The 288358-nt window shown below is 41.2% G+C and overlaps 1 protein-coding gene and 2 long non-coding RNA genes across 8 annotated transcripts; 1 reads left to right on the top strand and 2 right to left on the bottom strand.

The window, feature by feature from the left end:
• Positions 1-67456: 67456 nt before the first annotated feature.
• cbarpb (CACN subunit beta associated regulatory protein b) lies at positions 67457-271104 on the bottom strand. 5 transcript variants are annotated; one of them, XM_087976026.1, is made up of 11 exons: positions 270906-271104; positions 245909-246056; positions 238470-238553; positions 218788-218933; positions 159154-159215; positions 130445-130607; positions 118154-118334; positions 113270-113422; positions 109238-109442; positions 93581-93764; positions 67457-69851 (listed from the first exon to the last, which is right to left on the bottom strand). In XM_087976026.1, coding segments are annotated over exons 1-11 (2607 nt in total). In that variant the 5' UTR covers positions 270908-271104; the 3' UTR covers positions 67457-68572. The 5 variants fall into 5 exon arrangements, with proteins under 5 accessions (XP_087832152.1, XP_043577180.2, XP_087832151.1 ...); XM_043721245.2 differs by lacking the exon at positions 270906-271104 and adding an exon at positions 270396-270531; XM_087976025.1 differs by lacking the exon at positions 270906-271104 and adding an exon at positions 246813-246924.
• Positions 160526-165623, bottom strand: LOC148142504 (uncharacterized). Its single transcript, XR_015751826.1, has 3 exons — positions 165561-165623; positions 164277-164473; positions 160526-160625 (listed from the first exon to the last, which is right to left on the bottom strand). It is a non-coding gene; the product is annotated as an uncharacterized LOC148142504 (long non-coding RNA).
• Positions 239128-263465, top strand: LOC122565359 (uncharacterized). 2 transcript variants are annotated; one of them, XR_006316143.2, is made up of 3 exons: positions 239131-239556; positions 246167-246243; positions 261492-263465. It is a non-coding gene; the product is annotated as an uncharacterized LOC122565359 (long non-coding RNA). The 2 variants fall into 2 exon arrangements; XR_015751825.1 differs by lacking the exon at positions 246167-246243 and having other exon boundaries at positions 239128-239556.
• Positions 271105-288358: the final 17254 nt, after the last annotated feature.

Here is a 288358-nt window from a genome sequence, read left to right as displayed (position 1 = left end):
CAACACCCCTCCCCCAAGTCCTCCTCCCTACCTTTTATCTTAGCCTGCTTGACACACCCTCCTCATTCCTGAAGAAGGGCTTATGCCCGAAACGTCGATTCTCCTGCTCCTTGGATGCTGCCTGACCTGCTGCGCTTTTCCAGCAACACATTTTTCATGCTCTGATCTCCAGCATCTGCAGTCCTCACTTTCTCCTAGACTTCAGAACATGAGTTGAGATGGACAAAAATAAAATTTATGGGGTAAAATCTTCTGTTTTCGATGCTGGTGAACGTAGAGACAAGTAGACATTTAATTATGCAGGTGGTACTGTACTTCATACCCACAAATGTACCACCCCCACCATGGTTTGACAGGCATTCCTGAAAAGGAGCAGCTCTCCAGCCAATAGGTTAAGATCTCAGATGCCACTAGAAATACCATTTTAAATGCTACCCTATATATCTCTGCGGATTTTGATATATTGAGAAAAGTACTTACATTCTTAAAAGTTACTATATTTCCTTCAACTAAGTATTGCCTTATAAAAACAAACATTTCCTTCAAGTATATAATCATTTTTAATAACAGGCATTGGAATTACGTGTGCTACATCAAAGAGTCTATGAGCACATGAAGTTGTTGATCACTGTGTGAATTGGCAGGCACCCTACTGTGATAATAAATGTTTGTGAAACCAGTTATGCAGCACTGATCCCATTAAGGAAGTCAGCAGGTTTATGTCAACAGAAAGAGTTACAGAGAAAAAAATATTTGTAAACATGCCATACATTTTTTTCAAGATTTAAGGGGCTAGACTTTTAAATATCTTGGCAATTTAATAGATCCCTTTGACAGTTGCTTTTGATAGTTCCAAGTAACACTTCGACAGGCCCTCTTGGTACTTTTGGAAGGTCTGACAGTTCTTTTTGACAGATTTGTTCACAATTCCAATTAACTTGAAAATCAGTGAGTTTATGCTTTTCTTAAACACATTCATGTATAATTTTTGTAATTCCAACATCACGTTGCATTTTCCAAATGGCATCATACCTGTCCCACAGGTGTCTAGCGACCATAATCAAAGGAGTACCTTCCTTTCCAAGCAGGCATCATGGCTACTCAAAGCGGAAAGTTCAAACCTGCTCTTACCAGGTCTACCCTACACATTTCAGGTTTCACACTCCTAGGCTACCAAATAAGACTTGATTTAAGTGATGATATAAATGTCCACCTGCCTCAGTGAAAAGCAATGTGCAAAACATGAGCTGTCTCCTTCCCACTTCAGCACAGACTGGGAAATCCCACATTCAGGGCTATGAGTTCTTGTTTCTGCGCTTGTCTGCTGTTTTCTCCACTTTCTGTCATAGTAAAGGTCCAGCACTAAGTCTTTATTTATGTGAAGTAATTTTGTAACTTGAATCTTCAACATTTATTCATCCTCTATCAAACACACTCATTTTCAATTAAAATAACACCACTCATTTTACTCTATTCCATGGATTACTTAATAATGCATTGGTGAATATTAAAAATTTACTAAATCCTTTACATAGATTTTGATCAAAAATACACATGATTTTATTATTTTGCATCCGAAAAGAACCTAATCTTAATCCTTCCTTTCTCATATAACATTCTCAGAACTCAACTTGATGTGTTCATCTTTTCTTTCGGTCTTGTAGTTTTTTTTGACTAAAATTCATTTTGAGTCAAGCTTCTGATTTGGTTGTCATTTATTTTCACGAGGTTCACGGATGTCGGGTGGTATTCAGTATGTGACCATCCCTACAAAGCCAATGGGGAATCATTGTTTAATCTCCCTGTGAAGCTTGATAAGTGTGATTTCCCTTGGCAATCAGCCATGGCATGCTCAGTTGGACCTCATCCGTTGAGCTGTTTATGTAAAGTGCCTGCCTAATAAACAGGACAACCTGGGTTTGCATCCCAGCAATGCCTGCACATAGGCCCTTCTGGTGCAGTTATGGTGTCCCAATCCCTGGATCAGGAATTGAGACACTATAACTGCACCAGCGGGGCCTATGTGCAGGCTTTGGAGGTACTTGATATAACCTTTGAACAGGTTGATGTGAAAAATTAATTGACTAAAAATTATAAAATAGAAGCAGACTTTTAATGGTTTGCATTAACTATAATAGGCTTTGTATGTAAATATTAAAGTGGTTGCATGGGTGTTCTTACTGCTGGTGGATAATAGTTATAAAAAAGCAAAAAAGGCTATGGTGATTTTGGTGGTGGGAAGGCCATTCATTGTGTGTGATAGCACTTCTGAGCTGAATTTGAGGGTTTTTATGGTACAGTGATAGTATCCCTACCTTTGTGGCAGGAGGACCCAGGCTCAAGTCCCACCCCAGGATGGGTCTGGAGAACTGTCTGTTCTGTGCTGGGACTAGCCTATATACACTATGAGCAGTGACACTCTTATGCTCTTTAACAATAAACTATGTGCCTTTTCAGTCAGGCTTCCTGAGTTATTTCATTGTGGCTTTGGAAAATGTTTTTGCCTTGCACCCATCAGGACAAGGATGCAAAAAACAAACTTGAAAAAGAGACACCATTTTATACAACATTAACTAACTGTATTGCTGATGACCCGTTTGGTCTTTGTTGTACCTTTGTCTCAGGTATATACACTAATGTGATAGAACAGAACTTCAACACTGCTAAAAGCAAACTGGAAGTTGAAACCTTTCATCTTGCACTCATCAGAACTATACTTTAATCAAGTCTGCCTCCTGCATCCTACTTCTGCTGAATGCATGCAGAAGAGCCTCCACCTCTAGCCTCCATTTGTCAATGATTAAAGGAGGTTAAGCACTGTACGCTTTCAATTTAACATCTTTGCCAAAATACTTCATCAATGAATAACTTGCCACATTGCATATTACCCCTGAATGAGCAACATTGTCGCAAATTCACACTCCTTAATATTATTCATGTGCAGCTTTGGTATGTAGCCAAGCTAATTCATGAAGTTCTGTTAGCTTCCTAGTCAGCATTTATAATTAGTAAGGCAGCCACCTTGTAAATGAGATGGGGATATAAATCAAACAAAATGTCCAATACTTCCCAGTAGTAGACTACATACCTCCCATTTTCTCAGAAATAAAATTTAATAAAACCAAAAACCCTTTTCGCATATAGTTCTTTAACGGTATCACCCAGACCCGTGACCTCTTGAACAGTATTGTGGGAATTGCTTCATCGCATTTGTTTGATTGTCCCCAACCTCCCTCTTAGTTATTCACTCTCTCTGATGCACTGGAGCAGAAATATGTACCTTCTACAAGGTACAGTGCAGGAGTTTGTCGTGCCTCTTTCAACTTGTAGCAAGTCAAGCAGGAAGACAGATATGTGGATGCACCACCACTTGTGGTTTCCACTCAAAACCAGAAACCATCTGACCTGGAACTATAAGATTATTGCATCACTGTTGGGCTCAAAATCTTGGAACACCCTTCCCCACAGCAGAGTGAGTGTGCCAACAATGGACAGCAGTTCAAAAAGACAGCTCACCACCACCTTCTGAAAAACAATTCAATGGGAATTAAATAGTGAACTTGCCAGTGATGTCCCAATTCCAGGAATGATTGTAAAATAACAACAGTTTAATTGTCAATTGATTTGTTACAGGAATGTAATGCAGCTCTGATTTCACAAGCTTAATCAATAACAGATTTCACTTTATCATACCATTCATGAAATAAAACATCCAGATGAAATTTAGGATTCCTGAAGGATTTGTGGAGATCTCCAAAAAACACTTTCAAAATAATAACTGAAGTTGAAAAGAAAAGAAAATATGAAAATATCTGTGCTTGTTTTCAACTCACTCCATGATCTCATCCCTGTGCATCTTTATAACTTCCTTCAGCCATACGACTTTTTAAAATCTCTGCATTTCTCCAATTCTGAACCATCTCAATGTTAGTTGCTCAGAGAGAGTACCTTCCAGTGGCTGGGCTCTAACCTCTGGAATTTCCTTTGTAGACATGTCAGCTAACTACTTGATGGAGGAGCAGCGCACCAAAAGTTTGTACTTCCAAATAAACCTGTTGGACTATAACCTAGTGGTGTGTGCTCTTTAACTTTGTCCACCCAGTCCAACACTGGCAACTCCACATCATTCCTCTTTGAGGATGCTCCTTAAAACCCATGATTTTTGACTAAGCTTTTGGCCACCTTCTCAAATAGAGATTTGTCTGGCTCTGCAATAAACGTCATTGAAGGCACTGTATAAATGCAGATTATTGTAATTGGGCACAGTGGTTTAGGGAGAGCATTCCAAAATACCCCCTAGGATACCCTCACCTTCTTCCTCGGGACCCTCCAACCCCATGGCCACAATGTAGATTTCACCAGTTTCCTCATTTACCCTCACCACACCTTATCCCAGTTCCAACCTTCCAGCTCAGCACCACCCTAAAGCCCTGTCTCATCTGTCAATCTTCCTTCCCACCTTTCCAATCCACCTTCCCCTCCAACCTATCACCTTTACCCCACCTCCATCCACCTATTGCACTCTCAGCTATCCCAAGGCTCCCAACCTCATTCCTGATGAAAGGCTTATGCCCGAAATGTCAATTTTCCTGCTCCTGGGATGCTGCCTGACCAGCTGTGCTTTTCCAGCACCACACTCTTGACTTTAATCTCCAGCATCTGCAGTCCGCACTTTCACCTACCCTCAATGATAGTCAAACACTCCAATACTATTGATTGTGTACTCAGTACCAAAATCAGAAATACAGAGAAGCCGGTAGAGAAATTTCATAGGAAACATTTTCAAGGCAACATTGAGGAATAAGAAACCATTTGAAACCAGTATGCACATGTATACATTGTGAGCTGGAATATGAGCAGCAATGTTTTGGATATGTCAGATCTTATTGTTAAATCTATGTAATAGCGACATAAACCTGGCAGACGATGATGTTGAAGGCTATGAATTCTTAACCACAACAAACTATTAGAGCCTTTTACGCATTTAAGAACAAGGGCCAATACAACACAGGAACAGGCCCCTCAGCCCACCAAGACTGTGCCCACACATGATGCTAAAAATCTTTCGTCTCTACATGGTCTGTCTCCCTCTATTCCCTCCCAATTCATACATATGTCAAAAAACTTCTTAAATGTTGTTATTGTACCTGCATCCACCACCTCTTCTTGGCTAATACCCTCCAAACCAGGCAACATCCTGTTTTTATGCTGTCTTCAAAGCCTCCAAGCCTTCTCGTCATGTGGAACTGTAAACTATATTCCAAATATGGCAGCTCGGATCCATGATTTGGACAGGCTTATACAGATCCTGTCTGTGATTTGGACAAATTTAACCAGATTTGGTGTAGGAAAGATCCCAGCAAGTTTAAACACTTGCCAATTAGTGTCCTAGATCTTTAAATAAAAGGTAGGTGAGGCAGTTTGTTTAATTTCGGTTACTTGTGGTTGGTTAAATTAAAAGTAAGAGAAATGGCTCTTAAGATTGCTAAAGAGGCTCTGGGATTTGAAGATGATTCCCAAGTTTGTCAAGAAAGTTTAGAAAGATGAGTAACTGCTATCGACAGAGTAACTGCCATTGAGAGAGAGAGAGACCCAAAAGATTAAAACATTCTCTATCAAAGGTACCTTTTCATATGAAACATCTTCTCAGTAAAAAGAAAGAAGATGACCCAGGGAGATCTTCAGCCAGAAGAAGGCAGACACCAGAGATGACAGCCGCTGTATGGTTTTGAAATTAAATTGGTGTAATTTTAATAAGTGTTTTATTGGAAGAGTATACTGTTATAGTGTTGGAGGCAGATAATAAGCAGTTAAGAGAAAGGGGAACTTAAAGTTGTGAATAGTTATTGTTTAATGTTCACTTTTAGAGTTAAAGAATAAATTTATGTTATTTTCTTTAAATAGTGGAATTTGGGAGTTCTCTGTCACTCATATTTTAACAGATTATGAGGCAAGGTGAGCTTTTCTGGGTGTTTGTTTTAATTAACAGAAGGGTTCACCACTGTGTCGTAACAATTCTATACAGCTACAGCATGATTTGTCAATTTTTATAATCTCTGTCCTGACAGATGTAGGCAAGCATGCTACATGCCTTCTTTGACCAATTTTGTTGCCACTTTCATGGAACTGTGGATCTCTATACCTAGATCCCTCTGTATGTTTATGCCATTTATTCTATATCCTACTGTATACTCTGCCAAAATTCCTCACTCTCTTCAGCTCCCTAATCTATGTGCCATTGACAAACTTACTAATTAGCCACTTACTAATTTCCCCTCCAAATGAACAACAGGGTCCCAACACTGATTCCTGCAGAATACCACTGGTCTCACATCTCCAGTCAGAAAAACACCTGCACACTGATATTCTCTGTCTTCTATGACTAAGGTTTGGAGAATATTAGCCAAGAGATTGGATAAACTTGATGTTTTCACTTAAATGTTGAAGAATGAGGGGTGACCTGATATAAGTTTACAAAATTATGAGAGGCACAAATAGAATGGATGGTCTGAGTCTTTTCCCTAGCGTAGAAATGTCAATTATTAGGAAACATAGGTTTAACATAAAAGGGGGTGACTTTAAAAGAAATGTGAGAAGCAGTGTTTTTACACAGAGGGTGGTAAGTGCCAGAGGAGTTGGTGGATGCACGTACAATAGCAATGTATCTCATGATCCTCTTCCATAGCTACCGAATGAAGGAGCAGAGCTCCAAATGCTCATGCTTCCAAATAAAGCTGTTGGATTATAACCTGGTGTTGTGTGATTTTTAACTTTGTCCACCCCAGTTCAACACTGGCACCTCCACTTCTATGACTAAGACAATTTTGTGATTAGGAGAAAATGAGGATTGCAGATGCTGGAGATCAGAGTCAGAGAGTGTGGCGCTGGAAAAGCACAGCAGGTGAGGGAGCAGCCGAGGAGCAGGAGAATTGATGTTTTGGGCATAAGCCCTTCATCAGGAATTACAAAGTCAGTTCTGTATCCATCTTATCGCGTCACTGCAGATCCCATGTGACTTCATTTTATACCCCAGAAGTGAATCCTAGTCCCTTATTAGCATTTTAATTGCTTTGCTGGCTTGTGATGTTGCATTTATGAAAATATTGCTGTATTTAATCCTTCGGGTCTCAATGCTATAATCTGTTCTTAATTCTGAGGCTACTATATCCCATCTCCTCTGAGACACTTAAAACCAAGTTGTTTGACCAAGCGTTTCGTTACCTGTCCTAATGTCTTCTTTTTCTGTTCAGAGCCAACTTTTGCGACATTAGGAGCATTATATAAAAATAATTCTTGTTCTGCTAAAGTCTTCAGGGCCAATTCTGTCTCAAAAGCTATCTAAGGGCAAGTTGAAATCTTTTACTGGGGAGCTGATTTGTACGTATTAGGCCCTAGCAAAATGCAATAATCTGAGACCGTTAAGTCACTTCCTTACTGCAGTAATCTTCCATAATTGGAAACATTGTTGAATTTATCATTCCAATCAAGCTATCTTGTTTATGTAATTAGTGAAACTATGATATACATAATAATTAAACTGGTTAGCTATTTCCTTTATTATATCCTCAGTGACTACAGTCTTCAGTAATTATGAAATAGACAAATGTAGTACTGGAAAATCACAAATAAACAGTCTAACCCAAATGGTTTGCACATGTTAATTTCACTCAATAGGACGTAAGATCCCATCTAATGCTTGTAGACACAGGTAATCAAATTTTTAAGTTTAAACAACAGTGTAACGTGCAGCTTCCTGCAGCCATTTTGTACTCTTTACCTATCCTTTATTACCATGATATTGATTTCATGAGTCATGGGGTCCTGTCACAGTCAGTCTCAGTCAAAGGGTTTATCATGAATCATAGAATCCCTACAGTGTGGAAACAGGCCTTTGGGCCCAACAGGTCCACACCGACCCCCTGAAGAGCAACCGAGTCAGGCACATTCCCGTACTCTATTGTCCTATGTTTACTGCTGACTAATAGACCTATCCTACACATCCCTGAACACAATGGGCAATTTAACATGGCCAATTCACCCAACTTGCATATCTTTGAACTGTGGGAGGAAACCAGAGCACCCGAAAAAAACCCACGCAGACACGGGAAGAACATGCGAACTTCACGCAGACAGTTACCCGAGGCTGGAATTGAACTCGAGTTCCTGGTGCTGTGAGGCAGCAATTCTAATCACTGAGCCACTGTGCCACCCCTAGGCATAGTTCCATATTATTACATAGTATTACCCAACACTACTATTATAGGACAAGCCAAACCGAGAACAGCCAAGGAATTCCTAGAGGCATGGCACTCATCCACAGATTCAATCAATAAGCACATCGACCTGGACCCAATATACCGACCACTGCAATGGACAGCTGGAACTGACAACCGGAAGTGGCAGATTCAAACCACTACAAATGCCGGAGGAAACATCACAGAAGCGCTTCACAGGAGGCTCCCAAGCACTGAGGAAGTCATTGCAGAATTCCAGAAATTAAGGAAGAGTCTTTGTAGTCCCCCTAGACAGGGGACGAAATGTCTGCAACACAAATTCCCAGTTTGGCGAACAGAACCACAACAACGAGCACCCAAGCTACAAATCTTCTCACAAACTTTGAATATTATTACAGACTGAAGAGTAGGCCATGATCAGTCCTGCAGCTCCAATGCAATCTGTCTGTTTATTAGCAGCAGGTCAGTCAGGGAACTGCACAGAGATCTGTCAGGGGTCTGGTCATTCATCTTTTGGGGCAGAATGTCTGAGACGATTAGGAGGGTGTGCCACTGTCAGCCCTGTTGGCCTATATGTGAAAATCAAAGCAGGTTATTAGGGACCACTATTATAGGAGTTGGAGGCTGGGCGACGGAGGTAACAATAATTGTGACAAGGGGCAACTCAACATGGGAGATGATAGTGCATTTGAGGACATTGGCTACAGGGGTAGTGAGGAGATCATTAATAGTCACCAACACCCTGGCGTTGACAGGGGGACAATGCATCATGATTGTCCACATGACTACGCTTCAGGGTTGGGGTCAGGTGGTAATGCTAGGAGAGGAGGATGTAAATCAAAACTTTGTGTAGGAATATATGGAAACTGATGGGATTGACAGGGAGTGCAAGGAACAAAGAACCATGAAGGTTCAGAGGATCCAGACTACCTGATTGATCCTGCCTTGCCTTATGTTACCTTCCACTCACATCCAAATCACAGGTGAGTGATGAAAATGAAAAATGACTGCACACCTGGAGTGGGTGGCATGTTTTGTTTCTGTCTGAAAATGTGAGTTGTATTTGTGATTGATGAGAATCCCTTCAACTGGCAATTGCATTAATTAGGCACTTACACTGAAGAGGTTAAAGGCATCTTTAATCATTGTACCCTGCTTGTGAAATGCATGCAATGACCAACCGTGTCAGATACAAACAATATCCTTATTTGTTACAAATTGATCATTGTGATCTCCATGAAGCAGAACTAACCACAGGCGACTTTAAAATTGTCACCTGTGAGCTACAATTCACAAAGACAACCCAAGATCTTATTGACAGAACAATGGCATGAGGTTAATTTTGTCTTACCTTGCACTGTAAGGACTCACCAACATGCTCTTATATGCAATGCTGCCTTCCTTAGGTGATGTGGGTGTATTGGATATGGGGATGGAGGGGCATTTTAGTAATCTCTATCTCCTATATTCTTTTGAATAAGGACCACTATATTAAAGATCCATGTGTATTCCATAAGAACATAAGAAATGCGAATAAGAGTAGGCCGTTTAGATCAATGAGCCTGCTCTGCCATTCAATAGGATCATTGTAGATCTGACCTTCATATCTACGTTCCCGCCCTTTCGCTATAACCCTTGATCCCCCTACTGATCAAAAATCTATTTATCTCAGCCTTGAATATACACAAGAACTCTGCCCCACAGCTTTCTGTGGCAAGGAGTACCAAAAGCATACTCTATCATCTAAGAGAAGAAATTCGTCCTCATCTCTGGAATGCTCATGTTCCTGCTTCACTTCAAGGACCAGATGCCTCAGAAGAATCACTATTGAGAGGCAAGGGCTAGCCTCTGCAATCATGACCGATGAGTCTGTTATGCTACCCCTTGACTAAATATGATGCTGTCCGTTCTTCATCGAGAGCCATGATAGAGCAGATGATAGGTGCCCTTAAAATGAAGTTTCAATGCTGGATCAGTCTGGAAGGGATCTTGTGGTACTGTCCATACAGAGTGTCCCACATCTTCCTAGCATGCCACGCCCTGCACAATTAGAGCTGGCAAAGTGTGCATGTGATGGACCTTGAAGAGCTAGGAAAGCAGCAACAGTCTTCTGAAGAGGAAGATGAAGACATTGAGCAGGAGGAAGATTACCCTATCACCAGGATAGTGTGGTGCATCGAGGGTGCAACAATCCAGGATTTAATTAACATCCAGTTCCAATAGATGTGAATTGTGTGAAATAATTATTCATTGACGGTAAATTTGTTGGTTGCTTGAAAGGCATAAAAGTTAACATTTCATGTGCAATATTCCCTCATTAAACAATGACAAGACATAATGTTACGCTGGACATTAGGGAAAATAATCTGACACAACATTGATTGGGTTTTAACATGGTATAACACTAAGGACAGGTAACCTGTGTAGCTTGATCCTTGCAGCTGCAGTTAAAATGACAGACAAGTGATGCTGTAAAATATTTAAGAATATGAGCTTTGATTTCCAATGAGGTGTCACCTCTGTGTGCACAGCGGCTGTCTTTTATCATTTCCCTTTTCATTTCACTGCACTGTGAAAAGCTATCGATAACTGACAACAATTAACCTCTTGCACAACTGGGCTTTAATTATGGCGATGGTGTCTGAAATTTTAGAAAGGCCTGGCTTTGGCAAATACTTCCATTGCTAGTGGACACAAGATAATGTGTGTACATTGCCATTGAGAAGTGATGCATTCATAATGAGGTGAGCAGAGAATTGTATATAGAACTCACAGAGAAAAGCTTCATAAAATTCCCTGCAATTGTTAGTTACTTTTGGTCCAATTCGACCCTTGTTCAGATGAATAGCTGCTATGCTATTGGAGCCCTTATCGAATTACATTAATGATGGCTCATGCCACCAAGACTGCTGTTATTAGTCAGGCAGATATGATATCATTGTATTTCAAAATTTTTCAAAGAAATCAGAGACCATCACCAAAAATATGCTTGTAGAAGAGGTGACCTTGTGTAGCTGGTGCAATTGACTGGAAAGGATTCTGCTTTCCCAAAGGGTTTACTGAAGCAAGGAGGATTCAGGAGTTGCCATTTCTCGTTGAATACCTAATAGAACTATTATGAGCTATAGAGGACAGCAGTGGTTGATCCATCATAGGAATTTCAATATATTTCTTTTATTTATTTGTAAGATCTGATTGAATCCATCTGAAAGAGTTAGAAGAATTCTGATTTTTTTTAATGGACTTTTGTTATTCCATGTTTTTGTCACTATGTTATGAAGATACTATGTTAAATGATACAAGTACAATTTTTAGGGGTGAAGATTAATTGCAACTATTAATGCTTAAATGAAGGTATTTGAGGTTGTGATATGTGCATATATTAACAGCAAAAGTGCTGCACATGTCATGTTCAAAATTGGGTTATTTAAAAGCAATTAACAGGTCACAGTCTAAGGATATAGAGCCGCTTAGGTTTGTGATGGGAAGAAATTTCTTCTCCCAGTGAGTGGTGAGACTGGAATTCTCTGGCATGGAAAGCAGTTGAGGCTAAAACATGTGAATATATTTAAGGAGTTAGATGTAGCTCTTGGTACCAGAGGGATCAAAAGATATGAGGAGAAAGCAGAAACAGGGTAGAATGATCAGTAATGATCTTATTCAGTGGCAGAGTAGGCTAGAAGGAAATTCAAGGAAGAGACTTTACTGATGAAAAAATAACTAATGTAATGTGGGGAGAAATGATTTCATATGGATAATGTGCTGTTCAGATCTCGCATTGTTCTTCAAGTTTCTCAGCTGGGTTGCAGACTCTATCAGGCATGCTAACTGGTTATTTTGGATCTAATTAATCGCCTAATTGTAATAAGCTTTAAGATGAAGCAGCAACAGTAGGCCATTCAGCCCATCGAGTTTGCACAATGAAATCATGACAGATATGATAATCCTCAACTTCACTTTCCTGACTTTTTAACCTCAATTCTCTTGCTGATTAAAAAATTGTCTCCCTCATCCTTGAAAAATGATCCAAGCTCTACAATTCTGTGTACTAAAGAATTCCACAAATTCATTACCTCTTGAGGGAAGATTCTCCTCATATCTGTTCTAAAATTCGCTATATTTCCATAGCTACTAGGCAGAAGGGTCCGTATTGGATGCAAGGTAAATTATATGCATTTTGTAGGCAAAAGTGAGGACTGCAGATGCTGGAAATCAGAGTCTAGGTCAAGGTGGTGCTGGAAAACACAGCAGGTCAGGCAGCATCTGAGGAGCAGGAAAATTGATGTTTCGGGCAAAAGCCCTTCATCAGGAATATGCATATATTTTAGAGTTTGAAGGACAGTTGAGGTAGGCTTCCAAGTTAAGTTAAATTATTTTGGTGATAGGCAAGTTTTATAATCTCAGATGCTTGGAATACTGGACAAGTCCAAACACAGAATAAAACCTGGCTTAATAGATCCAATGTTTTACTTTTGCAGTTTGTTTGCTATGGTAGTTAGGCATTGGGCATATTCACGTGAGGCTACCCTTGTTCTTTTAACAAAATAGTGTAGTTTTATTAAATAAGAAACCTCTCTTACATAAAAAAATAGTTTAAAACGATCATAACATAAACTATAAAATAAATATGATTTCAACCCTTTCCCATGAATATCCTTTACAAGTACTCAATCCCAATTTGTAATCACCCCTATCTTAACATTAAGATTTCTTGCTCAATGGTTCTTGCCAGTTTTAATGGTTTAGAGACTACTTTCCAATGGTGACAGTCTAAATTTATTTTCAATTCTCACAACCTGGTGGTTTGTAAAAATTCCCCACAATCTAGACATTTTTACCAACCAAAAAACTCAGAAATTTCTACAAACAAACCTGCCCTTCTGCTGATGTGAAACTTTTTATCTGAACTGAAACCTGATTCTAGTCTTTCTATGTAAGTAATAAATTCAAACATTGTAAACATTCAGAATCTAGCCCATCTGTTTGAGGCATTTAACTTAAATCACATGCTTTCTTGGAAATGATGTTTTTAGTTCACTGTTCCAAATGATTTTCAGACTTCTGTACAAAGTACAAAATAAAAAAATCACTTTCACAGAACTGATACTAACACCGAGTGCTCTGGTTTCCTCCCAGTCCAAAAATATGCAGGTTAGGTGAATTGGCCACACTAAATTGCCCGTAGTATTAGGTGCAGGGGTAAACGTAGGGGAATGGGTCTGGGTAGGTACGCTTTGGCGAGTTGGTGTGGATTGTTGGGCCGAAGGGCCTGTTTCCACACTGTAAGTAATCTAATCGAATCTAATCTAAAAATCTACCTTACTTCTGCTTTAAAACCAAATCCCCCAATGATAAGAATTTATTATAAACTTTGATCACACAATACAAGTGGATGTCCCAAAAAGAGTTGTAAAGAGCTTAGAACAGACAACTCAATGTAGAAATTTAAATATGAAGATATTTAGGGGTTTTACTACTGTTGACATTTAACAGTTTTATGTTCACTGAATTAGTTGCTTTTAGAATGTGGTTAGACAAGGAGAACAAGTTGAATTTGTTATACAGACTTTCACATAAGCAGTGACTAGGTAATACGGTTAGACATCTAAAATTAGACATCTAACCATACAGTGAAAAACATTTCTTTGGAACTTGTGCAATGCAATTGTGAATGAATTAGTTGGAAGGTAGGAAGAAGATATGTTGGTGCTGGAACAGATTGTTTGACTGTGACTTTTTCCACCAGGCAGAAGATACAAAAGCTTAAACACGTGTACTAACAGATTTAAGAACAGCTTCTTCCCTGCCGTTATTAAACTTCTGAATTGACCTCTCAAATTTCAAATTTAATGTTGACCTTGCTCTTTGTACACTTTCTTTGCAGCTGTAACATTGTATTCCTTGCTCTGTTCTATTACCCTAATGTACCTTGTATGGTATGATCTACCTGTACTGCACGCAAAACAAAGCTTTGCACTGTACCTAGGCACTTGTGATAATAATAAATCAAATCAATAATAAATTAAATCAAAAAATGGAGTAAAGATTGGTGAATAAATTTAAATTGTATGAATTAAAATGTGAAAATCAATAAATATGTAACTGATGAAAATTACTATGTTACTGAAGGCCAAAAGAAATGGATGATTGTTATTTTACTTAGGCTGTGGGTTTGTGTGCTGGAACAGTAAGGGAGCTTCCTTCAAAAGAAGTGTCAGTCTCCATGTCAAATATGAAGAGAGGCTCATCACCCAGCTCACCAGGTAGAAAATCAATGAGCACACGCAGGAATGCATGAATGGGTTATGTCAACAACTGCTTGAGCCACAAAGGACAGACAAGGTAAAATGGATTTGTAGGAAAGTAGATACTGGAAGATATTTATGTATCTCTCTCATCAATCTCAGAATTCAGTTCTCCAAAAGCAACTTGAAGCAACAACTGTTCAGTAAAAGCTCCAGGATATCCATGAAACTTGCCATTGGTGAATAGTCAAACAGTCAGGACTCTGGTCACTCTCACAGCTTCAGACCTCTATGAAATTTCTTTTCTTCCTGTCAGTACTGACATCTTTTGCCATTGCCATTTTTCTTATTACCTGTGTTTGTGCGCATGATTGAGGTTGACTTTTTATTATTAACTCGGGATAGTAAGTAATAAAATTCCTATTTTTTTCATGCAAGGAAACCTTGGAATTGGTGGTTTCATTTTCATCTTGTTAATTACATTTTAAATGATGTAAATTAAAATATTTGGTACAACCAACCAAGAGGGGATTAAAAAGATGGAAGTGATCATCTTATTGTAACATAGGTTAATCAATATTGTACAGGTTTTAACCAATTGCAAGAAATATCTTTAGGAAAGTTTAGTAAATGAGATTCCCAAATGCCAATTAACTCATAGGGCTGAATTTTATGAAGGTGGAGGTGCAGCAAAGGTGCATACCATTCACCTTCCTGGAAGAAACAAAAGGACTGACATTAAACAAGGCCATGCTACACCCATAATTCACACTGAATTGTCATAAAGATATGAACACCGGAGTTCACCCATCAGTGAGAGGAAGTTCTGCTCTTGAAAGCAGCGGGGTAATTTGATTTGCCAATAGCTCCAGCAGTCTCAGCTGTGCCAGACCACAGTAGTGGGCACCGTGAGGTCTCCATGGAAGCCTCATGAGATCGGTAAGTGAGGTCTTGTACAATGTTGGGGGTGAGGGGTTTGGAGGAGCCTATTCAGGTTTGCAAGAGAGATGGGAGGTTTGGCGAGTGTTAATGGCCAAGCAGGAAGTGACAATGTGGTGGGCGCAACATATCTTGGGGCAGAGGTGCTAATGAATCACTCAGGACACCCCTCCTAAAAGGATTTATCTACCCTGTCCTTCCTGCCTTTTAATCAGTTGTGTCTAAAGCATTGACCTTCCAAACCCCATGTGTTATGCAAAGGCCAGTGCTACATTTGCGTCAATTTGCTTTTTAATAAGTACATTATTTGATATTTTTATTTCAAAAAATGGCAGACAGGTTGCCCATTGTAGCACCCCAAGCCTGGCATCTTACAGAGATTGGGTTGGGCTGGGCAGGGAGGCAGTGAACTAACCACCTGACCCAACTGCACTGGGAACTGGCCCAGGGATGGGTAGTAAAACCATGAATCATGCAGAATTGATTGTAATAACGCTTGGTAAAAATCAAAAAAATGTTTTTGGAGCAGGAAACTCAAGAAGTTTGTTTTCTCAGGTATGTTTTGAGTCAATTAAGTTTATGTCTATCATCTAGCTAAGCTATCTGTGCTTTGAGAATTTAGTTTCCTGCACCAAGATTTAACATGCGGGGGAAGAATGGTATTTAAATAAACTCACTTACTGTGTTTATTTTCACAGTCTGATTTTTTGCAGATTGTGTTGAGTTAATTGGTGTTTTGTGTGGGTGTGTTTGTGGGTCTGTTGTAATTCTGATACGGAAAAATTCCATTACACTGCCGACGACAACTGTCTCTGACACACTTCTGGTCAGTGACAGGAGTTAGAGTGTTTTATATACATAGCTTCATCAGGTATATCCCACAGGGAGTTGGGAGGGCTGCACAATGCGAATAACATATGATAATCTAGTGGGAGTAGGTCAAGTTGGTTTTATCTGAAAATCCTTGATAAATAGGTCAAAAACAGTTGCAGGCAACATTACAAGAAAGGATTTCTTTGAACTGCAATGAGAGCAATGTAGGAGAGATGTTTGCACACTGTCCTGAGGGTGCCTCCAGGGTTTTATGACCTTTAACATTCACTGCCTAAACTTGCACGCGAAGAATCTCAATGCAGACTGGATGCTGAATGCCTACTTGTAATGTTGAACTATATATTAGCATGAGATGACACTCAGAAAGAATGGGTGATAAAGGTTTGAGAAACAGAGGATAATGTTTCTATCAAGTCCTAAAATATGGGAACATAGAAAGAAAAGCTTGCATCCAAATAGTGCCTTTCACAAGCACAAGATATCCCAAAGGACTCTGTAATTAATGAATAATTTCGAAAAGTAGCCATTACTACATTGCAATGTAGGAACAGCACCAGTCAATGTACATGCAGCAAACTCCCAATCACAGCAATGTGATAATGACAAGACAATCTATTACTTTGTGAAGTTGATTGAAGGATAAATATTGGCCAGGGTACACTGGTGATTTATCTGTTCTTAGTCAAAAATGTGCCTTGGAGTTGGGAGTTGTTGAAACTTTGTGTTTTAAAATCTTTGATGTAATAGCTTGGTATGTTTTATTATATTTTTATTTATTTTGTGCAATAAACTTCTGTCTTATTGTTAAAACCAAATTTGTAGGTTTTTGCTTTTGTGTTTCAGTGAAAGACTAGCATGTTAAATTATATAAAAGTAAACACCTATCAGGCCATATTTCACTCTGTGATCTGATTTTTCAAGAAGTAACATCACCTGGGAACATTAACACGAGCAACTGACTTATTGCTTACGTACAATTACAGGTACATTAAAAATGGTAAATGATTGCTTGTTAAAAATTGTTTGTAAACATCTATGATATTTATTAGAGAGAAGAAAGAAAGGCTGACACTGTGCTAAATTTGGGAATAGACTTTTGAGATTTAGATGGAATCATAGAGTCATACAACATGGAAACACACTCTTTGGACCTACCAGTCCATGCCAACCATAATCCCAAAACTAAACTAGTCCCAGTTTATCTAAATGGCTTTTAAATGTAGTAACTGTACCAGCACCCATCACTTCCTCTGGAAGTTCATTCCATACATGAATCACTGTCTGTATAAGAAAATTGTCCCTCATATCTCTGTTAATTCTTTCTCTTCTCACTAGAACATAGAACATAGAACATAGAAGAATACAGCGCAGTACAGGCCCTTTGGCCCTCGATGTTGCGCCGATCCAAGCCCACCTAACCTATACTAACCCACTATCCTCCATATACCTATCCAATGCCCGCTTAAATGCCCATAAAGAGGGAGAGTCCACCACTGCTACTGGCAGGGCATTCCATGAACTTACGACTCGCTGAGTGAAGAACCTACCCCTAACTTCAGTCCTATATCTACCCCCCCTTAATTTAAAGCTATGCCCCCTTGTAATACCCGACTCCATACGCGGGAAAAGATTCACACTGTCAACCCTATCTAACCCCCTAATCATCTTGTACACCTCAATCAAGTCACCCCTAAACCTTCTTTTCTCTAATGAAAACAGCCCCAAGTGTCTCAGTCTTTCCTCATACGATCTTCCTTCCATACCAGGCAACATCCTGGTAAACCTCCTCTGCACCCGTTCCAGTGCCTCCACATCCTTCCTATAGTATGGCGACCAAAACTGCACACAATATTCCAGATGCGGCCGCACCAGAGTCTTATACAACTGCATCATGACCTCAGGACTCCGGAACTCAATTCCTCTACCAATAAAAGCCAGTACGCCATATGCCTTCCTCACCGCACTATTTACCTGGGTGGCAACTTTCAGAGATCTGTGTACATGGACACCAAGATCCCTCTGCTCATCCACACTACCAAGTATCCGACCATTAGCCCAGTACCCCATCTTTTTGTTATTCTTCCCAAAGTGAATCACCTCACACTTAGCTACATTGAATTCCATTTGCCACCTTTCTGCCCAGCTCTGCAGCTTCTCTATATCCTGCTGTAACCTGCCACATCCTTCCTCACTGTCAACAACTCCTCCGACTTTCGTATCATCCGCAAACTTGCTCACCCAACCTTCTAACCCCTCTTCCAGGTCATTTATAAAAATGACAAACAGCAATGGTCCCAAAACAGATCCTTGCGGAACACTGCTAGTAACTGCACTCCAAAATGAACCTTTACCATCAACTACTACCCTCTGTCTTCTTCCATCCAGCCAATTCCTAATCCAAACCTCCAACTCACCCTCAATGCCATACCTCCGTATTTTGTGAAGTAGCCTACCATGGGGAACCTTATCAAACGCCTTACTAAAATCCATATATACCACATCTACCGCTTTCCCCTCATCAACCTCCTTCGTCACCTTTTCAAAGAATTCAATAAGGTTTGTGAGGCACGACCTGCCCTTCACAAAACCATGCTGACTATCCTTGATCACATTATTCCTATCCAGATGTGCATAAATCCTATCCCTTACAATTCTCTCTAAGACTTTGCCCACAACAGAAGTGAGACTCACCGGCCTATAGTTACTAGGGTTATCCCTACTCCCCTTTTTGAACAAGGGAACCACATTTGCTATCCTCCAGTCTTCTGGCACTACTCCTGTAGACAAAGAGGACATAAAAATCAAGGCCAATGGCTCTGCAATCTCCTCCCTTGCTTCCCAGAGAATCCTAGGATAAATGCCATCAGGCCCAGGGGACTTATCTATTTTCACCTTTTCCAGGATTTCCAACACCTCTTCTCTACATACCTCAAAGCCATCCATTCTACTTATTTGTGACTCAGTATTCACATCGACGACAATGCCCTGTTCCTGAGTAAATACTGAAGAAAAGTATTCATTCAGTGTCTCCCCAATCTCTTCCGCCTCCACACGCAACTTCCCACTACTATCCTTGACTGGACCTATTCCTACCCTAGTCATTCTTTTATTCCTAACATACCTATAGAAAGCCTTAGGGTTTTCCCTAATCCTACCGACTAAGGACCTTTCATGTCCCCTCCTTGCTGCTCTTAGCTCTCTCTTCAGGTCCTTCCTGGCTACCCTATAACTCTCAATCGCCCCAATTGAACCTTCACGTCTCATCTTGAGATAGGCCGCCCTCTTCCATTTAACAAGGGATTCCAATTCCTTATTAAACCACGGCTCCCTCGCACGACCCTTTCCTCCCTGCCTGACAGGTACATAATTATCAAGGACACTCAATAGTTGCTCCTTGAACAAGCTCCACATATCATTTACACTCTTGCCTTGGAGTCTACTTTTCCAAGCCACACATCCTAAGTCATGCCTCACCGCATCATAATTTCCCTGACCCCAGCTATAACTCTTGCCCTGTAGTACACACTTATCCCTCTCCATCACGAGAGTAAAAATCACCGAATTATGGTCACTATCCCCAAAGTGCTCACCTACCTCTAATTCTAACACCTGGCCTGGTTCGTTACCCAGAACCAAATCCAGTATGGCCTCACCTCCTCTTGTTGGCCTGTCTACATATTGTGTCAGGAAACTCTCCTGCACACATTGAACAAACACTGACCCATCTAACGAACTTGAGCTATAGCTTTCCCAATCAATATCAGGAAAGTTAAAGTCCCCCATAACAACCACCCTATTACTGTCACTCATCTCCTGAATCACCTTCCCTATCCTTTCTTCAATGATTCTAGGACTATTAGGAGGCCTGTAAAAGACTCCTAACAGGGTGACCTCACCTTTCCTATTCCTAACCTCAGCCCAAACTACCTCAGATGGCAAGTCCTCATCCAACGTCCTTTCCACCACTGTAATACTATCTTTGACAAGCAATGCCACACCTCCCCCTCTTTTACCCCCACCTCTGACCCTACTAAAACATTTAAATCCTGGAACCTGCAACAGCCAATCCTGTCCCTGTTCTAGCCATGTCTCCGTAATAGCCACAACATCGAAGTCCCAGGTACCAACCCACGCTGCAAGTTCACCTACCTTATTTCGTATACTTCTTGCATTGAAGTATACACACTTCAAGCCACTTTCCTGTTTACAGGCACCCTCCTTGGAAATTGATGCCATGTTCCTAACCTCCCTACACTCCAGGCCCTGCACCCTGAAGCTACAATCTGGGTTCCCATGCCCCTGCAGAGTTAGTTTAAACCCCCCCCAAGAGCACTAGCAAACCTCCCCCCAAGGATACTGGTGCCCCTCAGGTTCAGGTGTAGACCATCCTGTTTATAGAGGTCCCACCGTCCCCAGAAAGAACCCCAGTTATCCAAAAACCGGAATCCCTCCCTCCTGCACCATCCCTGTAGCCACGCATTTAAGTGTTCTCTTTCCCTATTCCTCGAATCTCTATCACGTGGCACGGGTAACAAACCAGAGACAACAACTCTGTTCGTTCTAACTCTGAGCTTCCAACCTAGCTCCCTGAAAGCCTGTCTAACATCCTCGGCACTCCTCCTACCTATGTCGTTGGTGCCAATATGGACCACGACTTCGGGCTGCTCCCCCTCCCCCTCCAGGACCCGGAAAACACGATCAGAGACATCACGTACCCTTGCACCTGGGAGGCAACATACCAAACGTGAGTCTCTCTCGTTCCCACAAAACCGCCTATCTATGCCCCGAACTATCGAGTCCCCAATTACTATTGCTCTGCTCTTCTTCACCCTTCCCTTCTGAGTAACGGGGACAGGCTCCGTGCCAGAGACCTGAGCCCCGTTACTTACCCCTGGTAAGTCATCCCCCCCACAAGTATCCAAAACGGTATACTTGTTCTTGAGGGGAACGGCCGCAGGGGGTCCCTGCACTGGTTGCTTCCTCCCAGTCCCCCTCACTGTCACCCATCTATCTGCCATCTTTGGAGTTACTACTTCCCTATAACTCTGATCTATGACCCCCTCTGCCTCCCGAATGATCCGAAGTTCATCCAACTCCAGCTCCAGTTCCCTAACACGGTCTTGGAGGAGCTGGAGATGGGTGCACTTCCTGCAAGTGTAATCAGCAGGGACGTCGATGGCATCCCTCACCTCATACATGTTGCAGGAGGAACATTGCACTGCCTTCACTGCCATCCCTCTAAAGCTAACTTTTATTTAAAAAAAACTGGGTCTAAAGAGTACAACAAGCAAAATTCAGCACTTACCTACTTACCACAACAGATGTTATTATTAGTTTAGAGGAGGAGGGCGGGTGGGAGGCACTACCCGTGTAGTGCCTCGGGTTCCTCTCCTTCGCGCTTTTAAAGGGGGAAAAAACCTACCCAGGTAAGCTTACACTAACTGCTTCCGGGTCTCGGCTGCCCCTCTGGTCATCGTCACTTCCCCCTGGTGCTCCCGCTCTTTCTGTGAAGAGAGAGTGAAAGAGAAAAAAAAACACCTCTGCCCGCTACCGGTAAGTACTTTTAAAACCAAACGGTCTTACCTTCGCTGCTGCTCGCACTAGTCTTGAAATCATCCACCCTAGGGAAAAGACATTTGCTATTCACCCTATCTACATCCCTCATGATTTTATAAGCCTCTATAAGGTCACCCCTCAACCTCCTAAGTTCCAATGAAAAAATGTGGACGGCACGGTGGCACAGTGGTTAGCACTGCTGCCTCGCAGCGCCAGAGACCCGGATTCAATTCCCGACTCAGGCGACTGACTGTGTGGAGTTTGCACGTTCTCCCTGTGTCTGCGTGGGTTTCCTCCGGGGGCACCGGTTTCCTCCCACAGTCCAAAGATGTGCAAGTCAGGTGAATTGGCCAGGCTAAATTGCCCGTAGTGTTAGGTAAAGGGGTAAATGTAGCGGTATGGGTGGGTTACGCTTTGGCGGGTCGGTGTGGACTTGTTGGGCCGAAGGGCCTGTTTCCACACTGTAAGTAATCTAATCTAATATGATATTTATAATCTCACAGCTTGTTAGAATTGGAATATGCCAAATATATTATAGCCTTGAAACAAGACCTGAAGCAACATTTCTTGGAAATATTTGTGCAATAGTCCGGATTAGAATCAGATCCAGTAAAATATTGAGAAGCAATCCATGAGCATTACTATCCATAATTACTTTGTCAGTGAATGAAGGAAGCCTGTAGTACTGCTTGAACTTGAAGACTGAAAGACTGTTTTTAAAACTGCGTATTGCCTTTTATTGAAAATAAAATCGACAGTCATAATGACAAGACATTTTTGATGATGAGAGGGATTGATAGTGCATAGCTTCTCCTCCACATCTGACTAGAGTTCAAAGTCAAGCAAAATAAATCACAGCATGGGTTCATCCCTTATTGTGGTCCTATGCAGCTCCAGGAATTTCAGAACTAATGAATTGGAGCTGAAAAATTTGTTTTTCATTTCTGACTTTGGCCAGAAAGGCCCCAGAGCACATGTGTAATGGGGCATGAGATGCTGACGCACCCCATACAGGCATGAAACATCCATCATGGCCAAATAAGTAATCATCACTGCAACTTGGGGCAGGATCAATGGCTTGTAGCACAGACTGACACAACTTTCCTTGGTAAAATGAATCACAAGAATTTCGTGACCATTGCATTTCAAGAGAATAGTTCCTTCCATGAAAAGCATTTTCTGGCATTATATTTCATTGTTGATGCTGCCTTCTGTTTGATACCCTCATTGCTTCTGCAAGCCATCTCATTTCAAATGAGCTTACCTATGAAGGCGATCTAGTTCTTTATATTTTCTAACATTTGGATTGACAGCTGAATCTTGTTTTAGTTGCAATGCGCAGTTGGCCATTCTCGAACCTGGGCTGCACTGTTTCAGCATGAGACTAGACCAAAGTGTGTGTTTCAGATTATAAAGAACAGGGTCCATTTATTGAAGATGTTGTCAGGCAGTTTGCATGAAGAAATGAGAAAAGTGAAAAAGCACGAACGATGACAGGATCTATTGGACCAAGAACTTGCTTGACAGATGTGATCTCCTTCACATCGGGGAGACAGGACGCCAACTCATGGAGCATTTCACTTCAACTCCCTCTGGCTTGAAGTCTCATCTGTTTACATATAAACAAAAGTCCTCTCAAAATCCTTTTCACCTCTGTACCAAACCAGACTGATTGGAGCCCGGCCTGGTTTATTGCCCCTCTGAAAAACATCAAGGACAAAGTATCCTTGAGCCAAGGAACAGCTTTTAGAAAATAAAGGACTAGCTTTGTGACAGTATGGACTTTTTGAGAATTACTTTATAGTACACTACAGATTCTTATGAATCTTTATAATGCTATGATTTAAAAGTTATTGAGAGTCCATTTATAAATCTTGGTTAAAACTACCTGCATAATAGCACTGTAGGTGAACCTACAGTTAATGGACTGCAGTGGTTCAAGAAGGCTGCTCACCACCACCTTCTTAAAGACAAGTAGAGACAGACAATAAATGCTGTCCAGCCAGCTATACACACGTCCCATGACTGAATAAATAAATGAAGAGATAAAAACCATTGTAATGCTCTCCTGAGGTTGAACCTCATTAGTTAACAGAGATCAATTATTTGATTTTATGCATATTTTGGATTGAAATCATATTTCATGATGTTAGGAGATTTGCATACAAAAATACAGCAAGATTTAATTCAACCTGTATCTTGTGCTGTGTCCATTGGAAGATGTGCATACAAAAGTGACAACCCTTCAGCAAGTCTGGATATATGAAGAATTCTTAAATTAAGTCATGCACAAATGAAGTAAAAAATTGAAGTAATGCTAATGCTATGATAAAGAAGTATTTTAAACCGTGCTCAAAAATTACCTGATTCACAGTTTGAAGGCAGTAGGGGTAGCTGTAATCTTTGGTAACCAAACACTTTATAAAATACAATGTTTGGACTATTCAAACATTGGGCTTTATAGCTCATGATCTCAGCCAATGTTTGTGGTGCTGGGAAAAAGGGTGGGGAGGTCCTTTATGTGCAAGGCATTGCAAGGCATTATCCCGGATACAATTTGGCTACTTGATCATTAAAGTTAATATTTACTGTGGTAGAAAGTTAATTATCAGTGGGGTCTGTTGGGTGTCCTCCAGGAAAATTCAGAACCATCCTATTTGCAAGGGGGTATTCAAAAAGAAAATCTGATCACCTGAAATCTTTGGGCATCCTTGAGCTTTCCTTCTGGTAAAATTGCCCTGAGGCATCTGTTGACCTTTGCACCGCTAAATGTAATCCCTTTATCATGGCAGCTGACTTGTTGGCTTGAATTTGCAAGGTAATGGGATTATACAGGGCAATTCTAATTTTGCTAATATGAAACTAACAATACTCCGGGGGATTTAAGGGAAATGAAATCAAGTTGTGTAATTGGAATTAAAGTACAGATCAATCACAGTGTAATTCAGTGGCGGAACAAGGTTGGATGACCTTGTCGCCTATGTTGTGAACAGTTTATAAAATCCAGAATTCTTGTGAAACGTAAACCACAATTCATTGGAAACCAGTTCTGAAGAAAAGCTATACCAGACTCGAAGTGTTAACTGTGTAGATTCTCTGTAGATGCTGCCAGACCTGCTGAAATTCTCCAGTGCCTTTTGTTTTTGTTTCAGATTTCCAGCATCTGCAAAATGTTGCTTTTACCATCATTCTAACACCTCTATGTCGGGGGCTTTGGGTATGGGAGTTGGGGGGGTGTGAGGGGCTGAGGTAGTCCCGAAGTGGCAAAAGATTCTGATGTAGTCTTAAAAAGGCTTTAGGACTTTACAAGCCAATGCTATTTAAAAATTTAAGTTAACATCCATACACCAAACTTCTTGTGCAACCTTTTAGCCTGATGCAGTTATCAGACCAGGTAGATTTAAAAATAAACAGGATTGTAGAAACTCTACAGTGTGGAAGAAGACCATTCAGCTCATCAAGTCCACACTGACCCTCCAAAGAGCATTCCACACAGCCACACCCCATCACCAATGGCCAATCCAACTAACCTGCATATCTTTAAGCTGTGATAGAAAACCTACATAGATACAGGAAGAATGTGCAAACTCCACATACAGTCATCAAAGGGTAGAATTGAACCCAGGTCCCTCGTGATGAGGCAGCAGTGCTTACCACTAAGCCACCATACCATCTGCACCCACTCAGTCTAATTGGGGGTATACTGAAGTATCAAAAAAGTTGAAAAAGAAAACTAAAAACTAAGCTGCTCTAATGAAGTTTTATTTTAGAAGCAGCCTTCAACAGAACTTTCAAACTATTTCAAGTTTGGAATTCAGATGGAACGACAACTCATAAGGGAATAAAACAGGCACAACCTCATTGTTTTTTAGTCCATGGAATTTTTAATACAGGTGTTAGAATTACAGCAAACAGAAAAATCTGGGCCAAGTTGGGTGATTTTGTAATTATCAGTGAGGTGCTGACTTCAATTTATTTTGTAGTATTTTGGAAAAAAAATTCAGGAAACTGTTGGAGAATAAGAAATAGGCCAGTTTCTAGCTCGAGTGTATGGACTCTGGTAGATGTTATATTTTGGGAAGGCAGGTGATGATATTGAGATAATGTCGCTTAGGCAGTAATGTAAAGCCCAAATGTTCTAGGGATGTGGGTTCACATCCAGCATGGCAGATAGCAAGATAGTAAAAACTTCCAAATGGTGGATGATGACGGCATGGTGGCTCAATGGTTAGAACTGCTGCCTCACAGTGCCAGCATTGTGGGCTGGCTTCCACACTCGGGTGAGCCTCTGTGTGAAGTTGTATGCCACCCTCCCCCTCCCCTTCCCCCCGTCCTCTCCCCCCCCCCCCACCCCAATCTATGTGGGTTTCCTCTAAATGCTCCAGTTTCCTCCCCCAGTCCAAAAATGTGCAGATTACAGCGATATGTGGGGTTACAGGGATAAACTAGGGGGGTGGATCTGTTTGGGATGCTCTTTAGAGGGTTGGTGTAACCTCGATGGGCTCAATGGCCTCCTTCCAAACTGCAGAGATTCTATATTCTATGTAAACAAAGTCAACTGTCATGTTAAAAATAAACACATTTGGTTCACTGATGTCTTTTAGGGAAGGGAGTCTGCTGTCCTTAACTGGTGTCGCCTACTCATGACTCCACACCCATATCAATATGTTTCAGCACTTTCTGAAGTTGCTAACCAAGCTAATCAGATCTAAGGCAATTAAGGATGAGTAATAAATGCTGGCCCAAAGTTTGACACCCATGAACAAATTATATTTTAAAAACTGTAAGATTTTTTTTTTAAATGTTGAATTTGTTTCTTTTTCTCTCTGCTCATCTCTGCTTCTTGAGATCCCATTTCTAACCATAGCACCATGATCTCTCCCTTGGGAATTAAACCCTATGCCATTGGCACTAACCTGAAACTCAGCAATTGTCTGGTTAACTGAACTGGATCATTCTGAAGATGGTGTATTGTTAAGCTGAAAATGCTGAACAGGTTCTTTAAGGTCTGATCAAAATGAATGCAAGAAGACACACGCACTTTGGTATAAAGCAAAATTGATTAGCTTCATCTCATTTAGATGTTTGCAAGCTAATGAGTGAATCTATTAACTGAAGCTATTTTAGACATATTCAACAAATAAGAGTCACTGCCTCTATCCATCAGGGACTCCATGGTGACAGCTGGCACATGGAGCTCTAGCTCAGTTTTTGTGGCAATGGTTACATGAATCCGGGTCCGATGGTGAAAGGTGCCCAAATTAATACAATTCTGAATCTGATATCACAAGCTCTGTACTCTATGGTCACAAACAAATCCAGATGTTGCTGCAAAACAGCCTGATTGAAGGGCTTATGCCCGAAACGTCAATTCTCCTGCTCCTCTGATGCTGCCTGGCCTGCTGTGCTTTTCCTGCAACACCCTCTCGATTCGTTGCTGCAAAATAGCCTGTTCCCAAATCAAGGCAAGGTCATTGCAGTTACCTTCCAGCCAAAGTAGGCTGTTTTTTACACTCAGCCTGTTTCTCATGTATTTTCCTCCAATTGTTTATTGCCAGGTCCAATTCAACCTTAATGATCTGGTGTGGAGATACCATTTTTGAGCCGAACACTACAAAGGGTCTCTGGACTCGAAACATTAACTCTGCTTGCTCTCTGCAGATGTTGCCAGACCGGCTGAGTTTCTCCAGCAATTTCTGTTTTCATTTCAGATTTCCAGCATCCACAGTTCTTTGCATTCTATGTATGTGATAAAATGCTTTCTCGTTTCACTTGAATATAGCCTAGCTCTAATTTTAAGATCATATTCTCCAATTCTGGATTTCCCTACCAGAGGAAGTCATGTCTCCCATCACTTCCCTTAATCGAATAAAGTACCTTGTTTACATCACTGTCAGTCTCCCAGAGCCAGGCATTACAAACCAATTTTATACAAACTGTCATAATTTAACTCATTATGGCCTGATGTCATTCTGCTTAATCTATCTTTCCTACAATTAAATGTCCAAAACTGAACTCAATATTTCAGGTAGAGCATGACAAGGCTTCATATAATTGAAGAATTTGAATTTGAATCCCCCTGAGATAACTTAAGCAGGAAATTCTCAGCTGAACCTTCCATTTTTCTCAGTTAAATAAAAGTTGTGTCAAGTCATTTGGAGGGATTCATGCCTTGAGGCCTATCAAGAGATCTCACAATATCTTAGCAAATATGCGCATACTAGCTACCCTGCCATTACGTTGTCCCTCATGTCCATTTCTATTCCCAGAACGACTCACTGGATAACTACCCCAAGACCAGCATCCCTTGTGCCTACGTCACCTTTAAAAGATGGTTGTACACCCAGACAAATCCTGCCAGTCCAGAACGTCCCTGCACAGTTCCTGATACTTGCCCTGGGAATGGCAGACAGGGAGCAATTGATACACTGCTATGAAGGCAGGAGCCTGGAAGTCCTCTGGATGGAGTTGTGCAGAGGCAGAATGCCAACTATCTCCAGGATCAGCTGTGGAGGTCATGATGCAAGTCAATGCCAACCTGGCCTGAGGTTGTCACCCACATCAGAGCAGTCTCAGCCACCTGGAGCAATGTCCAGTAATGTGGGGAGAAGGTCAATGACCTGCCTCACACCACTAGAATAAGTGATACCATCTTGTCTCCAAAACCTCTTGGATGTAGCATGAATCTGGCTGGTGCTCATGGAGCATGCTTTGAGACGTTGGTGGCCAGAGTTCAACATAGAGGTTCTTCAAAGCAAGTAATAAGCTGAATTTAGGAGGCAGCCACTCTGACTTACATGTTGAGAATTCTTGATATTGAGCTTATATGGCCAATTTAGTAAGATAACAAGCTGAATAGTAAAGTCATGAGTTGAGCCATTAACAAGACTTTAACAAATTGTAATCCCCATAATTAGAAAATCATCACCGCTTAGCTCAGTAAATGGATAAAAGCTGAAGCAAGATGGTCTAGGCATTGATATAGGTCTTGCTGGACTTATACCCGAATCTACCACAAAACTTGTCATAACCATGTTGCTCAGTCTCCTGTAAGATTCCATCCACTGCTACTGAAAATCTGTGAGTGCCAAGGTCAGGAAGGAATTGCAGAAAATTGCAATTTTCAGCTCCTATTTTCACAGTAATATTTGGTTTAATGATTGTGTGCAAAGTTTGATCCTTGCTAATTGTCCTATACTGTTTTATAATAGGGTACAGTTGCATTAGTTAAAATAAATGTTGGTTTTTAACCAGATGCTGTAGTTAAAATATATCCAGTATCATTTTTCTAAAAAAAACTAAACATACTGTTTCTCTCATTGAGCAGGTTTTGTCCATGAGACATTTGTACCCTATCTCCAATAGCCAACAATGTGGAAGTGAGTCATCAGCAATGCAATCCAAATCATTCTACATGGATGCAATTCCAGGACTTTGACCCAGCAAAAATAAAGAAGCATCAGCTACTCTTGTTCTTTGAAATGGTAGCAGTCAGAATTTGGGATTACTGTTGAAGGAGTATTGGCGAATTGCTCAATGCATCTCAAATTGCAGTTTTTATTATTTGCTTTTCAATTTTTCCCTCCCTTCCTTTATTGCTTTTAATCTGTACAACATGATAGTATAAAAATTCCACTTGTGGGATTATAATACTTTTTAAAATTACATTTTCCCTGTATCAGGTGCTGCTATGACTGTGCACTCATATTTTCTATTCTCACATGAAAGCAAGGATGATTCATCTATTTCTCCAGAGACTGTCTTGATGTTCTTTAAAATCAATTCAGATTAGTCCATTGTGGGTAAGGAAATCTGCGTCATCAAACTCCACCAAGTACACTGCTGTCATATTATACTCTCCTGGGGAATTCATTTAATGAGGATAACAATTTCAAATATAATTTAAGATTGTGAGACAAAACTTAAAAGTCCTCTACTCTGCTATATGGAAATGACTGTCCATCAGTATAGTTAGAAGAAACTTAAGAAATATGAGCAGATAAAAGCTACATGACACCTTGACCCTGTTTCACCTACAATAGGATCACAGATTACCTTTCATTCTCACGTTCACTAGCCCACCAATCTCCAGACTCCTTGATTCACATTGAATTTCAATGCCTATTGATCTCAGCCTTAGATATACCCAAAGACTGAGCATCCATTAGTCTCTGGGATAGGAAATTCCAAAGATTCACCAACCTCCAAGAGAAATATTTCCTCAACCCAATTTTAGGTGACCAGACCTTATCCTGCAGTAGTTCGCTGACATAACAAATGTAGGATGTGAGTTTGCATTAAAACGTGGGAAATTTTCATGATCTTAACCACTGATTGGAGAATAAACCCATAAAGGGAAGAAAGGAAAATGAGAAGTTAAGTCACTGAAACTTACAACTTTGTAAATCTGTGCTGAATAGAAAATTTGCTAGGACCAGATGGTGTATAATCTCAGAATGCTGAAATAAGTTGGAATAAAATTGGAAAAGAGAATTAAAGCAAAGGCTATAGGTTAGTAATTGTTCAATAAATAAGTAATTAAGACAAGAGATGATAAGTTGGTTCTTCAGTTGTGGACACATTTCTAAGCCCTAAAGTTGCTTGGATTTGCTGGTGATGTACAATATCACAAGGGAAATCGCAGGATTGTGAGTTAATAACATATTGCCTTTTGTAGTGAAGAAGCTAGCCAGTTGCCAAAAGACTGTATTGGCACCCAATAGAATCTCCATTATAGCCTCAACAATAAATAATATTAATTAAACCTGAGCAAATGTTATTATGTTCCAGAGAGCTCTAAACCCAAGGTTCACTTTGACAATGTAAAAGTGACATATGATGAATTCAGATTCCCAGAATATTTCTTTGGGGAGCATACCAGCACTAAACTTAACTTGATGTTCAGCTGTATTTTTCTTCTTCCATGTGTTTTGTTTGCTTTGAAGGATGTCTTTTTTTTCACAATACGGCTTTTAAAAATAGACTTTCTATAAATGGTTTTTCTTGCTGTAAAGTGGTGAAGTTAGGAATACTTTTGGAGTTCCAATAGTTCTGCACAGTTTGATGGAGGGACACAAGTTCACAAAGAGCATTAAATATCTAATAGACCACTTTTATCATCTTTGTGTTCATATGCAGATCATATAAACTGGATTAAACTTTCACTTTATTACATTGGATTCCATGCTGTACATATGAATACTTTTATTTTGTAAAATGATATGATCCTGGCTGATGTTATTATTGAAAAAGTGAAATGCAGACTGAAGTCCTGTTTAATAGATCATCTTTTTGGTTTAATGAGGTAGTGTCTTAATGAAATATAAGCACACAACATTGCAGATTTGGTTTTAACAATGAAACAGAAGTTTCTTATATAAAACAAATTTTAGAATAGCATAAAACAAATTATTTATATATGAAATGTGATAAAAATACAATCACATTACTCCCAACTGAATCCCACAATACCAGGGAGAATTCCCTTTGCTATCTCACATTGCCTCTGTCACAATTGTGGTTTAAATTCCTGGTCATAAAAATTTGAAAGACTCTTCCTTGATTCATCATATAACTGAGCTTAAATTTTCTCAGTTTCAAATAACCTCTTCTTTAACCAAACATTTCTGTCCTGAACTTCATACTTTAAACTGCTTACATTGAGTTAACAATTATTGAACTATATTCTCCATTTCTCAGCAGCAATTACTTTACATGTTCATCTTCAGCCATGTACCCTGGAGAACTACTCAAACTGAAAATAAAAAAGCTGCTTTCTAAGCTCTGTGTGTTGTCATTATGCTGAAAAGAAAATTCTAGGATCTTCTATCTGAAAGCATATGCAGTACACTGTTTAGCTTGTTTACTCATAAAACTCTCCTAATGTAAATAAAATCACTTTATTAGCCTCCAGGAACTCTTCTCTCACACTGTGTTTTAAAGAAAATCACCATGGCTAACAGAGCTACTTATTAAACCCTTCAGACATACAGAGAACCCATATGTCACTAGTTCAAAATTCAAAATTCAAAGCTAAATAATATTAAATATAGCACATACTTTACATAGTAAAATATATCATAGAATATATGAATGATACCACCTGAGATATTTGCCATTGGGTGTAAAGAAAATAGTCTATGCCTCTATTCTTCCTACTAAGCGCATAACATCACACTCTCTTACATTGTATTCCATGTGACCAGTGGAATGCCACAAGGATCGGTGCTGGGTCCTCTACTTTTCATCATTTATATAAATGATTTGGATGTGAGCCTAAGAGGTATACTTAGTAAGTTTGTAGATGACACCAAAATTGGAGATGTAGTGGACAGTGAAGAAGGTTACCTTAGATTACAACAGGATCATGATCAGATGGGCCAAAGGGCTGAGAAGTGGTAGGTAAGTTTAATTCAGATAAATGCGGGGTGCTGGATATTGGGAAAGCAAATCTTAGCAGGACTTATACACTTTATGGTAAGGTCCTAGGGAGTGTTGCTGTACAAAGAGACCTTGGAGTGCAGGTTCATAGCTCCTTGAAAGTGAAGTTGCAGGTAGATAGAATAGTGAAGAAGGTGTTTGGTATGCTTTCCTTTATTGGTCAGAGTATTGAGTACAGGGGTTGGAGGTCATGTTGCAGCTGTGCAGACATTGGTTAGGCCACTGTTGGAATATGGCGAGCAATTTTGGACTCCTGCCTATTGGAAAGACGTTATGAAACTTGAAAGGGTTCAGAAAAGATTTACAAAGATGTTGCCAGGGTTGGAGGATATGAGCTATAGGGAGAGGCTAAACAGGCTGGGGCTGTTTTCCTTGGAGCGTTGGAGGCTGAGGAGAGACCTCATAGAGGTTTACAAAATTATGAGGGGCATGGATAAGGTAAAGAGACAAAGTCTTTTCCGTGGGGTTGGGGAGTCCAGAAATAGAGGGCATAGGTTTAGGATGAGAGGGGAAAGATATTAAAGAGACCTAAGGGGCAACTTTTTCACGCAGATGGTGGTACGTATATGGAATGAGCTGCCAGAGGAAGTGGTGGAGGCCGGTACAATTGCAACATTTAAAAGGTATTTGGCTGGGTATATGAATAGGAAGGGATTGGAGGGATATGGGCCAGGTGCTGGCAGATGGGACTAGGTTGGGTTGGAATTTCTGGTCGGCATGGACGGGTTGGACCGAAGGGTCTGTTTCCATGCTTTACATCTCTGTGATTCTATGACTCTAGCCTGCACTCCTAGGCTGTCCAGGTTCATTTGCATCCTCCCCATTTCGTCAATATGACCTGTCCCTCCACCTATCTTTGTGTTATCTGCAAACTTAGCAATTTAGTTCCTTCATCCGGATCATTAATGTATAATGTGAATAGTTATGGTCCCAACACAGACTCTTGCAGACCTCCACTCGTCACTGGCTACCATCCTGAAAAAGATCCATTTATCCCTATTCTCTGCCTTCTGCCAGTCACTCAATCCACTATCCATGTCAATACCTTACCCCTAACACCCATGGGCTCTTGTTTTATTTATCAGCTTTCTGTGTGGCACCTTATCACAGGACTTCTGGAAATTCAAATAGATCATGTCCACTGGCTCTCCTTTGTCTAACTCAAAGTTAAAAATGACAAAACACTAGGTTATAGTCCAACATGTTTATTTGGAAATACAAGCTCTCGGAGCGCTGCTCCTTCATCAGGTAGCTTGTGGGGTAAGATCATAGGACACAGAATTTATAGTAAAAACTCAAAGTGTCATACAACTGATGCAATGCATAGGACAAACCTAGATTGCTGTTTAGTCTTAATTACTTAGAATGAGTTGCAGGTTTCACTTCACTAAATGTAAATCCCAGAACATCTTTCAAATCACATTCCTGAGATAACTTAAGGTTTTATATAAAAAAGTGATATCTCAGCTCAGACAATGCATTAAAGGTCAGAGGTTAGAGTCTGTCCGAATTCCAACCATGAGTCTAACTTGTTCATTACCTCCTCAAACAATTCTAAATGATTGTCAGGTATGACCTCCCCTTGACAAAGCCATGCGGTCTTAGCCTTATTTTACCATGCACTTCCAAGTTCTCTGCAATCTCATCCTTAATAATATACTCTAAGTTCTTACCAATAACTGAGGTTAGGCTAACCAGGTTATAGTTTCCTGGCTTCTGTCTCCCTCCCTTCTTAAACAAGGGTGTTATATTAACCATTTTCCAGTCCTCTGACATCATCCCCGACTCCAGTGATTCCTGAAAGATCCCCACCAGCGTCTCTACAATCTCTTTAGCTATCTCCTTCAGAACTCTGGGGTACAGTCAGAGTCATACAGCAAAGAAACAGACCCTTCGGCCCAACTCATCTGCATTGACCAGGCATCCCAATCTGACCTAGTCCCATTTGCTAGCTTTTCGTCCATATTTCACTAAACCCTTTCAATTCATATACCCATCCAGATGCCTTTTAAATATAATCTTGCAGCTTGTTCCATACATCACACTACCCTCTGTGGGAAAAAGTGACCCCTCAGATCCTTTATACATCTTTCCCCTCTCACCTTAAACCTATGCCCTCTAGTTTTGGACTCCCCCACCCTAGGGAAAAGCTCTTGACTATTCAACCTATCCATGCCCTCATGATTTTATAAACCACTATAAGGTCACCCCCTCAGCCTCTGATGCTCTAGGGAAAAAAAGCCCCAGCCTATGTCAGCCTCTCCCTATAGCCTAAACCCTTCAGTCCTGGAAACATTCTTGTACTTTTCTTCTGCACCCTCTCAACTTTAACACGTCCTTCCTATAGAAGAGTACACAGAATTTTATGCAGTATTCTAAAAGTGGCCTGTACAGCCGCAACATGACATCCCAACTCTTGCACTCAGTGCTCTGACCAGTGAAGGCAAGAGTACCAAATGCCTTTGGTCCTGGTGACTTATCTACCTACAGACCTTTCAGCTTCCCAGCACCTTCTCCTTAGTGATGACCACTACATTCATCTCTCCTCCCCAACTGTCTTGAAGTTCTGGTATGATTCTGGCGCCCATTATAGTCCATTTAGTTCCATTATATTCACAGCTGTCTTCATGATAGGTTCTAGTTCCATAGAGATGCTTCTGTAAATTCTCCAACTCCCAAACACCACTTCCCCATAACCGCCACAGTTCCCATGGTACATTAGTGAACAAAACTTGCATATAGGCATCCCTGAATATACTGCTCATTATACTGCTTGTATGGCTTCGGAAAATTGAAGTTGCATAAAGCCAGTGTACTTGTTATACAGGGATTGTTGGTGGGCCTTGCAGTGCCATATACTACTGTGATCAGTTGCCATTTGAACATGGGCCTACTTGTGGAAACAACTGTGTGGAATGATTGAACCTTACAACTCAAATCTGACTGTCCTGTGCCATGCCTGCTATGTGGGAGTATTGCTCTCAATATACTGTTCCCAAACGCCATAATGTGAGCATCCCAGAAATGCTGTTCTCTCTTGGTATCTTTCTCTGATATTTAACTGCATTTGCTCCCAGGAGTTTGGTTGGCAGTGGCCACAGTGAGGCCAAATGGCTGAGTTGAATTTCCACTCCATTGTACATCAGGCTGTCTAGCAACACTGTTGGCACTTCTGGGATATCGTTTACTCTTAACTGTCGAGTAAATTCCTTCATTCAAGTAAATTCACCACTACGACTCATTCATGCAGTTTTCAAACATGAGTCGACTTTGGGAACCAGTTGCTGTACCGCAATATTGCGACTATTAACTGATATCTCTTTGGATTTAAAATACTAATTTACCAAGTTTCAAAAGGAGCTTGAGGGGCAACCTTTTCACACAGAGGGTGGGTGCACATGTGGAACAATTTGGAAGAGGAAGTGCTAGATGTGGGTACAATTACAATATATTTGGATAGGTACATGGATAGGAAAAGGTTCCGAGGGATATGGCTAAATGCAGGCAAATGGGACTAGTTTAGTTCATGAAACCCATTCGACGCAGCATGGACGAATTAGGCTAAAGGACCTGTTTCCATGCTATATGACTCTATGACTTTAAGAAAAAAGGAGAAAGTGTGGACTGCAGATGCTGGAGATCAGAGTCAAAAGGTGTCGCTGGAAAAGCACAGCAGGTCAGGCGCCAGCCTCATGAAGGGCTTATGCCCAAAACATCAATTCTCCTACTCCTCGAATGCCCTCCAACCTGCTGTGCTTTTCCAGCGCCACACTTTTCATCTATGACTTTAAGTTATTACAATTAAAACAGCAGAACCACCTCCCATACCTAATTATTTTACATCCATCAGTAGTAATTTATCATCAAATGTAAAAAACTAGTTAATGTTATGTTTGATATTATAGCACATAGCCATATTCAATAGATAACAACTTGGGGCTCTAGTGGGAGAGGCCCTATTAATCACAAAGTAATTCACTGGAAATAAGAGATGTTTTTGTATAAATACCCCAAGTACCTAACTATACCTTTGCTGAATTATTTAAATATCCCATATATTTAATATATTAAAATTTTATAGATCTCCGAACGAAGATGAACATTTTTCTACATACAATCAAACATTAAAATGTTGCATGGAAACTAGCTTCATTTTTGGTCCATCTCCTTTCTTTGTGTTTTTTGCAATGTCACTGAAAAATCAAACATAGAAATGTACAGGAAAAGATTACTGTGAATATCAGTGACTAGCAGATCGTTTCTTGTGCTAGCTCATACATTACTTCAGGAATGTTGCTTAATTAATTACCGATTCGATTTGCCGAGCAATTTATTCAATCAGTAAATATTCCAGTCTTTACTTTCCACTCTTTGGATCATTCTCCTTCTCTAGTGTTTCAAAACAGAAGGCATCCATATTTTATCCACGGATACTGCTATAGCAGAGTAGCATCATTTTGTTCCAGATGAAACCCACTGTATAAATTTCAAAGCAAATTTACATTTGCAGGCCAACCAGTGTATGAAAACCTCCTTTCTTATTATCAGCATGTAGCTGTTTGATATAATGGATTGCTCTGATTCATATGTCAGAGAAGGCAAGAAAACATTATTTCGCCCAGCCATCACAATCAATACCATCAGTAATTGTGAGTCATCTTAAAGTTAGCAATAAAGGGAGGAGAAAAATGTATTCTCTCCTTTTAGTTTAGTCACTCTAGTTAGAAAGTCTGACTCAGAAGTTTAGAAGAGCATTATTCCCCCAATTATTGCTTGCAAGCTATCTGCATAATCTCATTCATGCACAATCACTAAAAAGAACTTGAGGGATGAGATATCTCACCTACCAGTAAGATACCAATTCTTCAGCTTTAATTATGTTAATATCTAATTGACTGTTAATAACTAAAGCTAGTAATCTATATATTGTATTCAGCGTTATGTTACAATAATCTTAGCACATAAAATGGATATTAAGAACATTTTTTCTTTAAGGTCAAAGTGGAGTATGATCATTCTGAATAAGTTATTCTGGTTCTTCAGCTACTGCAACAACTTACAGTTATATAGCACTATTGAGGCAACAAAACAAGTCACGATGATAATGTAACCAAACATTTGGTCACAGATATAAGCTATAAGTAGCTCCTTTGAAAAGGTGGGGAGGTTTAGAGAGAGAATTCCAGAGCTTAAAGCAGCTGAATTTTCCCAGTTTTTGACAATGTAAGTTTTGCATGAGATTCATGAAACCCAGCCCATCAATGTCCATGGAGGCTTTTCTCACAGAATTGTCCATTCTTCACCTCATTAATTATATTCTACAGTGTCCTTCTCATGGAACTGAGTCTCCTACAGCAAGGAAACAGACCCTTCAGTCCAACCCATCTGCGCCGTGGTCTGAACAACCTGTTTCTATGCTGTATGACTCTATGTCTCTATGACGTGCTGTGGAGTTGTTTGGTGTTGGGGTTTAAATATGGCGCCAGAAATTCTAGACGCTCAAACCGCATTTCATACTGCGCCAATGGTGGATTTGCACCATTGTTCCTGAGGAAATGGCCCAGCAATGAATGTTAGTTTGTCAGTTCAGTGATAGAAACCTGGAGGTGCTGGTGGGTGGGATGCTGGATAAGAGGGCAATGCTGGATTCTACTTACTGGCAAAGGAGGTCACACCACCAGATCCAGTCAGTCTAGACTGAGATAGCAGTGCTTCAGTGCAATGTCTCAGATGAAATATGATGCACAGCAGGGCAAGAAGAGGGTCATTGATCCTGATCACAACTAACTGCTCTTCCATGCACTCCCATCATACTCAGTCCCTCCCTTTGTCTTAATACAGTGAGAATTAGCCAACCCTATCAACTGATATCTCTATTGTACCATGACTAAGGTACCTGTAATTTATGAAATGGTTGCAATTGACTTGCAGGATTGACAGCAGATTAATTCCCCATTGCAAAGATGCAGATCTACAGTCTCTGGTAGGACCAAGCACCTGGCCAACCATGGGTGACTGCCTGGATTGGAATTGGATGAGCCCCTTCACTGACTGTGGTAGTACCCCCTGATTAACCATAGTCCCCCTAGACCTCACCAAGGACTAGACCCCTTTCACTTTCAAACATGGCCCTTGCTTGAAGCACATGCAGTGTGTTTGCCTGGTAAACTGTTGGCACCTGCTGCAGGTCTGATGTCAATGTAGCACAGTGCTGTATGGTAACCCGCCAACCCCTGAGTGTTCAATGCTCTGAGCTTAGACAAGCATCCTTCCACTTTTACTGTGCCAAAACAGCAATACAAGCTCTATCTCTACAACAACCCTTCCAGAGGTGAGTAACCTGTGTAGGTGCATTAGTGTCCCTCTGCGCAAAGTGAACTGATAGAAGCTTGCAAGTCCCTGAACTCTAACGTGAAGTGCTGAGGGGCTAAACTGATACGTGAGTGGTGATGTGGTGAGGCTAGTAGTTAGCTAATGCTGACTTGCCTGAATGATGGATCACAGAGAATCCTTGGAGCATGCAGGGAAAATATAATGCAGGCAATGTTGGATGAGGACCCAGAGAAGCAAGTTACCACATTGACCTTCATGTCAGAGTTCGGGTATTAATGAGATGAAACTACATGGAAATAAAAGAGTAGCCACTCATTAGCATGATTCTGAGCACACCATTTAAGCCTTAAGGTAAAATTGCAATGTCAAGATTCTGATTCTTTAATTTTTGCTGTATTTTCCACAAACTGGCCATTACCCATGTCACTTAAACAGGTAAAATATTTTGCTCATCATCATCAATGGGCCAAAGTGAGTTGGGGAAATGCAAGATGGCAAAATTGGAGAATTGGAGAGATCTTAGAGAGGCATTGGGGAATGCCACAGGGGAAATGACGGAGGAAAATGGAAACAACAAACAGAATTTAAAACTGAGGTTTGGGCCAAAGGGAATTAAGTGGGTTAGGGAACACAGGTAAAACAAAATGTGGTGCAAGTTAGGGTACGTGAAGAAGTTTGGATGAGTACAAAATATGTGGAGAAGCTGAGATTGGAGGTCAGCATTATTTTCAATTTATTAGTATTTCAATCTGCTACTTCTATGTAATTGTATGTCTTATAAATATATTTGGAAATGTGTTGCTGGAAAAGCGCAGCAGGTATAGTACTAGTAACTATAGGCCGGTGAGTCTCACTTCTGTTGTGGGCAAAGTCTTAGAGAGAATTGTAAGGGATAGGATTTATGCACATCTGGATAGGAATAATGTGATCAAGGATAGTCAGCATGGTTTTGTGAAGGGCAGGTCGTGCCTCACAAACCTTATTGAATTCTTTGAAAAGGTGACGAAGGAGGTTGATGAGGGGAAAGCGGTAGATGTGGTATATATGGATTTTAGTAAGGCGTTTGATAAGGTTCCCCATGGTAGGCTACTGCAGAAAATACGGAGATATGGCATTGAGGGTGAGTTGGAGGTTTGGATTAGGAATTGGCTGGATGGAAGAAGACAGAGGGTAGTAGTTGATGGCAAAGTTTCTTCATGGAGTGCCGTCACTAGCGGTGTTCCGCAAGGATCTGTTTTGGGACCATTGCTGTTTGTCATTTTTATAAATGACCTGGAAGAGGGGTTAGAAGGTTGGGTGAGCAAGTTTGCGGATGATACGAAAGTCGGAGGAGTTGTTGACAGTGAGGAAGGATGTGGCAGGTTACAGCAGGATATAGAGAAGCTGCAGAGCTGGGCAGAAAGGTGGCAAATGGAATTCAATGTAGCTAAATGTGAGGTGATTCACTTTGGGAAGAATAACAAAAAGATGGGGTACTGGGCTAATGGTCGGATACTTGGTAGTGTGGATGAGCAGAGGGATCTTGGTGTCCATGTACACAGATCTCTGAAAGTTGCCACCCAGGTAAATAGTGCGGTGAGGAAGGCATATGGCGTACTGGCTTTTATTGGTAGAGGAATTGAGTTCCGGAGTCCTGAGGTCATGATGCAGTTGTATAAAACTCTGGTGCGGCCGCATCTGGAATATTGTGTGCAGTTTTGGTTGCCATACTATAGGAAGGATGTGGAGGCACTGGAACGGGTGCAGAGGAGGTTTACCAGGATGTTGCCTGGTATGGAAGGAAGATCGTATGAGGATAGACTGAGACACTTGGGGCTGTTTTCATTAGAGAAAAGAAGGTTTAGGGGTGACCTGATTGAGGTGTACAAGATGATTAGGGGGTTAGATAGGGTTGACAGTGTGAATCTTTTCCCGCGTATGGAGTCGGGTATTACAAGGGGGCATAGCTTTAAATTAAGGGGGGGTAGATATAGGACTGAAGTTAGGGGTAGGTTCTTCACTCAGCGAGTCGTAAGTTCATGGAATGCCCTGCCAGCAGCAGTGGTGGACTCTCCCTCTTTATGGGCATTTAAGCGGGCATTGGATAGGTATATGGAGGATAGTGGGTTAGTATAGGTTAGGTGGGCTTGGATCGGCGCAACATCGAGGGCCAAAGGGCCTGTACTGCGCTCTATTCTTCTATGTTCTATGTTCTATGTTCTAGGTCAGGCAGCATCCAGGGAACAGGAGAATCGACGTTTCGGGCATAAGCCCTTCTTCAGGAATGGGGAAAGTTTGTCCAGCAGGCTAAGATAAAAGGTAGGGAGGAGGGACTTGGGAGAGGGGCGTCGGAAATGTGATAGGTGGAAAGAGGTCAAGGTGAGGGTGATAGGTCAGACTGGGGTGGGGGCGGAGAGGTCGGGAAGAAGATCTCAGGTTAGGAAGGCGGTGCTGAATTGCCACCCTGTCTCAGTCAAATCCATCAAATTCAGCACCGCCTTCCTAACCTGAGATCTTCTTCCCGACCTCTCCGCCCCCACCCCAGTCTGACCTATCACCCTCACCTTGACCTCTTTCCACCTATCACATTTCCGACGCCCCTCTCCCAAGTCCCTCCTCCCTACCTTTTATCTTAGCCTGCTGGACAAACTTTCCCCATTCCTGAAGAAGGGCTTATGCCCGAAACGTCGATTCTCCTGTTCCCTGGATGCTGCCTGACCTGCTGCGCTTTTCCAGCAACACATTTCCAGCTCTGATCTCCAGCATCTGCAGACCTCACTTTCTCCTTATAAATATATTTACCTATTACCTTTAGCCAAGGGAGTTTGATCTGACTTTGTGTTTTCTCCCTTCTAGAGTAGGCAAACATGCATAATTAGCAGCTGTTTTAATTCCTCATGCAAAAATGTCACAATATAGAAAAAAATTGTTCCCCTCATTCATTGTATACAGAAAACTAAAAGGTTTGGATCACAAAAGGTTTATTCATGGCAATATATTTTCCCAGAAAAATGAACAAAGACCAAAGGGAATCCAAATTGTAACCAGGAATATGGAATGGGAAAATAGTCTATTAATTTGCCTATTGAATTATTTCTTCCAAAGCATGAACAATTCATCATACCATAGATTTCCACACCACCTCAAGTTCCTGTGGGAGAAAACTGAAAAAGCACTGCTTGAATCCTTAAAAGCAATTGTACTTTCATAGGTTCTTATAACATTGTTTCAATATATAGAAATCAATAACAACATCTTTAGTATATTTTGTGCAATTTCACCGAGTGCTAGATCACAAAATTACATCAGTAGATCTATAAATGGACTTTGAAGAAATGCTAGCATAATTTATCATTCAAGGCTTTTTAGTGGTGAATCTTCATTGCTTCTGAAAAATAATGGGCCTGGATTTGGAGAAAGTCCTTTCCCTGGAATTCGGAGGAAGTGTACTACTAACAAAGTTATTTATCGGCAGAATTTAGAAAATTGTAACAAAAGAACTGAAGGCGTAAATACTCTAGTGAATTATTTGGCTGAAAGTGTAGCACTTTATTCTGTTGCATGTGTTTCAATATGAATCTTTAGGCCAAAAAGCAGCATCGTGCAGCTTCTTTAGAAACTGAGGAACTTGGGCAATCTCTTTCAAATTTCCAACTTTAGTTGTTCATGTTCATTTAAAGGGATCTACTGTCCAACTTAACCTCACCATCATTTCTAGAGCAAAATCTTGACGTTATACACCTAGCAGTGAAACTCTGTTGTTTGATTTCAAGTATTTCTGGACATCAGAGTTTGTGTAAGAAATATAAACAAACAGTGAAATTCACCGCTGACCTTGGAGAAACCTATGTGGGGGAGCTCAGAGCAGGGGAGCGGCTACAGGGTTAGTTTTAAAGAGAAACATTACCGCTCTATTTTGCAAATTTATAACAGTGAATAGAGTGTGTTCTTTTTTGATTATTTGGTTTTATTGAGATCTGTCTCTTAATTAAACTTTAAAAATATAAAAAAACATAGGTAATAAGTTAGGCTGAAGCAGTGTTTTTTTAGAGTAGTAAGACTGTGCTATTTTCTGGTGCTGTAGATTGTTGAGGTGCAAAGATGGCCTTGAAATAAGGCCCCTTAAAGATCAGCAAGTCTACCTTTGTGTGGAACTGCAGGAGATGGGGGAGGTACTAAATGAGTCCTTTCCTGATGAAGCGCTTTTGCCCGAAACGTCGATTTTGCTGAAGCTCCTCGATGCTGCCTGAACTGCTGTGCCCCTACAGCACCATTGATCCAGAATCCTTTCCATCAGTGTTTACTGTGGAAAAGAACATGGAAGATAGAGAACATGGGGAACTAACTAGTGAGATCTTGAAAAATATTATAGAGGAGGAAGTGTTGGACATCCTAAGACGCATAAAGGTAGGTACAACCATATAACATGATCAGGTGTACATTAGAATTCTGTGGGAAGGTAGGGAAGTGATTGCTGGCCCCTTGATGCAATATTTTTATCATTGATAGTCATAGCTGAGATATTTGTATCATCAATACTCACAGGTGAGGTGCTGGAAAAATAGTGGCTAATGTGGTGCCACTATTTAAGAAAGGTGGTAAGGAAAAGCCAGGGAACTATAGACCAGTGAGCCCAACATCAATGGTGGGCAAGTTGTTGGAGGAAATCCTGAGGGATAGTATTTGCATATATTTGGAAAGGCAAGGACTGATTAGGGATAGTCAACATGGCTTTGTGCGTGGGACATCATGTCTCACTAACTTGATTGTGCTCTATGAAGAAGTAACAAAGAGGTTTGATGAGTGGTGGATGTGATCTATATGGACTTCAGTAAGGCGCTTGACAAGATCCCTCATGGTAGACTAGTTAGTAAGGTTAGATCACATGGAATACAGGCAGAACTGGCCATTTGGTTACGAATTGGCTTGAAGGTAGAAGATAGAGGGTGGTGGTAGGGAGTTACTTTTCAGACTGGAGGCCTGTAACCAGTTGTGTGCCACAAGAATCGGTGCTGGGACCACTGCTTTTTGTCACTTATATATATGGTTTGGATATGACCACAGGAGTATGGTTAGTAGGTTTGCAGATGACACCAAAATTGGAGGTGTAGTGGACAGTGAAGAAGGTTACCTCGGATTACAATGGGATCTTGATCAGATTGGCCAAAGGGCTGAGAAGTGGCAGATGGAGTTTAATTTAGATAAATGCAAGGTGCTGCATTTTAGAAAAGCAAATCAGAGCAGGACTTATACACTTAATTTTAAGGTCCTGGGGAGTGTTGCTGAATAAATACACCTTGAAGTGCAGGTTCATAGTTCCTTGAAAGATGAGTTACTGGTAGATAGGATAGTGAAGGAGGCATGTGATATGCTTGCTTTTATTGGTCAGTGCATTGAGTATCAGAGTTGGAAGGTCATGTTGTGGCTTTACAGGACATTAGTTAGACCACTTTTGGAATAGTGCGTGTAACTCTGGTCTCCCTGTTATAGGAATTATGTTGTGAAACTTGAAAGGGTTCAGAAAAGCTTTACAAGGATGTTGCCAGGGCTGGATGGTTTGAACTATAGGGAGAGGCTAAATAGGCAGGGACTATTTTCCTGGTGCATCGGAGGCTGTGGGGTGACCTTATAGAGTTTTATAAAGTCATGCAGAGCATGGATAAGATAAATAGACAAGGTCTTTTCCCTGGGGTGGGGGAGTCCAAACTAGGGGGCATAGGTTTAAGGCGAGAGGAGAAAGATTTTTTTAAAATATAGTTTTATTGAAAAATAGATTTTTTAACATCACAACAAATGCAAAAGAATACAATTCAAACAATCCAAAGAAAGAATATCAAAAAAAATGTAAAAATCCCAAACTGCCCTCATGTACAAATGTATAAATGTGTATAGAAGAAAAATATATAAAATTCCAACTAACTGCTTAACTAAATAAATAATAACCAACAACAAACTAATAATTAATAACAACACAGCTCAGCCAAACAAAACACTCACTCTCGAGTATTGAGAGCATTCGTTTTCATATATTCATACGTTTGCAGTTCCCCGTCTCTGGATATTCGACTTGTAAACCACAATTGTTACAGCTATATAAAAGCTCCTATTTGTGTGGCAGACAAATCTGTGTCCAGGTATTCCAAAAAGGGCCACCATGTCTTCTAGAAATTCTCAGTCTTGTGGTGAACCATACTTATGAGAAAATCCAAGGGTATATGCTCCATAACAATTGTCCACCAACCTGACAGGCCCAGGGCTTTTCAGATACCCAACCTAACAAGATACTCTTTCCTTCACAGAAAGTGAGGATGTTGAAATGTTTTTTCTTATGCGCATCTACAGGGAACACACTGGGCAGGCCAAGAAGAGGAGAGATCAGATCCTTCTCCATCCTTACACCCAAAATCCCCTCCATTGCACCCGCCACTGCACAGCAGTATGTTTGAAGCCTGCCACAGGACCAGAGACAATGGGTAAGACTGCCCATACCAACCTTGCTCTTGGGACATGTTAAAGATACCCCTAGTTTAAATTTTGACAAAAAATTCGGAATCAAGTGGATCCTGTGAAGAACCCTCAACTGTAAAGCATGGGTCCTATTGCAAATTGATATCTTTCTTGCATTTTCCCAAAACATTTCCCAAGCCTTTGAGGAGACCTCAATGCCTAGCTCTCTCTCCCACACACTGCAGAGTCGATCAAACTCATCTGAGGTGGCGCACCCTCCCAATTGATGATATGAAGTGAAGCTAGAAAGTGTACTCTTAGCACTGAGCACCCTCCTATCTATGTCGGATTTGTAGGGATCAGTCAAAAGTGTAATCTTTTTTGGAATAAAATCCCTAACTTGAAAAAAACGAAAGTGGTCCCTGTTAGATAGCTTGTATTTCTGTGCTAACCGATCAAAGGACATCATTTTGCCTCCCTCAAATAAATCGCCCATGCAAGACACACCCCTAGCTGCCCAATGTTTGAATCCTGAATCTATCATCCCTAGTTGAAAGAGAAGATGTTTTGCCAATATTGCCTTCCCTCTGCCCAATTGCCCTCCATGCTTTAACAGTATTGATAACTACTGGGTTATGGCAATATTCCTTAACTGCCCTCATTTTGTCCAAAAACAGCAAGCTAGTAAGGGGGCACCCTGCCTGAGAGGTTTCGATATCTAACCATATTGAAAGAGAGTCCCCACAAGCCCAATCACTCACGTAAGATAAAAGCGAGCTTAATTGATCATAGTTTTTAATGTCCAGGAGAACCATTCCCCCCAATCTGTGAGGCAATTGCAGTTTAGCTAATTTCATAAGGGGCCGCTTACGATACCAAATAAAAGAGCTGAACCAGCCATTCAGTCTCCTGAATGTTTGCTTATCGAACACCAGGGAGCAACCATATAGCGTAAAATAAATGGGGAGAATATTCGTCTTAATTTAAGTGCTATCCAACCTAACCATGAGACCGGAAGTACCTGCCATCTTTGAAGGTCTTGTTTGATTTTGTTGAATAGTTGAACAAAATTGGCTTTGAACAACCGATCAAGAATTGAAGTGATGAATATGGCCAAGTACACAAAACCCCCTGTGACCACTTAAATGGGAATCGAGATTCGCCCTCAAGACCTAGTACCTTTGTAAGACCACCCAGAGGCATAGCCTCTGATTTTGCAAAATTAATCTTGTACCCTGGAAAAGGTGCCAAACGTGCTGATGCATTATATCAGGTGAGGCACCGAAACTGCTGGATTTGACAAAAAAAATGATGACATCATCCACGTACAACGGAATCTTATGTAAGTTTGACCCCACTTCTGGAGCCGATATATTCGGATCCCTACGAATGGCCTCCGCCAATGGTTCAATCACCAACGTAAAAAGCAACGGTGAAAGGGGCCAGCCCTGCTGGCTGCCCCTAAAAATGTTAAATTTGCTTGATCGTACCCCATTGGTGATGACCGCGGTGAGAGGGTCACTGTAGAGAACCTTTACCCATCTTATAAAGGCTTCGCCCAAGCCAAACCGCTCTAGAGTATAAAAAAGTTACAGCTACTCAACTTAGTCAAATGCCTTCTCTGCATCTAGAGAAATCATCAGTCCCTGTATTGACTGTTGTTGACATGCTTGAATTACATTAAGCAGTCTCCCGACATTACTGAAGGATCTGTGGCCGTTTATGAAGCCTGTCAGGTCTTCTTTAACAATAGAAGGTAACACAGTCTCCAGTTTTAACGCAAGAGTCTTAAAGAGGATTTTAAAGTCGACATTTAAGAGTGAAATGGGCCTGTACGAAGCACAGTCCTCCAGGACTTTGCCTTTTTTAAGAATAAATGAAATATTGGCCTCTCTCTGAGATGGTGCGTGACAATCATGACTGTATGAGTCATTGAATATGTCTTCTTTTCTTGATCACTGCTGCTGAGAAGTCCTGGAAGAACATGATCTTAGAACCCTTGTAAATCAGGGCCTTTGGAATCTTCCGCTGGTTTTTGCAAAATTCTATGATTCTCTCCTTGTCTCTATAATGATGAAGGCTGAAACTTTATTGCTGGAACAGCACAGCAGGTCAGGCAGCATCTAGGGAACAGAAGATTCGACGTTTCGGGCACATGCCCTTCTTCCTGAAGAAGGGCATGTGCCCGAAACGTCGAATCTTCTGTTCCCTAGATGCTGCCTGACCTGCTGTGCTGTTCCAGCAATAAAGTTTCAGCTTTGATCTCCAGCGTCTGCAGACCTCACTTTCTCCTCTATAATGATGAAACTGTACCAAGATAGTTCAAAGATGTTGATCCAGACCTGACCTATGCACCGTGACCCGGTGTGCCCTCTCAATCTTCAAGCCTCTCATTCCAGCTTCCAAATTAAGGGATTTCAGCAACCAGTCATCAATAAATTCTGCTGGCTGCTCACCTTCTTTACCCTCCGGCAGACCAACGATCTGAATATTTCTTCTCCTGCCCCTGTTCTCAAGGTCATCAACTTGGTCAAGCAAATTCCGGACCTGTGTCTCCAGGGCCTGGATCCTATCTTTGGAGGAACCGGTATCAGCTTCCACCACTGCAACTCTGTATTCTACTTCATCCATCCTTTTCTCCAGGTCTCCCAGCTGCTGCTCATGCTTCTGCAGCATAATAGAGATCAGGGCCAGCTTCTCCTCTATCTGCTTACCCAACATCTTGCAAGGTTTCGCAAGTTCCTTCACCAGGGCCTGGTAAGAAATCAAGTCCAAGGATCCTGCAGGTTGGGCCACGGGCCCAGCCTTGGACACTCCTCCTCCCTTCTTTGGCATCCTTGGACGGCGAGAGTCCAGGTAAGTTGATTTTTAAGTTTCCTGGGACTCGCAGTGGTCTGAGTAGAATGGGTTGAAAGTTCTTCCCACTTGCGCTGCAGTGCGGAGCTCTGCAACGTGCTCTTATAGGAAGGATGTTGTGAAACTTGAAAGGGTTCAGAAAAAATTTATAAGAATGTTGCCAGGGTTGGAAGGTTTGAGTTATAGGGAGGGGCTGAATAGGCTGAAGTGTCGGAGGCTGAGGGGTGACCTTATTGAGGCTTATGAAATCATGAGGGGCATGGATTGGATAAATAGACAAGGTCTTTTCCCTGGAGTGGGAAAGTCCTGAACTAGAGTGCATAGGTTTAGGGTGAGAGGGGAAAGATTTAAGAAGGACCTAAGGGACAACGTTTTCATGCAAAGGGTGGTGCATTTATGGAATGAGCTGCCAGAGGAAGTGATGGAGGCTGGCACAATTGCAACATTTAAAAGGTTACAAATCACAAACATCAGGTTACAGTCCAACAGGTTTAATTGGAAGCAGACTAGCTTTCGGAGCACTGCATTTAAAAGGCGTTTTGATGCGTAAATGATTAGGAAGGGTTTAGAGTGATATGGGCTAAATGCTGGCAAATGGGACTAGATTAGGTTAGGATATCTGGTTGGCATGGACAAGTTAGACCAAAGGGTCTGTTTCCATATTGTATATCTCTATGAGTCTATGAGTCCATAATAAGATAATATTCTTATCTACATGCCAAACTGGAAAAGGTCTGAGCTTGTCCATTCCAGTCTAAAGACCCCTAAGTACAGCAAGTATACTGAGGTGGTTAATTTGAGTCAGGAAATTTCTGGAATCATTGGATTTGCCTCTGGAAAGTGTCCCAAATGTGTAGTGTTTGCTCTAGAGGCTCAGTGCAGTGTCTGCCAACTCTGAAAGGACCACAAAGGCAGCCACAAAGTGGGGCAGCAGTCTAGTGTCAAGGTGGGCTGATGAAGTCAGTACTCTAGGACTTTCTCCGAGCTGTGTTAAAAGTTGTGTTGTCCCCCAGCCCTCATCATTCATATTTTCTTACCTCTACCTTTTACCCACCATAACTCCTGATACACACCACGCCAACTCCAAGAGCTACTCAAACTCTGTCCTCCACGGAACTCAGAAGCTATGTGAAGATGAAAAATAAACATTAACAATCTAGCTCTCACTCCTGACAAATTAATAGTGAAAAATTTATAAAATTCATTCAAAGTTTACAAATCTCTGAAAATGAATAATTGTCTGTAAAAACAAAGTTGTATCCAGAATCCAGACTGTTAATCCTTTAATAGATCCTTTAAACTGTCACTTAAACAATCAACTCAGAAGCACCCATTAAGATATGTATATCTTTTGAATTTCAGCCAAATATTCACAATTACATAATGAAAGCCTTCAGGGAAATGTCAACAACGAACACTAGTGATATTGTACTAACAGATTCCAGATTTTTTTCAAACCCCTGAGAACCTGCCTATCAATTGAAACAGTGAGCAGAGGATCCTTTTAAACTCTCACTGACAACAGCTTGTTTCTTGACTCAAAATTATAAGTGCAGCAAGTTGAAAATATTTTAGATTGTTATACTTATGGAGACCCTATCTGCCCTCAGGAATGTATACATCTATTTCATCAGATTGTGGCTCCCAGAGTGCAAGTTAGGGCAAATGACATGAAAATGTCACCATAAGCTCTTGGGCTAGATGGTCAGGGTATTGATAAGGAAATCAAGTAGTCAGGTCACGTGAAACCAATGGGTTATGCATAAAGTTACACCAAGGCAGACCTGGCGAGGACATAAAAGTGGAGACCTCAATGATGACAGAACACAATAGGAGGAGTCAGAAAAAAGATCAAACTGAAGACATTGAAGAGAACCAATGATCACATCTGGGTTCTGGCAGCTTCAAACAGCAAAAATCAAAATCAGCATTTCTGTTATCTCTTATTGTTTGGTATTTTTGTTCAGACATTTGCTTAATAAATTCTGTTAATCTATTAAACTGAAATTATTGAATTGAAATATCTGTTGCTTTTTCGTTGTCTTGCCACAAGAGCTCAGTCAAGGCTATGGTACCTTGTACTAAAGTAATGCTGATAACATCACAGGAATGTTTGAGACTACTCAAAAATCTTCTGAGCAGCTGGTGTTTCCGAACAATAGATTTCCAGTCTGTAAAAATTACAATGAATTTGCATTAAATCTAGCAATTTTAAAAGATTCATGCAGGAAATGAATGCAAGCTCATCATATCACTTAGTGTTGAAGAGTCTCTACTTCCCAGGAGGCTAAAGAAATTCGACAGGTCCACAGGGGCTCTTACTAATTTTTATAGATGGACCATAGAAAGCATTCAGTCTGGGTGTATCACAGTGTGATTTTGGCAACTGCTTTTCTCAAGACTGCAAGAAACTACAGAGAGTTGTGAACACAGTCCAGTCCATCACACCAACCAGCCTTCCGCCATTGACTCCATTGTAACTTCCTACTACCTCAAGAAAGCAACCTACATAATCAAAGACCCCCTCCTACCCTGTTTATACGCTCTTCCAACCTCTTCCATCAGGCAGAGGATATGACGGTTTGATTACACATACTAATAGATTCAAGAACAGCTTTTTTCCCTTACTGTTATTAGACTTCTGAATTGACCTCTCAAATTTTAAATTGAATGTTATTCTCACTCTCTGTGCACCTTCTCTGCAATCTTTGCTGTAACATTGTATTCCTTGATCTGTTCTATTATCCTGTGCACTTTGTTTGGTGTGATCAGCCTGTACTACACGTAAAGCAAAACCTAGGTACAAGTGACAATAACAAATCAAATCAAAAATTGGGTACCAAGGCTAGAAAGAAACTGATGCCTATTTTCCTAATTTATTCTTCCTGTGGATGAATTGTTCATTCCAGTCCCGCAGTCCTATGGTGAATGCATAGTAATTTTTTTTTCTTTTTCCATTTCATGCAGTCTATTTGTGGCTATACTTTCCCAATATGCATCTTTAACATCCTGCTTGCTAATCTGCCACACTGTGATGTGCTTTCACTGTTGGAGTTACACTGGTCTATTGATGCATAGCTAATGGTTATTATTAAATGAATAAAAGTGGCTCAGATCAGAAAATGGTCCTACTGGCAAAACTCTAGGTTATTGCACAGCCTTTAAGGTCTGCAGCCATTTGCAGTTTTACACTGGTTCTTGTACAAACTGATCCAAAATGGCTATGCAGTAACACTGCAAATTATAGCAAAACTAGGCCATTTAGGCCTGAAGCAAGCTCCACCATCCAACTAGGTCATTGCTGATCTTCTCCCTCATTTTCCTCATCTATCCCCATCCACATTGATTTTTAATATCTAGAAGGCCATCAAAACCCTGTCTTAAATATTCTCGAAGTCTGACACTACAACTCTGGAGGAGAATTTCAAATATTTACCTCCTCATAGAGTCTTAGAGTCATAGAGATGTACAGCACGGAAACAGACCCTTCAGTCCAACCTGTCCACGCCGACCAGATATCCCAACCCAATCTAGTCCCACCAGCTAGCATCCGGCCCATATCCCTCCAAACTCTTCCTATTCATATACCCATCCAAATGCCTCTTAAATGTTGCAATTGTACCAGCCTCCACCACATCCTCTGGCAGCTCATTCCATACACGTACCACCCTCTGCATGAAAATGTTGCCTCTTAGGTCTCTTTTATATCATTCCCCTAGCACCTGAAACTTATGCCCTCTAGTTCTGGATTCCCCGACCCCAGGGAAAAGACTTTGTCTATTTACCCTATCCATGCCCCTCATCATTTTATAAACCTCTGTAAGGTCACCCCTCAGCCTCCGATGCTCCAGGGAAAACAGCCCCAGCCTGTTCAGCCTCTCCCTATAGTTCAAATCCTCCAACCCTGGCAACATCTTTGTAAATCTTTTCTGAACCCTTTCAAGTTTCACAACATCTTTCCGATAGGAAGGAGACCAGAATTGCACGCAATATTCCAACAGTGTCCTAACCAATGTCCTGTACAGCCACAACATGACCTCCCAACTCCTGTACTCAATACTCTGACCAATAAAGGAAAGCATACCAAATGCCTTCTTCACTATCCTATCTACCTGCAACTCCACTTTCAAGGAGCTATGAAATTGCACTCTAAGGTCTCTTTGTTCAGCAACACTCCCTAGGACCTTACCATTAATTGTATAAGTCCTGCTAAGATTTGCTTTCCCAAAATGTAGTACCTCGCATTTATATGAATTAAACTCCATCTGCCACTTCTCAGCCCATTGGCCCATCCGGTCCAGATCCTGTTGTAATCTGAGGTAACCCTCTTCGCTGTCCACTACACCTCCAATTTTGGTGTCATCTGCAAACTTACTAACTGTACCTCTTACGCTCGCATCCAAATCATTTTGTAAATGACAAAAAGTAGATGACCCAGCACAGATCCTTGTGGCACTCCACTGGTCACAGGCCTCCAGTCTGAAAAACAACCCTCCACCACCACCCTCTGTCTTCTACCTTTAAGCCAGTTTTTGTATCCAAATGGCTCGTTCTCCCTGTATTCCATGAGATCTAACTTGCTAATCAGTCTCCCATGGGGAACCTTGTTGAACGCCTTACTGAAGTCCATATAGATCACACCTTCTGCTCTGCCCTCATCAATCTTCTTTGTTACTTCTTCAAAAAACTCAATCAGGTTTGTGAGACATGATTTCCCATGCACAAAGCCATGTTGACTATCCCTAATTAGTCCTTGCCTTTCCAAATACATGTACATCCTGTCCCTCAGAATTCCCTCCAACAACTTGCCCACCACTGAGGGCAGGCTCACCAGTCTATAGTTCCCTGGCTTGTCCTTACCGCCCTTCTTAAACAGTGGCACCACGTTTGCCAACCTCCAGACTTCCGGCACTTCACCTGTGACTATCGATGATACAAATATCTCAGCAAGAGGCTCAGCAATCACTTCTCTAGCTTCCCACAGAGTTCTTGGGTACACCTGATCAGGTCCTAGGGATTTATCCATCTTTACCCATTTCAAGACATCCAGCACTTCTTCCTCTGTAAGTTAGACATTTTGCAAGATGTCACCATCTATTTCCCTACAGTCTATATCTTTCATGTCCTTTTCCACAGTAAATACTGATGTAAAATATTCATTTAGCATCTCCCCCATCTCCTGCAGCTCCACACAAAGGCTGTCTTGCTGATCTTTGAGGGGCACTATTCTCTCCCTAGTTACCCTTTTGTCCTTAATATATTTATAAAAACTCTTTGGATTCTTCTTAACCCTATTTGCCAAAGCTATCTCATGTCTCCTTTTTGCCCTCCTGATTTCCCTCTTAAGTGTACTCCTACTTCCTTTATACTCTTCTAAGGGTTCACTTGATTTATCTTGTCTATACCTGACATATGCTTCCTTCTTTTTCTTAACCAAACCCTCAATTTCTTTAGTCTTCCAGCATTCCCTATACCTACCAGCCTTCCCTTTCACCTTGACAGGAATATACTTTCTCTGGATTCTTGTTATCTCATTTCTGAAGGCTTCCCATTTTCCAGCCATCCCTTTACCTGCGAACATCTGCCTCCAATCAGCTTTCGAAAGTTCTTGCCTAATTCCATCAAAATTGGCCATTCTCCAATTTAGAACTGCAACTTTTAGGTCTGGTCATTCCTTTTCCATCATGATTTTAAAACGCCAAAGTGCTTCCCCACTGACAACTCAGTCACCTGCCCTGCCTTATTTCCCAAGAGTAGGTCAAGTTTTGCACCTTCTCTAGTAGGTACATCCACATACTGAATCAGAAAATTGTCTTGTACGCACTTAAGAAATTCCTCTCCATCTAAACCTTTAACACTATGGCAGTCCCAGTTGATATTTAGAAAGTTAAAATCCGCTACCATAACTACCCTATTATTCTTACAGATAGCTGAGATCTCCTTACAAGTTTGTTTCTCAATTTCCCTCTGACTATTAGGGGGGTGATCATCCCTTTCTTATTTCTCAATTCCACCCAAATAACTTCCCTGGATGTATTTCCGGGAATATCCTCCCTCAGCACAGCTGTAATGCTATCCCTTATCAAAAATGCCACTCCCCCTCCTCTCTTGCCTCTCTTTCTATCCTTCCTGCCCATCCCTGAACCATGTTTCTGTAATTGCTATGATAAATCATAAGCAACTTGCCTTTTATTGTGATACAATGCCCCCTAATTCTAGAATCCAATTCAAGGGAATCATCTTTCCAACATCCACCCTGTTACACCCTGAAAAGAGGTATGTTTTAATGAGATCACCGCTCATTCTTCTAAACTCCAGAGAATATCTGGCCCAGCTTCCTCAATCTCTCCTTATAGGACAGTCTTGATATCCCTACAATCAGTTTGGTGAACTTTGCTGCGCTTCTTCTATGGCAGTATATCCTTCCTTCGGTAAGGATACCAAAGTTGTGCAAATATTCCATTGCTATCTCATCAGTACTCTATATGCTTAGAGCCACGCTTCTTTTCAAATCTTCTTACAATATCATTTGCAATTGTTGAGGCTCTTTTCTTAGATTGCAAACTGGAGTGAGAGACAGAGTTGCCTTTATTCAGAGAACATACTGCTACAGTTTTCTGAGTTTAACACAAAAACACTGCAGGTGCTGGAATCTAAGGTAGACAAGCAGGAGGCTGGGAGAGCACAACAACCAGGCAGCATCAGGACGTGGAGAAGTCGACGTTTCAGGTGGAACCATTTTTCAGGATTAGTTTCTGTTACAGGTTTCTGAACTGAAGCTTTGGCACTGAGGGGAAGTGGTTTTTTTAAATCATAATCATAACACACAGCTCATTAAAATGGTCAACATTTTCAGGATGCAGGTAGCAATACATTCATAGGTTTAACATTTACAGGATTCAGTTATTGGTCCATTAACAGGTTTAACATTTACAGAATGCAGTTATCTGTTCATTAAAAAGTATTTGAAACTGACCCATTCAGACAGATACTTGAGAATTGTCTATTCAGTTAAGCGGTTTAGACCAAACATAAACAATCTGTGGTTGCCTCCTGCTGCACGCTCAAGAATTTTTACTGTTAAATGGTCACACCTACCTGCTCTCTTTCATTCCCTTTTTATCACTATTGTTGCCACTGGAAACCTTGATTCTGATTGAATGAAGTTTCCCTGATTCAGTTACTGTATGTCTCCCCTTTTATTCTTTCCTGCCCTGTGGGTTTCAACTGAACCCCACACCATTTTAATTGTTTGCTGCACTTGCATGTTAGCTTTGAATTACTTACAAGCAAGGACATCCAGCTTCATTTAAGAAATAGCCTAGATTTCAATTTTTTTCCTATCAACATAGATAACTTCATGTTTTTCCACTTTGCATTCTATCTGCCAAGTTCTTGCCCACTTAGGTAGTCTGTCTAAATTCTCTTGCAGCCACTTTGCATCCTCGTCAAACTTATTCAGTTTTGTGCCATCAACAAACTCAGAAAGTTCTCACATCCAAATCATTGACAAAGATTTTGATTAGCTGGTACCCAAACACTCATCCTTATAGTAACTCATTCATAAGAACATCAGAACATTAGGACACAAGAACTACGGGCAGGAGTAGGCCGTCTGGGCCTGTGAGCCCGCTCCGCCATTCAATAAGATCACAGCTGATCTTTTCATGGCCTCAGCTCCACTTACCCACGCTCTCAACATAATCCTTAATTCCTTTATTGTTCAAAAAAATTATCTATCTTTGCTTTAAAAATATCCTATGAGGAAACCTCAACTACTTCACTGGGCATGGCATTCCACAGATTCACAACCCTCTGGGTGAAGAAGTTCTTTCTCAGTTCAGTCATAAAGCTGCTCCCCTAATCTTGAGGCTATGCCCTTTTGTCCTAGTTTCACCCGCCAGTGGAAATATCCTCTCAATTTCTATCTATCTCTAATTCCTATCCTCTCTAATTCCTCTCTATCTAATCTATTCCCTTCATAATTCTATATGTTTCTATAAGACCTCCCTCATTCCTCTACATTTCAATAAATATAACCCCAGTCCACTCAGTCAGTCCTCATATGCCAACCCTCTCAACTTCAGAAACAACCTGGTGAACCTCCTCCGCACTCTAGTGCCAGTATATCCTTTCTCATGTAAGGAGATCAAAACTGCACACAGTACTCCAGATGTGGCCTCACCAGCATCCTATACAACTGCAACATAACCTCCCTGCTTTTAAACTCAATCCCTTTAGCAATGAAGGACGAATTCCATTTGCCTTCTTAATTACCTGTTGCACCTACAGACCAACTACTCATCAGATTAGAATGCACCTTTTATACCCACCCCCCAATTTCTGTCCATTCATCAGTTTTCATTCCATGCCAATACATTCCTCCTAAACTGATGTACTCTATCTTTGTTGATCAAGTTCTTGAGTGGGAGCTTTATCAATAGGCTTCTGAAAAGCTAAATATGCCACTTCTATTGATTTTCCCCTATCTAATTATGCTAACTACATTTTGAATAAAAAAATCTCTAACAGGGCTGTCAAACATGATTCTCTTTCATAAATCCATGTTGACTTTTGCTCAATATTATCATCATCTTTAACAATCCAGTTATCACACCCTTTATAATAGTTTCTAGCACTCTTTCTATAACTGATGTCAGGCTAATGGGTTTGTAACTCACATTTTCTGTCTCTCTTCCTTTTTAAACAATTAGGTTACATTTGCTCGCTTCCAATCTGTGGAACCATTGTAGAATTTACAAAATTTTGTAAGATTGCCATCAATACATACATAATTTCTAAAGCCACTTCTTTCAATACTTTGAGATGTAGATCATCAAGCCTAGAGCTCCCATTAACCTTTCCAGTACTATTTAATTACTAAAATTCATTTCTTTCATTCTTTCATTCTTTTTAGACCATTGATTCTATTGGATTCTTCCATCCTGAAGATAGCCATAGAGTATTTGTTTAGTTTTGATGTCATTTCCTTGTTCCCCATTATAAATTCCTATGTCCTTGCCTGTACTGGGCTTACATTTGTCTCTGCAATGTTTTCCTTTTATTATTTACCTATAGAAGCTTTAAAATCCATTTTATCCCTAATTTACTTTTGGATGCTGTTTTATCTTTCTCTTCAGTTTCCTGGTCTTCCTTTGCTGAATTCTAAAATACTCCTAATCCACATATTATTTGTAAACTTTCTAAATCCCTTTCTTTGACCTGACCCAGTACTTAACTTCTGTTGCTTGCCATGGTTCAATCACCTTTCCTGCTGGGTTTATCTGATTCAAAAGAATATATATATGTTGTAACTCATGTGTTAATTATATAAATTCTAGTCATTACATATAATTATTCATAATTTTAATGCAGTTTCCTAATAATGCCCTTGTAATTTTCTTTATTTGCTTTAAAGTCTCTAGTTTCAGATTGAACCACTTCACTTTCAAATTTAACGTCAAATTCCAACATACTAAAATTGTTCTTCCCTGCAAGCTACTTTACAGTGAGCTTAGGAATTAGCCCATTCTTATTGCACAATACCAGGTCTAAAATAATGTGTTTCCCAGCAAGTTCCTCAACTGTTCTAGAGATCCATCTCATATGCATTCTAGAAATTTGTCCTCCATGAAATTAGTGTTAATTAGGTTTATCCAGTCTATGTGTACATTGAAGTCCTCATGAGTATTATATTACCCTTAGGCACCTCCAATTTTCTGATTTAGGTCATATCCTACATTACCACTACTGCTTGGTGGCTTATAAACACATCCTTCCAATATTTACTGCCTGCTTGCTCTTTCTTAGCTCCATCAAAATTGATTCACAGTCTTGATCTTGCAAGATTTTCAATCTTGCAGTCTCCAATCTAAGATCCGCTTTCTCTTATATACTGATCTCATTTATTAATAACAGTGATACATCACCTCTTTCGCCTTTTTGTCAATTCTAACTTATCCATTCACTTCCCAGCTTTTGTCGCATTCCAGTAGTTTGTCTGAAACTAGACCATACCTGTTTACTTCCATCAGCTCGTCTCTCAGCCCATCTTTTATTATTTTTGTAACCTAGCCTTATCTATTGGCACACTCTTGAGTTTGTATTCTTAGTTTCTTCAAAATTAATATCCATTTATTATTAGTACTTGGTAAATTATTCTGTGCATCCACTCAAGATCAAAATCAGCTAGGGTGAATATTTTTGCTGATATTAATTTCAAGTGAGAATGGTGACACTTGATGCCTTGAAAAGTGCCACTCTATAGATTTACATTGAATTTAATTTGGTTCTCTGTTGATGTTAAAGTTAACAGGCTGTGGGCTAGTTAAAGGCTACAAGGATCAGTGCTGGACTTTCAGCTATTTACAATCTATATTTTACTTAACCAAAGAGGTCAGGAGTAATGTTATCTAAGCTTACTAATGATGTACAGCTAGGAGGAATGTAAGCTGTGAGAAGAACTCTAAAAAGGTGCAACTAAATGTGGAAATGTTAAGTGAACGAGAAACAAAGTGGCAGATGGAGTACAATCTGTGGAAGTAAGAGGTTACGCACTTTTACAGTAAGAAAAGAAAATCAGACTTTATTTAAAAAGCTGTAAAATGTCTAAATGCTGATGTTCAGATCAACTTGAATATGCAAGTATTAAGAATACAGAAAGTCTCCATAAACAGTTAGGAAGTGACAATGGTTTTTATTGCAAAGGGATTGGAGTACTTGGCAATGGAAATTGTATTGAATTTTGGTGAGACCACACAGAGTGTTGCGTGTAGCTTTGGTCTCCATATTTAAGGGAGGCTATTTTTGCAACAAAATGGTACCACAAAGGATCCTATGATGAAAGGTTGAATAAATTAGAACTATGCAGTTTGGGGTTTAGAAGGATGAGAGATGATCTTATTGAAACATAGAAAATTCTGAAAGGATTTGATAGGATACACACTCAGAGATTATTTCGCTGGCTGAGAAATATGGGGATACAATCTCACAATAAGGTGTTGATATCAGGAGAAGTGCCTTCAGTCAAAGTTATGAAACTTCAACTCTCTGTCACAGAGAGTGGTTAATTATTTTTATTCACTCATGGGACATGGGCATCACTTGGTGGGCCAACATTTATTGCTTGTCCCTAGTTACCCTTGCAAAGGTGGTGGTAAGCTGCTTTCTTGAATTGCTGTAGTCCATATGCTATAGATAGACCCACAACGCTCATAGGAACTCCAGGTTTTTGAACCAGAGACAGTGAAGGAACGTTGATATATTTCCAAATCAGGATTGGAGGGGGACTTCAGTCGGTTGTATTCTCATGTATCTGCTGTCCTTATTCTTTTAGATGAAAATGGTTTGGAAAGCGTTCTGTAAGAATCTTTGGAGAATTTCTGCAGTGCATCTTTTAGATAGAACCCACTGCTACAACTGAGTGTTGACGGTGGAGAGAATTGATGTTTATGGGTGTGGTGCAAATCAAGTGGGTTGCTTTGTTCTGGACGGTGTTATTGGAGCTGCACCAATCCAAGGAAATCGTGAGTTGTGCCTCATTGATGGTGAACAGGCTCTGGGGAGTCAGGAGGTGATGCTTCATTCTTGAATATATTTGACGGTCATTAACTTAATCTTTAATGTCTCTTGGACTCAAATGACTTGAGGACCAGGTCGGAAAATCGAGGTGAAGCAGAAGATCTGCCATAATTCTACTTTTTCGTCTGACAATAGGGTCCAACCTTTCACTAATTGATTATGTCCTGTTAAAAGCCCAGTTAGTAAATAGTCTAACAACAAAAACAGAATTTGCTGGAAAAAGCTCAGCAGGTCTAGCAGCATTTGTGGAAAAGAAATCAGAGTTAACAGTTCTGAGGAAGGGTCACTCAACCCGATCTGCTAACTCCAATTTCTCTTCACAGATGCTGCCAGACCTGCTTTTTCCAGCAATTTCTGTCTTTGCTTCTGATTTGTAGCACCTGCAGTTCTTTCAGTTTTTCTTTAGTCCGTAGTCTATTTGGGTACTGCTGTTGCACAGGGTAATTACTATTTGCTCACCATTATGCATTAACAGGTTAGTCTAACACTGTGAGAAAATCATAGAGTAGCTGTACAACATGATATGGGTCATCAGTCTCCAAAGGCATCAGCCTTTCCAAGTTTTCTGTTCTGAACAAATTTAGAAGAGCTTTTTCATAAGGAATTAGCTGTGTTGTTGTGAAAATGTATCACCCAGCTCCATGGTGCTACCACTGATCAAATGTAAGTTTAGGCAATGAACAGTGAGACAGTGAATACTTAAGCCTAATTTTAACTCCGAGTAAGTGATTAGGTTGTGAGTATCTCAGAGAATTAATCCATAGAAACGTTTTCGTGTTGTATTGCCTTACTCTCCTTGTGATAGAATATTATTTGCATAATCCAGTCAATTTCATCCCTAATGTCCAACTTGTTGTAACACCAGCAATCACTAAAATCATTGTGTCACGATAGAGGGTTTTTTCTTTGTATTATCTAAAAACAATTGCTTTCCTTCAAATTGTGTTTTTTATTATCCTCACACTGCATGCTTCCATTCATACATTGTGCTCTTTTCTTTCCCCTTTAGGAGCTCTATGCTCCTAAAAACATAAAATCTGTGATCTTCTGCTACATTTGCACAGCCGCAGATCATCCTTCTGATTTTAGCAGCAGACTTTTGCTAGGGCGTCTGTAAAATGGTCTTCAATTCATTTGTCATGTATTTAACACAATCAAGAGCTTGATAAATGATACTTTTTGACATTCTTTCAAATGAAGTGCTTTGATAGCTGCTTGGAAAATCTCAAAGAATCGGAACTGTCTTTTTGTTTACAAAGGCTCTAATGTAATTACATCTAAACGAATGGCACTCTCTTACTTGTGTGTTCAGATGATGTTGTTAGCAAATTATACCTTTTAGGGAGAGGCTGAACAGGCTGGGGCTGTTTTCCCTGGAGTGTCGGAGGCTGAGGGGTGACCTTAAAGAGGACTACAAAATTATGAGGGCCATGGATAGGGTAAATAGGCAAAGTGCTGGAAATGTGTTGCTGGAAAAGCGCAGCAGGTCAGGCAGCATCCAGGGAACAGGAGAATCGACGTTTCGGGCATAAGCCCTTCTTCAGGAATGCCCGAAACATCGATTCTCCTGTTCCCTGGATGCTGCCTGACCTGCTGCGCTTTTCCAGCAACACATTTCCAGCTCTGATCTCCAGCATCTGCAGACTTCACTTTCTCCCTAAATAGACAAAGTCTTTTCCCTGGGGTTGGGGAGTCTAGAACTAGAGGGCATAGGTTTATAAAAGAGGGGAAAGATATAAAAGAGACCTATGGGGCAACGTTTTCACACAGAGGGTGGTATGTTATGGAATGAACTGCCAGAGGAAGTGGTGGAAGCTGGTACAATTGCAACATTTAAGAGGCATTTGGATGGGTATATGAATAGGAAGGGTTTGGAGGGATATGGGCCAATTGTTGGCAGGTGGGACTAGATTGGGTTGGGATATCTGGTCGGCATGGACGGGTTGGACCGAAGGGTCTGTTTTCGTGCCTAACATCTCTATGACTCTATGAGTCATAGAGTCACAGGGAATAAGAGTACGGAAACAGATCTTTCATTCCAACTCGTCCATGCCGACCAGATATCCTAAACTAATCTAGTCGCATTTGCCAGCACTTGGCCCATATCCTTGGAAATCCTTCCTGTTCATATACTCATTCAGATGCCTTTTAAATGTTGTAATTGTACCAGCCTCCACAACTTCCTCTGGTAACTTATTCGAAATATGCACCACCCTCTGCATGAAAAAGTTGCCCCTTAGGTCCCTTTTATATTTTCCCCCTCTCACTTTAAACCTATTGCTTCTAGTTCTGGACTCCCCCACCCTAGGGGAAATACCTTGCCTACTTACCCTATCCATGCCCTTATTGATTTTATAAACTTCTATAAGGTCATTCCTCAGCAGCATTTCTCCTATTTCCCAGACAAAAATATGGCCTAGAGCTATGCATCCACAGTTTGAATTTCTGATTTAGATGATCAAAGAGATTTCTTTCATTAATGAGTTAATTAGCAGGTGTGTTATTTTTGAAATTAAGAAATTCCTCACTGTATGAAGCCCTACAGTGGGACCATTTATTGCAACCATAGAGAGAGGTATTATCTTACAGAATATGATCTATTGCATAAATGATATTGGTCATTCTGTATTTAATGAGAAATATGTATCAATCACATAGCTTTATCAGAGAATCTCTTTCATTGGGCTCTTTGAAAATGTATTGGCTTTGGCATCTCAGCGGTTAAAATTAGACTCTGCAACTGTATAAGGATTCTTCTGAAAGGCCAGGGGTCATATATAATCTTGGAAACAGATTTTGTCTTAACATCTGGAAAATTCAAGCACCAAAGGATAATTCTTCTGGAAACATAAATCCAAGTTATTTCTTGTATGTTGCAGGTCTTCCTTTTGATTTTCTGCAGGAGCTTGATAAAGGATGTTGATTTTTGTAACCTTGGTCTGTACTGTTCAAAACCATTTTGTTAATTTAGAGTAATATTGCTTTAACTCCAGTCATTACATTACTGTAACTTGGCTCATTGTTAAGTTCTTTATAGAGGCATACAACACAGAAACAGACCTAAAGGCCCAAGTCATTTTCTAAACTGAACTTGTCCCCTTTTCCTGCATTTGGCCCATATCCCTTTAAACCTTTTCTATCCATGCATCTGTCCAACTGTCTTTTAAATGTTGTAATTGTACCTGCCTCTACCACTTCCTGTGGCAGCTCATTTCATATATGCACCGCCCTCCGTGAAAAAAAAATTGTACCTCTCACCCTAAAACCACATGGTTTTGCAAAGAACATATAGGAAATGATTTAAGACAGCCTTCAGCTGTTTGAGTCTATTTCAATGTTTAATTAGATCATGGCTGATCTATATCTCAATTCTACTTTCTCATTTTTATTCTATATTTCAAATTTTTATCTATAATAAATGCTAAAAATTGAGTTCAGTCTTGAAAATATCAACGAATTTGAATTGCACAGCTTTTTAGAGGAATGTGTTTCAGATTCTTACTCCAATTTATGTGTTTCCTAATTTCACTCCTAAGTTGCCTAGCTCTTATGTTAAGACAGTACATCTTGTTCTGCATTGTACGAATCATAGAAATATGTTTCTCTATTCAAATCTCTCAGTTTTCTAAATATCTCAATTAGATTATTCCCTCTGTCAACTCCAACTCATGCCAAAGGCTTTGACTGTCAAAAAAAGTCAGGTTTATACAACTTCTCCTAATTTTAGAATTTAAGCCCTTGACTCATTCTGGTGAATATGCACTGTATCCTTTCTAACACATATCAGAACTTGCAATATCTTTCTTGAAGTTTGGTACACAGAACTGAATGCAGTAATCTAGATGTAGTTTGCCAAAAGCTCAAAACTGAACTGTCAGTTTTCACTTGTGAATTTAAGTCTCCTCCAGATAAATAAACAGATTACATTGTTTGTGACATATTTTGACTAAACGGTTGCATTAACAGGTGTGGGTTGCTGAAATCTACAATTTCCAGTTTCAATTGTCAGACCAATATATAGGATTCATTTCTATCATTTACTGTTTTATGTCAGGACACATGCTCTAGCTGATATAAATACTGTTCCATTTTAGGTACTTGTATTTTTAACAGAAATTCCAATTTTTTCTGTTATTCGGATGATCTGTCTTTCAGTTAGAATTGGGGCAGCATGGTGGCTTAGCACTACTGCCTCTCAGTGCCAGGGACCCGGGTTCAATTCTGCCCTCAGGTAATTTTCTGTGTGATGTTGACACATTCTCCCCATGTTTGCATGGGTTTCCCCTGGGTGCTCCAGTTTACTCCCAAATCCAAAGATATGCAGGTAAGGTGGATTGACCATGGGAAATATAGAGTGGATCTGGGTGGGATGTTCTGAAGAGAGTTGATGTGGACTGATGGGCCTGCCTCCATACTGTAGAGATTCTTTGGTACAATTGCACAGCACTGTGTTGTGGTTTGATGAAAAAATGCTAAAGATCTGCCTTCAGACCAAGAAGTTAGAAGAAGGTTAAAATATAGCCAAATAACATGTAGAATTAAAACAGCGTTTATTGATTTTCAAGATTAAAAACAGTGGATTTCTTACCATCCTTCAACTTACGGCATGCGAGTACCTGGACAATACAGTTAGAAAGGGATATAGGAATTGGTGACAAAAGGGATGGATGTGAACAGACAGACTGCAATGTTCCTAACTGAAAGAGTAGTATCAGTTTGGAAGAAATCCAGAAACACAATAATTCCTGACTTTAAAATAATTGCTTCAGCCTGGAGCTGACCTTGTCCAACAAGGAATGTCTGCCGACCACAGCTACATCAATTTCAACTGGTCACCCATATGTTCAACATGTTGTTCATGATAGTTCAGTACAACAGCAGTGTTGCCTTTGTTCATGCTTTATATGACCATCAATGAAATGATTAGATTTGCAAATAGGCTCAACTTGTGACAATACCATCTAACCTGAAACAATATGGCAGACAACACGACGCTACATGATCCAGCACTTGCTTAATTTGTTACATGGCAACCACAGTACAGCAGCAGCAGCCACAAATTCAAGTTACAAATGTCACAATTATTATACAACAACTGCCCGAAGGTAATGAACAAGGCTACTGGTTTACAGTGGCTGAATGAGTCAAATCCCATGTTTTATTAAAGGGAGATGAAGGACTTTTGACAGTTTGGAAACTGCAATCCTCGATTCGAATAGTTTTCTCCTGAAAGCTGAAATCCCAGTGACCTGGGCTGTTGAAATGGACAGCACAAAGCCTCTTGTGAGCAGATTAGACCAAGTTCTCCTCATGTGATTTACGCCTTTAACCTTTTGCTCTCCCTTCTCTTGCTGAGACTGTAACCATTCAGATTGAGAAGGCTGTATTTGAAAACTGAAAAAGCGCACACGTTTCAACGTGCAGGCCTTCAGAGTAATTTCCATTCATTTCCTTAAAAAGTCAGCTTAAACTCAGGGACCTGAGAGAAAAAGAAGAGAATCAGGTAACAGTTAGTATTTTCTCAGCCAAATACAACTGGAATCATTGTTATTGTTGAATATTACAGATCTCATATGGAAAACACAACTACCCCCCCACCCAAACAAAATCCACTTTTAAAATGTTGCTTAAACATTTCACATCTATCACAAAAACTGAATTTGTGGAGAAATTCAGCAGGTCTGGCAGCATCTGTGGCAAGAAATAGGATTAGCTTTTCGAGTCCAAGTGCTGCTGGACCTGTTGAGTTTCTTCAGCAATTTTGGTTCTTGTTTCAGATCTTCAACATCTGCAATTCTTTGTTTTCTTCACAACCATAACAATTTTAAAACTATTACATTTGAATGTATGTCACAATTTTAATGGATTTCCATCCTTAAAAGACTTCAAGTACTGATGTAAATAAAATGTCCAATTAAATCATATCTTCTAATGTAGGCAGAATGTCTCGAGATGTTTTACCATTTAATTATTTTTATAAATATTCGTTATAAAGACAAAGTTATTTTACAACAACAGCATTGAAAAGTAAAATGATGGTTGTGTTGAAGATTGAACATGCGTATTCAGGTGATAGTGCATAAACCATATCATTTTTCTTGTCTTATTCTTGTCATTGGAGCTCTCCAAACAGAATAATAGCTTGCTATTCTGCTGTCACATTCATTACAAGGTGTTTCAATGTTTGTGGCTCCTATTGATAGATACATTGATATGCAAATTGACCATCTGGTCTCAACCAACAGCGCTGTGAACCACAGATTGAATAAAAATAACTATGTACATGGGGGTGTATCAAAGATAATAATTCACTTCCTAACGAAGAATATTTTACTCTCAAGATGTGATGAATGTAAAATTTGCATGTTGGACTCTAGTCCTTCCTTCCTTCCTTGCACTGTGAAATACTAAATATTGCCCAAGCTTTTAGGTTATTTTTGACTAGCCTTGAGAACTCTTGAAGGATGGTTGGTTTAAAGCTGCTAATGCCATTTGGAGATTGCTTAATTTTTGTATATAGGGCTCTGTATTTCTAAATTTGTTATTGCTGCATCCACTCTACATCCACAAAACAATGACCATCCATAGTAATACAGAACTTTCCCTTGCCCCAATGATAATGAAAATTGGCCTTCAAATCTTCCATTGTGCACAATTATAAATGGATCTTGTATCCTTTTTAATCTCAATCATTCCAAAAGTACTACATTGCTGTTTTCATGGTGTGTGACACACACCTGAAGCAAAGAATTCAATGTAGATTTGAGAACACAAATAATAGGGGTCTGATTAATCAAGGTTCCACTGTATTGAAGTTTCCACAATATTTTTTTTCAAGCCATATTTGATGTCTAACATGTATGGACTAATTATATGGGTATTGTGTTTACACACATTAAGTATTAATAATTGAAAGCAAACAGGAGTTTAGAATAGATAATTGACGACATTTACTGATGAACATGAAACATGTTCCTATGATATCCTTTGCTCTGTTAACAAATACATTACACCATTTATTTAAAAAGAATAATGGCATTGTTTAATGAATTACACAAAATGCTGGGTGGAAATTAAGCCAAATAAAGACATAGTCATATAAATATTAGAAACAAAATGATAGTAGTATATTTAAATAACAGTCGTTTGTAACAAAAAAAGTATAAGTATCATAATATCAGTATTATATTTCAATGCTAATTAATTGTAATCCTCATAGGATGTAACTCTTTGTTTCTGAGTGGTCACCAATCAATGAGCCACCAGGTTCTTCAATTTAGAACAAACTAGTTATTTTTGAAGGACAATAGTAGAAAAGTAGCTCAACAGTTTTGACATGGAATACAGGACCACAGTTGAGACATGGAACAGTGTAGCAATGGTAAAAACCACATGGTAACTACAGTGTGTACTTTCCAAGAAAGAGACAACATCTTCACTTTGGTGATAAATAAATGAAAGGCCTCACTATACATCTTCACTAAATACTGCATTGTGACAAAATCTGCAGTGATAAGAATGTTTAATCAGATAAATCCAGCTGAACCAGGATATAGCTTCTGACACACTTTTGAAATGGAGAACAAACATTATACTAGGCAGTTAGAAAAATTATTGAGATTGCAAACTTTGTTCAAAATTCTCAGACAAAAAAAATGCACAAAACTGGCTGAGGGAATATGTTCAGGTATGGGCCTTCAGAAGCGTTATGGACAGAGAAAGACAGAAAAAGAGTGAGAGAGAAAAGGAATAACAGAATCTCCTTTCACACAAAACCTTTCATACATCTCTTTCTCATCTGATGCGTCATCTGTTGCTATGCGTCATAAGGTAATAAAATGACTCATATCAGAGCGTTTCTTATGGGCACAGGCTCATCTGCAGAACTGGTGTAGTTATTTCTCCTGTACATTAGGTCTTGGCTCCACACTTCCACCCCCATCCTCCAGATCCCCCTCAAACCCCATGCTTCATCTGGCAGCAACACAAGTTACAACCAACTCACACAAAAAATTTTGAATGAGAAAAGAATTTATTTATTTTAACATGAAAAGCAGAAGAAACCCAATGAAATGTTTATTCAGGGCTTTTTTTTACAGTTAAGTTAAACAAAAAAAAATAGAAACAGGAAAAATGTCTTTGTAAGAATTTCTTTGTGACTCATAATACAACATACATATTTTATAAAACTATTTTATATAATTAATCAAACCTGTGAATATAGCATTAAGACATAACATAGATACCTAGTTACTGGCATATGTATTAACCACCGTGTCTGAATTTTCAGTGCAAAGTGATTGGCATTTAACCAATCTAGTAAAAGCCTTTGGAAATAAGATATCTAAAAGAATTAAATTAAAATAAGAAAAAAATGTCCATTTATTGCGCCTAGCCCATATTTGATACAAAATAGCACTGTTTGTGTTTAACAATAGAACTACAACAGACATTTCTACATTTGAGAAAATGTGCATATATTGTTTAATGCATTTAGGAATGAGCTTGCTAATTCACAAACCATGACACGAAAATTCTGATTACAACTTAACAACTTCACAGAAATTGAAAGTCTAGGGGACAAAATTATATTTTATAAAAATCCAAAAAGGCTTCAAAAAATCTAAGTTACTTGCACTGATGATAATGTTATGATGTAAGTTGTAATTGTTGAGGAATTTTTAATGATATCCTTAAGAATAAAAAGTATGCATGCAAACCCAGCAATGCAGCCAACTCTCAGAACAGGAAGCTTTTGGTGTACTACGCTATTCATCTAGGGTTGTTTTTTTTTGTTCACTGTTAAAAACACTAAAGGGTATTTTGGAAGTACAGAAACAAAATAACAGCCAAACAATCTGACTCTAAAACTTTCCCCAGGTCACCAGTACTACCCTTTTATTCTTAAACAAAAGCAAAGGTATTCTTCTAATAAAACATTTAAATATACTAGGGATTAAAGCTCCAAAAACATCTAATCATTCTTTAATGGAAAACAAAATGAAGCATGTAGTGTAGTATAGCAGCAAACATTCGTGGTGTGTTTCTCTGGAGGGTCTAAGACTAGCATCAATGACCGAATTTTAAAAAATCAAATTGAGAATCACTCTTCTTCCACAAAGAAAAAGGCTAAACAGGGCTGTGATCTGGTGAAGCATGTGTGACAGTTACTACTACACAATCACCACTTTCCTTTGACTTCTTGAGATTCGTATACAGCCTGTCTTCGATGCTCGTCGTTAATTTGTCTATGGGATCGGCCCCTATCATTTGAGGTCCATATGCAAAGTCTGTGGGTCTATTTGTCTCCGTGAAGCCACTGATTTGACCTAAAGACTGCGGGCAGTCTGTTTGGTCTGGTTGTTCGGTTTGGTCAATGGCATTTCCTTGCTCGGCTGTTTCTTCCTCAATGATTTGGATTCTTGCTTCAGGATCAACGCCGGGTGTTTCTGAGCCTGAGGGTTCAGCCTCTGAGTGTTTGGACGTGGGTGATTTGATGTGTTCCTGGCCGCTCTCACTTGGCTCTTCATCCGTGGCGCTGATAATGCGTGGTAAGGTGCTCTGGTATCGATGATCTAGTGGATAATTCACACTGTCGCCTCTCCGGAGGGGATTTCGGTGGCGTTCCAGGGCAGGCGGATAGCGGATCCCTGGGTCACTGTATTGCTTGGTCCTTTGCCATTGCTTACGGAGATGGATACGAGACCGGTGCTTGGACTTCAGTGGGGAATCATCAAATTGAGGGTCATGTCGGAGAAATTCATTGAATAAGGCATCGGATTTCTCATCAATACTGTAATCCCGTCTGTGCAAATAGTCTCTAGTGACAAACATTTGGCCATAGGGTGACCAGTCAATCGGTTCACCCCCCACTGCCCCCTCTTCCTCGAACTCCTCACTCAAGGGTTTTGCATCATAGCTTTCAAAGACAGTCCCTTTGCGCCCAGAACTTGTGAAAAACCTTCTCTTCTCTGACGCAGTTGTGTCCTGCGTCCCGCGTTCACTGTCACCCTTCGGGATTCTCTCTTCCAGCGCTCGGCTGGGAGCCTCGATCGAGGCGTAACCGCTGTCCATCTGCAGCAACTTCCTGGTGTTGGTCTCACTGTCGCTGCCCCGCTCGGCATCCACGCTGTCCTGTTTCAGCCGCTTGCTGCCAGTGGTCTCTTCAAGGTCATCCGCTTCATCAGCCGTGTCCTGGGAGAAGGTACTGTGCCGGCCACCCACTGAGCACACGCTCTCGGCATCACTTCGCTCCGACTCCTTGTCATTGCTGCTCTGGTCTGATGATATGTAAAGTTCGAGAGAAGCTCGAAGGTTCCAGATATCTCGGCAGATCCTCTGCTGATCTGAGCTCTCCCTCCTTTCAGTACTTTCACTCCCGTTCGGCAGATTCTCTGCCGCATCTAACCTGAAAGAAAACCAAGCTTATCTCAGGAAAATGTGGGAGACAGCAGCACAGCATTTACAAAACTTAACTTCTACATTGCTTGGTTGGTCACTATTAGCACCATTAGCTTCCTACTTGGAGCAGGTAGATTCATTCAGTGGATGTGATGGTTGACCTTGTCAACTCACATTCGGGTTTGAGCTGTTAGAATAAATTACTGCCTGCCTACTCATTTCTAACCAGTGGGTTGTATAGTCTCAAATCCTTCTCAAATGACAAGGGCTTTTTTGTTCTTAGCCCTGACACTGTGGTGTCTGTCCACATATAAGAACACACCAGCTTCATTTTAGGGGGAAAAGGGACACAACATTCTCGCTAATAAACTCCATTGATATAAGTACATGCCCTATAGTTGATGCAATGCCAGAATGAAATTGCTTAGAATGTCCAGGTAAGAAATGACACTAAAACGTTATAATGAATGTCTGATTGAGTTAAGACTCAGGCTTTAATCTTTCACCTTTGGGCTGGAACAAGATAACTACAACGTTCTGTTATAGGTCAGTGTACATTTTAAATTATTATTCTACTTGCTCACACACCCTATACCTAATGATGCCATTATCTTTTCCCCTATTTAAATCAATTCCTTTATTAATGGAATGGAATTGTTTGTGACAGCAACATTTTCAATTTAACTGGCATCAAGGATAAAATTAGCTAACCATGCATTGTTAGCAAAGAACATCATGGGATATATTTTCTCCATAGCAACAGTCAGTGGGAAGGAAGGTTGATTGTGTCTACCCTTCCTCCTGCACATTCTCAGTGGGAATTTGGACAAATCTCATTAGAAGGAAAATTGTTCTGAACTGAATACACTCATTCATGTTCCTCAAACCAGAAATAATTCTTGCAGCATTCAGCTAATGCTCCAGTCTCCTGGCAGGAGATATTAAACTTGTTAACTTAGCTATGAATATTAAAGCCATTTTAGTTACAGGATGAAATAGTTAATTTTAAATTTGCACTTCCTGACAAATAGCTCAAGTTAAGGTTAGAAACACTGACTCGTGCATACTGGACTGGAATTAATGTCAGTGATGATGACCTTAGCTGGAGAGCCTGTGGAAACCCCACCGTGGTTACTTCCAGGAGGACCAATGAGATTTAAATTGAAATCAGGCAGCCTGCTGCCTGCCAATCAATTCTCGGGGTCTTCACAAAGAGGATCCTGTTTAACAGACTAACGTCTAAATTTGAATTAGGCATCAAAAGACATTAAGAAATTTATAAGGGATATGTTACTTAGCACAAACACCAGTTTCCACCTTTCCCTTCTGGACCCTTTTCCTCTCTAGAAACCAACCACCAGGGAAGAACCCAGCTCTTTAAGTCCAATGCGCATTATCTAGTCTGTGGAGCTGAGCTGGTTTAGCCTTAAGAGCACATGCATTTCTAATATTGACAGATCCCACCTCAGGCAGCATCCAAGGATGAAAAGAGTTGATGATTGAGGACCTGAAGAAGGGTCTTGCCCGAAATGTTGACTCTCTTGCTCCTTGGATGCTGGCTGACCTCTGTGCCTTTTCCAGCACCACATTTTATCAACTCTGATTTCTCCAGCATCTGCAGACCCCATTGTCTCCTGGCTAATCAGAGGTTGACAGCACTTTAGATCCAATGGTGCCACCAGGAATGGTTGTACCACAGGAGATCCGAGAGAAGAAATGTTACTGCAGCTCTTGGAATCCAAGTGAGCAAAGGCCTCACTGTGCTGTAAGTGAGCTGGGATGGGTGGTTGCCTTAAAGGATGCTGAGGATGGCATCCCTCCATTGGACACAAGCTGTCTAAGAAGGAGAGACCCCACTCCACCCAGGTTGAAGGAGGGCTCATTAAGGTAAACTTATCAGCTTTGCCAACAATGTGTGCTTTCCTTCCACACTGCAGGATGAGGCTCCTAAGTTGCCACTTAAGAATTTCAGTTAGCCTCAGAGGAAGAGTGCTGACTTAGACCTTTCCAATGGATCTAATCTTGAAAATAGGAAATGTGATAGGATCTCCATCCTGCTCTTTCCCTCTTGATTACATGTCACTCTACTCCAACCCCCACCCACACCCCCTTTCACTCAACCTGTATCCAAGTCTGTTCCTGTGGGGAGCCTTAAATTCTTCCCACTGTAAGGCCATATTATTTAGGAGCAAAACTAGGCTATTTAACCCATCAAATCTGCTCTGCCATTGATAAACCTGAAAGGTTACTTTCCTGTCTTTTCCTCACAACCCTTGATTCCCTTCCTGATTAAAAATGTCTACCTTAGCCTTGAATATACTTAATGACCAAGCTTCAACAGCCCTCTGTGCAAATGTATTCCACAGATGCACTACTCTCTGAGAGAAGAAATTCATTCTCATCTCTGTCTTAAATGTGTGCCTCCTTATTCTGAGATTATGTCCTCTTGTTGTAGACTCTCTCACAAGAGTAAACAACTTTTCGGCACCTATCCTGTCTTGGGGAATTTAGCAAGGCCCATTCACCTGATCTGCACATCTTTGGACCGTGGGAGGAAACGTACACAGACACGGGGAGAATGTGCAAACGCCACACAGACAGTTGCCTGAGGCTGGAATCAAACCTGGGACCCTAGTGCTATGAAGCAGCAGTGCTAACCACTGAGCCATCATGCCACAATAAATTTGCCTGTTGCTGTTCTTGTACAAAACTGAATAAGGTTTCAGTGAAGTGAGTAAAGTGAGTTCAATAAAGCTTTCACACAAACCTTGCATTAAAAGAGGTTTTTGTTTACTTAAAGGATGAGTTGAAAAGTGGCCAAAACAATGAACCAATAACAAGTAAAGAGATTGATAAATTATAAAAAAGGGTCATGTAATGACGATCAGTGTCAGGATAGGTTAAAAAAAGTTGGCTGAATGACAGAAAACAGTGAGTCATGGTAAACAGACAGGAGTATGGTAGATAGTGGTATTCCCCAAGGAGTTTTGTCAGGACCACTGCTTTTCTTTTGTTGCATATAGAACAGAGGAAAGTTTCAAAAGGTGCCAATGATACTTGACTTGAAGGACTTGGAAATGTTGGGGAAATTATCAACTGGAACAAAATATAGTTGGCTAAGAGAATGGGGAGACAAGAGGCAAATATAATTTAACAGGGAGAAATGTAACGTGCTGCATCTTGCCAGAAGCATATAGAGAGTCAGTTTATTTGAAGGTGACAGGACATATTGAGAAAATTCTTAGCTGATTATAAATAATTTTGGCCTTTCTACACAGAAATATTGGGTAGGAAAGCAGCAAAGTTAAGCTGAACCTTTATAAAGTTTGGGGAGGTCACAAGTAGAATGCTGCATCCACGTCTGGGCGCCACACTTTGGAAAGAAATGAGTACCCTTGAGAGAATATAGAATACCTAGATTTACCAGCTGAGCTCCAGGTATTGGAGGTTTTTGTTAAAGGGTAGGTTGGCAAAGCTAGGATTATGCCCGAAACATCAATTCTCCTGCTCCTCCGATGCTGTCTGACCTGCTGTGCTTTTCCAGCGCCACACTTTTGACTCTGATCTCCAGCATCTGCAGTCCTCAATTTCTCTTAGTCGTTATAACCTTAAAGCTAGGGTTGCTCTCATTTCACCAAAGGAGAACTATGGGAGGTTTGAGTGAGGTGTATAAGAGTATGACTGGGTTTTCTTAGGGTAGACAGTGAAAACCTGTGTTCCTTTATCTGATGGTAGAAGGTTGAGGGGATACAGATATAAAGTTTTGGAAAGAGATGCACAAGCTTTGAAGGAGAACTTTTTTTGCGCAGTGAGTGGTAGTGATATAGAACTCACTGCATTTGAAAGTCTGGGGTCAGAGATGATCAATGGTTTCAAAGGGAAACTGGATCAAACCTCAATGGAAATAAGCCTGCAGGAATACAGAGATAGATCAGGGAATGCATTAGTCTAGAGAAAGCAGCATTGACTTAATGGGCTGAATGTCTCCTTTTGTGCTGTAAATAACTCCATGGCACTGTGGAATGAAGTATTTGAAGTCATTTTTCTGTACCAGTTTCTGATACTGAAGTTAATGTCCTCATTTATGATTTCACTGTCCATGTGTATTATTAGTAGAAACAAAACTTTGATATGATCAGAATATTTTTAGAAGGTCACACATCACTCTGGCGTTAAATAAAAGATATTACACCCCCATACCTCCTTAGACATCTCATATTTCGCATTGTAAGCCTCTATAATGAACTTGCACCAAACTAATTATTTGATAATAATTGCTCAAGCACAGAAGTGTCTAATTGTCAATCTATGTCTGAGAATTGAATCTACTAGAATTGGTCATCTATTGCCTTTGGCTTTTGTGAACTCTTGTTTACATAGCACTGGTTTCAAAACATTGAAAGATTGAACTGCACAGATGTAAGCTTGGACATGTAGAGTTGCTACAACTAGCTCCAGTTCTCAATAGTTCATTGATGTAAACGTCCACCCAGACCAGCAAGGCTAATCCAGGCGGTGACTAAAATCACTGTCTGGTAGTGGCATGTCAGAGCGGGTGCAGGGAAACCAACAACAAACCTGCATCCATTTCCTCCCCACATACTATTCATACACATTTTACAGACAAAACCTTTGATTCTTTTTAAGGCTACATTATGATCATATCAATTAAGGGGAAGTGAGTTCTGATTAAATAAAAGTGTATTGTACATACATTATCATTTGGGATCTGTATTTTAATATAGGTATATATGCATTTTGATCAATCCTGTCAAGGTTTTGTTTTGAAAGGTCAGAAAGTCTTTTTGTACATGATTTAAATATGCGAATGAGACAAAATCTTTCAGAGAACCATAGCAAAAGTGATGGTTCCCTTCTGTGTTGTAAAGGTACATGATTTTAGTTATGGAAATCTGAATCTGTATATCTAAATAATCGACTTTTTCATGCAGAGGGTGGTACGTGTATGGAATGAGCTGCCAGAGGAAGTGGTGGAGGCTGGTACAATTGCAACATTTAAAAGGCATCTGGATGGATATATGAATAGGAAGGGTTTGGAGGAATATGGGCTGGGTGCTGGCAGGTGGGACTAGATTGGGTTGGGATATCTGGTCAGCATGGACAAGTTGGACTGAAGGGTCTGTTTCTGTGCTGTACATCTCTATGACTCTATGCAATTTCTAAGAAAGCACATGACTTCAATCAAGTACAGGACAGGAAAACTGGATAAAATATTTGTGCTGCTGAGTTTACAACAGACTAGAGGTCATTTGTTTAGTCTTTGACTTCAGTTCAGAAGAATCAGGAGTTCCGTTCAAAAGGAAGAACAATCTCCTCCTAGCAAGGGAAGCAACTTTTCAGGTCAGGACAGCCAGTCACCCTGGTAGGGGCGTTTTAGCACGTGAAGTTCCCAGTTTGTGACTGTACAGAAACTGAAAAGAGGTTTAGCCTGTCAGACTTATGAAAGGCTCTTGCCAGCAGACTCTAAAAGGAATCATAAAACTATCACAATAGTCCGAGCAAAAGAAACTGGGAAGAGAAAGTGGAAGTAAGTAAGTAAAGAGTTGAGTTCGGAGTGATATTTATCTAAGACTGAGTATGTGTAAAAGGTTAATGTTTGGAAATAGGTTGAAACTTTGTTTTATGGTTTGTGTTAAGATCTTTCTGTCATATATCGCTTTGTTTGACTTGTTTCCTTTTGTATAATGGATTGATGTTCCGCTGTTAAGGAATATCTGCAGCCACTTATGAGATGTTTTAATGACTACATTGCCCAACAATCAACTGCAAAAATGAAACACAAGATCCATTAAGCCAGGCTTTTCTGGGATCAGACTTGTACACAGTATTATGTTGTGGTTCTGTTCGCCGAGCTGGAAGTTTTTGTTGCAAACGTTTCGTCCCCTGGCTAGGCGACATCATCAGTGCTTGGGAGCCTCCTGCGAAGCGCTTCTTTGATGTTTCCTCCAGTGTTTATAGTGGTCTGTCCCTGCCGCTTCCGGTTGTCAGTTTCAGCTGTCCGCTGTAGTGGTTGGTATATTGGGTCCAGGTCGATGTGTTTGTTGATGGAGTTTGTGGATGAATGCCATGCCTCTAGGAATTCCCTGGCTGTTCTCTGTCTGGCTTGCCCTATGATAGTAGTGTTGTCCCAGTCGAATTCATGTTGCTTGTTGTCTGCGTGTGTGGCTACTAAGGATAGCTGGTCGTGTCGTTTCGTGGCTAGTTGATGTTCATGTATGCGGATTGTTAGCCGTCTTCCTGTTTGTCCTATATAGTGTTTAGTGCAGTCCTTGCATGGTATTTTGTACACTACATTCGTCTTGCTCATGTTGGGTATCGGGTCCTTCGTTCTGGTGAGTTGTTGTCTGAGCGTGGCTGTTGGTTTGTGTGCCGTTATGAGTCCTAGGGGTCGCAGTAGTCTGGCAGTCAGTTCCGAGATGCTCCTGATGTATGGTAGTGTGGCTAGTCCTTTTGGTTGTGGTATGTCCACGGAACGAGGACATACCACAACCAAAAGGACTAGCCACACTACCATACATCAGGAGCATCTCGGAACTGACTGCCAGACTACTGCGACCCCTAGGACTCATAACGGCACACAAACCAACAGCCACGCTCAGACAACAACTCACCAGAACGAAGGACCCGATACCCAACATGAGCAAGACGAATGTAGTGTACAAAATACCATGCAAGGACTGCACTAAACACTATATAGGACAAACAGGAAGACAGCTAACAATCCGCATACATGAACATCAACTAGCCACGAAACGACACGACCAGCTATCCTTAGTAGCCACACACGCAGACAACAAGCAACATGAATTCGACTGGGACAACACTACTATCATAGGGCAAGCCAGACAGAGAACAGCCAGGGAATTCCTAGAGGTATGGCATTCATCCACAAACTCCATCAACAAACACATCGACCTGGACCCAATATACCAACCACTACAGCGGACAGCTGAAACTGACAACCGGAAGCGGCAGGGACAGACCACTATAAACCCCGGAGGAAACATCAAAGAAGCGCTTCGCAGGAGGCTCCCAAGCACTGATGATGTCGCCTAGCCAGGGGCCGAAACGTTTGCAACAAAAAATTCCAGCTCGGCGAACAGAACCACAACAACGAGCACCCGAGCTACAAATCTTCGCACAAACTTTGAACACAGTATTATGTGGTGGTGGAGGCCTGTGACCAGTGGAGTGCTGGGTCTACTACTTTTCATCATTTATTTCAATGATTTGGAGTGAACATAAAAGGTATAGTTAGTAAGTTTGCAGATGACACCAAAATTGGTGGTGTAGTGGACAGCGAAGAAGGATAGCTCAGAGTACAACGGGATCTTGATCAGATAGGCTAATGGGCTGAGGAGTGGCAGATGGAGTTTAATTTAGACAAATGCGAGGTGCTGTATGTTGGAAAAGCAACCACACTGTAGGGAATTTAATATAATCTAAAAATGAGAGCAGGGCTTATACACTTAATGGTAAGGTCCTAAGGAATGTTGCTGAACAAAGAGACCTTGGAGTGCAGGGTCATAGTTCCTTGAAAGTAGAGTCACAGGTAGATAGGATAGTGAAAAAAGCATTTGGTATGCTTTCCTTCATTGGTCAGAGTACTGAGTATAGGAGTTGGGAGGTCATGTTGTGGCTGTACAGGACATTGGTTAGGCCATCTGTGTCCTTCCTATCAAAAGGATGTTGTGAAACTTGAAAGCATTCAGAAAAGATTTACAATGATGTTGCCAGGGTTGGAGATTTGGGCTATAGAAAGAGGCTGAATAGGCTAGAGCTGTTTTCCCTGGAGCGTCGGAGGCTGAGGGGTGACCTTATAGAGGTTTATAAAATCATGAGGGGCATGGATAGGATAAATAGACAAAGTCTTTTCCCGGGGTAGGGGAGTCCAGAACTACAGGCCATAGGTTTAGGGTGAGAGGGCAAAGATATAAAAGGGACCTAAAGAGAACTTTTCCACACAGAGTTTGGTGCGTGTATGGAATGAGCTGCCAGTGGAACTGGTGGAGGCTGGTACATTTGCAGCATTTAAACAGCATCTGGATGGTTATATAAATAGGAAGGGTTTAGAGGGATATGGAGAAAGTGAGGTCTGCAGATGCTGGAGATCAGAGCTGGAAATGTGTTGCTGGAAAAGCGCAGCAGGTCAGGCAGCATCCAGGGAACAGGAGAATCGACGTTTCGGGCATAAGCCCTGAAGAAGGGCTTATGCCCGAAACGTCGATTCTCCTGTTCCCTGGATGCTGCCTGACCTGCTGCGCTTTTCCAGCAACACATTTCCAGTTTAGAGGGATATGGGCCAAGTGCTGGCAAACGGGACTTGTTTAGGTTAGGATATCTTGTCGACATGAACGAGTTGGACTGAAGGGTCTGTTTCCGTGCTATACAGCTCTATGACTCATAGATCATACAGAGTGTTTGACTGGAACTCCAACCCCTCGCAATGTACAAAGGGAGTTTTGCCAATGCAGACATACTCATTGACTGGGGTTGAGAGGAATTTAAAGACTTGAAGCTGAGTCCAGCAAGGTAAAAGTAAAACTATTTTAACTCAGTCATGCAACTTTTTGAAGTTGCTCAAAATCCAATTAGGCCAATTTATGAATTTGGACCATTCATCTAAACTAATCAATATCATCTTATACGCTACATATGAGCTCCCTCCCACTCTATTTGTGTTATTTGGTACTGGAACATAAGTAACAAGAAACAAAAACTATGACAGCTAAGAGCTAATTCTAATTGGGTAATCTTTGTGCATGATAGCAGTGAGTGGAATAGAACTAGCAGCAGCCATTAATGTGCTTTTATAATTGTAACAATGATTTCAGATTACAAACTTATCTGCCTTGGCAATGTGGTTGTGAATCAGAGATAGGTTATTGCACCATTGCAAGAAGTGGCAATGAAGCATGAGTAAGTTATAACTCACAAAAATGAGTGTGTGGAACTCAAATCACATTGCATTAGAGAGAGATGTAAGAATTTAGAAGAACAATTCTCACCATGGCATCAGTCCAACATGTTAACATTATTTTTGACTGCTTTTCCCCTTCATCTCTCCACCACGGTTTTTTTTTACCATTTGGAAAGGGAGGGGATGGAAAGCTTTTTTTATTTAAATACTGATCCCACATTCAATTAACAAGTATGATTCATCACAAAACCAAGGTGATCATTTTTCTCATCCATCTAAGACATTGGTTTAGTTTGTTACCAATCCAGACAAGAATCAGTAAAATCTCCTCCTGACAGGCAGCCTATAGATTTTAACCCAAACCCCTGGTTGGTTCAGAACCATTTCTAGTGCCTTATATATTGCTATATTTTCATCTTCAGATCATATATAGAAAGATTTGATGAACCTATATTTTCATTCATTTGAAGAAAGCACATGTTAAAAGTAGATGAAGAGCAGAATTCTTTACAATATGTCCAGTTGTTTCACTTTTTCTATTCACTCGAGGGACATGGCATCACTAGCTGAGCCAGCAGGTACTGTCCTTGTGGTAATGAATTATTAATGAAAAGAAATTGTTAAGGTGAAAATGTGCACTGAAAACTAGGCTCAACTGTATATTTTTCTTTTGCGTCAAGTTTACAAGGATGAATATGGGGTGGATTGGCATGTTCAATCTATTTTTCAAAATTTGAGTCCCCTTTCAGATTTTAATATAACACCCATTCAGTTTCAGCAAATGATAAAAAAAAAGGAACAAAACCGTAAATCTTTCAATAGTCTCCAGCTCTGGGAACACAAAATACATCATTTGCAGTCTCCTTCCTACCCAGCACCTTCCTAACTAGGGTTCTGTATTCACAAAGCTTACCAAAGTTGAATTAGCACAGCACAATGTATTCACCACACTCTTGGATTTTTTTGTTTAGGAATCAGCTAATATAATACTTTCCTACACAGCCAGATAAAAATTTGGCTCCTTACTGGGACCTCTTGCTCTGTCACTCATGAAGCATTGAAGTGCAGCCTGTTTCAGTAGGTCAGGAGTACAGTATGAAGCCATGTAATGCACAACATATCTGGTATTAGGATGGAAGTGCACATCCTTAAATTCACAAAAGTGCTGTAACTAGCATGTGTCAATGTCATTTGTAAGCTAATTTGAGGTCAATTAGAGGATAATTGTTTTCAGACTGCCAGTGGACTCCACCCTCCTCGAGGTTACAAAACATTGTCAAAAATAGCTGCCTTTCAATTCCATGAAATTGTTGTACATCTGGAGCACAAGTTGACATCCTAAGGGTGATGGGGTCCAAACAGAAGACGCTCACATAATATTCCAGTTTATTTTGAAAGTCCAGGCCTTGCCAAATATAATTTTTCAGACACAGCTATGTATAGGTGACAATGAGGTAGATTTGATGGACTGGCAGAGTTCACTCAGAGCCTTGTACAAGGATGACACATTTAGAGAATTCTGCTGCTGAGGTCAGTTTGCCCAACACAATTTTCTGGCCATTAGATTAAAAAAAATTCTGTGGATGTGCTGACCTCGATAGCAGCCTTCCTGACATTAGTGTCTAAAGTAGGAAGCTTTGAACTGGGAGTACTAATCCATAAATTCTACCCCAAAATAAATGAAACTCAAATCCATGTGATAGATTTTCATCTTGAGAGGTGGTATAAAATGGGAAAAACTGCATGAGCAACTCTTTACATACTCCGCAAAACAATCAGTTACATTGAAGTCAGATGGGATATGTGAGAATTTCTACCGTAATATTCTAATAATTTATTTAACTGGTTGTTAAGTTAGATGTATTCAAATTGTCTTTAATCATTTGCACCTCCCAAAATCTCCCTCCTTTAAGTACAATTATGGTACATTGGTTGAAATTCTTTTTGGAAGTGCTTGATTGGATGAAAAAATAGAAAATGCTTCTCATTTCCTACTGCTTACCATCAGTCAGCCTTTTAACAGGCACACAGGTCAAAAATGTTCAGAAAGACAGACAGATTCATAGATTGTCAATGGAGGATTCTCAGTTTCATTACCACAGGACAGGAGTAGAAAACCATGTAATGCACATTCTGCTGTTAAAGTGGAGATGCACATTTTTAAATTCTCTGGACTCAGCGTGCTATAATTAGACATGGCTCAAAATCAGTTGTAAGCTCGTTCCTCTTCAGCACATCATGAGGCCAATTAGAGGATAATTGTTTTTTCTGATTTGCTGTGGACTTCTCCCCAAGGTTACAAAACATTGCTGAAAATGATTGTCTTTTGTTTCCCTGAGATTCATTGATTGACACAGCTATTTCTGAATTTCATTGACTTTATGGCGTGGCACATATTCGTGTTTATGCAGTGAGTGTACAGGAGCTCAGCCTAAGCAGATGCCAAGTCTTAGTGAGGTTCCAGCCACCTAAGAGTCAGAGTGAATGTTGAGGACATGCCTGATTTGTACCATTCACTTTTTCTGATGATAGCAAGACCCTTTGGTGAATTCTGGCATAATAATTGCTTTCCTGCTCGGAAATGATCTGTAGTGATGCTGGGACTGTACTGAAACTGGAAAATGTAAAAATAATTAGATGAAACTAAGGGGCTAGTTTCAATCTGCAAGGAAGCCGATGTAGAAGGGATAATGACGATATTTTGAAAAGATGTGATCCAAATATCAATTTTTAAAGGATTATGTGGACTTGTGTAAATATATTTTGAACTTTTAAACAAAGAGCACTTTATTAAGGAAAACACTGAGTTTAACAACAACTTTGTTACATTTGCAAGAAACAGGGAGCATGGATCGAGTCATATGTTCGAGAGAACTTTCAAAGAGAGATTACGTGACTCAGCAGGCTGATGGAATTATTGCATGTTTGAGCTCAGTCGGAGAGAATGTGACCAGCCGGGAGAGCAACTGCCCATTTCCCACTCCCTCTCTTTCTTTGCAACCCCTCTCAACACTGTGTCAGGGAGGTCACTTTTACCACTCATGGCGGATTCCTGCAGAAGACTTTTGGCATTGATCTCTTTGCCTTCAGCAAAGAGAATTCAGCCAGTTCAAACTGTTCCAGTGCTGTCAGTTTGTGTGAGCAGAATAACTTCAAAATCAGAACACCATTTAGGATAGTTCATAACTTATTCTTTTTCATGAGTTTAACTAGTGTGTTGTGTTGCCACAGTCTTATCAGACCATTAGGGGCTGCTCTCTCATTAGAGAGAAGTGGCTGGTGGTGACTTAACCTGAGGGCCACCAGACCTCAGGTGAGGGAAGAGGTTGAGAAGGAAAGTCCATCATGGTAAGCTCAAACTAGTGATGGGAATTGAACCCACGCTGTTGGCATCACACTGTTCTGTAAACCAACAATTTAGACAACTGAGCTGAACCAATTCCCAATTTAACTAGTTCTTGGCAAAACAAAAACTTCACAATTACCACCACAGAGTTTTTATTTGTTTTTCCTTAGACTTGTGTGTGTTAATTTTTTCTTTACTGTTTGTTAATAATTTTTGTTTGAGTAAGTTTGTTTTTTGGTAACAAATCAGTTATTTGCTGCTGATGTAAGAAACCTTGCTCTTCACATTGAAGTAGACACAGTCTAAGACCTATATAATTGACCATATAACCAACTTGGCTAAATTTAATTTTTGTTGTGGTCAATGGAGGAATAGGATTACAAGAGGAAACAGTACACCTGTTCAATCACAGTATTAGCAAAAAAAAATCATGAGCCTGTCAGGCATCTGATATAAACCTGCAGACTTCCACATTTAACAAGTCTGAGTACTGAATCATGCAAGTGATGAGTGGGTTTGCAATTCAACTTTGCCAGAAGGCAATTTATTGAAGACTTAATCCTCCATTTTGGCATTAGCTGTCAAAGCATGGATTTCCTGGGATGTTTGAAACCAACTGGGTCAACAAGAAGACAGCCCAGTGGGAATTGCTGACAAGCTTGTGAAGTTGACAGGCTTGGAAGTCTTAAAATCCTGCACCATGACAACGGTTTCTTTTCCTAAATGAAAGTATCTTGCTCTTAGAGCCAGATGTGAGAGTATGGCTGTCACTTCTGTGACCCTTCAACTTTGATCTGCACTTCTGTTGCTCTACCTCAGAGCTCTGAAAAACAGCAAGAGAAGCTGTGTTTGCAAACACCACCAGCTGCAGGAGTGACACCAACATGAACAGAAGTAATAGCAGGAGCAGCAAACAGCAATTTTGTCTCAGCCAGATGGCTCCACCAGGGAGAGGGGATAAACACAGAGCTTCAGCTCCTAAGTACTGATTCCATGCATGTAAGATTTACTAACAGAGGAATAGTTATCTTGCTATGTATGGACAATGGTGCTTTAGGCAGCTCAGACTTTCTTGGTAGGTCAGGACTGACCTCTGCCACATTTTGGGAGATTTCTTAGTCCAGCTGCGAATACATTGAGAGTTAAGGTGGTTAAGATGATGACAGCCCTGAATTTGTTTGCCTCCAAGGATCTGCTGATGATATCTTGAGGATTTTACAATCTGCTACACACAGATCTGCCTCTGAGATGTCCTGATCCCATGTTTACAAGGTCAGGTTCACTTTGCAAGCCATGAGCCATTCTCAATGCAAGGGCTCTCAGATTGCTGCATTGCCTAAATTGCCAGACTCGAGGAACTGACTGTTTACAGCCACATAGCAATCAAGGTGCCAGAGGTTCAACCAGCAAAATTTGTCAAGGAAAACGATTCCATTGCATTAATGTGCAGCTGGTACGTAACTACTAGAAAATATTCATGATGTCTGTGTAAGGTAGCAAGAAGTGGCCATGATGCTTTCACTCTAAACCCGTCAAGTCTCTCAAAGATCATCCAAGCCTCAAACAGATATAATGGATAATTGTTTGTAGGCTAAGGAGTCTCTCTATGAATAGGGTTAATGACACTGATGTACAAGAAAGGCATAACTGAAACCACATGTGCACAACAACTGTTGGGCGGATGCGATTCAGGAGCCTAGGCAACCATCCATATGCACCAGTACGGATCTATAAATGACAATGGTCTGCTGCATCTTGAGCATCAGAGCACAACTGGGAGGGCTGGAGTTGGAGGAGAGGAAGCTGATAACCACTCTGAATATGCAGAAGGGGAGGACCAACAGGAAGAGGAGCTGGATGTGGCCAGTTGCTGACAGCAGCACACCTAGCTCCCAGATATACACAAGATGGCCATGTACTGATAGGATTCAAGATTAGAGTGGTGCTGGAAAAGCACAGCAGGTCAGGCAGCATCCAAGGAGCAGGAAAATCGACGTTTCAGGCCGGAGCCCTTCATTAGGAAGGATTCAGCCAGTCTGAGGTTGTGCAATCATGAGGCTCATCAATGCTGAAATCATTTCCCACAGCATAAAGCATTCCCACTGTCAATAACTCATCCATCCCACTGACACTCACAGGTCAGTTTCTGCTGTTATTATTACATTTATCTCAAGAGTCCTGACCTATTGACAGACCATAGAAATGACTGGGTAATGGATATTTGAAATAAAGTTGAACTCAGATTTCTCCAGTTTCCTCATTTCCCCTCTCCCCACCTTGTCTCAGTCAAATCCCTCAAACTCAGCACCGCCTTCCTAACCTGCAATCTTCTTCCTGACCTCTCCGCCCCCACCCCACTCCGGCCTATCACCCTCACCTTGACCTCCTTCTACCAATCGCATTTCCAATGCCCCTCCCCCAAGTCCCTCCTCCCTACCTTTTATCTTAGCCCGCTGGACACACTTTCCTCATTCCTGAAGAAGGGCTCATGCCCGAAACGTCGATTCTCCTGTTCCTTGGATGCTGCCTGACCTGCTGCGCTTTTCCAGCAACACATTTTCAGATTTGAAATAAAGTTGCTAGCATAAATAAATCTTTCATTTTGACACTTTAATACATGGTCCTCTAGCGTAACCTAGCTTTTCTTTTCTTCATCCTGTTAGCTCTTCCTGTTTTGACTCCTGTGGCTTCAGTACAGCTAGGTACAGGTTGCTTGTTCCTCTGCTCTGACTGAGTGGTCAATGCTCTCTGCATATTGAACTCTGGGGACCCCCCACTATGGACTTCCCACTTGTACTTGTGCAGCAGCAGACGTGGTCACTGAGGCAGGGATCCTAAATTTAGGGGCTCTTGCTGCGTGGGGGGAAAGATGGGAGGTGTGCGAAGTTTTTGAGCAGTGCCCTCACCTCCATGTGTCCATCTTCATTCTCATGGCCCACTTTCACAGCCCTGCTAGACAAGAGCTGGGGAGTGTTTCATACATAGTCGAGATGAGGCTTTCCTCCAAACTACTGAAGATGATGAACTAAGGATGTAGGTCATTCAGTGAAGGTCCATACATACTCAATTGCTCCATCCATCTGACCACTCTTTCCTTGCAGGTGGACCATCAGTGCAAAGACCTAAGACAGAATGAAGGTAAATGTCTCCAGTCTCTCTTTGAGCATAGTCCCCTGAAATGTTGACAGAGCCTCACACAGTCTCGGTAGCTGCTCCAGATTGGTCCTTTTGGTCGATGACCCTCCAAACTCAGCATATGCATCCAGTTGTGCAGAGTTTGGAGGGAATTATACCCTCCAGTGTGAACTCTCTGCTGCTTCCCCCATCTCCAAAACCTGCTCCTGCACAAAAGCCATGTGCAGTTCACCAGGTGACATCTACTTGCCTTAGAGGCTACATCGTTTTCTATGCATCTGAAATACTGGAAGGTGAGATGAACTGTGTGAAAGTGCTTCCTCAGAGTGTGCCACCTTCTCTGAGGTCACCTGGGTCTCTTCCTACTTCAGCTCCTCCATTACTCTTTAAGAACCTGTGGGAGCTGAAAGGCATGAAAATAGATCTGCCAAGGGGAAAGGGTTCAAACTCATCATTGCACAGGCTATCATACAGATCACACCACTGCAACATAAGTGATGTAGGTTCCATTTAGCTGGGTGATATTTAACTGTGCCATCAGGTATCTGGGAGGTGACAATCTCTCCATCTCCCATGGTCATGTTCTCCATCACGCCATAACATTTTAATGTGTTGTCCTCCACAGCAGTCAGAGAGTTGAATATTTAAGAGCTTCCCCCACAGCTCTCTGCCTCTCCCTGGGTCTCTGTGCTCTCTTGTCCTGCAAGAAGATAAAGCAGTGTTATGGATGTCAGAAATGAACGGTAATGAGATGATAGTGGATCAGCATTTGTGGAGGGTCACTGTGAGGGATGGGTATGTGATGGATACAAACTGGTGATGAAGGAGATGCCTGGTGAGAGAACAGTGGGTGCAGTAGCAAGTTACATTGGTCAGAGACAAGTTATGTTGGAGAAGATTGATGAAGATAGGTGTGAATGTGACACGTCACTCACCATCATCGTCCTGATGAGGTTGATGGCTCCCTTTCCTTTGGTATCCTTGAGCATCCTCTTGCAGTACAATTCATCAAGCAGTTCCAGCCTGGTCGGCCTTCCTTCAGTGCATGGCCTCTTCCTCTGGTTTAGTGGGAACAGTATTGATTCTGGTCCCAATGGTTCACAGCTCCCAATCTGGAGATGTCTCAGAGAATTGGGTGTGGTGATGATTTTGGGGGAATGGGGTGTTGGCAGAACGATGGAGTAGCTGTCCCACATTACTACTCTACCATTACTACCACCAGTATCCTGAATATTGTAACATGGTGGCCATTTTGACTCCCACCAGGGTCTGAGGCTTGAAGATTGATCAGAAAACCCAGAAGTGGGATCCAATTCCATAGTTGAGGTAAGAAGCATCAGAAAAGCCCATGCCATTTGCTCCCTTATCAGTGCTAGTGGGTCATTCAGGTAAAATTCTGCCCAAAACTTCTCGCACTCTCAATTCTACTTGTGAATAAACTTCTGTAAGAATGGCAAGTTGATCATATTTAGGTTATAATTAGATGTATTAATAAAGTTATCAATATAGAATTATTATTTTTGTTTTCTAGTGTGTGACAATGAAATAAATCAGCACAGTATGAAGTGAGAAATAGATTTATAAAGGGTGTATTCATAGATCTAAGGAACAACTATAAATATTTCAGAACAAGAAATTAGTTTCAAGTGCATCAGTTTTTTTAAATTTAGCTAGTCATCACTCATTTTACACACAGCGATGTTCTGCACAGCACTGAGATAACTGGTAAGCTAATCTGTTTTTGCTGATGTCGGTTTAGGGGTGAATATTGACTTGGAAACCTTGAGAATGTCTTTCTCTGAAATGTACACTGAGCAATTGCAAACAGCAGATTTATTAGAAGTTGCATCATTTTGAGCACCCACAACAGGCTCAGTTTGATAAAGTGAGCAGGAGAGGGTTGGAGGGTTTAAATATTAAAATCACATAACCAATCCCATCTGGTGCTTCCCATGTACCTACATCCATGTTTATAGTGGCAGTTTGTGTGGTGTGTTTGTATCCCATTCTTGAGGGAAAGTGAGGACTGCAGATGCTGGAGATCAGAGCTGAAAATGTGTTGCTGGAAAAGTGCAGCAGATCAGGCAGCATCCAAGGAGCAGGAGAATCGACATTTTGGGCCTGACCTGCTGCGCTTTTCCAGCAACACATTTTCAGCTTTCATTCTTGAGAGACTGGACAGCTAAGTTCAAAGTAATGTTTAAGTCTGTCTTCTGCTGTGCTTTTGGTCTGGTTGTCCCTGGATCTGGGAAACTCAACAGCTAAATGGAGATGGGAACCTGGATTCTGCAGGGCATGTGCTTTTAAAACATTCCTCTCTGCTCTCAAGCATACGTCTGTCAACTTCAATCTCTCCACCACAGTTGGTTATTTTACTTCTCACCGTGCCCCATTAAATAAGGCGACCTGGGGAATTTCTCTGAAACCTGGCTGGCTTAGGTTATGGATTTCTATTCCAGAAGGAGTTACTTTTATTAAAGGAGCATTAACAATTTGCTATTTTGCTATAACTATCTTCTAACAGATTGCACTTTGCATTGCTAACTATCTGGTCCCTGCCAAGCTCAAAGCAGAATTAAATAGAAGCATGCGGTCCTGCCAATAAATTTGTCAAAATCCTCATCTTCCCAAAAGTTTCGGATTTCTCATCCATAACTAGATCCACTCTGTCCTTCCCTGCAAATATTAGGGCCAACGATTCACAGCATGAAATGTGTGATGAAATGTAATCATATGGAGGAGGAATAGCCTAGAGGATGGTATACTTGGAGGTTAAGGAGATCCTAAAGGTTAGATGTGAGATAAGATCAATAATTATTTTTTCTCGTATTCTTTCCAGAGGTGCAAGAGAAGTGACCAAAATACTTTCCCCAAATATGGGAAAGTATACTAAAATCTTAGTTAGACACATACTCTAACAAGATCGAGGAGTTACTGAGGGTTAAAGAAGTGTCAGGAAAGAGAAATTTGGCCTCTTGCAGTTACTTTTAAAAGTGAAGCATATAAAGTCGTTCTTTCAAATCTGGGAGCAAGAATAAGGTTGCAAATGTATACAGATGATAAAAAAACAACTAAAGGTGAAGTCTTCACAGGTACAAGTGAGACATGAAGGAACTGTGGAGATGAACTTTGCAGAGTTGGGAGGACTGTGGACTTATTTCTGACAAATCCAATTTTTGATGGTAGGGGAATGGTGGGGGCTTTATGGTGGTGGAACATGGTTCTGACATGAGGGATATCCAAACTCAGCTGGGCCATTCAATCTAAGTGCTAAGTTCCAATGGATCCCCGTCTTAGTTGTTATGATGACATAACCCAGAGCGCACAGAATGATGGAATAGAACGGCATGTAGGATCAGAGTGAAAGTAAGACACAAGCCATCTGAAACAATTCTCTACTGTACTGCTATGTGCGACAGGCATAAGCTAAAAAAATGGCAGCATTTAGTTGTGCAGTTGTGCAGTGTCATGATGATATGCTTGGTTGGGTTTCAAATGCTAGAATTGTCTGATCAAGGGTTTCTGAGTCTACAGTTTCTCAGCTTCACTGGGTCTTTGATGTGGTCTGATTAAAGGTGGTTTGTTCTTATAAGATATTAACACTTGAAGAGATTTAAAGATGTCAAAATTTAGAAAATAGATGCAGAAATAGGCCAAATGGCCGTTTGAGTCAACTCCATCATTCATAATGATCATGGCTAATCATCTAACTCAGCATCCTGTTCCTGTTTCTCCTCATAGATCCCTTTAGTCCTAAGAACTATACATAACTCCTTCTTGAAAAAAAATTCAACACTTTGGCCTCTCCCTTGTTTGATTTTATCATCTTCACATAGCTCCTGAGGTCTACCCATGATGGATGCAGGTTGAGTGACTATGCAGGTGTCATGGAGGGTTTGATGGGCCATGGAAAGGGAGTCAAGGGACATGGAGAGCATGTGGCATTATTGTGATGTGAACTTGAGTTGGTACGGAATTTAAAAGAGGGCAATGGGGGTTTGGATTGGTTGAATGAACTGGGATGGAGGTGGCCGGGTGCATTTAGTGGTATCAAGGTAAAATGGGGGTAGCTGAAGGGATGTGAGAAGTGTAGGCTGGAGGACCTAACAACTTGCACAACAACCAAGTCAAAATCATGGAGATCTGAGGTGGATCTTCTAAATAGCCCATCTTGGTACCTGTCCATTCCCATGGCAGCTGGGCTTTGCTTCTGGGGTTAACAGGAGTGATTCTATCCTATACCTGCTCTCCCTAAGCAGAAATTGCTTGATCCAGGGGTACTTTTTAACAAGGTTGGGTCTGGTAAGTCGACCAAATACCCAACTTGAGCTAGCCAAAATCCAGCCTTCCATTTTTTAAGTGCCATGGAAATTCTTGAATTCAATATTATGTCATGCAACATGGAGGATATTGTGAAGCACATTATAACCTCCCCTTGTATATAATTTAAAGACCCCTGCAGTTACTTGTGATTTATTTCTCAGACAGCCTCACTCACGCTGAGTTCATACCAGTTCATATGAACTTCAGAAAGTTCATGCCAATATATCCTCCACTGTCTCACAACACTATGAAAACTCACACAATTTTTAATGGCAGAATGGTAGTAAAGTTTATGTCAGTGTTTAGCCTGGGGAGTTAAATAATGTTCTGTTTCCCAGTGGAATGTGATGCTGTGGTAGTGCCACCCTACACTCCCCCCGAGTGGATAACTGGAAATGTTCAATGATGCTACCAAGCCTGAGTTACTTCCCAGAAAGCACTTGCCCCTACATCAAGTATAAAAGGAGACGTGGGATCTACCCAGTTGGAAGAGACTATGAGATCACAGTTGCTATGAATCAACTGCTATATTTTGCTACAGAGCATCTGGAAAACTCTTGTGGCACAGTGGTAATGTCCCTACCTCTGGACCAGGAGGCCCAGGTTCAAGTCCCATTTGCTGCAAAGGTGTCTGATTAATATTGTTGATTAGAAAATAATATTCTCTGCTGTGAATCCAAGCTTCCTGCCTCAAAACTATAGAATTAATCAACTGTTGCTCCATTTTATGAATATGGATAAGCCATGTTTACATTCCTGAACTATGTCTGGTTCAAAGAATTCCCAGCATTCACATTTCTTTGTGCATTGATTCAGGTTGCCAGTGGGCAGGTTATGCTCAGTTTGGTACCCAAACTGAGCTCACACTTGAGCCAGAACAATGACAGGAGTTTCACAGTAGCCTTTTGTTTTGACTTAATGCAAAGACTTCCTTCTTTGTAGCTCGATCCTCTGCCATGTTTCATACAGACTCCACTGACCAACTGGAGCATATACTGCGATGTCACTGGCAATCAGGCTAGTTGCAGAATATGCAACCAAAAAACAGAGTAACAATATACGTTTCATAAAATAATAAACCGGGGAGAGGCGTGGCGTGGCCAGGTCTGAAGATTTATTCCTGTTTTGCATTTTGACATTGTGAATGCATTCAACGCATGCTTAGTGCCATGCAGCAACAAAAGTAATTCTTCCTGCCAGGAATTACAATTTGCCTATTTTATGTTGTACACATCTCTTGAAGAATATGTGTCAAATCTTGCGATGAATAATATATGGAATTGTGTTCAAGGAAGAAGTGTTGTAAAGCATAAAACTGAATGGAAATAATTTAACAGCATCAGTTGAACAGTCAGAGTCAACTTAGATTTTAAAACTCTTTATAGTATTTGCTATTTTCTAGAATATAGTCTGTTCTCAAATATATTTATTCAGTCATTGGGAGTTTTTTGTTCAATGTCATTTGCAGTGCAAAATGTAAAATCTGGCAGGGAGTTTGCTTGGCCTCTCAGCGCCTCCAGGATTTAAATTAACTTAAATAGAAGGAAATTCTGGCTGATCCTGTTACTGGCATATGATCATTCCACCAGATTTTCCTTTCTGCCCTTCAGCCAGGTGTTTCTTAATACTCAGGTCTGGCCATCATCATTTTAGCATTTAGTTTTATTTCCTGAAATGCAGGAAATTATTTTAAAATTGATTAGCTCTTGGTGTAAGTTAAGGATAATTCGGATTCATTGTTACAAAAGAGTCCATTTTGCTGAAGTAATTTTGACTCTGTGAGATAGTGAAGAAAGGGTACTCAAGAATTTGCAACCGATGTCACACTTGTTTTCCCCATTTTTAACTTACAGTGATTCCAAACAAAATGAAAAGAGGAAGAGATATAAAATGGGCTGCCATTGTGCTGCTGCACATTTTACACTATCGTGCAAAGTCAAAGTTACCCTCGTTGTGACATATTCAGTGCAAAATAATATTAATTCAAGCATCAAATGAGTCATCTACTGAGAAGCTGTCATTCAATACTTAGAAGTATGTAATTCTTTTGTTAAGAAATTTGGTAAGTCTGTGTTCTGCACCCACTTTCACACAGTCGTGCATATACCAACACACCTGCACACACTCAAACTCATGCACTTGTACATGCCATTCACCATTTTACATGCACTTTTATATGAATACACTTATGCACACACACTAATTGTACTTATAGGGCTGAATCTGACTTTTTTCCAACTAATTCTGAGTAACATCGAGTTTTACAGAGGGATTGTTGTCTTGATGCCTAGCAAGATTTCTGACCCGTCTGACAAAATGCGCCTTATTAACTATCTACTAGGCCCCTATGGCATTCATCATGTCCAACTCTGACCACGCCACTCAGTAGATATCCCAGAATTCATTGGCATCCTTTGTCCCGCATTGTCTTTCGAAGCCAGTTGCGGACCAGACAAACACAGTCTGTCTGCAGCTGCCTGCACAGCTCCAGACATTTGCTCCTGACATGGCAGAGGGAAGATACACGTAGGTCCTCCGAGGTGGGGTGGTGCAAACATGGGGATTCCTATTCCTCCAGGACCAGCAATGGACAGCTCATCACCAGACCAGTCAGCCTGGTTGGAGGTTGCCACTCTGGTTGAATCAATCTTTGCCATCTGGAGGAATACCCAGGTCTGTAGGAAGAAGCTCACAATGTCTTTCGTCACTCTATCTACCTAAGTGCCGCTATCTTCCTTCTGATACCTTACATACACCAACTCTGCTATTGTACCCATCTCCCACAATGGCTCATCCTCTACCACTCTCACTATGCCTGTGACATCTTCCCTCCTTCACTGTCACCCATCCCAACACTGACACCACTAACTCTGCTCTGTGCTGCCTGATCATTCACTTGGGACATCATAAATAATACCTTGCTGTCTGTTCCAACTCCTTTAATACTTGCCTCTCACTCATTCCAGGAAGAAAACAGTCCCCAAGAAAACAAAGTCAAAAATCACACAACACCAGGTTATAGTCCAACAGGTTTATTTGGAAGTACTAGCTTTCGGAGTGCTGTTCTTTCATCAGGCAGCTGTGGAACAAGATCATAAGACACAGAATTTATAACAAAAGATCGCAGTGTCACGCAACTGAAAAGATATATATTGAACAAACCTTGATTGCTGTTAAGTCTTTCACCTTTTAGAATGGGTTGCAGGTTTCGGTTCAATAACATGTAAATCCCAGAACTTCTTCTAAGTCACATTCTCGGGATAAGTGTGAGTGTATCTTATGTAAGTGTAATTCTGTGTCTTTAGATTCCTGCTCCACAGCTACCTGATGAAGGAACAGTGCTCCAAAAGCAAGTACTTCCAAATAAACCTGTTGAATTATAACTTGGTGTTGTGTGATTTTTTAACTTTGCCCACCCCAGTCCAACACCAGCAGCTCCACATCATGCCCAAGAGAAAAGAAAGACTCATGGCGGGTGGTGGGCTGCTTGATATTCAGCTCCTCATCCCTTACCTGGACAGCATCCTGGCTCTGGCCACCTCTACTGACTGACTGACCATTTCTAAATCCCTGGGCTGATATTCAAAGCTTGTTTGGCATGTGTAGTAAGATATAAAAGCTGAAAATTAATAAGGTGAGTTGGGCTGTTCGCAAGTCATCTAACTAGCAATAATCCCTCTTAATTGGCACCTTGCTGCTACCAATTGCTGTGTTACTTATCAAAAGCGTAAAAGATGGAACAAGATGCTTCTAACATCAAGATCAGCCTCGTCAATCTGCTTGCTTGATTCTGCCACAAATCTCGCGATAGGCCAAGTCGCTGAAACCCCAGTATTATTCTATCCACTGTATCAAACTGATACAACCGTGCATCCTCCCAGAGATAACACACACAGATGCACGCATGTTTATAACTAATAGCTTAAATTTACATTGAAAAATGCAAAATAAGTTATTCTGATTAATTGAATCACAACTGATTGAACAATACCTGCCAGCTGATGGAGGTGGACTAGAGGGAGGTTGTGCAAATGGAGTCGAAGGGGTCCCAAAGGTGACATCATCTGTGTGGGCAATGTACTGGATAATATCAGTCTGGTGGGGGTCCTGATCTTCATGTTCCATGCTCTCACTGGCAGCACGCTGTCGATGAAACTGGTGTCTCTTCGGAGACCCTAACAAACACAAATTATTCCATTAGGAAATGACAATGCAAATGTGTAACAAAATATTGAGAGCCTCTTAGACTGCAGTTAAACTGCTTGTTGATGGAAACCCTGCCCCAGACACAAGAGTTTGAAATTATTTGTTTTTACATTCTTCCCTTTTGCCTACATAGGCATTCCCCTTTAATCTATTGTACCACTAAGATGTAAATTATTGCTATTGATATGCAGCAGGATATTTTATGTATTTTCACTTCCTCACATTTCTATCATTGGTAGGATGTTTCAAAATTCCTACAATAAAAACTTCCAGTCGCCCAGGAACTGCTCTCCCAGGCTAGTTTGATTATTCATGGACTTGCTATCCAGGCTTCATTGGGGTCTGGAACTTTCCTCAGAATTCCTCATTTACTCTACATTGTTCAGGTTCATTTCAGAGAGTTGAAATTCTTCAACACACTGATTCCATACACTGATTAACATTATGACAAAAAAAAACTCTCTCTGCACTACATTAACAAGTTAAACAAATTTTAAATAGGTTAAAGATTTGGTTAATATGATGAATGTTCAATGCACTTTATTACTCAGTGCATTAGCAATAGAGAAGAATTTTATTATTTGGCCATTGAGAAGAAATCATCATCCCTAAGCACCTACCCCTAGATCACATTCCAGCACAATTTCATACAGCAGACTGGGTCCTTTCTAAGAGACAGGACGAAATTTCCTCTAAAATACTTCAGGTAACAAATATACCATCCATACAATAAACTAACATGTAGAAAAGCCTCTGAAGTTGAAAATATATTGGAGGGAGTACACATTTAAATATAAATATTTAGCTATTATTAGGCTTTGCAAATGTCACTTACCAACAGAACATAGATAAACTTTAATCAACCTGTTCAGAGATGTTATGACACACCTCTGGAATAAGTGGAATTATGAACCCGGACGTTCTAACCTAGAGACCTAGCTAGATTGCAAGGAAGTTGGAAACAACCTCTTCAGACATGTTATAATGATATACCTTTGGCCAGCTGGATCTGAAACACAATCTGGTAGTCTGGAGGTAGTGGCACTACCATTGTGCAAAAAGACCATTAAAATTATTTTTAATCTACCCAACATGACACACCTCCAGCACAGGTGGGATTTGAACACAGACCTCCTGGATTGAACACAGCCTGTAACGATAGATTATACCGTAAGAAACCTGGCACCCATAGTCAAGATTAGACAAATATTAACAATGTTCTTTGGAACCTTATGAATAACTCAGTGCTAACTCTGATCTATTTCTGAAATATTTAGAGTCGTAGAGTCATAGAGACGTACAGCATGGAACCAGACTCTTCGGTCCAACCCATCTATGCTGACCAGATATCCCAGCCCAATCTAGTCCCACCTGTCAGCACCTGGCCCATATCCCTCCAAACTCTTCCTATTCATATACCCATCCAAATGCCTTTTAAATGTTGCAATTGTACCAGCCTCCACCACTTCCTCTGGCAGCTCATTCCATACACGTACCACCCGTTGTGTGAAAACGTTGCCCCTTAGGTCTCTTTTATATCTTTCCCCTCTCACCCTAAACCTATGCCCTCTAGTTCTGGACTCCCTGACCCCAGGGAAAAGACTTTGCCTATTTACCCTATCCATGCCCTGCATAATTTTGTAAACCTCTATACGGTCACTCCTCAGCCTCCAACGCTCCAGGGAAAACAGCCCCAGCCTGTTCAGCCTCTCCCTGTAGCTCAAATCCTCCAACCCTGGCAACATCCTTGTAAATCTTTTCTGAATCCTTTCCGGTTTCACAACATCTTTCCGATAGGAAGGAGACCAGAATTGCATGCTACATTCCAACAGTGGCCTAACCAATGTCCTGTACAGCCGCAACATGACCTCCCAACTCCTGTACTCAATACTCTGACCAATAAAGGAAAGCATACCGAATGCCTTCTTCACTATCCTATCTACCTGTGACTCCACTTTCAAGGAGTTATGAACCTGCACTCCAAGGTCTCTTTGTTCAGCAACACTCCCTAGGACCTTACCATTAAGTGTATAAGTCCTGCCGAGATTTGCTTTCCCAAAATTCACATTTATCTGAATTAAACTCCATCTGCCACTTCTCAGCCCAATGGCCCATCTGGTCAAGATCCTGTTGTAATCTGAGGTAACCTTCTTTGCTGGGAGAAAGTGAGGATTGCAGATGCTGGAGATCAGAGCTGAAAAATGTGTTGCTGGAAAAGCGCAGCAGGTCAGGCAGCATCAAAGGAGCAGGAGAATCGACGTTTCGGGCATAAGCCCTTCTTCAGCCTTGATTCCTGAAGAAGGGCTTATGCCCGAAACGTCGATTCTCCTGCTCCTTTGATGCTGCCTGATCTGCTGCGCTTTTCCAGCAACACATTTTTCAGCACTAACCTTCTTCGCTGTCCACTACACCTCCAATTTTGCTGTCACCTGTAAACTTACTAACTGTACCTCTTATGCTCGCATCCAAATCATTTATGTAAATGACAAAAAATAGAGGACCCAGCACCAATCCTTGTGGCACTCCACTGGTCACAGGCCTCCAGTCTGAAAAACAACCCTCCACCACCACCCTCTGTCTTCTACCTTTGAGCCAGTTCCGTATCCAAATGGCTAGTTCTCCCTGTATTCTGTGAGATCTATCTTTACTAACCAGTCTCCCATGGTTGTAGAAACAGTTGAATTAATGCCTAATCTCTTTTATTTAATTTTTCTATTGGCTTCTGTCATAGTTTGTATTGTATCTGTTAAAAAATGATTGTGTAGTGATAGGAATATTTTTAAATTATGTGCCTTTCTTTGAAACTGGAGACAGATTTATGAATTATCTCTTTACAAACTAGTTCTACACGGAACAGCTGGGTGTTCTGTATCACAGGGGAAGTTTAGTAACTGTGTGAAAATTGAGCAATGAATCAAGAAAAAAAAGCCAAAAAGAGTGAATCAAAAAAAAGTGGTGTTATGAGGGAAAAAAGGAAGACTTTGAGCTCTGCATTTCTTTTTATTGACTCATGAATGTGGGCATCCTTTGGGAATCACATAATTTACACTACTGTCAATCCTTGTTAAATGAGTAACTTGCTTAGCTATTTCGGAGGGCAGCTAGGAGTTAATCACGTTGCTGTGGGTCTTGACTCATATCGGGCAGACTAGGTAAGAACGGCACATTTCCTACCTGAAAAGCACAATTGTGAACCAGTTGGGTTTGCGTAGCAACCTGATATTTTCACAATCATTATTGAGACTAGTCTTTTAATTCCAGATTTATTGAAATAATTTCCTATCCGTGGACCAATCAATGCAGGGTTCTGAATTATAGCACAACTATTCTTCCAAACGTATAACTAAAAGTGTATAAAACCAGTGAAAAGTTGAGATAGAATTGATTAAAAGGTTTATTTTATTTCTTCCATGCACTTTTTCGCAATGCACAGCTGATGTATTTAATCTAAAATCAGCAATAACTCCTGCAGGGAGATATATTTAGGGCAAAGATATTAGCTACAGTGGTAAAGAAAAGTGCCAAGGAAGTTAATCCATTCAAATGTGTTTTATTCAAAGTTCAAATTAGATCCTGAGCAGAAATAATACCTCCCTGAGCACCCTGGTGTACAACTGGAGTATGCTAATTGTTGATGGTGCCAACATATAACTGATGAAGGGCTAATGCCCAAAATGTTAATTCTCCTACTCCTCAGATGCTGCCTGACCTGCTGTGCTTTTCCAACGCTATACGTTTCAACATATACAGGGCGACCGCCGTATCTTCAGAATTGTTTTCTGCAGTTTCAGTTATCCGCAGTTTACCACGGCCCAAACATATTACTGGGAAGATTCCAGAAGCAGGGACGGGGGATGCTGGGAAGGTAAATTTCCCATTTAAATGAATGTGTTCGCTCCGATCCGTGGTTTCGGGCTTCCGCAGTAGGTCTTGGAACGTATCCCCCACAGGTACGGGGGGGGACTACTGTAACTTGCCAGGTTTATTGATTTCAATTTCTCAGCCATCTCGAAACCTCTGTGCATTGCTGATCCAATAAGTCAATCTTAGACTATGTGGCCCATGTGGAAATATGAGACGAGTATTTACTAGTATTGCCTATCAACCAGTCTGATTACCTATAATAAACAAACTTTGTTTGTGCGGAAGTCCATTCTAACCAGAGAGACAAAATATACAGGACATATGTAATTCAGCCAGCCAGGTGTCTCCTGTGCTCATTGAGGTGATGCACCAGGGCAATGATATATCCTGTGAAACTGACAGTTCCCTTCAGATCACATTTAGTGTGCTGATAGTCAGCGGGCAGTAAGCATGTTTCCTGTTACCAACAAATGTCAGTTTTAGTGTCCATTATTGACCTGCACCCAGCCATCTCAAAACCTCTTAAATTTAATTAGAACTATGATTAACAACTTCATTGATGTAAACAGAGTAGCAGACATTAATCAATCTTGAAAGATGGTGTGTAACAGGGCTATAACAAAGCAAAACTGCAATACATTTGTGTCACTTGTCTTATTCCTTTTGAGCTGACTTGAATCCAGCTCTGCTGAGACTCTGCATCCGGTAAACCCCGGAGTAGCTGTGTGACTTGACAGACATGCTGCCCAAATAAGACTTCAATGCCCGGATTTTCCTCCAAATGCCTGTTCTGTATTCAAACACAAAACCACTTTAATACTTTCCCCTAATTTAGGATTTTCACTTCATTATCTTGCCCTATTTTTCAGTGGCGTTTATAAACTGGCAGCTTAGCCCTGATGACAGGATGAGATTTGAGGGCACAACACTGCACCAACTTGATTAGAGAATCGAGTCCTAGAAAATCTCTGTCAAGGTACCGACTGAAAAAGAATTCGGGGCTGCAGTGAGCATTGATCAAAGCACGCGTGATGATGTGCTTGAGGGTTCAGAGACAGATATGATTTGAATAGAAAGAAAGATAACAGAGGTGAATTATTAGTCAAATATGGATTTTGTTTGGCTGTTGGAAGGAGAATGTGAATGTTTCTGAAATTGCAACAGATTGACAAAAAAGATGATAGAAACTTCAGAATTTCAGACAGACGAAGGCCTGTATTCAGGCTAACAGCAGTCTTGTTACAATGAAAGATCTTCAGGCCAATCCTGGCCTTCAATAAAGGCCAGGTTATGTGAACTGGTTCTTGCCTGTAAAGACCTTGATGATTCAGTGCTGCAATTCTCCAGAGTTCCTTCACCAAATAGAGAGAGGTGATGGTGGTTGTGGAGTAATACTTTCACTAGACTAGCAATCCAAGAATGCCAGACCATTGTCCTGGGGACATGTGTTCGAATCCCACCAAGGCAGAGGATAAAGTTTGAATAAATCAAAAACCTGGAATTAAAAGCTAACCCAATGGCAAGTTGCCAATTGTAAAAAAATGCATCTGGTTCACTCATGTCTTTTAATTTCCTCTACTATCCTTGCATGGTCTGGCCTACATATGACTTGAAAGCCATAGCAATATGGTTGATTCTTAACTGCCTTCTGGGCAATAAGCTAGCCAGGGGCACCCACATCTCTTGAACTGTCCACAAACAGGATAGTTTCTATTGTAGTGTTCTTCCATTTTTCATATACAGTGCACTAGCAGTGTGTATAGAAATGCTAGATTTTCTGCCTTTCTATAACATGCCTTTCTAATGCCCCTTAAGGACTCTAGAAAATACCTTCTGCTAGCAACCTTCTGTTATCCACAGACAGCAAGGAGAACCAGATTTATAAAAACTAACAGGCATCTCCTGTCACCAACAATATCAATGGTTTTCTGGATGTGGTGTATTATTATCACACAAGACTTGTATGTAATAGACATCAGTCAATAACAGGAGTTTATTTTCACGCAGTAATACAATGATCTATGGCAGTATATAAGCAAAATTGCATGCAGCTGACACTAGCTGTAACAAACAGTTTAATCTCAGCGATGATGTGATAGAGACGCAGCTTTGGGTTTTGTCCATGCTACTTTAACTCTCCATCCTTCTCCTCCATCACTAAACATAGAAGATTATCTTGTCTTTATCCCCAAAACTGGCTGATTAAAATCTTCTGTTTCAAGTCTTCAGTTGTGAACTGAAGGGCTATTATTGTTGTGGAAGGGTGAAGGGATTATTGGTTAAGGCAATAAGGTTTGAGATAATATATGAACTTCTGTTCTTAAACCAAGGGACAAGGAAAACAATCAGTTTAGAGCTGTGCATGAAGCTGCCCTTCTCTCAAATGGATAACCATTTTTTTTCTTCCTTATTCAGGTCTAGGAAAATTGCTCTGTGACCATACCATACATGCTTAATGGACCTGGCCTTTTGAGGCTGCCAATGCTCCTCTTTGTCCATGAGGAGATGTTTCTGAGATGAAGGCCAAATATATGGAAGAATGAGCTTAAAGCAAGGCATACCACAGTGATCCAATGACTCACTGTGCTGCAAGTGCACGGCCATTTATTACAACAAGGGTCTGAATTCTCCAAGATCTGCAGAGATGGGTTTGGAAGGCATTGCCAGGAAAGCAGACATCCCATCTCATGCCTCCATGACACTGGTCCACTGCCTGTGGAACACTTCCCGGGGACACATTGGTACAGTACTCAGCATCCTCTCCACTAAGCCAGCAGGCAATAATATCCAACTAAGACCCCACCAAGGGCAATTTTCCCACAACTTTCTGAGCATCACCAAAGCCAACCTATTGGTGATCCAATTACATTGTACATGCAGCCGCCCACTGGGAGGTTGGCAGGTCATGAGTGGCTGAACTCATTGGCAGGACCAGAGGGCTGCAATGCTCACATGTTCAAGAGAGACTATAGGCACTCTTCTGGAGGACTATTTCCACAATGAGGCCCCTCACTGTACTTTGTCAATTTTTAAATTACGGATTGAAGAAGGAGGCCGTCATAGTCAGCTCCATCTTGAGGTAGTTCCTAGTTCTCTCTCTTTTTCGGTAGCACTCACCACATGTAGTGGCACTGACAATTAATGTATTCAGCACAGGGTGGCCTCTTCTACTGGATCCAACCCCAAATAGTGAACCAGAAATCTCCCTGGGTGGCAAGTTGGCAGGCCCTGTATGAGGTGGTGTGGGGTGGGGGTTGGGGGGAGGTGTCAATTAGTTTTTGAGATGCAATGGGATAGATGAACCATGGTTAATACCTTGATGGGTGCTTCCAAATAACCCCTTAAAGAGAGGTATTCTCCTGACTGCCAGCAGCCCGATGAGTGCTACTGAAGAAGAGGGAGAACTAGGGTATCCCTGAGAGTGACTTGATTCTCAGCGTGGGACTCTCCGCCACTAGTTAAAGAACTAGTGGTGGCAGGATGGGACCTTCCAACGATTACCAATTATCCACTTGAGGATCTCCATTGGCCGACTGGGGGGAATGTTGTACAATGTCACCCCCCCCATCCGGTAAAATGTCAGTGCCACTTGGCCTGGGTGGATGGTAAGAGGAAGGCAGAGTATGCCAATGTGCACCTCCCATTTTCAACTCACTGGCACCAGAGCATGGTAATCCAGCCAACAGGAGGTAAACATGACCCAACTGACCTTTTGTGAAATGGATGGTGGCAAGAGTCTGTTTTGATTTTGCACTAAAATAATTGTTAAGTTAATATGATTTAGCTACAATTCAATACATTTGTTTTTAATATATACCAGAAAGAGAGTCCGTTTGTCCATTCAGTCACTGAAATGGATTATAAATAAAACATATAAAAGATCCTGCATTACAGGAATCAATGTGATGTTGGAAATATTACAGAAGCAAATAACTGAGTTGAGCACGCCAGTACAAATCACACCAGGAGGTCAATTATGCTTACATTACGATTTTACATTACAAATTTGATTGAAGTTGGATATTTGAACAATATTCTAGTAGATTGATCTCTTATTATTGCTCTCACTGCTACATTGTGTTTGCAAATTAAGCATCTTTCACTATTAAGTATACTATGAATATCAATAATCTTTCTCTGCAGGCCATGAGTATTTAATATTTTGCTAAATAAATATATCCTTTTCAGATGTCAGTAAAACGAGTTTAAGAACATGTGTGATTTTTGTGAATTTTTTTCAGTGCCCACCAGAATTGTCCAAATTATTATCAGTGTTCCACTATATCTGTAAAATTGATGCTATTCCTCCTGGTAGTATTATAATTTTTCCTAATATGGCAATAACAGTTCTATTCCAAAAAGCCAGTTAGTGAAGGGTAGAACTGAAGTCAAATTTTATACCTTTATATAATTATTTACAAAGTTATACAATACAAACATTCTCTTCAAAACACCCAACTGCCACAGTTTTAGTTTGTTTTTATCAATGTGGTCTGAAGGGAATGCCAAATTATTAAGCACCATCTGCAATCAAGCTAATATAATTAAAATATAATTAACGGTAACTCACCAAGCACACTTAAAACCTGCAAGATCAAAAGATGTTTAACAAACAGTATCTAATGATACTTTATCTTCTAAGTCTTATAAAGATTGCAATACTGTTCAGCACTCTATGACTTTACTAACTTATGTCTAAGCTACATTGTGTAAAAATGTAAAAAAGCTGTAGACCCTGTAGAAAAATATGAAGAAAAAGAACTTAATTATATATATCACATGATCATGTCAGCAAGATGTCCTAAAGTAATTTATAATGCTCACTGCCATGTGGACAAATATAGTGAATTATTACACAGGAAAATAGCACAAAATCAAATTAATTGGTGACTGGATCATATTTTGAAGCCATTGGCTGAGAACGAACCACTGGCCAAGACACTGGGTGTTATTCTCCATTTTTCTTTGAATATTAGGGCGTTTTTACTAGCCCCTTCCCAAACTGTGACCTCTACCTATTAGAGCAAGTGTTGCAGCTACAAGGGACATTAGCACTTGCAAAATTCCAATCAGGTCTTGCACCATCCTGACATGGCCACTCCTTCATCGGCACAAGATCAAAATCCTGAAACTTCTTCATCTAAGATGGCAGCGCAGGCAACAAAGTCAGTGTTCAAGCTCCTGGGCCCATCAGCACTAGACTGACTGCTGTATCTTTTCTTTCCTTACACTTTTTGTTTTCTTCCGTTTATTTTTTCTTCATCTTCTTCCTGTTGGTGGCAGTGGAGAAGGTAACATTGCAGAGGAAGGCAGCTGGAACGAGTCTCTTGGTGAGGCGGCAGCATGGCCTGGCAGTGGAGCCAGGGACTCCTGGTTGCGGAAGGCCCAGATTGATGACTCCAGGCACCGTCAAGATGGTGGCAGAAGCAGAGCCAGGTCCTCTGGGTTCTGGTAGGCGCAGAGTGAGGACTCCTGGTTTAGGCTGGCAGTCGCAGCGGCTCTTGGTTGTTCTCGACCCAGAGCTGGGGTCTCCTGGTTATGGGTAAGGCATGGTGGGAGCAACAGTGGAGGCAGGGGCTCTTGGTAGCGGGGAAAATGTGGTTCCTGGACGGGACCCAGCATTGGTGGCCTGTTGGCGAGGTGGACCCAGTGATGCCTGAAGAGTGGTGACTCTGATATTGTTGGGTCTGGCACAGGTGGCAGAGGGGTGGCAGTGCAGGTATCATTGGTCAGTTGGAGGCGGCAGAATGAGGATAGACGTTCTTTCAGCTTAATCATTTTATTCTTAAAATATTTAAATGGCGTGGATTGTGGCGACAGTTGAAGCTTTTTCACTGTATTTTACTGTGTTATTCATTGTAGAGTACAAGTGATAAAAATCATTCATTTAGTAATGACAATAGTGTATCTAACCCATCCATATCTTGGTTCAAGAAGATGACTGACCACCAACCTTTCAAAGGCAATTACGGGCAGGTAATAAAATGCTGATCTTGCCAGTAATATCCCATAAACAAGTAAAAGAAACAGACTTGCAAACAGGGTTATGGTTCAACATCTGACCTGAAAGATACAGCTAAACCAATCACTAGTTATACATTAAACAGGTAGGTCTATATTACATTCTAAAGTTCATGGAGCTTTAAATCACAACTCCATCTGCCACATTGATAAATGTTCTACTAACTGACCCAAGTTGATTCCAGTAGAACTATAAAAACTATTAGTTCCAAGTAGGTCTGGAAACTTCTATTCACTAAATAAACAGGAAAATATTTGGTATGCTTGGGGAAATGGAAAGTAAAGCAGTTTGCCAGCTTTCAAATTACATCCATGTGTTTATGCATTGCGATCCTACATTGTTTTCTTGATTTGTTTTGTGCTTGTAGTATTTGTATTTTTTGTGTAGTTGAAGCTCTATTCTATTTATTGACTCCTTGCATATTGCATACTATTTTATTAATTTCTTCTTTTCTTCAAAGAAAAATGAATGTCAAAAGCAACCTTGGAAAACAGACCAATGGCTATGGCAAAGATTTAAGCAGATATTTCTTAACACTCCGCAAAATGTTATTTTAGTTAAAAAGGACCTGATGAAAAGGATGACCTATCCATGGTTAACAAAGATGGTCAAGGAGATTTCCAATCAAAAATTAAAATGTGCAGAGCAGTGAAAGTTAGTGGTAGGCCTGGGAATTGGTTTCTTTTCTGAGGAACCAGTAGTGAATGACTAAAAGGTTAATAAAAAGAGAAAACATTGATTATGAAAGTAAATTGGAAAGAAATATAAAAACAAATAGCAAGAACTCCTACTTGTGTATGAAAAGGAAGAGAGTAGCTAAAGTGTTGGTGTGTAACCTCGGAGGATACGACTGGGGAATCAATCATTGGGAAATGGGAGATAATTTAAACAAATATTTTGCATTAATCTTCAAGATGGCAACCATCACAAAGATATCAGATATGCAAGGTGCTATTGGGAGGAGAGGTCTTATGAAGTTTCTATCATGAGGGACAACGTATTTGACAAACTAATGCAACTAAAGGCAGAAAAGCCAGGACCAGATTATCTGTGTTCAAGGAACTTAAAAGAGAGGTTGCAGAGATAGTAGAGGCACTGATTGAAATATTACCTAACTGACTCGATTCAGGAGGGTTTCAACAGATTGGAAAATGCTTATATGATGCTCCTGTTCAAGACGGAGATAGAAAGCAGGAAGCTATAGCCCAGATAGATTCATCCATTGTTGGCTCAAGTCCATAGTTAAGGAAGGAGTAGCTGAGCATTTAGTAACATTTCATGTAATTGATCAGAGTCAATATGGTTTTGTAAAGAGAAATTATGATTGACAAGTTTGCTAGAGTTCTTTGAGAATATAACAGTGTTCCTGAAGAGGAATGAGTAGATGTAATGTAATTTGAGTTCTAGAACACATTCAATAAGGTACCACATAAGAGATTGCATAAGACAGGAACTCTTGGTACTCTTGGGGGTAATACATCTACATATATTGAGGTGTGGTTAACACACAGAAGACAGGAAGTATGCAAAATATAAACTGCCCTTGTTCCCTCCTCCCCCAGTGAAAGCAATTGTTGCTGGGTTCAGGAACATGAGTTCCAGAATCAAGGGTTCTGGCACTACTTTGGTTACGTAGGAGATTATTTCTGTCTTCTGTCTTTTAGACTTTAAATAACAATTGCAATATGTTATTTACCTAGACTTTATCCTTCTTTTTGTTGCTATTATTTTAAGTGATCTTTTATTTCATTTCTATCTCTAAAGCACTATCTACACTAAAAAAAATCTTTCATGTACCATGGTTTCTTAGCCTTCCCAAATCCTATTATGCATGGGCAAAAAGAAAAATGAGAAGTACACTGATCTTGCTTAAATTTAAGATTTGGTCAAGCAAACAGTTTTCAATCTATGTATATGCAGAAGTCTAAAGATTCAATAGCTTCAGTGGAGAGTTATTTTGTTGATGGAAAATTGGATCATACCTGCAAGAAATACCTCATCGACAGGTTATGAGAGTTTGATGTTTGATCTCATGTTTAATTCTCTCCTTTTGTGATTCACAACACATTGTAATAAGGACATAGAAATTAATATTGAAATTTGAAAAACTGACTGAATAAATAAGAATGGTTTCCTGAAGCACAGAATTTTGTTTATTTCTTTCAGGATGATTCCTTTAGTTTCCAGTTATTCGAGCTCAGGACAATGAATAACACTGATCAGTAGGTAAGTAAATCTGACTAAGCAATGATGCAGAATGTTGGAGGGCTAAGCATCTTCCTCACCTGACTGATTTACAAAGGTTCAGCAATGCATGTAATAGCATCCCATTATAGGAAGGATATCCTATCGTGAAGATTCACTAGAATTATATCGTGAATATTTGAGACTTTGTGGTCAGCGGATAATGCTTGTTCACCATTCAGTGAACTTGAAAGATTCGAAAACATTGGTACTTTTACCAAGGAACAGAGGAAATGGAGGAGTGTGATGCAATCAAGAAATCCAACAAGGGAAGAAACTGAGAAAAATGTGAGAGCAAGATTAAATAAATCAATGATTACTCTGATACAGAGAAGCATCTGGAGGTAAAGGCCAAATAGATTTTATTGAGAGTTTTCTATAGGTTCCCCCAATAGCAACAGAGTTAAGGAGGAGCAGATTGGGAGGCAGGTTATAGAAAGGTGCAGAAGTAACAGGGATGGATAACGTGGAGGGCTGTTGTAGGTTGCAATGGGACATTAACAGGACGCAGAACTGGGCTGAGAAGTGGCAGATGGAGTTCAACCTGGAAAAGTGTGAAGTGATTAATTTTAGAAGGTCGAATTTGAATACAGAATACAGGGTTAGAGGCAGGATTCTTGGCACTGTGGAGGAACAGAAGAATCTTGGGGTCCATGTGTATAGATCCCTCAAAGTTGCCACCCAAGTTGATAGGATTGTCAAGAAGGCATATGGCATGTTTTGGCTTTCATTAGCAGAGAGGTTGAGTTTAAGAGCTGCGAGGTTATGCTGCAGCTCTATAAAGCCCTTCTTAGACCAGACTTGGAATACTTTGTTCAGGTCTGGTCAGCTGATTATAGGAAAGAAGTAGCTTTAGACAGGGTGCAGAGAAGATTTACCAGGATGCTGCCTGGATTGGAGGACATGTCCAATGAAGAAAGGTTGAGGGAGGCTTTTCTCATTGGATCTAAGAAGGATGACAAGTGACTTGATAAAGGTGTACAAGATGTTGAATGGCATAGATAGAGTGGACAGCCTTTTCCCATGGCGGAAATGTCTATCATGAATAATTTTAAGGTAATTGGAGGAAGACTTAGGGGAGTTGTCAGAGGTTGGTTCTTTATACACAGAGTGGTGGGTGCATGGAATGCATTGCCAGCAATGCTGGTAGAGTCAGATACATTCGGGACATTTAAACAACTCTTGGATAGGCACATGATGATAGTACAATGAAGGGTATGTAGGTTAGTCTGATCTTAGAGTAGGATAAAAGGGTTGAGGGTTGAAGGGCCTGTACTGTACTGTCCTGTTCAATGTTCTATGTTCGAGATGGTTCCTGTGCTAGGTTCAGACTGAAAAATTGGGAAGAGTCTCCAGCAAAGCAGCACAGACTGGTTGCACCAAATGGTCTGTAAACGCCAACTTAAAAAATGTTCCTTCCTGATTTTATGTCAGTACATTAAAGCCTTTAATTCTAAAATTAAACAAAAGTACATTACCTCTATTAAGATCATAATTCGATAACATTCTTGTGGAAAGCTGTTACAGCTAATGTATGGCAAACAACTGAAATCATTGAAGAATGAAAATAAAGTTTATTTTTGCATGAAGGCTTATCTGAAGCTCTTTTGAGGTTGCGGACAATAATGAGGTCAATGTCGTCTCCTTCCTTCTCCTATCTCTATCACAGACAAAAACACCATCTTGCAAAATATGCACAGTTAACGTCTACTGACAGAGCTGTCCTCTTTATTCTATAAAGCTGCCATTGGTGGTTTCAAATTCATTATTTCCAGCTTTAAAGACCAGGAAATACAATCTAACCACTACAACCACAATTAATTCGTCACCTCTGGATTCCCTTGATCTATTCATATCATTTTTCTCCAGTTTTTAATCAGTGAATACAAAGCATTGTTACCAGCGAGATGTATTGGAATCCTCTTGCAACATGAGTTCATCAAACATAATTCACACCAATTCATGAATTCCCAATGGCTGGCTGAACGCATCACTGCAGTTGTTAGCAACACACAAACACAAACTTAATGGACAATATCCGATAATCACTGAATATCTCTTTCACACTTTGTTTCAAGAATAACCGTTTAAGTTTTCAGAGGTGTCATTTCATGGCTTTGAATTTTATTTCTTCAGATTTATTTGGGAAACACCACACAAAGGCTGTTAGCCAGTTTTTACTTGAAAGAATATAAATGAGAAGGAATTTTGGGAATTTACACCACTTTATGATACTGGGCTGTACAACTGGGTGTATGGTTTTGAATGAAAGGGACGCTTCTGAGATTTGATTCTACAAGGTGCTATACACTTTATTAAAACCACTTCCAACCTAAGACAGGAATAACAGTGGACCAGGCCAGTAGTCTCACCAATTCATATATCAGAGAAATAATCTAGCAGAAACAAACCATTGCAATGGATTACATTAGATTCCCTACAGGCCCTTCAGCCCAACAAGTCCACACTGACCCTCTGCAGAGTAACCCATCCAGACCCATTTCCCTCTGACTAATGCACCTAACACTATGGGCAATTCACCTAACCTGCACATCTTTGGACTGTGAGAGGAAACCAGAGCACCTGGAGGAAACCCACGCAGTCACGGGGAGAATGTGCAAACTCCACACAGACAGTCGCCCGAGGCTAGAATTGAACCTGGGACCCTGGTGCTGTGAGGCAGCAGTGCTAACCACTGAGCCACTGTGTCAGCCCTAATAAAGCACAAAAAACTGTGGATACTGAAAATCTGAACCAAGAACCAAAATTGTTGGAGAAACCCAGACACAATATGTTGACTCTGCTTCCTCTCCACAGTTGCTGCCAGACTTGCTGAATCTCTCCAGTAACTTCTGTCTTTGTTTCGAACTATTGCAGGACGTTGCTACATGTGAAACTTAAATTAAACTCCTGTTCTTTTTAATTCTTTGGTGGTGTGAGCACTGTGGGCAAGGTCAGCAGTAATTGCCCATCCCTCATTGCCCTTGAACATGTGATGGTGAGCCCAGTTTCCTTTAAAATAATAAATGCAAGAGTCAGCAAAGAGGAACTGCGCTATAAAAAGCTCAAAATGCCTGTAGAACTTAAAAAAAGTTTGTAGCAAAGTAAATTTGCAAGATACAACAAAACAATGCAATATTTTCAGATTGACTGCTAAGGTCCTTATTTCAACAGTTTTTGCAACAGTTTCTATGATAAATAGAATACCAAGACCAATCTCTTTTTGTTAAGGGAGCTTTAACTTTCTATTGGACCTGCAAATATCAAAGGAAGATAGGTTAACATTAATTGCTGGTTTTGCCATGACCTTACCTCTCGTATCAAGGCTCAGTGCTCGCTGGCTGGTTTCAAACTTCCATTTCTTGATCTTAAAATAAGGGCTTGCAGATTCTAAGCTGGCATTTCTCCGCAGCTTTGTGAAGAACTGGAGCACCGGACCTTGGTTGGGAGCTGTCACAGCTTCAATGGCATTGCTGCTGCTGCTGCCGCCTTTGGTACTCCCAGCTAGACCTTCAGTCTGGCAAAAAAAAACATACAAACATCACTTGCAAATTCACTCTGACAGTTTGCCTTGCGGTGACTTCAGGCAAAAGAGAGATGCTGAAGCATAGAACAAATGAGCACAAAGCAAGTCTAAGTTTGGAATCACGGCTGGTGACACTTCAACCTATTTATACCTCCCTTTATTTCAGGCAAGTCTGTTTAAAGGAAATGACTGAATCTAATGGAACGAGTTGATTTTATGATGCCAGTCTTTTGCCTACAGAGTAAAATTTTCAAAGGCTTGCAAGCAAATAAAAAAGTATTTTCTTGTTTATCACACAACTAAAAGTATCAAAGAAATATAAAAAGAAATTGTAAAGTACTCTTTAGGCACATAAGTAACACAGAGTAGCCACTATGAAATGAGCAAGTTATCCCCACATGAGATGATACTGAAATGGCAAGAAAACCGAATATAAATTTTATCTTAGTTCTCACTGAAAAGATTACCAAAGAGGAATGAATGACAGTAGACGAGGTCAAGAGAGCTATTCCAACAATTAAGATAGAAAGGAGTTACAGGTATTGCAACTTAAAGATTCTCAAAGGCACTGGGAGGAGAGAACAAAGTGCTAGCAAGTAAAAACAATAGTGAAAAGAATTGGGTCAGTGGACTGGCAAAGAAAAAATATAATCCTCAGTTTCAAAGAGAGAGATGGGATTGAGTCCAGGGAAATACAAGCGAGTTAGCTTAATATCAGTAATTAGAAAGATTCAAGAATGTTTGTTAAAAGGCAAACTAATGAAACATCTACAGAGATAAAAAAAATGATAAACTGGAAATAAAAGGGAGGGTCATAAATGATGAAACATAAGGAATTCTTTGTATATAAAACAACGAGAAGACAAGGATGATGTACTGAATACTGCATACATGGGCTTTTAGAAGGTCTTTGACAAGTTTCACATTGTAACAATGGTCAGGGTGTGTGGAGTCAAAGCTCAGAAAGCAGAATGGATTAAAGGATGGCCAAGTTGAGGACTTAAGGAAAGTTTTGCATTTATGGTAGCGGAAGGGGTGTGTTTTTATTTCACAGTTTATGTGTACTCAGGCCTTTGTGTTTATCCTACACATAAGCAGCTTCAACTCTGAATTTAACTATGAAGGTATCATGTTGAAATTTGCAAATTACATCAAATTCGGAGTATCGGTAATAATGTAGAAGGCAACACCAAAATAAAGGAACATAAGGAAGGCTTGCAAAGTTGACAGATAAATGGCTAGATGAATCCAACATAGAGAAGTGTGAGGCAGTTCAGGTAGGTAGAATAAGGAGGAACCATGCCTTGGCAGGAAAGACTTGAGGCCTGTGCCACAAGGATCAGTGCTGGGTCCACTGCTTTTTATCATTTATGTAAGTGATGTGGATATAAACATAGGAGGTATACTTAGTAAGTTTGCAGATGACACCAAAATTGGAGGTGTAGTGGACAGCGAAGAAGTACCTCAGATTACAACAGGATCTTGATCTGATGGGCCAATGGGCTGAGGAGTGGCAGATGGAATTTAATTTAGATAAATGCAAGATGCTGCATTTTGGCAAAGCAAATCTTAGCAGGACTTCTACACTTAATGGTAAGGTCCTAGGGAGCGCTGCTGAACAAAGAGACCTTGGAGTGCAGGTTCATAGCTCCTTGAAAGTGGAGTCACAGGTAGATAGGATAGTGAAGAAAGCATTTGGTATGCTTTCCTTTATTAGTCAGAGCATTGAGTATAGGAGTTGGAAAGTCATGTTGTGATTGTACAGGGCATTGGTTAGGCCATTTTTAGAATATTGTGTGTAATTCTGGTCTCCTTCGTATCAGAAGGATGCTCAGAAAAGATTTACAAGGATGTTGCCAGGGTTGGAGGATTTGAGCTAATGGGAGAAGTTGTATAGGCTGGGGCTGTTTACTCTGAAGGACGGTAGGTTGAAGGGTGACCTTACAGAGGTTTATAAAATCATGAGGGGCATGGATAGGATAAATAAACAAGGTCTTTTCCCTGGGGTGGGGAGTCCGGAACTAGAGGGCATAGGTTTAGGGTGAGAGGGGAAAGATATAAAAAGGGATCTAAGAGGCATTTTTTCACGCAGAGGGTGGTGCATGTATGGAATGAGCTGCCAGAGGAAGTGGTGGGGACAGGTACAATTACAGCATTTAAATGGCATCAGGATGGGGTTATGAACAGGAAGAGGTTAGAGGGATATGGGCCAAGTGCTGGCAAATGGACTAGATTAGGTTGATATCTGGTCGGCATGGACAAGTTGGACCGAAGGGTCTGGTTCCGTGCTATGCATCTCTATGACTCTAAAATAAACTGGGTAGATGAGCAAAGAGATCTTGAAGTACAGGTACAAAAATCACAAAGATAGCAACAGAAGTTGAGGAGGCCGTGAGAGTTCTGATGAAATACTTGGATTTATTTCTAGGAGCATACAAACAGGAGGAGACCACTCAGCCCCACAAGTCTGTGACATCATTGAATCAGAGCATTGCTGATCTTTACCTCAACCTTGTTTACCTGCCTTGATCTGTATCCATCAATATTCTCAATAAATCTGTCAACCTTGGTCCTGAAAATCCTGCATCCGTAAACATTTAGGAGGATCAAATTACACATTTCCATTAACATTTCTTGATTTCAGACCTGAAGAGTCTAGCTCAGATTTGAAGCTTGTGTTCTTTTACTTCAGAAACCCCCAATGGGAGGAGGTAAAAGGTACTCCATTGAATGTTTTGATTAGTTTCAAAACCTTAAATGAATCTCCCCCTCAACCTCTCTCGGCACAATAACATACAGTCAGCCTCATTCCTGATAAAGGGCTCTTGCCCGAAACGTCGATTCTCCTGCTCCTCGGATGCTGTCTGACTTGCCTGACTTTTTCTAGCACCACACTCTCAACAATGACATACAAGCCAAGTTGGGAGAGAATTTAGTAGCAAGATGGTAACCTCAAATTTATGTCGAACCTTGGTAAGACCACACAATTCTTATTTACAGAATGTGGGTCAGCATTTATTGCCCAATGCCTAATTGCCCTTGATAAAGATGGTGGTGTACTGAGACTATTCCCGCAGTGTTGCTAGACAGAGAGTTCCAGTATTCTGACAGCACGTTTGAAGTAACAGCAATGTTTTTCAAAGTCAGGGTGGTGTGCAACTTGGAGGAGAACCTGGAGGTAGTGTTGTTCCCATGTCCTTGCTGCCCTTGAACTTCTCGGCAGGAGAGCTCAGCAAGTGCTGTCGAAGAAGCCTTGGCAAGTTACAGCAGTGAGTTTTGTAGCGTGCTGTGTGTAGTTCTGATCCCGACACTACAATACGGCTGTTAAAGCTGTGGAGAATAAGACTCATGCCAATCTGTTTCCAAAACAGAGTGGGTGCTATTTATAAAGAAATAATTGAGCAGGTTGGGTTCTTTTCTCTGAAAAAGAAGAGGTCTGAAACAGGTCTTTAAAATTTAGAAGGGTTTGATACGAAGGATGTTGAAAAAGAACTATTTCTACTTGTGGGGGAAACCCAAACAATGGTGTAAAACATGACATAACCACTAGCAGATCAAACAAAGAAATTAAGAGTAATGAGAATGTGGAGTTGCTTACAACATGGAGTGTTTGAAGCAGGTAGCATTGATGGATTTAAGGAGAAGCTTGATGCATATATGAGGGAATACGGGATAGAGGGATACAGGGGCAGGCTGGGAAGTGGTAATTAATGTGCAAGACAGCCCTTGTGGAATACTAACACTGGCATAGACCAGTTGGGCCAAATGACCTATTTCTGTGCTGTAGATTCTATTTAATGCTATGTAATTTTACTTACCACGCTACTTTCTCCAGAATCAGCAGGTGTAGGAACATTTGCGTCAACAAAGGTAGTATTAACTGATGAATTGAATGTATCCCCAGGCAAGGCTGAGCTGGGGTTAACTGAGTGGCTTGTCAGAGCTGTTTGTGGCAGTGGATTTATGATGGACTGCAAACAAAATTAGAAATAAGCTAAAGTCACAATAAAAAACAATCAGCTCACAAAAATAGATCTAAAGTGGATGAGTTTAAATAGTCTTAACCTTTACTTCTCCAGTGACTGAGCAGTCTTTGTGGATTGGAAAAACAAAATAAACAGGATGCTAACACACTGTGAAAACAACTTGTTATGGTTCCGTGTGTTATTTTCAGTGGATTTAAAGGTGGTGGGCACAGTTATGCAGAACCAGATTTCCGATCAACACAACAAGTCAGCGTGTTTCTGGAACAAAATTTTGTATTTGCTTGATAGGTTACAGTCATAGATGTATCTTACTTGCTTTCCTCCCCCTCCCCAGAAATTGTCCTCCTAATTTTGGACAGGGCATTTCTGCCAGTGGTCACTGCCGATGCTGCTTTCAATTGATGCCTAGGCACCACTCTCCTCTAAGGTGAACCATCTAAAATGGGCAAACTTACCCTCTGAAGGAACTTAGGTTGTGCATTGCTCTCAAGACTAGGATTCCCCAAAGGAGTCCAGTGCATGAAGTTACCGGTGGGCCTCATATCTACATTATTCATTACAGCAGTCAAGAATTAACCTTCTTGACAAGAAAAAAAAAGCTGATCTACAAATGTAACAGCCAAATTCAACCTTATATGAATTACTTTTCTTACAATAAAGGTAATTATTTTTCTATGAATGATGTTAAAGCAAATACATTTTATCAATACAGGTGTAATGTAAGCTTGAGGGTTCCTGAACTGAAAATGTTTGGATTTATGTGCATTATGCTATTCTAATTCAAGTGTACTTCCTATGTTAAATGTGTAGGATATTTCTATTAAAATGACATGTAATTAAAATTGTCAACGCAATAACAAACATGAGAAATATTTGGCCACATTTATTAATGACTGAAGCATGATATTAGTGTTGTAACAAAGTGCTGATAGATTATGATTAATTATTAAAATATACTTTAGTTTACATAGATATTCTCTAGCAAAATATTTAGCATTTTTTGAAGGAGCAACTTGTTCTTGCCACTTCACTTGGCAGACCTGTTTTGCTTCCCTTGAGGCAAGCAGTTTTGTAGATGCCATCTGCATTGCCCAAGCATCACTTTTCATTGATATTAATGAAGAACATTGCACAGGTTGTATAGGTAGTCATCCATGGTGCAGACTGCCCCTGGGAAATCGATACAAAACTGTGTAGCAGTGCTTATCCAAACAAGCTTCTTCTCCTTCCTTAACTACATCTAGTTTGTTTCGCTCATCAGTCACAATAAAATCATATTTGAGAGTTAGATGTCAGCAATTTGACAGACAACCTAAAGCATCAAATGGGAATGAGCAACAAAATCTGCTGGAAGTAACTACTATGTTACGGTAATGGTTAAAGATACTCTCTCAAAGACAATAGGTTGAATTTAATTCTTCAACAGTTCATTAAGAGCACTGATGACTTCCAGAACCTGATTTCACCTGCGTAACAATGCCATCAAATGAACATTTATCATTCTGCATCAGAGCACTGATATGTCACTCAGAAGAGAATAATTTAAAATCACACCTCACCGAGAAAGAATTCATCTTCCCCTCAGATAAAACTGCCCTTTTTGACGACCACGGATGGTGCAATAAACACATTCAATTGAAATTAGCTATATGAAGAATATATCCAAAATTATGCCGAGTCTCCCAAGACTATACGCTTTACTGGAAACAGAACATTAACTTCCCATGATTATGTAATTCAGATCATCCTTCTTCTACAGAGTTGCAATATCAACACTTACAATCATTGGCAAACATATATGAAGGACTAATTATTTCAATTACTTTGACTTCCCACTTAATCATGCCTTGTAGCAATCTGATTTTATTGCATTAATTCAAACCTACTAGAACCTTGTCATAATCATTCTCACACACAACATAGTCAAGTTGGCATTCTTCCATTAAATTAGTATATTCAATTTGTTAAGTTGGTGCCTCCGCCTTAATTACTGTTTTAATGCATTACCTACAATTCATACTACATGTGATCCTCTTGTGCCTGAATCCATTACACGCACACATGAATTGTTTGAAACTCTCTTGTCTCTATTTAGATTGTATTTCATATATATATTGATTTCAGTGATAATTTAAGTTTGAAATGTTTTGGATTTTTCCATTGTACCTGCTTGAAATGTAATTTAAGCAGTTCCTAAAATAAATCTATATCTGAAAGTTTCAAGAATCTGGAATAATACACAGCCTAGAAATTAGCAGCTGAACAATTTTCAAATGGTGTGACAGTTCTCTCTTGTTATTTTAATCAGACATTAGCCTACTTCTGTCCATTGAATTAATGCCTTTGCAAGGGAAAAAAAGAATGTCATGCAAACATGCCAAAGATTTGACCATCAGTGCTGGAAACAGTAATTTTGCCCCAGTGTTGGCTACATGGACCTTAGTAGTCTTGTTCAATTTGTTTGAAATCCTTCGGGATCAGGGAGGAAAGAGTTTAACAACTCTGCCAAACAGCTGGAACAGGTATGATAGGTTGAATGGCTTCTCACCATCCTGTGTCATTCAACAACCTTCTGCCTCTCTATTTCTCTGTCTTCCTTTGAAATCCTCCTCAAAAGCCATTTTTACCACAGGCTTCCAAACCATTTCCCTCAAGTCAGTTTGCCCACTCACTCAGTCTATCTATATCCCCTTCCAGAGTCTTTATATCCTCATCACAACATGCTCTCCTACCTATTTTTGTATCATTCACAAATCTGGACATATTACACTCTGCCCTGCCCACCAAGTCATTAATATAGGTAGTAAGTAATTGAGGCCCTCGGACTGATCTTTGTGGCACACAATTAGTTGTGGATTTCCAAGCAGTAAAAGATCTATTAATCCCAAATCTCTGTCGTCCATGTATCAAACAGTCCTCAATCCGTGCTAATACATTATCCCCAATACTGTGAGTAATAACCTTTTATGTGGTTCCTCATAGGGTCTTTGGACCAACCAGTCCATGTCGACCAAGTTCCCCAAGCTAAACCTGTCCCATTTGTCTGCCTTTAGCCTATATCCATCTAAACCTTTCCCATTCATGTACCTTCCCAAATATCTTTTATATGTTCTAAGTAAAAATCCAAATACACTACATTTACTGGTTCCCCCTTATCAAATTTTATCTAGTTAAAGAACTCTAAAAAATTTGTCCCTTTTCACAAAACCATTTAATTATGTTAAATATGTCACACTATTTCTTCCTCAATAATGGACTCCAGCATTTTCCCTACGATGGATGCTAGGTTCACTTATCTATAGATTTTTGCTTTTCTGTCTCCTTGCCTACTTGAACAAGAAAATCACATTGGAAGTATTCCAAACCACTGGAATCCTTCCAGAATCCAGTGAGTTCTGGAATACGTCAATCAATGTCTCCACTATCTTGACAGCCTTTCCTTGATATTGCTTAGCTTAATTCTTTCTTTCAGGAGCAGCAGGGTGGCTCAGTGGTTAGCACAGCTGCCTCACAGTGCCAGGAACCCGAGTTTGATTCCAGCCTCTGGCGACTGTCTGGGTGGAGTTTGCACATTCTCCCCGTGTCTGCATGGGTTTCCTCCAGCTGCTCCGGTTTCCTCCCATCATCCAAAGATATGCAGGTTAGGTGAATTGGCATGCTAAATTGTCCCACAGTGTTCAGGGTGTATTAGTCAGGGGTAAATGTAGGGGAATGGGTCTGGGTGGGTTACTCTTCAGAGGGTTGGTATGGACTTGTTGGGCCAAAGGGCCTGTTTCAACACTGAAGGGATTCCATATAAGAACTAGGACTAGGCAATTAACCCCTGAGCCTGTTCCGCTGTTTACTTCCTAACTAAATTTTAGCCATTTAATTTTCAAATAAATATTACAAAGGGAAAGGTAATAGACAAATAATTTTAAATATAAGGTATTTAGCTTTCTTTTCTGACAGTTATAATCGCGAAGATTCTTCATTGACTATTCTCATATTTTTCCATTACATGTTCCGAAATACTGAAACAGATGCTCCATGGTATAAAATAAAACAAACATGGCATGGATCCACTGCACTTCCAAACCAATTCAGGCGCATTGTATTACCTGGCTATTTTCGTCTGTCACTTGAATGAAAAGAAAGCCAAATCTGTAGGGCCAGTTTGTAAAATGAAAAACTCCTCTGGCTGGCCTTTTAGCCCAAATATTAGATGACTCTCATAACATCAACAGTATTGCTGGAATTTCAATCTATTTCAGGCGTCCTTGTTGCTCCAGGCTATTTGTGAGCAACTGACAATCCTTCATAATGATAGTCACTATTGTCATCAATGCTGCTTGTCCCCTGCGCTCCCCCCCCCTTCCTCAGCAATAATTTATCACCTTCTACAATACTTACACAAATGCAATTCTGCTTGGAGGAATTTACTGCCAGTTCTCTACCCATCACTGAGGACAGGTAAACCTGAATGCCACCTAAGGTTACAATTCAAATTTGTGAGGATCAAGACGAAAAGTGCGACATCTGAACCATCAGCTGCCGCACACACCAACTTATTCGTGGGCTGTCAGCAAAATACCATTTATTTGAATATAGAAGTCAATCATGACAATACTTTTAAAGACATTAGCTGTAACTCTGGAAATTAACCTTAAAGGTATTTTCCTTTCACAGCATTTCTTAGCAATATAAGATCACACATGACAATGAACTGGTACTTGCCTGGAAAATGGAAAGGTTGGTTTTGGAGGAAGATGGAGCTTGGGTAGTCATTGCCAAGCTGTTGTTCTCACTTGATTCACATTCGTGAATTGTTACTATTTTCAAAGAAGGAGGTGAAATGTGCAAATGAGTTAATCGAGCATTCTTTAAATGGTGAAAATCTCCTTCCGTCAGAGTGTATCTAAGTGAAGAACAGAAAAAAAGGAAAGGTTTTCATTCTGCTACGAGCCAAATCATGTTGGAAATGTAGCTCTTGTGATTTTTCTTTTGACCAGCCTGGTTATTACACTGCTTTAAGCTCGATGCACAACAAAAGGCATTTGGGTAAATTGGGCCCTTCTGTTCTGCTCCAGGAAGACTGCACTCATGAAGCATTTGGGTGGGATAACTGAGCTACAATGCTGCAGTCCTATCCATGACCCATGCAATGTGAGGCATTTTTGCTTTAAGTGTGGGATTGCATGCTTTACCTCAATTAAAAATAACATAACACTTTATTCCTGAGACTGTCCTGTGAAATGCATTCAGAAACAACTGTTGGTGATGATACAAGACAAATGCTTAATGTTTGGCATTTCACTGTTGCTATTTCAGTGGTGTTGTTAATCCATTTACTTCAAATGAGTTACTGCTTTGTTAAATTAGCAAACACAGGAAATATGACATGAAAGTATTCAATATCCATCTGTTACAATTGGAAACAATCATTTTTATGCTGTTATTCTTGAAGCTCCAAGCAGATTCAGAGTTGAAATGAGGAATGTGCAAGTTATATCTCTTCTGCCATCATAAGTCGAAAGTGAAATGATGGTGTTGCAGTGGTTATGAATTTGAAACACCAAATTGTTTGAATTTGACATTCAGCAGCAGCAATATGTTGGTCTCTACATGGACAGAAAGCAGCACATGAATAATTGATTTTCATGGGGGGCCATTAATCTATTAACATTTTTGATTACTGTTGCTGCCAAAGTTTTTCGTGACACTATGATCCATTTGACAGTTTACAGTTTTTAAGCCTTTTGACAAGTAGAACATATTCCATTTTCTCTTTCTTACTCTAATGTGAACCATCTCAAATTTCTCTACATTGAACTGCATCCACCACAGTTTTGCTCTTGATGACCTGGAGTTCCTCTATTGGGTCGGCATCACCATGGGACCCTCCAAAACTAACTTTCCTAGTTTTATTAAGATGTTCCAATCTTGTAAGTTTCTCTTCATAACCATATCCGCTTTGCTCCAGGAACATCCTAATAATTTTAGATTATGCTTTGTACATTTTTCTTTTAACCTTTCTATGTTGGGGTCCTGAAACTACAAATGTTTCAAATGATGCCCATTTAAGGTTTGCTCCAATGCCCTTGCTTTTATATTCCATTCCTCTAGTATAACACAAAGAATTAAGCTTGGCTTCTTATCTTTCTTACATTGGAACAACATCTGCTTTCTTTGTGCCTACCCTCCTGGCTTATGTCGAAATTCAGTCTCTCACATATTCCTTATCATATTTTGCTGCATCACTCAATTTGGCAACATTAGCAATTTTGTTATTGTTCCCTCAATTCTTAATTTTAGACATTTATGTTTATGGTAAATTAGTGTAACCTATCCTTGCACATTCCTCAGCATATCTTTCCAGTCTGTTAAAGTTCCTGTTTTGCCCAAAAGAAATGTCCTTTTATATTTACACCAAAATTTACATTAAGCATCCCTATTGGTGTTGCACAGACTGAAAATTGTAGAATGTGAATTAGAGAGTGTTAGTGCATGCATTCTGTTTCCAGTTATTAAACAGATGTCAATACAGTTGGAAGAAACATCTGCCTCTTGTCAGTCTAAATGGCCCCTTGTAAGCCAGTTATTTTAACTCTTTAGTTGTCTATCTGAATCAATTATAACAATATTTCTTCTATTATTGAATTTGGGCTGCTTTGACTGCTTTGAGTAGAAATACAACTAATCTCATCTAGCATTAATTCTTTTGATACCAATAAGAGTTGGTTGATTCTCCTCATCCTTTCATACGAATGATGTCAATGTTACTCTTTCACAAAGGCAATGTTTCTGACAATTTTCCTAAAACCTCAAAGTTGTGATCTATGAAACTACACAAAATTAACTGATAGTTAATATGAGAAATTATTTTTTCACTAATACTACATTTGGATAGATTCAAAACTGATCATTGAGGAAAACATTTGTTCAATCGTGCAGGTTTTAAATAATACAGAAGTATAGTTAGAGAAGCCACATCAGGGTTGAAACTCAACAGCTAATTTCAACAGATCATCCAACTGTCTGCTAACCAAATAGGAATTTGTAGCCTGCAAGGCAAAACTATTTAGTAATAAACTTGCTGAAGAACTCTAATAATGCTTTTATCCCAAGTGCTGATGCAGTTCTATATAAATATAAGTATAATGTTCCTCTTTTCCATAAACGTATGAGTAACAAATTTATGCATAAGTTTATACATTAATAATGTCTTTCAAGTTATCATTTTGTTCAAATGGGTGGAATTTACTGTTCCCTTCTCCCTAGTGACATGCTTGGAGGTGGCACTGGGGGTGCATTTAATCAGGTTGGAGGATGTGGGCTCGATATCCCACTGCCTTCCCACTTCCACCTTATGACGTCCCGATGGATTCTGGTGGATCTTCCCCAATTGAGACGATGCAAGCCTCCCACTAGTTCTACAGCCGGCATGTGACAGTCCTGTCATGAACATTATATTCCATTCAGTATCTCTAGGGAGGTATGTAGGATGTGGGTATTTTCAACAATTTGGTTGAAGCATGGAGGTCAAAGTCCTCTGTCCCCAATTCATCAACATTATCAGCCTGCTTAAGATAACTGAGAAAAGAAAGACTTGTATTGATATGTCTCAGGTTGGCGGTTAACAACCAATGAAATATTTTTGAAGTGCAGTCTCCAAAGTAATGTAGGAAGCACCACAGCATTGTAATGTAGGATGCACAGTAAGGTCCCACAAACAGCAAAGTGATAATGTCAAGAAAATCTATTGTCATTGCTGGTTGAGGCATAAATGTTGACACGATATCAGAGACAGCTTTCCTGATCTTCTTCACTTCGAAGAATCTTTTATATTCACTTCACAGTAACTTCAGTTAAATATCTCAGCACAAAGAGAACACTGCTGACTTGAACAGATCAATTTCTGACTCTAACTGCAAGTGAGTGACCTCTGAACTCCAACTGATACAGGAGACAGGCTGCTCCTTTTGGGATCAGGACCTCGGTGTCAGGATCAAATGTAGTATGCACATCGTGTTTGGAATAGTTGGCCGATGGAGATTTTTGCAGGATTGGACAATTATTGGCCAGAACCAGGTATTCAATCTCCAATTAAGGAGACCCAGTGGGCCCTTGAAGTTGGAGGGCCAATATGAAGCACTTCAGCAATGAATACTATACAGTCTGGTCTTAATAAAAGAGCATCGATATGAAATGTTAACACTGTTTCTCTCCACAGCTGCTACCTGATCCATTGAGCTTTCCTAGCTGCTTTTGTATTTATTTCAGCACTGGTGGTGCTCCATCCCACTGTTTCAGGTAAGGGACAAAGAGGATGCCTCCAGCTCGAGGCATGTTTTGGAAAACTGAAGAAAATAAATTATGGTGGTTGCCAGGCTGCCATTGTGAAAGGGAGAGTACCTTTAAAGACTGACCTTATGGCACATCTGTAACCAAATGGGTACATGGCTAAATTGGAGTCTCAAAGTGATCTGAAGCAAAGAGTTCTAGATCAGGTCTGATGACGTTATATTGGTCTTGAAATTCTAACTCTGTTTCTCTCTCCACAGACGTTGCCTGACCTGCTGAGGTTCTCTAGCACCTTCTCTTTTCATTTCAACTCAACCTGTCAAGTTTTTTAATGTTGTATGGAGTGTAACCGGAAAATTCTGGTTAGTCGTGGATCGGTGGTTTTAATTAGCATCTTAATTGCATTAACAAGTTAGCCGCTGCTTGTGATCCATTCCCCGCTTAAACCTGCGCCCAGGAAATCTTCAGGAGTTGGACATTGTCAGGGAGCCTATACATCAGGAAATGTTGTGCCTGCCTGCTTCCAGAGCCAAACTCCTGCCCCAGGTTTAACAGCCTTGATATAAGTAGCAAACAGAGCAACATCTTCCCTTTTGATCAGTCTTGTCTCCCACAGGATAATTGGTGAATCACTATTAAAAGTGAGAAAAAGGTTGCCATTTCTGATTTGTGATTCCTTTCAAATATATTTATTTCACATTGTCAAAGAATCAAATTAATTATCAAATTTAAAAATAAATTTTACTTCATAACTGTCAATTCTAAGCATCGTTTTCTAAATGACATTTACTTATTAATGACTAACCTGAACTCAAAAGAACTTTTACCCTTTATATTCATGGTACCTATAATAAAGCCACAATTGCTGACAATGCTGGATTTACTGATTTGTGGCTCTATGTTTTCTCCTTGCTAGCTGTGATATTTGAGTAAATTGATCATGTACTGTTTTATCTTTTTTTATTGAGGCCCCCTCATGTAGCATAGTTCAGCAGATAGCTTTTTTTGCCTCTGGGTCAGAAAATTCCTGAATCAGGTGTTTTTAAATCATTATTTGAATTATTCTGACACTCTCTTTGCTAATCTCTCACTTTTTACAGTCCATAAACCTCAGCTCCTCCAGAAACTCTGCTTGTGGTATCCTTACTTGCACCCAATATTATTCTCACATCATTCTTGTGTTCGCTGACCAGCACTGGCTTTTTGCCCAACAATGCCTCAAATTTAAAATTCTCACCTTTTTGTCCAAATCCTCCATGGCCTCTGTGTGTCTTGTCTCTGTAACTTCTTCTAGACTTACACCTTCTGAAATCTGTGCTCCTCCAATTCTGGCCTCTTGCTCAATTTTGACTTCCATTATCTCACAAGTGGCAGCTGCACAGTCATCTGTCTCATCCCCACTTTCTAGAATTCCTCCTTAATGCTCTCTACATCTCTCTGCTCCTCAAAACCTATATCTGTCGCTTAGCTTTTAGCTGAGTCCCCTGATATATCTTTATGTGGCACAATGTTAAATTACATTTGATTATACTCTAGTGGAGTGTCTTGGAACATTCTGTCCTGTTAAAAGCACTTTTAAGTGAAAGTGCTGTTTATTATCACTTAAACCCCATAGCTGGAGATGTTGCCCTTCAGATTGAATGTTGAATTGCAGTCTCATTTTCCTGCTTATTTAGATGGCGAGATCTCCACATAATCTTCAGAGAACACCAATGATCTTGGACAACAGTCCTTCCTTAACAAGTACCTCGAAGAGCAATCAACTTTTAAATTTTATCAGTGAAAAGCACTGTTAATTTGAGGGTGGGATCTTACTGTGTATATCAGAGCTGCCATGTTTGTCTATATAGTCACGTCAAAAATATTTGAAACTGCTTCTGAGCAACATGATAGAATGCTATATAAAGTGACAGAGTCACAGAGAGGTCCAACTCATCCATGCCGACGAGATATCCTAAATTAATCTAGTCCCATTTGCCAGCATTTGGCCCATATACCTATAAACCGTTCCTACTCATGTAACTGTCAAGATGCCTTTTAAATGTTGCAATTGTACCAGCCTCCACTACTTCCTCTGGCAACTCATATCACACATGCAACACCCTGTGCTTGAAAAAGTTGCCTCTTAGGTCCCTTTGATATCTTTTCACTGAGAGATAAATAGGAGGATGGGGGTTGGGGGGGAGGTAGCTGAGAAGGCGATAGGTGGATGCAGTTGGGGGTTGATGGTGATAGGTCAGAGGAGAGTGTGGAGCAGATAGTTGGGAAGGAAGATGGACAGGTAGGACAGTTCAAGAGGGTGGTGCCGAGTTGGAGATTTTGATCTGGGATGAGGTGGGGGGAGGGAAGCTAAGGAAACTGGTGAAATCAACATTGATGACGTGTGGTTGAAGGCAGAAGATGAGGCGTTTTTCCTCCAGTTGTCAGTTGGCTTGGCTTTGGCGGTGGAGGAGGACCAGGACCTGCATGTACTTGGGGGAGTTGGAGGGGGAGTTGAAGTGGTCAGTCACAGGGTGGTGGGGTTGTTGGGTGTATGTATCCCAGAGATGTTCCCTGAAACATTCCATGAGTTGGTGTCCTGTCTCCTCAATGTAGAGGAGACCACATCAAGAGCAATGGACTCAGTAGATGAGGTGTTTGGATGTGCAGGAAAATTTCTGCCAGTTGTGAAAAGATCCTTTGGGACCTTGGATGGAGGTGATGTGGGTGCAGATTTTACACCTTTTGCAGCAGCAAGGGAAGGTGCCGGAAGTGGAGGGTGGGTTGGTGGGGGGCGTGGACTTTAGAAGGGAGTCGCAGAGGGAATGGTCTCTGCAGAATGCTTATAGAGGTGGGGAGGGAAATATATCACTGGTGGTGGGGTTTAACTGTAGGTACTGGAAATGGCGGAGGATAATGTGCTGTATCCAGAGATTAGTGGAGTGGAAGATTAGGACCAGGGAGTTTCTATCCTTGCTGCGGTTGAAGGGGCGGGTGGGTGGGGATGGGTTTGAAGGGCTGAGGTGTTGGAAGTGGAGGAGATATGCTGGAGGGCTTTTGTTGATCATGTGGGAGGGGAAATTGTGGTCCTTGAAATAGGAGGCCATCTTGGATGTTCTGGAGTGGAATTGCTCCTCCTGGGAGCAGATACAGTAGAGGCAGAGGAATTGGGAGTAAAGGATAGTGGAGGTGGTGGTGTGGGAGGAGGTGTCATTCAGGTAGCTGTGGGAGTCAGTGGGTTTGAAGTAGATGTCTGTATTGAGTCAGTCGCTGGAGATGGAGAAGTCTAGGAAAGGGAAGGAGGTATCTGAGACAGTCCAGGTGAACTTGTGGTCAGGGTGGAAGATGTTTGTGAAGTGTATGAACTGTCTACCTCCTCATGGGAGCACGAAGTGGCGTCAATACAGTCATCAATGTAACGGAGGAAGAGGTGGGGGATGGTGCCAGTGTAACTGTATGGAAGATGGACTGTTCCAAGTATCCTACAAAGATGCAGGCATAGGTGGGGCCCATGCTGGTGCCCATGGCTATCCCTTTGGTCTGAAGGAAGTGAGCGGATTCAAAGGAGAAGCTGTTGAGGGAGAGGACCAGTTCCACGTGAGGATACCCCTGGTTCTCACCATTCTCACCACTAATCTCCAGATACAGCACATTATCTTCCATTTCCAGCACCTATAATCAGACCCCACCACCACCCCTATCTGCATTCTACACAGACCATTCCCTCTTCCCCCCACCACCCCATCAACCTACCCTCCGGCAGAGATTTTCCTGCACATCCAAACACCTCATTTACTGTGTCTGTTGCTCTCAATGTGGTCTCCTTTATGTTGGAGAGATAGGACAGCAACTTGCGGAATGCTACAGGGAACATCTCTGGACCCTGTAGCACCCAATAACCTCACGAGCCTATGGCCAACCACTTCAACTCCCCCTCCCACTCCACTAAGACATGCAAGTCTAAGGCCTCGTCCACCGCCAAATCCAAGCCACTCAACGACTGGAGGAAGAACACCTCATCTTCCACCTTGGGACCCTTCAACCACACGGCATCAACGTCGGCTTCATCAGTTTCCTTAGCACCCCTCCCCCCCAACTCATCCAGATCAAAATCTCCAACTCAGCACTGCTCTCTTGAACTATCCTACCTGTCCATTTTCCTTCCCACCTTTTCGCCCCACCCGCCCCTCTGACTATCAGTATCATTCTCCATCTTCATCTTCCTATTCTCAGCCACCTTCGACACCCCTGCCCACCTCCCTATTTATCCCTCAGCCCCTATTTCCCCCCTCCCCACACATTCCTGATGAAGGGCTTATGCCCAAAACATCAACTCTCCTGCTCCTTGGATGCTGCCTGACCTGTTGTGCTTCTCCAGTGCCACACTTTTTGACTCTAATCTCCAGCATCTGCAGTCCTCACTTTCTCCTCTTTGACTCTACAAGTCTACCTGACTAGTCCCTGCTCCCTGATGAACCCTATCCCCAACAGACTTTCTGCCAGTGTGAGCTGACAAGCCTCTCCAATACCAAACCAGTCTGGGGATCTAACATTCCCTCAAGCTGACTTGACTAGCCCCCACAACTTGACTAAATTCCAAACCCAACGACCCATTCAGCCACCTATCCATTCACCCTGCACTCTTCCCATCTGCCACTCCCGTCTGTCATCCTCACCACCTACTATTCACTTCACCTGCTACTAACCCAAATGCCACCCTCCTCAACAAGGAACCTAGCCACCTTAGCAACCTAGTACCCTAGCCTTCCCACCACTCCACTCATGTGCCACCCTAGCCACTTGTCACATCCTATCCCCCAACTCAAATCACCTACTCATTCACTTACCTACTTACTGACATTTACACTGGACATTTAAACCTGCCTAACAGCAGTTAATGCCATAAATAAATGGGCTGTGCCCAATCTCCTCTACAACATCAGAGTTCTAAGACGGTGCTTTCTGTGAGACAGTGCACTCCATATTTTCCAAGAAACTGGACTCAAAGGACCTGGCCAAAAATTGGGAAGAGTTTTGGGATGGGCAAAAGTTCAAGTGAAGGTTCAATCTGATGATGACTGTTGCTCCATGGAAGATCTACGCCATGTCATTTTTATTATCCAGCTTTTCTGCACCATTCTCCTGTCCCCTTGTCACATTTGGAGAGCTGCAGTTTCCCATGCAAGATATTTTCTTGCCAATGGATGATGATTCACACACAAGTCTTGAATGTGAGTGGAGGCTGGATGTTCCCCCATTTACGGCATTACAGACAAGTCCAATTATATCAGGATGCAATCATCAGGATTGCAACCCCCTTGCAAATTTTCTCGTTTTATCTTTTGAAGGACATGAATTCTGAAAGGTGTGGAATTATGTTTTATTGCTAGTAACTTAAGTTATTTCTAAAGACTCAGAACGTTGTAGACTTAAGGGCTCTGCTATTCATGCTCTAACCAAACTTGAAGACCTGAGGAGCTGTTTTTGGAAAATTACACATCTGGCATTTCTCTAGGCTGTCTGCTTAATTGGTGGGAAATCAGAATAATCCCTATGAAATTTCAGAGCCATATCCAGCTGATAAAATGCGAATGTGAAAGAATTTACCACTATACAACGGTAGCTCTAATACACTGTCGAAAGAGTTAAAATCCCTAATAAAAGAAATGTTCCTTCCCTGGATTTGATCCCAAGTCTTGAGGCAAAATAAGTAGCATTATAATTTATTATACTGTGCATAAGGCAGCCAGGTATCTTGCTATGAAAAGCAGACCTTGTTACATCCTGACTACAAATGAGAGTTTAATTTATAGTATGCTTTGCATTTAACCAGTGCTTGTGACACTAATTCACAGGGTGTGCAGCAGTTGTAAGTATTGGCTTTGAAGATATACAGTAGTACAATTTTCAAGAATAATCCCAATTTCCATTTTATACACCTGAAAAGAGATCAAGGAGCACAAATTTTGCATAGAATTAATGGGGCAAATTGCAGTTATTGTCTGGTCCATTAAGAGCATGGAAGGTTTATTTCCAAGGAGGAGAAGTGAAGGCACCAAAAGGCGTTTGCCTGAAGCTGCTGTCAGGTACCATCCATCCATCATATTCTATGCGACAGCTGCAATTACAATGGAGAGAATGTGGAAAGAAGGGGGGAGAAAAGAAGTTGCAACAGAATAGGCAGCTAGAATAAAAAACGTGAACTGCGGAAAATTTGAAACAAAGATGGAAAGTCTGGAAAAACATTCGACGCCTGAAAGTGAAAATCAATGTTCTGGTTGGAGGTTCTTGAGTTTTGATAAGGATCTTTACTAAGATGCTAATTTAACTTGCACTAATTACCCAGGTGTGGATTGCCTGAATTGCATTTGAAGCAGAAATTCAGAGGCTGCTCCTTATCACATGTTCTAAGTACAGGAATAGACTGCAGGCCAAGAATTAAAAACAGCAACACAAAGTGGATTTTAGTCTCCCCTAAACTCATGAGTGAGCTGGCAGATTGGGAGGCGGTGTCTATTTAATCAAATGGGACAGCAGGCAATACAGTGTTTTGCATCTTTGCTACTCACACCAATTAAGTTGGAGTAGGGAAATGTCAAGATCAGCCCTGGCTAGGTATGTCTATGTGGACTTAACCTGCACGTTCTCCCTGTGTCTGCATGGGTTTCCTCCGGGTGCTCCGGATTCCTCTCACAGTCCAAAGATGTGCAGGTTAGGTGGATTGGCCATGCTAAATTGCCCATAGTGTCCAGGGATGTGCAGGTTATGTGGATTAGCCATGGGAAATGCAGGGTCACAGGAACAGGGTAGAAGGATGAGTCAGGGTGGGACGGTCTTTGGATGGACTCGATGGGTCAAATGGCCTGCTTCCACACTGTAGGCATTCCATGATTCTATGAGAGCTGCGAGCTAAGCAGAGGGCTGCACAGCCAAAGGGGAAGCCATGGAAAAACATGGAATCGAGGGCCCTAGGGTTGAAAAGCGAGCCAGGTCATGGGTGGTTAATGGCAGGAAGAGCTTGTTGGGAGAGGTTAGGATCATGGGGAAGGGCAATTGACACAATGGGCTGGAGCATGCCTTTCCCTTTCCCAATGTCACCTCCTTTACAGACACTTTGGACCAGAGACCCTCCCCTAACCACTGCCCACTGCACCACTGCACCTTCTAGGCAGCAAACAAGCAGTTTTACCCATTGGACACCGTGCATGTTGGCAGACTCACTACTAGGTTAATGCCCACTGGCATGAGGCCCTTCTGTTGGTAGCAGGGTAGGGATTTTGATCATGGGCTTTTCTGCCCTGACTTGATGGAGACAGTGTATCTATTGGGCCTCGTTAAAAGTTCTTCCTGTCTCTAAACTTGCCATGAGAGAGGCCATAAAACTGAACCTTCCGAGTCTCCTTCTGGTGTATGTAAAACATTAACCCGTGAAAATACTTCACCACAAAAACAAACGATGATAAATGGGTACATGGAAGTGATTACAGGAATTACATTTTAGACTTGGCCAGAACTAGTCACTTCTAACGCTTTGTTTTATGATGACAGCTCACTTCCTCAATAAAACTGCTACTCTGCATTCATTTCCAAAAATGAATTGTTCTATGAATAGATATTCTGTTACAAACAAGCATTAACTGATCTGACTAAGCCTTCCAGCCTAGTTTTATATTTTGTTGCATTGCTCAGTTGTGAGAACTGTGCACTCATCATTTATGAATTATCAGGGTCAGCCAGCCTGTGTGTCAACATACACTTTTTCCCACTGATGTGTCCTGTAAAATTAATTCACTGAAAACAGAAAGCGATACAAAAATTATTGCACCAAGTAAATATTTAACTATCCAAATCACCAAGATATATCCTAGCCTTTTTTATAAGCTATTCTATTGCATTTTTAAGAGCCATTTGAGCGGATGCAATTTCTCGTTACAGTCTTTCAGCCAGCCACAGCTGAACAAATGTGCCTGAACTTACAATCAGTCCTGACCTCAGGTAACTGATTTATTAATCTCTTCACACTTGCTTTGCAACACTTCTTCCATGGTATCTTCTATAATTTATCTGCATGCACAAGTGGGACCATCTGGGGTCAATTCCAAATACAGCACTTCGAAAAGGGTTTGTATTCAAGATTAATCATGATAACGACGCCAATGCATCTGCATGCCAAAGAAATCCAAGAATTAAAAAAAATTAAATCTAACAAGTAAAGTAGTGAGAGAACAGTGTTGCGAAAAAAGATCAACATGGAATGTGGAGATCAATTGAAAATTTCCAAACTGAGATTGATAGATTATTATCAGATCAGGCTTAAGGAACTTAGTCAGAATGGAATTAAAATGCACATCAGCCATGATCTAACTGAATGACAGAACAAACCAAGACTTAATGTGGGCTGACTTCAGATTGATTATAAAATTATTCTTCAGTTCTTCAAGGAATAAGAATTTCTAACCATCAAACAAGGACACCCATTGTTTTAATGCTTAACCATTATATCATAAGTATTTTGCCTTTCAAATGTGTCTTTATTGCTTATATGTGTGAGGTTCTGTTATCAAACCAGCTGTTGACTCACTATGTGTCAGTTTGCTCTGCTACCATAAGCCCATTTTGCTCCAGAATTTAATAGATTCGATTTTTTTTTAATGGATTGGGGGAATATACTAATTCTTCTCAGACTGAAGTCAAAACTTATGTCAATTAGAATCTTTCTAATATTGGAGATAGTACAGTTGGTACCTCCGCCCTTTTTCCTGTGTTTTCTTCCCGTGATCAAATAGCGATGCTTCGTTAAAAGAAACTCTGCGACCAGTGGAACCAGTGGAAAGAAATCGCTCTGCTTCCAGGTCATGATAGCTGCCCGTTGACAAACATTCGGAATCATCAACTTTGATTGTGATTTCTGGAACAACACAGAAACTGAAATTAAAACAATTTGCGTCATATATATTCCATTTTACCATTGTACTTTCACAGACAGCATTTTGTTTTCATGGTTATCAGTACATTGTCCCATGTATGCAATAAAGTGGTTGAGAGACACTCTTGAAACTATGTCTCTATCTGCAGAAAGTAGAATAGAGGTGGAAACCTACAGGCCATTTTAATCATATCACCAACTATAGTGACTTGGAGACTGATTTATCATCACGCAACTTGCACAACTGTTCACTTTTGTCACTAAGATTACTCTTTGGCAACCTTCCATCTTGTGCGACAATGGCTTCCACAGTGGAAATCAACTCTGCATAAACAAGGTGTGGCTCAGGACCCTCACACTGACAATCTCTGACGCCTTTGCTGCTGATAAAGGCAGTGGGCTGAGAAGGTGCAGAATTCACCGGCCTCTGTTTCCACACTCTGCTAAATTTTGTGTTTCTCTTTCTTCTTCCAATACCCCTTCCATCAACCTCCAGAGACCCTCACCTTCAGCCCATCCGTGATGTCTTCCAGTTATCTATCTCAGCACTCGCCATCATTATAACTTACTTACAGGTTCTATTGTAGTAGATATATGAGGTGGTGTGTGTTAGCAACTTCTGAAACCAGAATGCAATGCATCCACATGCCAATCAGTGTACACAACCCTTCAAGTGACTGTCTGGCTACAGAATATTGGATATATCGTCAATGAGCACGTAAAACCCAAAAGCCATTTCACTATATAGGAGCTCATTGGGTAAACAGGCATCATTCCCTGGCTTACTGATGTTCAGTTTGGGTTCTGTCAGGGTCAATCAGCTGCTGATCTCATTTCAGTCTTGATTCAAATGTGGACAAAATTTCAGAGGTAAGGCAAGAATGACTACTCTTGACATCAGGTCACATTTGACTGAATGTGACATCAAGGAGTCCTCACCTGTGGGATCAGAGGAAAACCCACTGATGGTCAGAATCATACCTGGTACAAACAAAAATGGTTGTAGTTATTGCAGGTCTATCATCTCAACTCCAGGACATGACTTGAGCTCGTCAGGGTCGTGTCCTGGGTTCAACCATCTTCAGCTGCTTCATCAATGACTTCCCCTCCATAATAAGGTCAGAAGTGGGGTGCTTAATGGTGATTGCACAGTGTTCAGCATCATCTGCAACTCCTCAGATTCTGAAGTACTCAATGTCCAAATACAGAAAGATCTGGACAATATCTGGACTTAGGCTGGCTGGTGAATCTAACTACATTCTCTAACATTCAATGGTATCACCACTATCAACATCTTGAGGGTTATCATTGACCAGAAACTGAACTGGTTTAGCCATATATATATAAAAATGATTCCACCTGTATGGTGTAGTGGAATTGCAGTCTTTGTAATGTTTTGTTTTTGAGAAAATGCACTCGATCTGTTTATTTAAAGTGGATGGGGATGGAATTGTAGTGCAGGTTTATAGTTATCATGAAGCTTCCAAAGATCTTCATAATGTTTTATGCTATCTCGTTTATATAATAGACCCTTGCACAGTATATCACCTTATTACAAAATTCACTTCATCACTTTTACTTTATCGTGTGTTCTTGATGAATAACGTACTTTTTTTGCAAACTTTATATGCACTTGTAATTCATGCATACCCTGGTGCACTGTTGTCCTGTACATTCAAGAAGAAAATTGAACTATTTTCTGTCAGTCGACGAGGTAATTCCTTGTTTTAATGTTTGTAAAGCTTGTGATTGGGACATGTTTATTAATAATAGACCCCTTTACCTTGCCCAAAATTACAATATAATTAACACTATTCTCCCCACCCATAAATCATAACATAATTTCCTATGAGTCATTTCCTTGCTCAGTGTTTACATGACTAGCCTCATACAATATTACAAACAAAGAAAGTGTGGACAGATATTTATTCAGGTCTTTATTTTTAAATTGGGGGTTAGTACATGCTGATGAAGGATAGCAGAGTTGAGAAACAAAGTTTTCCTACCACATATCAAATGTCACTGTCAGAGTAGACACATAGCATCCAGAAAAATATTCCTCCTACGCTGTTCTGGCAACATACTTTCAGATAGAATTCCCTATTGCGCTGAATGTGACATATCCAGTTCCCACAGCAGCCATTCTTGTGAATGCTCACAGTGAAATTGCTTCATTTATGTCAATCAGCACCATGGTTTGAACAGTTCTTCATTGTTCAGAGAACTGGAATCAGAGCATCCAAACTCAGTGAAACATTTCATCTCATGGTTCGGATAGAATTGTATCCAGCAAAACAGGTGACGAGACAGCGTGTTCGTCCTGCGCAACCCATTCCCATCATGTAAAAAGCTCATAAATTCTTTGCTTCTTTTCACTATACGTTGTTTAGAATTAGAACAGAGAGGAGGAATAGCCCATTTGGCCCCTCAAACCTCTTCTGCCATTCAAGAATTACATGGCTGATCTGATTATGGCCTTAACTCTACTTTCCTCACTGCCCACCCATAACTCTAGGCCCCTTCGTAGATCAAAAAAAACTCTCTAACTCAGCCTTACATATATTCAATAACCCAGCCTCCACTGCCCTCTGTGGTTGAGAATTCCAAAGGTTATTGACCCTCTGATAGAAGAAATTCTTCCTCGTTTCTGGTTTCAAAGGGACACTCCTTGTTTTGGGTAATGCCTGAAACGTTGATTCTCTTGCTCTTCAGTTGCTGCCTGACCTGCTGTGTTTTTTCCAGCACCACATTTTATTGACACTCCTTGTTTTGAGAACCATGACCTTTCTTCTACATTTCCCTGAGTGGAAACATCCTCTCAATACCTACTCTATCAAGCAGCCTCTCCGAAACGTACATAAGATGACCTCTCATTCTTCTAAACTCTAATGCATATAGACCAAACCTGCTTAAACTTTTAACATTAATATAATCACTTCATCATAGAACCTAGAGAACATTTCCTGAATTGCTTCCAATGCAAGTATATCCTTCCTTGAATGAGATAATCAAATCTGTACATTGTACTCTGCAATGTCCTGTAAAGGTGTTGCTAGACTTCCCTTTCAAACTCCAGTCCAGTTTCAATAAACATCATTTTGCTTCCCAATTACTTGCTGTACTTGGATGCTAATATTTTGTGCTTCATCTACAAAGTCACCCAGATCCACTGCAGCATTCTGAAGTCTGTCTCTATTTCAAAAATATTCTGTCTTTTACTCTTCCTACCAACATGGGAAACCTCATATTTTTTTCACATTATACTTCATCTGCCAAATTTACTCACTTTTCAGACCATTATATCCTAGTCACAACTTATCTTCCCCTCGATGTTTATACTGGCAGAAAATTTGGCTACACCATACTCAGTCCCTTCATTCAAGTCATTAATCCAGATTATAAATGGCTGAGGCTACCCCCATGAACTGATCCCTGTGGCATTCCACAAGTTATGCATGCCAACCTAAAATGCACAACCACCTGATGAAGGAGCAGCGCTCCGAAAGCTAGTGCTTCCAATTAAACCTGGTGGACTATAACCTGGTGTTGTGTAATTTTTAACTTTGTACACCCCAGTTCAACACCAGCATCTCCAAACCAAACCTGAAACATAGTTACTTAATTCTGATTCTGTTTTCCTGATTCTTACCTACATTATCCCGAACACCAGGAGTGCTCATCATATGTAATAACATTTTATGAGGCACCTTACTGGATATCTTTTGGAAATCCAAATACATTACATCTACTGATCTCTCTTTATCCACTCTACTTGTTACATTCTCTAAGCATGAAATGCCCAAATTTCTATTCTCCAAATTGGTAGTCTGAACATTGTTGTAATTTGATATACTGTACTGTCCGACTATAATAATGGGTTCTTCTTAAATATCATCTATAACAATAGGTATCCATACTGTGTATGCCAAAGTAATACTAACTGGAACTTGATGGAAGGTTATGCGCATATCTTGATCAGACTGAGATGTGCGAAGATACTCACACTGAAGTTTCATGACTGTTATTTGAAAGCATTTGCTCAATATCTGGAATAGTTCAGCATGTTTTCAATTGAAATACCATGTACATACAGATGCTGCAGATCTCTAATGCTGATCTGAATAGTAGCGAGTATCTCTCTTGAAAAATTATCTATTTGGTGAATTTTAATTTATTTTGACAAATTAATTAACAGGAAAGAGCTTTGTGCTCCTCAAAACTGCACAAGGCAAATTTAACTGCACAAGGAAAATTTAATCTAACTATGTCAAGATTGTTTGAAGGTGCTCACTGCCAAAAGGAATAAGGAATTGTAGTGATTGGAACCAGGCCCAGGTGGATCCTTGACTAGGAGATCCTTGATTAGGATTGTTAACCTGGGCAAATCAGGGAACCCTGGCTGACAGATATAAACAGAAGATTCCCCTCTTCTGTGGTTACATTCGAGCCCTGGGTGTTCCTGGAGAAGGATTACGTGGTGTCCACCAACACTCTTGAGCTGTTCAGGGAGAGGTGGGCTCTGCAAGGAGTGGAGTATTTTATTTCCCCCTTTAATTCTATTTTAATTTAATCCCTGCGCACCCCCCTCCCCCACCCCCCACTTCACATTTTTGATTAAGCAGCATTACCCTTTGTTGAGAAGGGCACTGCTGGTCACTGACCACTCTGGGGTTTCCTTTCTTCCGGGTGGTGGAATATAAATAAAGATTTACACACTTGTTGTTCTTCACTGCATCTGACACCTGCACACACATGACATGGGTGCTAGGGAAGAATAAGCACCACCACTGTTAGTAGTGCTTCGGGACTGGCTTTGTGCTGGCGGGTCAGAGACCATGTACTAGGCACATGTAAATAATGGGTGATTTGGTAACAGGATACTGGCCTCTGTGCAGTTACTTCAGAAATGATATTAAGCTGCAGAAGTTTAAGGCCTGATTTTAAAAAAAAATGCTTTATTTGTTGTGGGACAGAGAGTTAGGTTAGAAAGTTTCATTTAATGGGTTTCTGTCAAAGGTGCAGAAATGGAGAGGTTTCGTGTTTGGGCTTCTGAGCAACTTGCATCATCTGTCTATGGGTCAACTTGCAGCAAAAACTGCAAGGCTCCTTTGATAAGACATTCCAAATGCATTACCCATAGTCACCTAGAAAGGCAAAGGGAACAACCATCACCTGCAAGTCCTCCTCCAAGCCACATATTGCCTTGGAAATCTATTGCTGTTCTTTCATTGTTGCTTAATCAAAATCTTGGAACTTGTTCCTAATAGCACTGTGAGTGTGCCTATACCAGGTGGATTGAAGTGGTTCAAGATGGCGGTTCACCACTGCCTTCTTAAAGATATGCGAGAAAGGGCAATAAATGCTGGCCTAGCCAGCAAAGTCCCCATTCCATGAATGAACTAAAAGAAAGGTTCCATGGCTCAGCAACTGCCTTTTTGGTGATGGAGAATCACAAGAACAGATTTCTCATTAAATGTAAATCTAGACCAATACTCCAATGCAGTATTGAGGGGTGCTGAACTGTAAGAGATGCTGTCTTTTGGATGCAGTGTTAACAGAGCCCCTGCCTACCTTTGGATAGACATAATACTAACTTGAGAACAAGAGAATTCTCCTTAATAATTTGGCCAACTGACACTGTAAGAACAGATTAGTTATTGTAAGCGGGATCTTTGTATAAATTGGCAGATGTATTGAGTTCAATGAAACTTTGATTACACTTTAAAAGTACTTCTTTAGCTATAAAATACTTTGGTTATCCTGAGGTAATGAAAGGTGTTATCATTCTTTTCTTAAATAATCCTATATTGGATCTTGAGAGTCTGTACAGATGAAAGCTAAAGATAGATGAGTAGGGACAGTCCACCCCAGGATCAAGAAAATATGCCTCACAATCCTTCTTACAATCTCAAAGGAAGACATGAACATGATCTTTAATTATAGAAAATCAGAAATATTAATCCCAGAATTTCAAATTAAACATCTATTCTGATAAATGTGTTACTCGTGTAGCATAATTACATATATGCCCACGCTTTATCAAAACTTTTCATTGAAAAATACATTAGATTGTCCACTGCACTAGCAGGTGACTAATGGTAGGAGTGACATATGTTGCCTGTCATAGATTTAACCAAGCTGTTTCATCCAGTTTGTGTTTAATATTATTTATGGTTTAAGGAAAAGCTCTGACGATGTAATGTAATTTTTGAAAAGCCTGACATAAACTTTAGCTCATTAAAGGCTCTGTAGTGTACGTACAAACTTGAGCATCTCCCCATCGCACTTATGTTTAGCTGGCATATATGAGCTCTCATACTGACAATGAAGTTTTCACATCTAATGCTTGTTTTGAAATTTCTCCAAATACTCATCCTTCCCCATCTCCGTAATTTAGTCCAGCTCTTCAATTCTCTGTGGCCACTACCTTCCTACAATATTAACCTGCTTTCAATTGCTCCAGCATTGGTGGCCATGTCCTTCATGGCTCAAGCTGAGAGCTCTGGAAGTCTCACCCTAAATCTCTCCACCTCTCTCTTATCCTTTTAAAATCTACATATTTCACTAAGTTTTTAGTCTGCCCTACTACCACCTTTTGTGCCTCTGTGTTAAAGTTTGCTTGGATAATGCTTTTATAAACCACCTATTCTATGCTGAAGGGCAACACAAAAATTGTTATTTACACAAGTTTTTTACAATCCTTTCTAAGTATTATTGTTTTCATGGCTGTACTACTTTCTATTATGAACACCCAGAATATAGAGTAATTAACCCAAAAGCTATTATGCATTAACTTATATCCATTAGCCTCTTGGGAAATCTCATTTGTGATTTAATTTATTACTGTCACGTGTACTGAGGTACAGTGAAAAGTGTTGTTCTACATGCTTTAAGGCAGATCATAGTATACAAGAGCATCAAGGTAACAGAACAAAGTGCAGGTTGCAGTGAAATAGCTGCCAAGAAGGTGCAGCAAGAGATCAACATTAATATTAAAGAGGTCTATTCAAAAGTCTGATAACAGCAGGGAAGAAGCTGTCCTTGACTCTTTTCATACATATAAACAAACTTTTATATCTTCTGTCTGATGAAAGGCGTGGAAGAGAGTATAATCGGGATAGGAGGGGTCTTTGATTATATTGGCTGCTTTCCCGAGGCAGTGGTAAGTATAGATGAGTCAATGGATGGAAGGCTGGCTTGCGTGATGGACTGGGCTGTGTTCATAACTCTCTGTAGTTTCCTGCAGTCTTGGGAAGAGCAGTTGCCAAACCACGCTGTGTTGCATCCAGATCGGATGCTTTTTACGATGCATCTATAAAAATTTGTAAGAGATCTTATGGACATGCCAAATTTCCTTAGCCTCCTGAGGAAGTAGAGGTGTTGCTGTGCTCTTTTGACCTTGGTATCCATCTGCATGGAATTGTTGATTTACATCACTTGCAGGAACGTAATGCTCTTGACCTTCTTGACCTCAGCACCGTTGATACCAACAGGGGCATGCCCTCCACTCCGCCTCCTGTAGTCAATGACCAGCTCCTTCATTTTGCTGATGTTGATGGAGAGATTGTTGTCTTTATACCAAGCTGCTAAGCACTCAATCTCTTTCCTGTATTCTGTCTCATCATTGTTTGAGATGCAACAGACTGGTAAATTGGGTTGGTATCATCAGCAAACTGGTAAATGGGGTTGGTGCAGAATTTGGCCACACAGTTGTGACTGTCTAAGGAGTATAGTAGGGGGCTGAGTAGGCAGCCTTGTGAGGCACCAGTGTTGAGGATTATCATCGAGGAGGTGGTGGTGGAAAAGCACAGCAGGTCAGGCAGCATCCGAGAAGCAGGAAAATCGACGTTTCGGGCAAAAGCTCTTCATCCAGCACCACTCTAATCTAGACTTTGGTTTCCAGCATCTGCAGACCTTGTTTTTACCATAGAGGAGGTGGTGTTGCCTTTCCTTACTGATTACGGTCTTTTGGTCAGGAAGCTGAGAATTCAATTACAGAGAGTAGAGCAGAGATCTAGGTCCTGGAGTTTGAGATGAGTCTGTTTAGAATTATGGTGTTGAAGGCAGAGCTGTAGTCAATACGTAGGATCCTGATGTAGATATCCTTGTTATCTAGAATGTTCCAGGGATAAGTGTAAGGCCAGGGAGATGGCGTCTGCCATGGACCTGTTACGCCGATAGGCAAATTCCCAAAGGATCAAGGCATCTTATAGACTGGAGTTGATGTTAGGCATGACCAACCTCACAAAGCACTGGCTTTGGAATTATGGAGGTCAGAGCTACTGGACGGAACTCATTGAGGCACGCTACATGAGTTTTCTTCAGCAATGGCACGATGGTGTCTTCTTGAAGCAGGTGGGGACTTTAGATCAGAGTAAGGAGAGATTAAAGATGTTTGCCAATACTCCCATCAGCTGATCCGCACAGGACTTGAGTGCATGGCCAGGTACTCTATCCGGGCCAGTCGCTTTCCATGGGTTCACCCTTAAGAATGTAACGTCTGCGGTGGTGACCAAGGTACAGACACATCCGAGGCTGATGGGGCAGGTAGCATCGTTTCATTGCCCTTTAGTTCAAAGTGAGCGTAGAATGCATTGAGCTGATTGGGTAGGATGTACTGTTGCCTGCGATTCTGTTCAACTTCACTTTGTAGCCTGTCACGTCGAGTAAGCCTTGCCAGAAATAACAGATGGCTGTGTGGTTAGTCTGGGTCTCAAGCTTAGTTTGGTATTGCCTCTTGGCATCTCCGATGGCCTTGCGAAGGTCATACCTGGATTTTCTATATAGGTCAGAGTTGCCCTGCTGGAATGTCTCAGTCCTGGATTTAAAGGGGAGTGGATCTCCCGTTTCATTCATGGTTTTCGATTGGAAAACATTTGGATTAACTTCTTTGGCACGGAGTCTGCATTGGACTGTGGCATATTCCTTTAGGTTGGCTGCTGAGTTCTTGAATATGGACCAGTCTATCAACCCTAAGCAGTCCCAAGGAAGCTCTTCAGCTTCCTCAGACTAACAGTGAAGTACTTCCTGTACTGGGACCTCATGCCTCAACTTCTGCGTGTAAGTCAGGAAAAGGAGCACAGCGTTGCAATCTGATTTTCCAAAATATGGACAGGGGAATGGAGCCACCATTGCTCCTATCCTCTTTTCTCCAGTGGATGGTTCAGTGACGAGTGGACATACCTTTAAAGGGACTAGTAGAAGGATTAGACAGAAGATGAGGAAAGATATTTTTATCGAGAAAGTGATAGGATTCTTGAAATTACTAGGAGAAAGTGAGGACTGCAGATGTTGGAGATCAGAGTCGAGAGTGTGATGCTGCCTGACCTGCTGTGCTCGGTCTTGAAATTACTGCCTGAGAAAGGTAGTGAAGGCAGTAGCCCTCAACTCGTATGAAAAGGTGTCTGGACGTGCACCTGAGGTCCTATAACCTCGAGGGATACAGACCAAGGGCTAGAAATGGAATTAGGCTGGGTGGTTCATTTCTTGGTTACCACAGACATGTTAGGCCGAATGGCTGTGCAATGAGACTGTTTCTACATTTTCCAAATATTCTAACTATTTTCAGGACAAGAATTTACAGGGATGAGAGTCGTGGTTGAGTGAGTGACAATCTGTGAACTGCTCCTTAGGAGGCCAGTATATGCCTGATGGGTCAAAGGGCCTTCTCTGTGCTGGCATGATTTACAATTCTAAGTCAACCTTGCAATTATAAAGAGTTTACAACATTATCTATTGATTTTTTTTTCCTTACTTTTCACTTCTCTCCCAATGACAATCTGCAGATTGACAGTGAAGAGCAGCCTATTAAATCTTCCCAACACTGCCCATTTCTTGGTAAATGTTGAAGCAATGGCTCTGCCAGTTTGTTTAATGTTGTAGCTCATCAGAAGCGTATGCAGCAGTTCTGCTGGCAAAACTCCAGTAACAGCAGTGTGCTTGAAAACCCTTGTGCAGCAAAACCAATTCTGCTGTACCAGCCTTCATCTCAATGAGCTGCCTGAGCAGCAGCTAACTCGCAAAGCCCATAAATCTAACGTTCAATCATACAGAGAATGATACAGCAGTAAACGAGGCCATTTGGCCCATTGTGCTTATGCCGACCCTTTAAAGGAATTAACCAATTTGTCTACTCTTTCCCTATGGACCTGCAAAATAATTTTTCCTTTAAGCATTTACCAGTAACCCAATAAGAATGATCCTTATCCAGGTCATTGAAAATTTCTCTTCCTGAAAAGAATTACATAATTCCTGCTGGGACCCAAGTAATCCCAGCTCGCCAATGACTAAACTTTATTTATCATTACTCCTCAATTCACTTCTGAAAGCTTTTATTAAATCTTATAGAAGTTGCAATATTATAAATCATCACAACATATTATATGAAAATAATCTCCGCGTGTGACCTCTTGTTCTTTTCCCAATTAGGCCAATGCTACTAAGCCTCATTTTAACATTCCCTTCTCTGGGATTCCTTAGCATCTCTGTCCATTCCAAGTAACCCCTCATGTCACTCCAAAAAATTCTTGTCCCCTATCTAAGGCTTTCCAAGTGTGGTGCCCAAACTTTGTACAGGCCTGTCATATTTCCAGTCTTTTCATTCGCCCGAGGATTGGAAGATTGTGACGAGCAGCTCTGCTGTTGTTACTATTTCTTCCATCAGCATCCCAGGACAAGCCCCATTAGGGCTGGGTGACTTTTCTACTTTCTGCACAGCCAACGTTTTCATTACTTTTTCTTTATTCATTGCCATCATCCAAAAAGCTCAAGCCTCAGTGGGCTTCCTTTCTGGTTTATGAAAACTATCCCCTACTTGAAAGCTTCCCATTGCTCATTTAATACCAGTCTTTCAGTCCAATATACCTGGGACAGGTTCCTTTCAACTCACTAAAATTAACTCTTATCCAGTTTATTAATTTCACACTTGATTGTTCCTTGTGATTTTCCAAATCACCCATAAACCTGATACTGTGATCACTAATTCCCAAATGATCCCCAATTGATACATATTCCACTTGTCCCGTTAACTTCCAGAACCAAATCCAACATGGCCAGCTTCCTCATTGAGTTAAAAATGTACCAATCAAGAAACTTCTCTTGTGCACATTGCAGGAAGTCCTGCAGCTCTTTGCCCCTTATGCTTTTATTTTCCAAACCTTTATTAGGCTAATTGTAGTTCTCAATCATCCCCATTCCACAGTTTGTGTATGCTCTGAAATTTGCCCCTCCATCTGCTTACTTAGCCAATGATGTCCAAATCCGATGAATGAATAATAAAAAATTCCCTTTCTGATGCTCTAATATTATCTTTGATCAATAGCGACGACCTTCTCTACATCCCTCACACCCACAACTTCCTTTGTTTATCCTCCCTTTATTTCCTAAATACTTTGTAGTTGGGAATAGGAAGTTCCCAATTTTCTGCCAGATCTCTGTTTGGCTACTATATCATATGACAATTTGTTCCTCAAATCATCTCTATGTAAACTACTTTTGTGCTCTTAATCCTTAATACTTTTGCACTACAGCACTCACAACACCCTGTCAGATCCCTTCTAATACAGTACAATTATTTAAATTAATGTTATTTTTTCTCCTGGTTCTCTGCTCATTTTGCTTTTCATTTCTAATGCTTCATCCTGATGGCTCTTCCCTTGACAAATTATTTAAGCCCTACTAGGGGTCATAGTCTTAAGATATTAGGATGAAAGTATAGAGGAGACGTCAGAGGTAGATTCGTTACGCAGAGAGTTGTGAATGTATAGAATGCGTTGCCAGCGGTGGTGGTGGAAGCAGAGTCATTAGGGGCATTTAAGCGATTGCTGGACATGCACATGGACAGCAGTGAATTGAGGGGTGCGTAGGTAAGATTATTTTACTTTACATTAGGATTAATCCTCAGCACAGCATCGTAGGCCAAAGGGCCTTTTCTGTGCTGTACTTTTCTATGTTCTATGTTCTATGTACTCGAACATATGTTAGCTTCACCACAGGGATACTGGCTTTATATTTGTCAAGTTACAGCTCGTCCACCTCTTACACTCCTTTTCTGTCCAGTCTGGTCCAATGTCCAAGAAATTGGAAGCCATCTTTCCTGCACTGTTTCTCCAGCTATATAATATGCTGATTAGCATAGAAATAGTTGGATAAAACAGCTTAAGTGTCACTGGGAGAAATCCAGAGATTTCCAACTTTTCAGGAATTTCCTAACTTCTCGCACTTCTCCTGAAACTCTGACGCAGGACTTCAACCCCTTCTCTTATGCTGTTAACTTCCACATGGACCATGACTCTGGCTTTGCTCCCACTTCACCTGGAGAATCTTCTGCACCTGTTCTATGAAATTCTTTATCCTTGCAGTGAAGTAATACACCACATGAGTATCATGTTGGTCATTTTATAGGAATATCTGCCCAACCTCACTCCTTCAAGCTACAACTACACTTTGTTGTGACATCCCCAAATGTGCATTCATTTTACCAATCACATTTCCCTTGTTGTGGCCAGATCTCTATGGCAGAAAGTAAATTTCTCCCATTCCTGCCAAATAACGAACCTCTTGCTACCTCTCCGTAAAAAGAAGTCTCTCCAACTACAATCCATACCCATTAAGTACCTGCTCAACACTGCACAACATTTCCACCTTGTGGACCCCTCTCTCCCACAGGCATAATGACATTTTCCCTCCCAACAAAATGCACCAAAACAGTTCCAGCTGGTTCCCCTTCTCACAGTACAACATCTGACTCTTTGTCTAGAACTCTATAAGTTACGCCCCTTCTGTACCAGAAGGATAGATGTTCTGGCATGTCCAACAACTGTTCACTGTTTTCAGTTGCTGCGGCCCTCCAATTGCCAAGCCACCATTCCCTCAACTCAACTAGGCAGCATCATTACCCTAGATGGTTATCCCAGATCCTGTCAAGTTCCACCACCCACTGAGCACTCCATGTTGATGGGCAGCCAAATACTCCAAACTCATTGCTCTCAGCATAGAAAGTAAATCAGGGATTCGGATCTGCACTCATTCAACTATCATCCCCATTGATTTCAATATGTAAATTAGAAGGCTAGAATACTTGTGAAAACTGTGAAAAAAACAAGCCGAGTTGCTGAAGTATGTAAGTACAGCTGATTTCCCAACCTCAGTAAGTCTCTTCAATATCAGTACCAATGGCCATCCTTCTATTACTTGGGAGACTTTGACATTGCAGGAAGTATCGATCATAGATTCAAAAAGGCTGTGCTTCCTCGGTCTTGAGTGATCCACCATGGGCGGCATGGTGGTTCAGTGGTTAGCACTGCTGCCTCACTGCGCCAGGGACCCGAGTTCAATTCCAGCCTCGGGCGACTGTCCGTGTGGAGTATGCACATTCTCTCCGTGTCTGCATGGGTTTCCTCCGGGTGCTCCAGTTTCCTCCCACAGTCCAAAGATGTGCAGGTTAGGTGAATTGGCCATGCTAAATTGCCCATAGTGTTAGGTGCATTAGTCAGGGGTAAATGTGGTGAATGGGTCTGGGTGGGTTACTCTTCGGAGGGTCGGTGATGGGCTGAAGGGCCTCTTTCCATACTGTAGGTAATCTCATCTAACCATTCCCAAGACATCAATACCAGAGCTTTCATTTCGATTCAATTTTCCTTGTTTTTTGCAAAAACAGCCTGCCCCTATTTGCATATTTTTTACATTAATATTTGGAGTGAGCTTAGTCTTTGACAGTGCAGTAAAATGGACAAAAGAGAATTAGCAAACTCATTTACACACAAAGCCATGATTGTAATTTCCTTTCAAACCAGCGTGTAAAATAAGTTGTGTGCTTGCACTGCCCGATGTACACAACTGCTGAAGACCAATTATCCTCATTACTGCGAAAGTTAAGAGATTTCCCTTTGCTTTGCCAGATTAGATTAGTGCTAAAGGACTTTGTGTGATACCTCGAAAGTGTGGTGCTGGAAAAACATAGCAGGTCAGGCAGCATCCGAGGAGCAGGAAAATCGATATTTCGGGCAAAAGCCCTTCATTGAAATTCCTGATGAAGGGCTTTTGCCTGAAACATTGATTTTCCTGCTCCTCGTACACTGCCTGACCTGCTGTGCTTTTCCAGCACCACACTCTCGACTGTATTCTCCAGCATCTGCAGTCCTCACTTTCGCCCTTTGTGCGTTACCTGATAGTCCTAACCTTTCTCATTAATTCCTTATTCCTACACTGGCCCAGTTCATCTGAAGATACAACAATATTCCACTATTTTTCTCACTTGAAGGTTTACAAATAATCAAAATGTGGAACTGGACAGCACAATCAATTTGGCAAGAAGGTAAGCTGCGGCCATTCCTGAGCTCCCTCTGCCTCAGTTGCTGTAATATCTGAATGCTGGGTTATTTTTGGGCCTGGAGGTCAGCAGGAGGGTGTGATGTTGGTACCCAGAAGTTTAACTGCAGATATTGGAGCTGCAACTGTGTGTAATTGTGGGTCCCCACCCCACTCTTCGCCCTAAAGCCCTGTCTAGACAAATACCATCCAGGTCATGCTAACGGCAGGCAGAACAAAAAAGAAATCACAATTAGGTTTTCATAGGTACAATTCAATTCACATACAATGCAACAGTTTGGTACCCAGTGAGGAAATGTTACCGCTACTATTTACCATTATTCAACTGCGGTCCCTTAATTGAAATAAAAACAATAACTTAACTGAGCTGGAGTCTGAGCTTAAACACTGTGACACTTCAGGAAGGGGAGAGTTACCTGGATGCTGTGTTTCAGGAGGCAGTCACATCCTAGATTTGGTACCCTTGAATTCAATCATTGGTCAGTGACAGGAGGGCGTGACTGCGAGTGAGAAAGCAGGTAGAGGGATCCAGGAGGTAGCGCTGAAGAAGCCTCAGTCCTTAAGGTCGTACAACAGGTTTGAGATTCTTGCTCCCTGTGTGGATGAGAGTGAGGGCTGCAGGGAGAATGAGCAAACTTACCATCGCACATGGTACAGGGAGCCACTCAGGGGAGGAGGCACAGGCAAAGGAGAAATGTGGTTAGAAGCAGGGATAATATAGTCAGGGGAATAGACACTGTTCAGAGAACAGGATTGTGTTGCCTGCCCGCTGCCCGGTTTCAGGATATCGCATTTTGGCTGCAGAGGAACTTGGAGTGGGAGGGGGAAGATCCAGTTGTCCTGCCCACATAGGTACAAATAATACAGGTAGAAAGAGGAAAGAGATTCAGCTGAGGAAATACGAGCAACTAGGGGCTAACTTGAAAAGCAGAGCCAAAAAGGTAAAATCTCCAGATTACTATCTACATCACGACCTAATTGGCACAGGTCAACAAGTTTAGAGAGGTAAATGTGAGCCTTAAAGATTGGTGTGAGACAAATGGGTTCCAATTCATGAGACATTGGTATCAGTCTTCGGAAAGGAGGGAGCTGTTCCAATGGGACAGACTCCACCTGAACCATGCTGGGACCAGAATCCTGAAAAATCACATACGTAATGCTGTAGGTAGGACTTCATATGAAGTGATGGGGTAGGGAGCTCACCTGCTTTGGAAAATAATGGAAAATGTTGAAGGGGAGGGAGGCTCAGGAGAGGTTATTAAAGTTTCCAGATTAAGTAATTGGAGAGTATGACAAAGGTCAGAAATCTAACTTCAGCCAGGGCAGATAAAGGGACAGCCATGAATAGGAGATGATCAATACAGGGCTGAGGGTATATATGTAAATGCATGCAGTATTTGAAACAAAGGAAATGAGGTTGTAGTGCAGATTGAAATTAGCAGGTATGATACAGGCATCACAGAGACATGGCTGCAAGGTGATCAGGTTTGGTAACCAAATATCCAAGGATGCACATTTTATCAAGAGGACATTTAGATGGGCAGAGGGACTGAGGTTATTAGTAAGAAATGAAATTCAACTGATAATCAGAAGCAATTTCGGGTGGGGGGGTTTATAATCTGTGTGGGCGGAGTTGAGAAACCACAAAGAAGAAAATACTTTGATGGGAGTTATGTGCAGACCTCCTAGCAGAAGGCAGGATGTGGGGAAGAAAATAAATCAGGAGATGGAAAAGGCAGGTGAGAAAAGCATTATACAATAATCATTGGAGACTTTAACATTCATGTGGACTAGGAAAATTAGGTTGGCAGCAGATCTCAAGAAAAGGAATTCATGGAATGTCTATGAGATAGATTTTGGAGCAGTTTGCAGTAGAGTCCACTTGGGAATGGGCAATTCTGATTGGATGTGTAATGAGGCAGACTTGAATCAGGATCTGAAGGTGAAGGAACACCGAGGGGTCAGTGACCATCATTTGATTGAATTCATCCTGCAATTTGAGCGGGACAAGCTGGAATCAGATGTAATGGTATAACAATTGAGTAAAGGTAACTATGAAGACATGAGGGAGGAGCTGGCCAGAAGGTGAGCAGGGGAGAGAATGTGGTGGAGCAGCAATGGCAGGGGCTTCTGGGAGTAATTCAGGAGATTCAGCAGAAATTCATTACAAGGAAGAAGCAACATACTAAGAGGAGGGTGAGGCAACCATGGCTGACAAGGGAAATCAGAGACAGCATAAAATAAAAAGAAAAAGCATACAATGTGGCAAAGATTCATGGGAAGCCAGAGGATAGAAACTTTAAAAACTAGCAGAGGATAACTAAAAAAAGCAATGGGGACAGGGAACGGTTTGGAGTAGAGAAGATTATATATGAGAGCAAGTTAACTAGTAACATAAAAGAATATTGCAAGACTTTTTTTAGATACATAATAGGTAAGAGTAAGGCAGGAATAGACACTGGACCACTGGAAAATTAGGCTGGAAAAATAGTAATAGGGAATAAAGAAATGGTGGAGGAACCGAACAGGTACTCTGCGTCAGTTTTCATGGCAGAAGAGACCAGCAGCATACCAGAATTTCAAGAGAGTCAGGGGCTAGAGGAGAGTGTAGTGGTCATCATGAAGGAGAAGGTGCTGGGGGAGCTGAAGGTGGATAAATCACCCAGACCAGATGGACTACACCATGGAGTTCCGAAGGAGGTAGCTGAGGAGATTAGGGAGGCATTGGTGATCCTTCAGGAATCACTGAAGTCAGGGAAGATGTCAGAGGATGGAAAATGGCTAATTCAATACCTTGTTTAAGAAGGCAGGGAGGCAGAAGATGGGAAATTATTGATCAGTTAGCTTGACCTCGGTCATTAGTAAGGTTTTAGACTCCATTATTAAGAATGAGATTGTGGAGTACTTGGAAGTGCATGGAAAAGTAGGGCTGAGTCAACATGTCTTCATCAAGGGTCGGTCATGCCTGACAGATCTGTTAGAATTCTCTGAGGCGGTAATATGCAAGTTAGATGGAGGAGAGCCAGTGGTGTGAATATTTGGACAGAATAGGAACAGAATTCACAGCCTCAGAGTGAAGGGCTGACCCTTGAGATGAGGAGAAGTTTTTTTGGCCAGAGAGTGGCTAATCTGGAGCACATCTCCACAGAGGACTGTCAAGACCATGTAATTGAATGTATTTGAGACAGAGATAATTAGATTCTTGACTAGGAGGGAAATCAAAGGATACGGGGAGAAAGCAGAACAATGGGGTTGAGAAACATATTGGCCATGATTGAATGGTAGCATAGATTTGATGGGCTGAATGGCCCAATTTTGCTCCTTATATCTGCTGGTCTTATAGTATTACTAATTTAAATCTTTCATTTTTTTTTGGTTATTGCTGTTCTATTGTTTTCCTATTTTTGTCTCTCTAAACCTATAAAATACTGTAGTCAGTTCCAGCTGACCCTAAACTAGGAGTTCACTGACTGGAAGTTCAGTATTACAAGGATCTCAATGCACAGACTTTACATATAACTTTAACTCCCCACATGACCAAGGTCAACAAAGTCTCCATGACACTAAAAATATGCTGAATTAGAATGAAATTCAGAAGAAATATCAACGATATAAAAGAATATCAAGTACATAATAATTAACGTTTTCACATAAGGTGATTCTTATTTAAAATACATATTGTAAGTGCACGATATAAACAGTTTGCCATTGGTCACTTGGGTTGCCAACTCAAGCTGGATGTGTTCTTTGAGAATGTGATTTAAGGTCTGTGGCATATATATGTTTTCATACTTACTTTTGAGTTTGGATTTTTGAATTTGATGTGTGGCATATACAGGCTTCTGTCTATCTGAAGATGTTTAATGATTAACTTGTAAGTATTTCAGTGGCTGCATTGATTTCTTTTAAAACAGAACATGAGAGGAGGATTTTCTGGAGAGCAATGGATTTTTGTTTATATTGGGAGAGTTTAGCAGTGAACGAAGTAATCAGTTCAATGCATTAAGCTTTCAGATAGACAATTATGAAATTGTTTCTCAGCTAAGGGGAAATCCCCATAGCTAGTAAAACACTTCTTGCTTCAGTTTGAGGCAATTCTAGAGAGGTGTTGGCTGAAATTGAATGTATAAAGTAACTACTCATGAGAAAGGGAGAATATAGCTGAGAATTGTTAGGAAATAGGGTAAGAAAGTTACCAAAAGATCCAAATCAAAAGTGTTTTGTTAAAACTCTAAAGGTGCTGTCTGCAGCTGAAAAAGTTTTATCTCTGTTGTATGATTACTCCAGGATGACATTATTAGATTCTGAAGATTGGACATTAAAGCCAAAGCAAAATAAAACCAAATAAGGGAAATAGAGAAGGGAATTCTCTCTGGGGAAGCACTATAAACAGATATTTTTCAGTTTAATGGATTACATGTTTTGAAATCTTTAAATTATTTTCATCTAAATAGTCTGATTTATTCTATTTTACTTATTTATTTTATTTATTTATTTTTCAGTATAAGCATCTGGCTTATTGTTAAAACTAAATCTGCAGCATTGCATGTTTGTGCTTCAGTGAAAGACCATTGTATTAAAACAAAAGAAAATCAACAAAGTCAGATTTCAGTCTGGGATTGGACTTGTTCAATCATAACATCAGTTGGAATCATAACAGAAACCATACAAGTGCCTGCTGCAAGTTTCACTTGTTTCAAATAACCATATTTCCCCTTTTTAAATGCTCTTGTGATTGTCTTGTCAGGTTGCTTGGGAACAGGATCCAGGAGATACATTATTGCACCTGGAGTATCCAGAACAATCCCAGAGAATGGATTATATAACTACACGCTTGACAGAAAGCAGCCTTATTTGTCATGACATTTCTCAAAGTACATTGTTGGCTGTAGTTCAACCAATCTGCAGTGCAGTCCATTGTTTCCTAGCAAGAATACTGGCCTTGTGAAAGGATTATATACTCAATTCGTGCAGACTAAGCTATGAGTTAGAATGCAAGGCTCTGTGACTGACAGAAACCTGCCCAAAATCATGCAGCCTTGACTAAAATTCTCCTCAAACGATGCATATTGAGTTGATCATTTGAAGATAAATCACAGACAAGTTTAAATCAGATTTTCTTTTATTTAATGTGACATGAACAAGATGAAGTTGCTAATTGTCTCATAAATATGCTTTAGATTATTTTTAGTTATATGCTTTTGCCTATACTTTGTGACAATATTGAAGCTTAGCTATATCACAGTAGCTTCAGTCTTTTTAAACCACTATTCAACATGGTGAGTTATGGTGGTGGAATGGTTCCATTTCATGCAATCAAGAGTTAATTTTAAAGTTTGAGTGCTGGTATAAAAGAGATGATATATAATTTATAGCCCATTATACTCATTTTTAATGTCAATGGAGAGGAAGACTGGGGTTGGTATTTATTGACAGATAAGTTGATATTAGCAATTGAAATGATCACCCAAACTTCAAACTGAATCTTGCTCCCAACCCAACCTGTACCATGCCGACCACTCCCGTAGAGTGGTGTACAGCATGAAAACAGACCCTTCAGTCCAACCCGTCCATGCCGACCAGATATCCCAACCCAATCTAGTCCCACCTCCCAGCACCCGGCCCATATCCCTCCAAACCCTTCCTATTCATATACTCATCCAAATGCCTCTTAAATGTTGCAATTGTACCAGCCTCCACCACTTCCTCTGGCAGCTCATTCCATACACGTACCACCCTCTGTGTGAAAAAGTTGCCCCGTAGGTCTCTTTATATTTTTCCCCTCTCACCCTAAACCTATGCCCCCTAGTTCTGGACTCCCCGACCTCAGGGAAAAAACTTTGCCTATTTACCCTATCCATGCCCCTCATAATTTTGTAAATCTCTATAATAGACCCCTCAGTCTCCGACACTCCAGGGAAAACAACCCCAGCCTGTTCAGCCTCTCCCTATAGCTCAAATCCTTCAACCCTGGCAACTTCGACATGGAATCAGTCTGTCTCCATAATAGACTTCAACACAGAAAAACCACACTGTAATCATATAATATATCTCCATCGCCCACAGTGACAGAGTTAGATTGTCAGGATAATGCCCATTGGCTTCAAAGAAACACTTGATGGCAGTGCGAGATAAGTTAACTGATAAGACACGTCAATTGGAAAGTGTCCTCTCATCCCCATTTAAAAATAATTAATCAATAGACTGTAAGCAGACAGGCCATCACTGAGGTGGGAAGGGAATCGCTCTACTGGATAGCTTTTGGCCACACTGACACTCATGCACATGGAGAGACCCCACATCTGCCTGGACATTATGCCTATGGCTTTTGTTCTTTGGCTAGCAGCAGGCAGTTACATCTGCCCATTGGGAAATTGGAAAACCCCAATCAGCAATCACAATTAGCCACAACCTCACCAGCCTAATTGGTTTCCATGCTCATGAGGGTAAGCTGCCTCACGACCCATGAATCTGCCTCAGCAGGAGGTCAGGAAACAGGCACATCTGCCCACACTGGGATTTGTTTGGCCCCATCCATCTCCTTTTCTCACTTTGGTAGGGCACCAAATGTCCTGCTCTTAATCTCTGTTCTTTGTTGAAGTAAGTTAGATCAATCAACCTTTCCTTTGTCTCTCTCATCGCTAATGTTCCCAGACCAGTTTCTCCAGTACTTTTTGTTTTTATTTCAGAGTGCCGGCATGTGCAGTGCCTTGCTTTCGATTTTTTTTATTTCTAATTGGCCCTGAGAAGACGATGATGGCCCTTCACTTTGAACCGCTGGTTTGGTACAACTGAATGGCTTCATTAGTCACACTGGCAAAGCAGTTAAGAAAGAGGCTGCCATGTTGGATTGGAACTGGAGTTACATTTTAAAAAGTAAGTATGGCACATTATCTTCCCTAAAAGAAATTCAGAAACCACATTATTTTTATCAAAATTTACTGATATATTATTTTCAGATTAATTCAACATAAATTCAAATTTTAAATTGTCATAGTGAGATTTGAACTGCTATTCTCTAGAGTATGAGTCTTGGCGTCTAAATTACTAATGACACTCAATAACATCCATTGATCAAATGTACTGAACCACAGTCAGGAGACAATGAAGGGATAGAAAACAAGAGTAAAGAAGACCCTTAATTTTGAAAGAACTGATCTTGTATATTTACAGACTCATGGCATTTCCATTCTTTATTTAATCTGCTGCAAATTGCATAGGCACAAGAAACACTTAAAAAAAGTGATCAAAATTATTTTCATTCTTTTGCTGCTCCAAAATAGAAATGTAATAATGAATAGCATTGTCTGGTTTGAGAGCTGCAAAACCATGTGGTTGATTCAGTATTCATGGTTGGCCACTCTCCTTTACGCTGTCACCCAGCCATATCAACACAAAGCCACAACTGTGCATGGCTACAATTCCTGAAATGCAAAGCCAAGAAATTGCATATGTATCTATACTGCTGAGCATTTAGTTGCAAAGCGAATAATTGCAAATGGAATTAAATTTAGCAATACTGACATGGAAATTTTAAAATTTTTTTCATTATGGGGTTTACATACAATCATCTTTGATTCCATTTTCAGTTTTTGATTAATTATATTTCCTCCAGCAGTCAGTAAAATGAGAAAACAAGGAACAACATGTCTGGGCCTGTGCTAGAAAAAACAGAATGTAAACCGTACAGCTCATTGACAACAGATATTTGCTGGCGACCAACATTACTATGAGGATTCTGATTTAGAGAGATTTAGAAATCCAAAGAGAAAAGTCAAAACATCAGCACAATGTAAAAAGCAAAGCTGAACAGGGAGGGAAAAAGAGTTCCACAAAATTCCACAAATAAGGCCTTTCTAGGAAGTAAAAGCAAATAAAAAATTCAGTCTGCTTTATTTGAATGCACAAAGCATCTATAGTAAGATAGATGAACTAGTGGCCTAAATAGAAGAAAATTACAGTATATAGATCTAATCACCATTACAGAGACATGGTTACAAGGTGATCAAGGGGAGAAATAAACATTCCCGGGTACAGAACATTTCATAGAGAAAGACAGAATGCCAAAGAAAGAAGAACAGTCCTGATGGGAAAGGATGATAAGAGAGCATGAGTGAGAAAGTACCTAGCCCCAGAAGATCATGAAATAGAATCAATATAGCTGGAAGTTAACAATAGCAACAGTCAGTAAACACTGGTGGGAGTAGTTAATGGGCCCCTTAACAGCAGTTATAATGTTGGACAAAGCTTTAAACAAGAAATTATTAGAACTTGTAACAACAGCAATGTGATACCTGTGGGGGACTTCAATCTTCATATAGATTGAGACAATCAAGTTAGTAACAGTGCTCTAAAAGACGAGATTGTTTTGCTGACAGTTCCTTGGAGCCATATATTGTGGAGCAAACTAGAAATAAAATTATTTTAGATATAATATTGATTAATGAAGCAGGGTTAATCAGTGATGTAATCGCAAAATATCCTCTGGTAAATAGTGGACAAAATATTATTGAAATCCATGATGTTTAAAAGTGACATACTCTATAATGTGGCGATTGGAATGAGGGCGAGGTGGATCTCATTGACTATGAGATATTTCATTGGGGTTGTTAACCTGAGGTAAGCAGGGAGCTTTGGCTAATATTTATAAACAGGAGATTTAAAGACCCTCCTCATGCTCGGGATTGGCTTTGGTCAAGTCTACTAAATCTTCACAACATTGCCCATTTCTTGGTAAATGTTGAAGCAATGGTTTGACCAGTCTGCTTAATGACGTAGAATTGAACCAAATGTTCTGTTTCTGACTCCATAATTCTATGACTCTGGAACAAAATTTTATGTTACATGTCAATTAAAAGCTAAATTTCAACAATCTGTTTGTGCTAAATTGATAAAGATTTTTCAACAATCCAGATAACATTCAAATGTTAGTAGTCTATGTTAATTTTGTTGGATAAGGGATTAATAGATTTTATGCTAATAGTTAGCGACTTTCATGAATGATGTCAGGTGTTAGAATTAGGACCTACGTGACAAAGGTTCTAATGAAGTCCTCGTGAACCACGTCTCTATAAATCATCTAAATAGCTAAGAAATGGTCAACACTAAAAAGAAACATGAAGTCAAAGTTTTTTCATTTTGTACCCATGAAGAGTATTCTTGTAACCCGGGAATAAAAACAACAAAAAAAGAAACCAACAATTTACACATAATGAGGAGAAAGTGCTGCTTGCTTGGACTATAGGCGGCATTGATACAGCAAGCAGTACCTGTTAACTGTCTTAGTTAACCGATTAAATTCAAACAAGGCTCAGTAGTTTGTGCTGTTGCAGCTTCATTTGCCAAAAGGATCTAGAACCCAGTTATGACTTTCATATAATATTTACCAATATTTAACCCCTGTTTCTTTTATTCTCTCTTTAAAATGCTGCTTTGCCTTGGGTACAGTTATATCAGAACCCCTTGGCGCATTGGTCAAGTGTTTTGGTTCAGACGTGTGTTGAAGGGCTACTGGAACACAATGCTTTCTCATTTGTTAACAATTTTCATTTTGACTAAGCTTTTGGTACTCCTACCTAGTATCTCCTTACATGCTAGATACCATTTTTACAAAAAATGCTCCGTGCACTCATCTTTTTATTTTACTCATTCATGGTATGAGAAGAATGCTGGCTGGCCAGTACTTATTGTCCGTTCCTAGTTGTTCTTGAGAAGTTGGTGAGCTGCGTTCTTGAACCACTGCAGTCCATCTCCTGTGAGTTGTCTCACAATGCCTTTCAAGAAGAAACTCCAGGATTTTGATGCAGTGACAGTGAAGGAATAGTGATATATTTCCAGGTCAGGATGGTGAGTGGCTTGGAGGTTCTGCTGTTCACATATCTTGGCCGCCATTATCCTTCTAGATCGAAGTGGTCATGGGTTTGCAAAGTGCTGTCTGATGATCTTTGGTGAATTTCTGCAGTGCATCGTGTACATAGTACACACTACTTCTACTGACTCTCAGTAGTAGAGGGAGTGGATGTTTGTGGATTAAGTAGGTTGCTTTGTCCTAGATGGTGTCAAGCTTCTTGAGTGTTTTTGGAGCTGCACCCATCCAGGCAATTTGGGAGCATACCACCACACTCCTGATTTATGCCTTGTAGATGATGGAGCTTCTTTTCTGGTGAAGGGCTTTTGCCTGAAACTTCAATTCTCCTGCTCCTCAGATGCTGCCTGACTTGCTATGCTTTTACAGCACCACATCTTCGACCTTGTAGATGATGGACAGGCTTTGGGGAGTCAGGAGGTGAGTTACTCACCACAGTACTCACTACTGCTCTTGTAGCCACTGTGTTTATGTTGCAGGTCCAGATGAGTTTCTGGTCAATGGTAACCCCAAGAATGTTGACAGTGGAGGAATCAGTGATTAAACTATTGAATGTCCAGGGGTGTTGATTAGATTGTTTCTTATTGGTGATGGTAATTTATGTGGCGCGAATGTTAGTGCTATATAAATATAGGTTGATGTTGGTATCTTTGACCTTGAGCTAATATTGTTGCCTGCCATCTATAATGCCAGTAAACAGCCAGTATCTCAGTTTTCCACTGTACTGTAGGTTAAATTACTTACAAACTCTGTTTTCTGCTCACTCAAGCACAGACAATGGTTCAGTCTCTTGTTTGAGCTTCTCCCTTGCACATGACTGATCCCAGCTGCATTCCACCCTCGTATGCACATCAATATGAACACGGTTGCAGTTTCAGCATCTGAGCTCCTTCGCAACAAGACAGTTGGTATTAATGCTGTCTGGTTAATACTTGAAATTATTAATGCTGTGAGTCCAGCTCAGAGCAAGATTCCATCATGTAGTTTTCTTCTTGGGATAGAATTATCCCAGGGCAGGTTTGGAGATGGAGGGGCATTTTTTGGGTGGGAGGATGTTGGATGGGGTTTCCCCTTGCTGTCATGCCCCTGCCTCACTGACAGCCTTTCTGCCTTGCCACCAATTGAGAACCCAATCCATGCCCACTGGGAACTTCATTCTGCTGCTGCTATTCAAATAGAAACAGAAGGGGCAGTTAAGACCCTCCCCCACACAGCGTGGCTCCTGCAGGCTCCTGGACTGGGATAGGAGACGGGAAGAGGGGGAGCCACCTGCTCTCACACGGTTGGACTCCCATACTGATCATGGGTTTCTGGTGGGTACAATATTGGCAGTTACTTCCCTCTCTGCCCAATGGTGCTGATGGGAATGAGGAGCTGTCAACCTGAGGGCAGCTCAACACTGCTGTCAGACAGCACCAGGGACGTGGGTTCAATTCCAGGTGACTGTGCAGAGTTTGCACATTCTCCCTGTGTTGGCGTGGGTTTCCTCCAGATGTTCTGTTTACCTCCCATAGGCCAAAGACGTGCAGGTTGGGTGATTTGGCCAGTCTAAATTCTAAACATGGGGTCTCCACCTTCTACAGCCGACTCAACACAGACATCTACATCAAACCCACCCACTCCCACAGCTACCTGGACTACACCTCCTCTCACCCACCCCGCCCGTAAAAACACTATCCCTTACTCTTAATTCCTCCACTTCCACCGTACCTGCTCCCAGGAGGAGCAATTTGACTCCAGGACATCCCAGATGGCCTCCTATTTCGACGACCGCAATATCCGCTCCCACAAGATCAACAATGTCCTCCAGCACATCTCCTCCACTTCCCGCACCTCCGCCCTTGAACTCCACCCCTCCAACTGCAACAAGGATAGAACCCCCATGGTCCTCACCTTCCACTCCACCAACCTCTGGATATAGATCATTATCCTCCATCATTTCTGCTATCTACATTCAGACCCCACCACCAGAGATATATTTCCTTTCCCACCCCTATCTGCTTTCCACAGAGACCATTCCCTCCTTGATTCCCTTGTTAGGTCCACACCCCCCACCAACCCACCCTCCACTTCCGGCACCTTCCCTTGATGCCCTTGAACCTGTGCCCATACTTACCCCCTCACCTCCATCCAAGGCCCCAAAGGATTCTTCTACATCTAGCAGAGATTTTCCTGCACATCCAAATGCCTCATCTACTGTGTCCATTGCTCGTGATGTGGTCTCCCCTACATTGGGGAGACAGGACACCAACTCATGGAATGCTTCAAGAAATACCTCTGGGACACACACACCAAACAACCCCACCACCCTGTGGCCAACCACTTCAACTCCCTGTCTCACTTTGCCAAGGACATGCAGGTTCTGGGCCTCCTCCACTTCAAATCCAAATCACCCAAAGACTGGAGGAAGAACACCTCATCTTCCACCTCGGAACCCTTCAACCACACGGCATCAAAGTTGACTTCACCAGTTTCCTTAGCTTCCCTCACCCCACCTCATCCCAGATCCAACCCTCCAACACGGCACCACCCTCTTGACTGTCCTACCTGTCCATCTTCCTTCCCACGTATCCACTGCACCCTCCCCTCCGACCTATCACCATCACCCCCCACCTGCATCTACCTACCACCTTTCCAGCTACTTTCTCCCCACCCTCACCACCATCCTATTTATCTCTCAGCCCCCTTACCCCCCCCCCCCCTCCCCATTCCCCCTCCACACACACACACATTCCTGATGAAGGGCTTATATCTGAAATGTTGACTCTTCTGCTCTCCTGCTCCTTGAATGCTGCCTGATCCACTGTGCTTTTCCAGCGCCACATTTTTCGACCCCATTCTAAATTGCCCATAGCATCTAGGAATGTGGTATTTTAACCAGGGAAAATGCAAGGTTTCAGAGATAGGGAAGATCTGGGTGGGATGCTCTTCGGGGGGTTGGTGTGGACTCGATTGGCTAAATAACCTGCCTCCATACTGTAGGGATCATAAGATTCAATGATCCTCTGAATAATTGGAACCCTGATGAAGTGGTATTTAGATCTGGGATATTGTTCCCCTGGTTGGCACTTGGCCTTCCTCAAATAGTGGTGACACAGGATCCGCTGGCTTACCATATGGATTCAATTCCACCCCAGTGTTATGTATTGTTCTTCAGCACTTTGGTAGCACAGTGATAGCATCCTTCCATCTGAACTAGGAGACCCAGGTTCAAGTCATACCTGCTACAGAGGTATGTAATAACATCTCTGAAGAAGTTGGTTAGAAAGTAAGTATCTGTATATTGCTGAAGAAATAAAAACTGCTCAACCCTTGAAAGTTAACAAAGACTTGCAGCACCTCTAACAATCGGAGTAATGTTGCTCAGATGACTCAGAAGTGTTTGGAAGTAGATCGGTCTATATTATCTGAAAGTGCTGACAGTTCTAACCATCTTTGCTTGCAGCTGCTCCCCACTGAATTCTTTGCCCCAAGGAAATCATGTCATATCTACTGTGGCCTGATCCCCAACTCGACTGAAACTAATTGCAACACAACAAAGTTTATTCAGCACCTTGAGAGTAACCTGAAGCCCGGCATTCGTCATCAACCCAGCTCAAGGAAGTCAACTGAGTTTCAGATATTTGATCAGAAGCACCTGACAGACCGGATGTGAGGCTGGATAGCTTCCTGAATATTTGCACACCATCGAAATGAACAGAGTTTTAGCCTCAATGCGCAATAATCCTTTCCCCTCCAAAAAGCTATAGAACTGATCAAAGTCTCAGCCAGTAATTTTTCTGTGTGTTGCAGAAGTACAATAAAAGTTATTTCCTTACAGGTACATTGCATGCTCTGAGCAAAAATAGATGTATACCCTTGTGCTTCCTAAGGAAAGGAATACTCCAGGACAGAATCCATCAATCCATTTAATCACTTGTTCCAAAAGGAAAGGTAAAGGAATGAAATATTAGAACTTTTGGAAGCTGATGGTAATGCTGAAAATTTAAAGCCTAAGCTGAGGTATGACCTTCCAGTGTCAAACTCAGAAACATCTGAGGAGATAAAGATCCACTCTCTGGTTCTTGTGTCAATTTCCTCAGTCAATAGTTACTGAATGATTTGGTATTTCCTCCTCCCCCACCCCCCCCAAAGTAACCGAGAAGACCCAGCACAAGGAATCGCTGCCTTGCAAGGGAAAAATGCTCTTTGTGGACAAATAACAATTCAATCCCATTAAAATGGCAAGACCATTCTAACACTAACAATGATTGTGATGGTAAACAGTTTGAGAATAACACAAACAACATATTCTGAGATTAAAAGATTGTTTACAATCCTGCAGCTATACCTTACCTTGTGTAGGTTGAGATTCTTCCAGGTATGTTGTATTTGTTTTCTCAGGATCATCATTAGCCCTGGAAGACATAGTTTCAGAGAAATGAGAACTATTAGAAAATTAAACCAGCTTTCAAAGCCACCTGTAATAAGGACTACAAGCAGCATTACCTTCAGGTTGGCAATAGTGGAAACAATGAGTGACTAAATAGAACCATGGGACATTGCTGACCCATCCAAAGTTGAGTTTTCTGTATAACACAAAGTGTTGCAACATTTCAGGGGAAAACTCCAAATTGCTTCAACAGTGCTGAACTAATCTAACTGTACACTTCTAGGAACACAAGTCACTGTACTCAGTATCAGAGATGTTCCTTGTGATGATTTATCTCCCTTGAAGGTTTGCCAGGAGAGCTTTGTAAACACTTAATTGGTCTTCATTCTACTAACAGGAATTTTATCATCATTGTAAACTGTTCTGCACATCACTTTGCATTGTTTTCAACTTGAATGCATTATTAATGATGCTGTACGTTTGAATCTAAATATATTAGACCAAACATATCTAATTTGAAGAGTGTTATGTCAATCAGGTTAGATTGTGGGAATAGGTTTTATGAGAATTCACCAGCACTGAGCAGGGATTTGAGAGTAGGGATAACAGATAAGATATAATCCATCTGCAATTCTCACTTGTACATAGGGTTTTTTCTGGCAGAGAACCTGTTGAAATTATTCCAAATGTGATATTCATTTTTCACTGAAGTTTTAAAATATAAATTAGATAATGACTTGTTAATCAGATAATCTAGTATTAGCACTTTGTTACTTATAAAAATACACTTTTGGAAAGGTAGGTATTTTGAGGCAGGTATATTGGCTGCTGTGGGGTAAACAATTCCACATTAGCATAAATATTAGTCTGCTGGAGATATTATTCCTGACAACAATAGATCTATCTGTAACTTTAATACTGTTTATCACGTATGAATCATTTGTAACAATCAGGTGATGAGGGATAGGATTTCCGAAAAAGGAAATGTTTGCCAATTCAATGAGTGTTTAACTGTTTACGTATGTGATTCTAAAAGAAACAAGTAGACAGGCTTTCTTGAATTTTTATTTACAAAGAGGATAGTTTCTCTGATTCTTAACCAGATCCAATTAAAACGCTTGTATAAAAGTAGATTACAAAGTTGGAGGATTGATTAAGGAATAGTCTTAATGTTCAAGAAAGATTAAATTGATATTTCATAAAGGTTGATGACTTGGATGGACCCAGGCTGCGTTTATCAGTCATTCTTATTTCAACATGGAGTACGTTTAAAGATGTTGACAAAGAACTTCTTTTTTGTTATTCTAGTGATGACAGCTGCTTGGCTGTGTTCTTTACAATCTCTGTCTGTGGCAGGAAAAAGGTTGAGCTTGCAAGACGGGTGAATGAGGCACACACAGGTTTTTTGCCACTTCAGCATATTTTCTGCATCTGCCTGTAGCCCAGAAGAAAAAGTTTCTTAAGTACAAAAGAAGGTTCGCTTGAAATTCATATATTTCTATCTCACCAAATGACAAGCATCCCAGATATGATCATGGCTAGTGGATTCCAGTTGTAACTTTAAGACTGAATCAATTCTTCCCCGAGTCAAAGTCCTTCGTCTGAGTCTAATGCTCATTCTCCCACTCAGCTGACTGGACGCCCAGTGAATGAGGACAGGAGATGTGCTGCATTCACATTTTTTTTATCCACTCCATGGAATTCAGAACTAAACAAGACTTACAGCATGCCCAAAAATAAGTGCAAAAAACAAAGTGATAAAAAACATTCATTCATTGTCCAGAACATTATATTTGACGTGCTTGTTAAGATCAACAAAATTTTTAAATTTGTGAATATTAGCAATTTTAATTCATGATTTACAGTTGATTAAACTTGGATTAATTCACTTGTTCCACAAGAACAGCCTGTTTATATTCATTCAAGGGATTTGTGCATTGCTGGCTGCTCCAACACTTCTTACCTATCCCAAGTTATCCTTGAGAAGGTGGCACAGTCAGCTACAAGAATTGCTGCAGTCCAGTTGGTGCAGCTGCACACTCACAATGCTATGACAGAAGGAGTTTCAGATTTTTGACCCAGTGACAGTGAAGGAACAGCAACATATTTCCAAATCAGAATGGAAGGGGGAATTGCAGGTGGTCATGTTCCATATCTGCTGCCCTTGTCCTTCTGGGTGATAGGGGTTGTAGGTTTAGAAGGTGCTGCCTAAGGATCATTGATGAATTTCTGCAGTACATCTTATAGATGGTGCACACTGCTGCAGTTGAGTATCAGTGCTGGGGGCAGTGAATGTTTGTGGATGTGGTGTCAATCAAGTGGACTGCTTTGTCCTGGATGATGTCAAGCTTCTTGAGTGTTGTTGGAGGTGCACACATCCAGGCAAGAGGGGAGTATTCCATCACACTCCTGAGTCTTAGAAGGTGGACGGGCTTTGAGGAATCATGAAGTAAGTTACTTGATATTGTCCAGACCTTGTTTGGGGCATGGACTGACTGCTTCAGCATCTGAGGAGTTGCAAATGGTGCTGAATATTGTGCAATCAGTGAACATCCTTCCCTTCTTTCAAGGAAATTGTCTTTGATGGCTCTTGCAGACACATTCACTGTACTTACTGATTTGGAAATTTGCTAAGTCCAGTGAAGTGAATATTTAGTCAAGAAGTTACCATTTGAATCACTGGAATTTTGCTTCAATCTCATTAAATCCATTCATTAGTTTCCAACAGGTAATCTATAAAGTCATTTCTAATAAAACATGCATTTGTAACACACGTATTAGCTCGGGCAAATTTCATCTAAGCATTTTAATCAATCAAACGATTCGATAGGGTCAATACTGGGAAACCACTTCCTGTGGACAGAGGAGCACCAAAACAAGAGGGCACAATCTTAAAAAATTAGAATTCAAATTTAGGAGTGAATTCAGGAAGCACTCTGCTTCACAAAGACCAAAAAAAATCTGAAAACATCTCAAGATGTTGACAGGAGGAGTTAAGCCATTGTGATATCATCGAATGTCAAAGAGTGATGGCTAGAGTCTCCGGCCAGCTCAAATTTATATATTAAGTATAGGTCTTGCTGCATTTGGACATTGATTCCTTCAGTATCTGAGGAGTTAGGAACGATGCTGAACAATGGGAATGTCCACTGATGATTGCACACTTTTGACCATATGATGGAGTGAAGGTCATTGATGAAGCATCTGAAGATAGCTGACCTTAGGATAATGTCCTGAGGAGCTCCTGTAGAGATGTCTTGCAGGTAGAGATCCCTGACTTGACCTCATACCCACCGGCTCCCACTCTGGCGAACCCATTGATTCTAGCTTTGCTGGGGTCTTTGTTGACACACTCGTCAAACAAGGCCTTGATGTCAAGATAGTCAGTCTCACCTCACACCTGGAATTCAGCTCATTCATCCATGTCCAAACCAAGTCTGTAATGATGTCTGAAGCTGAATGGATTTGGCAGAACCCAAACTGGGCATCAGTGAGCAGATTGATGCTCATTAGTACTGCTTGACAGCACTGTTGATGACACCTTCCACCATTTTACTGATGATCAAGAACAGATTAATGGGATGGTAATTGGCCAGATTGGAATTGTCCTGCTTTTTGAATACCTTTCTGCACTGTCTGGTAGATGTAACCGTTATAGCTGGGACAGCTTGGCTAGATATAGAAACACCACTTTGTGAAGCAGTGGCCTAGACCTTAAGCTCCAAAAATCCCTCCTAAACCTTGCTGCCTGTTGACATCACTTTCCTCCTTTGGAGACAGCCCACTTAGGCCAAATAATTTCTTGGTTATCTATCCTAATGTCTCCTTTTGCCAGCTTGCTTCATATCTTGTTGTTAACGGCCCTTTGAAATATTTTGAGATATCTTAGTATAAAAGGCTCTACGTAAATATATTGTTATTATTGTTGATAGCATGTGGTTAATTAGTACTAAAGTGAATCCATAGAAACCTTTCAAAAAGTAAGCAGCTAGATCAATGAGCAGTACTCCCTAAAGTGCAGGTGGTCTGGGTTAAATTTGACAAGTTAGTGATGTGTGAGATCAGCAGCTTAGCTTCACACGTACTTCACAGAATCCAATCCAAGAATACTTCCAAACCAAATATAGAAAATTATAGGGACTCAGTAGAGCTTCACATATCCCTTTTGTGTTTCTCAGCTGGTGACCATTTCAAATTGAAAGCAAACTAAAATACCTACATGATGCACATTAACGAATGCTGGCTGCTAAACCCCTATCCTACTGAGAATTGTCAAGTCCTCTAATTCATGACGCACGACATATATGGGTGATGCATAAGACCAATGTTAAATTAATGCTTTGTGTCGCAATACCCAGCTCATTAATATGCAATGGGCTTATTTACACAAACATACATTTTATTCGGTGGCTGTCTTGTAGACTTAATTAAAATGTTGAAAATTCTCAAGCTTACTTAAAACTGCAATGGTTTTGAATTGGAACAATGTGCCTGGCAAGTACTTGTTTAATGCCTTTATCACCTAGAATCCAATCTGATGTGAAATAAAAGCTGCTTGATAAGTGGCAAGTAACATTTTCTGCAAAACAGAACCAGAAAATCTAACCCTCTTCCCTTGATGTCCTCAACTGCACTACCATCTCTGAATCCCCCATGATCAACATCCTGGGATTTACCATCAAACAGAAACTGAACTGGACTAACCATATAAATACAGTGGCTACAAGAACAGGTCAGACGTTAGGAATTCTGCGACAAGTAACTCACCTCCTGACGCCCCAAAACCTGTCTGCATCTACAAGGCACAAATCAGGAACATGATCGCACACTCTTCAATTGACTAGATGGGTGCAGTTCCAATAACACAAGAAGCTTGACATTGTCTATCTAGCTTCACTGGCATCACATCCTCAACCATGGGAACATAGTTACAACAGTGTGTACCACCCACAAGATGGACAGCAGAAATTCACCAAGGTTCCTGAGACAACACCTTCTAAGCTCATAACCACTGCTGTGTAGAAGGACAAGGGCAGCAGATACATGGGAACACTATTACCTGCAAATTCCCCTCCAAATTACTCACCATCCGGACATGGAGACATATTGCCATTCCTTCACTGTCACTGGGTCAAAATCCTGAAACTCCTTCTGTCCTAGCATTGTGTGTATACCTACACCAACAGATTACAGCTGGTCAAAAAAGGCAGCTGACCACAAGCTTCTCAAGGACAATTAAGGATAGGTAAGAACTTTTGGACCAGCCAGCGAAGCACAGATCCCCTGTATGAATATAAAAAAAACGCTGTTTTTACGAAGCAAGGAAATCAATGCAAGTTTAATCAACTGCAAAACATTCTTTAAGTTAAATTGCTGCAATTTACAAATTAAAGACATTTTATTGGTAGCAACAAATATATTAAGAATAACATTCTGGAATGTAAATGTTTTTCACTACTTTGTTTTATGGGTTTATTTTTGCACATGCTGTAAGTTAATTGCAAAGCAAGTTAATTGCAAAGCACTTGTTACAGTAACACTTTCCGTGTGTGGTATGTTTGAAAGCTGACAATCAACTGGATGGTCATGTTAGATATGCAATCTCATTTACAAAAAAAAACTCTCGAAACAAGATGATGCTCTGGTATTTGAACCTGGGAATGCTGGAAAGCCTCATAAAATAGTTTGGTGTCTAAAAATACCTCACATTCAGGGACGAAAACATTTCCATTGCTTTGGCAGCATTGTTTAGCACTGCTGCTTCACAGCGCCAGGGGCTAGGTTCAATTCCCCCCCTCGGCCGACTGTGTGCGTGGAGTTCACACATTCTCCTCGTGTCTGCGTGGATTTCCTCTGGGTACTCTGGTATCCTCCCACACTCCAAGGATGTGCAGGTCAGGTGAATTGGCCATGCTAAATTGCCCACAATGTTAGGTGCATTAGTCAGGGGTAAATATAGCGTAAAGGAATGGGTCGGGTTGGTTACTCTTCGGAGGGTTGGTGTGGACTTGTTGGGCCGAAGGGCCTGCTTCCATACTGTAGGGAATCTAATTTTAAAGTAATGATTATAGGTACTTAATTTCATAACTCCAGGAAATGCCCCTCAGGATACATGTGGTTGCTGTAATCTTTATGAAAGCTTGTAGACATTTTCTACATGGTTGGTCAGTCAAATTCAACAGTGTCAGTTCCAGAGAAATCCTAGATATGAGATCTTGAGTCAAGACCCTCTCATCTCCTCATGCACCAAAAGGCATGACCATAGTTAGAATTAGTAAACTGGAGCAGTCAGATGTTCTACACGAGGTTGCCAAGCCATGTTAATACATTCTTCTATCTCGTCTTCATTCCTTTATTTTTGACCCTTTACCTGCAGTAGTCTCTCTAGTTTTCTGTGATTGTTTTGTCTTCAAATCTATCGCCTACATCTTTAATTGACATATTCACAATGGATAGTCCAAACTTCATGCAACTTTCCTCAGCAGAGCGTAGGCAAAATTATAAGCAGATTGGTCAGCACTTGCAAGTAGTAATAATCTGAAAATAGGAGAACATAAATTTTGAAAAACCTTTGTTCTGGCAGTGTGTTTGCCTTTGCTATACTGTAACCTCAGGCTTCAGAAAGTTAGGATGATTTGGGATTTAAATGTTATTGCTACTTGTCAGTTAATGAAATAATGTTGCTGATTGGTATATACAGGATTAAAAGTGCACTACAGATATCAAATGAATTGTTACTCTTCTATACAGTAAAGCCACTATGCTAAATATCAGGCAAGATTTCCTCCTACAAAGTACAGATGAGGAGTAATCTATCATGAGATTGTGGACATTGGCCTGAATATTGCTGCAAGGCTATGAGCAATTTTTTTTAAAGGCAGAGGAACTCTGGCACTAACTCCTTGCTTCCACACATGCTCAGCTAAAATACAGAAATCTCGAAATTGCAATCCATGACACCACACACCTCCACAGACCGTGTTTTCCACCCTTTGATAATAGAAGGTACCAGAAGTCAATGTGAAGGTGTGAATATGTGTCAGTTGCTCAAACCCTGAGTGTTCAGTTGATTTAACCAGTGTGATATTTTAAGAATTTATAAGTAATAATTGTTGGTGAACAACCTCTCTGGCTTAGACTGGCAAGGAGTCTCATTTCCTCAGTAGAAAATTAATGTTGGAATTTGTTTGAAATTCTAGTAAAATTAAGTAAATGTTTCACACCACAAATGCCTTAGGTGAAATGTTCGTACACAGATTCACAACACTGAGAAATCATTTCATGGCAACATAAATTATAAATTGATTAAAAAGGACTGATACAATTCTAACAGAAGTCATTGTAAACTCCTGTTCCACCCATAATCTGATTTTTCAAACACACTTTTTTGAAGATAATAACATTTCTTGCAATGTGGGTGTTATTGATTTACCATATTTGAAGTATAGCTGTAGTTGCTCTCCAAGGTGCACAGACTTCCATTAACACCATATCCACCTCCAAATTAATCCTACTACTGGGCCCACAACATTGCTGCTAGGGATTGCAAACCTGGAATATGATGTTTTGTGTATTTGCTGCGATTACATTAGTGCTGCATGCTATATTGATAAATGTAATAATGGCAGTGGAATATTAACCCAGTCTTTGTTATATCAGAGGTCATGGGACTGAATATCAGGGACTGTTATAGTGAGTGGTATATATTAAAATTGAATACATTGGCCCTAAAGTAAAATACATGGAACCTGCCACAGTGGCTTGTCGGGTTTGCTTTTGTGTTATTAATACCTAGCATCTACAAAGTCATTGAAGCCTGTGAACCATTAAGCAGTACCTTTTTCCCAAAAAAGTCCTTAGTAGAAAACAAGGAACAATTCCTTTTTAAATGACAGCTTTTCTGACTGACATGTCATATATCAAAACTGCCCACACTGCTACTTGAAGTGCTCACCATCTATTGGCTGCAAAGAACAGAGAAAACCAATTTAAAAATGACAACTTCACAAAGAAGAGTTCTGAGAAATGATATGGTTAAAAGCGAAGAGCATTCACTAAACTGGTTGAGAGAACTAGACTCACTTAAGTAAGGTCACCTTTTAATTATCCACAAATTCTGCAAGTAGAAATGGCAATATTGGTTTCTTGTAACAAATATAATCCACACATCAGTTAGACAAAGGATGGTAGCCAGTCACAAAGCCACCTAAGAGATTCAGCTCACAGGATAAACCATAAGTACTCTGTGACTGATATTTGGACTCCAAGAGATGGACTGCTTTATTGCACACACTCACAGGTTTCAATGGCTAAAATCTCCACAAAAACATTTTCTCTTTAGTCTCTATAACTGCCAATCAGGAGGCAGGCCTTGCAAGATTCTTCAGACATCACTTTCCTTGGCATGAATTCTGAGAGGTAGATTAAAGTAAGAGGTCAGGAACTCCCCTTTCTTCATTTAAAATAGCAAAATTGGACTTACATCTATTGGTGCAAAAGTTTAACTGAGAATGGATGGGATAGGTAGGTAAAAACCAAAAGAATTGCGGATGCTGTCAATCAGAAACAAAAACAGAAGCTGCTGGAAAAGCTCAGCAGGTTTGACAGCATCTGTGAAGAGAAATCAAAGTTAACATTTCAGGTGCAGTGATCCTTTCTCAGTACTGAGATAGGTCGATGGCTGATATAAGAAGTCTCAATTTCTATGAACTTGTATCGTAGTTATGAATCCGGATTTTATGAATATTGGGGACAGAAGCTTGTGGCACTCCACTCAATACATTGACAGACTTGATGCCATTTCCTTAGCTCAAACCCACTGCTTTCACTTTTACAACCAATTCCTTTTCTATCTCAATTTCACCTGGAATGTTTACAGTCTTGAGCTTGTTGAACTTGATCAAAAGGTTTCCTGGAGTTTTTAACCTGCTATATCATTGGACTTTCCAAAGCCCACATGCTCAAGAACAAATCAAGGAACTTGGTGAAGACGTTCTATTCATTTTGAAAGGCATCTCTTGCTGCTCTCGATTGGTTCAGGATGTGAATCGAGCATGAAAAACAGGTTCATTTATTTTTGCAGTGAATAGGCAAAGACCATTGCTCAAATCATAATTCAATCCTAAATGCTATCCCTAGTAATTTGAAGAGTAAAGAATCCAATGCATTACTGAGGATAAAGTTGGAAAAAACAGAAATATCGCAAGGATCTCAAAATAAAATTTGCATTCATTAAGTGTTTTGCCAACACTTTGCCTGCTCATAAACAAGAACACCACCCCATTGCATTTTCCTCTTTTTGTTGAGAAATTGACACTTTTTCACATCAATGAAATTTCTGTTCACATACATTAATGTCAAAACATGAAATATTGTTGTTTGTCTAATTGCATCTAAAGTGCTTGTATATTTAAAACTCAAAGAGCACTGCCTTTATTTTGCAAATTAAAGGTTAATTTCCATAATGTTGCAAAGTACTCTGAACTCAGATCAAAACTGGTGAAAGAACAAGACAGCATATTGCAGACTGGCCAGCTCTAAGGGCCTGAGGGACAGCATTATTGTTAATCATTTGAAAGTGTTCTCAAAAGTAAATAAATAATATTACTTTGTCATGGAGATAGTAGGTATTTATACAAAACTTAAGGTTGCTTAATAGACAGACAATGGAAAGGTAGTACTTACACAGAAATATGAATGAATTTGCAGAGTTATTCTTTGTTCATGAGATGCAAGCATCTCTTACAAGACCAACATTTATTGCCTTTGCCCAATTGTCCTACAGTACATGGCTGTGAATTACCATTGTAGACTATTGCAACCCACACTGTTATTTAGGTAGTGAGCTCCAGGATTCTAATCTAACAATAATGAAGGAACGGCGATATACTTCCAAGGATTATGCATGACTCTGAGGGGAATGGAGGTGGTTGTGATCTCTTACACCTACTGCTGTGTTCTTCTAGTGACCAGTTGAAGGTTTGGAGGATGCCAAGAAAGGCCGTGGCTTTGCATTGTGTCTTGTTCATGGCACATGTTCAGCTATGTGCAGGGAGTGAATGTTTAAGGTGGTTGATGGGCTATCCATCATGCAGGATGGTTTGTTCTAGAAAGTGTTGAGCTTCCTGCATGCTGATGGAGCTGCATTTATCTAGGAAAGTGCAGAATATCATTTGATTAACTCCTGATTGGCATCAGTGACTGAGACAGTGAGTTACTCATTGTAGAATTTCTAGTGCTTGAACTTTCTCCAGTTCACTTCATAGTCAGTGGTCCACCCATGGATGCTGATGTTTTGGAATTAGTGACTCTTTTGTTGGTGAGGGTACTTAGCATCTAACAGTCTGAGTGTTATGAAGGTTTTGCCACATGTGGACATAAAATGCTTCAGTTTCTTAGGAGTTGATAACTTAATTGAACATTGCTCACTGATGATTGTCCATTGCCACTTCTGACCAAATGGTGGTGAAGGTCTCTACTGAAGGACCTGAAGATGGTGGAACCTAGGATTTGCCCCAAGGAAATTCTGAAGCATGATTATGAGGCCCTTGACAACCATCTTCCTTTGTGCTAAGTCCAATTCTAGCTCACAAAACGTTTTCCTCAATGCCATATATAAACATTGAGAGAGAAAGGTAGGTAAATACAGAGAGGAAGAGAGGTTGTGCATGCTATACTAATTCTGCAAAGTATTAAAAAAAAATTAGAAATATCCTTCTGGAGGTGTTCACAAAGAATTTATTACCCTAACCAGACATTGTTACCATGAATCCTTAGAAGAGTATAAAGGAAGTAGGAGCATACTGAGGGAAATCAAGAGGGAAAAAGGGGACATGAGATAGCTTTGGCAAATAGTGTTAAGGAGAATCCAAAGGGTTTTTACAAATACATTTTGGACAAAAGGGTAACCAGGGAGAGAATAGGGCCCCTCAAAGATCAGCAAGGCAGCCTTTGTGTGGAGCTGCAGAAATGGGGGAGATATTAAACAAGTATTTTGCAGCGGTATTTACTGTGGAAAAGGACATGGAAGATATAGAATGTAGGGAAATAGATGGTGACATCTTGAAAAATGTCCATATTACAGAGGAGGAAGTGCTGGATTTCTTGAAATGCATAAAAGTGGATAAATCCCCAGGACCTGATCAGGTGTACCTTAGAACTCTGTGGGAAGCTAGAGAAGTGATTGCTGGGCCCTTTGCTGAGATATTTGTATCATCAATAGTCACTGGTGAGATGCCGCAAGACTGGAGGTTGGCTAACGTGGTGCCGCTGTTTAAGAAGGGTGGTAAGGACAAGCCTGGGGACTATAGACCAGTGAGCCTGACGTCGGTGGTGGGCAAGTTGTTGGAGGGAATCCTGAGGGACAGGATGTACGTATATTTGGAAAGGAAAGGACTAGTTAGGGATAGTCAACATGGCGTTGTGTGTGGGAAATCATGTCTCACAAACTTGATTGAGTATTTAACAAAGAGGATGATGAGGGCAGAGTGGTAGACGTGATCTTTACGGACCTCAGTAAGGTGTTCAACAAGGTTCCCCATGGGAGACTGATTAGCAAGGTTAGATCTCATGGAATACAGGAAGAACTCGCCATTTGGATACAGAATTGGCTCAAAGGTAGAAGACAGAGGGTGGTGGTGGAGGATTGGTTTTCAGACTGGTGGCCTGTGACAGTGGAGTGCCACAAGGATTGGTGCTGGGTCCTCTACTTTTCGTTATTTATATAAATGATTTGGATATGAGCATAAGAGGTACAATTAGTAAGTCTGCAGATGACACCAAAATTGGAGGTGTAGTGGACAGCGAAGAGGGTTACCTCAGATTACAACAGGAGCTGGACCAGTTGGGCCAATGGGCTGAAGAGTAGCAGATGGAGTTTAATTCAGATAAATGCGAGGTGTTGCATTTTGGCAAAGTAAATCTTAGCAGGACTTATACACTTAATGGTAAGGTCCTAGGGAGTGCTGCTGAACAAAGATATCTCAGAGTGCAGGTTCATAGCTCCCTGAAAGTGGAGTCGCAGATAGATAGGATAATGAAGAAAGTGTTTGATATACTTTCCTTTATTGGTTATAGTATTGAGTACAGATGTTGGGACGTCATGTTGCAGCTGTACCGGAAATTGGTGACATCGGTTAGGCCACTTTTGGAATATTGCATGCAATTCTGGTTTCCTTCTTATCAGAAGGATGTTCTGAAACTTGAGAGGGTTCAGAAAAGATTTACAAGGATGTTGCCAGTGTTGGAGGATTTGAGCTATAGTGAGTGTTGAATAGGCTGGGGTGGTTATCCCTGGAGCGTCAGAGGCTGAGAGATGACCTTATAGAGGTTTATAAAATCATGAGAGGCATGGATATGATAAAGAGACAAAGTCTCTTCCCTGGGGTGGGAGAGTCCAGAACTAAAGGGCATAGGTTTAGATTAGATTAGATTAGATTACATTACAGTGTGGAAACAGGCCCTTCGGCCCAACAAGTCCACACCGACCCGCCGACGCGCAACCCACCCATACCCCTACATTTACCCCTTACCTGACACTACGGGCAATTTAGCATGGCCAATTCACCTGACCTGCACATCTTTTTGGACTGTGGGAGGAAACCGGAGCACCCGGAGGAAACCCACGCAGACACGGGGAGAACGTGCAAACTCCACACAGTCAGTCGCCTGAGGCGGGAAGTGAACCCGGGTCTCTGGCGCTGTGAGGCAACAGTGCTAACCACTGTGCCACCGTGCCGCCCACAAAGTGGTTTAGTGTGAGAGGGAAAAGATATAAAAGAGACCTAAGGAGCAACTTTTTCACGCAGAGGGTGGCACGTGTATGGAATGAGCTGCCAGACAAAGTGGTGAAGGCTGGTACAATTGCAACATTTAAAAGGCATCTGGATGTATATATGAATAGGAAGGGTTTGGAGGGATATGGACCGGATGCTGGCAAGTGGGAATAGATTGGGTTGGGATATCTGGTCAGCATGGATGAGTTGAACTGAAGGGCCTTTTTCCATACTGTAAATCTCTATGACGCTATGTTTAATAATCACTTGGAACAAGTAAATATACTGGAATAGTCATACTTTCTGGTTAACTCCGGCTGCACAAATCACTAAACAAAAAGAACACTATAGCCTGTGAGAGGGACTGATCAACTCTCAGTGTGATTTAGGAGCAATGGCTGGATTATCTGAAATGCATTTATTAATCACATGTTTCATGATTTTTATCAGCTTGCACTGATTTTGAATTGATGTGATTCAAACTTTTGGCCATCAATTCAAAACACTAAGTTCATAGGTATTTTCCATTTGCCCTTCTCACAGAAAATGAAAACATGCTCAAAGTACAGAAACAAATGGACAGTTAACATATTGGTACCATCACTTCCATTAGGCAGTGTCCCAGACAAATATAAACTATTTGCAATCAGTTTCAATGATGAGGAAACAGAGGGTAGTGGTGCTAAAGACATTGAAAGTAAATCCTGGGAAGGCAAAAAGAACAGGCCTGATAGCCAGCATGCTTATCTGCTGATAGCCTTATTTCAGCAGAAATATGAGGTTCAGCATTTTTTCTGGAGTTTTGATTATGAAAGACAGAAGATTTAAAATGTGATGTGCAGCTCATAAATCAGGTAGATCTGTGGAAGTAACAGATTTGAACACTATAACATTCCTCTGACCTCCACAAGGACAGAGAACTTCCAAAAATCATTGTATTTCCGTAACTAATTTGAAAGAACATAGAACATAGAAAGTACAGTACAGAACAGGCCCTTTGGCCCGCGATGTTGTGCTGAGCATTAATCCTAATGTAAAATAAAATAACTTAACCTATGCACCCCTCAATTCACTGCTATCTGTGTGCATGTCCAGCAGTCGCTTAGATGTCCCTAATGACTCTGCTTCCACCACCACCGCTGGCAATGCATTCCATGTATTCACCACTCTCTGTGTAAAGAACCTTCCTCTGACATCTCCTCTATACCTTTCTCCTAATATCTTAAAACTATGACACCTCGTGCTAGTCAATCCTGCCCTGGGGAAATGTCTCTGGCTATTGACTCTATCCATTCCTCTCATTATCTTGTATACCTCGATCAGGTCACCTCTCTTCCTCCTTCTCTCCAGAGAGAAAAGTCCAAGCTTAGTCAACCTCTCTTCATAAGGCAAGCCCTCCAGTCCAGGCAATATCCTGGTAAACCTTCTTTGCACCCTCTCCAAAGCCTCTGTATCTTTCCTATAAGAGGGTGACCAGAACTGGACACAATATTCCAAGTGTGGCCTCACCAGGGACTTGTAGAGCTGCAGGAAAACCTCGCAGCTCTTAAACTTGATCCCCCTGTTAATAAAAGCCAAAACACCATAAACTTTCTTAACAACCCTATCCACTTGGGTGGCAACTTTGAGAGATCTATGTACTTGAACATGAAGATCCCTCTGTTCCCCCACACTGCCAAGAAAGCTGACTACAAGATTTCACCTTTCATGGTTTTTACTGTAATAAATAAATTAAATGCAACATTGACTAATCAATGTACAATAGACAACATAATTTAACCACAGAGAAGATACCCCAAGTGGTCTTTATCACAACCGACAATGCAAGACTTTGTCCTTTAAATGATCATTGTATTCCCCTGTGCTCAGTCTCTATTCTCAGTGGTTTGCTTTTTTCCTTTCATAGTTGGGAAACTTTAAATCCCAGGACTGACTTTCGCTGTGAAGGTTACCAGAATTTGGCAAATTTTACAACATAAATTGTCTTGAAGTTGACCCATTCAATCAGAGCCAAGATTTCACTCGCGTTCTGATTCTCTATTTTGTGTACAGGACTAGTTGGTGTCATCTCTCTTCTCTCTCTGTTTCTTGTTAGCATTTCTGTCTGTTTTCATGATACCCTGTAACTTGATACTACAGTGGCTTCATATGGGCTTGTCCTTTTTCAAACCCATCTCCATGACAATATGAATCACATGTCTCTTATATCCCACTGGAAATACTGATTAGTAATCCTCTAGACTCTTAACTCCATCTATCTTAGAATAAACAATTCAAAGTATAACTCTTAATAAAACCTGACAGTTCCAACACTCCAATATGAGACTGCCTACCCACAGTCAGCACATTGTTCTTCCCATTGACCACAAGTGTGACTATCTTGCACCTTTCTCCTAGGAAATCAACCCGAGCTTCCATTGAACTTTTAGCAACCGTGTCACCCAGGTTCATTACCGGGCAAACTTCAGAGCAGATCAAATGACCCTCTTCATTCCTCTGTTTCACTGTCAATTAAAGAGACATTCTCAAATCATAACAATCTTATAAACTCTGCTTGCAATTGAATCCTTTCCACATTCTGTACTTTCTAATGATATCTCATTTGTTATGAAGAACTAATTTTGCAATCAAGGAAAATTCATTTTAAAGTACAGAGGTTAAAATCTTATCAGTTAAGTATTTGATATTATGGCACTCAGGCTATTTTTAGTTCAGATTTGAGCCCAGACATCTACACTTCAGACAACATAAATACAAACTGAACTACTCTGTAAGAGGTTTAACCAATGTTACTTTCAGCATTCACATACTTGTTTATTCTAAGATCAAGATTGTCAAGTACAAAGGGGTAGATTTAGTTGAGACCAATGAGAACTACATGGATTTCAACTACTGTTGAAAGCAAGAGCATGTTTAGACCTGTGGCCATACAAGCATTGAGAGAAATATTGAATGTAAAGGGTCCAGAACTAACCGAGATCTCTGCTGCGCATTTTGACAGACATATTAGATTAAATGATTACAGAAATAAAGACTTAAGAAAATGTACTTGGCTCAAAATGAAAATGCAAACCAAAAATTCATTATTATGCATTAACTCCTAAAAATTCCCATCTGCTCTTTTCACAGAAAATGATGAAGCTAGTGGTGTTCAAGGTGCAGTCAGCACAGAGGTATCGTCACTTCGAGACAGGTGCAGACATTTCTACATCCACAGATGGTTATCAGAGTGTAAGATCACAAGACAAATAAGGATATGGAAGGATAAGAAAGACCACTTAATTGATCCTTATTCATCCATTCAGTGTGTTTTCATGAGGACCATAACCAAGGGCTTAAACCGTTGTGCTACCTTCAAGCTAATTTCCTCTTTATATGAATAACAACTTCCTAGGATTGACTGTGGGCACATGGGCGTGGCTGTGTGCATGTAGGTGTGCACGTGTGTGTTGGGTGGGGCGGTTGGTGGAATGGTTTGAGAACTGAGCTGTGGATGAGGTAAGATTGTCTGGACCCATGACCAAAGAGGTAAAAACAATGACTGCAGATGCTGGAAACCAGATTCTGGATCAGTGGTGCTGGAAGAGCACAGCAATTCAGGCAGCATCCAAGGAGCTTCGAAATCGACATTTCGGGCAAAAGCCCTTCATCAGGAATACAGGCAGTGAGCCTGGAGCGTGGAGAGATAAGCTAGAGGAGGGTGGGGGTGGGGAGAAAGTAGCATAGAGTACAATGGGTGAGTGGGGGAGGGGATGAAGGTGATAGGTCAGGGAGGAGAGGGTGGAGTGGATAGGTGGAAAAGGAGATAGGCAGGTAGGACAAGTCCGGACAAGTCATGGGGACAGTGCTGAGCTGGAAGTTTAGAACTAGGGTGAGGTGGGGGAAGGGGAAATGAGGAAACTGTTGAAGTCCACATTGATGCCCTGGGGTTGAAGTGTTCCAAGGCGGAAGATGAGACGTTCTTCCTCCAGGCATCTGGTGGTGAGGGAGCGGCGGTGAAGGAGGCCCAGGATCTCCATGTCCTCGGCAGAGTGGGAGGGGGAGTTGAAATGTTGGGCCACGGGGCGGTGTGGTTGATTGGTGCGGGTGTCCTGGAGATGTTCCCTAAAGCGCTCTGCTAGGAGGCGCCCAGTCTCCCCAATGTAGAGGAGACTGCATCGGAGCAACGGATACAATAAATGATATTAGTGGATGTGCAAGTAAAACTTTGATGGATGTGGAAGGCTCCTTTAGGGCCTTGGATAGAAGTGAGGGAGGAGGTGTGGGCGCAGGTTTTACAGTTCCTGCGGTGGCAGGGGAAAGTGCCAGGATGGGAGGGTGGGTTGTAGGGGAGGGAACGGTCTTTGCGGAAGGCGGAAAGAACACACCAGATGGCCTCCTTCTTTAGAGACTGCAATTTCCCTTCCCATGTGGTTAAAGATGCCCTCCAACGCATCTCGTCTACATCCTGCACCTCAGCCTTCAGACTCCACCCCTCCAACCGTAACAAGGACAGAACGCCCCTGGTGCTCACCTTCCACCCTACCAACCTTCACATAAACCAAAACATCCGCCGACATTTCCGCCACCTCCAAGAAGACCCCACCACCAGGGATATATTTCCCTCCCCACCCCTTTCCGCCTTCCGCAAAGACCGTTCCCTCCGTGACTACCTGGTCAGGTCCACGCCCCCCTACAACCCACCCTCCCATCCAGGCACTTTCCCCTGCCACCGCACGAACTGTAAAACCTGCGCCCACACCTCCTCCCTCACTTCTATCCAAGGCACTAAAGGAGCCTTCCACATCCATCAAAAGTTTACCTGCACATCCACTAATATCATTTATAGTATCCGTTGCTCCCGATGCAGTCTCCTCTACATTGGGGAGACTGGGCGCCTCCTAGCAGAGCGCTTTAGGGAACATCTCCGGGACACCCACACCAATCAACCACACCACCCCGTGGCCCAACATTTCAACTCCCCCTCCCACTCTGCCGAGGACATGGAGGTCCTGGGCCTCCTTCACCGCCACTCCCTCACCACCAGACGCCTGGAGGAAGAACGCCTCATCTTCCGCCTCGGAACACTTCAACCCCAGGGCATCAATGTGGACTTCAACAGTTTCCTCATTTCCCCTTCCTCCACCTCACCCTAGTTCTAAACTTCCAGCTCAGCACTGTCCCCATGACTTGTCCGGACTTGTCCTACCTGCCTATCTCCTTTTCCACCTATCCACTCCACCCTCTCCTCACTGACCTATCACCTTCATCCCCTCCCCCACTCACCCACTGTACTCTATGCTACTTTCTCCCCATCCCCACCCTCCCCTAGCTAATCTCTCCATGCTCCAGGCTCACTGCCTTTATTCCTGATGAAGGGCTTTTGCCCGAAACGTCGATTTCGAAGCTCCTTGGATGCTGCCTGAACTGCTGTGCTCTTCCAGCACCACTAATCCAGAATCTGGACCCATGACCAATCAGCTCTCAGAACACAAGCCACAGCTGGGGATTTTTAACAAATGGCACAATGGACTTCAGGCTTCTCACCACAAGGAGGGAGGGAACCCAGTCAACAACCCCGTTATATGGGAGGTCACTAACTAAGTGGAGGCAACCTCCCTGTGGCAATCCTGTGGGAAATGTATTTCTTAATTAAAGAAAAGAGTGCAGGCATCATATTATTCATAACCGTCTAGTAATCAATTGCTTGTCAGAGACTGATTAATTCCGTGGGTGCATTTATAACAGTAAATCACATTAAAAGCTATGAAACAGACATCACCATGATTCCGTGGGTGTGCAGCTTGCGGGTCTACATCAATCGAACTACTGGTAAAGCGACAACATTGTACACACACACCTACAGTCCTAAAGATGGAATCTCTTGAAGGCAAGGTACACTTACAACAGTGGGCAAGAAAGGCTCCTGGAGCTCAAACAATTTGCTCAGAAGGGTTTTCTCTTCATTACTTCAATTTTATAAAAATATTAAAAGTTTATGTTGGGCTTCAGTGCTCCCACTTGCATCAACAGTGGTCACCACCAGATGGAGCTGCAGAGGCTGTTGACTGTAGCTGTAGCAAACAATCAGGGTGGAGAGATCAGCTCGAGGAGGGTGGGGGTGGGGAGAAAGTAGAATACAGTAGAATAGGTGAGTGGGGGAGGGGATGAAGGTGATAGGTCAGGGAGGAGGGTGGAGTGGATAGGTAGATAAATGATAGGCAGGTAGGACAAGTCATGGGGACAGTGCTGAGCTGGAAGTTTGGAACTAGGGTGAGGTGGGGAAAGGGGAAATGAAACTTCTCCACCCTTCAGGCTCTCTGCCTTTATTCCTGATGAAGGGCTTTTGCCCGAAACGTTGATTTTACTGCTCCTCGGATGCTGCCTGAACTGCTGTGCTCTTCCAGCACCACTAATCCAGAGTCTGGTTTCCAGCATCTGCAGTCATTGTTTTTACCGATAGGAAACAATGTCAGGCAAATGTGAAAGTGGGCAAGTGGAGGACTTGGTGGTGCACAGCTCAGGGGTGTATATGACAACAGCTTACAGAGTAAACATGCTGCCTGGGCTTGAAGAGCATGGTGATGTGTGAAAAAGAAACAGGAGACATGGTTAGTGAGGAGAGAGTGGAGTCCGGTCTCTATATTGGGAGGCAGTCCAGGGGCTAGGTCATTTCTTGACTGGCAAATTGGCCTTAGTCAGGCAGTTGGTCCAATGTAAATCAGAGGGTCTGTGTCTTGGCAGTCTGGGATGGGTCACAATCATTCAGTCCTGGCAGTCAACAAAAGCAGTCTGGCACTTGCTGGTCATTCAATTGCGCTCATCTTGCAAATTTACATTGGGAGAAAATGGGCCACAGTTAGTCAGGAGGGTGGGCAAGTATAATCGAGAAGTTTTTTTTTAAGAGGGCCAGTCCAAGCTGCCATTAAGATTGCGGGGAGTTCATGCTTAGGAATTGGCCTGGTTATATTCAGTGGCTGAGGGAACGACCACAGTGATGGGGGAAATGGTAGGTGGAGGACCCCTGATAGCATATCAGAGGGTTGCTGCCTACTCTCAAAGAGGATGGGTCTAAGGCAAGGCATGATCATGCTGGCCTTGATATGGGGAGAATGCAGGGGCAAAGGAACCTTTATAGTCAGGGGCCCCAGGGTAAAACAGGGTCATTTTTATTAAAACATCATATCAAAGGGTCTCTGCTCAAAAGGGGAGAGAGTTATGGGACACTGGGGGCACTGGAAACCTGACACTGTAGCATACATGAAGAATAGGAGGGTGTTTTGTAGATTCCTGGCAGAGCCTGCAAGTCACAGCAGAAAATGCAAAAATCTTATTGCTCCAAAAATCAGCCACACAATAAGGTTTGGATATTGACAAAACAGGAATTGGAGTGTGAGGAATAAGTAGCTGTGGTTTGGAAGGGGAGTGGAGTTCACGTCTGGAATGTGAGGCCACCGAAAGGGCTATCCAGAAACCAGGAATTCAGTGATTACACAGCACTATCCATCTGTTCTCAATTCATACTCAAGCAGCGTCACAACATTCCGCATACCATCCAATTCTGACCTCATCTCATGAAGGACTGATTGAGAGGACACTGGACCCTATGTGCCAACTTGTGATCTGAGTTGGAAAGTGTGGCACTGGAAAAGCACAGCCAGTCAGGCAGTATCTGACAAGCAGGAGAATCAACATTTCGGGCAAGAGCCCTTCAGCCCGAAATTCAACTCTCCTGCTCCTCGGATGCTGCCTGACCAGCTGTGCTTTTCCAGTGCTACACTTTCTGACTCAGATCACAAGTTGGCACACTCTTCGACACTGATTGCCAGCATCTGCAGTCCTCACTTTCTCCTACATGCGAATGCATGTCTCCATACATACCTGAAAATCTATGAGCCAATACATCGATATTTATAGAAGAATCCCTACAGTGTAGAAACAGGCCCTTCGGCCCAACAAATCCACACCAACCCTCCGGAGGGTATCCCATCCAGACCCATTCCCCTACTACCTCTACATTTACCCTGACTAATGCACCAAGCTACACATCCCTGAGCACGACGGGCAATTCCTGCACATTTTGGATTGTTGGAGGAAACCGGAGCACCCAGAGGAATCCCGCACAGACACGGGGAGAATGTGCAAACTCCACACAGACAGTCGCCCATTGGAATCGAACCCAGGTCCCTAGTGCTGTGAGGCAGCAGTGCTAACCACTGAGCCACCCACATATCAAGCTGTAACCAGCCCCAGCTGTCAGCGTTGGTCAGACCAGTTGCAGATTATTTTAAAAAATGTATGACTTCAGCAAGCCAGAGATGCACCTGGGTCATCTTCACTAAAGTGGTCAGACAATCTACCAATGAGCTCAGGGATTACAGCCAGTGGGTGAAATGGGAAAGATGTCAGATTCTCAAAGAGCAAAACTGTTGGTCCCCCACAGCCCTGGTATAAAACAGTTTGGCTCAGTACATTTGAAGGTTGCTCCTTTTGGAATCTAGGCAGGCGATAACATACCTATTGCCTTCCTTTAAGGCTGTATTTATCACCCACCCCTAATTGTCAAGAGGTCAGCAAAGAGTTGACCATATTGCTGAGAATCTGGAGTCACATGTAGGTCAGACCAGGTATGGGCAGCAGATTTCCTTCCCTAAAGGACATTAGTGAAGCAGATGGGCCTTAAACAATAACCAGCAGCAGTTACATTTTCAGCATGAGGTAAGCTTTTAATCCCAGAATTCTTTCAAATTCCTCCGTGTGCCATGATGGGATTTGAACACATGTCCCTAAAACATGATGAGAACTGAAGATGCTGGAGAAGCGCAACAGGTCTGGCAGCATCAGAGAAGAGAGAATTAGAGTTCAGAGAATCTGGGTGTGAGGGTGAACTGTGAGGACGATCAGAGATACTTCAGTTTGATTTGGACAATTTGAGTGAATGAGCAAATGCATGACAAATGAAGTAAAATGTGGATAAATAAGTGATCATCCACTTTGGTAACGAAAGTACGTAGGCAGATTGTCTGAATGGCAATAAAGTGGGAAATGGCAACAAGACCTGGTGTCCTTGTATACCAATGACTGAAAGTAATCACACAGGTGCAATAGGTGGTGAAAAAGGAAAATGCGATATTGTCCTTCATAGTGAGAGGACTTTCTACGATTTCAGAGGGCCTTCTGTGTGCAATTCTGATTCCCTTATCCAAAGAAGGATGTTCTAGCTATGGAGGGAGCACAATGGAGATTTACCAAATTGATTCTTGGGTTGGGAGAACTGGCATACGAAGATAGACTGATTATCTATAGGACTATATTCAATGGACTTTAGAAGAATGAGGCAGGATCTCATACAAACCTATAAACATCTAATGGGACTAGATAGATGTTCGTTAAATTCACCTAGCCCACCTCACACTTCCCTCGCCTTCCTGGACCTCTCCATCTCCATCAATGATGACCAACTCACACTGACATTTTTTACAAACCTACCGACTCCCACAGCTACCTGGATTATACCTCTTCTTACCTTACCTCCTGCAAAAATACTATCCCGTATTCCCAATTCCTTTGTCTCCGCTGCATCTGCTCCCAGGAGGACCAGTTCCACCTCAGAACACACCAGATGGCCTCCTTCTTTCCAGACCAAAATTTCTCTTCCCACGTGGTTGAAGATGCCCTCCAATGCATCTCATCCACATCCCGCACCTCCGCCCTCAAATCCCACCCCTCCAACTGCAGCAAGGACAGAACCCTCCACCCCAACAACCTCCACATAAATCGCATCATCTGCCAACATTTCCGCCACCTACAAATGGACCCCACCACCAGGGATATATTTCCCTCCCCAGCCCTGTCCGCTTTCCATAAAGACTGTTCCCTCTGTGACTACTTGGTAAGGTCCACGCCCCCCAACAACCCAGCCTCCCCTTCTGGCACCCTCCCTTGCCACCACAGGAATTGCAAAACCTGCGCCCACACCTCCCCCCTCACCTCCATTCAAGGCCCCAAATGAGCCTTCCACATCCATCAGAGTTTCACCTTCACGTCTACACATGTCATTTATTGTATCCGTTGCTCCCGATGCGGTCCCTTCTACACTGGGGAGACCAGTCGCCTTCTCACAGAGTGCTTCAGAGAACATCTCTGGGACACCTGCACCAATCAACCCCATCGCCCCATAGTTGAACATTTCAACTCCCCTTCCCACTCTGCCGAGGTCATGCAGGTCTTGGACCTCCTCCACCACCACTCCCTCACTTGCCGATGCCTGGAGGAAGAACGCCTCATCTTCCACCTCGGAACACTTCAACCCCAGGGCATCAGTGTGGACTTCACCAGTTTCCTCATTTCCCCTCCCCCCATCCTACCCCAGTTCCAACCTGTCAACTCAGCACCACACACATGACCTGTCCTACCTGCCAATCTTCCTTCCCACCTATCTGCTCCACCCTCCTCTCTGACCTATAACCTTCATCCCCACCTCCATCCACCTATTGCACTCTTAGCTACCTTCTCCCCAGTCCCACCCCCCTCCTATTTATCTCTCCACCCCAGAGGCTCCCTGCCTCTATTCCTGATGAAGGGCTTTAGCCTGAAATGTCGATTTTCCTGCTCCTCGGATGCTGCCTGACCTGCTGTGCTTTTCCAGCACCACTCTAATCTTGACTCTGATCTTCAGCATCTGCAGTAGCGACTTCTGCCTGGATGTTCCCAATGACCAAGGAGTCCACAATCTGGAGTTCCTATATCAGGATACAGGGCAGGTCAGGTCATTTAGAACTGAGATGAGGACAAGTTTCTTCATCCAGAGTGTGTCAAGCCTGTGGAATTCTCTGCCACAGAAAGCAGTTGAGGCTAAAACATTGAATGTTTTCAACAGGAGTTAGACATAGTTCTTAGGGCTAAAGGCATCAAATGCTTTTGGGAAGAAAACTGGCACAGGGTATGGAATTGAACGATCAGCCATGATCATACTGAATGGTGGTTCAGGTTTGAAGGGCCTATTCCTGTTCTTAATTTCTCTGTAACTTTGAATCTAATTTGACTCTTCGTTGGAACCTGCAGCATCCACAGTATTTTGCTTTTATTTGCCAATAACGTGAGCCTGAGGCTCTGCATCACTTGCTCAGTGACATTAGCTGTCTGGCATTGCCTCACCGACTCAGTGGTCAGAATAGACTCGCAGACCTTACATTGATGACAATGGTATGCACAAGGTTCCATGTCGACGAGATGAAAAAGACACATCAGTGCAAATCTGGGAAACAATGTAAAATAAGACCCAATTTATTTTTGGACCAGGCACAGGAGTCCATCTCCTGGTTGAAAGGCGATTGAGGGAGGCTTCCTTGCTCTTAAGTACTAACCAAAACCTTTTCGTTGATTTGAGGCTGATATATTCAGAGGGTTTACGTGCAAGAGTGAGTCACCGGGGCTATTGTCAAAATCAAAACGATGCAGACAATGAATATTAATGTTTACATTCAAAAAGAACAAAAAAGTCGTGACAAACAACAGAAGCAGCAGTCTCAGGAGGATCAAAGGACTGTGGACTGTGAAGAGTAGCTCAGGAAATCCCTAAATGCAAAGAACCTTGCTTTAAAACTCCGTCAATACTGAAAACCAAACTGAAACATCACTGCTCAAATGCACTGTCTTCCAGTCACAACTGTTCAAGTCTTACCTTTATGTGGACAATACCTTTCCACAATTATAAATGTTGAAGTTAATTAAAACCCATGTATCTCATTTATTTTTACAAATTTATTATAATTACCACAATTCAAAATCACACAAATTGCAAGACTTGAATTGTAGAAAAGTATTTTTAAGACATTAAATTAATATATTTTGGCTGCTAGATGGAGAATTATTTTGAATAGGCTGATTTTGTTTGTTCCACTGATTTGTGCCTGAAGGTTTTATAATTTCAGACTGCCCTCTGAAAAGCATCCAACCCAGACTCAAACCCCTACCCCATCCCCGTAACCGACATTTACCTTACACATCCCTCAACACTATGGGGCAACTTTACCATGGCCAATCCACCTAATTTGCATATCCTGGACAGTGGGAGGAAACTGGTGCACCTGAAGGTAACCCACGCAGATATGGGAAGAACATGCAAACTCCACACAGACAGTCACCCAAGGCTGGAATTGAATGGGTCCCTGATACTCTGAAGCAGCATTGCTAACCATTGTGCCAACATGCCATCCCTACAGTTATGAATGAGGAAAAGACTGGTCCTCGGGTGGAAGTGTTAAATTGGGATAAAGCGAATTACCACAGGATGAGGCAGGAATAGGAGAAATTAGATTGGGAGTGGCTACTTGAGGGTAAATCACAGCTAACATGTAGGAATCATTAAAAGCTGGTTGATTAGAGTTCAGAACCAGCATGTTCTTGTGAGGATGAATGGTAAGTATGCCAAGATTCAGGAACCTTGGATGTCAAGAGATATTGAACGTTTAGTCAAAAAGAGTAAAGATTTGGGGTACTGAAATCAGATAAGGCCCTTGAGAAATACTTGAACAAAGAACTCAGGGGGCTAAAAGGGGGCTTGGAAATTAGGATTAATAAGGATCCCATGGCATTTTATGCATATATTAGGAGCAAGAGGGTAGCTAGGGAAAGGGCAGGTCCGTTCAAGGATAAAGGAGGAAATTTATGCTTGAAGCCAGAGGAAGTGGGTGAGGTCCTTAATGATTGCTTCGCATTAGTATTCATCACAAAGGAGGACATGGGCAATGCTGATATTAGGGAGGGATATGTTGATATTCTAGGTCATGTCAATATTAAGGAGGAGGATGTATTGAGATAGATAAGTCTCCAGGAACTGATGGAATCTATTCCAAGGTATTGAAAGAGGCAAGGGAGAAGATTGCTGGGGTCTTGGCAGAGATCTCTGAATCTTCTTTAGCCACAGGTGATATCCCAGAAGACTGAAGAAGAGTCAAGCCACCGCCACCGCAGGAACTGTAAAAACTTTCCCCTGCCAGCGCAGGAGCTGTAAAAACTTTCCCCTGCCAGCGCAGGAGCTGTAAAACCTGTGCCCACACCTCCTCCCTCACTTCTATCCAAGGCCCTAAAGGAGCCTTCCACATCCATCAAAGTTTTACTTGCACATCCACTAATATCATTTATTGTATCCGTTGCTCCAGATGCGGTCTCCTCTACATTGGGGACACTGGGCGCCTCCTAGCAGAGCGCTTTAGGGAACATCTCCAGGACACCCGCACCAATCAACCACACCGCCCCATGGCCCAACATTTCAACTCCCCCTCCCACTCTGCCGAGGACATGGAGGTCCTGGGCCTCCTTCACCGCCGCTCCCTCACCACCAGACGCCTGGAGGAAGAACGCCTCATCTTCCGCCTCGGAACACTTCAACCTCAGGGCATCAATGTGGACTTCAACAGTTTCCTCATTTCCCCTTCCCCCACCTCACCCTAGTTCTAAACTTCCAGCTCAGCACTGTCCCCATGACTTGTCCGGACTTGTCCTACCTGCCTATCTCCTTTTCCACCTATCCACTCCACCCTCTCCTCCCTGACCTATCACCTTCATCCCCTCCCCCACTCACCCACTGTACTCTATGCTACTTTCTCCCCAACCCCACCCTCCTCTAGCTTATCTCTCCACGCTCCAGGCTCACTGCCTTTATTCCTGATGAAGGGCTTTTGCCCGAAACGTCGATTTCGAAGCTCCTTGGATGCTGCCTGAACTGTTGTGCTCTTCCAGCACCACTAATCCAGAATCTGGTTTCCAGCATCTGCAGTCATTGTTTTTACCACCTTGAAGAAGAGCCAATGCTGTTCCTTTGTTTATCATAGGCTGGTTAGCCTTACATCAATTGTAGGTATCATATAATCTCATGTAAAATCTGAATTTTGTTGACTTTTTTTAAGCTGAAATTAGGGGGTCGACTAGTACACAAGTATTGCTTGGGGGGATGAAATTCACGCTTGGTATAGGTCAAAAAATAGACAAACAAGAGCCAGATCTATATATAAATATTAACAAAAAAAGGAAAAGGAATTATGGCCATTATTGAATGAGTATCTACAAAATAACTGTCTCCATTCTGCCTGCCACAGTAGAACGGTACTGTCGTACTGTATTCCAGTTACCAATACTGTAAAGTACATATAGGTCTACTCATGTAGAAATGTTAATAGTCAAACCAGCAGGTGGTCAGGACGCCACATAAATTAGTGCCATAATTTACTGGAAGTATGATAATGAAAAGCCTACCACAGAGAGCACACATTTACTGTAGCTTGCTTCGTCATATTAACACTCATACCGTATATTCAGCTTAGTTTTGTAGTTTATCGGTACATACCAACACTTCAAGTTTTCTTATATTGGTAATGAAATTTTGAGGTAACAATGTGGTATGTTCTGATAATATCCAAGTACTGTGCCCTTTAAGACTGCATATATGGTCAGGAAAAGAGCCCTGAAAAGCTGGGGTCGACTTTTACACAAGGTATATCAAAATTTTGTTACTGAATGGGCCACAAGTAGGGGATCGACTTTTACATGAGATCAACCTTTACATGAGTATATATGGTAATCATTGGAGAAAATTCTTAGAAACAGGATTTACTCACAATTGAAAAAATATGGACTTATTAGGGAGAGTTGACATGGCTTTATGGAGGGGAGTTCTTATCTCACAAATTTAACTGAGTTTTTTGAGGACTAGTGGACTCATTGCCACAGAGGGCTGTGGAGCCCGAGTCATTGAATGCATTTAAGACAGAGGCAGATAGATTCTTAAGAGGATCAAGTGTTTTGGGAAGAAGGCAGGAGAATGGGGTTGAGAAAGATCAGCTACAATCGAATGCTGGAACATATTCGACAGGCTAAATAGCCTAATTCTGTTCCTATATCTTGTGATCTGATAGCCTTAAGTGATAAAGATGATTGACGAGAGTAGGGCAATGGATGTTGGATGTTACAAAAGCATTTGACAAGGTTCCACATTGTAGGCTGGTCCAGAACCAGAAGGTTAAGTTGCATGGGATCCACAGTGAGTTGGTAAGTTGGATACAAAATTGATTTGGACAGAGAAGGTTTAGGATAGTTGCGAAGGGTTTCTTTTCTGACTGGAAGCCTGACCTGTAGTGTTCTGCATGGATCGGTACTGGGATCTCCGTCGTTTGTAATACATATAAATGATTGGGATCAAAATGTAGGTGGTCTGTTGGGTGAGTTTGCAGATGACATGAAAATTCTGTTCCTATATCTTACGATCTTATAGTCTTAAGTGACAAAGATGATTGACAAGAGTAGGGCAGTGGATGTTGTATGTTACAAAAGCATTTGACAAGGTCCCACAATATAGGATAGTGAGGAAGGTTGTCTAAAAATACAGCAGGATATAGATCAGTTGAAAAGTTGAGTGGAGAGATGGCAGATGAAGTTTAATCTGGACAAGGGTGAAGTGATGTCTCTTTTGAGTTCAAATGCAACAGGCAAGTACACAGTAAATACAAGGAACCTTAACAGCTTTGATACACAGAGGGATCTTGGAGTGCAAGTCCATAGCTCCCTGAAAGTGGCAACACAAGTGCCTAAGATGGTAAAGAAGGTGTATGACATGCTTGCCTTCATTGGTCGGGCCACTAGGTACCAAAGTTGGCAAGTCATATTGCAGATGTATAGGGCTTTAGTTAGGCCACATTTGGAGTATTTTGTCAACCCACTGTAGGAAGGATGTGGAAGCTTTAGAAAGGGTGCAAAAAAGGTTTACCAAGATGTTGTTTGGATTTGAGTGTATTAGCTCTTAGGAGAGATTGGACAAACTCTAAAGCATCAGAGACTGAGGGACAACTGGTAGAAATATCTAAAATTTTAATAGGCATGGATAGGATGGATGGTCAGAGTCTTTTCCCCAGACTGAAAATGTTAGGGAGGACAGGTTTAAGATGAGAGGGGAAAAGTTTAAGGGAGACGTGCAAAGAAAAGTTTTTTTTTTAAAAACTACACGGAACGGTAGATGCCTGGAATGCACTGCCAGGGGAGGTGGTAGAAGCAGAGATGTTGGCAATGTTTAAGAGGCATTTAGACAGACACATTAAATGGCAGAGAATAGAGGGATATGGACCATGTGCAGGAAGATGGGATTAATTTAGAACTGCATCATGGTTGGCATAGACATGGTGGGCCAAAGGCCTGTTCCTGTGCTGTATTGCACTATGTATGCATAAAGTAAAAGTCCTGGATTCACAAAAAACAAACTATTGATATTTGGAAATATAAATGACATGGTCAGTACAGCTCTCTGTTTTGTTTCTGTAAACCATTGATTGCATCCTCTGCGGGGGAATGTCTTAATTGTTCCACTGACAACCATTGGGAAGAACATGTGTGACTGATCTACAAAGTGGCAGCTTTTAAATGGAGCTGAAGCCAGATGGTGAATTATGGAAAAACTATCAAGAAAAAGATTTGCATAAAGTTGTTCATTAAAGAATACTGCTATAATTACATCTGTCTTAACTCTCACCTACTAGCACCTTGACGGTGCTTTTCTCTGCTTTTAAAGAGCAATAATCAAATATATGCATGACAAATTCCTTAAAGGGCCACATTCCTATCATTGTGACATAAACCAAAATCGTGAAACATTTAGGGTGTCAATAATGCACTAACCCCTTCAAAAACCTTGTTATATTCAAGAAAACTAAGAATATAAATAAACAATTTGGATGTCTTTACAGTCCCTCAAACGGTACCCTAGTTAAATCATAAACTTTATTGGAGACATTGAAATTAGATCCAAGGTTGTTAGCAAAGCTGCCATGCAGGTGGCCCCAGCATGCTTAGTGATGACAGAAGGCATCAAGTGTATTGGTACCATAATAGCCTCCCTCAAAAGAAAACCTCAAAACCTTTGATGTAACCATGGAGGAGGGGCATGTATTTGGGAAAAATAGATCCCTCAACTGCCCACAAACTGGACATGTTAATAGCACAATGTGACCAGCCCTGGGAAAAGCTTCACAAGGGGGACCTTGGATCTGGCCTTCCATCTCTGCAAAGATCAGGAGCATGGGGCTGAAGCACAAACAACACTGAAGAGCAGCCCCTTCACATCAAAACAGCACATACAATCTCACACCCAACATAAATATGAATGACAGACTCCTCAAGGCCACTGAAATTACTGGCTCCAGGGAGTCACCATTTTCAGAAATAGTAACTTGCTCCAAGACACTATAACATCTCTGGAGCAGGTAGGACTTGAACCTATGCCTCCTGGCTCAGAAGTATGGACTCTAACGCTGCATCACAAGCCCTCAGTTCCCTATTTACACCCTTTTGAATAAATGAGAAAGAAATGGACAACCAAACCAACTGACATTCAAAGGTGCAGTAAAACAAAGAGCAAAACTTCAAAGGCAAGTTATCAAGTTTAAATTAAAAACTCATTTTGAGGCTATTTTCACTAACCCACCTGAAACTGAATCAAACCAAATTAAAATGTGACAACTCCTTAAAAGGGCCCTGAAAAGAGAAGTCAAAGTTCAAAGGAAACTTAACATTTACGGGGTGATGATGTAACCTTACTCATGCAGTGGCCATTTGTTACACCATCAGTGGACATCCCATGCTCCAGGGTCATTAGGATGCAGATATAACCAGGGAGGATCAGGGTATTATGACACCACCACCTCCACCTCCCTAGCCTGGGAAATGGACCCATTAATGGTCAAGTTTCCTGGGCCCAGTAGCAGACCTTCCAACCTGCCTATCCGTCTCTGCACTGGGTAGCCAAAGAACAGGGGCTGCGGCTAAACTTCAAGTTACATTTGAAGAGGAGTTCCCTTATTCAGTACATTGAAAAATGGGCAGCAGCCTAATACATGTGGTCCCTGGACTCCACAGAAATTACAGGCGGACTGAGAGTCCATTGAACTATGCAATCTATGGATGTTTGAGATTGCTGCATGCAACACCCTCCACCCCAGATCTCCGAGAGTAAGGGGAGGACTCCAACATAGACAGCCACCAGACTGTTGACCTTCCTCACTGCCAGAGGACAGAACAGAATGTCAAAGCATGTCGAGCTGGTGCACAAAGGTGAGAAAGTGAAGGGTGAGCTGCAGCCCATACAGGAAGCCAACTGAAAGGAAACGGAGGGAGGTGCAATGAGAAACGGAGGCAGGTGCATATGCTCAAGCTGCGAGGCCAAGGATCTTTGGGGCAGAACACCAAAGCATTAAATTGATGGATAGCATTGGCTGCAGGTTGAACATCTAACAATACACAACATGATAGTATTATCAGCATTATTTGTCCCACTCCTCCAGCAACCAGCACAGCCAACTCTTGTCATCCCAACAATTTGAGCCCTTGCTTCTGTCAGGCACCTGAAAGGTTCATAGAATCATAGAATCCCCACAGTGTGGAAGCATGTCCACACGGATCCTCTGAAGAGAATCCCACCCAAACCCATTCCCCTACCCAATTACTCCATATTCACCCCTAACTAACACATCCCTGAACACACTGGGGAATTTAGTATGGCCAATTCACCTAAGCTTCACATCTTTGGATTGTGGGGGGAAACCAGAGCACCCAGAGGAAACCCACGCAGACACAGGGAGAATGTGCAAACTCCACACAGACAGTCGCCCAAGGCTGGAATCGAACCCGGGTCCCTGGCGCTGTGAGGCTGCAGTGCTAACCACTGAGCCACCATGCCGCCCCTTTCTGAAAATATTTTCTAACCAACCTGTTCAGATATGTTATTACACACTTCTGGAGCAGGTGGGTCTTAAACCTGGGGCTCCTATCTCAGAGTAGGCACACTACCACTGTGACACAAGACCACTGTTGCCCCTTTTTAATTTTTACCTATTTTTCTAATCAACCTATTCAGAGATGTTATTACATACCTCTAAAGCAGGTGGGACTTGAACCCAGGCCTCCTGGTCCAAGGTTAGGGACACCCATCACTGAGCCACATGATGGCCTTTTTAAATGTGTTCAATTCTTAACTGATCAATTACCTTCCACCTGTTTATTCTCAACCTTAATATAAGTGACACATCAATACCAGCTTGGTGGGAAATGGAAACATTTTGAACAGAGTTGCCACTTTCATTGCTCATCCATAAGAGCCTGCCAGCACTGGGCAGAATGATGGGATATTGAATGGACAAGGAACAACTTCACCAACCCTGTTTAAAATGGATCTTAGAAGGTTAAAGCCAAAAGTGTGGGCCCATACATTCATTTGATACCATATCTGAAGCACCATGCAGCTGGTCATCCTTCCCATGGAAGGCCTAAGACACTCACACTATAGGTGGACTCCAACAATCCTCTACAAACATGCACAGTGTGATTGGTCAGACTGCTCATACTTCCATTCCTTTCTGTTGCTGCCCCAGAATTGTACTCTTCAATAGTGGCCTGGAAGCTCAGAGTTTCAGTCTAGCTAAAGGGACTTTGATTGTCCTGCTTCCTCTGATAGGGTTTCTTTACAGATGTCCCTCTCTCCCTGACCTGGTCTTGCTCACTTGTAATCTGTTATGACACCATGTGGGACACACTCCCTGTCCTAACAGTCCCAGCTTGGTGTGTGTAACTGAGCTGCAGCATGGACCCTGTGACACTGTCTCCTCACAGTGAGAGACTCCTGAAGAGGCATAGGTCTACAGCATGGAAACAAGCCCTTCAGCTCAATCTGTCCGTGCCTCCCAGTTTTCACAATTAAACTAGTCCCATTACCCTTTTTTGGTCCAAATCCTTCCATTCGCACCTATCCCATCTATGTGCCTGTCTAAACGTTTCTTAAAATAATAGAGTTGTGCTCGTTTCCAACACTACCTCTGGCAGCCCATTCCAGACACTCACCACTCTCTGGGGGAAACAATTGCTCCTCTGGACCCTTTTGTATCTCACCCTCTCACCTTAAACCTATGTCCTCTAGTTTTAGACTCCTCTAACATGGGAAAAAGCTGTTGGCTATCTACCTGATCTGGGCCTCTCATGATTTTATAGACCTCTATAAGTGCACACCCAATTCTCCTATGGTCCACTGAAGAAAGTCCCAACCTATCCAAACTCTCCTTATAATTCAAACCTTCCAATCCAAGTAGCATCCTAATAAATCTTTTCTGCACTCTTTCTAGTTTAATGATAACCTTTGTTTATCCTCCTCACCACCACTTCCTTTCAGATGTCTCATTGTCCCATGGGAAGGGAGAGCCCAGATTTAGAACTGTCACTACAATATGTGAAGTCATCATTGTGGGTCTCCTTATTTTTCACTGGCTCCTGACATAATTGTGTGTTGTATACATTTTGAATGTCATATTTAAATCTGTCACCAGATAGCTGAGAGATTGCCATCTCTCCATCTCTAATGGAGATGCCAAAATGAGGTTTGTCTGCAACATATCCTTCTCTATAGCTGCCTAAATAACATATTCTACTGAAGTCAACGTTGACTTACTCATTTCATCTTAGTTCTTCCAGTTATGGCATGGCAAAGCACAATCAGTGTTGAGATTGTGGTGCTGGAAAAGCACAGCAGGTCAAGCAGCATCCAAGGAGCAGGAGAATCGACGTTTCGGGCATAAGCCCTCCTTCAGGGTCAGTTCTCCTGGTCCTCAGATTCTTCTTGATCTGCTGTGCTTTTCCAGCACAACACTCTCGACTCTGATGTCCAGCATCTGCAGTCCTCACTTTCTCCAAAGCGCGACCAGTCTCGGGTCCACTACAGTCTCTTTTGGTCCAATACCAGGAACACACATATATGAATTCAAACAGAAAAGGCAGTAACTGCGGAAGTCACTGCTCTGTCAGTTAGCAGAGTGCATTTTTTTTCTCTCTCTCTCTCTCCTGCACTGACCTGACCATGTGCTGCCTTTGTCTGTCCTCCCTTTTAAAAGTGCTGTTGTTTGGACTTCTTTTTCCCCAAAGTTCCAAGCAATGCAATAACATATAAAACAGTAATTGCTGCCCCTAGAATTTGAGGAAATCCCCTCCAACACCTAAAATACAAAAAAAGGAATAGTCTGTTACAGCCAGAAATTTTTCCCATCCTCCATCTTGGATTACCCAGCATCATAGTTGGAGGATTTGAGCTACAGGTTGAATAGGCTGGGGCTGTTTTCCCTGGAGTGTCAGAGGCTGAGGGGTGACCTCAGAGGTTTATAAAATCATGAGGGGCATGGATAGGATAAATAGACAAAGTCTTTTCCCTGAGGTGGGGGAGTCCAGAACAAGAGGGCATAGGTTTAGGGTGAGAGGGGAAAGATTTAAAAGGGACCTAAGGGGCAACTTTTTCACGCAGAGGGTGGTACGTGAATGGAATGAGCTGCCAGAGGAAGTGGTGGAGGCTGGTACAATTGCAACATTTAAAAGGCATCTGGATGGGTATATGAATAGGAAGGGTTTGGAGGGATATGGGCCGGGTGCTGGCAGGTGGGACTAGATTGGGTTGAGATATCTGGTTGGCATGGACGAGTTGGACCAAAAGGTCTGTTTCCGTGCTGTACATCTCTACGACTCTATGACCAGGTTATAGTCCAACAAGTTTATTTGTAAGTACAAGCTTTTGAAGCGCTGCTTTTTCATCTGGTAGTTAACTGATGAAGGAGCGGCGCTTCAAAAGCTTGTACTTCCAAATAAATGTGTTGGACTATAACCTGATATTGTGTGATTTTTAACTTTGTCCACCCCAGTCCAAGACTGGCACCTCCACATCACCTTTTAGTCCAGCCAAGGGAAAATCCTGCTCTTATCGGGCCTCCATAAATGTATTTGCCAAGTCTTCTTTGACAAGTTCTTCCTTCTTTTCCAGTCTGGTGATGTTCATTAGTGTATATCTGGAAGGTGAAATCTGTGTCCTTTCGGTCTCAGTCATCTCTCTTTGTCATGATATCCTGTACGTGTCTTTAATCAATCATGCATACCTCATCTTCATCAGTCCCTCCAAGTGATGTCCAGAATATTACGTAGGCGATGCTGTTCTAACTGCCCAACATATGTGACACCATGTCTCACAGGGCGAATATTGCAGCTGGTGTTTCATTGCCAGTGTTAACTCCTCCCAATATCTGACTGCTATTAGGTTTGATGCCAAAGAGCTACTTTTCTGAAATATAGTTTTCAAGAAAGTTAGTGTGAATCTGTTTGCAAGAAACTGATAATAAAGCACCTCTTAAGTTTGCTTTGAATGAGCAGATGTTGCCTAATTTTAGAAATTTGGTTGTTGCAGACATTTAATGTCTTACAGAGACATTTTAACATATTCTATTAGGCTCTTGAATGCAGGGAGGTGGTGTGTTTCACTGCAGAAGAGATCACTATGCTAATGATAGCCCTGTCAAAACTCTTGACAAGAAAATAACTGTGTTATTAGCAGCCAGAATCTGCAGATTAGACCACAGTGGAGGCAAAGAATGGTTGAATTCACTATATAAATTGTTACATTTTGCAAATCTACAGTGGTATGAGTGTTTGTCTCACCAAATTGATTCAGTTTTTTAAGGAGTAACCAAGAAGGTCAATGAGAACAGACCTGTAGATGTTGTTTACTTGGACTTTAGTCAAGCCTTTGACAAGGTTCCACATGGTAGACTAATTAGTAATTTGGATCACATGGGATTCAGAGTGAACTTCTCAAATGTCTACAAAATTGGCTTAATGGCAGGAGACAGAGGGTGGTGGTGGAGGGTTGTTTTTTGGACCGGAGGCCTATTACCAGCGGTGTTCTACAGGGATCAGTGTTAGGTCCACTTTTGTTTGTCATTTATATAAATGATTTAGATGAGAATAAAGAAAGCATGGTTTCTGCATGGTACCAAAATAGTGGACAGTGAAGGAGGATATCAAGGATTATAAAGAGGTGTTGATCAACTGGGTCAATGAGCTGAGGAGTGGCAGATGGACTTTAATTTTACTGCGGCATTGGAGATTGAGGGGTGACCTTATAGAGGAATATAAAGTTATGAAGGGTATATGTAAGTTGAATGGCAGGTGTCTTTTCCCTGGGGTTAAAGACTTCAAGGCTAGGGGGTCATATTTTTAAGGTGAGAAGAGAAAGATTTTAAAAGACATGAGGGACAATGTTTTTTACACAGTGAATGGTTTGTGTGTGGAATGAACTTCCAGAGGAAGTGATGGATGTGGGTACAGTTACAATCTTTAGAAGACATTTGGATAAGTACATGAATAAGAAATGTCTGGAAGGCTATAGGCCAAGCGCAAGCAGGTGGGACTAGTTTAGTCTGCGATTATAGTCACATGGACTGGTTGGACCGAAGGGTCTGTTTCTGTGCTGTGTGACTCTATAACACTATGTGAATCACTGTGAGGAGAGAGTGAGAGAGAAAGGGGGTGAGAGAAAGAGAGAGTGACAGAGAGAGGCAGTGACTGAGAGAGAAAGGTTGACAGTGAGAGAGCAAAAGAGAGAGATTGAGTATATTTGTTCACTGCATCTCCTATCACCCACAGCAACAGGAAGTTGATACCCACTCTGTCTATGGATGAATGCATGGTACAGCTGAGATGATAGTTGTATGCCTGTTGTCAACTTGTTGGCCCCTTGTTGCTTGCTTTGCACCTGCCTTGCTGCCATCTTACTGTGCCCCACTCGGCCTTTGTCCTCGATGCCCCACTTGGCATCCTGCTCACTGCCCTCTACATTGCCAAACTAGCCCACCTTTCCACTGCTGTGCTCACCACCCTCTCCAAATACTTCCTTATAGCCCTGTGTCCTGCTTCCCTCAATGCTTTGCTCACCCCCATTCACAGTGAAAGACAAAATGTGAACAGTTTAATAAATAAAACATGTACCTTCAATTTTTTTGAAAGTTTTGAACAAACTACATGTTAAAATCAGTTCCATTTCATTTTTTGTTTGATGCTGCATGTGATATCATTAGCATGTGCAGTGAGCATGTTCATTAGATTTGCGGTTGCAACAAATAGAGCCTTCTTGGTTATGATGTCCCTTCCAGTCACAGTATCACACATGGATAGTGAGCACAGCATAGATACTGCAGAATGCCCATGGAACTGTACATCAGCAGGCATCCATGCCTTGGGGAAGAAGAGGGGAAGGGAAAAGATTGATAAATAAAAACAAAACAAAACACACATGGGTGTTCAGTGAATTAAAAATCTTAAATGTTGGGACTATGAACAGAAAATTACTAAAATAAATATGCTCCACATCAGAAAGAAAATGTAGTTTTGGGTTGTGACCATATGTCAGTGTTGAATCTATTTTGCATTTCGTTTTATTTTCAAGATACAGGATTATCACCACACTAATAAAATTACAAGCAGCTGAATTCTTAGAGTGAACAAGAATTCCAGATATTCAAATGAGATACTACCTTGTTGCGATCCACACTCCCACATCTTGAATGTTTCCTCTGCATTGTCATTTTTCTTAGATTTATATTAAACTTGAAACATTTGTCAGGATTATCACGTTGTCAGGGACTTAGGAGCACTAATGACAACATTGCACTGTGAGTCTGCATCTGACAAGTTGTTTACGAGATGTCAATACCAATTTGATGAGGACAGAACACAAGGCATTGGCGTGGTGACATAAAATAATTGCAAAAGGTATATCAGTGGTAATGTATTCATATAACCTCTGATTGCTTCACATCTTGAAGGGTTGATGCAAAACCAACATTTCAACTCTGCTCCTCTGCTAGATAATCAGGTTGCAAATTAACTTTATTTCCAGCAGATTATGTGGGATGCTGTGCCTAAATATGAATTTTTGAATAGGACCAATTTACTTTGTAATTTGGTGTGGAAATGTGATTGATGCATATGTTCACTGAGATAATAAGGTTGCAATTATAATTAGTGTAATCAGCATGAAAATGTGTCTGACACTCCTCATTACTGACTGCTGTTGCATGCCTTTTATAGAGCAGGCTGTTCTGATGCACAACTTGCTAAGTATTTCACAGGATAAAGTTTTATTAAATTGCCATTCTGGGGGAACTTTTGGAAAAAGTGAACGATTGGAAATGACAATAGGTTAATCTTCAAAAGAAGGGCTTTATTGCTGCTGCAATAGAGTTCTAAACAAACATCTATATGACACTATTTCCCATTCAGGGTGTACAAATAGTCACTTGGTTGTACATAAGTTAAGTATTGCTGAAAAAGAGGTACTTTGTCAAAGTTTTCTATTTTGCCCTCCTCAGGGCATTTGCAAGAATATAAATGCAAAGCGAACAGTATTTCAGACTGTGTTATAGGTGAATGGTAACTGCTAACCAATGTTGTTCATATTTACCCTCTACATTATTGTTCATGAATACCCTGACAAATGTATGATGGATAGCTAAGACACAAATTCAGGATATCTCAAAGTGCTTTGGAGCCTATCAATTATTTATAGAAATATGGCCACTGTTATAAAGCAGGAAATTCTGACAAAGTATAACTATTGTGCATATTTCCAAGCACAGGCAGGCTCACTTTGGGATTATGGTCAGTATGGACTGATTGGATGGAAAGGTCTGTTTCTGTGCTGTATGACTCAAAGACTCTATGACATTGCATTCTTGAGTTACATTATTAGGCCATTGTTGTGTTAATGGCAGTTTAGTACAAGAGATAAGCAGCATTAAGAGACTTACCAATCAAAAAATTGCTCATTTAAGAAAATAAATCTGATGCTGGTCATTAAATGTTGACAGACTATTTGACTGGATTGGGTACACAGAATCAGGATTAAGTACTGAATTTTTGCCACAATGGAGGTTGTCCCCAACTTAGCTAAATGGTGCCAGAGATGCAAATGAAGAGGCCCTACCCACCACTAACTACACCACTGCCACCTCCCCCCCCACCATCCCGCAAAACCTGGCACCCACCATTTTCCATGGGGTAGTTTGTACTTTGCATATGTGGTTCACAGAGCCAACTGAACATGTTAAAATGCAGTTGTCTTTTGTTCAGATCTACTGTTTATCAGTGAAACATTCAAACAAGACCTTAGATCAATGAGTTGCATTGGTGGTTCAGCAGTAGAATTCTCGCCCGCCATGCGGAAGGCCCGGTTTTGATTCCTGACCAATGCATTGTAGTTTAAGGTGAGAAGGGAAAGATATAACAGAGACCTAAGGGGTGACTATTCATGGTGGTATGGTGGCTCAGTAGTTAGCACTGCTGCCTCACAGTACCAGGGTGCCAGGTTCGATTCCAGCCTCGGGCGACTGTCTGTGTGGAACGTGCACATTCTCCCCGTGTCTGCACGGGTTCGCTCCACTTTCCTCCCACAATCTAAAGATGTGCAGGTCAGGTGAATCGGCCATACTAAATTGCCCACAGTGTTAGTTGCATTAGTCAGAGGGAAATGTGTCTGGGTGGGTTGCTCTTCAGAGGGTCGGTGTGGACTGGTTGGGCCAAAGGGCCTGTTTCCACACTGTAGGGAATCTAATCTAATCATCAGAAGGAGTAATGTTTGTTGATTTCCTTTGAGAGAGATGTTACCCCTTTGGAGAGTTCCTGGGCCAATTTTGGGAAATGGAAAGTGCCACTTGGTGTGGTTTCAGGTGCACATTGTTATTCCTCACTCAGGCAGTATGCTGGAAATCAAAACCTGCTGTTCCTGGAGTAACACAGAAATTAAGAAACTATATCAGATTATGGGATCCCCAATTTATCTGTTTGATAGACTCAGGTTGACAAAAACATGAACCCCAGATTTCTATACTTTTTATTACAAAGAAATAGATTCTAACCACAGGTAAACAACAATGAACTGTTGATGTACACTCTATAAATTAAAACTCTAACCCCTCCTTCTAAAATCCCCATACATGTGCATTCAGACACAGACAGACAAATATCAAAATGGTGCTATGGGTGGAGAGAAAAAGATCTGTGAAACAGTTCAATAGCACCAGTTTTCAGGATTTGATAGTGTGTTCCTTTTGATTCCCTCATCCTTTAGTTTCTGGATCTTTTACTTCAAGTTCTTTCACATCTTCACAAGACGCACACAGCATCTGGTTCAGGAAGTATATTCTCTGACTTATTGTGAGAGACAGACAAACAAACAGAGACAGATACAGAGGGAGAGAGGGAGAGAGAGAGAGAGAGACAGACAGACAGACAGACAATAGACAGACACAGACAGAGCCAGAAAGAGAATAACATCATCTTCCCTTCCAAAGGTTGAGGGATTCTTCCTGTACTGTTCACTGACACAAACCGTTCAGTTGCCCAGGAACTAATTAGAGAGTTGTCATCAGGCTGATGACCTTTGGCATTCACAACTGGTCACATTTGCCCAAGCTAATCATGTTGGTCAAACCCTGTTGTCAGCAGATTCCCATTCTGTACACATGCCCTGATCCTATGCCATCTATTTATACCTTCTCCTGCTGTGCACAGAGCAGCCGTGTAAGCACTACTTACAATGAGTTTCAGCAACTTGCTTTTTAAAAGTACAGCGATTCCTTTCCCCGTCCTTTGTTGTGAAACAACCCTTTTCCCAATTCAGTCCACAATTAAAAATAAAGTTAAAATGAAAAGATATGATCTTTACAACATGATTATCTGTAAAAAGTGGATGCACTCATTAGAACTGTCAAGCTGACAAGGGAATCAAGATGACAAGGCATTTAAATTTCCTGGCCTACAAGTCTTTGAAAGAAAAAGGCTTGCTATTTCACTCTATGTTGTCAGAAGCCTGCGTGTTATCATCACAGGATTTGTGCCATATGACCAATTTCGCAATCTGTCATTATCATCCATTGGGTGCTACCAGTACAGGTCTTTGTCTGTAAAGTCCAGCTCCAATTCCTTTTCCTAAACGTCATGACTGATGTTAAATGAATCATGAGTGATAATGAACAGTCCCATTTACAAATAGTCTAGAGTGTGGTGCTGGAAAAGCACAGCAGGTCAGGCAGCGTCTGAGGAGCAGGAGAATCAATGTTTCGGGCATAACCCCTTCATCAGGAAGGGCTTCCTGATGAAGGGCGTATGCCTGAAATGTTGATTCTCCTGCTCCTCGGATGCTGCCTGACCTGCTGTGCTTTTCCAGCACCACACTCTCAACTCTGGTCTCCAGCATCTGCAGTCCTTACTTTCTCCCAATTACAAATAGTGCACATTCTGAACCAAGCAGAAAAGTTATGCACATTCACTGAACCAATCAAAGTTCCAGCCTGTAGCCACAGACAGCCAGAAAATATTGCCCTAGATCTTGCAAGAGGAATATAGTCATAATTGAAGTATAGAGTGCAATTGCGTGTCAAATTCATGCAGAATTCCTGATGTTGCTGATTTCCAGGAACTGGCTGGAAAGGTGAAAGTTCCAATTGGCAGTCACTGGGCATTGGCAAACTCCAAAGAATTTGACAACTTGGAGTTAGAGTCACAAATGTCAGATAGTTTCAACCGACTTACCTTTGTAGTTAGTGAAGAACAAAAGGAGCACGTAAAGCCTGCAGTAATTCCGGGCTGTCTATTAAACTGGCTTCTCTCCTAGTTCGGAGTCACCCCTGACATCGCCACAACTCATCTCTACAACCCAACCCCCTCCAGTTCTCTTCTCATGACTTCCCAACATAATCATCCTCCAGACTCTCAACCCCTTATGAGCAATCGCATCTATCCTCCCACAGGACCAGCATGTTCCTGCACCAACCTTGCACATCCCACCACTATCTCATGTCCAACTTGATCCTATTCCTCACATCAGCCAATCCCCTGACCTCCTCCCCCCACAGCAACAATCCCGAACCATGATCAGACCTGCCTGACGGCTCCCAATTCCCCGCCCAATCTGAAAGCCCCCAACATTACCTCAGCCCTCACTCACCTACATACCATCCTTCACCAGCCAACATAGCCTCTCTCAACACCCTCCCCCTTGCATGGCTGCCATCCTACCCCACCCCCACCCCCACCCAGCTTGAGCACTTACAATCTCTCTGTAGCCATCAGGTGCTTGGGGGCTTTGACCTGACAAAGGACAGCACCTACTACTGAAAAAGGGAGCTAGGTTTCAGCAGTGATCCACTCTGCTGCTGCATGTGTAGACTCCTAGAATCACTGAAGCTGCTTGAGCTGGGAGGCTCCTGGTGAGTGGACAACACTTCATCTGATTTGGGTTGGAAGTGGAGTTTCTGATCCAGATTGGAACATTCCAGGCATTATTTAGAATCCAGTAGGGGAAAACTTCCAATGTTCAGTAAACTTTACTTGAATATGAAGTCACAGGTAGATAGGATAATGAAGAAGGCGTTCGGTATGCTTGCCTTTATTGGTCAGTGCATTGAGTATAGAAGTTGGGAGGTCATGTTGTGGCTATACAGGACATTGGTTTGGCCACTATTGGAATACCACATTCAATTCTGGCCTCCCAGCTATATAGGAAGGATGTTGTGAAACTTGAAAAGGTTCAGAAAAGATTCACAAAGATGTTGCCTGGGTTGGAGGGTTTGAAGTATAGGGAGAGGCTGAGCTGTTTTCCCTGGAGAATCAGAGGCTGAGGGATGACCTTGTAGAGGTTTATAAAATCATGAGGGGCTTGGATAGGGAGAATTGACAAGGGTTTTTCCCCAGGGTGGAGGAGTCCAAAAGTAGAGGACATAGGTTTACGATGAGAAGGGAAAGATTTCAAAGGGATCTAAGGGGCAATTTTTCATGCAGAGGGTGGTGCATGTATGGAATGAACTGCCAGAGGAAGTGGTTGAGGCTGATACAATTATAACATTTAAAAGGGTATATGAATAGGAAGGGTTTAGAGGGATATGAGCCAAGTGCTGGAAAATGGGACAAGATTAAGTTAGGATACCTGGTTAGCATGGACGAGTTAGACCAAAGGGTCTGTTTCCATGCTGTACATCTCTATGACTCTAAACCATTGTATAACACAGTGGTTATGATCTTGTATAAAATTAAAACATTCATATCATTGTGAGATGAAAACTCAATATTAAACCTAAAGAAGCAATAATGGCTGTAGTGAGAGCTATTGGAGAAAATTATGAATCCTCCAACATAGGTGCCAAAGTTTAAAACAAGTCTCTAACTAGGCCAAATGCACATTGTTCCAGAACTTTGCATTAAAATAATAGTAAGACTGTAGCACTCAGTTATCCTTGAGTAAATTCAACAGTGACTTCTGGTATCTACAACTGTATAGTTAAATGCTGGTGTTGCTGTCCAAGTTGCCCTGCTACTCCAAGTGCATATAGTGGCACTGATACCTCTCTGTTGTTTCAATGACCAGCAAGGTATCAGTGTTGCAAATATGCTCTTGCTGCATTTATACTGACACCAATTAAACTGACCGGTAAAACCTAAGTGGAATTTTAGTGGCATGACAAGTCTTAATTACTGCCAAAAGGTAATTCTCTGCCAATGAAACATAACTTTTACACACACTGAGTCTCATTCCATTTACTATCGTTGGAAATTTGGAAAAACTAAAGAAATTAATCTTTAAACTTTGTCTGTTTTGTTTCTCTCTCTCTTGCTGTTGAGCCCATTTCACTTCATGTACCATAACAATTGGGATGCACAGAATAATTAATTTGCATAGCAACTTCATGGGTACACATTGACTTCCACTGATTCACCAGATAATATGCTGCACTATAGCCTGCTATCTGCATGATTAGAGAACATTCTTTAACTAAGATACAGTGAGTAGTGACTTACAGCACTGTCAGCCCTTGTAAAGTCTACATATCACCTCCAGAAAAGTGCTACTCAAGTGAATTACTTCTGTTGTGAAATGTTCTTCAAGCTGTTTGGTTAAGGAGACAGTGCACTGCCTGCCATATTCACATAGGTTCCACATCTCCTGTACTGTTTCTTTAAAATAGTCATTCATGGGAGATGGGCATCACTTACTGGACCAAAATTTATTGTCTATGCCCAAGTGCCCTTGACAAAATGGTGATTAACTGTCTTCTTGAATTACTACAGTCATTGGAGAGCAGATATTCTCACAATGCTGTTACAAAGTGAGTTCCAGGATTCTGATCCAGCAGCAATAAAGAAATGGTTCAAAATTTGTGAGAAGATTTGTAGCTCGGGTGCTCATTGTTGTGGTTCTGTTCGCCGAGCTGGGAATTTGTGTTGCAGACGTTTCGTCCCCTGTCTAGGTGACATCCTCAGTGCTAGGGAGCCTCCTGTGAAGCGCTTCTGTGATGTTTCCTCTGGCACTTATAGTGATTTGTACCTGCCACTTCCTGTTGTCAGTTCCAGCTGTCCGCTGCAGTGGCCGGTATATTGGGCCCAGGTTGATGGGCTTATTGATTGAATCTTTGAAGACAGGAAGACAGCTAACGATCCGCATCCATGAACACCAACTAGCCACGAAACGACATGACCAGCTATCCTTAGTAGCCACACACTCAGATGACAAGCAACATGAGTTTGACTGGGACAACACTACTATTATAGGACAAGCCAAACAGAGAACAGCCACGGAATTCCTAGAGGCATGGCACTCATCCACAGATTCAATCAATAAGCACATCGACCTGGACCCAATATACCGGCCACTGCAGTGGACAGCTGGAACTGACAACAGGAAGCAGCAGATACAAATCACTATAAGTGCTGGAGGAAACATCACAGAAGCGCTTCACAGGAGGTTCCCAAGCACTGAGGATGTCACCGAGACAGGGGATGAAATATCTGCAACACAAATTCCCAGCTCAGCGAACAGAACCACAACATAAAGGAATGGTGATATACTTCCAATTCAGAAAGGTGTGTGGCTTGAGGGGAACTTGAAAGTGGTAGTGTTCTCATGTAGCCACTGCCCTTATTCTCCTAGGTGATAGAAATTGATTTGGAAAGGTGCACAGTAGATGTTGTACTGGTAGGAACTTCTAAACACTACAGTTTCCAGGGGAAAAGCCCACAAGAACAAGTATAACTTTAAAGGACAAGTATAACTTTAAAAAACGTTACTGGGAAAGTATTCAAAATGAAGCTCAAGCATTTAAAGAGGAAAAAGTGAGCATTAAGCTGTCAAATCATTCTCAGCAAATTAATAGCAGTATAAACTGTTCTTCCATTTATATCATAACTTGAATTCCTCTGACTGTTTTGTAGCCTTGGGACATTTTTGTAACCTCTTGTCCTTTCATGTTCTACTGTTTGTCCCATTAAAACTTCCCATCAGCTACTTCCACAATAGGTCTATTGTGTTTAAAGTTGTCTCTGCTTCAAGACAAAATATATTCTTCTCCCTCTGGTGAAAAATACTACAAATTAAAACTTTCTTCAAAAATGTCTTCTATTGTTCAACAATCTAAACTTGCTTGGCTTAGATTTTGAAAATATGTATTAGATCATATTTGCATTCCATACATCTGAAACACCTTTCTAACTCGAAACAGTATCCCCAGTAGTTTATTAACTATTGTTTGAAAAGATAGCTTAGCAGAAAGTAAAGAACAAAACTATAAGAAGAATTTTGGACTCACCACAAATGGCTACAAATGTCTGCAATTTTTCCATTGAATAAATCATAGGACTTTAATAACTGAAGACAAATCTCCACTCAATGCACTGCTATGATCTACCGCACTCCCTTGCCCAACAAATGGTGTACAAGATGATTAATGACTCTTATGCATTTACTACAATGTCATTAGTTGAACCATTTGCATTACTCTAAAATTAGCGGACAGTTACAAATATCCAAAAAAGCAGCCCATTGTTGTGTTCTAAAGTCAGTGCTGTCTTGATAGGATGTAATAATGCTCCTATATTTACTAGACTAGATGCTTTCCTGCATGGGGTTTGTTTTGCCAGAATCTAATATAACAGAGTTAAAATTCAAAACTTTTAATATTAAGGAAATGTTCTGAGTGACAGTTGTGATCAGCAAGATTGACATATGCATAAAACCCACTCGTAAACAAAAAGACTCAAGAGCAGTGGGCTTTACAGTAGAGCATATTTAAATCAAGTAAATGATTATGACTTCAAATGAATGACACTTTGCTGTAAATGGCAACCTAATCCTGTTAGTGTTTTTCGTATAAGAGCTGACAATGTAACTCAGGTGTAATGCAGTCTAAATGTAACTACTCAGATGGTTTAATTGTAGACAGTGGAATCGAGCTGATATTTGAGAGCAGGACAAGCTCCATTGCTGACTAAGGAGCTAATGTTGTTTCTTTATCTCAGATAGCACAGCAGGTACAGACATGGTCAGATTTTCAAACGGGTCATTGCTTTTAGATGAGTATCATTTGATAAACACCCTAGAATTAGTCAATTTCTTTTTGTGAATTTTCTTCCGCATATTCCATCCTTCAGTAACCTCAAAACCACTTCACTAGTTGAAATGCTTCTGAAAGGAGATGAGCCCCGTTTCCTTTCCTCCGAAACAGCATTACTACTCTTCTTGTGGTCACAGGGGTTTGTCAAAATGAATCATTGCCATGGATTGCAAATTAGATCCATAACTAGAAGAGGAAGATTGGAATGGCCAATCAATTAAGAATACTTATCAAATTAGCAATTTACAGTAACTGAGAATGAGAGAGTGACCAATTCCTGAAAATGCTCAACAACTATTATCACATGCTCTTCTTTTCTATCTGACATTGTCTTCATGTGTCATAAATGATGATTTTTAATAAAACTCAAACTTATAAATAGATAGTTACAGCACAGAGGGAGGCGTTTTGGCCTATTGTGCCAGTCAATAAATATCTGAATACACTGATCCCATTTTCCTGCTCTTGGTCCCATAGCCTGGAGATTGAGAACTTCTGACTAAACAGTTCCAGACTCCTATCATCCTCTGGGTGAAAAGGTTTCTCCTCAACTCTCCTCATTGTCTTCTATCTCTTACCTTCAATCTGTACCTCCTGGTAACTGACTTCCACTCTACACGAGAAGAAGTGCTTTCCCGTTCACCTTATTATGCCTGTCAAAATCTAAACAGCTCTATCAGAGCCCCTCTCAATCTTTACTGCTCCAATGAAAACAATCTCAGCCTATCCAGTCTTTCCTCATAGCTCAGACCTCCAGCCCAGGCAGCATCCTGATAAATCTCCTCTGTACCTTCTCTAATGCAGCGACAGCCTCCATATAATGTAGTGAGTAGAACTACAAGAACTAGATACTCCTGTTGTGGCCCTATCACATTTTAAACAGCCCAGCGTAACCTCCCTGCCCTTGAATTCTATGCCATTACTAATATGCCTCTATAACTACCTAATCTAACTGCCCTGTTATCTTCAGGAATCTGTGGATATGCACAGCAAGGTCACAGAGTCACAGAGATGTACAGCACGGAAACAGACCCTTCGGTCCAACTCGCCCATGTCGACCAGCTATTCCAACCCAGTCTAGTCCCACCTGTCAGCACCCGGCCCATATCCGTTCAAACCCTTCCTATTCATGCCCCTCTGATCTTTTGTGCTTTCCAGGGCGCTATCATGTAATCCATTGCTTTTGTTAGTCCTCTCTAATTGTAGTACTTCACACTTTTCCACGTTGAATTCCATTTGTCACTGCTATGCCCACTGGACAGTTCTGCAGTTATTGACTGTCCTATTTGTTATTTACCACCCTGCCAATTTTAATGGCATCTGTAAACCTCTTCATCGTTCCCCTTCATTTAAATCCAAGTCATAAATGTATACCATAAACAGAAAGACCCCAGCAGCGAGTCCTGTGGAATCCCACTGGAAACAGACTTCCACTCACAGAAACAGCCCTCTTCAATTACCTGCTGTTTCCTGCTTCTCAGCCGAGTTTGGATCCAATGTGGCACTTTGCCTTGAATCCCATGAGCTCTCACTTTCTTGACTAGTCTGCCCTTATCAAAAGCCTTGACAAAAAGTCCACGTAAGACCATCTCAACTATATTAGCTTCATCAATATTCCTAGTTACCTCCTCGCAAATTTTTTTTCAAATTTATCAGACACAATCTTCCCTTAATAGATCCAAGCTGACTATCCCTGATCAATCCCATATAGTGAAGTGCAGAATTATTTCGAATAATCTCCCCACCACTGAGGTTGGATTAACTGGCTGGTAATTTTGTGGTCTATCCGTTCCTCACAAATTTATTTTAATAATGGAACAATGTCAACAGATCTCCAGTCCTCTGGCACCTCACCTGTGGCCAGGGAGGACTTGAAAGTTATTGCCAGAAATTGAGCCAAATACAATTAAGGATGTAAATGCTGAGCACTGTAATTCTGTTACTGTCTGGAAAGCCGATGTCGATTAACCAGTCCAGTTGGGAAAAGGAGCGAGTCAACAGTCAGGGCAGGCAGGAACAAAGCAGAGAACAAGGTAGGGCTGATAAATTCAACTGCATTTACTTCAATGCAAGAGGCCTAACGGGGAAGGCAGATGAACTCAGGGCATGGTTGGGAACATGGGACTGGGATATCATAACAATTACAGAAACATGGCTCAGGGATGGGCAGGACTGGCAGCTTAATGTTCCAGGATACAAATGCTACAGGAAGGATGGAAAAGGGGGAAAGAGGGGAGGGGGAATGGCATTTTTGGTAAGGGACAGCATTACTGCTGTACTTAGGGAGGATATTCCTGGGAATACATCCAGGGAAGTTATTTGGGTGGAACTGAGAAATAAGAGAGGAATGATCACCTTATTGGGATTGTATTATAGACCTCCTAATAGTCAGTGGGAAATTGAGAAACAAATTTGTAAGGAGATTTCAGCTATCTGTATGAATAAGAGGGTGGCTATAGTAGGGGATTTTAACTTTCCAGACTGGGACTGCCATAGTATTAAGGGTTTCGAGGGACAGGAATTTGTTGAGTGTGTACAAGAACATTTTCTGATTCAGTATGTGGATGTACCTACTAGAGAAAGTGCAAATAATAACCTACGCTTGGGAAATAAGGCAGGGCAAGTGAGGGAGTATTTTGGGGCCAGTGACCACAATTCTATTAGTTTTAAATTGTGATGGAAAAGGATAGACCGGATCTAAAAGTTGAAGTTTTAAATTGGATAAAGGCTAATTTTGATGGTATTAAACAAGAACTTTCAAAAGCTGACTGGGGCAGATATTTGCAGATAAAGGGACATTTGGAAAATGGGAAGCCATCAAAAATGAGATAACAAGAGTCCAGAGACAATATATTCCTGTCAGGGTGAAAGGAAAGGCTAGTAGGTGTAGGGAATGGAGAATGACTATAGAAATTGAGGGTTTGTTTAAGAAAAAGAAGGAAGCAAATGTCAGGTATAGACAGAAGAGATCGAGTGAATCCTTAGAAGAGTATAAAGGCAGTAAGAGTATACTTAAGAGGGAAATCAGGAGGGCAAAAAGGGGACATGAGATAGCTTTAGCAAAGGGATTTTATAAATACATTTCGGACAAAAGGGTAACTAGGGAGAGAATTGGGCCCCTCAAAGATCAGCAAGGCAGCCCATGTGTGGAGCCGCAGGAGATAGGGGGAGATACTAAACAAGTATTTTGCATCATTGTTTACTGTGACGAAAGACATGGAAGATATAGAACATGGGGAAATAGATGGTGACATCTTGAAAAATGTCTATATTACAGAGGAGGTGGTGTTGGATGCCTTGAAATGCATAAAATTGGATAAATTCCCAGGACCTGATCAGGTGCACCCTAGAACTCTGTGAGAAGCTAGGAAAGTGATTTCTGGGCCCCTTGCTGAGATATTTGTATCATCAATATCACAGGTGAGGTGCCGGAAGACTGAAGGTTGGCTAATGTTGTGCCACTATTTAAGAAAGGTGGTAAGGAAAAGCCAGGGAACTATAGGCTGGTGAGCCTGACATCAGTGGTGGGCAGGTTGTTCAAGAGACTCCTGAGGGACAGGATTTACACGTATTTGAAAAGGATAGGATTGATTAACAATAGTCAGCATGGCTTTGTGCATGGGAAATCATGTCTCACAAACTTGATTGACGTCTTTGAAGAAGTAACAAAGTGGATTGATGAGGGCAGAGTGGAAGACATGATCTAAATGGATTTCAGTAAGGCATTCGACTAGGTTCCTCAGGGGAGACTGGTTAGCAAAGTTAGATCTCATAGAATACAGGGAGAACTAGCCATTTGTACTGGCTTGAAGATAGAAGACAGAGGGTGGTGGTGGAGGATTGTTTTCAGACTGGAGGCCTGTGACCAGCGGAGTGCCACAAGGATCAGTGCTGGGTCCACTGCTTTTCATCATTTATATAAATGGTTTAGATGTGAACAGAGGAGGTATAATTAGTACGTTTGCAGATGACACCAAAATTGGAGGTGCAGTGGACAGCAAAGAAGGTTACCTCAGAGTACAATGGGATCTTGATCAGATAGGCCAATGGGCTGAGGAATGGCAGATGGAGTTTAATTTAGATAAACGTGAGGTGCTGCATTTTGGAAAAGCAAAGCAGAGTAGGACTTATACACTTAACGGTAAGGTTCTGGGGAGTGTTGCTGAACAAAGAGACCTTGGAGTATAGGTTCTTAGTTCCTTGAAAGTAGAGTCACAGGTAGATAGGATAGTGAAGAAGGATGTTTGGTATGCTTCACCTTTTGGTCAGAGCATTGAGTATAGGAATTGGGAGCCATGTTGCGGCTGTACAGGATATTGGTTAGGCCACTTTTGGAATATTGGTCTCTTTCCTATCGAAGGCTGTTGTGAACGTTGAAAGGGTTCAGAAAAGATTTACAAGGATGTTGGCAGAGTTGGAGGATTTGAGCTATAGGGAGAGGCTGAATAGGCTAGGGCTGTTTTCCCTGCAGTGTCGGAGGCTGAGCGGTAACCTCATAGAGATTTATAACATTACGAGGGGCATAGATAGGATAAATAGACAAGGTCTTTTCCCTGGTGTAGGTATGTCCAGAACTAGAGGGCATAGGTTTAAGGTGAGAGGTGAAAGATTTCAAAGAGACCTAAGGGGCAACCTTTTCACACAGAGGGTGATACGTGTATGAAATGAGCTGCCAGAGGAAGCGGTGGAGGCTGGTACATTGAAATTTAAAAGGCATCTGGATGGGTATATGAATAGGAAGGGTTTAGGAGGATATGGGCCACGTGCTGACAAATGGGACTAGATTAGGTTAGAATATCTAGTCGGCATTTACGAGTTGGACTGAAGGATCTGTTTCCATGCTGTACACCACTATGAATCTATGACTCTCCCATCTGCATTCTGAAGATCTGTATCCACTTTGTCCAAGAGATTAAGGCAAATCATGCATTTCTGATTCCTCAGCATATATAATGTTTCACTGAAGTTTCATCTTTTATGGCTAAGCTTCAGGTGATAGTCCATCTACCAAAAGATCGTTGCTTGCTGGTAGTTTAATGTTAGCTGATTTGATTCTCACAGATTTCAACTATGGTAAACTGCGTCTTCCAGTGTTGAAATTGTGTAGAAAACTCTCATGTAGATTTTAAACTCTGCTTCAAAGCCTTTTACCTTCAAGGTGATGGTCTAGAATCTGTTTTGACTCTCTTTGACCTCCCCTAGGAATATTATTCTACATCACTAGTATGAACATTTTTCTTGTTGTACAACTTCCATTTCTCTGAAAGTTTTTCTTTTGTAGGACCTTTTCTTTATCTATGAGATGCTGAAGGTGGTGTTAACTCGCACTATTTTTTAAAGTGGTCGAAGGGGCCATGGTGGTAGTACTCAGCTCCCTTGCTGGACATTTATCGTACTGGTGATTCTATGTGGAACCACATCTTGCATGACCAAAAATGGCTGATGATATTGATTGCCATTTGCTTAACACTTATGATAGATTCTTGGAAGGATGACATTGCCATCTTGATGCCGATATACTTGGTCATGTCAAAGAATCCTCAATGTTTCCTTGCAGTCAATGTTCCAGCTAAGATCAGTGTCACCATGCCAATTGTGGCACCGACTTCCAGTCCCAGAAATCACTGCTGTACACAGATCTTGGAAGTTGCAGCCAGAAAGAATATAAGGGAGAATGCTGCTTGCAGTACTGACCTGTTTGGGACCCAGTCTCCACCTGCACAGCAGTCAGATTGCCCACCGCAGCTTTAAATCCTCCTTGAGTTCAAGTCTGATAACTGCTCATAACTCCATAAATGTCTCTAATTAATTTATCTTTCAAAGCACTGTACCCACATTATCATGCTGGATGATATAAATCTATTTAAAAAAAGAGGCTTCTATTGACTCTTTCAAATGCTGATGTCACTGGTTAAATCACACCAGTTCTATCAATAAGGTAAAGTTTCTACCGAAGCTGTCATGCCTATGGGCTATCGCAACTTACCGGCCTGGTCTGCTTACTTTTGAAGTGTTCTGATCAATTTTTATTGTTGATTCATGGTTAATCGCTGAAATCTTCTGAGGTTCTTTATCCCACTCTTCAGAATTAAATAATTCTGCAAGATGTCACTCATGTTTTCCATCAGTAATATTTGCGTGTAGAAGGTGGAACCAATCCACCACATGAATGTTAGGTGCCCCTGCATTTCTATGCAATGGAATTTCATCTGAAACACCTTCATGTTTCATGAATACAGATGGTGAAAGTGTTGCCTCATGATCATTCTGACTTTTTGGTTTTAGATAGGAGGTGACTACAATGAAATATGATATTCTGACACATCACCGTCACTATTTTACGAAGGAAATGTTAATCAACACTCTCATTTTGTGTCGATGACAGATCACTGAGAACAAAAGAATCTGTAACTCAATAAAGATGGGATATACTAATTAGCCTTTCAGTTTCATATATGTTGAAGATCCTGATTTTAAAATGCATTCAACATAATATTGTTTTTATTTTAAGTGAGAAAGTGACGCCCATCCTACTACAGTGAGTAAATGCTGAAATATTCTGCAGTTTTGGTTAGACACTCGCTGCAAAATATAGAAACAAACTTAAGATGAGTGAATGTCACAAATGTTGAATAAGAATTTTATTACCTTTTGAAGAAATATAGTATGTGGCCACAAATTTTTGTTTATGCTTCAGAAATATTTTTTAAAACACCAAAACCTTTAAGGGGAATGAGCTGTCCTATACAATATAATTATCAATATTGAAATCCTTCTAGATTTCTCTGAAATAAAGATCAATTGATCATTTTCTTAAATGGAGTGATTATCCATCATGTGATAAAGCTGCTTTGCTTGTAGAAATGCAGCCTGTAATGTTACTGGGGCCACAACAGAGTAGGTCAATGATATCTCTGGGATGAGGAGTTGGAGAGGTGGGGTATAGACTGTGTCACGAGGAGCAGAAGTTGGGCTGGGTGGAAGCTGTGTGAACTGGGAGCCGCAGGGAGTGGGGGAGTGGGGGGGGAGCCAGCAGGGAGGGAGAGAGAGGGGGGGAAGCTACAAGAACAAAAGTCACCTCATTTTATTTCACATTCTACCAGCACATCCTTAGACAGGCGACGGCTCTTGTCACTTTGGGAATGACGTCAGATTTCTAGTCTTTCTGCCGTCTCGAGGTGACACTCATAGGAAGCTCAGCCTTCTTGAAAAACAAACATCCAGCCATCATTTTGATGTGTTTTGCAGTTGCGAGGAGCACAGCGTTGGAAGCGCGCCCATTTCACTTTGTGCAATCAATGGCGGAAGCAACAACAGCTACAAAATGGCATGACTTACTTTCATGATTAATTAAATCAATTAGCTACAGATAGATTGATTATGCATGCATTGAGTATTATTTTGTGCCTGGCTGGATGATAGACCAGGCCAGAATTAAATTTTTTAAAAATTAAGGATAGAAAAATGATCAATGAAGGGAAAGTCCGAGATCAAAACGCAAATTCCACAGATGCTTACTTAAATTAAAAGAAAGCCAATGTTATTTTCTGCTTACTATTTTAGCTTTATAATGTCCATCTAATTCTCCTTGCAACAATAAAGGAGGAAAGTCAGAATATTTAGGGCATCATGCTTCAAGTTGCTGAATGGAATGGTAAAAATGCTACGTGGTATGGAAATAAGCACTTAACAGGCCAGAAAAGATCCCAGGATCAACTTCATTGTTCATCAGTTGATCTTAGTTGGAACATCAATAAAATGCTACAAGTGGCCTAAATTGCTCTGGCAGGTATATGTCATCTCATTAAGGATAACGTGACCATGATCTTTAAATAGTATATACTGCAAAAAATAAAATAAAATCAGCATATGAGACTAAAACATATGGCCATATTTTTGCACAAATAATGGAACAATCTTCTCCAATGTGAATCACAGAAATATTGTGGTGCAGAAGGAGGCCATTCAGCCCATCATTTCTATGCCAGCTCGCCAAATGAGTATCATGACTTAGTATCATTCTATTGACTTTTTTCAAATACTTTGCACATTGTTTCTATTCAAATCATCATTAATACTGAACTAACTGCACAGAGGCCAGTATTCCATCTCCAAGTCATCCTTTATTTACATGTGCACATTACATGGGCTGTGACCAGCCAACTCAGAGCCAGTCCCTAGACTGAAGAGATTCTCTCTTGTGCTCTCTCTGTGTTCCTATGCTCTGCCCTGAGTCCTGATCCCTGAGTCAGATCACTACTGACAGGTGAATCACCATCCCTTCACTACCACCTCAACACTGCCCACACCAGATCCACCAACACAGGAGTCGCCAATCTTCAGGCGTCATCTCATCATCGTTGGTTCCACCTCACCAACACCGATGCCATGTACTGTGTTGGACCCATACTCGCCCTGCAACCAGGAGCCCCAAGCTCTGCTGCTGCTGCCTCTCGGATAATCAGGAGTCCCTGGCTCCGGATCTACCACTACCAGGAGTCCCTGGCTCTGGGTCCACCACAACCAGGAGTCCCTGGCTCCAGGCCTACCACAACGAGGAGTCCCTGGCTCCGGGTCCACCACAACCAGGAGTCCCTGGCTCCGGGTCTACCACAACCAGGAGTCCCTGGCTCCAGGCCTACCACAACCAGGAGTCCCTGGCTCCAGGTCTACCACAATCACGGGTCCCTGGCTGAGTAGCCATACCAGGCCACCACCTCAACAAGAGTCCTGCTCCAGACACCCTCCTCCACAATGTCACCTTCTCTGCTGACACTGACAGGAAGTAAAAGGAGAAAGAAAGGAAACGAAAAGGGTAAGGAAAGAAGAGAGGAAGTGGCTAGTCTGGAGTGGTAGACTTATGCACCCAAACACTTGCCAGTGCCACCATCTTGGAATGCTGCTGCCCCTTCAGCTCTCTCTTCAAGAAACTACACAATTTTCACTAAAGGCTTGCAAACTAACTTTCCAACCACTCACCAAAGTTTTGCATCTCCCATGAGAAAATAAGAAACCTGTTAAAAGCATTACATGAGGCCGTAGTTAGGGATTTTGGTCAGATATCTTTCAGCGCAGTCATGAAGTGATGACCCTTGCATGACTCACTCATGTACTCTCCCTTTTTCTAGTTCTCCAAATTAAGGAGGCAAGGAAAGGTTGTAAATGTAATTTATTAAACATTGAAAATGCTCAAAGCAGCAAGGTAGCCAGAAATGCTTTGTTCTAACATTATTGTTCTGGTGGTATGTGTGTAAGGTACACTGTTGGCATGGACACCCAGACTGAATGAAAATAAGGATGAAAGAATAAAAAGAAAGAGAATCTCAGATCTTAAGATGTCCATGTTCACAGGTATAATCTAATCTTATTAATATTCAGAAAAAATTCGATGTGAGGTTTCCACACTGCAGGGATTCTATATCTTCTATATCATGAAGCTTAAAACAAAATTAACAGGAAATTTCATTCTGAATCACTTGAAACTAGCTGCGACTAAACAAAGTCACAATCGACATCTATTGAAGAAATTGTTATTTTAGGAGGACATTGTTCAACCACAATGTTTAGAGGAGTTCATTTTTTCCAATGCTCCCTATAACCTGCACAACAACCCAAAATTCTCCAGAATGACTGTGGACAATTTGAAAACTGTGGACAAAAATACAAATTGCTGTAAAAGCTCAGCAGGTCTGGCAGCACCTATGGAGAGAAATCAGAGTTAACGTTTCAGGTCAAGTGACCCTTTCCTCAGAAGGGGAAATTACCAAACGTGCACAGCAACACAAAAAAATGTAAAGGGGCTGCATACTCCAAAAAACATTTGGTATGTTGCTCATAACCTCAAATAGGAACCACTTGAAAAGAAATTCTTATGCTATGGAAACTGTGCTAAAGAGAAAAGATAAACCAAAACTTAAGTGAAGCAATAACCAAAAGCCACGTCACAAAAGGTATAACATCATGAACTGAAATTTCCAGTCTTCTAGCTATATCACACAAAATGACTATTTTCCAGAAGACAGTGATTCCATGGGAATGAAATATCCAGCAACCTGAATCCTTTACGGCCCCTTAGTTAAACATTGGAAGGAGAATTGTAAGCATTGTCTGATATTCAACTGGAGTGTGATTTTGTCTTTCCATGCCGGGTTGTCCATTGTGCTAAATTGCTAGGCAACACAATGAACTAAATGTCTGTATATATTCCTGTTCTTAAGTCATTATATCAGACCAGAGCACCCAAAAGCAATAAACTGGAACTTCACCAGCTACAGACTAACACAAAAATCCAATCTGCAATGACAGAGTCAATGTTAATTACCCATGTCACAACAGGCAGTCAGTCATCGGTCATTGTGGAGGCGAGGTGGTAAAGGAGTTTATATGCATACTATACATGTTATAATATATAAAATCATATACTATGCATGGGGGCAAGACATCAGTAATATAATTAAATCAAGTTCCCACAGTGCAGTTGGAAGTTAGATTTAGAATTTATGTTTGTTACCCAGGTGTGCCAAGCACCAGGAAGCCCAGTGATAAAAAGACATGAAATGCTGGCACACAAGGCAAGGCTCTTTCATAGAATCCTTGTAGGCCAAGAGGCACTGAAATGCTCCTGTGGTCACCAAGGGTGCCTCTGGTCTCCTCCCTGTTGCAAATGCCAAACTCTCCACCAAATACCCAGAACTCTATCTCTAACGTCATGTTAGGAAACCTTCACAGACAATTAGCAGAAACAAATGCAATTGTCACTTAGAAAGTTACGAATTAATAAACAAAAGCAAGTGAAAATTCATTAAAGGCATATTGCACTTGAGGGCATTAGAGAGGAAAGATGAAGCTTGTGCAGGTGATGTTGCGTATACCTCGATTATCCGGCATTCGATTAACCGAATTTTGGATTATCTGAACAAGATCGCAAGGTCCCTATGCTTGGCTAACTATGTTATCCGGCATTTGATTAACCGAACGAAATGTTCCCCGCCTGTGTCTTTCAGGTAATCAAGGTTCTTCTGTGGAGACTTTTAGAGACAGTGTGATAAGTTCACAATAATAAACATGTTGGCAACAGTGAAGCCTATGAGATTAATGAGAAAAGAATTAAGGACCAGAGGTAAGATGAAGTCTTTTATTTTATTAAAAGCATTATTATGTGGAATATAGTGTTGACAAATACAGATTTAATAGCACCTTTAAAGAGGGAATTGGATAAGTGCATGAAAAAGAAAATTTTGCAAAGCCAAGGTGGAAAGAACAGGAGAGTGAGACGAAAATGTTCTTAAATACAGAGCTGTGCATACACACCAAATGGTTCTCCTTCAATGCTGTATGATCCTATGAGCTTATAAGTCAGTGATAGCAAGATTTCCAATTTGCTGGGAGATGGCAGCTACAGGATCTGCAATTGACACAGTGGTGGCAAGGAACTGTACAAACTAAACTGTGTGAACAGCACATGCTAGGACACTGAGCTTATGTAAGATGAAGTAAGGCAGGAAAGGGATTGGAAAATAAGATACAGGGATTTTGAAGTAATTACACTAAGGGCGGGTAGACAATGGAATATAGTAAGAGGAAGAAGGGGAGGTGTGTGAGACTTACCATGAACAGCATAGGAACAGAATTCAGGCTAAAGTTTGTGTTTATTTAGGGAAGAGATCAGAACATCAGTGTAAAGAACTTTGAGGAGAATTAAGGACAGATGATGGTTTGGATCAGTGTTTGAATGAGGCAAAGGTATTGGTAGATAATGCATTACTTGGTTGAAATAGGTAGTCTTGATAATGAGGTTTGAAGAGTTCAGTCATGGCTAGAATATTCTGACTGTGAACAATTAGATGTGGCTGAATAAGCAGGTTAAAATATTAATACGATTAATGCAAAGTTTCTGATACAAGCAAACAAAATTGGCTTGCCAATGTTACATCAAAGAACACCCTGGCACAAAGTTTAATTTAAACAAGCAGGCAGATAGCATGTGTAGTTGAAGGTAGAGACAGAGCAGAAACCGAATTGTCAGCTATTTCTTATGTTGTCATGTTAAGTAGAAGAAGGTGGACTCAGTCCAATCCATCTTTAAAATAGATATTTGTACTTGTACTTATTGTGAAGATTTCCTTTATCCATCCTGATAGAGTATGTTTAACAGCAGTTCATCTTAAATTCTGCTTTTGAGACATATTTCCCCAAGGTCCATCAAATCAGCATTTACTGAAGACAAATTGGTGTCTACTGCTACTAAACAATGTGATGCAGACTGTCAAAAGCAACACAAGATAAAACAAAGACAAGCACGAGGATACTGTCTGTATGCATTTCCCACTGTAGCCATTTTACTGCCATTAATTACATAATGGCTCTGCATCAAAATTAATTCATCAATCAATTCCAATATCCCAAGGTCTACATCTAGCATACTCCCTTCTGTGAATGGACACTCACATTTAAACTAGAATTAAACATGATGAATATTTGCTTTTTGGAATCTAAAAGTGAATGAATGTTTGTGAGATCTTGCTGGGTGTTATTTGATCATTGCATTAACCTTCACTTTCACACTGATGACAACACATAAATATTCCAGAGAATTAGACTACTTACAGTGTGGAAACAGGCCCTTCGGCCCAACAAGTCCACACCGACCCTCCAAAGAGTAACCCACCCAAACCCATTCCCCTACACCTAACACTACGGGCAAATTAGTATGGCGAATTCACCTAACCTGCACATCTTTGGACTGTGTGAGGAAACCGGAGCACAGAGGAAACCCACGCAGACACAAGGAGAATACACAAACTACACACAGAGTTGCCTGAGGCGGGAATTGAACCCAGGTCTCTGGTGGTGTGAGGCAGCAGTGCTAACCACTGTGCCACCGTGCCACCCCTGTGCCACTATGCCACCGTGGGGTGTACTATAAATATAGTAAGGCACTATACAATGATTCCTTTCCAAGTACATGGCCAACATGTCTGTAGAGCTTTACACAAACAGTCCTTGAAGTGAGTGCAAAGTAAAGACTGCCCCATCACAGTGACAATTTCTGTCTTCCACAATGTCTATCGTTATGGCTTCTGCTAATGAGATTGCACAATTAATGTTGAGTTATAGACATATTGATTCAATAGACTGGCTTTCACTAGGAACCAGATTGATACTGTCAAGACTCATTTGGATTAAAGTGTATAACAGCTGTCGGTGAAAGGAGACTTTCATTCCAATTGTTGAGGCTGGATCAGAAGCTACTGTCACAACACAATACGGTTTCTAGTCAGAACAATTATATCAACTTGGATGTACAATACAATACAATTACAGACAGGGATTATTGCTTGTAATCTGGATATAGTTTTGTTATATTAGCAACCATTTTGCTTGCACACAGAGTAAACCAATATATGATGCATGTAAACACTGAGTATTCTGAAATTCAGTACAAAAAAACCTAGAACACAGTTTTATCTATTGTATGTTCCAAAAACATTATTGACCAGATAGGTAGCTGGACACTTCCAGTAGATGAAATGAAGTTTACCAGAAAACATAACACATGGCTTACCTTGAATATCTTCGGTCAGTTTCACAGCATCTTCTGCAGATAATCAAAATACCAGAGAGTAGGACTAAAGTCCCACCAATGAACACAGACACGAGGACAAGCAGTAGGACATAACCATCCTGGACACTTGGATCTTTGGGAATAGCCTGTAGCAAAACAAAATATTAAAATCAATTAAAGAACTAAACCTTTGCTTATAGCAGCATAATTGATTATTTTTAACTGTGCGGGCAGATAACATTAGAAAAAGGTTTGGTCAGAAATACTCCTTTAAGTGACGTCATTACCACAGGTTAAAGAAGGAATTAACTTTAAGGAATTCAAACATCCAATTCCTCTCAAGTCAAATACACAGTGTATTTCTAACAATTCAAAGTTGTATTCTGAGCAAACAAAAGAAAGGAATTATCAAATAATTTCAATTAAACAAAATATATTACATATCAAAGTGGAAATTTAGTATTTAAAAGGAAATTGAATTACCACACAACTTGAAGGGTTTGTAGTATATAGTGGTTACAGTCATAAAATGATGGAGTACAGGTGTGTTTATCAGTCCATAGTCAATTTAATCTTAAAATACAAGTACTATTCTTGGCTAGCCTGCTACCACTGGAATATGTATTACTAAGAGCTGGTGGGCAAAGAAAAATGGAATTTCACAATTACAGCTTGTTCAGTTTAACATACTTTCAGAATTAGCACATAAGTAGTGGTGTGACATTTAGTTAACACTCTTGTTCATAATGTTACACTGTGGCACACTGGTGGATATACTGTACAACATTTGTCTGAGATTCTGTTAAAATAAGTAATTAATGACTCCAATAAAAACCCTTGGAGAAACACCAGAGCCCTCGTGATAAAAAGAATAGCCCAGACTAACTAAGTTACTCCTGCTGAACCAACACCTACTTTCTCCCACTTTACAAAGTGAGCTGTTGCGAGAGTTTCTTGTGATGTCTAGGAATTATCACTGTTTTAAATGTGATTACATGAGAAACTAATGAATAGCAAGTGAAGAAACCTTTAAATGGATTGTGTGACCGCAGAAACTTACCATAAAGCAGGAGGATGCAACAGTGCATTAGGAAAAGTTAATACATTAATACTACAAAAGGAAGAAATAGCTTTACTGAGTTCTGTAAACTGCATTTTAAACTAAATAACTGAGCAGCTGAACTATCATATTAAAGTTTGAGAGATTATAACCTAAAAGATGGAAAAGTCATTTATAAGTTATACTGACAATACAGAGAAATAATAGAGAAACTTGAACTTGAGATCGACCAAAAGTGCATATATTTTACAAATGAAAAGTGATGCTTTTTCTTTTCTGGCTGAAGTACAAGGGATTCAGCATCAGGAATCACAGAAGACCTACAGTGTAGAAGTAGGGCCATTTGGTCCATCGAGTCCACATTGGCCTTCCAAAGACCACCCCACCCAAAATCACCTCCCCTACACTATCCCTTTAACTCTACATTTCCTTTGACTAATCCACCTAACCCGCACATCCCTGGACAATATGGGCAGTATAGCATGTCCAATCCATCTACCCTGCACATTTTGGATTGTTGGCGGAGACTGGAGCATGAGGGCAACTTGCAAACTCCACACAGTCAATCACCCAAGGCTGGAATTGAACCTAGGTCCCTGGTGCTAGCCACTGTGTTATATGGAATGGAAAAATGTGTCAAGGTGGGGCACAGTGTGAAAGAGTGAACAGTTGTGCTCAAGAAAATGCAGAATCTCTTAGTTTCCAGATGGCAAACAAAAATTGCTGTTGATAAACAGACTCTGAAATTGAGAAGCAATTATTATGCAGGGTGTCAGTAGCAGTGCCCATACTTGTGAAATACATGCTTGTTCTGGCTTAAGAACAGACATTTGGACAGGTTAGGCTAAGTTGCGTAAACAATAATTGATCAGAACACCAAAGCCACCAATCAGAAGAACCCCAAACATATTCCCCATTAGCACAGCATCAGTGGGAAATGATAATTGACTTGTTTGGAAATAAAACAGATGGCCTGGGATACTTGGCTCTTACACCCAGCGCAGATGGCCCTAGACAGGGTACATGCAGTGGGTGTCCTCTGGTATAATTCAGACATACCACAATCAGCAGGCAGGGCCTGTGGTTAGTCATCTGCTCCCCCCTCCCCCCCCCCCCCCACCTCCAAACCCTTCAACCAAATTTTAAATTTAATTTTATAAGTTGCGTTTGAAATTTAATTTTTGTTAAATTGCCATTTAAGGTCTGCTTCTATGATCACTTTACTTATTAGTTTCCATTGCATTTGCAAAGGAATATGAAAGAGAAACCAACACCAAAGAAATCTTTAAAGCTTGGATCAATAAAGAAGTTGGTGTCCTGCAATGACCATCATTGTCAGAAGCTTTATGCAAGCCACATACTTTACCCAATAAATCTAAACCCGGATAAGCAATCAAAGACACCGTCCCTAGAGATCTGTGTAACTGGATTCTTCAGGACAGATGTGTATCGGAATAAACCCACATAAGGGCCTTTTATCTGTCCAACAATTGATCAAAGCCAGTAATGTTGGATAGAAAAAAATCTTGTGGAGTGACCTCTTCAAATATTTTCCAAATTACAATGCACATTCTATTTGAGTTAACAACAAAATCTAGTAAAATTGCTTAATATTTTAAAAATCAGAATCCTTGCTGAATTCTACAATCCTGTCAATCCATAGGCAAACCCACAAACACTCCTTGATTTTATTCTAATGCTTATATACACACCTTAACTCAGAAAATACTTATAAGTTCATGTTTCTAACCAACTCAATATTACATCTGGGTGGCATAGTGGCTCAGTGGTTAGCACTGCTACCTCACAATGCCAGGGACTCAGGTTCAATTCCTGCCTCAGGCAACTGTCTGTATGGAGTTTGCACATTCTCCCAGTGTCTGTGTGGGTTTCCTCCAGGTGCTCCTGTTTCCTCCCGCAGGTCAGGTGAATTGGTTGTGCTAAATTGCCTGTAGTGTTAGGTGCATTAGTCAGTGGGGAATGGGTCTGGGTGAGTTGTTCTTTGGGGGGTTGGTGTGGACTTGTTGGGCTGAAGGGCCTGTTTCCACACTGTAGGTAATCTAATTGTCAATATATTAGGGAAAACATTAACATAATAACTAGTGATTATCCATATTATAGTATTAACCAAACTTCAGGGAGACACAGATCTTCAAGCATGTGCCATGTTGACTACCTCCACAACTGTCTTTAGGTTGCTTTTAAGATACTGTTTGAGTACTGCATGAAGAGGTAAAGCAGAGATCCTTAAATTTTGAGGATGGCCTGCCATTTACATTCTGCATTCCACAATTTGGCCTGTTGGAGGCGGTTTGGCATGTTTTTCCAACAGCTGCTCAAATGATCTGTAGGAACTTTGCTCCTGAAGATTACTATCTTGATTTTTCCAATTTGTAGAGATTAAAGTTCTTACAGGTAACAGACATAAAAGAAAGCTGAACATTGGGGAACAGCTTTGTAAGAGCTCAGTAGTTCCAGTACTAAAAGCATTGTTTTTAGTACTGTATAAAAGTTAGTCACTCACTATAAACAAAAATTAAACTTAGTCTCTGGATGTGCATTATTTTAAATTGGAATTTATTTTTAAAATTGGAATTCTCAATGCTGCACAGATATTCAAAACATATTATATTTGATCATTTGCGGACTATTATCAGTATGAAATGCGCACTAAACTTCTGGTTGTCATAAAAGCCCACTAGTTTGTTAAGGAAATCTTTACCCAGTGCAGTTAGCTACATTCCTGGCATAAATTAAAGTTTGAGAGATTAAAACTGAACTGAAGGCTAGAAGGTTAACCTGTGATAAACTATACCTTGAGGAGTATATTGTGTTATGTCTCGCAGCAGCTATGTGAAATATCTTTAATGGATGAGCTCATGATTTTATTACTGTTTCATGGCAACATAGAACATAGAACATAGAACAATACAGCACAGAATAGGCCCTTCAGCCCACGATGTTGTGCCAAACATTTGTCCTAGCTTAAGCACTCATCCATGTACCTATCCAATTGCCACTTAAAGTTCGCCAATGATTCTGACTCTTCCACTCCCACAGGCAGCACATTCCATGCCCCCACCACTCTCTGGGTAAAGAACCTACCCCTGACATCTCCCCTATACCTTCCACCCTTCACCTTAAATTTATGTCCCCTTGTAACACTCTGTTGTACCCGGGGAAAAAGTTTCTGATTGTCTACTCTATCTATTCCCCTGATCATCTTATACACCTCTATCAAGTCATCCCTCATCCTTCTCCGTTCCAATGAGAAAAGGCCTAGCACACTCAACCTATCCTCGTATGACCTATTCTCCATTCCAGGCAACATCCTGGTAAATCTTCTCTGCACCCTCTCCAAAGCTTCCACATCTTTCCTAAAGTGAGGCGACCAGAACTGCACACAGTACTCCAAATGTGGCCTAACCAAAGTCCTGTACAGCTGTAACATGACTTCACGACTCTTGAATTCAATCCCTCTGCTAATGAACGCTAATACACCATAGGCCTTCTTACAAGCTCTATCCATCTGAGTGGCAACTTTCAAAGATGGCAAGTGACCTAATGATATAAAAGTCTCAGTCTCTATCTTATTGAGGCTATGGTTACCCAGTCCAGGGTTACAAGATTTCAATCCTATATTCCTGTGGTAGACTCTTCAATACCTAGCCAGCCATTCAGTTTTATTAAATGTTCAAGTGAACGCCGACCACCACCTGCATAGAGCAACCATGGATGGTTATTGCTCAGGGCTCAAAATACACAGGAACATGGGTAAATTTACCCAAAAGTGACTGAAGTGTCCAGGAAAATGCAATCATGGGGAGTGACCAATAAGAGAGAAATCAGCCCAGTCTGTGAATTTTTTGAAATGCTTAAAGTTGTGGCCGGGTAAATGTTTCTGGACATTATTGTTTCTTCCAGAAGGCATCTGATAAAGTCTTTCATCACAGATTGCTAGCTAAAATTGAAGCTCATGGATTTGAAAGCAAATTATTGACTTGGCTAAGAAATTGGCTGCAGCAAGCAACAGAGCAGGAATAATAGGCAAGAAGTAAAATAGACAGAAAAAAGGTGACTGATGATGTCCAGCATCTATTAGGCCTCAATGTGTCCAAAGTTTAAATGGACAGCAATACTTAGAAATGAAAGTATAAGTTGTTCCAGAGCCTCATTTTAGGTTACACAAGACAAATCACACCAGTAGGTTTCAATTTGCCAGTTTTACTGGTTTGTCCTTCTGAGGCACAATCTTTTGTAATCACGCTGTATATGTAAAGAAAGAACTCCAAACAAAAACACAACAGACATACAGAAGATAATGCTACAACGTGACTGGATTATCTGATGAAAGAATTACTGAGATTGCAAGTGTAGCCCCTAAGAGCTAAACATCGCCACTAAAACAAAAATGGAGCACCTGAAAGCCAAAGTAGCCCAGGACAATATTTCAAAAGGAGCCGTACAGGGCAAATAAATTGAACCATTTTCTTGTCAATGATGACCACATCGCAGAATTTTTATTTTAAAGTCACAGCTTTGTGTGCTCCATTATAGAAAGAGCATTAAAAGCTATAAGGACAGAATGCAGATTTAGAAAGATTGCACTATTGGATAATTGGAAACAGGAAACTATTGTTGTGAAGAAATATGTTATTTATTAGGTCTATTTTCATTAAAGCAGAGAAGGCTAAAAGAAGATTAAATAAAGGTATTAAGATCCTGAAGAACTTTGGTAGGACGAACAGTGAAAGATTATTTTGTCTGATCTGAAAGCCAGTTACAAGGAGCCTTCAATTAAAATCCTTATGAAATGAGTAAGGGCAACAGTTGGTGGAAATGTCTTTTACAAAGAGAATTGCAGGAGCAAAGCGTACTTTGCCTCAGGGAATAGTTGAGAGAAGCCATTGTATGTTTCAAGAGTAAAGTGGAAAAGTATTTGAAGCAAAGGGGTATAGCAGGCCACAGGAAAGAGCAGACCAATGTGATTAGTTTTGCATTATTCTAGCGAAGATCCGGCACAGTTACAGAAAGTCGAATGGCCTCCTTCTGTGCAAAAACTTCTAAAGTTCTAAATGATTATATTGCCTTTCTCATAATTCAAACTTAATGACCTTTAATCAATGAACAGACAGTATTCTTTTTGCTGCCCTCAGAACATCACTCAAAAATACATAGAATCCCTTCATATAGTCTTAGACTTTGTATAAAGCGTCTCTTTCTTCAGCCATGTAATAAAAATTATTACAGTGGCAAGATCAGTCATCTGTTTTTGGCAATTCATGAAACATACTTTATTAGTGGAGAACCAAATTGCTCACAAAAGATATTCTAATAACATATGCGAAAAGTTGAACAAAGCTGAGGCTTGAGATCCTTAAAACAAGCAACTTTTAACCTTTAAACCAGATACTGTCTAACATAAGTAATATTGCAGGCAGTGATATTGGTCGATGGGCAAAACCACAAGCAATAAAACATTTTAAAAGACCTCAAGGGAAGCAATCCTCTAAACTGTTACACAGACATTCATTCAGGGTTAGTACTTTCATGTTTAACTCATTAAAATTAAAGTCAAAGGGAAATTATTTCTATGCATCTGTAGACCTCCGTTTGTTTTTGTTACTTTATTTCAGTTCCTCGAGAACTCTGGTTCTAATCTCACATGCAATTTGCACTCACCTCCTAGACTTCAGTTATTAACTTTGGATATAATTATTAACAGCTATCAGTAAGAAATAAATTTACCCGAAGACTCCCACATTTAAACTCCTTGGTACTGTTGATGTGGCAACTACTGTGCCAGCTGCTGCAAGTTAGTGTTTCCTCTGACTTCATGTTCTTCGACTCAGCCTTTGCATTAGGCTACTGCTGTCCCTGCAATATCACTGACTGGTTAGCCTCCAAGTTGGCGCTGCCTTTAAAAGGTGCACATTTTGCACTGGCAATTCACTGAATTAACGCCACAGAAGGGCATGAGTCACACGTTAAATCTGTTACTCAAATGGATGACCCACCTAGACAACTACCCAGCTGATTTATGCCAAAACCAATTTTTGTTTATTTAAAAATTAAGTGCGATTGTTAGTTGGCAGATCTTTAGGAAAAAGAGTACTTATTACCCAAATTTTGTGATTTGGAGATGCTGGTGTTGGACTGGGATGTACAAAGTTAAAATTCACACAACACCAGGTTATAGTCCAACCAGTTTAATTGGAAGCACTAATTTTAGGAGCACTGCTCCTTCATCAGGTGGTTGTGGAGTATAAGATTGTAAGACACAGAATTTATAGCAAATGTTTACAGTGTGATGTAACTGAAATTATACATTGAAAAAGACCTGGATTGTTTGTTAAGTCTCTCGTCTGTTAGAATGACCATGTTGGTTTCAGTTTTTTATATGTAAATCGCAAAACTATTTTTTAAAAGTTACATTCTGAAGCGAACTTTAACAACTGGTGTCTGTCAGCCCAGTTAATGGATTGAAGGTGTGAGCTCCCCTGTGTGATACTATCTGTGCCACAATGTTTAGACTGATTTTAATTTCAGAACAACTCCTTACAACCCTGTCATGGTAGACGCTGCAAGACGTGTCAGAGTGTGGACACGGATACCACCATTACCTGTGGAGACACCTCCCATCATATACATGGAAGGTACTCATGTGACTCAGCCAACGCTGTCTATCTCATACGCTGCAGGCAAGGGTGCCCTGAGGCTTGGTACATTGGGTGTTGTGTGATTTTTCAACTTAATTTTTAAAAATATTTATTTTACCATTCTACATAATCTACAAAGAAATAGATTAGATTAGATTCCCTACAGTATGGAAACAGGCCATTTGGCCCAACAAGTCCACACCGACCCTCCAAAGAGTAACCCAGCCAGACCCACTCCCCTACCCTAGATTTAACCCTGACTAGTGCATCTAACACTAACGACAATTTAGCATGACCAATTCACCTAACCTGCACATCTTTGGACTGTGGGAGGAAACCAGAGCACCTGAAGGAAACCCACGCAGACAGGGGGAGAATGTATAAACTCCACACAGAGAGTCGCCTAAGATGGGAATCAAACACGGGGCCCTGGCGCTGTGAGGCAGCAGTGCAAACCACTGAGCCACCGTGCTGCCCACAAATAGATTTTTTAAAAATGAAATATGCCTTATTATCTTGACATGCAAAATGTGTTTGCATTAATGAGCACCATGATGATAAGATATTGACGAATGAATTCAATTGGGAATACAGGAGGAAGCTCTTTATTGAGGGAGTGGGACTTGCTACTACAGGGAGACGTTGAGGTGAATAACATTGGTATATTTAAAGTGAAGTTAGGTAAGCACATGAGGGAGAATAGAATATATGGTAACAGAGATGCAAAATAGAAGTGGGAACTCAAAAGGAGCTTCCACATAAATTTGATGATGCTTTATTTATTAATATTCTACTGGATCAGTTTGCTTTAAAAGAACAAATGAGTCTCTTATCTTGAAAGATAACCATTATGGTTAATGTTATAAATTCACACAAATATGGTGAGCTAGGATACATAAATGCAAACACCTTCATGTCAATATGAAGTAATTAGGTGTCCATCAATGTAAAGCATAGTAGCATAATTTGGCAGTCAGATCCCAACCTGGTTTCTAAATGCATTAAAACAAAGCAATTAAACAGCTTTCTAATCAGTCGGTGTGCATTGCTTCACATTTGCACCAGTTTCAAAGTGATCCACTGAACTTACTGGGAACTTGTAAGTTTTACATGGAATTTATTCAATGTGAGGATAAAACAGACATTACTGCCTGTTAAATATTAGGTGCCAGAAGAACACAGTTCCATGCATGAAACAAAGCATGTATGTGCTGGACATCATTAAGGTGTCTTTGAGAAAGTTGGTGCGAGACCAATCTACAACATGCCAAGTTTACTTTTTGGGAAACAGACCATCAGACACCAGTTTCAGGTATACAGAAGAGCTGATGAACCGAAACCTTATTTAATTCATTAGATGTAAGATCTTCATTATAAAGTTAGCTGAGTATTCACATTTATTGTTTCATTCCAAAATTGATTTGGTGCAGACTTTCCCATGTTAGTCAAATAATGAAGCGAGTGGTAGACTGAGTCATTCCAAGAGATTTAAGATAAATTGGAAATGAATGGTGGTAGCATATGTTCTGTAAATCGGAATTGGTTTATTCAGATTTGCAATTGATGATTAAAATCATTAATTTTGCCCACTAGTCATCGCATACTTATTTACACGAGTGCTAATTTATTGGAATTTGTGACAAGCTATAAAGGGTAGTCTCATGGTCAGTTCATCTGTTTTTGTTTCTGACTATCCTGCCCCCTTTCTCTCTGTGAACTCCAATCTGCGAGCCACCCACATCATTTACCTTTGTTCTAGATCCACTAGGATTTGGGACATCCCATAGGTTCATCATTGGCAGCAGTCATAGTCTGTCTAACTTTTATTAAATTAGGTGAAAATTGAGTGTGTTTGCTGAATTGTAGATAATCTATTCCACCTCTAATTTTAATTTTATTAACTTAGAGTTTCATTCATTGTATTCTTTAAATGAATGCACAATATTATTCAATAATACCTTCATACATATGCAAAAGTAACAGAACACAGGTTCAAACTCAATTCCTGATCTTGATCAAATAGTGAAAACATTTTCACAAAAATGAGAGGAATAAAATAAAAAAGAATGAAACATTCTGACTATGGCAAAAAAAAATCTAAATTTAGCTTGGTGACAGTTCTTTTAATTCAATCACAAAATTAAGGAACTTTGGAAACACAAATAGTTCCAAATCATGTTCCAGCTTATGGAAGTACCAACCTGGCAAAGATATAATCAGCTTGGTCTCCGCATGGGCTCAGGAGTCAAGGAAAACACAAAAACACATGAGTTGTGTTCAGTATGGGTATCATTGACATCAGCTTTGAATTCAGCTGGTGGTTATACTGGTTCATCACATTAATCAATTATTTAAGATTATTCAAAGTCATCTGGTGGAATCTTCTGTGTCCGGCTGTGATAAGATGACAAGATAGGAAGAGCATTTAATTATGTGGTGTGGTGGTGTATCTAAAACCACCGCCTCCCTGCCTCCACTGGAGACCATAAGACACAGGAGCAGAAATTAGGCCATTTAGCCAATCGAGATTAGTGTGGTGCTGGAAAAGCACAGCAGGTCAGGCAGCATCCGAGGAACAGGAAAATCGACGTTTCGGGCAAAAGCCCTTCATCAGGAATGCCTCTATTCCTGATGAAGGGCTTTTGCCCGAAATGTCGATTTTCCTGCTCCTCGGATGCTGCCTGACCTGCTGTGCTTTTCCAGCACCACACTAATCTAGACTCTGGTTTCCAGCATCTGCAGTCCTTGTTTTTATCCATTTAGCCAATTGGGTCTGCTCTGCTATTCAATCATGGCTGATATGTTTCTCAACCCCATTTTCCTCCTTTTATCCCCATAACCCTTGATCCTCTTGACACTCAAGAACCTATCTATCTTAGTCTTAAATACACTCAATGACCTGGTCTCCACAGCCTTCTGTGGCAATGAATTCCATAGATTTACCACTCTCTGGCTGAAGAAGTTTCTTCTTATCTCCCTTCTAAACAGTCTTCCCCTTACTCTAAGGCTGTGCCCTCGGGTCCTGGTCTCTCCAACCAATGGAAAAGTCTTCCCAACATCCTCTCTGTCCAGGCCATTCAGTATTCTGTAGGTTTCAAACAGATCCTTCCTCATCCTTCTAAACTCCATCAAGTATGGACTCAGATTCCACAAATATTCCTCATATGTTAAGCTTTTCATTCCTGCGACCAATCTTGTGAATCTCCTCTGTACACGCTCCAGGACATCCTTCCTAAGATATGGGACCCAAAACCGCGCACAATACTCTAATTTATACAGCCTCAGAAATTTTTATATTCAAGTCCTCGCAAAATAAATGCCAACATTGTATTTGTCTTCCTAACCTGACGCAACCTGAAAATTTACCTTGAGAGAATCCTGGACTAGAACTCCCAAGTATCTTTGCATTTCAGACTTCTGAATTTTCTCCCCATTTAGAAAATAGTCCATGCCTTTATTCTTCCTATCAAAGTGCATGACCTCACACTTTCCCACGTTATACTTCATCTGCCACTTTTTTGCCGACTCTCCTAACCTGTCCAAATTCTTCTGCAACCTCCTGTCTCCACATGGCTACCTGTCTCTCTTCCTATCTTTGTATTGTCTGCAAAATTAGCCAGAATGCTCTCAGTTCCTTCATCTAGATCGTTAACATAAAGTGAAAAGTTGGGGTCCCAATACTAAGCCTTGTGGAACACCACTTGGCACCAACTGCCATCCTGAGAAAGATCCGTTTATCCACACACTGCTTTCTGCCAGACAGCCAAGCTTCTATCCATGCTAGCGTCGTGCTAACACCATAGGCATTTATCCTACTCACTAGCTTCCTGCGCGCAAGTTGTCAAAGGCCTTCTTGAAATCCAGGTAGATAACATCCATTGGCCCTCCTTGGTCTAACCTGCTCATTACTGAGAGTCATAGAGATGTACAGCACGTAAACATAGCCTTCAGTCTAACTAGTGCATGCCGACCAGATATCTCAACCTAATCTAGTCCCATTTGCCAGCATCTGGTCCATATCTGTCTGAACCCTTCCTATTCATATACCCATCCAGATGCCTTTTAAATATTGCAATTGTACCAGCCTCCACCACTTCCTCTAGTAGCTCATTCCATGCACGCACCACCCTCTGTGTGAAAACGTTGCCCCTTAGGTCCCTTTTATATCTTTCCACTCCTATTCTAAACCTATGCCCTCTAGTTCTGGACTCCCCCATCCCAGGGAAAAGACTTTGTCTATTTATCTTATCCATGTCCCTCATAATTTTATAAACCTCTATGAGGCCGCCCCTCAGCTTTCGACACTCCAGGAAAAACAGCCCAGCCTATTCAGCCTCTCCCTATAGCTCAAATCCCCAAGCCTGGCAACCTGCTCCTCGGATGCTGCCTGACCTGCTGTGCTTTTCCAGCACCACTCTAATCTAGAGTCAACATTCTTGTAACACTTTTCTGAACCTTTTCAAGTTTCACAACATCCTTCCGATAGGAAGGAGACCAGAATTGCATGCAATATTCCAAAGTGGTCAAACCAACGTCCTGTATAGACGCAACACCTATACTCAATGCTCTGACCAAAAAGCAAAGCATAGCAAATGCCTTCTTCATTATCCTATTTACCTGCGACTCCACTTTCAAGGAGCTATGAACCTGCACTCCAAGGTCTCTTTGTTCAGGAACACTCCCCAGGATCGTACCATTAAGTGTATAAGTCCTTTAAGATTTGCTTTCCCAAAATGCTGCACCTAACATTTATCTAAATTAAACTCCATCTGCCACTTCTCAGCCCATTCGCCCATCTGATCAAGATCCCATTGTAATCTGAGGTAACCTTCTTCACTGTCCACTACACTTCCAATTTTGGTGTCATCTGCAAACTTATTAACTATACCTCCTGTGTTCACATCCAAATCATTTATTTAAATGATGAAAAGTAGTGGACCCAGCACTGACCCTTGTGGAACACCACTGGTTACAGGCCTCCAGTCTGAGAAAGAACATTCCACCACCACCCTCTGTCTTCTACCTTTGAGCCAGTTCTGTATCCAAATGGCTAGTTCTCCCTGTATTCCATGAGATCTAACCTTGCTAATCAGCCTCCCATGGTGAACCTGTAGAATGCCTTACTGAAGCCCATATAGATCACATCCACTGCTCCGCCCTCATCAATCCTCTTTATTACTTCCTCAAAGAATTGTAGCAAATTTGTCAGGCAATGGCTTCCCCTTGATGACATCATGCTGACTTTGACCTATTTTACAATACACTTCCAAGTATTCAGAAATCTCATCTTTCACAATGGATTCCAGGATCTTACCACGACCAAGTTTAGGCAAATCGGTCTGTAATTTTCCATCTTTTGCCTTACTCCCTTTTAAACAGGGGTGTCACGTTAGCAATTTTCCAGTTCTCTGGGACTCTACCTGATTCTAGCGTTCCCTGAAAGATCACTATTAACACTTCCACTCTCTCTTCAACTATCTCCCTGGGAACTCTGGGGTGTAGTCTATCTGGTCCAGGTTATTTATCCGTTTCCAGGTCATTTAGTTTCACTAGCACCTTCTTGGTGATGGCCACCTTACTCAGATCTGCCCCCTCACTCTCTTGACCTTTTGGGATATTACTTGTGTCTTCCACCATGAAGACTGACGCCCAGTAATTATTCAGTTCCTCAGCCATTTCCTTGTTCCCCACTACTATTATGCAAGTGTCATTTTCCAACGGCCCAATGTCCACTTTTGCCTCTCTTTTCCCTTTGATATACCTAAAGAAACTCTTGCAGTCTTCCTTTGTATTACTTGCTAGCTTACCCTCATGTTTGATCTTCTCCCTCCTTATTTTTTTTGCTGCCCTCTGTTGGTCTTTGTAAGTTTCCCAATCCTCTGGTTTCCCACTGTCCTTCGCCACATTATAGGCTTTCTGCTTTGCTTTGTAATGGACCAGGCCAGACCCCTTCAAAACATTTCAAGAAAGTAGCCCAGACCGTAACTTGGCAAGTTGTTTTAAACAAGTATATAGTGGATATTCCAGGAGGGATGCAGCTGGCCCAACCACTTAGTTTCAAACAAGACAGAATTTAACTACAAGATTACTGAATGGAACACAAACTAAAGAGAACAGAATACAGAATAACTTAACCTAATCAAAAACCCAACAGGTTATCGCAACTTAATGATGCTGTTTCAAATTCTTGCGACAATCCCCATATACATTCTTTGGCAAAAAAGGAAAAAATCAAATACAGGGTCTTACAGGAGAGAGAGAGATGGCAGAGGGATTCAGCATGGAACAGCTTCTTCCTTGGAGCTGTTTCTTGGACCAGCCGCCTCAAACTGACTGACTGCCTGCTTTTAGTGAACAGCCAGATTGCTAAAAACCAAACCAAACCAGAGAAAAGCTGAGCTGGAAGAACTGGCCATTCCCCTTTCATTGCACGAGTATTTTTATTTAACTTGAAAGCTTTTTGCCTGAGGCAGTATCTGTTAGCTATAATCAAACTGGGCCTGAAACCCTTCAAACATAGACTTATCGGAATTGCTGCTTTTATGACCTTGCTGAGAAAAAAGGCCAAGGACAACATAACCTTGTTAAAGGAGCAACATTGTCACAGCTTTTATGTTATCCCTGACCTGCCTCATCAGCCATGGTTGCCTCATCCTCCCTGTACCATGTTTCTTTTCCCTTGGGATGTATTTCTGCTGTCTGCTGAATTATTCCCAGAAACTCCTGCCATTGTTGTTCTTCTGTCTTTCCTGCTAGGCTCCTCTCCCAGTCAATTCTACCCAGCTCCTCCCTCATGCCCCTGCACTTGCTTTTATTTAGCTGTAATACCGTTACCTATGATTCTATTTTCACCCTCTCAAATTGCAGATCAATCATATTATGATCACTGCCGCCTTAGGGTTCCTTTACCTTAAGTTCACTTATCAACTCTGCCTCATTGCACAACACTAAATCTAGTATTGCTTGTCCCCTCGCAGCTCCAAAAAGCCATCTCATAGACATTCCTCAAATTCCCTTTCTTGCAATCCAATACAAACCTGATTTTCCCAGTCCACTTGCGTATTGAAATCCCCCATGATCACTGTAACTTTGCCGTTTCTACACATCTTTTCTATCTCGTGGTGTATCTTGCGCCCCAGCTCCTGAGTACGATTGGAGGCCTGTACATAACTCCATCTATGGCTTTTTGACCTTTGCAGATCCTCAATTCTATCCACACAGATTCTACACCATCTGACCCTACTTTGTTTCTTACTATTGATTTAACTTTATTTCTTGGTAACGAGGCAACCCTACCCCCTCTGCTCACCTGCCTATCTTTTCGATAGGATTTATAGACTTGAATATTCAGCTCCCAACCCTGGATTCTGGGTTCTAAGGCCCATGGTTAATCTTCCTGCCCTATCATCAGCTGAAGCCCACAAGTGGCCAATTAAGGACAACTTAAGGCCCTTTGACAACTGCCATTGGGAATAATGCAGCAACGGGTGGGTCTACCACCATTCAGTGTTCCTTATAGCTTCCGTCTTAAAGGCAGTTTGTCACCTCAGGCAATGGTGGGTAAGGTCCTCAATCAAAGGTAATCTCTGCTTGAGGGACTGTCCATCAAGTAGGGGGTGCCTGCTGATTGCAGTCTCCCTCCATCCTTGCTTCTGACTATCCTGCTCTCTCTCTCTCTCTCTCTCTCTCTGTCAACTCCTGTCAGTAAGCCACCCACATCAGTTATCTTTGTTCTAGATCCACTAAGATCTGGGGCATGCCATAGGTTTCTCTTTGGCAGTAGTCACAGTCTCCTCACTGGTGCTGATGAGTGCAAGACCTCCTAGCTTCTTATTGGTTGGTAGCTGGGAGGGACGTCTTGTCCTGGGGACCAGGTATAGGGGAAGGCCTACCGATGGCTTCTCCACTGTCTAAACGACTTATGGCTTAGTGAGCCTTGGTATAGACAGCACAACTCTCCCACTGAATCTACAACGAGCAAGTGGGACCCTCGTGCCTCAAGAGGACTCTGCCATTGAACTTTTGCAAAAATACCTCAGACTATTGCCTCCCAACTTTGATTAGTTGATATGGAAACTAATAGCTGTGTTACCTACAATGTAGTTGATTAATATAGAGACGATGAATATCATAGTCATTGGAAGGACATAATTGTGCTTTGGGCACAATTGACAATCTGGACACAAATTATGCTTAAAATCATGTTAGTTTGTAAAGTATAAATTTTGCACAAGATTCTGGTGAAACTGAGATATTTATCACCAAAAACAAACTCTTTCATGAGCTAATCCACTTGCACAGAATTTTGGAAGATAATTGTCCATTTTCTTGCATGACAAGATATTCATTGGTGCATTTAAGAATGACAAGCAGGTTCAGTCTTATTAATACAACAGAACAAATAAGCACTTTTAACAAGTGTCTAGCCTCCCCCGTGAATAATGTTAATTTTAAATAACTGCAAATTACTTCAATAAAACTGATCAGAAACATTCATCAGTTTCATTAGCATTGAGTGGTCAACATGTTGGTAAATTAAACATATTTTAATATTTTCCAAAATGTGTCTGTGTGTCCTTATAGCTAACAATTAAACCTGGAGTGACTTTATGAGCCTCCTCCTAGGCTCACAAAGGTCTGCTTAATAGCAGTTCATCATGGTGATTAATTCAATTTCGGGGCAGGGCCATTATCTGGAGAGGAAGGACTTCCCGCCCAATGTTTTCTTTAAAATTAGCCGAGAATTTGCAGAAACTAGACCTTTGCTGGATTAAACTGGTGTCTGAAATTCTACAATCTTTTGTAATAATTAGGCTATGTTTGGATGTTCTGTGCTGAAGAAAACTAGCATAAACCTGGGGAAAATCCAGTCAAGATCTTGTGTAAATACGTACATATCATTGGTTATTTGATTATTCATCTACTAATCAATAAATTCATTTAACAGCTGCAGCCTGAAATTATGCTCTGCTACCTTTCAAATAGATTCAGTTGGAAAACAAAAAAAGAAAAGGTTTTCTGTTCATTATCCTGAACAACATTGTAAATTCTTACCTAACATTACAGTCAATAAAGGCGCTTGAGGATAGAATAATGTGAAAATTTACCCAAAAGAGTGATCTAAACTAAAGCTGGCAAAATGTCTGCAACAAGATGGACAGGTAAGACCCAAAACATAACATTCAAATCTCATCAGAGGTCACAGGATAATGATTAAAAGGAAGAATACTGGCTGGGCACAAGGTTTGTTGTAGATCTCTTATAATCTCTCATATAAGCTTAAAATGGACAGATCATATCTGATATAGCAATATACTACTAGTGTTTCAAATAATGGTGAATTGTTTGCCCTAAACCAATAATTATCAATTAATGTCTCTTTAACATCACAAATTAAATATTTATTTTAATAGTATACTGTTGTCTGTTTTTAACTATCAAACACTCTAATAACTAGGTACAATGTTTACTTGAAATAAAGGGAATACCGGAAAAGGCTCAGAAATTCAGCAGCTTCTATAAAGAGAGTCAATATTTCGAAAACAGCCTTTCACCTTTATCTCCTTGATCTCGCCTAATAATCTTCAACTATTCTTCCCCTGGAGCTAAATCTTTCTCTATGATAAAGTCCAGCCCTTCTGCAAAGACAAAGTACTCATGACATAACACAAAGTATAACGTGAAAGAAGAGAAACAAAGTTTAAGATCATAATAATTGCGATCTTTATAATGAAGGTTGGACTACACTCTCATGTTGCATAGTCATCAGTTGCTTCACATATGCTTTCGCTTGCTATTTTCTACTACCTTCCTAGCATCACTCTGGTATACAGCTGTTTTCTGGCACCTTCGTTCTTCATGTGCCAGGAAATATCAAGAAGTTGGAATTATCATAATGCTAAATTCTGTCCTCATAAAGTGCATAAGTAAACAGGTGCATGCACACTCATTTTGAAAATCTCCAAATACAATTAATACCTGAAGGAATGGGCTGCCCATTTTAGTTGTTCTCTTTCACTGGCAGAGAGGATCTTCTCTCAGATCCCTCTTTTCTTTTAGCCTTTCAGTGAGATGCCATTTTCACACAAGTAATGGCGGAATCGCACAGAGTGAGACGGGAACATTTTGGATAGTAACATGTAACCATACTGCTGCTGGAATTTGCAATATTTAAAGTGTCATGAGCCTGACTGACATCAAAATCTGGCCCATTATATATTAATTCATGTTTATCTTGCCAATGGAGGCTATGCACATAGAAACAAATTTATCCCGTTGTCACATGTGACTCTATTAGACCAATCCCATTTTTAATAATGAATTCACAGGAAGGCATAATTATTAGGAAGATTTCAAAGGGACCTGAGGGGCAACTTTTTCACACAGAGGGTGCTTCTTATGTGGAATAAACAGCCAGAGGAAGTAGTAGATGCAAGTACAGTTTTAGCATTTAAAAGGTATTGAACAGCTACATGAATGGAAAAGGTTTCGAGGGACATGTGCTAAATGCAGGCAAATGGGACCAGTTTAGTTGGGGAAAACCTGGTTAGCATGGGTACGTCGGACTGAAGCGTACTGTATACTCCTTGACTATAACTATGACTATGGACGCCATTGGCTAGGTCATTTACTGTCCGTCCCTAATTGTCCAGATGGGGGCAGTAAAGAGTTGGGTATATAGGCCAGACCAGATAAGAATGGTTGGTTTCTCCAGAGAGCATTAATAAACCAGATGCCTTTTTCCCGACAATCAATATCATCAAGACTAATTCCAGATTTTTTTATATATAAATGAACTACATGGATTCGAACCCACGTCCCAGAACATTGTCTTGGTCTCCAGATAAATAGTTTAGCAATAACACCACTAAGCTATTCCTCCGCCATCATATACTGATAACGTTTCCAGTTACTAATTTCAGGATAATCACTGTATTCCATCCAAATTATTCTGCAATGTTATTTCATGAACAATAATGCATCCGGGACAACCGAACCCAAGGCGAGAAGTCCACTTGCTAGTAACACCTTAAGGATGCTTCAATGGTTGTTTCTAATGATCTAGTCGTCCCGAGTTGAGGGGTGAGTGTTGCTGCCAGGAATTGTAGCTGAGATTTAGCATCTTATCACACGTGCTCACTCCCAAAGGAATATACATTCACCTAGGCAACGGGACAGCGAAAAATTGAGCAGTTGTCTGATTTGCACTTGTCCATGGGACTCAGATGGCAATTAAAATACCCCAAATATGAACGTTGCACAATTATTAAATCAAATGGGGGTGAACATTTTTCCAAAAGAAAAAAAAAGCGATATGGCAAACATGTTTTACACAGTCGCGAAAAAACAGGCAATGAGATACATTACAAACTGTATTTCGATCATCAGACGAAAGCAGGTGAAAAGGAAAGGCGAGAGGGACACATTCGCACAGATTTTTTAAAAAGGGTCAGTCTAAAGATTGTTTAACCCGGTTACAACGCGATCAATAACGAAAATGTCAGAGATGGTAATTTTACCGTAGCATTTCAATCCCCTTTCCTACTCCACTCTGAGATACCTAGAAGCTCGCAGCTTTCATTAAAGGCCTACATCTAACACTAATAACGTGAAGGCTGCATATTTCTGGGACTATATATTAACACATTTCCACCTGTAAATCCGAGGGGGAGGGTGAAGTGTTTAAAAATAACCCGCTAATAATTACTGGAATTAATCAGTTTGTGTTATATACACAGTAATACCTATCAGTGATTGTATATTTCAGTGGGATACAACAGGCAATTATTTCAGCATCCTCCTATTGTGGAGACCAGATCATTAAGCTGAGAGCAAGAACACGGTTCTTCAGGTACAATGACAACAGGCCGCCCCTGTGTCATCTCTCAGTTAGAGACTGACACTTGCAGCTTTGTTTTAGCTTCAATATGCTAGTATAGCGTCTCTGTGGTTAAATCACTCACCGTTGCGTTCTCAGTTATGTATTTCCATGCAGGCAAATCATTGCTCATGGTCCAGTTCGTCGGAGACAGGGTTATTTTATCCTCCTACAATACAACAAAAGAAAAAATAGCATCTTACGGTCGGATATATGGAGGGTTTTATTGCAGCTAGGCGCCTGGCAATAATGTTTCTTTTGCTATCCCTAATAATCAGCGTTAAATCTCCAATAAGGAGGTGAGCTCAACTCGACAGGAAGCAACCGAAGGTATTAATGCAGAACAGAAAAGTTCCCTCAGTTGGCAAGGGGCATTGAACGAAGCAGAAACTGGGAGAAACGCATCATTTCACAATGTACTCACTTGTTGTGTAACAGAATATGACAGCGCCTCTTTCCGGATTTATTCATACTAAATGGCAAAGGAATAGCTGGCGGGGAGAGGTTGGCGGGTCCAGTCTTCCCCTAACCCAAGGCTGCAAAGAAAAGAGGGATCTGAGAGAGAGGAAAGCGACTGCACAAGGACCAAGCGGAGGGATCGCCCATGGAACAGGAATCTCCCTCTCTCCCCAGCCCTCCCCAGATCAGCTTCCACGCAGGCACCTCCTCCCCTTGTTCAGCTTCTTTCTGCCCGGGCGACGCTGGGGCTGGCCTTACACTCTGGTAAGCGCCATTGGCTTCAAAGTTACTGCTTTTTTTTTGCTTTCAACTGGGCATGAGCTTGTCCACCTTCAGGGGTCTCGACCCTTGGCCTCCTCCCACCCACCCCCACGCAGATCTCTCTCTCTCTCTCTCTGAGCTGGGCTGAAGGGGAATGCTCGGACCGCTGCCACATGTGCCAGGTTACCAGACAGCAATTTCCTCGCGGCTGCTGCCAATCTCTCAGGGCTGCATTGTTCAGCTGGGCAGTTGCCCGGGTGGGTTACAACTGAAAGCGCCATTTATCCTCTCTTCTGTGCACAACAGCAGATGGAGCCCCCGTTCAGTCTAGCCTGATATTTCCTCCTCGATTCGTAGATATAAAAGAATTATAAATTGCACTTCCGTCCTTACAATGATGCTAAAGCAAAAGATTGGGGAAAGAACGGTCGCCATGAATATTATGCTCGCAGGTGAGTTTCGATGCTAAATACTGGAGTGCAAGAGAGAAAATAGATTTTAATATTTCAGGTATAGGTCTTTCGTCTTTTGTTTTGCTGGTGACAGACCTCATAGCATCACAGAAGGCCGGCTCTGAAACAGCAAGTTTTTTTTTAAATGTCCATATTCGACATTTTTGCCCGTTTTATTTCAGATTTCTAACATTTGCAAATCTTTTTTTTTCCCCCCGAGGGTCCATGCATATACAAAAGCCTATTTGTGCGCACTAGCATTGGGTTGGGTTTTTTGAGAATGCGTTTCATTCATTTGTGAGTCTTGGCTATATTGGCCGTGGAAATTGGAAACGGAAGAGGATTATGCTGTTTTCCCCAGCTGAACCCTTTCCATGCACCGAGTGTATTTGCCAATTTAGTGCGGGAATGAATCACTTCCATTGTGGTGACTGGTGAAACAAACACTGTCAGATTGCACACTTTAAGTGACACACTGCCACAGAAATCCACATTTCTTGCCTGTATAGGCTCAATCGTGTCATGTGACCTTATCCTAGGCTGGAACATCTATCGAGTATTCCGCACAACAGGACAGAACGCAGACAAGATTACTCCCACACCCAGACAACAGAGTTGAAGCATTTTCCTGTATATACATATCAGGTTAAGCAATCACATTTCCGATTCCATAACACAGTGATTATCAGGACTACATTCATGTCCTCAGGTAAGATAGAATCCATAGAATCTCTACAGTGTGGTAGCAGGCCATTTGGCCCATCAGATCCACACTGACCCTCTGGAAAACATCCTAACCAGACCTACTCTATCCCTATAACAGTGCATTTCCCATTGCTAGCCTGCATAACCCTGGACACCACAGCCAATCCTAGCCTGCACACCTTTGGACTGTGGGAGGAAAGCAGAGCACCCGGAGGAAACTCACACAGACACAGGGAGAATGTGCAAGCTCCACGGTTGCCTGAGACAGAAATCCACATTTCTTGGTTAGAACAGAGGCTGAAGCTCTGGCACTCTGAGGTGGCAGTGCTGACCACTGAGCCATTGTGTCACTCTTACCCACCAGCTCCTTCGTTCTTGTTTTTGCAAATAAAAATTATAAATGAGGATATTTGCAGATATAGACTCCATTAATAATTTTAGGTTTTTGTTAGGTTTTCTCCATAGTTACCTTCAATAGAAGCATGAAGACTTTTTGAATATTAGATCTCATCATTTGAAAGACAAAGTAATCAAAGAGTTTGAAATTCATCCTCTTTATGATTAGATTAGGTCCCCTACAGTGTGGAAACAGGCTCTTCGGCCTAACTAGTCCACACCGAACCTCTGAAGAGTAACTCACCCAGTCCCATTTACCCCTGACTAACACACCTAACACCATGGGCAACTTGGCATGGCCAATTCACCTGACCTGCACATGTTTGGATTGTGGAAGGAAACCGGAGCACCCAGAGGAAACCCACACAGACACAAGGAGAACGTGCAAACTCCACACAGACACTCACCCGAGGCTGGAATCAAACCTGGGTCCCTGGTGCTTTGAGGTAGCAGTGCTAACCACTGAGCCATCGTGCCACCATTATGTTGCCCATTTTCCATTTTGTAGGAATCATGAACACTTGGAAAGATGACTATTGAGAAATAGTCTATTAGCCACTTGCTTTTTTAACAAGTCTGGTTTTAGTTAAATAGTTACCTCAATTAGTTCAAACAAAAGCAAGTAGTACTGGAGAAACTAGGTCTGGCAGCATCTGTGAAGAGAAGACAGTTAATGTATTCATCAATCCCTGATGAAAGACTTTTGCCCGAAACATTAATTCTCCTGCTCCTCGGATGCTGCCTGACTGCTGTGCTTTTCTAGCACCACACTCTCAACTCTAATCTCCAGCATCTGCAACATATCCAGTCCAGTCACCCATCTTCAAACCTGTTGAGTTTCTCCAGCAATATCTGTTTTTGTTTGTTTCAGACCTCAGGCATCTACTGTTCTTGGTTTTACCTGTATTTTTCTTTCCATTTTCCATTGGCATTGTTGCTTGAATATATAAAATATTGGATTTGAAACTGGGCAAATGAGAAGTCTTTTAGTTTAGAAACTCCCATGTTACTAGTGGAGGCCAAAAATATTCAGGCCTTACATAAACAACAAAGCAAACATTAAAAGAAAAAAAAAATGCTTTGTAGCAGAGACAGAATTTGAAGGTTGAAAGTTATCCTCTTGTTTAATTCATCTATCCATCCCTCAATGTTTTTGTGCACATCGTTCTACAGAGAAGAGACAAACGTTTTCAGTCTATAGAAATTTCTTCCTTAAAAGATGATAGAAGCTGAGTCTTTAAATATTTTTAAAAGAGAGGTGAATAAATAATTAAGGGAGTGATAGTTATCAGAGGTAGCTGGGAATGTGGATTTGAGCTTACAATCAGAACAAAGAACAAAGAAAATTTACAGCCTTCGGCCTTCCAAGCCTGAGCCAATCCAAATCCACTGTCTAAACCTATCACCCAATTCCTAAGCATCTGTATCCTTCTGCTCCCATCTACTCATGTGTCTGTCCAGACGCACGTTAAATGAATCTACCATGCCTGTCTCTACTGCCTCTGCTGGCAATATATTCCAGGCACCTACCACCCTCTATGTAAAGTACTTCCTGCGTGTATCCCCCTTAGACTTTTCACCTCTCACCTTGAACACATGACCTCGTTAGTGAATCCTTCATCCTGGAAAAAAGCTTATCTCTATCCACCCTGTCTATACCTTTCATGATTTTGTAGACCTCAATGAGGTCCCCCTCAACCTCCTTTTTTCTAATGAAAACAATCCTAACCTACTCAACCTCTCTTCATAGCTAGCACCTTCCATACCAGGTAACATCCTCGTAAACCTTCTCTGCACCCTCTCCAAAGCGTCCACATCCGTTTGGTAATGTGTCATCCAGACTGTACACAGTATTCTAAATTCAGCCGAACCAAACCTTTAAAATGACCTGCCAGCTCTTATACTCAATACCCTGTCCAATGACAGCAAGCACATCATATGCCTTCTTGACCACTCTATCCACCTGTGCAGCCCCTTCAGAGTACAATGGACCTGGACTCCCAGATCTCTCTGCTCATCAACATTTCCCAAGGCTCTTCCATTTACAGGAGAAAGTGAGGACTGCAGATGCTTGAGATCAGAGCTGAAAATGTGTTGCTGGGAAAGCGCAGCAGGTCAGGCAGCATCCAAGGAACAGGAGAATCGACGTTTCGGGCATAAGCCCTTCTTCAGGAATGAGGAGAGTGTGCCCAGCAGGCGAAGATAAAAGGTAGCGAGGAGGGACTTGGGGGAGGGGCATTGGAAATGCAATAGGTGGAAGGAGGTCAAGGTGAGGGGGATAGGCCGGAGTGGGATGGGGGCGGAGAGGTCAGGAAGAAGATTGCAGGTTAGGAAGGCGGTGCTGAGTTCGAGGGATTTGACTGAGACAAGGTGGGGGGAGGGGAAATGAGGAAAATGGAGAAATCTGAGTTCATCCCTTGTGGTTGGAGGGTTCCTAGGCGGAAGATGAGGCACTCTTCCTCCAACCGGCGTGTTGCTATGGTCTGGCGATGGAGGAGTCCAACGACCTGCATGTCCTTGTTGGAGTGGGAGGGGGAGTTGAAGTGTTGAGCCACGGGGTGGTTGGGTTGGTTGGTCCGGGTGTCCCAGAGATGTTCTCTGAACCGTTCCGCAAGTAGTCGGCCTGTCTCCCCAATATAGAGGAGGCCACATCGGGTGCAGCGGTTGCAATAGATGATGTGTGTGGAGGTGCAGGTGAATTTGTGGCGGATATGGAAGGATCCCCTTGGGGCCTTGGAGGGAAGTAAGGGGGGAGGTGTGGGCGCAAGTTTTGCATTTCTTGCGGTTGCAGGGGAAGGTGCCGGGAGTGGAGGTTGGGTTGGTGGGGGGTGTGGACCTGACAAGGGAGTCACGGAGGGAGTAGTCTTTTCGGAACGCTGATAGGGGAGGGGAGGGAAATATATCCCTGGTGGTGGGGTCCGTTTTGAGGTGGCGGAAATGACGGCGGATGATACGTTGTACATGGAGGTTGGTGGGGTGGTAAGTGAGGACCAGTGGGGTTCTGTCCTGGTGGCGGTTGGTGGGGCGGGGCTCAAAGGCGGAGGAGCGGGAAGTGGAAGAGATGCGGTGGAGGGCATCGTCGACCACGTCTGGGGGGAAATTGAGGTCCTTGAAGAAGGAGGCCATCTGGGTTGTACGGATTTGGAACTGGTCCTCCTGGGAGCAGATGTGGTGGAGACGAATAAATTGGGAATATGGGATGGTGTTTATACAGGAGCCAGGGTGGGAGGAGGTGTAGTCTAGGTAGCTGTGGGAGTCGGTCGGTTTATAATAAATGTCCGTGTTGATTCGGTCGCCCGAGATAGAAATGGAAAGGTCTAGGAAGGGGAGGGAGGAGTCTGAGACGGTCCAGGTGAATTTGAGGTCGGGGTGGAAGGTGTTGGTAAAGTGGATGAACTGTTCACCTTCATCAATGACTGTATCGGCGCTGCCTCGTGCTCCCAGAGGAAGTTGAACAGTTCATCCACTTTACCAACACCTTCCACCCCGACCTCAAATTCACCTGGACCGTCTCAGACTCCTCCCTCCCCTTCCTAGACCTTTCCATTTCTATCTCGGGCGATTGAATCAACACGGACATTTATTATAAACCGACAGACTCCCACAGCTACCTAGACTACACCTCCTCCCACCCTGCCCCCTGTAAAAACGCCATCCCATATTCCCAATTCCTTCGTCTCCGCCGCATCTGCTCCCAGGAGGACCAGTTCCAAATCCGTACAACCCAGATGGCCTCCTTCTTCAAGGACCTCAATTTCCCCCCAGATGTGGTCGACGATGCCCTCCACCGCATCTCTTCCACTTCCCGCTCCTCCGCCCTTGAGCCCCGCCCCTCCAACCGCCACCAGGACAGAACCCCACTGGTCCTCACCTACCACCCTACCAACCTCCATGTACAGCGGATCATCCGCCGTCATTTCCGCCACCTCCAAACGGACCCCACCACCAGGGATATATTTCCCTCCCCTCCCTATCAGCGTTCCGAAAAGACTACTCCCTCTGTGACTCCCTCGTCAGGTCCACACCCCCCACCAACCCAACCTCCACTCCCGGCACCTTCCCCTGCAACCGCAAGAATGCAAAACTTGCGCCCACACCTCCCCCCTTACTTCCCTCCAAGGCCCCAAGGGGATCCTTCCATATCCGCCACAAATTCACCTGCACCTCCACACACATCATCTATTGCATCCGCTGCACCCGATGTGGCCTCCTCTATATTGGGGAGACAGGCCGACTACTTGCGGAACGGTTCAGAGAACATCTCTGGGACACCCGGACCAACCAACCCAACCACCCCGTGGCTCAACACTTCAACTCCCCCTCCCACTCCAACAAGGACATGCAGGTCCTTGGACTCCTCCATCGCCAGACCATAGCAACACGATGGTTGGAGGAAGAGTGCCTCATCTTCCGCTTAGGAACCCTCCAACCACAAGGGATGAACTCAGATTTCTCCATTTTCCTCATTTCCCCTCCCCCCACCTTGTCTCAGTCAAATCCCTCGAACTCGGCACCGCCTTCCTAACCTGCAATCTTCTTCCTGACCTCTCCGCCCCCATCCCACTCCGGCCTATCACCCTCACCTTGACCTCCTTCCACCTATCGCATTTCCAACGCCCCTCCCCCAAGTCCCTCCTCCCTACCTTTTATCTTCGCCTGCTGGGCACACTCTCCTCAATCCTGAAGAAGGGCTTATGCCTGAAACATCGATTCTCCTGTTCCTTGGATGCTGCCTGACCTGCTGCGCTTTTCCAGCAACACATTTTCAGCTCTTCCATTTACAGTATAGTTTGCTCTAGAATTAGACTTCCCAAAATGCATCACCTCACATTTGCCTGCATTGAACTCCATCTGCCACTTTTCCACCCAACTCTCCAGTCTATCTATATTCTCCTGTATTCTTTGACAGTCCCCTCTGCTTTCTGTTACTCCACCAATCTTCGTGTCATATGCCGTGATCTTATTAAATGGTAGAGTGAGAGCTAAAAGGCCTCATCTACTGTTTTCTCATGTGCTCCTATGTGATCCTAACTCATGTTCATTCACATGTTCTCTTCTACTTTAAATTCTATCTGTCCTTGATAAAACAGATTTTCCAGCCACCTGACCAATCAACATTAACCCTCATGTTTGCTTACTATAACCTCATCTCCACAAACCCAACTTTATCTACCACTTAGTTCTTCAACTTTACAAAATACTAAGTGCTCTTCTGTACAAAACTAGCAGCCGTCAATATTGCTTGCCTTACCGTATTTTGTTTGTTGGTATAAATCAGGCCATGTACATCATCTTCTCTCAGAAACAATTTACTCCAACCTTTACACAAAATTCTTGTATGCTCATTGGGAAAGTCTGAATCAATTTGATTTGAGAGAGTTTTTTTGTCAGTCATGCACCTGAAAATAAAAAAAAAACATGCTTAACCTGCTTGTAAACATGTGGCTGACATTTAATCTCATTTCAAGTCAATCATATTAAGTAGACAAAATATATGTTTTTTTTCTAGAATTAGTGTCAGCCTTTCTCTTGGAGTTCTAAGGTTTGGAACAAAATCCCATCTGAGCAATGTGGGCTCAAATGCAGGTACTGTACTGAGAAATTATTGCATTCTCAGCAGTAATATCTTTTAGATGAAATGTTAGACTGAGACTATGTTTGCCTTTAGCTGGATGGAGATCTAAAAATCTCGTGGTACTGTTGGAGGAAAAGTGGAGAGTTCTCTCTGGTGTCCTTGCTAACAAATCTTCCAAATATCATAAAATAGATTTTCTGAATTCTGTGGGATTTTGCTTTGCACAAACTGCTATTTTTTTGTACATTACACAAGCAATTACATTTCAAAGATTCGACATTCTAACTAATGAACAAAGGTGTGATATGTTATAAAATAGCAAAATAATTAGTTAGGCAGAACTAACATGCAATAAATAGTTTTCTGTTTTTAGTTACCATGCTAAGCGTTATCAGTATTGCAAAAGTTCACTTATTTATTAAATCCAAACAACTCCAGCCATATCTAAGAGTTCGAATTGTTTATTTGCTTCAAGAATATAAATGAACTTGGAGTAAAACTGCTTTGTCTAATTGCTGGTACACTTTGATGACACTCATGCCTTTGAAGTGATAATCTAGGATTGTCAGTAGGTGCTGACCATAAGTAGTAGCCGCGGAATGGCTGGCCTCTCATTGTATTGCTTTCCACAAGTCCATAAGTGATATCTTCTTGGTCCAGATCAGGAAGCTAGTGGAATGGAGGCATATCCCTCCAATATTGATGCTTCATTGTGTTATACTTCTTTAAACCCAGGTTTACCTAATAAATCATAGGAGGGAATAAAGAATAAAGATCCCACATTTAGTACTGATAAGGCCATTACCATTCTTAGCTTAACTAATCCAACAAACCTTGACAAAAATCCCAATTAAAAAATGTTAATATTACAATCTAGACTCTTCCTAACCCCATTATGAAGGACTGCTGCTAATCCATCCATAGCTGTTTATAGTACTTTCCTTATTCACGATCAACATATTAACTCCATTAGCCTTGGGGGAAAATCCTCTGAGGCTGTCGTTCGGGTTACCATTAGCCCTCATACTTGGAGTAAGCTATTAAGTGTAATCCACTTCATTCTAATTGCATGCCCACTGTTTGTTCCTTTCATCTTAAAAGTTTTATGATCTTATTATGCATCTTAACATCTTTGGAAATTTGGTACTTCTCAGTCTCTGTAATTGAAGGTATATGGGCCCATCAGGTTATTTTTCTTTAGTTCTAGTTCACTTTATGATTTTGCTTTCTTGGTGTCATTGTCAGCAGTAGTGGTCAGTGTTAAATGTGAGCTGATTTTGGATTGAAGGTATTCATTATGTTACGGAGTGAGAGTGCTGTCAATGCTACAGTGGGCGGCAAAGATGTTGTGCCACCATGACGGAGCCTTTGTCTCTCCCACTGGTTGCTGCCTCTCCATACCGTTGCCCCTGCTGCTAGCTCCATCACTCACTGCACAGCTCACCACTTTGCTCAGCGATCAACTAAAACAGCAAGGGTGCTGTGTGTACCTCTAGGTCAATGATTTTCTAATTCATTGCAGAGACACCTCCTGCATGAATACAGCACAGCGTTGCATGTTTAATAAAGCCACGCACGAACATGTTAATTCGGCCCTACTGTTCTGTCTATGGACTGCAATGAGCTGACATTGAGGAGTTTGAGTGCCATGCTGTGTCTCTGCGTGTGCGCAGTCGCTACACTACCTAATGTGACACTGGCAATAAGCTCAGCCTTTATGTTATGTTTTTTGGTATCCTAGTGGTTGATAAAAGTTCATATCAAATCCCTGATGCTGGGATTTCTTCCTCCCCTAGCATTTCTACATTGATGAAGTAGCCCTTTAGTCAGATACCGTATTGTTATTTTTCTTGCAGTATTTTGAAAATAGCAGCAAATGTGCCATTGAGAGTTGCTTTCTGTCTCTTAGGCTAAAAACTGAATTTATAAGAGATGTGATAAAGCTCAAAATAAATTTAAAAAGAGGATGAGGCTACAAAAGGCTAGAGCTATTTAAGAGATAGTCAGATGTTGTCATGGACAGAACATTGGTTTCTAAAGTAGATTGGGGCAAGATAAGCTGAATGTCCTCCCTCAGCTGTAATTATCTTTATTACTGAGACCAGTGTGAGCAGAACATCAAATTCTGTTCCATACATTTAAATAGCTGCAGCCTCTTAATTATATAAAATGCTGCTGTGGCCAGGACCTGTCTTCCTTTGCTTACTGTTCCCTTTTTGCAGCTTGTGTTTTGACTTTGACTTGTTCCATTATTTTGCAATTATCTTTTATCATTACTTCCCCCTTCCGATTAACCAGGATCTGGCAAGGCGCACCAAATGAAGCATTCTTTTTCAATCCAGCAATTCCTATTATCTCATGGGATAGAATGTTGAAGATGGGAATGGCACTTTGTTGGGGGAGAGGTGTGGGCATGGGTGTTGGCACATCAAACCTCGCTTCTTTCCCTCCTCTAGCAGAATTCAGTTCTGGATGGCAAGTCCATTGCCAACCATTCCACTATCAACTGAGGTCAATTAAAGGATCAGGAAAAGGGTCTCCATGCCATGGCCACTAGGATTACCCAGCTGCAAGCAGGCTTGTTGCCTTACAGCATGAGTGACAGGTCAAACCATGCCAGCTGCTTGTCTCAAGGTTGGGGAGATCACTGGTGTTCAACCAAAAGCAATCAGTGATTGATTATGGGGCTGGATATCATAAAGGAGTGGGCGGGGGGTTCAATGAGAACAAACTCCTTGCCTTTCCTTTCAACCCTTCTTCATTCCCTCTTCTGAGACCAATCAATCCAACATACCACTCTCCTCACATCACTTCTCCTTGGTCTTGCCAGCCTCTGACTGGCTGACAGCTCTCCCTGGATGGGATGTCTGTTCCCAGGATCTTGATCCCAGGGGAAGGCTTGCTGATGGCCACAGCCCTACCTACTGTAATTGCAATGTGGTTCATCAGGCCTTCCACAAGCAGGCCTCTCCCCAGCTCCTTCACCAGTTGACAAGACCCCCAGTGACTCAGTAAGATTCTACCCACTGCAATATTCTTAAGCATGAGTTTTAAACTATGAATGTACTGAAAATCTCTGTTAGGGTGCATACAAGAAACATAATCTTTATTTAAAGAAAATCATTTCCAAATTGGGTTCAATCACTCTGTTGTATTTGGAGGTCTGGCTTAATTTTCACTGTTCCTTGTTGTGAGAAGTTGCAGAAAGTTGGCATAAAGGCTACAAAAAAAATTAAACGGTCACTCAGAAGAGATCTTGTGGTCTGCCCGCTGCCAAAAGACCGTCCAAAGGATTTGTCAATGTTTACCCTTGTACAAGACCTTTAAGTGTTATTTCATCATATTTTGTATAATGTCAGGGAGCATCTAGTAATTTAAAAACCAAAAGGTCTATTCTCAAACCATTTATTCAGCCCAGGAAGTAAATTTGCAGAGGGCCTGACTGATTAATAACTCCTTGAAAGATGATACATCTGTGCTGCTAAGGGAAGGTATAAGTCAGCTGTGGAATGCCACTAGTTAGAGCTGAATTGCGTGGGCTGTAATATTTCGGAGTGTTATTTACTTGAATGTAAAGCAAAGCAGAAATTTGATGGTGCTGTCACTTTCTGTAGGGTTTTAACAATGTTTGATCAACTCCATCAAGATTTCTGAATGAGGTTAAGTAAATTCCATGCTGCTCAAATTTTACAAAACTGAAGAGGAAAACACTGAATGGCCTTTGCTCTCTTACTATTTCTTTATTGTTTTACAAAGTAACCTTCCTGTAGACTCCTGTGCATTTCAATTCCGGATGCTTCTTTTCTATTCCAGCAAAATAGGAAAAAAAGTAATTGATTAATTGTGAAATCTTATTATTCACCTGAGCCTATTCACATTGTGTTGTTTAGCAGTGATTCCCTAAAGACATTCAAATGATATCATCTAAACCTTAACAACAGGCTTTGCTTTTGTACAGATTTCCATAATCTTTTACAAGTCCAAGCTTTGACAGTAATGTTCCCAAAGCAGTATGAGCCCAACCATTTCATCTCCCTTTCTATCCACGAGCTGATTAGAAGAGATGCCAGCTCTGAAGTAAATTGACAGACCTTATGTTCACCTTAAATGAAGTGTCAAAAATATTATAACTCATTGTGGACAAACATTCACTGGTTTCCTTTTGTTATCAGATAATTCAACTGTAAATTGTTACTAGTGGGCGACAGACAGCTGGAAGTACTCTGCAAACTTATTCCCTTCTGAAGTCAGCTCACAACAAATTTACCAATAAATCTTTCAGTGAAATCTCTGAGAAGCAAGAGTTAGCCTTATAGGTTTTCGAAGAAACATAGAAGACAGGAGGCCCTTTGAGCCTGTTCTGTCATTCATCACGATCATGGCTGATCGTCCAACTCAATAGCTTAATCCTGCTTTCTCACATTACCGTTGATTCCATTCGCCCCAAGTGCTATATCTAGCCTCCTCTCAAATACGTCCAATGTTTTGGTATCAACTACTTCCTGTGGTAATGAATTTCACAGGCTCTCCACTCTTTGGGTGAAGAAATGTCTCCTCATCTTTGTCCTAAATGGTCCACCCCGAATCCTCAGAGTGTGACACCTCTGGTTCTGGATGCACCCACTATTGGGAACAGCCTCTCTGCATCCACCCTGGAGATGATTCCAGGAGAGGTCAGTTCTGATGACAGAGAAGTAACCCATAGAGCTGGGGGGGAAATGAAAGTAACAGGCAGATTTGTGTCAGATGCGGGGTTAAATACTGAAAAGAAATCAGCACCTGATTCTAAACTTTACTCTAACATACCCTTTCCTGACTGGGTTGAAGTCAGGAAAGCAGGTGAGCTCCCTTCCCAGCCCAAAGAGGCTTTGGAATGTAGAACTTTAAAGAGAATGATGAGGTTTCAAGCTTCATTGACATTCAGGTTTCTGACTTCACCTGAGTCAGCCAGGTTTCCCAAGCATCCAGTGGCTTCACTGAGGTCAGGACTTAGTAGAGTCAGGAGATGAGTGTATTTTACCTCATAGTGCCTGCCTGAGGAGGCGTTGAAGAAGAGCCATATCAGCCTCAAAAATGCTACCTCTGTTTCTCTCTCCACAGATGCTGCAAGGCCTGCGGAATTTCTCCAGCATTTTCTGTTTTTAATCGGAGACATCCATCATCTGCAGAATATTTGAAGTCACTTGCAAGTTCCTGGTGACAATGTCCATCTGTTGAAAGGCAGGCTTTGAACTACCATGGTGAGAGTGATTCTCGCTAAACAGGGCAAACCATGGCCCCTGTGAAGCTGCCCTCCATCACGGGGGGTACATACCCCTTGTGCACTTGTGGAGAGACAAGCAATGATGCACATTATTGAAAAGTGACTGCTCTACAGATCAGTTGGTGGCTGGATCACTTTAGACTCAGCAAAGTGTGAAGGCAATTGCAATCAGGAATCCCATTTGCTAACTAAGTAAAAACTATAGAATCATGAGAACAAAACAACTAGAATCAATCTCGGACTAAGTGATTCAAAACCAAAGGAAGAAACACTAGGTTGAGTGATGAAAATTATATTTCAAGTAATGTCTTAAAAAGAGGGGAAGCAGAAGGATTTAGAGAGGGACTTGCAGGATATTGGGCTTAAAGGCTGCACGGCCAATACAAGCAGTGGGGGATATGTAAGAATGCAAATTTAAGAAATGCAGGAATCTCAGATGGTGATATGGCAAAAAGATATTACAGAGATACAAGACTTTATGGGGATTTGAATAGAGGGCTAAGAATTTATGAATCCAAGGGCGAGCAGGATTGAAACTGAAAATGTGTCAGTGAACGAATGTGTAAATGCTGAAGAACCGTCAGTACAGAAGAGAATGCAAACCAGTAGAGTTTTGAATGAGCTCTTGTTTCTGAAGGATGGAAGCCTGTCCAGAACCTTTTTTTGCAAGCGTAAACCCAGAGATGACAAATGCATGGTTGCGGGTTTCAGTAGCAAGTGGTCTAAGCTAGGGATGCAGGTGAACAAAGACTCAGCTGGAGTTGCCTCTCCAGATCTCTAACCAATGTACCCAGAATCATAGAATCTCTACAGTGAGGAAGCAGGCCATTCAGCTGATCAAGCCCACCCATGTATCCCTACATTCCCCTTGGCTAATCCACCTAGCTTTCACATCCCTGGACACTAATGGGCAATTTTAACATGGCCAACGCACCTAACCTGCAGACCTTTGGACTGTGGAAGGAAACCAGAGCACTCTGAGGTCACCCACACAGATACAGAGATTATGTGCAAACTCCACACAGCCAAGTCACCCAAGGATGGAATCAAACCCGGGTCCCTGACGCTGTGAGGCAGCAGTGCTAACCACTGAGCCACCGTGCTGTGCAATGCTAATGACAATGCCAAGAGAAGGAACAGTGGTGTCATCTGCAATAAGAGCATGGCTTTATTCACTGTCCAATCCCGCACATATAGATTGGCCACTTGAGCAAGACACTCAAGAGCGTTTGTGGATTATTACATCAGTCACAGTTGTTGTCAACAGTAGAAGAGGTAAGAAAATTGCTAGGAGAATGGTTCTGTGCAACATTAGAAATTGCTATTTCAGGAGACCATTGGGATTTTTTAAGCAGCAGAATTCTCCATCACAATGTGTCCAAATTCTGTAATCCAGTGCAAGTGATCACAGAAGTTCAAGTGCAATATATGTCCATGGAAATGCAATTTCCACCATTTTAATAAAGAATGTGCTAGAAGTTGGCCCTGCCTGAAACACCAACCTTGCCCCAGTGAAATCAAACCATCACTGGTAGTTTCTGCTAATCACACCCATTTATAGGCCTTCACAGAATCTCTTAAGATTAAGCTTCCTTTAAAATGAGGAGATGAATGATACTTCCAAAATATTTGAACTTTATTTTTTAATTTACTAAGAAACTGCCTAGTTAAAACCAATTGAATCAGGCAATGGATTTATTGCATTTTAAAAAGTAATTTTTAATTAGTCAAAACCAAGTGACTCAAAAGAAATGGATTAGATACTGATTAAAAAATGGTAATTTTTTGTGATAATTGTGAGATGCAGTAATCATACTGTACAAATGTTAAAGGAATATTTTTGAAAGAATAAAAGTATTCTTTTTAACAATAAGACTCTAAAACAACACCTGCTTGCACTGATTCATGACAGACTTTAGGCTCAGCGTGATCTGAATTAGTCCACAAGATAAAGGAACAGAAATAGGCCATTCAGCCCATTGAGTCCCCCTGTCATTCAGTGAGATCATGGTTAATCAGCTAACCCTCAGTTCCACTTTCTGACCTTATCCCCAATAACCCTTGACTTCCTTCAGGATGAGAGATCTGTCTATCTTAACCTTGAATATACTAATGGCCTAGTCTCTACAGCTGCGGGTGGTAAAGCAATGCACAGCTTGACAATCCACTGAGACAAAACAATTCCTCCACATTTCTGTCTTAAATGAGCAACTCTTATTCTAAGATTATGCACTCTGGTCCGAGACTCTCCCACAAGGGGAGACAACGTCTCCACATTTACCCTGTCAAGCCTCTGAATATTCTCAGATGGTTGTACAAAGTCTTCTTTCATTCTTCTAAACTCCAATGATTACAACCCCAAACACCTCGTATACTCCTCATAAGAAAATCCCTTCATATCCAAATCTATCTACCGTACCTCCTTTGGACTGGCCCCAATGTAAGTCTATCTTTCCTTAAATAAGGGGACCAAAACATTTCACAGTATTCCAGCTGCGGTCTGATTACAGTCATATATAGTTTTAGGAAGATCTTCCTATTTTAATATTCCTTCTGTTATTTTATATTTTATATCTGAATTTAAGCTCCATTCCCTTTGAAATAAAGGCTAACATTCCATTTGCCTTCACCATTACTCATTGAATTAGTATGCTACATTCTGTGATTCATGCACCAAACCCCACCCCCACCATACTGCAGCTTCCTGCTGTCTCTTCCCATTTAAATAATATTCAGTTCTTCTATTCTTCCTGACAAACGACATAATGTTACATTTTCCCATACAATATTCAGCTTAAATTTTTACTTAACTGGTCAATATCGCTGCAGAATCCACTTGTGTCATCCTCGCCACTTGCCTTTCCACTTATTTTTGTATCATCTACAAACTTGACAATAGTATACTCACATTCATCACCCAAATTATTTATAATTAATCATGGTCCCAGCACTGATATTTCTGGCACTCCTCTAGTTACAGGTTGCCATCCTGAAAATACCCCTCATCTCAACTTTTTGTCTTCTATTAGTTAGCCAATCCTCTATCCAGGCCAAGGTACTACCCCCAACAATATGGGCTCTTCTCTTATTGGGTAGTTTTATGTGGGGTACTTGTTTGGAATGCCAATTGGAATTCAAATATGTTCCAGCTAGTGATTCCCTTTACCTGTCCTGCTTGTTAACTCCACAAAGAACTGTAACAATTTTTTCAATCCTGAAGCCGTGCTGATTCTGTTGATGTTTTATTTATTTCTAAATTATCTGCTACTAAATCTTTTAATAGATTCTAGGATTTCCCAATGACAAATGTTAACCTAACTAGTCATTGTTGCCTGTTTTTATTTTTTTGGCTCCCTCCCTCACCTTTTTGAGTGCAGTTTTCCATTTCTCAGGGACCTTTCCCAAGTCTAAGAACATAAGAAGCAAGAACAGGAGTAGGCAATTCAGCCCCTTGAGCCTGCTCTGCCATTCAATATGATTATTACTGATCTCACCTCAGCCTCAGCTCCACTTTCCTGTAACTCTCCCTAACTCTTCAACCCATTACTAATTAAAAATTCATCTATTTCCTTCGAAAATTTACTCAATATTCTGGCATCCACCATACTCTGGGGTAATGAATTCTATAGCTTCATGAACATTTGAGAGAAGTACTTGTCCATTGTCTCGGTTTTAAATCTTCCACCCCTTAGTCTAAATCTTCTAGATTGCTCCACAAGTGGAGACATCCTCTCTGCATCTACGTTTTTCAATTCCCTTTATCATTTTATTTTCTTAATCAGAAATCCTCTCATTCTTTCATTTGCCTTCCTTATCGCTTGTTGTTCTACATCCTTATTTTCTGCAATTCATGCACAAGGACTCTCAGATCCCTCTGCACTTAAGGAGTCTGAAATTTCTCACCATTTAGATAATAACTTACCTTACTATTCTTTCAACCAAAATAGATAACCTCACACATATTATCATTAAATTCTATCTGCCACGTTTTGGTTCATTCACGTCACCTATCCATATCCATTTGTAATTTTTTTATTTCCTTATTGCGACTTATTTTCTCACTTGTTTTAGTGTCATCTCCAAATTTGTCTTCACAGGAGTACTTTGTATCTCTGCATCCAAATCATTAATATAGATTGTACATAGTTGTGGCACAAAGGACTGAACTTGGTGACATCCCACTAGTTACATCTTGCTAATCAAAGATCTGTTTATTCCAACTCTCTGGCTTCTGTTAGTTAGCCAATCCTCTGTCCATACTAATAAATTACTCCTAACCCTATGTGATCTTACCTTGTGTATTAACTTTATCAAATGCCTTCTGGAAGTCCAGATATACTACATTTACAGGATCCCCATTATCCAAAGATTCTTGAAAGAAATATTAGAAGTGCACCCATTATCTCTTAGTTCTATCTTTTAAAATTGTATTACTTTTCCTTGTAATTTTTCTCTAGTAATAGTTATTCTGCTGAATGCTAAATTATATTATGTTATGGCCACTGATCCTAGGAGATCTCTTACTCTTAGATAATTGATTAAACCTTCCTCATTAAACATTTCCAGATTCCAATAGTCTGGTCTCTGGTTGGATCCACAACATATTGTTCTAGGAAACTGACCTGAATCCACTCTATGAATTCTCTCATGGCTACCTTTGCCCATTTGATTTTTCTAATTTACATGAAGGTTAAAGTCACCCATGATCTTTTTTTAAACATATTATCTGACAATTTATTCTCTGTCCTGCAAAACAGCTACTATTATGAGGTGACCTATAGATTACTCTCACCCTTCTTCCCTTTGTTCTTTCTTATTTTCACCCATATGGATTCTACATCATCCAACTCAAGGTTATTCCTAGCAACTGACATATTTCATCTCACACCAACACATCTACCCAAACACCCTTGGCTTTCTGCCTGTTTTTTCAAAATGTTTTATATCTCTGAATATTTATTTCCTTAATTTGATCTCCTGGTAACCAAGTGTCCTGAATTGATCCTAAGTGAAATCCAAAGCATTTTCGGTTGCAGTTTGTGCTGGGATTGTTGATTGCGTCAAAAGCAGAAGCTGTATCCTATCGTCAGTGGAATGAAATCAGTTCAGTCTCGCAATGTAAACATCATATGTTTCCATGGCTTCATAATAGTCAATGAACGTCCATTTCAGTCCTAAATGAGCAATTTTGGGCAAACTTTACTGTGAAAAAAAAAGGTTATTTTGCCATTTCAGAAACGCCAGTGATGTTTTTGTGCAAGCTAGTTTTTTTCAAACACACTTTCCTCACAAATCATAGAAACAGTACAATGAGTTGCACCATTAATCAGTTTAATAAAATTCTCAACGCAAATTAGAAGTTCACAGGTTTGTTTTGTTGATGCCTTTTGGTGCCCTTAATTCAGGTTGATGGCATTATTGCAAACTGATGTTTAGTGTCCTTTCTACGGTGGCTCAGTGATTAACACTGCTGCCTCACAGCACCAGATCCCAGGTTCAATTCCAGCCTCAGGCGACTGTCTGTGTGAAGTTTGCACATTCTCCCTGTGTCTGCGTGGGTTTCCTCCGGGTGCTCCAGTTTCCTCCCACAATCCAAGGATGTGCAGGGCAGGTGAATTGGCCATGATAAATTGCCCATAGTGTTAGGTGCATTAGTCAGAGGGAAAGGAGCCTGGTGGGTTGCTCTTCAGAGGGTTGGCGTGGACTTGTTGGGCCGAAGGGCCTGTTTCCATACTGTAGGGAATCTAATCAAATTCCCTTAGTGGCTCCAAAGCACTAGCATTTTATGACATAAAATGTCAGCAAGATTGACAGTTTAAATTGTCGTCACTCTAGTTTTTACCAATACAGCATGGATTCACCATTCATTCTCAGGAGCCTTGTAAAGTGGTGAGTAATTATTTAAGTATGATGGTTCACAAAAATGTTGCTTATCAAACCTGGCACTTGCAAACTGTCTATACATAAAACAACGACAGCAGATTGCACAGATATAAAAAAGGGGTGAGGTATGACTGACAGCTTCCAAAGAAGATATACATAAGATATTTTGGTACCCAATGTCTGGTTACCATCCAGCTTCTATAATAACTGCCTCCCGTTATCTATCTGTTCAGCATTCAGTTCAATATATGCCAGTATTGTACTCAGATTGTAATAATATTGTGGTTTCATGCCCTAAATTTGTCATATATCTCCTGAAGCATTGGAAAAGAATGACACCATGACTATTTACCCAAGGAAAGACTGATGTTTATTTATTTATAGTAACATGGGTAACACTTGAATGATGACAATATATTCACAATTCCTCTGATGTTCATCTCAGCTGTCCAACACCAAATTCCAAAATTATACTTCTTCTTTCAGAGTTTTGTAAGCAAAGGACTTTCTCTCCTGTCTCTGTCATTCTGATATTATCATTGCTTGTCTCAATCCCTAAAGAAATATTTCAATTGAGGAGTGATTTTTTTCACTCAAAAATCTAGAAAAAAAACGTAATTTCAAAGAAAGGAACCTCTAACAGATTTTACACTAAAACAGAAATTGCTGGAGAAACTCAGCAAGTCTGGCAAAATCTGTGAAGAGAAAGCAGTCTGAATGTTTCAAGTCTAGTGACTCTTCCTCAGGAAAACTGTGCTTTCTCTGCACAAATGCTGGCAGATCTGCTGAGTTTCTCCAGTAATTTCTGTTTTTGTTTCAGATTTCCAGCATCTGCAGTTCATTATTTTACTCCAACAAATTTTTGTAGCAAGATCTTTAAATGGGTTTTATGGATAGTGTCTGAAGCTTTTTCAGCCCAACCTATAGGCAATTTGTCTTAGTTTCTTCCTTGGTTTGCTTTGAAAATCATTATAGTTTATGCTTTGAATCAAATTTGAATGCTCCTGATTGAACACTTACCTGACTGTCATCTGATCTCTAGTGGCTTATAGCTAACCCCTTCATTTTACCTTAAATCTGTTGGGTCTGTGTAGCATAACATCTGATTGTTAGATAGCTGGCAGGAGAAAATGAGGACTGCAGATGCTGGAGATCAGAGTCGGGAGTGTGGTTCTGAAAAAGCACAGCAGGTCAGGCTTCATCTGAGGAACAGGAGAATTGAGGCTTCGGACATAAGCCTTTCATCAGGAATCTCCTCAGATGCTGCCTGACCTGTTGTGCTTTTCCAGCACCACACTCTCAACTTAGATGGCTGGCAGCCAAGATATCTTTTCTGTTTCCGGACTATAACTTGTCCCTCCAGTCTAGTGCATAATCTAACGTATCAAAAATGTTTAATTCAAAGTTGAGATTCTCAATTGTATCACATGTGGGATTCTCATAAGCTACAGATGTCTCCAGGCTACCTATATGAATATTTCCTGTTAAACCGAACTTCACACAAACCTTTTATCCTTATTATACACCTCAATCTTCTAGTTCAACTTTATTCCTTTATAACTCAAAATTAATTCCATGTTATTATGAATTGATATGTATGTCCTATTTTAATCCTAGTTTTATGGGCTACATCATCCGACAAGGTTACTAATTAGGACATAGCATTCCACTTTATTAGTAATTGCCCAATAAACCTAAATATTCTGTCACCACTCTTAATTCCATGCCTTTCCCTTCCAGAAGAAGCAATTAGGAAAACATGAGAGGAGACATTCTAAAAGCTTACAGTAATGGTCATACAATAGCTTATTTTAAATTGAGAAATATAGCAAAGATCTGAAGCCCATTAGGTGGAACACTACAATCTATATTTTCCATTAGGCCAAAGTGACCAGACAGGAAAATACACATTGAATTAACAGGAGCATCAAAGCTGGAACCAAAAAAGAAAATGTAGGCCTTAAGAGTAGATTTTGGCAAGATTTGGAAGTGGTTTGAAGCGGACAACTGAATTGAAGCGGACAAGCAACGTTTCAGTAGATGCTGCCATCTTTGTGTAGTAACTACATACTGTTCATGCATTGGAGTGCTCAAGAGAATGTTTCCCAAGTGAGATTGACATAGGGTGCCTTTCAGCTGCCAATTGCCAGATTCACTAACTCTTTAGTAGGCCATTGTTCCGCTGGCTGATTTCTATTTGACCCTGGATGCACTCGTCCTGCCATTTCCATCTTTGCAACTGCGGATTTTAACTGTATAATATCAACAGAATGTTCCTCGACTGATGCACTGCATATCTACTGAATTTAAACTGTTTACAGCTTGGAGGGAAAATGGACTTAATATTAGCATTATTCAGTTGGTTTCCTGAGAAAGAAGTAAACAACACTGATCATGCCCGTAGAGGTTAGCCTTGATTTCTCAGGATCTATCCTGAGACTTGTCTTTCAAGATGAAAGCAGGCAGGCACACTGCAGACTATTTCAAAAGGAAGGTATTATGAAATGAGGAATTCAGTTTTAGGATGCTCTGTGACTGTTCACCAGTCAGCTGAACACAAAGTGGAATTGTTTTCTTCTGATGTAAGTGATGATATTGAAGAAGGGTCACTGGACCCAAAACATTAACACTGATTTCTCTGCACAGATGCTGCCAAATCTGCTGATACTTTCCAGCAATATTTGTTTTTGTTTCAGATTTCCAGCATCAGGAGTTCATTTAGCTTCTAAAAATGAAAAGAAAAAGGTAGCAAGATAATGCCATTAAATTTACGTGTAATTCTTAGTTGACAGCTATTATTCTTTGACACAAGCTTTCAAAATCCAGATAGAAGAACTCAAATCTTTCATTATCTTGTATCAGCCATTGGATTGCAGAATAACATACAACCTCAAAGTTATCCTCGAGGACCTAATAGTTTCCACAGGTTTTGGTTCCACTTATTTTACTGCACTTTCACAACATCTCTTTAAAAGTTTTAGTATGATAAGGTCCCAGACACTAAATGGATCTACTGTCTAAGTGGAATTAAAGAGATACTGACTACCATGGGAATTCCTGAGCTTAATTCAGTCAATAAAAGATTGTTTGACTCATGTATGCACATCAATTCCCTCAAGCAATGCTCCCAGTCCTTCAGAATTCCAAAGTATGCAGCCCCATAGCATGATTAATTATTTATTGGGATACGTGGCTCCACATTCTCTATTAGTTAAGATGAGGTTATCTCAATGCCGCCAGAAGCTAATTCCATAAATGAAGTGGCTAATGGCAACATTCTCCAAAAATAAAATTCCTGTAAGTGCTTCTATAATTAACTTTGAGCCCTGAAATTTATAGAAGTGAGTGATGACAGCAAAACAGAATCAAACTTTCACACTCATTAATAAAACTGAGCTGACAAAGGCCAGGGACTGTTTGGCTTAGTATTAACTGTAGAGTTTGCTGACTGTGCCTTGATAATACATCTTGATTTATTCCTCAAACAATATTGTTCTCAATTGCTTTCCCTGAGGGGAACGTTAGTCACCAACATTGTGACATTTGCAGTTAATCTGGAGCAATACAACCAAGTTTAAACATTTAGATTTCTATAAAAAAGTATATATGCACACACACACACTTTAAAGTTCTTTTTAAAGCCACACCCTCCTGAACATAACAGCTCAGCTCGTAAATGCACCATTTGGTTTGCTATTGAATAACAGAGTCTTCTGAAGTACAGAAAAATGCCCTGGGCTTTTACTGTTTTCAGTTGTTGACAATGGGATTAAGTAGCCATTTGGTATAATAAAACCTGAGGATATCTGAAAAAAATTATCGGAACATTTCATTTTGCATTCAAAGAGTAACAGTGGATGCCCTTCAAAAGTAATTTATTGTATCTATGAAGTACATTGACAGATTTCACAGGTAAACAGGATATAGCTAATTTATTTCCTGGCAACGTTATCAAAAGAAAACACTCCTCATGAGCCACATGGAACTCACATCTAAACCATGCATTTTGATAATTAATGTTCAACAGAATTTTGCAAAAACTAGCTACCTTCTGATGGTGTTTCTGATAGTCTGAAATAGATGCTAATACTGATCACAATGTCATTTTGTCAGATCAAGAGCAATGACATTAAGAATGCAGAATGGAACTTGGGCTGAGGAGACTCTTCCCCAAGAGGAAAAATCCCTCATTAACAGCACTGACTGGAAAGAAGAATCAGAGAATTGAAGACTTTAAAAATAAATGCCAATATTTGCTACTGGTGACCACCTTCAAGAAATCAACCTTGGTCTCAGGTTAAAACCTTACATCTCAAGGATGTTCAAAGAAATTTATACTGTATATGTTCTTCCATCCTACTTTGTTCTTGACAGCAAAGTGTGTGAGTGAGTGTATCCAAGTAACTGCACAGAGCCCTTTCACCTGTTGTCATATCTTTACTATTTTTCTTGGAGTTAGCAGTAATCGATCTGCTTTTTTTAAAATCTCAGGAAAACCTTGTGATTGACTCCTTATTCCTCACAGTAAAATCAGTTAACTATATTTTAATTGGAGAAAAGTACAACCTCACGGTAAAAAGAACTTAAAGATTTGCTGGGATCAGCAAGGAAGGGAGCTGGAAGGAGAGGAGCTGATTGACCCCTTCTCACTTTATCTAAGTAGTGGTGGCTGTGCCTTCAGCTGCTTAGCCTTCAGCTGCTTAAGCAGCATACCCTTGAATTCCTCAAATTTACTCCTTTGACAAGTACTTTTGGTCAACATCAATATCCACTTCTGTCTGATTAACTTCTAAGACTTGCTGAGACATTTTTGACTTTACAGTTGCAATACAACTACAATTTCTGACAGTTTTGGTTGTCATTCCTGTCACAGATACACTGTTGAAAGCAGTCTTAATAGGTTTTGAGGTCAACTGAAAGCTATTTATTGTTGTAGAAAATTTCTCTGTTGTGGCAGAAGCTAGGAAAAGTGAGAAGCTACCTCAAGATCAATATGCAAGAAAAACATAATGGGCTTTGGTTTGTTTTTGAACATTTTAAAATGATTGTCCAGTTGTAATTTGTTGGTGCTTTCTACAAATGGAATATTTTATGCATGATCAATGATATGTTTCATTGTTTTACATCGGGTATACGTCACAGAAAAAGACCATTCTGCTCAACTAGTTCATGCTGGCATTTATACTCTACTCAAGCCTCCTCCTATCCTTCCTCATCTAAGTCAACCATCACAACCCTGTATTCTACTCTCTGTAATATGCTTACCTGTTTCCCTTCTGCATCTACTCGATTGGCTCAACCGCTCCATGTGAACAAGTTCTGCATGCATATAACTCTATGAGAGTGAAAGTTTCTTCTGAATTCCCTACCAAATTCCAAGGTGATCACTTTAAATGATCAGGAAACATTCTCCCAGTAGCCACTCTCAGAAGTTTAATGTCCTCTATATATACACATTTCTGATATCTTACTTGTGAATCTTCCCTGTACCCGCTCTTGTTTCTCTAAACTTGTTTCTATAAAATGGAAACCAGAACTGCATACAGTATTCTCCATGTGCATTACTGAAGATTTGATACAGGTTTAGCATATCTTCCTTACATTTTAATTATATGCTTCTAGAAATAAAGTCCAGTGCTTGTGTTACTTGCTAATCTATGCTAAAACTTCTAATGTATTTGTACTTTGAGATTTGTTCCTTTGTTTCTCTATCCCACCTAGCCTTGCACTTTTCAAATAATAAGTCATGTCCCTGGTCTTCCTACTGAAGTATACAACCTTACATTTATCTGTGTTGAATTTCATTTGATTATTTTTGCCATTCTACATGTTTATTAATGTTCTCCTGTAATTTGTTGTAGTCCCCCTTTGTTTTGACTAACCCCACATCTGTGAATTTCAGAATTGTGTTTTTGAAGCCAAAGTCCAGCTCGTTAATATAAATTGTGAACAGCAGTGGTCCCAATGATTAATTCTGCCACTTACCCCTTGCTCCATATTCTCTGGTTGTATTCATTAATCTGTTGTGGAGTACCCTTGTCACTGTATCTCAGTACATTTAACAACAATAAATCAAACTAAAAGATTCTTGAAAGTCCATATCATTTGTATCTACTGCATGACTGTTCTTTCCTCAAAAAATTCAATAAGGTTGATCAAGCAAGATTTTCCTTTGGAAACCCATGCTGACTATCCTTTAATAATATTCTTGTTTCTTCTATTGTCTCCTTCTGTGAGGATTCAATTATTGTTCAGAAACAAAAACAGAAATTGCTGAAAAAACCTCAGCAGGTCTGGCAGCATCTGTGAAGAGGAATCAGAGGTAATATTTCAGATCCGGTGACCCTTCCTCAGAACCCCACTGATTAAGAGATCGTGAAGCCCAGAAGATACTTGCTCAAGGCTACCTGACCATAAGCCAGGAGAGCAAGCAACTGAGATGGTGAACATGTGCTTTAAGTGACTGCACAGGTCTGAGGCACCATTCTCTATGCACCAGTTCAAGTACAGCTATTGAGAATGAATCTGATGTTTTGTGCTTTTCACAACACAGTGAGCAGCAAAGACCAGAAGGAAGAGGTTAATGAAGACAAACAACTTGGAGGAGTAGGATACCCAGGGTGCCAGCAGCAGTCATTGGTGCCTGGAATCCTGGCATGGCTAAGTCATCTTGGCAGCCATATTTTGAACCCATCTTGCATCCTCCCTTCCCAATCCATCAACACAAAGAGGTCCCACAGTCAACAAAGCCTCCCTGTCACAGATACCCATTGCAGATCTTTAACTTCTGTCTTACTGTTTAATGGGAAGGAAGTTTACCAAACCACAAGCAAGAAAATGGGAAACATGGGAAATATGGGAAAGTAGTACAGACAAAATCATTTAGTTATTTAAAAGAATTTAACCAGAAATCTGCCAACTTAACATTGTGTTAAATACCCATTGCATATCTTGCAAAACAAATCTACTGTTCCCTACTCTAACATTCCTATATAGTGCAAACACTGTGACTTCAGCAGAGGTAGGGCAGGCTGCCAATATCCCTTTGCTAACTGATAAAATGCTCTTAACTAATATTCTCAGGGTTAAGGAACCCTGGGGGTCCTAAGATGAGAGAGATTCTGCTATTGTTACAGGAGGCAGCATATCATCAGCAGCTTAGGGTTGGGAAAATAATAAGTGAGAGATGGAAATATTTTGATCAGAGTCTTCATTCGCATGTTCCCTTCCTTCTTTGCCTCTCTCATAGCCCATTCACATTTTCCTGCTAACCATGTGCTGGACATATGGGCATGAAAGCCAGACCTTCAGTGTGATGTGGTTCTGTTCGCCGAGATGGGAATTTGTGTTGCAGATGTTTCGTCCCCTGTCTAGGTGATATCCTCAGTGCTTGGGAGCCTCCTGTGAAGCGCTTCTGTGATGTTTACAGTGGTTTGTCTCTGCTGCTTCCAGTTGTCAGTTTCAGCTGTCCACTGCAGTGGCCGGTATATTGGGTCCAGGTCGATGTGGACTCAATATACCGGCCACTGCACCGGACAGCTGGAACTGACAACCGGAAGCAGCAGAGACAAACTACTATAAATGCCGGAAGAAACATCACAGAAGCACTTCACAGGAGGCTCCCTAGCACTGAGAATGTCACCTAGACAGGGGACGAAACGTCTGCAACACAAATTCCCAGCTCGGCGAACAGAACCACAACAACGAGCACCCGAGCTACAAATCTTCTCACAAACTTTGAACATCTTCAGTGTGTAGTTGAGGAGCCAGGCATTAGCACTGCTTTGAGACATGATTGGTATAGAGTGAAAGCATCATGGCAGGTCCCTGGGAATAGTGCACAAACCTCCATGGGATCTTTTTGAAATTGTACATGAGCTTCATCGGGATAGTACAGATGTCCTTGAGATTTATGGAAACTTCAGGGTGATCAGCAGACAGCTTCACTGCCAATTGTGGCCCTGATCCATGGGAAGATTGTTGCAGCCTCAAAGCCAAATGTTTGCCAAGTCTGACTGGCCTCAGTGGTTGTAAAGTGCAGACCCTGGCAAACCTGGCATCTGTCAGGTGAGAGACGCATTTGTGGCAGTGATTGTAGAGTTCTTCAAATGTCTCCTGCAGAGCTAGAAGCAATGAAATCAAGAATGATTGATGGTGGCCTTGACAATGTGTGCCTACCTGGTCCACTTAGCAAGAGACCCTTTTACTTCTCAAGCTGCAAATGTTAGTGACCATCTGATGCAATATTCTGAACCTCCTGAAGCACTGCGGTGGGAAATTTCTAGGAAACTGCACCCTCTGCCCCCTCAAGGAGGCAACCCACCACCCATCTTTTCAAGGGCAATTAACGTTCACATCCCACAAATATTTTTTTTAATCCTGTTTTAAGGTTATCACTTGTTGTAAACCACACCTCTGTGCCCATATCTACTCTTCTGCAAATTGGCAAATGAATGAGAGGAAAACTGCTTCCACTGTTGGTCCTGCTGATGATGACATCAGTGCTTCCCACCTCGATTGTCACCAGACCTCCAAGTCCAAACCCCTAGCAGCACCCAGGCTGAACTGATGAGAAATGCAGACTCCAAAGTAGTAGAATTCTTTAAAAAAAATTGTCTTGGGATTTGGGCATCACTGGCTAAGCCAACATTTATTGCCCATTCCTAACTGCCCAGACGTAAATTAAGAATGAACTGCATTACTGTGGGTCTTGTTTCACATGTATGCCAGGCTGGGAAATGATGGCAGATTCCCTCCCTGTAGGGCACTAGTGAGCCAGGTAAAAACAATGACTGCAGATGCTGGAAACCAGATTCTGGATTAGTGGTGCTGGAAGAGCACAGCAGTTCAGGCAGCATCCGAGGAGCAGTAAAATCGATGTTTCGGGCAAAAGCCCTTCATCAGGAATAAAGCAGTGAGCCAGATGAGTCTTCAGCACAATATTTTTACATAGTTTCCATTAACTAGCTTTTTTAAACTCCAAATGTTTTTTATTGAATTCAAATTCCACCATCTGCCATGTCAAGATTCAAACCCACATCCTTATAACATTAGCCTGAGGTTCTGGGTTACAGGTCTAGTGACAAAATTAGGGGGGGTCAATTTAGAACAGAAGTGAGGAGACATTTCTTCAGCCAAAGAGTGGTGGGCCTGTGGAATCCATTGCCATGGAACACAGTGGAAGGCGGGACATTGGGTGTCTTCAAGGCAGAGATTGATAAATTCTTGATCTCACAAGGAATTAAGGGTACAGGGAGAGTGTGGGTGAGAGGAATTGAAATGCCCATCAGCCATGATTAAATGGTGGAGTGGATGATAGGCCGAATGGCTTTGCTTCCACTCCTATGTCTTATGATATTATTACTACTACTATCTAATGATGTTGTCACTCTATTGCCATTTCTCCCCGCCTGACTGTCAAAGTGAAAATTACCTCCAAAGCAGGGAAAGCACACTCTCAGCACAAACCTGAGGAGCAAAATCCTTAAGCTTAGGTAAGGAAGCAGATATGAGGTCTCAGCACTCAAATGAATTTCCTCCCCATCATTCGTTTCATCATTTCAAAATCCTATTGCCCTCATGCTTAGACTCAGGGTCAAAGTTTAAATAGACAGTTAAATACTATAATTGACTACTCACCGCTCCCTCAAGGATTTCCCATAAACAGCAAAACCTCACACAGTTAAAGAAAGGGGTCAGATTGCTGCTGACTTCTCAACTGCTGTCACCTTCAGCCCTTTTAACTAGCTGCCTGTTTCCAAATGCATTAGCTTCTTCTTGTTAAAAATCTCCCAGTTTTGTCTACACTCATTATCTTTTTTCTTTCTGCCTCTTAGAAGAAATTAGAATCCCTGTATTATAAGCAGAAGCAATTAAGATATTTATCATTCCTATCTTTCAGAAATACAGGGGACATCATTAATTTGCTTCAAATCAGCAAGTTATTTTTTAAAAGTAACATTCAAATTAGGAAGACCATGCTATATCGTTCTAGTACACATTCTGAAGATTAAAAAGTCTATAAAAATGTTAAAAATATCAACTTACATGTACATAGTGCTTTGGTATAATAATGTAAAATGCCCCAAAGAGGTTCACAGGTGTGATAATTGGACAAAAGATATTAAAATAAGTTACCAAAGGCTTGGTGAAAGAGGCAAACGTTAAGGGCCAGACGCAAGCAAATGAGACTGGTTCAGTTTGGGAACCTAATTGGCATGGATGCGTTGGACCAAAGGGTCTGCTTCCATGCTGTATGATTCTAAGCGGAGGAGAGTCAGAAAAGGGAGAAGGTTTTGAAAGGCGGTTGCAGTGTTTAGGATCTAATTCATAGCTGCCAATGGCAGAAGTCATTAGGTCTCAAAGGACCAGAACTGAAATAATACTGAGAATTATAGAGTTGGAGGAGGCTATGGCAATAAGGAGACAGAATGAGGGGTACAAACACTGGGATTCTTTAAACATACTATACTTCAATATTGCTGAATCAGACACCATCAGAACAATATTTATTTATGAGTCTTGAGCTGCCTAATGCATACAGTTTTTGAGATTTTTGTTGAGATTTGTAGCTCAGCTTGAGGTTCAGGTTGTAAGTCTGCTCGCTGAGCTGGTAGGTTTGTTTGTAGACATTTTGTCACCATGCTAGGTAACATCACCAGTGAGTCTCCAATGAAGCACTGGATTCTGTCCCACTTTCTATTTTTGTGTCTTGGTCTGTTACCGTGGGTGATATCATTTCTGGTTCTTTTTCTCAGAGGTTGCTAATGGGGGCCAAATCGACGTGTTTATTGATGGAGTTCCAGTTTGAATGCAAGCATTGAATGCCTACCAGCTCAGCAAGCAAACTTACAACCTGCAGACAGTATTTTTTTGTAAAACTCGACATTCAATTGACATGTGTGAAATATTTTAAGTTTGCCCTCAGTTTTTTCTTATTCCTTCCAATACTAATTGAGCGAGCTCCGATGCTGGACCAATGCTGGGAAATGGGACACACTGCAAATAATCAGAGGACACAGCCCAACATGAATTCATAGCTCAAAATTGTCATTGAACGCCAGGCTCCTGAGAAAGACTTGAAGTGAATAGGTTTAGTGAAGATTACGCAATTAAATAATTAACTTCTGTTCAACTCTGAGCGAGAAAAGAAAAATGGGAACATCAAAACGTTGTGGTTGATTTTTGCTTGTTCAGAAAGAATTTTGTGCATTGTGGAAGAGAGGCTGCAGTGTCATCCAGTGGGAACAGTGAGTAATTGCATGCTCATGAGTTGAAACGGGCTGTTTTCCCAATAAATGTAAGGAATTTATCAATGGTAACGTTAGGAAAGAAAATCTGAATTAAGATTTTATAGGCAAACAGTTACTTTAGATGCAAAATCTTGAATAGGAGGAAAAGACAAGATATTGGAGTCGATGTTTATCCGGTCAGCCATAATTGCACTGAATGGCGCAGCAGACTCTGACGGGCCGAATGGCCTACTTGTACCCCTCCGGCTTCTGGTCTGATGTTGCTGTTCAGCCTTATCCATTAAAAATAAAGTCCTCACCAGGTTTAATTTTTTTTAAATGAGCATTAGTCACTTTCAAATGAAATGACTAAATCACCATTTCAACGATTTGCGGTTTTGTTTTTGACGTAAAACGTGGTCAAACAATGCAGGAAGAGGCCACTCGGCCCATCGGGTATGGACTGACCCTCTAAAGACTATTCCACCCGTCTCGACAACCCCGCGTTATTTTTTTTTAGAACGGTGGCTAACCCACCTAACCTGCATCTGGAAACATTTCCATTCAAGTGCTGAAAATTGTTTGCCCGGTTTTAACCCGAGAGCAAATTACTGCGGATGCTGAAAGTCTGAAACACGAAATGGACGGACGGGCAGAATGTGTGTGGGGTTCTCTCCACAGATCCTGACCATTTCCAGGCAATTTTCGAATTTTATTTGGGCTAAGTCCCAATCTTTATCTCTCTCCTCCATAGGCTCCAGGCCAGTTGGGCATCCCTCTCTCGAACAGCGACTCGGGGGGTTTAACTTGCTGGAGGGGATGCAAGTATCACACGGGCAAGGAATGCAGCTGACACGAATGGTGAAAGAACAATGCATGTGTACAAACTCTCGGCGTATCTGGGACACCACCGCTGTGTTGCTTTGAGACACATTCTATGGCCATTACTCCTGCATCTTGAGCAGAGCAAATACATTTCTAAAGAAAGACTGTTCTGAAATGAAAAGCAAATGATCTATTCATTTAAATTGCAACTTCGGCAGATAAATTGTGAAAGCAACTTAAGGGTGTTCCAACTATAACAGGCAGGGAAATTAAGGCAACCTATTTCTGTGGCGAAGCTCCTTGCGGAAATCGTGATAGGATTTACTTTTCAAGTAGAGGAGTCCCGAAGGACACTCTTTTTACGCATTTGGTCTGTTCAGAGGCTGGTTCCGTGGAAACACACTCATAACTCATTCAGGAAAAGGCGATGAGGGGAGGTGACAGATTCAGGTCGATAGTAACGATTCAGGCAATCTAAAATAAATGTTCAGGCTTTTGGAAAAGAACGAGCTTGTGTTAACGAGAAAGAGAGGGAAATCTACTTTGACTTTCCTCTTGCAATACCAGTAATCATGGTTTTCAGTCTTAACCTGGTCTGAATTTTGCTGGTACATTGCAAACAAAATACATCAGAAACTAGGTGTGTTCGTTTTGCAAACATGCCCGTACGAATTTCTTTTGTTATAATCTGAAGAATCGATTTTTGCTTCCCCATTAAACATAATCAACGAGCAACTATTAACGAACACCTCAAATATTACCAGCTTTTGTTGTAACTGTGATCTGTCTATTCGTAAATTGCCACCCTCACTGACTCCCGCACACCGCCATCCCCTGTTTCGGTGAAAAACCTCACAGCCGTCCCCACGATTTTACTACAAATTGTCATGCATTTTGCAAAATCTTATTTTCCAATTTTCGCAGAGATTGACTAGAGGAACTGGCAGCATCACCGACTTACCTAATTGCAATTCATGTGGTCCATACCGGACAGAAATAGGCACCCAATAGCAGCTGCTTTAATTTTGATTTAAAACCGAGCGATTTATGAATGAAACTCGTCTGGTTCCACCCACGCCAGGGTAACGTGGTGTTTGGACCGCTCACATGACGGCTGCGGTGCTGACGCGGATCGTGGAGGATTGGGGGGGGGGGGGGGGGGAGAGAGCAGCAATGATGCTGAAAGGGCGTAAGTTTATGAAGCGGCATTCACTGATTCACTTCGATCCTGCGCTCGGAAATCTCCGCTCCACTTCAGCACACAGGGTCCCTTCCCACACCCACCAAACCCTGGCCTCAGCAATGGGGCTGCTGCAATCGTAAAACAGCTTTCAGAGCGTCACTTCTACCTCTTATCCCATCCCTCCAAAAATGATCTATTTGCAGAAACCCCCATGTCTACAAACCTGGGTTTAAACATAGAATTCCTATGGTCCCCACAAACCGAGCGAAGGATAGCGCATCCACTTACATGATGAATGCATCTACGAGCCCTGAACACGGTGGGCAATTCACCGAACCTGTACATCTTTTTCACTGTAGGAGGAAACCCACACAGGGGAGAATGTGCAAACTCCGCACAGTGCCTGAGGTTGGAATCGAACCTGGGTCTCCGGTGCTGGGAGGCAGCAGTGAGCTACTGGGTCTCCAGCTATTATACACACTTGTGGGGCCACATTTGAGGACTGGAACCCGGACCACCCAGCTCAGAGGTTAGGGATACGAGCACGGCACCCTGGTTTTGATTTCGTTTTGGTGTTTGATTAGGCACCTCGCTCCTCCGCCTGGTGCTGATGGGGTTTTCCAGAGCAGTAGCAATGTGGAAGGAGGTTTTTTTTAAAAAAAAACTGCCTTCCGTTTTCAAAATAAACCACCCATTACACACCCCACCCCCACTGAACCCCAAACCACCCCAACAGAACCTCAAAGGCGAAGCTGCAGATTAAAATGACTTGAAAGGGTAAACAATGGGGAGTAGGGAGGAAGGGAGGGGTGTGGAGGTATCTGTGCGAGAGAAAGAGGGAACGGGTGCGAAGGAGTGGTCTGGACGGTGTAGAGGAGTGGATGGGATAGAAGGAGGGACTGGTGTTGTGGAGAAGGAAAAGGAGGGAGAAAGGTGACAGACAGTTCTGGAGGAGGGATTTGGAAGATTGAGAGGGGTGAGGAGGAATGGGAGAGGGCCTGGAGGAGAGAGGGAATGCAGGATTGGGAGGAGTGGGCATGGAGCTGTGGGAGAGAGGATAGGAGCGAGGAGAAGAGAGGGAGGGGTGGGGTGAGGAGGAATGGGAGGGAATGGAGGAGGGAAGGGTGCGGAGGAATGGAGGGTTGGGAAGGTTGTGGAGGAATGGAGGGTCGGGAAAACTGTGGAGGGTCGGGAGGGGTGTGGATGGATGGAGGGTCGGGAGGGGTGTGGAGGGTCGGGAGGGAGGAGAGGGGTGAGGAAGGAATGGGAGGGATAGATGATAGTGGATGGAGTGGCAGAGGCAGAGAGGAGAGCTGGGTTCTCTGGAAGAACTGTGAAAGCGGGAAGGGGTGGACGATAGGGAGGTGCGGGTAAAGTTGTACGGCGGGGGGGGGGGGGAGGTAGTGTGTGGAGGGAGGGAGCGAAGGGAATCGGTGAAATATTTAAACACAGCTAGAGTGACGGTGATGGGGAGTTGAATTCGAGCAGCTGTTTGCTCCAGGCGGTGGGTGTCAGCACCGCATCAGGAAACAGAGTGGGACAGTGAAGCTCTTCCCGCTTCTCGTGTCTCTCAAATGTGCAGTTATGTAACTGATCACATCACAGTGTTACGTTTTTTGCTCAATGGAAATCTTGCTGCTTTTGAAGTCTCACTCGAGAGATGAGTGGGTCGTGTGCGGGCGAACAGTTTTTTTTAAAAAAACAAAACCTTCATCTCATTTCTATCATTCACTATTTTCGAATGTAAGCCTATGTTATTTGTGGTGGAGGAGAGCTAATTTAGAAACTGCTCACACAGATCAGTTTAAATCAACTTGCTCGTGTAATCCCTGTACTTCAATAGCACTGCTCTCAAGTTAATCATGTCACTCCGCGAACTGCATAAATAGTTTAATTTGAGACCTCCCAGCCCTGGGCCAGAAGTAGCAGGCTGGAGGCTCACTTGTTGGCTGCAAGAGGCGAGTTTGTAACGCCGCCAAATAGTTTGACTTGTAAATCATTTCAATAAGGTCAGAGTGGGAGAGTTTCTTGGCTAGCCGTCACACATAAGGCGATGGTAGACCATTTCAGTGCATTACCCGTAATTGTGGACCGATTCATAGGAAGTACATAATCCAAGCTCCAGAAACAAGGACCTCAGATAAGACAAGCAGTCTTAACAGAGTCGAAAAGTGTGGCGCTGGAAAAGCACAACAGGTCAGGCAGCATCCGAGGAGCAGGAGATTCGGGCATAAGCCCTTCATCAGGAATAACAGATAAGCTGTTAAGAATTATATGTATATACATCTCTCATGCCCCCACCATCGTAATGGCTGTGATTTTAAATCCAACAGGAGGTTTTACTTGATAGGACAACCTTTCTGATAGTTTCCCTAACATGAAAAACTGGTGGGGTATTGTGGCTTTAAAGAATCGAGCAGAAGTTTGTTACAGGTAATATTTACAAATATATTCATAGACACATCAGTGTCTGGGCTCACATTGAGCAATTACACAAAGCAGCATGGTTCAAATAATCCTGAAGGGAGATGGAATATGAGACCTTTACACCCTTAGGTCACATGTTATCATGATGATATCATGAGCTCACCTCACAGTGGGGGTGCGTGCTGAAGCTTGGGGCAGTTGTTGCCAAGGCGCAGTGGGGAAAGACCACTGTGTATGGTCTGCCTGCCTAAGAAGAACAGGGGGCCCACTCAGTAGTTGGGCTCTGCTGACGCCTCAGCTAAATATCTGGATGGTCAATGTACAGACTTGTACATATGAATGATTAATTCTGATCTCTGTATGTAAAGAAATGGAATGTATATGTATGTATGGCATCACCAATTGTATAGATATCCAAATAATTTATGAATAAAGTATATTTTTTGAAATAAAAAAACAGCGAAATATAACAATATCCCTCCTTTTCCCAAAGATAAAGACTTTTCCCTAACAAATATGTATGGCTATACATAGGCATATGTTGTCAATACAATAATTTATACAAATAGCATTCACAGACATATCAGTGTCTGGGCTCACAATAAGCAGCATTGATCAAACATGAGGTAAAGCATGATTTACAAGTCTAATATTTTGAACTTCAATACAATGCTTTGGAAATTGGACAATATCCCTAACCTGTTGATTGTATACCCACCTGGAAAAGAATGTGTTGCTCTCTGTTGCATTTGTTTTACAATTTGGTTTTTGCTATTGGTCACTGATATCCATCATCACTGTTCAACCATCATTGCTAGAATGTTCTTCCCAACCCTCTTCATGTATGATTAGCCTGAAGTGACTTCTGTTCCATTCCAAGGTAACACCATAATCAGTCATGACTCCGTATGACCTAGACTGGTTGTAAATTTTAGATGGTGCCCATTGATGGTGACCAAGTATTTGTATTTTTAACTCACACTCTTTGCCCAGTGAACAGTTTTGGCTGCCTTTTCTCTGCTCTCTCATTGTGTATCTCTTTCACTTTTGTCTTGTCTTTGAAGAATAGTTAGACATTTAGTTGCTGGGTGACATCATTCACATTTGCCTAAATTGTGCTGGGGATGATTATCTTTATTGGTGTTGCACAAAAATGCAAAAATGGCATTACAATTAATGATTATTGATCTGACAGTATGTACATGTTAGTCTGTGTGGATAGTTGGTGATGATGTGATATAGGTTATTCCCACTTAATACAAGTTGAGTCATTCAACATGGAAACAGACTTTCATCTGAATGTGACCTTGTCCCATTTGCCAGCATTTGGCCCATATTCCTCTAAACCCTTCTTATTCATATACCTATCCAGATGCCTTCTAAATGTTGTACCTACCTCCACCACTTCCTTTAGCAGTTTGTATTATACATGCACCACCCTCTGCATGAAAAAGTTACCCCAGAGGTCCCTTTTTAATCTTTCCCCTCTCATGATAAACCCATGCCCTCTAGTTTTGGACTCCCCTTCCCTGGGAAAAAGACTTTGACTATTCACCCTATCCATGCCCCTCATGATTTTATAAACATCTATAGGGTCACCCTTCAGCCTCTGATACTCCAGGAAAAAAAGCCCCAGCCTATTCAACTTTTCCCAAAGGTAAAAACCCTCCGTTACCGGCAACAACCTTTTAAATCTTTACTGAACCATTTCAAGTTTAACAACATCTTTCCTATAGCAGGGCAACCAGAATTGAATGCAATATTCTAAAAGTGGCTTCATCAATGTCCTATACAGCTGTCACATGACAGTCATGAGTGTAGTGCTGAAAAAGCACAGTAAGTCAGGCAGCATTCGAGGAGCAGGAGAAACGTTGATTTTCCAGCACCACACTCTCAACTCTTATCTCCAGCATCTGCAGACCTCACTTTCTTAAAGCTGTCATGACATCCAGACTGCTACAGTCAATGCTCTGACCAATGAAGGCAAGCATGCCAAATGCCTTCTTCAACACCCTGTTCACCTGTGACTCCACTTTCAAGGAACTTTGCACCTCCATTACTAGGGCTCTTTGTTCGGCAACACTCCCCATACACATGTTGGCCAGACCAGCTAAGAGATTTCTTTCCTTAAAGGACATTAATGAAACAGTAACAACAGCATAGTTTCTATTTGCTCTATCTTTTTATTCTAGATTTCCAGATACAAATTTCACCATCTGTTATGATAGGGTTTGAACTCGTGTCCCCAGAAATTGAGGTTATTGGTTCAGTGGCATTACCGCTTACCACCATCTCCCAAAGTCATGACATCTTGGTCTAGACTTTTCATGATCAATTCTGTATGGCCAAAAGGAACAAACCTTTTCAAGTACTTTAATACCGTCAAGAAGAAAATTATGCCCAGTTCTGGTTGGCCAATTATAGGAAGGATATTATTAAGCTGGAGAGTGTTCAGAAGAGATTTACCAGGATGTTGCCAGGTATGGAAGGTTTGAATTATAAAGAAAGGCTGTGTTTAGATTAGAGTGGTACTGGGAAAGCACAGCAGTTCAGGCAGAATCCGAGGAGCAGTAAAATCGACATTTCGGGCAAAAGCCCTTCATCAGGAATACAGGCAGAGTGCCTGAAGGGTGGAAAGATAAATGAGAGGAAGGTGGGGGTGGGGAGAAAGTAACATAGAGTACAATAGGTGAGTGGGAGTGGGGATGAAGGTGATAGGTCAGAGAGGAGGGTGGAGTGGATAGGTGGAAAGGAAGATAGGCAGGTAAGACAAGTCATGGGGACAGTGCTGAGGTGGGGGAAGGGGAAATGAGGAAACTGGTGAAGTCCACACTGATGCCCTGGGGTTGAAGTGTTAAAGGCTGGATAGGTTGAGACTTTTTTCACTCGAGCGTAGGGGATTAAAAGGCAATCTTATAGAAGTTTATAAAATAATGAGGAATATAGAGAGGGTTAATAGTATTTGTCTTTTCCCTAGAATTTGGATTTCTAGACAAGGGGGAAGATTTTTAGGATGAGTGGAGAGAGATTTTAAAAAGACATGAGGGACAAAGTTTTGACACAGGGTGGTTCACTTGTGGAATGAACTTCCTGAGGAAGTGGTGCATGTGTGTACAAACATGTTTAAAAATGTTTGGATAAGTACATAGATAGGAATGGTTTGGAGGGATATGGGCCAGGAGCAGGCAGGTGGGACTAGTTTGGTTTGGGATTCAGTTTGGATGCGGTAGTTGGACTGAAGGGTCTGTTTCCATGTTGTATTACTCTCTGAATTAAGAAGAAGTATATTAACTAAAGAGAAAGAGACTTCAGAGTTTTGAGTTCTGACTTCTCCTAAAGCAAAAGGAATGGCCAATTTTTGACTTTGCTCTTGAGAATGAAACAAATGCCTAGGATCATTCCTGTAGGAATATAAACATGTTAATAGTGAAAATGTAAAACACGTCAAAAGAAAAATGTTAATGATGGGAAAAGGTAAACCAACAGGTAGAGGAAGAACTTTGGGAGAATTTTGTAGAGTAACGCAGCACCAATCAAGAAGATAGCTGATAACTTCATATGACATTCACAGTACAGAAGGACTTAATTCAAGATGGTCATACAGGGTCTCTCCCTGTTGTGTATGTAATGTACATCTTTCAATAAACAGTTTCTGTTACCAAGACCTGCTCCATGTGCATCTCTAAGTGCACTTACAACAATCACTGTATTAAACTGAAGTGCCATAAGATTATATGACCAAATTTATAAGAGGGTTTCAATGCATAAATTTCTAACTCATCAGTATGAGTAATACCAGCTATGCCAAGCTGGCATTTGAGCCCAATGTTGTCTTTTAAATCACATTGGATGTCTCTCATGATGATTGTTTCTTATGTGGTCCAATCAATCATTCTACATTCAATTATTAACAGGTATAGTAACATAGTGATTATAATACTGGGCTGAGACATGTTTAAACCTACCAAAGCAGTTGAATAAGATTGGAATTAAGGGCTACGGGGAGAATGCAGGTAAGTGGAGTTGAAATGCCCATCAGCCATGATTGAATGGCGGAGTGGACTCGATGGGCCGAATGGCCTTACTTCCGCTCCTATGTCTTATGGTCTTATGGAATAAAAAGTTTGTATCAGTAAAGATGTCCATGAAATTTAAAGATTATCATTTTTAAAAAATTGCTTTTTTTTAAGAATAGATCAACCAGCCTTCCTCAATCTGATATGTTCGAGGTTCACAGCAATGTGGATGACTCGTGAACTGCCTTCAGAAATGATTGGTCAAACGACTCACTTAAATTGAAACCACCACAATGACTGCAAAGGTTCGATAAGATGGTTCTCAGTAAAAACAATTACAGATGCCTACTCCTTGAATGAGTAAAAATGTCAGTGGGATGCACTGCTTTCAAGTTTACAGCTTTCCAGTTCATTTCTAAACATGTTTTTGATGTTGGCCATTATATTTCTTGTCCTCTGAAATCTGTCCTGAAAAATGGACACTGGAAACAATCCACCTGCGAATCTATAATCATATGTCTCAACTCCTATGTTGAAGACAGCCAAGACACACGTAGCTTTATTATCTTTACTCTAAACAACTGTACTTTCCATCTACAAAATAAAATTCCTATTCCTTTCAGGGATATGGCCCTTCTCTTCCATTTGCTCTCTCCCATTATTAGTGAACTGCTACAAAGCAATTTGTGAAGGAGTTTATTCTCTTCTTTGCCCTCTACTCCTCCTACCTTTATCTTCTCTCACTCAGTTTCAATTCTTTTTACCTTTGTCTACATCTAATAGGTTATAAGAAAGCTTGATTGTTAATTCTACTGTTCACTGCAATATTTCTTTTCCTGAGCCCTTCTTAACATTTTAATAATATCTTCATGGACATAATTTACCAACATGCTTCTGCTTTTGAAATCTTTTGCTTTTTTTAACTTTCCTAAGTCAGTAAAACTAAGAAAAATGAAAATCAAATTTTGTTCTTTTCTAACATATTCCCTACTAATTTCAAGAGTACCTTGTTTCAAGATATTGAAATGACTTTTTTGTAAAATATTACAAATTGTTCAATTATTTCCTTTACCTTTACGCTAAACTGGGACATTGTCTACCCTCTCAAATTTACATACTCAAGCAATATTTGAAGACGAACTGGGGAGCTTTCCAATGGTGTTTTGCTAATTGATATTTATCCCTTAACCATCCTCACTAATAGCATATTATCTAGTCATTATCACATTGCTAATTGTGCGGCTATATTGGGTGCAATTGGGTGTAGTATTTCCTACATTATAACAGTACCTACCTTTCCAAAGCACGTAGTTAGCTGTAAGTAGCATTGGAATATTTTGAGATTTCATAGGTGCTATATAAATGCAAGTCTTTCTTTTCTTTCACCCTTTCCCATTTTGTCTTTACTCAAACATTTTTTCTGAGATCAAACCTCTTTACCATTTCCCATCTATTTTTAAACCTTATTTTTATTTTATAAAGTGACAATTTCAAGGTCAGTGGCCTCAGATATTCCCTTATTAATGATTTATTTATGCTTCTCTTTATTTGTTCAATATAGATCTAATGTTATACTCTACCTTTTCATTTTCTCACATGTTGTTTTCTAAATAAAGTTTTCATTCGATTGAGAAATTCATATTCAGTGGAACTTCCAACATTATGCAATCCAATCAATACAAGGGAAATAATATTAGCAGAGTGCATCCCAATCAATATGAAGGAGATCATAACAGAGGAGAGCATCCCAATCAATAACCAGTTCCAGAATCAGTTCCAGTTAACAAGAGCATCTAATCCCTCCCTGTGAAGCAATAGTACCATTATATTTTATTTCCAAATTCATGCAAGTTAATTGTAACTCCTCATAATTTTTTAACAAAATTTTAATTAATCCTTCTATATTGATTTCTCCATAATCATCATAACTTCCACACTCTTCATTTTTTCTGAAATCTGCCGGCTTCAATATAAAACCTTTCAAGTTTATCCCTCAAATTCCTTAATAATAAACATCTCTTCCTTCCGCCTAACCCCATGCCTAACCCCGCCCCCACTCCTAGCTCCAGCCCCACACCAGGTCCTAGCTCCCAGCCCTGCTGTATTTTCACCATCCCTCCAGACCTCCCCCTCTCTGAGGATGAAAGATCAGACCTCAGCAGAGGCCTCATCTTCATCCCCCTACACTCCCGGATTAACGAGTTCAACACGCAGCGTGACATCGATCAATTCTTCCGCCGCCTTCGCCTCCGCGCCTACTTCTTCAACCAGGACTCCCGCCCACCCTCTGATGACCCCTTCTCCCACCCCCAACACACCCCATCCACCTGGACACCCCCGTGTTGGCCTCTTACCCGCCCTTGATCTCTGCATAGCCAACTGCCGCCGCGACATTGACCGCCTCAACTTATCCACTCCTCTCACCCACTCCAACCTCTCACCCTTGCAATGTGCAGCGCTCGACTCCCTCCGCTCCAACCCCAACCAAACTATCAAACCAGCAGACAAGGGAGGCGCGGTGGTAGTTTGGCACACCGATCTCTACATTGCTGAGGCTAAACGCCAAGTCGCGGACACCTCCTCCTACTGCCTCCTTGACCATGACCCGACCTCCCACCACCAAACCATCATCTCCCAGACCATCCATAATCTTATCACTTCAGGGGATCTCCCATCCACCGCCTCCAACCTCATAGTCCCACAATCCCACACCGCCCGTTTCTACCTCCTGCCCAAAATCCACAAACCCGACTGCCCCGGCCGACCCAATGTCTCAGCCTCCTCCTGCTCCACTGAACTCATCTCTGCATACCTCGACATTGTCCTGTCCCCCTCAGTTCAAGAACTCCCCACCTATGTTTGGGACACCACCCACGCCCTCCACCTCCTCCATGATTTTCGCTTCCCCAGCCCCAAACGCCTTATCTTCACTATGGACATCCAGTCCCTATACACCTCCATCCGCCATCACGAAAGCCTCAAAGCCCTCCGCTTCTTCCTTTCCCGCCGTACCAACCAGTACCCTTCCACTGACACCCTCCTTCGACTGACTGAACTGGTCCTCACTCTGAACAACTTCTCTTTCCAATCCTCCCACTTCCTCTAAACCAAAGGAGTAGCCATGGGCACCCGCATGGGCCCCAGCTATGCCTGCATCTTCGTCGGATATGTGGAGCAGTCCATCTTCCGCAGCTACACTGGCACCACCCCCCACCTTTTCCTCTGCTACATCGATGACTGTATCGGCGCTACCTCGTGCTCCCACAAGGAGGTTGAACAGTTCATCCACTTTACTAACACCTTCCACCCCGACCTCAAATTTACCTGGACCGTCTCAGGCTCCTCCCTCCCCTTCTTAGACCTCTCCATTTCTATCTCGGACGACCGACCCAACACGGACGTTTACTATAACCCTACTGACTCCCACAGCTACCTAGATTACACCTACTCCCACCCCGCCCCCTGTAAAAACGCCATCCCATATTCTCAATTCCTTCGCCTCCGCCACATCTGCTCCCAGGAGGACCAATTCCAATACCAAACAACCCAGGTGACCTCCTTCTTCAAAGACCGCAATTTCCCCTCAGACGTGGTTGACAATGCTCTCCACCGCATCTCCTCCACTTCCCGCTCCTCCGCCCTTGAACCCCGCCCTTCCAATCACCACCAGGACAGAACCCCACTGGTCCTCACCTACCACCCCACCAACCTCCAGATACATCATATCATCCTTCGTCATTTCTGCCACCTCCAAACGGACCCCACCACCAAGTATATATTTCCCTCCCCTCCCCTATCAGCGTTCCGGAAAGACCACTCCCTCCGCGACTCCCTCGTCAGGTCCACACCCCCCACCAACCCAACCTCCACTCCCAGCACCTTCCCCTCCAACGTAAGAAATGCAAAACTTGTGCCCACACCTCCCCCCTCCCTTCCCTCCAAGGCCCCAAGGGATCCTTCCATATCCGTCAGAAATTCACCTGCACCTCCACACACATCATTTACTGCATCCGCTGCACCCGATGTGGCCTCCTATACATTGGGAAGACGGGCCGCTTACTTGCGGAATGTTTCAGAGAACACCTCTGGGACACCCGCACCAACCAACCCAACCACCCCGTGGCTGAACACGTTAACTCCCCCTCCCACTCCGCCAAGGACATGCAGGTCCTTGGCCTCCTCCATTGCCAGACCATGGCAACACGACGCCTGGAGGAAGAGCGCCTCATCTTCCGCCTAGGAACCCTCCAACCACATGGGATGAACTCAGATTTATCCAGCTTCCTCATTTCCCTCCCCCCACCTTATCTCAGTCCGAACCCTCGGACTCAGCACCACCTTCTTGACCTGCAATCTTCTTCCCGACCTCTCCGCCCCCACCCCCTCTCCGGCCTTTCACCCTCACCTTAACCTCCTTCCACATATTGCATTCCCAATGTCTCTCCCCCAAGTCCCTCCTCCCTACCTTTTATCTTAGCCTGCTTGGCACACCCTCCTCATTCCTGAAGAAGGGCTTATGCCAGAAACGCCGATTCTCCTGCTCCTTTGATGCTGCCTGACCTGCTGTACTTTTCCAGCAACACATTTTTCAACTCCTTTCCTTATATCTTCTTTGTTAATTTCTTATTTTTGCGAAATGGCATTTCCTAAAGCTGTCTGTCATAGTAAACATTTTTTCACTGCCCAGTTCTCCTTAAGGTAAAAAAATCACACGACACCAGGTTATAGTCCAGTAGGTTTATTTGAAAACATTAGCTTTTGGAGTGCTGCTCCTTCATCAGGTGTTAGCAAGAGAGGAAGATCTTAGACACAGAATTTATACGGAAAAGATCAAAGGGTCGTACAACTCATGCAAACAAACTGAACATACCTAAGGTGGCTTAAATCTTTAAATAATTAGAACAGAGGTGCGGGTCTCAATTGATTAATATGCAAATCCCAGAATTTCTTTCAAGTCACTGCCCCAAGATAACTTAAGGTGTTATGTTTATTCAAAACCATTTTAAACCATGAAAACTCTGGTATAAAAATCAGAAGATGTAAGTTTAAAATTGACAGTCTATTTTTGCCACAATTATGACACAATGAAGAACCTAGGTATTTTCCTTGCTAAATTTACATCATATCAACATATCACTTACATTAATCTGCAACAGTCTAGTTGTCATTTCCTGAGTATCTCCAGAATTTTAAATCTCTTGTTAATGATTTGGATTGCAAGTGAACAGTGCACCAGCCTATTTCACCTTTAATTTCTACCAAACCTAAAAGCTGTCACTTTTATAATTCATGTTTCTGTTAGACCATTTGTCGTATCTAATGATTACTGTGAACTAGGGGCTACAAGCATGAGATGGTTATTCTTAAATATAATTGGGAATTAATGTGAAATGTCTTTACATAGTGATTAAAATGTGGAACAGGCTATCACAGAAATATTTGAGGCAAATAGCTGAAATGCTTTCAAAAGGAAGCCAGATGAGCACATGAGGGAAAAGGAAAACAAAGACATACTGAAATGCTGGGGGAGAAGGGGGAAGGAAGATGTAATGGAAAGAAACATATGTGGGATATAAACACCAGCACAACAGGTTGAGCTGAACATAATGGCCTATTTCTGTGCAGTACATTTTCTTATGCATTTGCTTGGCTTGGTTGATTCAGCTGGAACATTCTTGGCACTAGGTCAGAAAGTTGTGGGTTGAAGCATTCATAAACACACAATCTAAGAATCTGTTGTATTATTGGAGATGCAATCCTTTAGATGAAGCAATAAATTGTGTGGGGAATTCTGGTTTAAATTTTTCTCAACATCATCTGAAACAAATTAGCTATTACTTATTTATTTTTAAAACTTCGTTAGTTACAAACTGGCTACAGTATTTGCCTCCAACAGAGGTCATATTTCAAAACAAATTAATATGACAATGAAACACTTTGAGAATAATCAGGGACATGAAAAGTTATTATTTTCTTTCATGAGTTTACAAGCAATGTAATTCTGTTAGTCTTGTTTCAGCATTTCATACTATATTCCTATTCATCCTTTTCTTACTGACCTCCCTAAATATTCCTCACTTTGGGATTATAGCAGCAATTCTGTAAGGAAGGACACCTAGGAATCTTGCAGCAATATAAAGATGACAGCACTGTATTGTTAATGATTTGTAATTTGTTTAATGTGTTACATAATGATGTATTTCATTGTATTTCATTATCTGAATTGAGTAGACAGAGCATTCACAGATATACACTCCATTTCTCATATCTGTTCATCTTTTGCCCATTCTTGTTTCGTAGGTTTGGGCCATGAACTTCCACTGGATTAGCCCACACTTGGGTGAAGTTATGTAATAGTTTACAGGATAACTGACTAGGAAATTCTGTTAGTCTTACCACTGCCATCAGGTATATTGGAAGGCTTTACAAGCTGATAACCAAACTGCTTGGCTATGCACTTTCTATGGTCAACAAGTCCTGGTGTGGAACTCCAAACTAGAACTTCTAGCCCAGACATGGGGATGTTGCCACAAGACCTCCCCCATTTCTCAAATAAGTAAAGCTTTTGTTAAATTGCTTCACAACTCACCTATTATATCAGATTTCTATAAGTCATAGAGTCATAGCAATCTGCAGCACAGAAAAGTGCCCTTTGACCCATCACATCTTCCCCAGTCAACAACTACCTAAACATTCTAATCTGATTTTCCAGCACTTGGTTCATAATGCTGTAAGAAACCTAAATACTTTAGAAAATACCAATAACACATACCCTCTAGATATATCCACTTTCGAGACTGTGCCTGACATACATTGTTAAGAATTAAATGTCAAGGTACAATTACAAAAGCTGCACCAAGGAGCTTTTGATGCTGTCATTGGTGCTTGATGAATGAATGGACTCATCCCACACTTGGTTGCCAGTAGGAATAAAACTCTGAGCAGTGCATGACTCATACTGCCTCATCTGTGCACCACCCCCTCCTCCATTAAACAGAGATCCCAGGAGTGTGCTTGATGTGAGAAACCTAATGTAAAATTTAGCAGCCTTGTGTCTTGTGAATCATTTCCCCACTTGAAACGTCTAGTCATTATTAACTCTGATCTCTAACACCAACCATACCAAATACTTCAGATTAAAAAGAAAATAGATCTGTATAAGGATTGTTCCGACCACTTCAAGGCAAAATTAAATTAAACTGATTCAGATTCTCCTAAGGAAAATAATTGAACCATGTTTGCAGTTATTAATAATAATCAATGCACACACTGATTCAATGTATCTTACAGTTTTAGATTAAATTTAATTCTAATGATCTTATCATTAGAGAAAATCATGGATCCTTGCAGTGTGACCTGAAAGTTGTCATTTGTAAGCATCTGAACAAAATTTAATAACAGCACTATTTTGGGATGTTTTGAGAGGGAAGGCAGTTCAATGGGCCAGTGTGATCTACGTGTGTTCTCAAAAACATGGACAAGAGGCTGGTTGCAACAAACTAACTGCTTCAGTTCTCCATTTGCATTTCATTCAAAGAACACTAACAGGAGAGTCAGATTATTGGTAACATATTGAATGATGCAGGCAATCTAACAGTTTAAGTATGAACCTTAGACTGAGTACTGCTAGTCTGCTATAGGTTCAAAGCAAAAATGTTGCGATGTTACTTGCAGGCGCTGTGGACGTTGTAAAATTGAGCATGTAAAATTGGTTAGTCATCAGCCTGTTTGACTTTGTGAGCTTTGATTGTGCTTTGGGAGGCTGCGGATGGACAAATTTTATGTACATATGCTGGCAATAGGTTTGTATTTCCTGATTAATTTCCTAGATCTGGGTGATGCAATGCACTCTGTGTGCTGGTGCTGGTGATGGTGATGGTGAGTGAAGTGGGGTAGGGAATGGGAAGGAATAATTCCAATGCAGGCCATAGAAGCTTGGCAGATTTTCCAAACATTTTTGTCTTGATATTCTAAGAAAATTGCATTTTTTTTTTCTACTGTATCACTAACAAGGTTTTCTAAAGTATTTAAGTTACAGCATTATGAGCCAAATGCTGGAAAATTAGATTAGAATATTTAGTGGTTGTTGACTGGGGAAAGATGTGATGGATCAAAGGGCACTTTTCTGTGCTGCAGATCTCTATGACTTATATAAATCTGATATAATAGGTGAGTTGTGTTCATTATGTACATATAATTCTGGTACCATTGGCTGATCTTTTCACTTGATCCTTTTTTATTTGCCCTATCCATCAATGTAAAGTGAGAGAAGGCTTGGCTCTACCAAATTCCACTCTGCTGTGTGACACTTACTGACAGAATGTCATCTGGACATCCACCACCATTGTCCCAAAATGTGGATTTCCAGACAATGCCGCTTGTTTCTGAGCAAGTTAGACAGGACCCACCTTTGATTTCTCCTTTTCATTGTCGACGCAATAACAGAGCAATGGCATCTAACTAAGCATGACCAACAGACTGTGTCAAACACCAAGACAGTTCCTTTCTATTGTTATAAAGATAACAATCACATTTGGCAATAAGGCCCAATTTCCTTTCAGACTAGAGCAGGGGCACATGTCCAATCAGCCCACCGCTAACTCATTCCAATATCGAACAAATCACTGATTTGTTTACTCAGGAAAAAGAAGAAATAATTTAGGAAGATGCAGAGCTTGCAACTCTGCCACCTTTTAGCATTTGCTGACTAACATTTTTACAGCCTGATACACTTTTTGTAGAAGCCGATCCGCAATGTCCTGAATGTTTCTCGCACGAATATGCAGAGTTTATGTTGTCAAAAATGTGTGCACATGCTGCAGTTTTTACATTTGCACAGATCAACAAGTTTGTTTGAAACAATAAGTCTTCATTTTATATATAAAAATCTGCCGCTGATGAAAGGACTGACAGCGGCACACGTTTGAAAAATGAACTCTACGTATGTCCAGCCACTTTGAGTGGCTGTCCAGAATGACGAAGAACATTGAGTTCATAAAAGGACCTGCATAGTCAACGTGTAATTGAGTTTACACAGCCATTCCCATGAATGTGGGGGCAATACTGGCGGTAATTTTTGTCCTTGTTGATACTCTGGGCACTTGCCCAACAATGCAGATATGTCTGCGTCTAATCATGGCCACCAGAAATAATCTCTTGCCAACATTTTCATTTTGAAAATCCCGGGTGTTGTTCATGCAGTATCTCATGGCTACCTTTGTTTGGGTCAACTAATCTTGCTTCCCATAATAATATGCTGTCCTCTATGGTGATCTGATCGCTCCAGGTCCAAATAAGTTTCAGTTTTGGTTGTGATGGCCCTTTGGCTCCCCCATCACCACCCCCTCACTTCGAGGTGCCTGGGAAGTACATTTTTCCCTTCTATGGTGTACGCCCACCTGAGAGAAACATCTAAGGACTATGTCCAAGTTCTCTAAGTTCTCCTTTTCGTCTTCCTTGTTATTAACATATCATCTAGTTAAATGGTGGCGTGAGGTAGATCTTGTAAAATATTCTCTATCATCCACTGAAAAATTGCACAGGCTGACGATACCTAAACAACAGTGTAATCTATTTGTACAAACCCTTATGAGCATTAATTGTAGCAGACTTATGGGAATCCTCAACTAACCGTAATTGGAAGTACAGATGGTACATGCCGCCGCTGACCACCAACCCCCCACCAACCTTGCGTAGACATCCTCTATGTGAGGGATTGAGTATTTATCCAGCTGAAAAGAACAGTTTACCATTTGTTTAAATCCACACAAAGGTGAACCAACTCATCGGGCTGGTGATCCCAGCAATTCTGCAATTCTGTTTGATGATTCCTTCGCATTCCAGGCTTCTGATTTCTACATCTACCTTTGCCCAGAAAAGAAAATGCATTCTTTCCACATACTGGGTGCAGCCTTCAATGGCAGGATTGAATGGGTCAAGCTTCCCAAATAATAGCATAAAGACAGAAATACCTACCCCAACCCAAAGACAACTGTTGTGAACTATTTTCTTCAGGAGCGTGCTTTGCTCTCGCTGCCACTGAAATACCTTCATACAGGCCAGTATCCCATTACCAAGTCACCCTTTACTTACACATGGAGAGTCCTTGACACTGATGCAGCTCCCTCAGAGTCAGCTCTCAGAGTGAGCAGGATGTCTGACACTCCAGTTATTTTCTGTCAGCCAACATTCCCCGATTAGACCAGATTAACAACCCCAATCAGGGAACTTATATTCTATGACATCCACCTAGTTGACCTTGTTGCAATCACTGCACTTGAGGTAGATGGTGGTACCATGATAATCTGCATCTATCCATCTATCCATCCATTCCGACAGAGAGAGACCTTCAGAGACAATTGTGTCTTTCAAGTCGATATTTCAACCACTTGCATTAGAAAGCTTTGCCAAGAGAATGATAGAATATACCTTCCAAGAGTTTTTGAAGCAATATTTCTGAGTCTGAAGACTCACCTGATGCCATTAGGTATGTCTTTCTACTAATCTAACGGGTATTCAAACCGATGACCCAGCATAAGGTGGCATGGCTAGTTCTATGCATTTTGTAGCACAGAATATGAATCACAGAAATAGAGCATTCAGCTCAACCATCTCATATTAGGGTTCATGGTCCCACTCTCACCTTCCCCCATCTCAGTCACTAAAGCAATCTCCCATACAGGCTTGACTCGTTTTCCCAAAGTACATCCATATTATTCCAACTGTTCCCAGTGGTTGCACATTCTTACCACTTTTTGCAAGAAGAAATTGTGTTTGAATCCCCTGTTGGAGTTTTTTTTGGTGACTCCTATCGATGGCTTCCAGTTCTGATCTTCCCCACAAGAAAAATATTTTGTCTGTAATCACGGGGACAAAACCTCACATGATTTTGAAGATTTTGGTAAGGTAATCTCTCAGTCTTCCCTTTTAAAGAGAGGAGAGGCCCACTCTATCAATTGTTTCCTGAGATGTAACCCATATATCTCAGGTATCATTCTTGCAAATATTCTCTGTCCCCTCTTCAGTGAATGCATATCAATCATCCCAGCTACCATCTGTAACTTGAGGTGTTCTGCATTCTCAGGAATTCAGCCATCTCCGTCTGTGCAGGGAGCTCACAGAAAATAACATCATGTGAGGTTAGCTCCGCAGGGAAAATGCACATAGTATGGTCACAGAGATCTGGTCTGGTGCCAGCTCACCAGCCTCCCCTTATATTTAAGTATATTTCATTGCCTCCTTGAAGAAGAAATTGTCTGTTTTGACTGACTTGCAGTAATTTCCTTTGCTGTTGTAACT

This window comes from Chiloscyllium plagiosum, unplaced genomic scaffold (genome assembly GCF_037043375.1).
Source record: "Chiloscyllium plagiosum isolate Xiang-an unplaced genomic scaffold, Cpla_swu_hap1 HiC_scaffold_28, whole genome shotgun sequence".
Classification (NCBI taxonomy): Eukaryota; Metazoa; Chordata; class Chondrichthyes; order Orectolobiformes; family Hemiscylliidae; genus Chiloscyllium; species Chiloscyllium plagiosum.
Note: the sequence above shows the minus strand (reverse complement) of the source record. Positions and strands in the feature narration are given on the sequence as shown.

Excerpts from the sequence above, each read along its gene's own strand:
- cbarpb (XM_087976025.1), bottom strand. The coding sequence starts at position 246,847 with ATGAGAGGCCAGCCATTCCGCGGCTACTACTTATG. Across the intron at positions 218,934-238,469 it reads ACATAACTGAGAACGCAACG|GCTATTCCCAAAGATCCAAG; the intron begins GTGAGTGATTTA and ends GTTTTGCTACAG. Across the intron at positions 93,765-109,237 it reads ACTGAGCCTTGATACGAGAG|GGTCTCCGAAGAGACACCAG; the intron begins GTAAGGTCATGG and ends TGTGTTTGTTAG.